The 288,358-nt window shown below is 39.4% G+C and overlaps 5 protein-coding genes across 21 annotated transcripts; 1 reads left to right on the forward strand and 4 right to left on the reverse strand.

Moving 5' to 3' along the window:
* Positions 1–7,231: 7,231 nt before the first annotated feature.
* On the reverse strand, positions 7,232–79,295 carry LOC135323440 (cytosolic carboxypeptidase 1). Of its 9 annotated transcripts, none has more exons than XM_064500675.1 (28): positions 70,231–70,379; positions 68,151–68,377; positions 60,893–61,023; positions 59,818–59,889; positions 53,422–53,552; positions 52,269–52,336; positions 51,766–51,829; positions 51,303–51,449; positions 50,888–51,019; positions 48,918–49,011; positions 47,406–47,443; positions 44,580–44,788; positions 43,969–44,146; positions 41,713–41,810; positions 40,583–40,699; positions 39,222–39,934; positions 35,371–35,454; positions 35,031–35,117; positions 34,794–34,942; positions 33,082–33,169; positions 32,247–32,391; positions 31,227–31,380; positions 30,275–30,455; positions 29,644–29,773; positions 29,145–29,276; positions 27,376–27,552; positions 22,204–22,364; positions 7,232–7,946 (listed from the first exon to the last, which is right to left on the reverse strand). In XM_064500675.1, exons 4-28 carry the CDS (start codon positions 59,847–59,849, stop codon positions 7,769–7,771), a joined length of 3,687 nt encoding a protein of 1,228 aa, XP_064356745.1. In that variant the 5' UTR covers positions 59,850–59,889; positions 60,893–61,023; positions 68,151–68,377; positions 70,231–70,379; the 3' UTR covers positions 7,232–7,768. The 9 variants fall into 9 exon arrangements, 8 of the variants coding, with proteins under 8 accessions (XP_064356745.1, XP_064356746.1, XP_064356744.1 ...); XM_064500676.1 differs by lacking the exon at positions 70,231–70,379 and adding an exon at positions 69,917–69,989; XM_064500674.1 differs by lacking the exons at positions 68,151–68,377; positions 70,231–70,379 and adding an exon at positions 78,878–79,294.
* A 99-nt stretch (positions 79,296–79,394) lies between these two features.
* On the forward strand, positions 79,395–104,603 carry LOC112978775 (N-alpha-acetyltransferase 35, NatC auxiliary subunit). 3 transcript variants are annotated; one of them, XM_026092485.2, is made up of 23 exons: positions 79,395–79,537; positions 81,074–81,207; positions 82,200–82,233; positions 83,697–83,811; positions 84,975–85,049; positions 85,986–86,153; positions 86,891–86,957; positions 87,708–87,751; positions 88,381–88,431; positions 89,333–89,416; positions 91,231–91,345; positions 91,868–92,046; positions 93,115–93,174; positions 94,340–94,446; positions 94,668–94,734; positions 95,404–95,502; positions 96,869–97,047; positions 98,802–98,938; positions 100,368–100,435; positions 100,691–100,831; positions 102,606–102,728; positions 103,489–103,569; positions 104,248–104,603. In XM_026092485.2, the coding sequence occupies exons 2-23, from the start codon at positions 81,084–81,086 to the stop codon at positions 104,305–104,307; spliced, it is 2,178 nt and encodes a 725-aa protein (XP_025948270.1). In that variant the 5' UTR covers positions 79,395–79,537; positions 81,074–81,083; the 3' UTR covers positions 104,308–104,603. The 3 variants fall into 3 exon arrangements, with proteins under 3 accessions (XP_025948270.1, XP_025948271.1, XP_064356754.1); XM_026092486.2 differs by having other exon boundaries at positions 79,405–79,574; XM_064500684.1 differs by lacking the exon at positions 79,395–79,537 and adding an exon at positions 79,837–79,855.
* Positions 104,604–106,157: 1,554 nt separating this feature from the next.
* LOC135323435 (Golgi membrane protein 1-like) lies at positions 106,158–161,663 on the reverse strand. 6 transcript variants are annotated; one of them, XM_064500686.1, is made up of 11 exons: positions 161,558–161,663; positions 160,783–160,872; positions 137,237–137,391; positions 134,567–134,746; positions 125,971–126,025; positions 124,862–124,964; positions 118,220–118,358; positions 113,683–113,812; positions 112,072–112,359; positions 109,358–109,480; positions 106,158–109,031 (listed from the first exon to the last, which is right to left on the reverse strand). In XM_064500686.1, exons 3-11 carry the CDS (start codon positions 137,363–137,365, stop codon positions 108,964–108,966), a joined length of 1,215 nt encoding a protein of 404 aa, XP_064356756.1. In that variant the 5' UTR covers positions 137,366–137,391; positions 160,783–160,872; positions 161,558–161,663; the 3' UTR covers positions 106,158–108,963. The 6 variants fall into 6 exon arrangements, with proteins under 6 accessions (XP_064356756.1, XP_064356758.1, XP_064356755.1 ...); XM_064500688.1 differs by lacking the exon at positions 161,558–161,663 and adding an exon at positions 161,322–161,339; XM_064500685.1 differs by lacking the exons at positions 160,783–160,872; positions 161,558–161,663 and adding an exon at positions 142,296–142,614.
* Positions 161,664–168,208: 6,545 nt separating this feature from the next.
* On the reverse strand, positions 168,209–174,466 carry LOC112978795 (iron-sulfur cluster assembly 1 homolog, mitochondrial). The gene is made up of 4 exons (XM_026092527.2): positions 174,292–174,466; positions 173,025–173,078; positions 171,031–171,136; positions 168,209–168,647 (listed from the first exon to the last, which is right to left on the reverse strand). Exons 1-4 carry the CDS (start codon positions 174,370–174,372, stop codon positions 168,499–168,501), a joined length of 390 nt encoding a protein of 129 aa, XP_025948312.1. The 5' UTR covers positions 174,373–174,466; the 3' UTR covers positions 168,209–168,498.
* Positions 174,467–176,604: 2,138 nt separating this feature from the next.
* Positions 176,605–211,085, reverse strand: LOC135324262 (terminal uridylyltransferase 7-like). 2 transcript variants are annotated; one of them, XM_064500144.1, is made up of 29 exons: positions 210,968–211,085; positions 208,705–209,231; positions 204,317–204,495; positions 203,590–203,706; positions 202,423–202,600; positions 201,892–201,980; positions 200,792–200,843; positions 198,906–198,975; positions 197,914–198,040; positions 197,001–197,120; positions 195,188–195,319; positions 193,772–193,952; positions 192,280–193,418; positions 192,002–192,152; positions 191,187–191,273; positions 189,912–190,012; positions 189,269–189,326; positions 188,444–188,547; positions 187,247–187,336; positions 187,044–187,157; positions 186,857–186,934; positions 185,955–186,132; positions 185,196–185,243; positions 184,990–185,081; positions 184,363–184,478; positions 181,351–181,676; positions 179,381–179,457; positions 179,146–179,209; positions 176,605–178,290 (listed from the first exon to the last, which is right to left on the reverse strand). In XM_064500144.1, exons 2-29 carry the CDS (start codon positions 209,210–209,212, stop codon positions 178,223–178,225), a joined length of 4,644 nt encoding a protein of 1,547 aa, XP_064356214.1. In that variant the 5' UTR covers positions 209,213–209,231; positions 210,968–211,085; the 3' UTR covers positions 176,605–178,222. The 2 variants fall into 2 exon arrangements, with proteins under 2 accessions (XP_064356214.1, XP_064356215.1); XM_064500145.1 differs by lacking the exon at positions 176,605–178,290 and adding an exon at positions 178,316–178,800.
* Positions 211,086–288,358: the final 77,273 nt, after the last annotated feature.

Here is a 288,358-nt window from a genome sequence, read left to right on the forward strand (position 1 = left end):
CAAGACACAGCTTTCCTCAGCATATTCTTGCAGCCTTGAAACTCGCTCTGCGCTGCTAAATGCCATATGGAATGCTTTTTCACGTCTTTCCAGGCTTTCTCAAGGGATTATTCTAATAACTGGCATCACGTGGGGATGCGAATCTTTTACATATGTAATACTATCTGGTGGTGCATTCTAAGTGTACTACCAATCACCATAAGCTTTTATTGCAGCAATCAATATTTTATATCCCTCCATGAATGTAGCATAGCTGCCCTTCCCAACTTCAACAAATGTTGGGCCGGAAAATGGTACTCTACATTCCTACCACAGCATTGACCTACGCCAGGAGTGAAATATTAAAGGTCATCATCAGAAAGAAGAAGAAAGAAAGGGCTCGGGTCGGGGCCATACATGCTACGATCAACAGCCTTGAAGCAGGTGGTGGCCAGGATGGTCACAGGGTCACAGGGTGGGTTTTTTTTTTTTTTTTTTTTTTTTTTTGGAGGCACATTTAAACTATTCGAAACCTCTTTGCCATCTCCTCAACCTGCAATATCATAACCTTTTCTCTTCCTGTTTTGGCATTGTTTAAATCCTTAGCACTTAAAGGCGTACAGATCCCTTCAGTTTGGGAATGAGCAAATGCCTTTCCACATTTCCTGAGACTTACTCAGCCTCCAGCAGACACAGCTGGCTTCAGTGTCTCTTCCTGCAAACCTCAGAGCTCAATCAACACATAAGGCTTCCTGCACGCAAGGCTCAGGCCTCAGATGTACTTTCCACCTCCAAATTTGACAAATACCTCTAAAGTTACATTCAAGTATTCCATTTATGTTACTCCACTCATATTATTCCATTCACATTAGCACCTGCAAGGCTGAACATAAACCCTCGTGATGTAAATCATTAAATTTAACAATGATAATCTTATGTGTGGATCCTGGTTTTAAGTCATACGGGACACTTACGCCCTTGCTTTTTCCCCTTAAGATTTCCACGCTGGTGTTTTCTTCCTTGAGCTATCAGCAACGCCGCGTGGGAGTCCTTGGCCAGCGTGCAGCATTACCATCCCCGCGCCGTCTCTCCCACCACGCTCACCCGGCGGCCAAGCCCCAGGTCCAAGGGTTGCAGGCAGGCGAGGAATTGCTCCGGCGATGGGAACGCCTCCGGTCTGTGGACTTTGAAGGAGGTTTTGTCTGGGGTCGTCTTCTTTCATCAGTCTGGAAGAGAGGAAGGGCAGGAGCATTGCCGATGGCCATCTAGCCCTAGAGGGTAATTCGCAGCTGAGGGCAGTTGCTCTTTAATACTGGCGTACATGGCCCGTAGGAGCGGTAAGGCCTAATTCGTCATTTGACGCAGAGAAAAACCTCTTTAATTTCTGCAAGGCAGACGCAGAGGGACGGTATTAACCTGAAGCCTTGTTCTGCTGCGAGTGACACCAGCTCACCTCCCACCAGGAGAGCGTGGGAGGGAGCGCCGAGGGACTCGCCGCCTCCCTGGCCTTGGCTTCCCGGGAGCTGTCTATGCTCGAGTAACATCGCGCCCGACCTACTTCCCTCTGTGAAATCTGGGTCCAGGTGCTCAGCATGGAGGGATTTATATACTTCATATCTTCCTGAATTCGCTCATTCCGGTGACATACATCTGAAAAATTCTTCTTACAGTATACAGTGTATTTCTGTCCTAGACACTGAGGCTTTGGAGAAAAAGTATGTGGCGTACTGAATAACGAGCTACAGCAGATAAATTGTTTTGCAGCACCTTCTTTAATTCCGGAGGATGCACAAGATGTGTTTTTGGGTAACAGGAGAATTTTCCATCAATCCCAACGTGAGTCACAACACAAAGCTTCTGTCAGTGGTGAGGGCAAACCAAAAGGAAGAGAGGAATGGCACTGGTTAACCACCTTAACCACTGGCTTGACCAGACAGGGATGCTTTAAAAGAACAACGTAACATACTGAATTATTTGGATTAAACTGCACTTGTGGCTCCGTCTTGTGATTATGCACAAGCTGTAACACAAGGATGACAAGAGAACCTGCAAATTCTGCAACAGTCTTTAAAAGGACAGGAATACGTCATTGCAGAATACTATCTGACCCAGTTTAGGACCTTCCACTTGGTAGCGCATCATACTACGTTATATTGAAGTAGGATGCAGGACCAAAGCCAAGTCTTAAGGGAGACTATTGGCTCAGGGTTTGTGCAAGACCCCTCGATCCAGTCTGTCTTGACAAAATGAGCCATTTTAATCTGGGGGTCAGATAGACTGCCTTTATCATTCATAAAATTCATGCAAATATGGTACAATTAAGCAAATGTGACACAAAACATTAAAGATCTCTGTCTTCCTTAATTTGTGTTTCATGTCTTGCTTATGCCAAAGCATTTTTGTATTCCCTTTTTCTTTTGGGAACCAAGCAAGCACCAAAGCAACTCTGCCATCTGAGAGACATTCATATTGACTTAATAATTAGGCAGGGAAGATAATAGATCTGATTTAATCCTGAAAGCCTAAGTGAGGCTTGCTACAGGGAGCAGTCTGCAACCAATCAAGGCAGATGAAAGACCACCCTTGTGCAAGCCAATTCAGCTCCGAGCATCAGTAGCCGGCCTGAGCTGTTTCAGGTCCTAGGGTTAAATGCAAGATGGCCGCAAGCTGTAAAAAAAAGCACATTGCCTGGGTGACCCGAAATTTGGTTTTAGCATAGATCTCCTTTCCTAGCTCCTTAGAAGGCAAATAGCCTTTGCTTCATTCTCAAGCTTGAGGGGAAGGAAGACTTGTTTTATGGACACCTAAACCCCTGCCCGGGCCATTCCTCAGACACAGACCTCTACGTTCCGGGGGAAACCTCATTATTGCTTTGACAGCCTTTAAGACTTCAAGCTCATACACAATTCACGTTTTACCAGGACTATGCTGAAGTTGCAAAGTATTTTCATAAAGTGCCTTCTTGAGGTTTACTTTTTTATTTTCCTCTGTTTCTACAACTAGAAACATCTCATCTCCTTCTGGGCACCCTGTGATTTTCTGATAAACTTAGGATTTACTTTAAATCGAGAGACCTTAGCCAGGTTAAACTTTATGAAGAATACAATACTATCAGACCATTTTTGGACTTTTGCTCTTTTCAGGGGGGAATAAAAAAAAGAATCGACTGAGTGGCAGAGTGAGTTATTCTCTAAGTACATGGCAACTGCCTCTAAACCTTTTTCTTTTAAAGCAAGTAGGACAAAAGATAGGATAGGGCAGTTTGGGGTTTAGAAAAGGGTCCTAGGATCAAATCCTACAGTGTCTTGTTTCCTTTGCTGCTAAACCCATGATCTTCAGAGGACAGAGAACTCCTTCTGAACTCCTCCAAAAGCTAGACTAACAACAGTAGACTACTGTAGACTGTGAAAAGTCTACTGTAGACTAGACTAACAATATTATGCTTTTTACAAAAATGTAGCTGCACTTATTTTAACTTTTTCTAATAACAAAAGGATTAATGGGGTGTTTCGTATTTATGAACTACTTTACAATGATTAAACATAAATTCTCTATATAATATTACTAAAAATAGCCAAGCCATCCATAATTTAAGATGATATATTCTTTATCAGGTGTCAAAGCTGTTCAGCGTTTCACATGTCAAGGCACTTCTTTCAAAGTGATCTACAAGTTTATTTAAGCAAACAAGATGTGAGGTCACATTGCAAATGCTTTATATCCTGAAAATTAAGAGAAGCATGAAGATCAAACAAAGATATTCTTAGACTAGTTTAAGAGTCACAGGGACTCTTCTATTCCCCAGGATGGTCTTGGGCAACAGAGCTTGTAAAGGAAGTTGTTCAATTTAAACTAACATTGAAGATGTGGTTATGAAAATGGTATCTGCATTTGCAAAAATGACATATAGCTCATTTTTAGTAACCACTTGCTTTCCTCAAACAGCTCCATACAGTTAAAAGACCTGCTTCTATCTTAAACTTTCCATGAAAAAATTGTCTCAAATGTTAAGACTGTGACTACAAGAACATAAATGGCAAAGATGAGCTAGCCATCAAATGCCAGTTGAATTGCAAAGACATGAACTTTTGAGGTATAAACTTGCGCTTTTCCCTAGATCAGACAATCCTGTGTAGGGAAGACTTGCACCAATATTTCTTTTTCTGTGGGCCCTGCAATGGTCTCCATTGTGGTTCATCCAAAAATCTTCAGAAGCTTTAGATACTTTGATAAATCTAAGCTTTTTGAAAGAGTTATAATTCAATCAATTCTGCAGCACACTACCTTCTAATTTGACAGAGAACAAAAATAATGTCCTCCTTTTTGAAATGCTAAGCACACCCCAGTTCTTACAGGTATACAGCTGAAAATGCTATGGTGAGAAATCCTTAAAAAAAAAAAAAAAACAAAAACCTTACCAATAAAATGTGTAGGGAAGCAAAGTGATTGTAATTAATCCTTTATTGCATATTTTAATTAACAAGTATTTTTATTTGGGGCATGCATACTAACATTGCCACAATTATATCTATCACAGCATTACAATGGAAGTTATCTGAAACCTGGAATTTTTGCATTTTGTGAACTTCCTTTACTGCTACTGCAATCTTATTTGAGATTAAAACCAGTTCTCCTTAATATGCCAGGCCAATGCAACAGTCCACCTCCAAAAAGCAAACAAGATTTTGGCGCAAACTGCAATCTCAGTTGAAAGTTACATTACACCAACGGATGTTATCAATGAAGACAAAGTACCAAATTTGTGCTACAATCTGAATTATAACTGGAACAGGAATAAAGGAATTCACCATCTAGCAACTATTTTGAGGCAAAACAGTAAATAACACAAACGTAATTATTAATGTTTCTACATTATTTGTTATTATTACTTGAAAAATATAAGAAAAGCTTCTTTTGCTATGGAGAATCAGTCATGCCTCATTTAAAACCAGAAACACATTGAAGGAACACCACTGTGTAAAATAATCACAGTAAATTGTCGGGGTCAGGCAATGCTAAACAACTGAGTTGTGACAGTTTAAGAGGTTGTCATTCTTCGCTATCCCTTCTGCCCATTTATCAGGAATAAATGCCCCAGGAACAGAACAGAGTATGTGTTTAAGCTTTTCCAGTTTCACCTAAACCACCAGACTTCCGACCAAGACCAGTAAGGGAGGACATGTGCATGTGTCTGCCAACACTGCTGCAAGGGTGCTACCATTTCGTAGAGAAGTAGGAAGTAGTCTGAAACAGCTATGACTACAGTGGATCTTCCTGTGAACCAGTGTGCCTATGAGCATAAAATGAGATTCGGCCTTTCAGAATATTGTACCTAGATAAGTACAATAAGATATATAAGATGTGGCCTTGGTATTTTCAACAGCATGCAAGGTGGGGACAAAGTTTCACCTTTGCCTCTGAACTACACTGTTAGAAGTTGCGGCCCATAACTCCCAGTTTGAAATACGAACCTAATTATAAATACAACATTATTATTTAAGGAATGTGGCTGTTATCCTAATTTGTTATATAAGCCATTCATAACACCTTTTTTGCACAGACTAAAAGCCATAGAAGATATGAGAATATATATATGCATATTCACTTGGGATGAACACTGAAGGTGATTTTGTACTACTAAAACACAATTCTTTCCAACTGCACGTAGTACATTTCTAGTCTTGCCTGTAGTACGAAAAACGTGTTCCAGGGTTAATATAGATTTGTATGAAAACTAAGGAGAAATGCACAGTGATGTTAATTCTAATACTTGGAATCCTATACCCCCTGAAACTTAAGTCGAAGTTAGTTACGGAAGGTACTGAGGTAAGAAACCTTAAGGGTGAAGATCTATTTATGCAGGGAATTGCTATAATATTGACACAGCAATAGGAGCATTCTCTACTGCTCTCGCTGGGCTGATTTACAGATTTTTCAAGTTCTGTGTCACAGTTAATCCCTGGTTTTGGCTGACTGCCAGAACTCACACCACCTACTTGTCATGATTGTGATTTCACAGCAAAGGACTCCTCTTCAACAGGGCATTAAATAGATTTTCTTACCTACAGTATGTAGTTCAAAGAACATAAACAGTGACCATTTTAGTTAGATTTAAACAGGTACAAAAATGTAAGTGGTTCCATTATACCCTCACATCTCGCAGTTCATGATTAACATAAATTTAAGCCTTTAAAGAAACATACAGCAGCATATCACTGAAGGGAGAAGCCAAAAATCCTACTCCAATTTCCAAATCAACATGGTAAGTCCATCAATCAGGCAGCATCCACCAATGCTGCCTTTGAACCAGCAGTTACGTGGTGAAAGACCATCTCCCCATTGAAAATCACTGACAAATGTAGTTCTCTTGAATTTTTTTTTTAGTCCTTCTACACAAGGCACCCTTCCCCTCCAAAAATAACATTTGATTTGCAGCAGTAAGCATACACAAAGTTCTCATCAGTTAAAAACCTGCTATAACTTAGAAGCATTATTCTTCATGCTTTTGAGGCCCTTGCACATGCAACAGAAAATGAATGCCAGAATTAGGTCACATCAAGTAAAAATAAATTTGGAAATACATTTTTCACAGCAAAACATGTCAGTTCTGTAAACAATGGGGTGCAACTTCACTTCTGCATTAGATCTTATTGTAAGCAGAGACAAGGGGGAATAAGAATTGGTAGATGACAAAAGACAACAAAAAAGGGTAAAACCCACACCATGACAGTTTGACTTTAAACATGGAGGACACAGAATAATTCAGGCTGCATGGGACCTTGGGAAGTTATCTAGTCCAACCTCCTGCTCAAAGCAGTGTCAATACTGAATTCAGATGAGGTAAAAGATGTTTAAACCAAAATGGACCTTCCCTCTTAAAGCATTTAAATTGGGTATACAGTTAATGAGGCCCAAGTAAATTGAACTCTTTTTAACTATGTGCACGTTGGACAAGAAAAACTGAACTGAGTAGCTAAACATACATACAATGTATGTATCTAACCTCTTCTTATAGCCACGTTCACTTAAAAAAGTTCATATTAAACAGTGGCTTAGGTGATGCATTCCTTCCTCACAAGAGATGGCTGTATTATGTGGAAGAGTTTTTATACAAATGTATAATTCTTCTAAGCATAGCCTGTTGCTGGTCTGTGTGCAGAACTCCTGAACTGTGAACAGACATTACATATTTTCACTTAATACTGTTGTAAAACCATATAATCCTCAGAGAAGCAAGAAACAAGTGCAACAATTCATACATCACTTTTTCATTTTTAATTTAGTAATTGTTAAATGGTTTCAGAGCAGGCACTACATTATTTCAAACACAATCAAATATCTTTAACATAATTTTGAAAAATAACCTCTTCATCTCAGTACACACACACGCATACACACACACATTAATTTAAAAAAATCTGTACATACGTATTTTCCAGGAAGCAACTCAACTGTACCACAAAGAATTAGCTTCTGCACTCTCACACACCACAAGTTATAATCCATTTGTTGATAACAGAATTAAAGGACACAAAATGCCATGCAATGCTATTCAGTAGAAAATGAACTGGTAAAGAATTTTGTTTATTCAGTGCTAAGGGAAAGTGCAGAATTCCTTAAATAAAACAAAGGCCAATTTATCATAGATCAGAAACATTTATTGTCCCTGAACTAGACAGGCCCCAGTTATGTGCATCTCCTAAGCCAATTCTCTTGATAGACAAGAGTGAGGAAGTATGACTCTGAAAACCCAAGGTACTTTATTATTATTACTGGCTGCAAAGATGGTTCAAGAAAGGAGTGTCCTTGTTGATTCTGAGTCTGAAAGTCCATCTTCTTGATTAGTGGCCTCATAATCACCTGCATTATCAGCTAATTCAATGTCTTGGTCATCATTGCTCTCTGCGCTGTAATCAACTTCTTCAAGGAAGCGAGGCTCATCTTCATCCAAAACATATGTGGTGGGGCTATAACGAACAAGAAGCTGCATGAATCATTTTAAAAGGTTTACTCTGAGCACTACATTCAGACTATGGAATTTCCCTGTCCTGACATACAATAATCCAAAAAATGATCTCAGGAAAGGAGCAGTTTACCTGAAATAAGTATTGATTTTTTTAATTGCATGTAAAACAACTGAGAGACGAAAGCGCATTTGTAAGACCTTGAACTAATTAGTCAATCATACACAACTCAATGTCCAATTATGACATAAATTAACTACACTTTATGGACCCACAGTAATGGCCTGTAAGTAGTTCATATAATCACGGTAGTGTCAGAAGTGTTGCAGAAGGATACAAATACATAAAGAAACAGCTATTGCTCCTAGGTTTAAGCAAGCTAAAAACCAGATCAACATCTAAAAATTCAGGTAGGACTTTTTATTTTACTAAAACACACATTTTACTAGAGAGCACTGTGAGTGATTCAACTGTGCACAACAGAGGTGATAAAATCACGTTTTTGTCTACAACTAATGTTAAGTTCCCATATGGTTCATATCAGGTCCTCATATACTTGCATGCAGTTAATGCTCAAAAATTACAGGTTAAACCCGGCAACCCAGAAGTAGTAGATTTAAGGAACTGAGCTATTGGTCACAGAATGGTCTATAGCGTCTGTGCCCTTAACCAACAGCATCCAAGACTAACAGATATTAACACCATTAGGTTAACTGCAAAAAGGTTAAAATACACTTTTTTGAACGTCTCACCTTCTTAAGAAGCAGAAAAATAAAGACCAATGTGTTTTCCATGCATCGTTTTACTACTCTCCCTTGCGACCTAAAAAGCTATCTGCTTAAAAGCACTAAGTACTTCTAAATATTTCATAAGTAGTTTTGAATTCAGATGAGGTTTTTGTAATGCACTCATTTTAATTGATAATCAAATCATACAGAACTCCTACAAAAACAGTCAGAGTGTTCTGTTTGTTGAGAAAGATCAGATACTTGAATAAATGTTTAGGTATTAATTTTGATGAATTTCATCTCAAGGTATGGAACAGCCTATCCTGGCTATGTCTTTATAGTTGAATAAGATTAATCACTACTTCTTTCTAAAGGTCTTTTTAAGAGCTTCAGTGGACCACCTGAATCTGCAAAGCAGTCTATTCAGTACTAATAAATTGCACACTATTCTGCCCCCATCTGTAACTTCAATGACATGCAAATGTTTTGTGCAGTTAGCAACTGATTCACATATTGGGACAGCAATAGATTGGAAAAAATTATTAGTCCTAAGTGTTTTTTTGGGTTTTTTTTGTTTTTGTTTTTTTTTTTTTTTAAAGAAAGAATGAAGATAGAAGGATGAGGAAAGTAACCAACATCTTTACTAATAAGCCTCTTTCATTTTATGGGTGGGGAAATCATGATACCACGTGGATACATGTTTTGCACAAAGAAGCTGTGGTAGAACCAGCCAAAGAAAATAAGCTCCCACGTTGTGATGCCTTCTGCCCTAGCAAGTCACTACCTGCCAACACTTCTCTAAATATAGGAAAACACAGAGTTGAAAATTTTCATTTATTTAAAAAACAAGTGAAAGGAAGTCTGCCAAACGCATCTCATGGCAACAAATACCCAGCTTTTTCTGCAACTTCTGCCTCTAATCGCTTAACACAAATATTGATTTGTTAGGTTTCGTAAACAAGGAATCCACACTGCAACTGCCGGATAGACTGTGTAATTCAATTTACAGGAAATAGAGCCATTAAATCTGAAAGTTGCCCCAGTATTAACTAATAATTCTGAAAACTGAAACAGAAAACGAGAATGAGCTGTGTCAATGACAAATATTTTATGAGCCATTGACAGTGGGATGTTAATGCGTAAGAGATGCATTACTGTAGGCACTTATAAAAAATAATGATAGTGAGGTATAACACACAATAGGAAAGCTCTTCAAAATATCTACATATATATTTTTTAATAAATACCATGATTTGGAAATTAAACTCACATGGTTAATCCAGTAAAAGAAGAAAAATAAAAAAAGCAACCAACAAAAGCTATGCAAGCAGAAAGCACAGAACTGGAGAGTTAAGCAAACCATCTAGTTCAGTATATATAAAATGGCTTCCCAGTTCACAGAATATGTTCTATTTTAGATTATAAAACACATACGTACACATATCTATCTAAGGCACTGTAACATACACAAAGTACTATCGCTGCAGTATTTTAAACTTCATTTTAGATTAGCTACAAATAAATTACCGTAAAAGCAAGCTGAGCTTCAACAGGATTTAAAAAACAAGGAAAATCGTGAAGCACCCAAGCTTTTAACTTAGAAATTCAGCCAACATGCACAGTCTTAAAGCTGCCGTGTCCAACGTAACACACGAGGTACAGCATTTTAGACATTTGCTACTGCACACGTACATTCAAAATTCACATCAAAAGCAGAGGGTTGTTTTTAGTTGACATTTCTCCATTTAATAAATTAAAATCTACTTTATAATTTATTCTGTCTATTCAAGAAAAGCACCGGTACCAGTAGAATAGATGCACAGATCTTAATTCTCAGAACTACGTAATACCTTTAACATAAGCACTAGCTCTGAAATCTGCCTGATAATGTTAGCTTTCTACCGTCATCTACAACACAAGGTGCCACCACTTCCCCATGATTTACTATTGAAATTAAGTATTAGGATTATCTTTCAATTTATTAAGATGAGTTTTTCATTTTCCCCCCTCTTGAGTTTTTATTCCTCACACAATAGTACCTGAATACTCCCTACATTCAGTGGAAAACCCTGTGCTGCACATCACTCTCACATATATGTGCTTTCTCATGGCTTGTTTTCTTTTGATGTAGCAAATTTTAACCTTGGATATTTAACTTTATAGCAACGTTACTCTGTAGGGTACCATGAATTTGCAAAGTATAGTTATTACTTCACTGTTTTACTGAGGCTGGGTCACCAGTAATGCAGAAATCCAAACACCTGAAAAAAAACCCTACTGTTTAATCAAACTCTTTATTTGCCTCCCTGCTGCTCTCCCCCGCCCCCCCCCCCCCCCAATCTTGTGACAATATATTTTTAGCTGCCATCATGCTGATTCTATGGGTTTTAATTTCCTAACTTTTCCCTCGGGCTGTTTCTAATTAGCTTACTCAATAATCCCTCTTCCTCCACCCCTACACCTCCTGCTCTCCTTTTTTAAAGGAAACCATTATTTTTCCTCAGGTTAGGAGACGCTGTTCATCACACGACTACAGTTTGTAATGTAATGGATGTCATAATTTGTGTATTTTCTTTACAGTCATGGCTATTAAAATATAATGCTCTCTGCAAAACTTCAGTTTTCATATATTTTATTTAGGTAACATTTTATGGGTAAAAGGATGAACTTCTAAATGTGAATTAGTATACCTGATACCATATTGTGGTCCTCGCATCTACAAAGCACTAATGCTTTCTAAGAATACTCCTTTCACCGAAATATACATATGTATGTGTATGTGTGTATATATGTATATGCATGTAAGAAATCCCCATCTCCTGTCATTTAAAGCATTCAATTTAGAAATGAATATTACTTATTAAAACAAGATCTCATTTTAATTAAAAAAGTCAGTATCTCACTGTTTTTTTTAAATTTAAATTAATGCTCTGAACATACTCAAAAATAAACCCAGTCACTAATACAATAGATGTTTTTCCAGCTGAAATTTTGTTTTTGTCCTTCAAAAGCTATACTTAGATTTTTAATTATCCATATGAGTCAATTATGGGGAAATTAGTCCATAAGCCAGACACAACCAATACCAGTTTCAAGCCTGCAGAGATAAGCAGTTTTCTGAGACTATGAGGAAAGACTATATTTACAAACTTCAGAAGAAAAACAAAATTAAGAAATACTTTCTGCCAAACTATGGAGAGTTGCAGCTGCTTGGGGAGTTGGGAAAGGAAGGAAAGAAAATCTGAAGTAGTAATGACTCCTTTTAAAATTGTGTTACCAGGGGAGGGAAAATGAGGTGAAAAATAATCAGGAAATTTCACGAAAGAATCATTTCTCCATACTTTTGCTTTTAATTTCCCCTTAGGGTCTATATTGTCTGTTAGGGATCAGCAAAGCCTCTGCAGTAGGCACTATCATCGCACATGCAGCTACATTTGCTGTCCCCTTAAGGAGCTCTTCACCTGTGTGTTTTTACCAAGTAGTAGGATATTTCCTAAAGGGAATTTCCAAGGCCAAAGAGGAAGAGTTACACGTCAGACTCCTTTCCAAGCAATAAGCTGAGTATCCAAATACCATTTATGCTTTGTTTTCTAAAATCCTGATTATTAATGTTATGTAATTTCATTCCATGGCCGAAGAAACTGTAATCTCAACACTCTGTGGCATTGCCCCAAAATACCTTTTGTGAAACTCAAAACTAGACTAAATTAGTCACATTGAACAATCATTGACTGCAGCACTTTAAACATCAGTAATTGCATCATTGTAACAAAAGCATGAAAGTGATATGAAGAATAATTAACTATTAATACACTACTATTTCTGTTTTTTTTTTTTAAGCTTACTACTTCCCCACTGCATCCTGGAGAAGACAAACAATTTTGAACTAAGCTACTTTTTTTGTATTAGAAAAACTGGAACAAAAGCAGAGAGAGAACCCTGCACTGTCTCAATAAATTGGCTTCCGTAACCCTGAAATTATCTGTACTCTGTTTCTATAGCCTACAGAGAGTTAAAAGCTAGATAACACCAATGCCAAAGGAGGGTCTTGGCACTCTCCTCCTACAACTGCCACTAGGCCCATCAGTGAAATCCCAGGTATCATCTTCAACAGCTTTGCCTTCCAACCTTCTGAAAAGGACACAGGAAAATAGGACAAAAGTTGCAGTGTAAGATGCCTTCTTTTTAATTAAATTGTGTTCCTAAGATACTGGAAGGCCAAGAAAAGGTTAACAGATGTCAGCCTGGCATGCTGCAGAAAGGTGGGAAGAAAAACTTCCAGTCCCCTTAATCTGTGAGCAGAAGTATGCAAACATCTGGGCAAAGTTTAAGAGTAAGTTTAAGAGTAAATAAGGTGGAGAGAGTAAATAAGAGAGTAGGTCAAATCCAGTTTCCTTCTGGCAGCCCAGGAAGAGACCCACTGCAAGAAGGTCCTAGTCCAGTTCTCCCTTGCATGGACCCCTCATTCTTTCCCCCTACCAGTCAGATGTATTTTCTCAAATGGTGAGACCATAAGTGCAGGAAATGAGTTTTGCAGCAGTTTTTTTCTTTCTCATATCTCCTTTTGGCAGTCTACCTTTTTTATCATTCCCTAGATATGCCAGGTTCCAAAAGCTCAGTATGCTTCTCTGTTATAATTAAATTAAGTTTATAAACAAAAATACACTATGTCCTAGAACGTACCAATGAACCTTTAAAAAAGAAAAAGCAAATAAAGGACTGGAATTTCCAAAAAGAGGTCAAGTTAGCAGGTAAAAGATAATTCCAGTAAGTCCTAGTAGTTATGACTAGTCATGTGTTTTTATTTCATTGCATACAGTCTCTATCAAACCTGTCAGCATAACAACTATAATTCTTACTACAAGATCAATATTACATTTAGTCTAATCTTTTCCATTTGGAAATGGAGGAAAACATTGGCAAATGGTTTCAAAATAATTAAAGAAAAATAAAGTGTTTAATTCATCACTTAAAATGTTAAAGTGTACTGCCAGAGGGAAATAAATCTACCTACTGCTTTATTTTTCTTAAGTCAAGTATGTTTCAGACATGGTTCAAAATGAACTCAAGGAATCTGAGACTACATCTAATGAAATATTGGAAGTATATTTCAAAATATTAACAGTTACTTGGTCAGTTTAAGTACAGCTAGTAAAACCAGAGAGTCTGAGAAACCCTCAAAAGCATTTGCAAAATTAAGAATGATGCCTCTGAAACTTTTTTTTTTTTTTTTTTTTTTTAACTCCAAAGCATTAAAAATTATGTTTTTAAAAAAGCAACATCAGTAACATCCAAAAATATAGAGGAAGTAACTATGATCTTATTCATTGCTCTAACTGGGACACATAACAGTCTTGTAAAAACTACTCATATTTCTATTTATGAATTTCTTACCCGAATTTTCTGTAGGTAGTTTCTCTTCTCATTCCTCACAGTAAGTAATGAGCAGTGAAAAACAGACATACAAGGAAAGCATAAGCAGTATTTTTATTATAGGAAAATAATTGGTATGGAAGTCTCCCCATATAAAGCAAGAAATTGTGTGATAATCCTCTGACCAATGACTACCTTTGAAGTGGAATAGAAATTAGCTTTATAAGTTTTACTCAGTAGAGGCTCACTGTATATTTCTAGCACCCAGGTGAATAGATGCCTAATAAATCGGCTGGTACAGATTTTTACCACCTTGAGAAACTCCAGTCTCAGCACTGTGGATGCAAGGTGTGGATCAAAGGGCAAACAACCTACCTCCTCCACATATTTGACATGAAGGCTTCAGGAGGTGTCAATAAAAATTACTAATTTTTAAAGTACTAAGGAGTAGAACAAAATTACGGGAAATCTACTTCCCATTAATTATGAAGAGAGGGACTTATTTTGAACAGAAAGGTAGCCAGATCCATAGAGGGGGAAAATAACCCTACCAAACAAACCCTTTTCCTCAAAGCAGTAGTATGGCTTGTTAAAGCCAGGGAGCCCAAATCCTCTGCGCTTCAGGGGTAACAGTTGCCAGAAATACCAGTCCGTATTTCACTACTGCGGACCTGGAAAGGGGGGAAAGGAGCCCTCAAGACTTTGCCAACCTTCATTAGAAATGTCACTAAGAATTGGAACCCATTGAACCTCTGGAAATTAGTCTGAGCCTTCTAGTCAACTATTCAGAGCATCTCTCACACCTCCAAAACTGGAGGGGGGGGAACCCACCACTCTATGAACAGCAACATATTGAGGCAGTGTCCAGAATTCTTTTTCACCTTGAAACAGAAATATAAGATAACCCTGAAAACTTATTCAGTGATCTCAAAACACTGCTTATGTAGAAAAATATGTGAAAGGCTAGTGGAGAATCCATGCTGAATCTCACTTTCCTTCTTCAGCTGTTAATATTTGAATATTCCTCATCCAGGAGAGGAGCTCCCACTTGATACAATCCAGATTTTTTTTGGAGGGGTAAATATCTCATCCTTAGCTAGCCATTAAGCCCTTCTCAAGTACCTCCTGAGACAGCAGAAAGACGCTTTTAGGAGGCTATATTAAAAAAGACACTTTTATTAAAATTTATTTAAAATAATATCTAGAATAGAGGCATCTGCTATTTCCCTTGTCCCTTAAAAAAGTTAACCTTTAACCCTACTCTGTTTTACAGTATGTTTCAGCTCTGAATACCAGCCAGCCCCTAAAAGGTGAGGAATATGAGACTTCCTTTGGGAGTACCATCATTGGTAAACCATGTGGATTTCTGAAGTTTCTGCTGAGACATGTGGCAAGTGCTATAAAAGCCAGGAAACTGGGACCCCCCAAGGATATTTAGTCTGGTTGTCATATAGGCGTTTTTCTCCAGAAGCAGAAAATTGCTTTGCTCTAGACAGACTTCTCCAAGTGAACAAGACAGAAAATCCGGTGGCCTGAGATGTATGGCACAACTCAAGCTTCTGAGACCTCAGAAACAAAAAGGTGTCAGTACAGTTATCTTGATAAATTCCTACTACTATGAAGACACACTGGCATCCTCCTGTTTTGGAAGGGTACCCAAATTATTGGCTTAAAAAATTCTAGTCATACTGCTCTAGATTTACTGAAAGAGCATTTTGACACACTAAGTATTATTTACTTTAATATTTTCCAATGTTTTTTACTGGAGATGATCACTTAGGTGACTTTGGTTAAACAGATCTGTTTTGATACATCAATAGGTTCAATCGAATCAGTGGACACATATAAGGCTGCTATGGTTACATATAAAGTCCAAGGAAAAAAAAAGTCACACTTGACAAAAAAGGGACTGTGAGATACTGGGTGTATTATGGTAGTGACAGAGACAACAGGAGTTTGAGCTTTTCCCTGAAAGATGCCCCCTGTCCAGTTAAGTGTCCGATTCTGCTCCCGGTTTTTAGTAAAAAGCATTGCCTTTGAATTCAGTGAAATGAGCCCCTGTACGAACAATCATGAGTACCAAATCACTTTTCAGATGGATTCAGAATGTATACAGAGTCAGATACAAATACACAACTTATTTCAGTCTTAATGCCACATTTTAAAGATCAGTTGTTGGAACTTACACATCTAATTTTTAGTGTTATTAAAATCGATCTACATTTATTATATTTAAGAAACAAAGCCACCAGACATTAGAAAAAAATCTAAAACACTGCCAACAGATTTCTCCAATAAAGTCTAATACTAGTTACATGAATGCTTCTCCATCACAAAAATTTTGACGTTGCATGTGCTCACCGCCCAGTCTGGCTCTTTCTAAACTGTCCTCGTTTCTTCAGTGCAGAAGCATTTGGCTATGATCTTTCATGATCTCTAGTTGTGTAACACTCAAAGGTCATGGGCAGGGAAAATTTTTTTCATATCATTTTTGTACAAGCATTCAGTTTCAAGCGTTACTGAAGTTATTCAGTGATCTCTCTCCAGCTTAAAACTTTGGCTTAAAATACAATCAGTTTTGAATTTTCATGACTTGGTCCTTTAGGATAGAGTATGAAACTTGCCAGCACAAATAGCTTCTGAGCTGATTATATTACGGAAAAAATCCTCACGTTAAGCCTACCAATGAAAAACTGGTCCTTAATGAACAACCACAAACCACAGCTCACCCTTATCTCTGTGTGACATTCCATAAAAGAGCTTGGTCATAATCAGTTTAAAGTAAAGTTCAGCTCCAGTGATCGAATTAGAAAAGTCTTTTAAAAGAATTTCAACAGACCTTTAAAGCATAAGCATTAATCAATGTTACCTTTAATGCTGTGAAATAGTATTTTATAAGCCACTATCTAAACCAATTATTTTGCCAGGCAAGAGTTCTTCTCATCACAAACACCTGTCCTATTCCTAGGCCAATTAAATTACATTATTAATCTTCCACATAGGTACCCAAATCCTAGTATCATCACAAGCCTCAGGATAGTAAGAGATGCTCACATACTCCCTATTCATCTTTGCTTTACAGCCTTGGACGTCTTGCTAACCGCTTTCTCTTTTATGAGGAAGCCCAGCTTGCTACCTCCCATAACAACTTAAAGTTACCATTACAGCATCAGCATAATGAGTTTTAGTAATGAAGACAACATTTTTCCATGGAATAACTAAAAAACCAATAGGTATGTAAAATCTCAGTAAAGACCATGTAATTCTAGCTTGGAGTAATATAGATGCAGTCAGGTACAAGAGGAAGATGTAGCATTGACATTTTCTAGATACCTTAGAATAACATCAGTGAAGAGTAAGATTTATGACCTGATTTTTCAAGAACCATTTTGAGTTCCAGCGTAAGGAAAAATTAATCTACATTTCAGTAGCAAAAGTGAATGGTCAACTAAGTTCCGTGCAATGCTTTTCCTACTGGAGACAAATGGGAGATAGTGGGACTTGCCAACCATCTGGTATGCGTTACTTAGGGTGTTATCGGATCTTTTGCATTTTTATGGTTATGTTACAACTTAAATAATTCTGTATTTTCAGTATAACTGATTTCTGGAATACATTACATAACACAGAACGGCCTTGACATTGAAAAGCTGAGACAAATACTTGTTATGTGGAAGGCTTTTAGCTAAACTTATTATTGCTGTCATATTTCCTCCACAAATTTAAAACACATGCTTCATATACAAACAGTGTGCAAAAGCAACAGGTGCTTACCAGTTTGGAAACTGGAATCTTAATGATGAAATTTCTCTTACATTCAAAGTAGCTGCAGTGTGATTATTTATTAATGTGTGAAAAATTGATACCAAATATTCTTTCAAAAAAGTATGAAACACATGAATTGCTGCATTTACTGCAGCAATAAAAATTAAGTGAACAAAAGGGAAAAACATTCCAAGCTGTTGTATTTGGGTAAGCGATACTAAATCCAAATGGCACACAATCTGAAATTTGTGGTATTCTCCTTAGAGAGGAAAAAATGCAGCTGTTAAGGAGAACATCAGTGTAACACATCATAATACAATTTAGGATCCAAAGTAAAAACAAATCATTGCACACAAGGTCATCCAAACTATACTTGTAACCTATGTAAAGCCTGTGAGGTTGCCTAAGTTCTCATTTAATAAGGATAGAGGAGCTAGAATACATTTAACTTGGCATATCTCCAATACTTCATTTCAGTAACTATTATGATAATCCACAGACTAAATGAATTATTAAAAACAGCTTGGTAAACTCCTTGCCAGTAATTGGGTGAGTACATGTCATATTTACATAATGATTTTTTTCCATGGTTACTGAGATTTCAGATGTCCTGCACTTAAACTGAAGCTTATCACTAACATAAGCGTACCCAGTAATAATTAACAATTAAAATGAAGTTATAAAGGCCCCTCCATCAAGAACAACATAAATGGAGTAGGAAATTCAGTCCACAACTTTTCTGAAGCACAACCACTAACTTCATCTGTGAACTGGGATGTTAGCCTTCTCTAAAAAGATAACATAAAATACATATTCTGCATCTGAGGCAGCAGTGAATATAAAGTTGCAGAGAAATCTGTGGCTATCTTCCAATGCTCTCCTGAGGATTAATCATTTACAACCATATCTTAATTCAAAATACAGTAATATTTCAAAGAGCGAGATTTTACACTGAAGCTTAGTCCTAACAAAATTGACAATAACATAACGCTTCTGCATAGGGTCTCGTTATATAGCACTTCTAGATAGCGAAAATAATATGCAGTCTCATTAACATATAATATTACCTGCAAATGAAATAAGTAAACCTATTTTTGAGAGTATGTGCTCAAGGGTAATAATGTGAGAAACCTCACAAGTCATAAAATAAGTATTACATATCAGTATTAAATGATGAAGTTCAGCACGCTGAACTAACGGACATAAGGAACTTGGGAGGCCATCCACAATAGCTGTGAAGTCAGATTGCCTTAATGCCAGTCCACATTTATGGAAGAACAGATACTCATAAAAATGTTAAAGCATATATGGCAGAAACACCAAAGAAAGGGTTTCAGGGATTAGGAACTTGGCTGTAAAAGTTCTGAAAAAATCAGACTGTGATTTTGGAACATTGCATTTTGATTATCTAAGTTAGCACTCTAATTTAGAGACATGCTAGCATACAGCATCTTTTGAGGCCAGACTTAGAGATACTCTTCCTTTTAAAGGGGAGATGCAAAGCCACTCTCAACTATTTGATATTTATGGATAATTATTTCTAGCCTGTTACTTACTGAAGAAGTTCCACACTGCCACTTTGTCTGCCTCTGTGTGTAAAGCCAACTCAACTATTCCCACTGCCATTCTGGGCTAAAGTTTGTCTACATTATTCTCAATCTCCTATGGAAACTCTGCAACTTCCCCAGATGATCTATTCCAGAACTTCATTTTTGCTTACCACACACAGTTTTTTCCTAATGTCAAGGTCGACTTATCCTTGCAATTTAAGGCCATTACTTATGGTCCTATCTACCCTGGAGAGGCAACAAGTTCCTTGCATCTGTCTCTAAATATTCAAAGGCGGCTATCATGTTCTTTCTTCCTCCATCTCCTAGTTTTTCCTCTTCCTTTTGATTAAGGCTTTGTGAGAAAAATAATCAAACTATTTCCTTTTATTTGCTGTAGCGTGACTTCGTGTGTAATAAAGATTGAATTGCACCTGGTGATTTCCCTCAAGAGCTTTGCAGCGTAAAGCATTCCCCCCACCTTGCTTGCAATCCTTACATATATACCTATTTGGGATGTGCTACAGAATTTGTTTCAAGGACCTAGACAACGCTTCCTCAGCAGTTAACGCTTTTACCTTGTCAAGTTTTGGGTTCTTTTGCCAAAACTTACATTTCATCCTAAAGAACAAATGAAATTTCTATCAGACAGATTCTCGTCTTTTTAACAACCACCCTGACTAGATTATGTTTAGATGATACACATCTGCACATCTGGCCACACATACAGAACAATACACAAGCAATGCAATCTTTTCCTTAATCTGCCCTCTGTCCATGAGACAAATCCTACTGAATCTGTTTTTCTCACCCAAAAGTTTAGGGCAAGAGAGCTGCTTTCCACAGTGACATGATGATCAACAGCCTGAACCCCTAGGGTAACAAGGGAGGGAACATTTCCTGAGCTGCCTGCACGGCTGCTCTGTAAGCTACAAAAAAGGACACACGAGACTTTCTAGGGGAATGTAAAGAGTTGTATTAGCTTACTCTAAAGACCAACAAGATTTTTAACCAACGCAAGAAATCACAGAAAGAGTTCAAGACCATTCAAAGTTTCTTCCCCACTTTTTTTAAATACACTATAGAGATTACTGAAACATGGTTTTATACCTGCAAAAACAGGGACACTAATCAATTTTTTTCCTTGTCAAACTACCTCCTACAAGGCTCACAGTAATTCATACACCATACAAGTGAGAACTTAGAGCAACACACTGAAGATTAATACTACAAACGTTGAACACCGCTCTCTGCTGCTGGTGGTGTTTCAGCACTGATGTTGTGGCGGTACAGTAAGCAACAGCAAGGCATTCTTATTAAATTAAATTCGATTAAAATGCTGTGTTTAGTCCACAGCAGAGATATCAGCCTGAAGCCATCCCAACAGTTTTAGAGCATTGTTGGCTTTTTTCAGCGTCTGCTGCTAGACTTCCTCCCAGTGAACCATTCCAACTCACTCTTCAGAGGAAGGCTTACCCACTGGTGGGAGAGGGGTACTCCAGAGTCTCTCACATCGTATCTCTTCCAGGAGTCTTTAACTCAGCCTGATCTAGGCTGAGTCAGAAAAGCTGATCTGATGGTGGCAGTTCAGCAGCTAGCTGCCACACTAATGCTGCACTGACGAGCAAATGGTACTGGGGGATCCAGGCATCCAGCACCTTCAATCCAAGGCATCTACACGCTGCAGCTACCTTTCATATACTTTTCACCACATCCTTCAGATGCTCTCACTGTTACTTCCTTTTACCGTGCACTTTTTATTATTAAAACTGTATATGCTAAGCATTTTCTCAGGCTCCAGTTATTCCCAGCACTCCACATTCTGGTGACACTTCATGTGCTTAAATACTGGAACTGAAGACCTTCTCCCTCCTTCCACAGGGTACCACAGATGTCCTCCCACACCTCTGCTAGTATTCATGGTCTACAGACTAGCTAACTGCTCAACAGTCTAGCACCTAATTGAAAGTTTTAGTCCCAAGCACCTGATTACTTGAGTTGTGCAGATACAACAATAAATTTTTTTTTTTTTTTTTTGGATTCTCAGTATTGCTACATTTTCAGTTGTAAGTACACCAGGCAATAACATATCCTAATGTGTAAACCTTCCTCTCTTCTACTCTTCTCTTTAATACTGAAATACGTAATTCTTAGTTTATCACTAACCAGCTTTTCAGAAAAAGAAACTTGTACATTTGAATTAATGTTTCCTGTGCATCTCCAGTTACCATGTGCATGCGGATATCGAATCATTACTTAGGGAATGGAAACATAATTCTACAAGCCTATCTGGAGCTTTAAGAATTTGGCAATTTAATAAGCTAGCTACTGAGCAGATACAACATATTTCTTTGTGACCGTGACATTATTTCATGTATTTAAATTCTTAAATGTTGTTATATATTTGTACCAGGAATAGGGGGATTGGGGAAAGGTTTGGAAGAAAAACTTAGTTCTCTCAGTAATTTTCAACTTATATAATTTAAATCTAAATAAATTTTTAACATTGTAGCTAGTAATTAAAAAAAAATGTTCCCAGAAAAAAAAAAAAAAACCTGAGCACTACTGAGTTTTACTGGACATAGCAACTCCCTGATAACATTAAAATTCAAAATCTTTATACCAGCAACAAACGTAACTTACAGTCTAGCTCAGTATTACTGTTTTCTCTAAATCTGAAGCAAACAGAATCATCAAGATCAGTTTCCAGTACTTAAATTCCTGTTACCCTAGTACATCATGATACATAAACATCATTTCTGATGAAGTGGAAGAACATTTGAGTGAATCTTTACCTCACTTTAGAGACTGTCCAAAAATAAAGTAAATACAAAAACTGTGTACTACCTTGTCACTTTACAGCTTGACTCAATCAGCTCATTTTCAATATCCAACAGACTAGAAGGCAGATTGTACTCCAAAGGTGAGGCCAGTCTTTTTAAACGCAGTAAGCCAACACAGAACTTGGCTCCCATCTCCTCCAGTTCTCTTGTCCCTATCTGCAATCCCTAATTTAAAAATAAGATTTAAAAAGATAAAATAGGTACATATAGATGGACCCACACGTACTACAGTATTATACACATTCCAATATTTTTTTTATTACACTTTTGCTCTAAAGACAGAACAAGTAAGAATTGTAGAATAAATGCTTAGCAAGAGTATTAAAAAAACCCAGAGAATAACAATTTGATTCCTCTAAGATAGAACAGACGTTGCTGGAAGCTTCAACATTTCTTCCAAGCTTCTTGGTCTATACTTCTAGCATATGAATATCAACAGGACTTACACAGTTGCGTTGGAAGACAGAAACCAGGGATTACCTCTAACTTTAAAAGTCTAACAATTAAAAAAAGAAAAAAAGAGACACAAAATTCACCAGTGGGATGTAACACACTATGAAATATAAAATTATTCAACAGAAAGACCTGTCAGAATAAAACTTCACATTGTAGGTGTGATCAAGTTCACTGACATTTTAAGACATAAATAAGACAATTTAAGGCAATAAAGTTACTCCCTGTCAAAAGTCATCTCTTCCCCTCCTGTAAGTTAAAGGTTATATATGTTAATTCTGAAAGCGTTTGCTCACACATTTAGTCACTAAAAAAGACAAAAATAAATAAGTTATCCCATCCTAAAGCTGTCTTCTATCTTGAATAAGATAGTAAGACATTTTCCTCTATATAACACATTTAGGAAGTGGAACATATCCATTATTCTCTAAGTTTAGAAATGTGACAAAGACTCCCATCAGATAATTATATACATTTAATTTAATCAACAGTACAGTATATAAGGAGAGAGCATCTGACCCCATCTCATTTATGAAGTTGGAATGATATTCCAGAATGGCTCTCAACAATTACCTAATTGGCTAGTACTGACTGTATAAACAATAATAAATTCAATGTCATACCCCCCCTCCCAAAAAAAAAAAAAAAAAAACCACACACACACTTCTGGATCTCAGGAGAATCTGAAAATTTGTTTCTTCTAAATCTTTTAAGGGAAAGGGTCGTTATAAAAAGGAGCTTTGACAAAACAAGCAGGGAAGCAGAAGAATCAGAAAACGGTGGCAAGCTAAGTCATCCAGTAAGAATACACACAAAGCAAAAAGAAAAGGGTAGGCACTTTTTTGCCTACAAGCTAAAAAAACCATACACACAAGCTCTGTATGTTGCCACACTGATGCTGTATGTTAAAATGCAAAGTTCAAAAGTGCCACGTTGCTCCAAAATGGTAGTCTGCAGCATTCTTCATGTGCTCCTGTTTTGAACATACGCAAACATAATAAATGGGAAGTTTCATTTTCTTTTTCTTGTGAGTTCTCTTTTTCTCAGTAATCTTCACAAATAAGGCCATTTCAGTAACAAGAAAGCTAAAGTTGTATTCACTATACTAGACAGTGCCATCCTCCAGCCAAATGCTACAGAAACCTCCTACTAGTGAACAAGAATTGGATAGTTGAGTATTATTCTTAATAGTAATACTACTTACCTCTTTTATAGTGCTTTTGTGCTGTAGATTTCAAAGCACTTTATCAATAAAGGAAGAATTATCCTCACTTTACTGATGGAGAAATGCAGGCACAGAGGGTTGAAGCGATTTGCACAGTGTCTCACAGCATGTCACTGACCCCGCTGGGAACAGAAATCAATTCTCCTCACTCTCAGTGCAGTACCTTATCCACAGAGGCCAATTTTTTGTTTTTATTTTGTATTTGTTTGCACATCAGTAACATTCGAAGACCCCAGCCATAGCTGGGTCTCCACTACGCTAATCACAGGAAGACACAGTCCCTGCCCCAAAGAGATTAAAATAACATTAAGGACAAGAGGCAACAAATACGTGGAAGAGGAAGGAGAAGGGTAACAGTAATCTCACTGTTACACAGATTACTAATGCGTGTAATGTTGATTCAGAAACTTTTCCAATCATTGCCTACATCTGCTGCTGAAGAAGTTATCATTAGTTGGCAGATTCCTTACAGACAGTGTAAGAGTGGCTCTTAAGTAGGAAAAGGACAGAGTACAATATGAAAGAAAGTGCAAGGACAATTGTTAGAAAGATAAATAGCGTGTGCATATTCTATGGCTGCTACTTTCAGCACAGCAGAAAGAAGATACAACTCAAGAGAGACATAACTGAATCGGATGGGAGATGGATAACTGCAAAATATCTTGAGGGCAAAGTCTGAACTTGCTACATTGAAGGGTCTATATGCCTGGGGTAGAAGACTATGCCAAAGTCTAGATTTGCTTCTGTCATTTCTTCGACTCACAATGCAGAATACAATACTACATGGCTGCCAAACACCAAACTTCTTAATCTGTTGTTATTCTTCCATCAAACAAATGTCCTACTTTGCATGAAGCAAGGGACACAAAGTTTGCTTCAGTTAATGAAATTGCATATTATTTCCTAAAGGGACTGAGGTGAAGTTCATTTTCTCTGAATTCTTCATTGTACTTCTCTTCTCGATCTTCTGAATAGCAGCAATTGCTACCGTGGCCTATTTCGCTTCTTTAAGTGTTATAAACTTTGCTTTTAAGCCCAGGCATAGCTGTTTAAAGCACGTATAGAATTTTTGCTAGCTGAAATTTTGTAGTTCATTCCTTTTTCTTCACATTCTATACAATTAACTTTCTTCCAAGCAGTAACATTTTAGAGCACCAGCTGAAGTCTTCCTCACTCAGTACAACATGAAAATGGCTTTATACGAATAGTTCTTGATGCTGAACTTTGCTGCCTAAAAGCAAAGATTCAATACATGCAGAAGGACTGTTACCTCAAGCTGAGAAGAATCTTCCTATAATATGTATTTAACACATTTTAAATGGCCATACTAAAATTTGCAGAAGTCACTGGGCAGTATCTGTGGCACTAATTCTCAATGCACAACAAAGACCTTGCAAAAGCAGCTGAAGTGAGATTGCTTCCAGAGAACTCTGTCACAAAGGATCCTAAATTCAGGGAAGAATTGTCAACTACAATTAAACAGCTTGCTTCCTTCCTGAACGTACTCTATCACCACCACTGTCCAAGTAAAATAAAATAAAAATGCTAAATTGATGTTTTGGTATTGTACCCAGCTTTGGCAGAGACTCATCATTTGTTTCACAATGAACAGACTTTTTGAGTAATCCTCTTCATGCTTTGATAGAATTTAGGATGATGCTAAGTCACAAGAAGAAAAGAAAAGCATTTCAGGCCTTTAGGCAACACATACTCTTGTGATCTGAACTATCATGTCATCTGAGGTGGGAAGTAGGAAGAGAGAGAATTTCTACAGTTTAATGCCCTGTGTTTTGAAAAAAACACCTATTTTGAAAGACATGAACAAGTTTATACCACAAGTTCATTCACAGAGTTGCTGGCCCCACTCCCTCCCTAGGAAAAAAGGCTGAATCTCTTTGACCTTCTCATTGGAGAAATTTTGCTTTTGTTCTATCAAGTGACCTTAGCTCTTCAGACGCATTTTCTTAATAAGACGATCATTACTACAGTGAAGAAATCATGAAGGTTTTTCCTCTATGTTCAGAGAATGGATAAGACCTTGCATACTGTTTGATTCCAAAGAAAATAAATGACAAAACAGCAATTGCACCTTGTCGACTAGTTTATGATGTGGGAGAACTCTTCCCTTTTAAGCAATTGATTTTTTTGACAGAATTCAGCTGTTTCTTCACCTCTTACTGAATGCTTGATCATAAGACTTTACAAGTTAAGCATCTTAAGTTTGTCCACAAACCATCTCAGTTCACCTTTCTGAAGAACTTTCTGTAGCAACACTGGTAAAGACATGAAAGTTGAAGTTTGCAAGAATATTCTGGATGTTTCAGATTAAGTGAATTGTATGAGTTACCATTTTTAAAAGTTCCATAATACCTACATCCAAGGAACAACTGAAATTAAAATGTAATATTCTGGAAGTGACAGTAAGAGGGATGCTTCTGTTGTTAACTGTCGGAATTAATTCATCCACCCAGTAGTTACAGACCTACTGAAATTCCTGCTGAAACATGTCTTCTACTGTCCAGAAAAGTAAGTGTGGGTGCTACAGCACATGGTAGTTACATATCTTGTTACACTTTTTTCTTTCTTCTTTTTTCTTCCTTTCCCCAGCCTTCTGGTCCTCATTTGGTTAAACGCCTTATTTGAGGCTTGTAGTCATTTTCTTGTTCAGCATGCCTAAACTTATTTTCAAGCAGAAGAAACTGCCACTTCCTCCATGAATGTTCACTTTACAAACTTGCTTCAATTTGTAGCTAAATTTAACACAATAACAGAAGTTGAAGATCCGATGTTTGGGTTCTTTTATTCCATTTTTTTCCTAGGAAGATTTTCCTTGTGAAGTAGGTTTCTTATTTAGCAGGAAAAAATACACAAGGCCACCTTTTGTTTTCAAATATCCAGCCTTGCTAACATGTTTTTGAAGAAGGTAATTTGAAAATAAATTCTGAGTCAAGAAGTGAAACAACTATAATGACTACTTAGAAATGTACAATTTGTAATGTTGGTAACCTGATATTAAAAGTGTTTTGATTTAAGCCTGTTTCTGCAACTAATTCTGAAAAGGATGTTACTAAATACCTGTTGAACCACCATGAATTGACATAGTGAAGTCTCAAGCTGCCACATATGAAGGAAACTTATTCTATTGCTTGCATGTATTACTGTCCAATTTTAATAATGTACTAGAAAGAACAGTTCTCTGACTTATTTTTAATACGTGCATTTGCATGTGTCATAAGCAAACATTAATAGTAGTCTTGTTAATACAGCCAAAAAGCATAACACATTACGCAGTGGTATTATTTTAAGTGACAGATGAAGACTGCAATGCAACCTATAATATTGCGCATAACATTAATTTCTAAAACTCCTAAGGTCTCTGTGTATTCCAGTGTTGTAGTGAAATAAACAAATACAAGCAAGCTGGATTATAGAACATGATACCAATGCAGATGGTAGAAATCACAGAACAAGAACCGTTCAAATGATACGGTTCCTTACCTTATATTTGCCCTGGTCACATCCACATAACGTGCTCTCCATTGTGTAGCTCCTTTGTACTCCTATCTCTCTCCAGACAACAACTCGTGCTGTTGATTCCTTGGACTTTTCCACCACAAAGCTGCAGCTGCCCATACAGAAGGCTGGGGCAGTCTGACTGAGGATCTTAGGGAGTGCCTGCAGGAGTGGTAATTTGAAAAAGACAGCAATTCTTTCATTTCATTTATGAAAAAAAAAAAAAAAAAGCCACAAACTCCTATCAGAAAGTTTTGCTCAAGTTTGAATTTGAAGAATACTGAGAACACTTCTTCAGCTGGAGTTTTCAAAAGCCAGTGGGCTCAAGTGACAATAGGTTTGTCATTTCCTACCTGTTTAAATCCTCTTTTGTAGACCCAGTTGCTAAAAATGAAGCATTAGTCATGTGCATAAGAATCATGATACAAAAGAATTCTTCAAACAATTCCCACCCCCTAATTCATCCAGCTAATTTTGTTCAAATTAAGTATAATACGTATCCCATGTAATTAAGAGAACTGTAATTCAGACTTCATACTGGTTCAATAATCCAATTTGCAGACCTAATATACACAATATTTTATTAATACATAAAATTAATCCCTATTCAGCAGAGCATTAAGCACATACTTTATTTCAAGTAAATTATTCAATTAAAGTTCAATATAATTGTTCACATTACAGCTTTAGAAAATGACAAGAAACAGTTATGCAAATACACATATTATATGACTAATCTTAAATACCTTCATTACCTTCATTTTTGTTCAGCTTTTATTTGCACACGACCACTTTGAATTTACTATTTCAGTAGTACATGTACCATTATTAGCGTAGGCTTTCCCAGATATTTCAGTCCCCCTTTTCTGAAGCAAAAACATTTTCTCCCCCACAACACTTACTGTTTTTCGTATGTTATGGTAACGCAGGTGTAAGTGACAAGACCCCAGACAAGTAAGAAGCGCAGCAAGTGTGAATGACATCAGACTCAGTATCCAGGAAATTACACACAAAACACTCAAATAGTACAAGAATTATTTTAAAAAGTGGGGAAGATTTGAGAAAATTCTGAAAGCATCTATAACTCATTTACAGTCTTCAGATGCACAACAAGCCTTTTAACATGCATTTACATGGTTAATGAGTCTAACTGCATTCAAAAAATGGGTCTGAGACACTAAGCTGCACAGACTTGCAACTGCCACAAGGCGGCGGTGAGGTTACATGGAAGCAACTTACACACAACCGGTATTTTATGAATTTTTAAAAGCTTATGCAATGCACTGGATGTTGTTTGTCCAAGTCTATCACACATGCATTAGGGGCACATGCATTAACTACACATCTTTTTAAGAGGATCCTTGCCTCTTCCCATACACAAAAACAAATGTTTCCCAGAGCAATTCAGTACTTTTTTTTTTTGGTTCTGGAATATCCTTTGCTGTGCTTAAATGATTCTTCTTTCTTTCATTGATTATAAATGCACAGAATTGTATTTCCCATGTATTCACTATAAGGGAATATTGACCACAAAGAGCATGCAATGGTACCAAAAAAGATGAATCACTACTAAGAGTAAGTTCTTAAGCTATGTTAGAGCAGTCTTTAAAGCTCTCAAAATATTTTGAAATACATTCATGAACTTGAGAGATCTTTCTAAATAAGCCTAGTTATGCTGTAAAGCCCCGTATGTGCATAGCACAAGTATATTCCAAATTCATGCCAGGTATCAAAGCTGCGACTGTCAAACTTACCCTGTAACCAGGGTCTTCAACCAGGTCACAAGAGGAGGCACTAACATTAGTGTGCCACATCGTCTCTTTGATGCTGCAGCCGTACATAAATACATTCTTTTTACGAGAATGACCATGATAATCACAGTAGACCTATAATAAATCATTCAGCAAAATGAAGCCAAGGCGTATCAACTTAATAGTAACATTAAAAAAAATCCTTATTTCTCATGCTATTACATTTATATTTGCACTGTTAAAAGTTCCAAAGAATTAGGAAATAAGACTTATATGACTAACTCATGCAATAAGAGAATAAAATCAGATTCTTTTTTTAGTAAGGTTTAACCTTCTACCCTAACAACAGAAAAAAAGTTTAGTTTAAAGGTTTGCAGAAGACCAGCTCTCCAAGTCACATTTGTAAGTGTGATATAGTTTACAAGAACCTATTAAGAAGTTTACTTTACAGACTAGCTACATAGACAAAAAGATTCCGAATTGCTTACACGTACATACTCACCAGCGGTAAACGTTTTATGGAAGCCAGATATTGCAGTAAGCCCTTGGCATGGTAAATTGTGGGATGCAGATCTGGATTTGGATTTTGCCACTGTCTGTTTAAGTCCTCTCCACTTAAAGAGCAACGGTGGCTATTAGGGGAAAGGAAAAAAGTGCATGAAAAAGTGTTTGTACCATCATGATAGCTCTGAAAAATTTTCCCTCCCTAATTCAAGTTTTGTTTGTCACCACTGCTTCTTTGGAAGAGTCCAATGAACTTGTTTGGCTTTTCTTTTTCTTTTTTATTTTAAAACAACTGTGCTCTCATATAACAATCTACACCTGCCCAAGACTGCAGTTCAGAAAGTCAATTAAAGTGCAATCTCAAATCACAGGAGAATGATTATCACCCTTAAGCAACTGAAAAGCTGTTTTTACAATGAACTCATGGAACAAAATTTCTGCCTTTAAAAAGCCAAAAAGCCCTGAGAAAGTAAGTCCCAGCAGTTCTGTAAGGATTTTTTTTAAAATATATATTGAGCATTGCAGTTATATGTTTTTAGGATTAGTTTTTTTGTTTGTTTGTTTTTAAACAACAGATGTGAAGACTTAGTATTAACAGCTTACACATTCGTAAGTAAACTTAAGCTTACTTTCCATTGATGACACCATCTGGATTGAGCATTGGAATAATTTTGAAAATATAAGATTCTCGTAAACTTTGGGCACTTGGATTATTGCTCATAAGATACTCCAGTGTTCCCTTCATAACCCAGCTTGCATTCGTCTCTCCAGGATGTACACGAGCAGATAAGAAAATATAAGGACGATTCCCTAAAAGGAGCATAAGAGTTAAAAAAATATGATTCAAGCTAGTTGAACAGTGTTTACAGAAGAGAGAAGCAATAGGCCGCTCCATTCAGTACAATGCAAAGTACAGGTTTTTTTTTCTCCAGTGCATTCACATAAATGGAGCATTCTTGATAGAACTCGTCAGAACATTTTTGTAAGGACTGCTAATTACACAAGCGTCTCAATGGAATTTTAAATTCAGTCTGAGACAGCTACATGGCAACAGCCAGCTCAAGATGGCAATTATAATGGGATATACTTTTATGGTTCTTTTTCAATAGACTAGAAAAATACTGGGGGAGCCAGGGGTGGAGGGGGCACCAAGAATGCTCTTACAGCAAAAGCACACTTCAAATCCCAGTAGCTGAGACATTCTCTCTATGGAAGATTTTTTTGACAAGCTGATTTCCTCAGCTTTTGGGCAGAAAAGTTACTCAAAAGTCAGGTTTTTTTCCCCTCCAAGAAGCATTATCAGCAAAATGTAACATACAGAAATATCTGGTAACTGATTTGATACGAAAAAGAAAAAAAAATTCAGACATAAATACCCAATGGTCTTACCCGACCATTACAAATACCTTTTTTTAAATACAAAGGAAATCCCAAATACTAGCATCTTCTAGTCTCATGAAATTCATTAACCTTATTTTACATTGCTGTGCTTACAGTGCACAGCAGTTGACAGAATAAAAATTTTTCATTAAGAGCTGGTTTTGCATTATTTCCTGTTGATGACAAAGAAGTCATACTTACTGAACTGACAGATATGTTCATAGTAATTTGACTCCGGCATGGCTGTAATAGTGACTAACGGACAACTGTTGCCAGCTAGGGTGTCACAGAGAGCATCGTGCCGAAAATATATCTGTTGAGGATTGTGCATGGATTCCAATCTCTGTAGATGCATCTTCACCCCCAAAATAATAAAAAGATACTTCAAATCTTTTGTAATCATGTACAACAGTGTATTCTACAGATATTTTTTGTTGTTGTTGTTCTGAATAATGCTAAAGCGTCCATCATAATTTTGACCATGAAATATTATTCTCTGCATTTCTAGCCAACTGAATTTTTTTTTGTATGTTTTTACAACTGCTCTGAGGAAGATGAAAAGTGCAAAGGATAAGAGTTTCTTCATTTTCTACTAGATGATACTTCTTCCAGAAGTTTAGTAAATTAGTAAATTGCTTAATAAATAGCTTAATTCAACACTGGTATACACTAACCATTGAATCCTCAAGTATGGTTTTGCTACTACAACAAAAACAACCGCCAAATATTCTATCCAAATGTTTTCTTCAGTATTAAATGCTTCACAACACTCCTTTCGCCTAATTCATTATCCTAAAACTGTCTGTCTCTCTCTATAATCTTAAATATAATAGCTTAGGAAGGTCAGTTATGAACCGCTGTATGTAGATCAGTAGGATAAGAGTCATCTGACTCATGTAAAGATACTTCATTCAATTACTACACAATTTTCCAGCCAATTATGAATATAGTTGCAAGTCCTAAAAAAACCCAGATATACCATTTATCTTGAGAAAAAGTATCATTTTGTTTCCCAGGAACTGTTCTTTAGTACAAGCCACACCCCCTGTCATTCTACTTCAAGACTATATGAAAAATTCTCCATTTAAAGGAGCATTTTGGAAAAAAAAAAAAAAAAAAAAAAAAAGCGAGCAAAATTCACTTATGAGTACTTATTTTATGCATCACAAGTTCTCCAAAAGTAGAAATTGTTACCTATGTAATGGATCGTAATCTTCTCACCTTTAAGGTTGAGTATGTATATGGATAATGGTAAGCAAAATAGCAGACATCGTCCTTATGTTGGAAAGTCACCGTGAATGTAATTGTATAGTAAGATTTTCCCTTCTGACCCCCAGCAGCAATCGAACTTCTTGAAAAGTGATTCCTAATAGTAAAATGAAGGTAATAAACACATTCAAATAATTTATTTTTTCTATCACAGATTATTCCCAAACAGACATTTTAAGAGTTAGGAAGACTTTTAGTGATTGCATTTCTCTTCTGTGTGCATGCAAGTTAAATACTAAGTTCACTGGTTCCCACCATCTGTAAAGAAACTTTATGATAGCAGTGATATACATCCATTATGGGAGGAGGTGAGTAAGAGAAAAAAAATGAAGCAAACAACTGTTGACCAAGAATGGTAACAAATGGAAGAATAACTTCTCATCCTATGTTCTAGGATTGCTTTAAAATGATTGTACCACAGGATACAAAAGACTAGTCACAGGTATCACTCGATCAGTATTACTGCATGTCACCAATAACATTTTAAGTAAGTGCGCACATATACGTTCCATTAAACATTTCTGTAGAATAGAACGCAATTTCTGGCCAACATGAGTATACACGTAAACTACTTTAATGCTAGCAGAGTGATAACAAAATAGAAGTCTATGTATTTTGATCACTTCTGTTACTTCTCGATAGTAACTAAGGAAGAGTAATTAAGGAGAAAAACTGTGTTCACAACAGAACTAAAACACAAAAGCAAACATTTTTTGTCAGCAAAAATTCTATCTCACAGTCATCTTCAGTATAAGATCTTTTCACTATATTTGGTTGGTGTACTTACTTGTAGTAACAAATATCTGTCCCAACACGAGTCCAACATGGCCTAGAATTTAATGCTTCCTGAACAGAATACATGAGGGGTTGCATACCTTTAAGAAAAGAGGTGTTTCATTTCAATGCAAAGATAGCACTCTAACACTGAGGTATCATCAGTAATGGACCAGACATTTTTATGCAATTTTCCAAGCTGGGCTATACTTTTTTTTTTTTTATTTACTATCATAGAATATATTTTCATGAAAATCTGGATATGCTCTTCCATTCAGCTCAAAAGATCATCTTTCCCTCCCCCATCACATCCTAACTAAAAAAAAAAAAAAAAAAAAAAATCTGATCTGCAGAAGACAAACTATTTTAAATAAAAGCTGTGGTTCGCATGAATAGTAAACTACAAGAATCCTGGGCTCCACTCCATCTAGCTCATCATTACAAAAAGGCTTCAAAGTGAACATAAAAGATTGAGACCATCATCTGTTCACGTGGATAGCTGGTAAAAGACTGATGTTTCAAGACAATATCACTATCTTTTTAACAGAAGCTTCCAGGTAAATTAGCTAAGAGATTATCATCTGGTTAGATCATGTGAACTTGCCATAAAAGTGCAAATATTTTAAGTAAATTTTTATATGCCCTATTTCTCAGCAACTTTTTAAATGTTTGTATCTTAATCAAGAGAATAGTAAAGTTGAACACTTAATATCAGTTTAGAATGAATGTGGATCACTTTTTACTCTATATTATTTACTACTTACATAATCAGTCAAATGCAAATATCAAGTCAGTTGATATATTTAATAAGAAGCCAAAGTACCAAACGAATGCATGCAACATATTAATAAAGATCTAAAGTGACTGATGAAAGTTAACAAGTAATTTAAAAGGAACTTACTACTGGTCAAACTATCTGGGTATACTTCTTAGATTCTATCAGTGTCAATTGTACAGTTATGACAAAGAAGAATATGATGTTATTCTGTCCCAAGAGTTTGAGAATGGAGGGGAGGGAAGTCTCTCCTCCTTCTCCTTAAAGGACTAAAAGGAAGAACTGCACAAAATCTAGTGGGGGAAAAAACTCAAAAGAAGTTTTTTTAAGCTGAATGACCTCCCTTGGGCAAATGGAAGGAAAGCTTATTACATGAGGCACAAGCCTTGCTTGAGGCTTGAGCAGCAAATGCTATGAGTTAGAAACTGCAGGGGGTCACATGTGAAGCCCAACACTTCAAAGGGGAATGAACGACCTTACCTTTCCCTCTCACAAATGCAGTCCCTCCCTTCCTATCAGTAAGAAAAAACTCTTCGAGGCTATCTACACTTTTTCGCACTTCTGAAAACATATCTCAGTATTCAAGAAGGTACTTATTGACACCAGTTCTCATTCCTCTTGCACCTGTGTTGATTGACAAGGTTTGCTTTCCTCCATCCCAAATGGTCTTAAGACAGTTTTAGCTGCAGCTGCCAGCACTATTCTTCTGTTTTGGCTTCGATCGCAACAATATTTAATTTTAAAAACTGGCAGCCAGTGTTTTGAAATACTTTTTCTTTTTAACTGAAATCTGTCATAACATTTTTCAGTGCGACTACTAAAAAAAAAGATCTGATCCATAAGACAACATGAATATATTGTTGATCTTTGGAGGGGATGACACAGCTGAGCTTTCTAGTACAGATATTCTACTACACACTTCTTCTCAAAGAATGGAAAATGTATCTTACCGTAGTTAAACTGACTGTTTGACTTTTCACAGTTGATGATGTTAAACCGATAACCAACACCAGTTTTCATTCCACTGACTTCAAAGTAAAACCACTGATGATAATGATTGCTATTTATATCCGAGTTCAGAATTAGATCATACTCATTTCTAGAGATTAACAAAAACAAATAAATCTTTTTTTAAAAGTCAGAAATGAAAGGTCTCACAGGTAAAAAGAAAAGTTGAAATATCTTACTTTCGGATCTGAATAACTTTGCGCAGGTTTCCAGATTCAAATTTGGAATTAAACTTCAAGACATCTGCTTCCTCAGGTACTGAATAACTAAGGGGAGAAAAGGGGATCAGAATGACTAAAAAACTCATGAAATTTTTCAATTACCAAGTGAGATCTGAAGCAAATTATTCTGAACCTGCCATAAATACAGCCTGAATAGCAGAAACGTTATCTCACAAGAAAGTTCTAGTGAGATCTGTAATTATAGTACCATCTTAAAAATTACAAATCATATCATAGAAAGAGCAGAATATACTTAGGCTATTCACCGAGTACTGTTTTCAGAAGGCTAAAAGCTTACCTGGAATTATCAAGGTCATACACAACTCTATCTATAATGTCATTTTGATGAATCAGTCTTTCAATATCTTGAGAGATTTTTGTCCTATAATAAAAAGAAGAGTCCCCACTTAAACAGTTGTACACTGTTTCCAATTATAAAAGAGAAATAACAATGAAAACTAACAAAATTAACATGAAGACAGTGGGACAGATGTTCAGAGAGACTTCAGCCTCGTCCCCACTTATGTGCACAAACTGTAAGTGTACTTATTAAACACCTGCATTCACAGCTGACCGATTCCAATATTTGTATGTGTGGAAACTGAGTTTTCATGCACAAAACCCACTGGGTTTTATCTTACAAGATGAATGCATCATGTCATAATTCGCAGTAGCAGCAGGAATTACTCAAACATTACTTATGTTAATGCTTTAATCTAGGACAGTACTTGATAATATTAGTAATTTACATGAGTCCTACCATAACTATAATTAAAGTTTTAGAGAGTAGGTCGTGCAGTGAGTGTGTTAGTGCACTAGCTTTTCACCTCTGGACATCTAGGTTCATATATCGACTAGGTAACAAATAAGAATGAATTTGGTGATGTCAGCCAAATGTCAGGTGTATATTTATCCAGATCATTAAACCATTGCACAACTGGCAGTATCTAGGTCCTGGTTTGGAAAAGTAAGAATGTGCTGCAGTTCAAGAATGAAATATAGTGGCAGAGCTGTGGGGAAAAGCTTGCACAGCACCTGCAATAAGAACAAAAGGAGGCAGATTAACAATGAAGAACACAGGAACAGAGCTGTAAAGTATGTTCAGGCTGGAAATTCTGTTTAATTAAAATAAATATCGCTGACAAACAAGGAGAGAGAGAAAGAAGGGACGTGTACAACTCTAGCACCTCTTACTAAATTAGGACTCACTTGGAAAGGAAAATCAAATCACATGTCCAACAATGTATTAATAAAATTGCAAGAAGGTCCACTCGCCATAATCTATCTGATCAGGGTTCAGTTCAGGACAGAACTACAGATTTCCCGCTTGATCTTAAACTATTAAATCTCATTATGCCTCAGCTCTAAGTGGTCATAAAACTTCCCATCACCACCAGAATTTTGTGAGGATAAAATCCATTAATGAACGTAAAATATTCAAATATCACAGTTATAACCACAGTACATAGACAGAAAGACAACATGGTTTCAAAGAAGATACACAAAAAGCAAAAAAAGTAATGGACATTTTAAGATAATGAAAAATTAGGAGATAAGAGAAGCTATCTGAAGATCATTGAAGGAAAAATTGGAAAAAACAGAAAGAAAAAACTATTGACCTGGAGCTATGTATTTATGGGCAGGTCCCCTGCGGATCCTGAGTTACCTCATGATCACTTCTGTCAGGTGATTAGAAAATCCTAAAATGTGCAGCAAAAACAATCCTAAAGTTTTAAGGAAAGGAGAAAGAAAGTAGATATTTAATCCCTAATTTACAGGGGACTGAATTAAGTAGTAATTTCCTTCTCTAAAAGGTGGAATAATAAAACGCTTCAACTATTTTCAGAGGACGTTCTGACAACAGTTCGGCGAAACATTTGGTAAAAACTCCATATTGCTAAAGGTAAACAAAAATCCCAAAGTGCTTCAAGACACAAACTAGGAAACACTGCATATCCTGGCATATCGCAAGACCAAACAAAGCACACTCAGCTATAAACCCTGCAAGGCTTGCTTAAATTACAGTGAGGACAGATTAATGCAATGCTTCGTTTTCTAGCTGAAAGGAGGTGCACTAATCGCTTGCAATAAGGTGAACATAAATCCCATTGAATGCCAGCAGGATTTAGATGCAGCTTTCTAGAAGACTTTCAACACTTCTCCATATCTTTGACAAAATTCATTTTCACCACCTTTCTACAAAGTATAAATGCCTAAAAAGATCAGGCCCCTTTTAAAAGGGTGCTCTTCTCAGAAATTCATTACATCGCAGTAACAAGACGGAGTCATTAGCAGAAAACTGAATTCTTACAATCGTGTATCTTAAAAAGGCGAAAAAGGATTTTTGAACCAAATTTAGCAGTGTTACAGGAAATTCCATTCTTGCTCCACGGAGGAAGTAAACGGTTACTTTCAATGTTAAAAATATACTTCACCAAAAATAAAATACTTTAAAGTGGAAAAAAAAAAGCCACTATAATTAACCTCATGGTTTAGAAATCAGCTCTATGCATGAGCATACAGGTAGGTTTGTTGGTCAGAAGGCACAGTTAACACAGTGCTTTGATCCATTTCTTAGAAGAATGAGCACTAGAATGACAATTCCGATTTTTCCTGATTTTAAAGATCTCACCCAGTGTAAGATTACTCAGGAATATGCAGAATGATTAAGTATTACTAAAACTCGTGAAAACATGTAAAATTTTCTTAAAATACTGTTCTGTCTCGAGTCAGAAAATGCCAAGCTCATTTCTAGATCAGTTGAATCCATCTTAAAAATAAGTATATAGATTCTTTACTCTCAACAGTGAGCAGGGCTCTTTAGTAAGAACACATGTAGTAACAGTAATATAATGTCATTTGTGTTTCAATACCTGGTCATTTTCTAGGAAAGATCACTTTTTTTAATGACAGATATGAAACTGCCAAAGTATTGTAATTATACCACCTTGTTTCAGAAAGAAACATCATCTTAATCAAGAACAAAACATAGATATGAAGAATCTCATGAAACTGGTTAAAGTTGCAAGTATAAAGCTGAAAGCATTCAATCTAATAACTAAGCAAATAGCAAGGTCTTGTAACTACTATTACATGTTCTTCTAAAACATTCATTTGTCCTTATAGTAACTCACTTCTATGCATATGAGCTAGCTCTTCGTACAGTCTTTGCAAATTATTTTTACAGTTATTTCCCTTTATCTTCTTTTAATACCCATTTATTTGTTCACCAAGAGATGTGTTGGCGATGTTTTTTTCATTCTTTGCTTATGCAGCATATAACATGACAGCATCCTCAGTGGTTGCTATTTCTAGATACTCTTCTATTACAAGTATTAAAAACAAATACTTAAACACATTAATCACTGAATTTGTTCACATTACATTTTGCTAAAAGACAGCTTTGTTGGCACAGGAGAAAGAAGAACTGAAGTATCTAAAAAACCCCACTGACCTGTCTTTCATAAGGCCTGAAGGAGGTGTTAGTTACCTTCGAAAAACACCAACACCGAACACATCAACAGCTTAGCATACGCTCACTTCAGTGCTGCTACAGCTCTTCCAAGAAGAGGACAAGTAGAAGAAATTTTTCACATACAACCAGACTGTGTCCTTAATTCACAGACAACACAGAGGAAAGCTCCCAACACAAAGTATCAGGTGATAAACTGTCAATACACCATTATGTCCACAAGCTTTCAGAGTTCTCATTCTTTTTGCTTGATAAAATATGCCAAAATTCTTTGGCAAGTATGATATTCTGTAGTTAAACAGCGAGTTAGAAAGCATCGCATCTCTAGCTTCCTTCTTCTGATCTTGGAAACGGTAAGAAATTTTTACAAATTCCAAGATTTGGATGGGGGAAAAGGCAAGGGGGGCAAAAAAATGGAGAGTAGAAAGTAAACTTAGTGTTCAGAAATTGGAATTACAGAATTAGACCTAGCAATTCTAGAATCAGATTTTGTTCTTATTTGTGGCTTTGCGTTGATTAATACTGACTCACCTACCTTCAAACTGATTTTCACTGAAAATAGTTTTATATGCCAAAGTAAAAATTGTATACATGGAAGGTGAGCTTCCCGTTAATCTCAGCCTAAAGATTATTTCTCAAGGGAACCACAATAACAACAACAAAGAATTTTAACTCACCTCTGCACCCCGTAAGGCCTTTCCAGAATAGGTTCCTTAAATGGGGGTGGAATATGGCCAAAATAATCTGGGTAGGCCACTTCTGAATATTCAGGGATAGACTTTGTGGATTTTACCATTTCAATATAAAGATCAGAGTCATGAACTGGTGATACATCAGAAACTTCAAGCATCACTTGTTCCCCTGATGAACTTGAGCCAGAGTCATCATCTTCCTCAGAATCCACCCCAGTGCAGCATAGTTTTCCCAGCTGGACAGATGATGCCTCAAAGAGGCTACTTCCACAGGGTGAAACATGTTCGCAAGGTTTACTACAAGCAAGTGCAGTAAGGCTACTTTTGTTTTCCTTCTTTATTACACACCCCGCACCATAATATTGTTCATTTTTTGCACTGTTCTGCAAAGTGATTCTGTCCAAGCCTTTCACAATTTCTTGGCTTAGACACTGGCACGATGGCAGCAGCTTCCTTTGATCGTTTTGCTGATGTAAACTACTGTCTTTGTTACTATCTTTCTTTGGCAGTTCCAGAAAGGCTGGCCTTATATTGTAGTCCTCTGTCAATAAAGAATTGCTCTCCTTCAGAGACATTTCTTTTACTGATGAGCGTGCTTCTGCACAGTGCTCCTCTCCTGCTGTAGGAACAACAATAGGCCCACCCAGATTTGCATCAGATCGAAAAGGCTTTGGCTCCTTGGAGACTAAGTCACATTCCTAAAAGGAAACAAAAACAAACCTCGATTCTTGGATTTTTCCCCCCCAAGTAAACACTTCTAAGAAGCTCATTTATAACAGAAGCTTTCTTCCTACGTTATTTCAGAGGTATGCTTTGCAGTAACCCAAAATAAGTTTCATTTAAAGAAGATAGTTATTGTGTTGTAAACCTACATAAACAAGGCAATGAAGTTTCATCTTTTCCAAGAAGACAGTGTCAAAACAGTAAAAAAAGTAGTTTGCCAACAATAAACTTTCAAGTCAATGCCGTTCTCCAGATTTTGTAAATCACTGCTTTCAGTAGGTACACAGCATTTAAGGACATAGCTGATATAACAAATCTTTGTCAGAAATACCTTATGTCCTTTCTTATATTTTACTTTCCCATGTGCTATAACAAGACATTAAAAAAAGTTTTCCTTTATGTTTGATTTGCCCCCAGTCTCCTTCTGAGTTCTAATATCAGCTTGAAGTAACATAACCAGAAACTAAATAACTCACTGTATAGCACCCTCATATGTAGCTCTAGAACCGCTCTGCCTTTTTTTTTTTGCACTAGAATAACTCTATCCACAAAAAAGAACGTCAAAATATATTCCAGAGTCTACTTCTCATTATGAGGGATGCACTGGGAATCCTATACTTTACCTGAAAGTTTTCCGAAAGTTCTAGGAAAAATTGCTCATATATTTTCAGTTCTTCTATGGGTCGCCCCAATTCCTGTCTAGGTTTCAGTTTATTAATATCAGTCTCAATATCATCATTCTGAAAAGAGCAACAAAATAAATCAAGCTTGCATTTGGGATGAATTAACTTCTAAAATTATGATATGCAGCCTCTGCTTTTGACATGAACGTGATTATGACATGACTCAGTATTATTTTAAAATTAGCTGAACAGCACATTTCATCATGAGGATTTAAGCAGCTCAATCTTATTGGTCTGCCAAAACCTCCATTTCAACGGAAACATTACAAATCTAGCAGTTTTCTTGCTTTCATCCAAATGTATTATGCACAGATATTAGACTACCCGTTACAAGAGATTATGCATAATGCAACCATTGCAACGTGAAAGGTGGAGATTTCATCTGACTGCAGTGACAAAGGAATAATGGCTTCTTTAAAGACAATCCCTTCATCAGGACTCATGAGAAGAGAGCCTGAAATCAAAGTTGTGATTCCAGTTAGTGGGAAGATGATTCAATCAACTTCTGCATCTACATAACATACAAATACAAAATAGGGCAGTTCTGACTGAATGTCCTTTCCCGTCCCGACTGGCAGCTGAAGAACAGAACGAGACCTTCCCAAAGTGACACAACAGTCAGAGGTCTCGTCTCTATCTATAGAGCTGGCTGAACTTCAAAGTCAACTTGACCTACTCAATACCAGGTCAGAATAATGGAAAAAGCTGGAGTAACTCCTACAAACCGAGTACAGTAGGCAGTAGAGAAGAGAGGGCTGAGGGAAATGCAAGTTGGGAACAGAACACTGAAAAAGCAGTGTGCAGTTCTGCTCCATCCCACTCCAGCCAAATCAAGTGTGAAGCAAACAGATTTTGATAAAAATCCTGATGCAATCTGAACAACAAAGGTTCATGTTTTCAAACAGCACCCAACTTCCTTAAATTTCAGATGATTTTTTTTATTTTAGAAATTTTTTTTTTAGAAAAACCTCCCCACATTCTACTAATGTTTAAACCATATGGCTGTATACACAACTCAAGCAACAGCAGTTGTGCCTCAGTTTTGTCTTTAAATTTCATCTCCTACCGACCTTAAAATGTTGGTCCTTGTCATCTTCATTTTCAGTTTCAATTTCTGATTCTGCTTCAGCATCATCATTGTCATCACTTTCATCCACTACGTCATCCACTGTGATATATAAAAAAGTTCTCTAAGGCAGATTATAAATTTAATATAATATATAAGCTCAAAATAGAAAAAAGAACCATATGTTTAATCAATCATCTGGATTTATATATTTTTTACTTACCAATTGAAAAAAAGGCAAAACCAACTAGTTAAAAGTCCTGTGAAACCCTGGAAGCTTTAGTAACGGTTACCAGATTTACAAAACTAAGATTGTTTGGCAATACTGCATACTCCATTCTACATATCCATCCCCCCCATCCACCCCAAAATAGCACATGTCTATTAGAAATGCTTAACAACCTAGATGTGCCAAGTCTGCTGTTCGGTGCCAGAACATCTCAGTACAGCCTCAGCTCAGCACAAAATGAGATGGCCCTGACACCTTTTCCCAAAGCAAGTAGTAATGTGCAAGTCCAAAAAAGAAAAAAGGAAAATTTTCTGTCATATCAGCTGATAGTGACCCGGTATCACAGAATGGTGGGACAAAGCACCCCTTTCACAATGTTTTTAGTCTAGCCTAAGGAGTCTAAAATTAAAAATAAGTCAGAAACCATCAATGGAGATTTCTCCCAGTAAGCAAGATACTGGAGCTGAGTGGTCACTGCAACAACTTAACATAGCCATTTTGGAACTAAACTTTACTCCAAATATATACAGGAAGAAGTTACTTCCTACATGTGCGGAAATATTTAGATCACCAGTCTGTATTTGATCTAGAGATGTAATACTTTGAAACTTGAACAAAAAAAGGTGAAGCAAATTAATTGTTTACATGACAACTAACGAGTACTGGGCTAAAAATCACTCCGTGATATGCAGAAATGGGCACTAGTCAGTTACTCTGATGGATGTCCTAATCACTAGTGACAAATCTGATCTTCTAGAAATATCACACAGTTTGCTTTTTTTTTTTTAAAGAGGGTTTTCAGTGCAAGAGATTTGTTGATTGTTAGTAGAAGGCTCACTTAGGACATTAACAAAATATACTGATTTGCTAAGGTATTCAGAATGATTACACTTACTGCTTTTACAATGCTGACTCTACAAAATTATACTTTAAATAAATTCAGATAGTACCCTTACAGACCATTCTGCACCTCTTCTAATAGAAAAGTTTAAAGAGATGTAGCCTATTTCCTTAGGTTTCTGCTTCTGTGTTTATAGATTAAAAACCGCTGGAAAGAGAAATGATCGGTAGTCTACTTCAACAGAATACGAAGTTTCTGAAAAAACGTATTACGGCTATCAAAATACTGTATTAAGTAGAAATTTCTGTGGATTTTGGAAGATGCTTCAAAATTTATTTCCTATTTTGAAGACAAAATATAAACAGACTTTAAAATCCTGCAGTTTGATGCCATCCTATATGAATCTCAAACAGATACTTGTCTTCTTTCAGACTATGATCATATTTTCCTTCAGAAAATACTATGAATAGAAAGATATTAAAAGTGCAGCTTCACCTCCTTATTTTGGATTAACGTCCCCACAGCAACTTCATCAGTTGCTCACCCAAGTACTATTTCCAGATATCTGAAAAATCATTAGTTATCCAAAAATAATGAGAGGAAATCACAATCAGACGAATCCGTTTCCTACAAAGCACCAAGCTAATACTTTGCAGACTAGTGTTACCTAAGAGACTGCCATAGTTCTGTAAGCAGCTCTACTTCTCACCATACAGATGAAGGAATAACCACAATGGTTTAATATTAATGCCTCAAACGGCACAGGTTAATCTAAATTCCGTACATCCAGTTTATCAGATTAACAGAAAGAAATTAAGGAATCACACACATTCTTCTGTGTGCTAAGTGAGTTAAAAAAAAAAAAATTCTTCAGTTTGCAGATGAATAGATACAGCCTGTGCTTTACAGCTCAGAGTTAGATGAAAACCACTTTTCAGCTCCTGGTTTGTTTTTATATTGTATCTCCAGAAACATAACCACATACAGGCAGGCAAATTTGTCATCAGCTGAAATTTAGCATTAGAAATTCATGCTCCCCTCTAATGGTCACAGATCCTTTGCTAGGTGAGAAGAACCTCACCAGAGTCAAAATTTTAGTGGAGAAGTTCACGAACAATTGTAATTGATTCCACCCTACACAGAGGAAGGTTAGATAAATTCAAAGACAAAATACTGTAAAATGACTATACCTTCAGGAGGCAAACTGTACAGCTGAGCCACAGGACCGTTAGCAGGAATAACTGGCAGTTGGAAGTGGAAAGCACTTTTAATAGTAGGTAAAGGAAGACGATTTTTAGGAAAACATTTTCTCATTATTAGGCTGGATGTGTTGACGAGTGGATCAAGAGTTCTTACTGCAAGGCACTCCTATTAACAGGAATTAACGGAGAAAGGGATCTCAAACCAATAGTCAAATTGCATTTGCTTTATAGACTTTTTGAATTCACTAAGTATTTTATGCTGCTACTTAAAACAACTTTTGCTTATGCCTCCTTTGAAGGCTAGAGGAACTTTCACCAACTCAAATTCACCTTTTCCAAACCCCTATCTTCACAATAGAAAGATATTTTTTCAGAAGATCAACAGCCCCTCCCAGAGATAGCCACACATGAGTAACACTAAAACATGAATGTCATCCTGTACCCTTTTCTTCCACTTTAGTCAAGTACAGAATTTTCTCCATAACCCCACAATCAAGAATGAGCACAAATAGCTAATAAATTAATAATGATAAATTTGAGGTCACAAAATATTTTTAAAGCTTAAAATGCAACAACAATAAAAAAGGAGATAAACTTACTTGTGAAGTGTTGTAAAGAATTTTCATCCCATTGGCATCAATGAATGCTTTCCTTCCTAATTTGATGTTTGTAGCACTTTTAATGCATTGTAAAATGCCTTTACGTATCAGCATATATCTGTGTCGACTATCATGACGGTGCCAATCTACATAAATCGTTAACAGCACATGTACATATCCTCTGTCTACTGCTCTCCTGGCGTTTGTCTCTTAACAAAAAAGAAGTTAGGAAGTAAATTAAAAATTCTGTAAGGACTTTATTATCATCATATTTTCAGTATTATTTTCAGATCAAAGTTTAATTCTTTTTACTCAACTTACTGAATTATGTTATCATTTAAAGTAGTATTTCAGCCACATTTAGCAGTTATATATTGACATAGATGTGAAAACTCCAAAAGTACGCTTTCATATTTTCTAGACATTTCTTACAATCCTGCAATTTTTCTGCCCTGTCAGTATCACCAAAGATTTAATTAAGTCATTCTAAGAAACCTATTTAGGTTAGCTGTCCAAGGCAGGTGTTGTTTCCCCCCCTCCACGCACAAATTTTGAACAACTCCTTATTGCTATTGGGAACGATACTTAAAAAGGGATTGACTTCTATATGTCAATGCCTGTAGACAAATGTCTATAAGCAAAATATGCAATATGCAAAATATTTTGAATCAATATAACAGTGATTAGTAGAATTTCCATAGGTATTTTTAGAAATATATAGGTTTGTTATAACAGGGTAATCATTCTTGCTCCAAGATGGTAAATGCCTTAAAATTGATGATTTCCAACTTTTTTTTAAAATTAAAAGCCCATTTTATACATAAATTTGTTTTGAAAAATGAACACTAAATATTTTTAGTACTCTTTTGTTAAAGACACATGAATAACACATATATCAATAGATAGCAAATTTGGATGTGCTACATTTAAATCATAGTAGTAATTTATTAAGTAGCAACATCACTTCCTCGTGTTATTTGTTTTGCATTGCATTACTGTCTTCTACTGCTTTACAAAATTGTGTGCATAAGTATCATTTTCAAGAGAACAGATACAGGAACTATTACTCTCATGAGAAATGGCTGAATGACTGAACCCAGTACTGTATCCTTCATTCCTCAGGATACTGTTGCATTTAATTTTCATGATATACCAAAAGAGCAGTGTTTATTACACGTACTGGTAAGCGTAAGATACTGTCAGCTAGCAAATTTAAGAAAAAAGTGTTTCTAGAATATCCATCACTGTCCATACACCTTGTGTAAACACAAGACTTGAAACAAACTGTTTTACTGTTTATACTCCGTGTAGTATTCCAGGAACTGTCACTCAAATACGATAAACTCAAAATATTTCTACCCCAAGTAGTACAGAACTTGTGCAACCCCATGAAGAATCCAGTTCTGACAAACTCAAACTTACAAAGTTCTGCTGTTCTGTTTTTCTTAAAGCCATTAAAATCATTATAATCTGATTATGAATCTACAAAATGGCAGATTATAATTTATATAGATTTTCTAACTCTCTTTTCTTCTCCTCCTCAAAAAAAACTACCAATGGAATGAGATATTTGAAATTAGATAAGCTTTTTTTCTTTTTTTTTTTTTTTTTTTTCTTCTTCTCCCCAGAAAGCTTCCAGCAATTGCAGGAAAAGCAAGGAGTGTTATAACACAATTTCACAAAAATAGACAAGAGTTCTACATTCACTCACTATGTGTTTGTTTTAGTTGGGGCTTAGTTTAAAAACTCAATTTATGTGGAATATTCAGTATGACAACTGGACTCCATGCACCAGAGATGAACACTGTTATGGAATGTGACATAAAAAGTGTAGGTGCATAAAATGCCAAAATCTCTCAGGACTAAATAACGCTTATCAAAATAAATGCAAGCGTGTCAGTCAAGAGCTCCTGCTTTCCTTACACGCTTTGCAACATTTTATTTCCTCAATATTTAAATTTGTCCAAAAATTTACAGAACAGGACGCCAATGGTAATCCTGAAATGTTTCCTTTCCTCGATTTCTCAAGAAGAAATCCCCAAATTAGTAAATCACTCTGATCAAACTTGAGAAAACACAGCACTCTACATGAAGTGGAGTTGCCTACTGTGCGTCTGAAACTGTTTTCTGCAAACACGATCATTGCTGAGTTCTTCTCTGACTACACTAGAATTACTGGGACTGCTGTAGCTTTTACACAATTGTTGAGAGAGAATGAGTTTATAATTCCTTGTGCATTATAATCTTGACGTGAGATCGGCAGCGATGACGTTTGTTGGGATCCTCTGCTGTCGGCTCAGACGGCCAATGCCCAGGAACGATCATTTCCTCACCCTTGATGCTGACCACAGGCAGCCCAACAGACTCGGCTTTAGGACCCAGGACCTGATTAGTCAGAAGGGCACCAGAAGAAACCCTGTATTATCTCCTGTCATCCCGCTGGTATTTCTGGTGACATAAGGTGTGTGCGTGAGGAAGATGAGTAGGAGTTAAGGCATGGGTGACCACTGCTGAAGGGTGGAGGTGAGTGACTGTAAGAGGTATTTCTCCACCTTGGATCCAGACCAGTTCTGCAGAAACTTGGTAGCCTTTCTGCTACATAATTGAAGAGACAGTAACTAATTATTAAATACAGACGTGCGCACACACACAAACACTAAAGCATCAGGGAATGCAGATGAAACCATTGCCTTAATTCTAAGCTTTCTGGACTTGATTTTGTTTTGGCCACAGACTCAGTGTTAGTTTTACTTTTTTCATTATATATATTTGCATACACATATATATCTCAACTAGAAGAACAGTTTCTTGTAGTGAAACACTTACTTGATTTTAGCAATGCAGCAAGTGTGTCTAAAGCAACCCTGTCAACATAACAAGAAAAGACAAACAACAAACAACTAGTAAACTTCATCTACAACATTGTAAAGCTATACAAAAAGTTTTACAGCTCACATTTCTTTAGTGTCTGTTTTCCTGGTTGCACTGTATGAGACTTTACCCTAAAAATTTGGTTTTATTGAAATATCATGGTCTCTGAGATATGAAACCTGACAGTGAAAGTTAAAAATATTGATACAATGGCTATATGAATTTCCAGTCTTTGCAAAAAACCCCACACTATCAGTGATAATGTAATGTTTATGAATCACATTCAACAGGAGATCTCTGAAACCCATGTTTTTATGCTAGCAGCGTAATAAGCTACTTCTGTATAATGAAGGACACCATTTTAGAAAACTATAGGTTAAAATTGGTAGTATATGAATGTATTTAGGAGTAATGCTCAAAGGTACTACAATAACAAAAATCATTGGTATAAAATTTTTTTGTATACAAAGGTCTTGCCTCAACTATCTCAGGACATACAACTAGAAAACCTATACACTTATTTTTACCTTCTTTGTAAAGATAGACTTCACGCATCTGATCTCACACCATAAATAAGGATATCATGATTACTCACATCATGGAATAGTAAGTTCATATGTTAAATTTTAGCTGGGGTTAAAGGGGCAGGAGTTATTTTTTTTCTCCTTTTTTTTTTTTTTTTTTGAAGTATTTCAATAACCATGTGTACAAGATTTAGAAGACAGAACACTAATTTGTACTGAAGTTAGAATCTAGCAACATGATATTATTATTTCAGTAGACAGATGAAAGTTCAGTTTTCCACAGGTATGCACTTCAAGAGGTTGGTAGTGTATAAATAAAGAGCCATCTCCAATAAGATCAAGCGGAAGACTGGTATACAAAAAACAGTCATTTAGGAACATTCGTGAAAAGTATCTGATGAACAGGATAGACGAGTTACTCATTTTTAACCTAAAATCACTACCCGCACAGCAGAAGCCGCCAAAGGCACCACTTTAAGGTACCCATTCAAAATTTTATTCACACAGTAGTGCACTAGACATATATTCCTGGTGTTTACTGTTCTGTGGTGGATGTTTTTATCCTGAGAAACCATGTAATTGCTTGGAAGTGTAATGCAAAGGAAATTCTATTATAAAATAAAACACACAGTGTCACTGTGAAAACACAAAGGAGAGCTGGGAGCAAATTCAACAGTTTTAAGAATGTTAGGATTGTCTTGATCTGTTTGTCCTGATTTGAGGATACCTGTGGGTACGATTTCTATGCAGGAATATTAGAGACAAAAAATATAACACCTCTATCCTTTAACTTGTACTGTAACTAGATATTCAAATATTTTGCGTTACTGCACTGGATAAACTTAGAAAGTCAGATTTGTAGTTCTCCTTCCCACCTCTCTTTAACTGTCAAATATGAGTTTTAAAGCTTTTCCACGCGCTATATTAAAAAGACTTTACTTACTTCATAAGGCTAGTGTTCTTTTTACTGAAAGGGCCAATGATCTTAAACATCAGTTCTACTACTCCGTTTTTTCCCAAGGATACTGCATTCACAGCTGGAAAAGTTTAAAAAAAATCTGTTTTAAGATAATGTAGCCTGAAAAGCAAAAGAAATCGATACTCTCAAACTAAAATCCAGAGTGAATTTTCAAACATAGAAAATGTTAGGAGCCTCTGTGCTTTAAATACAATGATGAGCAGATACCATTCTGCATATAACTTAGTGTGATATCAGTCCTGATAAAACCATGAGAACAAAAATTAGGTTTTACTTTCTAAACAAACTAAAGGAAATCATTACTTCCTTGTGCACGCTCTGTTTCCTTTCTTATTAAGATACACCACAAAAAGGATTTCCTTCCCAAAAGCTCAGTCTATCAAGACAACAGGGTTTCTAAAATTTAAGTCTATCAGGTTCTGTGACTTGCTATTATCCTTCAGTAACAGGACAGACAGGTATGTCCAAAAGTAACTGAAAGCCAAATGTTCACTGTATACTTTAGAAATAACAATCAGTATCATCCCTACCCTTCCTGAGTTACAGGATATATAAACACGTTCTCAAAGAAAAAATATAATAAAAAAATAAAAAAACCCACCTAGTTGAGAGGGGGAAAGTTGAGAGAGATGGTGCTGAGATTCGTGTTCAAGAAAAACAAACTGGATGTGTTTATAGCTAAAACCCAGTGTCCACTGAAAATGCAAACTGCTTATTCATGCACAGAAACATTATTCCTGTCTGAGTTTAGAAATATGCATTCCTAACCAGGTGGGAAAAGAGCAACTAAGCAAAGAGCTGCCCTCAACATAAGAAATGCTGCATGCATACAATTCATTACTTGAACCCGGGCTGCAGTTTTATCATCATTAGCAGAAGTATTACAACACTAGAATCAAATCAAAATTAGGACTCTATTCTTCTAGCAACAGTATACAAATTTTAAGTAAAACTACCCATCAAAATGTAATAAACTACTACTTCTGTTCAGAAGAAACGTGAAAATACAAGATGAAAATAACTTAAGCAGAATCCAGGTTAAAGACCCAGTTCAATCTCCCATTTCCAGGACAAAACAAGTTTTCAACTGAACTGTCTAACTACCTGTATTAACTTCTCCCATTTAAAAGTTTTTTACCTCATTACCAGTTGGCACAATAGAAATAGAACTTCCACATTTTGCAAATACTGCAGTTTTATGAATTCTAGTTGCTTATGTGAATGTTCAGAAAACACAAAGTTACAGGCCAGCAAATCCATTCTCTTGGAAAAATATAGTTATGTTTTCAATTTCAAGCATATAATTTAAAAAAGTTAAATGGCCATTTTGGATTCAATGGAAAAAAGTAAAAAAAAAACTCAAAGAGCAACTAACTAGTAGTAAAGATACAATAAGAATCACATTGTTTTCATCAACTCCCCACTGCCTGCAAGAACAGTGAATTAAGCTTTTATGGAAGAACATTAGTCCAATAGTGCAACACTTCAATACAAGTAATAAAGAAATGGTTAAAGAAAGAAATAAAAGTATTCCTGTGTAAACTAAATTCTGAATTAGCAACAATGAATTTAAAAATATAATAAAAATATAAAAAGTCATGAGCCTGTGTAATAAGGAGAACAATTATTTCATTTGAAGTGCTTTTGCAGCACAATGTTAGCATTCCTGTTTTACATAGTGCATCAGCATTTACACAAATGTGATGGCCAAGAATTCCACAAACCCAACAGCATTGATTAAAAAACAACCACATATACACACAAAACAGAAATCAGTCATACATAAGTACACACACACTTCACAGCAAATTCTCAGGTAAAACAGTCATTTTAACCATATAACACCAAGCAAGTATCTAGATTATATATTTTAGCTGTCTCTAACATTTTTGTTATTATAATAAAAAGAGAAAAGAATGCTCTGCAATACTTACAGTTGGATGAGTAAACTCTTAATACTTGAAGACATGGCAATATTAGCCTGTGGTTCTGCAAGTTCTGCTTCACCAAATTCAATGATATGTTTAGGGCACCATTAATTCTAGCTTTCATGCCAATCTTTTTATCTGACATCAAAGAAAAAAGACTGATCAAACTAATTTTGAAACCATCATTAAAAAAAACAAAAGGTAAGTGAGCTGTGAATTCCTACTAGTGATATGTCAACTCTGCACATCTTTATTTTTCACCACTTTCCTTCCCTCCATTTCACTGTTCCTTCTGTTCTCCTCTTACCAGTCCTGACTACATAAATGCTTACACAATAATAGAAGGAAAAAAAAAAGTTTCCTTAAGTGACAGTTATAAAACTGGTAAATACTAAGCCATATTACTCAAATATATCATCACCTTTTGGACCAATTTTTGCAAGAAGGGTGTGAAGAAGCACCATTAACTCCTCATTTGGTGGAGAGTCTTTGCTGACATTCAAAAGCAACTGCAACAATATCTGTGTCCCTCCTTTAGCAACTAAGACACTTGCTCTTCGACCACCACCTAGGAGTTCAAAAAACAAAAAACAAACAAAAACCAAAAAACAAGTGATATTTCTAAAGTCAAAGAACAGTCAAATACCTAAGCTATGATTATCATAAAGTCTTAAGAACAGCAATGCTCTCGTTATATGTGACCACACTACACTAAAGTACACTGTTGGACTGTACATGTTTAGCAACATAAACACTGAAACCACCTTTCAAAGAAACATGCACAGTATAAATTTTGTTTTAGTGAGTTCAGAAAAAGAAAAGAAAAAAGGTCTGCAGAAGAATACAAGATTATTATCACAAATTGTTCCTTAAAGAAAACTTACCAACTGAGACTAACTCAATGAGAATATTCAATATATTTAAAGTAGTTTGAGGATCTCTTGTATTCTGAAATGAAATTAAAAAAAAAAGATATTTCCTTGCTTAATTTATACATCTAATATAGGAGCTTTTAGATACCTAAAGCTCAGAGAAACTGCCACTGCTGAATCAAATGAAACTCAGACATTACCACCCAACTAACCACCCCACCATGCAGCCTGAAGTACCTGCAGAACCAATTAAAATCTAGTTCTTAGTATGGCATGTTATTTAAAACCAATAGTTCACAAATAATCTCTTAGAATATTTAAAATACGGGACTGAAATTCTTAAGTAATTTAGTTTATGATACCTTAAAGACCCTATCTAACCACTACAAGTGACCTTTGACAAACAACTTTTGGAGATAAGAGCTAGGGTGAAAACATATTTAATAGTACGAAGCCCAAATGATAGTATGAAAACTTGCAACGTACACACAACCACACAAATTAAAATGTTTTACCTCTAGGGTTGAAAGGATAACTTCTATTCCGGTGGAACCCTTAGAAGTCATCTCTTTCCTAGTTTTTTCTGCCAGTCAGAAAGATACCAGTTTTCTTTTAATACATTAGCTTTGCAGAAAAAAAATGTAGTCCTATACATATAGATCAGAAAACCTAAGCTACAAACAACAAAATCTACTAAAAAAACTGTACACAGGCATACAAAACATTAACAAATCGATAAGCAACAGACTTAAGTGATTTTAAAACTAATTTTTAGTTTCATCTGTTCAACAGTTTTGTGTTTAAGCTTACAAGCCCGAATTTTAAGGGGGGGAGTTGGGCAGGGAAACTATAAGAAAACAAGTGATAAGAAAGCTATCTTCCAGATACTTCTGAATCCTAGGAAGAATTACTGGAGATTACATTCTTGAGATTTCCAGCAGCAAATTTATTGCAAGTTATTTATATGGATAGAGATAAATGTTTGCTTCATTATAGACAAGTTTCTACGGTACTCTATCACTAGATATTTTTTTCAGGCTATCAAAGCTATTTTCAAGCTAAAAAGAATGATAACTATCTAGACTAAATAACGAACTAGAATAACTAACTAATATTTGGGGAAATGGGAAGAAGGGGAGCAAAAGCAGCTGTAACTTTTAATATTAACCAGTTTAATTCATGAAATTGCATATAGATTGATCCACTGTAGATTTCTATCTTGGCAAGAGGCCACTGCTGAATAGCACTAAACTAAACAAGAATCACTTTAAAAACAGTTTATTCTTCATAAGAGTATACTTTTAAAAGCAGACTGGCAAATGAAGAAAAACTTCATTCTGTATTAATACTTTAACTACAGCAGACTTTACTATATGTTGCAATGTACCAAATGTGATAGTATCACATTAGCTGTTCTTGTGCTGTGAATTATTACTGAAATCATTGCTGTTGACAATACAAAACGCATCCAGGGTAACCAAATACTATACTATGTAATATTTAACATGGCTTTGAACATGTGCTTTTAACAATCTATGATAAAAACAGATGGATATCAACTTTATTGTGCTGGAAAAGAAATTTAAAAAAAGTCTAGAAAGGAAGAAATACAAGGAAGGCAGGCTCCAAAGGAAAATTATTAAAACAAAAAAAAGTTAAGATACTTACCTTGGCTCTGAACCAGATGAAGGATCTTTGAGGTAACATATCTGGCATTGTCTCCTTGTCCTGCTAAGGAATCTGAATTGATCTTCTCCAGCTGTGACAGCAGGGACATAGTCCGAGAACTGGTAGAAACACTACAAGAAAGATTTCCCACATTCATGTTTCCATCCACACTAAATGTGAAACCAAACACTAGATCAGAAAAAAAACTACCAGGAACAGAAGTCCCATGGCCAGAGTAAGGGGAGTGGCCAAATCACCTCTGCGTTTTATCTTGACACGAAAACAGTCCTAATTCTCCTCAGTTCTGGCACCTTTACAAATTTTGCGAAGCCTGCATTGCAGCAGACTAATTATATATAACAGCATCTCCAAGAGCAACCAGGAAAAACGCTTGCAGCAAACAAAATCCAGACATGGGTACAAATATTATTTATCTATGTCAGGCTGAGTAACTTCTGTTGAATACCGTCCATGTTAAGTGTGAGGATACTGCATCAAACCTGCCATACAAGAAAAACTTGCTGCTCCTGCTCCAAAACTAGCTGGCCAGTCCTAAGGACTGTTTGTCTTACAGGCTGGTCTTTCTAAATTAAAGGAAAATGGTATCATTCAAGAATTTAACAAATAAGCACCCTCAGCTGAAGAAAAAGATCACTGTTTTGAACAAATAATTTAGGGAAGTGCCCAAAGGTATCATCAGATTTTTGATTCATTTTGAACACAAGGATATTGTGGCCTGACATCACAAACTCGCCTAGAAATGCATTTTAATATAAGGAATAATCTCAAAAAGGGGCATTTATATAGACAGATAACATAATAACAGCAAATATAAATTTTTACAGCATTCAAAATGAAGCCAGTATAAAACACTGTTTTATTTGTTCTCCAATTTCAATTGCCAAAATTATTCAGAATCCTTTTTGGATTCACCTTGTCATATGAAAGTCATTTTCAGACAAACATTTACATGACTATAATTCAAATGATAATTACTAGAGGAAACAATTTTCAAGAAATAACCGCCCCAAGTTTTTACACTTGTAACATTATAGTCCTGCAATAATCAACAGTAACTCATTTTACCATATACTAAAGGTTCTGGCTATCTGCAATAAAACTGAAGTACATGACTTTAGCTTTGTAAATACTGTCAGTGTTGTTTATAGCAAAGAGGAATTACTACTCCTTGATCTGTATTTTATATCTGGGAAAAGGTTTCACACTTACAGTTAACTCTGCTAAAAGAATTAGTTCACATGTGGACAAAAATGTTAATATCAAGCAAAAAGGTAGCTGACAGCAAAGGTCACACTGCTGGGAAAACGAATTGATACAACAGCTGCAGAGGAAACTCCTTCCAGCACTATTACTTTTCCACACTGACATCTAAATGAAAAGCATAACCAAAAGACAACTTCAGATTAAAGAGAATATTACAAGCTGTCAATACCAGTAGTAAGAAGAGGTTATATTAATTATAAATCTGATATTGAAATACTTTTATACTGAGAAATAAATACATCATCTTCTCAACCATTTGCTAGACTTTGATTTAAAAGTATTTTTTAAACTAAAATAAATTTGTCTTGGCTGCTCAAATTTTACTTTCCTTCATAAGGCATAAACCCTTCAGCCCTCTCTCATCATCCAAAACAAGGCTGGATAGTATAAACTCACAACTGTTTGTATGAGCTTTATTTTATTTATTTCCACTCTTCCATTTATCCACTGAACTTTAAATCCTCCAAAATAAACCCAAGATTTTAATGAAAGCCACAAACAGTTGCCGAACTGACAAACTTCCAAAGGATGCTATCTTCTCCAGCTCCAAAATCAAAACAGAGTCCAACAAACTATAAAGAAACCACTGTGCAGGAGAACTGCTGCTCCAATTTATATATATATGTTGTAATTTTCATTTTGGTGTATCATTGGTCTGGCAGCAAAATAAATGTAGCTTGAAAGATGGAAACAACCCAACATAAAAACAAAGATGACCATTAGGAACAAACAAAAAAAGGGTACTTAACTTCTGTTAAAGACGAAACACTCAGTAAAGGTATTAAAATTTCAGAGTAAACCTGATTTTTGATTCATGCAGCCAGCAAAATCTGAAAACACCACTGCCACATGGAAGTAATACTAACACAGTCTCTCTGCACTTACTGAAAGCTTTAAAAGCTTTAGGAATGGTAAGTCATTCCCACTGTAGGGCAGTATCTTCTGAAAGTCAACAATTTAAATTCCTAAGTTTAGAGCTAGAATTTCTAATACGAGCAACTAGCGCTCACCATAGCGGTTAAACAGAAATATCAGCATTTGGATTCAGTTAGCTTTAGAACAGTTTTAGGCTAGTCATTTCGCAAGAAGTCTTCCAATGGAGTACAGCCAAATATCGCTGCACGTCTGCAAAGCACTCGGTAAAGGATTCTTGAAAGCGACACCAGCCCAGAATCCATACCAAATATAAATCAAGGTCCTGATTTGTTCTCCCTAGCTGAGACTGAACTGAATTCTGTTCTTAGAGCAGGACTTATACCCTTATTTATCAATATTCTATACCAATATACATACTACTATGTAATAACTAAGACAGCTTTCAATGTCTGCACTGGAAATCAAAAAGGCTGTAGGACAAGAAGGACAGCAGCCAGCCTGACTAACGCTGCTCCTGAAAGTCATACTGCTGCCACCACCCATTTGACCCAAGAACAAAACGCCTAATTTCTGATATCTGTATTACAAATCAGAAATTCTGATATTTATATTACAAGTATCTGAAAGATGTACTATAAAAGCAGACTTTTTTCTCAAACAAACCATCCAGGGTTCAAATCTAGATGTCTCTTTAAAAAAGACAGGTAACCATGGAAGTCAGTATTTTTAATCCAACAGCTAGTTAAGCCCAGGAAATAATTGGAATGGCACAGTAAAAACTGTGCCCCCCTCAGCGCTAAATCTTCTCTTCAACTACTGACGTTCCTGAACCTCACATAAATACTCTGCACATCATGGCCAGCCTTTTATATACACGGCTCATGCTACCCCAGTGTGAAGAACCCTTCTTAGTAATAAGAGAAAAGACACATTTTTCACCTCACCCATTCAAAAGCGTCCTAAGAGGAGTCTGTAGTTACTGAGCATTACAAAGAGTCTCTACTATTTTTAGTTATAAAAACCATAGATAAGGAGGACCAGAAGGAACCTCACAAGGTCATCTAAACTATTACCATCCCCAAAGTCAGATCAACACGACATCTGCTCTTCCTAATGGACATATGCCCAACTCGTCCTTTAACGCCTGCAAAAAATGGTGATTCAATAACCAAAGACGCATTTATTTTAAGATCTTATACACCTCCACTGGAAAGGTTTTGTCACTGCAGTTTAAGCTTACTATTCCTGGCCCTCCCCACAACAAATGTGATTACCTGCCATCCTCTATCCGTTCAAATGATATTCCGCCCCAAGCATGGCACCTCGCACGTATTCCTGTCAAATATTTAGGACCATTTCCTGCATTTCACAGGAGCATTCTGAATTCTTATTTCATCTTTGTAGACCTCCTCAGCTTCAAGTTACCTGCAACTTTAACAAGCATTCTTTCTTCTGTCTTTCAGATCACTAACTAAACCTCACAATCTTTTCAGTCAGTGACTGTAACCAGAAACAGGAAAAACAAACAAAAAAGTCACCATTCAGAAATTACACTGTGCATTCTTTCTTTTTGACAGAGGAAAAACCAGCAACTGTTCTTTTGGTATCCAATCAGTTTTGCATCTATTCCATAGTAATTTTATATGGAGCAGTAGCCTTAGCTACCTGATGGCAACTTCATATGCAATGGCGCTAAAGCTTTGCTAAAATATGGTGTTTTAATACCTCTTCCCTGCTCATGGAACCTGCTATCTTCTCTCTCTCAGGAAAAATCAGACATTTTCAGGAATAACTCAACCCCCCATTGGTGTTCGTAGCCTCACCTGTTTGGCTTTGCTGGGCAAAGCAGCAAAGCTGACCAACCTACAATTACTCAGTGTCTTCTCCCTGACTCCCACCAGACACAAAGACTAGCTTTGCCATTTCTCAATCTTTCAGTACTTAACCCAACTCTCATAAGTTCATTTAGACAGTTTTTCTTTAAGCATCCTGAGGGCGAAGTTTACCAGGCTGACTTCATCCATACACAACAAATCTCGGTAGGCAGGAAATCCTCCTCCTTTCCAAAGCCTGACCATGCTGTAGCTCACAGTACTTCTCACACCACCAACTTACACAAAGCAAGCAAAACCAAACTAGCTGTCACTTCAACTGTTGCCCAATTTGCAGTGTGATTTTAAATAGCCAGACGGCTCTGTGCATTTCCTCCCATCATCGATTGGGAAAGCTCTGAGTAGACGCACAGGAAGCCAGCGCTCACACAGTGAGGAACAGAGGACTCAAGGTTTACATCTGAAGAGATAACTCCCTCAACAGGAAAACATCTTTTAGAAGAGTATTTTCTCACAGTTGGGACATTTATCTAGTTCCACCAACCCCCAGGAGGTTTAAGCGTTCTTACTCTGATTCTGAAGAACTGCTAGATTCACCATTCCCCATTACTTGCTGTGTAGCACTTTTACTATACTACACGCTCAAATGCATCCTACCCCTTCCTCAAATATCTGCTCAGGGAGCCAGTTCTAGAGTCTGATGAGAAAGGGAACATCTAATGGTTGCCATGGCAGCTTACCAAAATTCCTTTATCTTTAGAACAGTTTTAGGCTGTTCATCTTGCAAAAAGTTTTTCAGAGTAGAACCAAACAAAGGAAGTCATCAGAAACTTTCCGTTTCCCAACTGTATTTATTTCCTCTGAAATTGCTTAACTGTTTACAGTACATTTACATACCGAGTAACTTCTTCCCCCACAGCAAAAGGGTCTCTCATATATTCCAGCACACTGTTTGCAATAGCTTCATGGGACCTGTACAGATCTATTTTAACTAGGTAGACTTCTCATGAGGAGTTTCATTAAGGGTTTTTGTTTGTGTTTTTTTTTCTTAAGTCTAGTGCAAACCACTTCCAAACTTTTTTTCTTTCAATTATCTCCTAAGTTATCAATAGTCTTCAGACAGCAGCGAACCAATCAGAAATATCAATTATCTCTGTACGCACTAAGTTTTCCATAATTTATTCACAATTTAAGGAAAAACTGTTCTGCGTTGCAGGGGTGGGAACTTTCATTTTAACTCAATAACTAAATAAGAATACATGACATTTAAGCAGACACTCTGCAGAAAGCTAATACTCTTTGTGCTAGTATACTTCATGTATTATAATCATCCATTGCTGATGAAGAGCTTGCTTTACTTATAATAATGCTTTAGAAACTAGTGTACCCTAAATAGAAAACATAGTAGTTTCTTGATCATCTCTTTTGATCCACCTTTCACACAATCAAGCGCAACCAGTCTCTAATATCAAACCATTCCTTTGTTACAGTCAACAAAAGTAAAGGCCACTCTAAATGCAAGCATTTAAATTCAGCATAATATAACCTTCTTACAAAATTGAAACCCCTCCCCAATGAACAATAAATCCACAGTGGAGCAAGTCCAGCATGCAAATCCATCCACTCATTTAGAAAAAGACTGGTATTTCAGACACTTAAGACTACAACCAAAATAACCTACTTTGCTGCCTCAAGATAATTTTTAAAACATCAAGCTAGATGGTTGGATGAAACAAGATGGTTCAACCTGTCCTACCACAGGAAAAGAGTAAAACTGAAAGCCTTTTCAGTAATTTCCTGAAGTTGAAGACATGTTACCTTCCACAGATAATCTCCTAGATTTTTCAAAAGATTTTTATAATGCTAAATTAAGTTCTCACGAAAATACCACACAAAAATTTTAAAGTCTTGAAATCTTATGCAATCTCATGCTTGTTTTGCCTAACTGTATGCTGGATTGCAAGACTGTTGGAGAATGATATATATCTTATGCATGACAAAGTTGTGGCTTCATTGTAAGTTGCACAAACTTGTTCTTTAATTCCTTCAGTAGCATTTTATGTTTTGCCAATATCTGGAATGAAATTAATTGATAACTGTGAAACTATCAGTGAAAAAATCAGTGAAATTTAATGTTCACTTGATATTCACTAGTCAAAAGTACATTGCCATACAGACATCTCTGATGGAATAAACACTAACTGGCAAATCTTTAAGTTTGCTGAGTTATTTATTACAAGTGAAGTTACCTAGATAATCAATATTGAGTTCTCTCTGTGTTTCAGGACATCAACTGCCACTGTCTCACTGTGGACCCATAAAGTAATATTTATTTGTTAAGATGCAGAATGCTTCTCTACAAATCTCAAGATGTAGTGAGAAGTCACTATGGTTTTAAATTTACCTTTTCTCAGATGATGTTTTTGCTTTGTTCATATCGGAAAACTTGATTCTTCAAATCACCATCTCAGATAACCTGGAAGATATTAAACAATTACAAATTATCAACAACATTTGTTTATTCATCTCATCACCATATTAATTACTCCTGCACTAGAAACATTAAGTAAGCTACTTTGCACTCATCACTGTTCTTCACACTGTCACAAGCTCTTCTCTCTTCAACCTATTTGACCCAGTTTTTTCAATGAAGTATTACAACGTAAGTATGGAGTTCTGCATTATAATTCAGTCCTACCAAACTCCAAGAGTCTGATTATAAGAGATCACAAATTTACCTTATCAGTGGCTTAACAGCTAGTATTTTCATGTTCAGGACAGACTGTTATCAAGCAAAGCTTTTGCTGGAGACCACATTTTTTAAATTTACTTTACAATACTGTGAAACAGCATAGCATACTTATTTCTGACTGTCATTTCATGTATGTATAGGATAACTAGGAAGACAGGCACAGTGATAAACATGGAGTGTTTGGTGTTTTTATTTAAGCAGGACCTGAATATACTTCTTGGATGGAAACCATATCGTGCTAAGGACTCAATTTTCCTATCCTTTTAAGGACATAGTGTCCTCAGGGTACACTGCTTCCTCAAACGGTGCCTCCAAGCAATTACGGCTGCAGTCTACAGGACCATGAGCCGACGCTTAGTGATTCCGTATGAGATCAAATATGAATGACACACACTCCCACTGAAGGGAAAAAAGGAAAAAAAAAAAGTGTCTTCAAAGGGCACAGTGTTTAGTTTAAAGGTAGAATATAAAGTAAAGGGGGGGGGGGGAGATGTTTGAAAATATCCTCTTCCTTCTCACCATCCATAAGGCACTTGTTCTCCTGGGAGCTGCAGGTGAGAACTTCTGTGAAACACACGCACTTCCCAAAGGGAAATCTGCAAGACCCTTCAAAAGCTTTGCTCAACATACACAATAACCAAAGTTTTGTTTACTGCTTAATTCTATTCTGCAACTGTTACAACTCAAAAGCAGAAGGGGTATGAAGCAAGCTTATTTCCAGACTTACCGAAAGCAGGATCTTTTCCCAACAACCAGGACATGAATGCTCGGCTTTTCACAGCAGTTCCAGCTTGACCCAGGTTGACGGGTGTCTTAGATTTGTCCAAGCACCCTTCAAGTGTAAACAGTCTTGACTTCCTTTAAAGAAAAGGACTAGTTATAGCAGAACAGCTGTGTCCACCACAAAGCAGATGCTCTGCTAAATTATAAAGTCAGGATTATTCCAAACAGGTTGCGGGTCTAACTGGGGAGAAAATACTAGATTCTTGAATTGTTATTCAAGTAGCCAAGTGCTGTTTTGCTTGCAGCGTTGACCAGCTGTCAGACAGATGATAAACAGTCTGCCAGTGCCAACAGTATCTACATATTAAAGTGTACTGAACTGCTTTACAAGTGCAGTCAGCTACAGAGCTGAACTATCTGGAATTGCAAGGTCTTAATTTATTTTGCTCTAAATACAACACGAAGTATTTCAGTAAGCACTAACATGCAAATGCTGCAGGTCAAGGGGAAAAGACAAGAAGAAAAAAGCAGAGCAAAAGCCAGAAAACAATGAAAAGGAACAGGGAGAAAGAGAAAAGAAAAGAAAAGAAGTATGTATCTATAATCCAGAGAGCTGTAGTAGAACACTTATACATGGTTAAGTACTAAATCTCTCTTTAACAATCCACGAGATGTGCAAAAAAAAGTTGTTTATAAAGTATTTTTTAAATACTTGCTTATTTTGAATAAAGAATTGCTAGAAAGGTAAAGAGGTGGGGTTGCAGGGTTTTTTTGCAGGGGGGGAAGGTCATTTTGGTAAGGTTCAACCTTAAAACAAACTCCCAATAATTTTTTTTTATTATTATTTTTTATTTTTTTTAAACACACGGTTAATGCTGCTTGCCTGCCAATGGTGGCAGAACAAGGGATAAATTACCAGCAGTTCTTCCGCATTTAAAAGTCTAACACAGAAGCCACAAGTTGGGAGGGTTAAGGCAAATCTCAAGTCGACATATGCTGGATTCTGTGGACTCTCTCAGGCATTTCACACTGTCTGTGGAACATTATTTCCTCCCATCTCCCACCTGCACAGCAGTAACAGGAGCTTCCCCATAGGAAATTTCTCCAGGCAGGTAACGTGCCAGAGGAGCAAGCTGCGTTCACTGTAATGCTACCACCATTAAGATAATGGAAATGGACTGTAAGATGTCGCATGAAACTTTCATGTTTCCTTACTCCTGCCAGGTTTGAGGTTTCCTGCCTTACTGTGACCCCCAAAGATCACACATCAAGACTGCAAACGTTTCTTGTCTAAACTCCTCATTAGGGACACCGAACAAAGCCCTCTTCTTCCTCAGTCTTGCCTACCTCATCTCTACACCACTGCAGCTGCCTTAGCTAAGCCACCTGCAGCACTGATGCACAGCCTAGGCTGACTCCTATTTCAGCCCAAAGGAGTGTTAAAACCACATCTCATTCCCATTTTAGATATCCATTTACTTTTCTGATCCTAAATCTACTGCTTTGGGGGAAGAGGCACCTAAAACGATGCATATTTCAAAAAAATAAGTAAATAAGTAAGAAATTCTCCCACTGAAACCAAGTCAGTGCCCAGCCCGCTCCCCTTATTCACCTTCTCTCTCAGCAAGATACCTTTTCATTTTCACACCAGCATCAGGAACTCGATATCACACCTAAAAGTCACTCAGTCATCAATTTCATTCTCCATCATGTACTTAACAATGGAAAGAGGGAATTAAAAAAAAAGTAAATACTGTTCACCAGATACTGTATATGTACCATCACATAGCTTTTCTTGCATATTCTACAAGATTCTAGTACTTAAGCTGAGGTGTTCATTTCAGGGGAAAAAAATCATTATACTCCCTATTTATTGCAAGTCATCCAGGTGGAATTCCTAAACGGTCTGAACAGTCATCTTTAAATAACACTGAAGAAACCAAATTATACGCAGTGCAGTAACGTACATGCCTCAACTACGCCAGCACTTGTTTCTCATGGTAAGTGCATTCACTGCATATTGCTTTCCCTCTTATCTCCCATTAATCGCTAATTGATTTTAAAAAAGGAAAACACAAAACCGAGCTCCAATTCTTACTCTATCTTAAAGTCATATTAAGAAGTATACAGTCACAACTGGGCGGCTATTACATCATGTCCGTGCTGAGCACTTTTATTGTCAACTGCGTGACATCACATCTGGAGGTAATTCCAGTTGCTACATTAGACACAGTAATATCACATGAGAAGCTCTGTATGTTTGTTTTAAACATGAGGTTGGATTTTTTCCCCTCCAAAAGTTTTTGATATAGACCTTGTTAAAAATATATTTGGAAATTTTATCAGGCTGTCTTGCCACGGGGCCCGTTTCCCCACAGCGCCTTCAGCCACGGAAGGCGAGCCTGCTTGCCCCCAGCAAGCTCCCAGGGAGCAAAGGGAGCAGCGCTGCTCAGACAGGGCAAAGCGACTCTGCCACAGAAAGAAGTGCTGGGAAGCAGCGCGGCCAGCACATGCCAGATGAAGTGCATCCCCGGAGCTTACGGCAGCTGAAAAGCCCCTAAAGCTTTCGTGCCGGGAAGAGGAGGATAATCTGTTTGCTGCTGAAGCTGGAAGACATTGAGTTTACACAAGCTGAATTCACATGCTGCAACAGACCAAAATACTTTACCATGGAACACCTGGAAGGATAAATGTAATTCAAAGATTAAAAACATCTTTGTATTTTCTTTTTTTAATCAGAAAATAAGATTCCTTAAAAAAAGCTGAATACCCCTGAAACTTGATTTACAGTTAATATCAGAAGGCTTTACTGCAGTCTGCTTTGTGACTCCATTATGAAGACAGTTCAGCAGATCTTTTCATCAAAAGGACTGGAAAAACCAAAAATAAGAATAGATATACACAGTTTATTGATAAATCTTCTTAAAACATCTCTATTTGCAATATATTTTATTCTCTGCATTGTTTTCCAGAAAATCCTTTTAGCTAGTTTAACTTGTATTTTAAAAAAGGCCAACTGTTCACTGAATCTGTCCAGCAACTCAAAAATCCCTTTTATTATCATAAACAAATCAATCAGTTTAGTAACAAAAGCACATCAAATCATATTCATGAGGAGACAAAACAAAGCTTCAGCTTTATTGAACATGTCTAGCATATTAAGTCCGCAAAACCTGTAATATTGCTCATCTATGAAAACTAAGCAAAACACAGAACCATAATAAAGTTATGAGCATCCCACAGTATTTTCAAAACCAGAGTTTGATCTTCATTTCTGCTCACCATGGAGTTACTGATTTGAAAAGATTAAAAAAAGAAAAGGAACTGTAAACAAGTGCATAGCAAACAAGTTATTTTTTTTGTTGTGTACTTTTGGAAGCAGGTAACCGAGCAAAAGCTTTGTAAACACTACAAGATAAAAAAACCTAATACTTGAAAGAGACAGGACAGAATACAGAATTAAGAGGACAATTTCATAGGTCATTGTTATTTGACATAATTAAATAGGGAAACATTACTATGAAGTAAGAAACCATGTAATGATTTAAAACTTCGTATATACTGGGGAAAAAAAGACTTGTGAAGTTACAACTCAGTTAAAACTCTCCACAAGATGAGATCATGGCCTTCTTAGTTTAGGCTTCCAAAAGTCAGTTCTGCCTCTCATAGAAGCACAGGTGGGTCTCCCCAGCCCCAATGGGAATTAAACCAGAAGCAGACAGGCCTTTGACAAGCCATCACTTCACACAGCACAAAGTCTCAGAAACTGTTTATAGTCTGAATTTTTTTTTCCCAAGACACTGAAAAGGGTTTCTTTAAGTACAAGAGTATAAAAAGACCACTGCATTCTTTGTATTCCTCTACGCAACCTTAATTCCGTAACAGTACTTGAGTTTTAGTTTGTTTTTTTGTTTTTTTTTTTTAACATAAAACTAAGTTGTTTTCAGGGACAGACTTTTTACTTCAGTAAACTTACACTTTTAGAAATAGGCTCTATGCTCAAAATTTAGGATGAGCCTCCTCACAGCAGTGAAAAATTCACAGATTTTGGTATGGAAGAGAGTCTGATTTTCAAACTCAAAAAGGCTAAGAACTTTCACTCTTGGAAGAAAAATTACTTTTAAATCAGCTATTACCTCTTCCTTGTACCCTTTGCTATAAATATTTATAGTGGGAAACAAGAGGCATGAGCTGATTCGTTTGCATGCTGCTGCATTATAGCAAAGTGCTGGGTTTCTCACATGACTAGATGAAGTGCAGTATATACTCGGACATTTGAAAGGACATACTTAAAGCTTCACAGAAGCTGAAGCACCCAAGTCCTGTCGAGCAGGCTGCCAATTATGCCACACAACTGTTTACCACCAATCCACTTAACTGCAAAAACAAAGTCTGATACATGTAGCCAGTAAGAGCTGTAAATACCTATTTGTTTTTGCCTTTAAAAAACAAAGCCAGCAAGAAAAAAAAAGGCAAAAAACCCAAGAAAACTGCACTTTATTTCTTGCCTAGAAAGAAGCTCCTAGGAAGTTACAGGCACTTGGTAATCTTACCCTCCAAAACATGACAAGCTTGCTATCATCAGGCTCACAGGGTATCGTTTCCAGAGCTCGCATGATTAAAGGTGTCAGAACTATCGCAGAAGTCAGCTGCTCCTTGCCCAGCTAACATAACCCTCTCGGCAGGCAGGAGGCGAACGGTGCGGGGGGGGGAAAGGAGAATGGAAAGAGAAACAGCCAGGAGGGAAGAGGCAATCGCAGCAGAAACGAGGCACTTCCTTACACCAAATACTGACCAAGAACAGCACGTGCTCTAAGTGCAGTATTACTCCAGCCTACTTTTGCCAGCTCCTCAGCTTGGCAATGTCACATCAGTATGGTGCTAAACCTTGAAAACACTAGCCAGCACCTAGCCCATGGACTGCTCCTGTGGCCGATGCCATCAGGATGGCTAAGGCTGGTCTGCAAAGACATCGGCCTAAACACCTACCCTGGTTAGTTCACCAGCTGAGTGAAAGTGAACTGTCAAGCCTGGTTTTGACCCAGAACGAAAGGGGGGGGGGGGGGGGAAACAAACACACGCTATGGCTCCATGTTGCCCAATTTCTACTCAAATGCATCTCCAGCTCTTCAACTTTTAAGCTGATTCTGCTTGTTATTATGCAGAAATGCAGTCATCTCGCAGCCCATGAAATCTCTTAGCGACAATTCCTATTTCCAAAACCTCAATTTGTACCACTTAGCTTATGACTTATACATGAAGCAACTAAAACAGTATTACCTCTCTCCGCTATGCAAAACTCTGGACATCCTGCTTCTCAAAAAATCATAAGGCATTTAAATGTGAAGTAAAACTTTTATATACACCTTTTAATGTATTGAGCTTTTAGGTGGACGGCTTCAGGATTTTCATCTGTGCAGCTGCTGCAGAAAAAAGGAAGGATGTTCAGGTTCCCCTCCTCTATGTTTAACTGTTGCAAAACCTTTTTTCCAAGCATAAACCATGCTGATTTGTCTTTGTATCGAGGACACACACTGAACACAGTTCATAATCTTCTTGATGCAGAGGATACCTGAAAGTTAAGCTGGGGGTAGTAACAGGGCGTGAAGACACGTCCATGGATATATCCCCACCACAGATCCCACCGACGCCCTGATACAAGCAGCTACCCAGTGCAGCATGATCATACTCTTCCCAAGAGACTCAGTTCCTTTATACGTTGTTCACGGAGTTCAAATACTCAAGTTACTCCAGTTACACACCACGGCCAGGGCACCTCGAGTGGCATTCAGTTCTTTCAGATATTGGAAATCCATATCATGGAAGTGATCTCCAAAGAGCAAGAGCTCACAGGAGCTTTCAACCTATTTGTCAAGAACCCAAACAGGCAACTCCCAAGTGTGTTTGGTGGGGTATCACCATGACTTTTGAAGGCTGCAAAGGCTCTAATCATGAGATACATTGCTGAAAAGTTGTGAAGCAAGTGTGGGCCAAATTCCTTCTCTAGGCTAAAGCCTAAACCTGAGGTAAAAGTTCCTTCTATAAGCCAAGAGGACTTCAGAGAGTCTTCTCAGAAGCCTTCCCACTCCAACTGTAGCTTCTCATGAATAGTTTTGGAGGATTTGCTCCCAAGAGGGCAAACTTGTGGAGGATTATCTGGGGGAAAATGGACATGTGAGCAATCCAGCCCTAATGCTAATAGCAAGAGTGTGAAAGTAGGTTTTGCCACCTACCGGTAAGGTTACTAGAGGGCATGCAATGTGCTGAGAAGCTGTCCTTGGAAGGAGAAAAACAACTCCCAGATGTTCAGTGAGAAACTTACGGGCTTAGGGGAGTTTCCTTGCCTCCTCGTGGACAGTACATGCTATCCAATCACATACTGTTCAGACGTGTGTGCTAAATGAACATGTACCAATCACTGTATAGTTTGAGTCACATGATCACGGTTAAAGCATATAAAAGATGCTATTCAGGCTTAATAAAGTGTCAGCATTTAATCATATTGATTGGCGTGCTGTCTGTTTTTGCTCCCACATAAACTAATTTTAGCAAAACTCAACTGATTGTTTGTTACCATCTACTAACAAGATAAGGGAGTATTTTTCAAGTTCAAAAGCTTTTACAGTTGGAAGAGAATTTGAAAATTTTTTTAATATGAAAACTTTACCGTGAGCTGCTGTCACCCCAAAGCCTGTACTGAAAGTCAGGTCTGTGATCAGGTATCACTTCACACAAACACCCATATATCAAGACTGTACTTTGGTTCATCATCCTCCCCTTCCTTCTTCAAGGGAATAGAAGTAGACACTTTTTTTTTTTGAAAGCTTCATAAAAATACTGTTCTTAATTTATGGTAGCAATCATAAAAAAATTCACAGTAGTGTTCCAAGACATCAGAAACAAACAGTAAAAAAAAACTGTTCTGCTGAAATAGGGGTATGCAATAAAGTTATCTGGATATAAACAGGAAGATCCAGAAAAGGAAATTATCTGATTGAACCTGAGACAAACTCACCACATGCATAAAAATCTAATGTGAACATTTCTTGTTTCAATAAGGATAGGAGGATAAAAGGATCTTTCTCTGAAAGAGTAAGTGATATCCAAATATTGAAGCACAGTGCTTATACAGAAGGATTTTTTTCTGAACTAGTAAGAATAGGAATCCAGTTCAAGAAGACCCCACATATTCTCTAATTATATGTTTGTTGTTATCAAGAGAAATCAGAAAAAGGCTTCAGTTTTTTCAGTGAGAATACTACCTTTGATATTCAGGAGAGTTATAACAATATTACAGTGACTTCCAGCCTCACGTTTCCACTCCAACATGCAGGCTAGAAAGATGTTTCAGTGGAAGCACGGCGCCGCATTAGCGGCGCTAATTCCAGTCATTTTCACTAATCAGAGGCGATTCTGTGCCTGCTGGTGATGAATTCAAGTGGTGAATGCTGGAACAGTTCAGAATCCCATTTTCAGACTTTCCCCTTCCCTAGAAATGGGAGAGAAAGGGGTTGGCAGGGAGACACACAGACTCACAACAGTTTTAGTACCCATTCAACAAGGACTGAAGAATCATTTAGCAACAGAAATCGTAACTTTTTTCCACAGTGTTGCATGGCATTTCAGCAGTCTGCCTCTGTTGCCAGCTACAACAGGACAAACGCTCCAGGAGCATGGTGCAGGTACCCGGGAGTAGGTGAAGAGACACCCAGGTCATAACAACATTTCTCTGATCCTGGGGCCGATTACAGCTCTGACATAAGTTAGAGCAGCAGCAGCTGTTTTCCGGACTACTTTGAATCTCATGACTTTTTTTTTTCCTCCAAATATGCTCATTAATAAGCCATCTGTCTGTTAAAACATAGGTGTGGTGCATGGTGCACAAGTTCATTGTTATTTTGGTGTTCTCAAATTCACAAGTTGAGGAAAGTACACTGCCTTCTGAATTCATGAATAGAACATAGCCTTTAAAAGAAAAGTAGATAGGTACATCTGATAAAAAACATTCTTATCTTTATAAGTTTCTGACTGAAGAAATGGATTATCTCAAAACAAAGAGAGGAGAAAAGGCACAGAAAATAATACTAGCAATTCTTACAAAGGCCGTGAGAGTCAGTGAAGGCTAATGAGAGCCCTGTCGAAAAGGAGATCTTACTGCATGTGACCACAATTTCAAGATAAGAGAGAAAGTTATTACATAAAAAACTTAAATATGCCCAGTTTCTCTTGCCACTCCCTAACCCAAAAATAAAGCTACTCCAACACACACTTGCACTGACCTCATAGCACAAAATGTGAAGTATTATAAGTATTTTCAGAAAAACTCGTAGGTCACAAGTATGTTTTCACTGAAGGATTAGCCAGAAAGTGAGGCTATCCTATCAACACCATCCTATTACCATCATCATCACCCTGTCATTACGTGCAACAGTAAAATATAAACAAAAAGCTACTTGCAAAACAGGGAAGCCTTTTCACGAAACAGAGCCGATAAAGGTTCACACAGATACCTATTCCTCTAAAGAACATCATTAGTGAGAATATGCTTATTGTTGCGGATCTAATTTCCTCAAGAGGGAGAAACAAATACACAAAGTCTGCATTCATGTTGCAACTCCACCGAAAAGCTTCACAGCATTTTACATAGTGCAAGTTCATAAGTAAGATCTCTGCCCACAACATACAACAGAAAGCTTACAGCTAGAAGAAAGGAAAAACGATAGTTAATCTGAGCGAGATTCCCTAAACAATTTCAAAGCTCAGCGTTTGAAAAGACAGTAACTGAAAAAAGCACCATCACCTGCTATATGCAGGTTATTGCTCAAAGTCCCTCTCAAGCATTTGAAATTATACCTGCAGAAATACGGTAGATTTCCACAAATGACAGCGGGAAACCGGGGGAGAAAAAACACAGCACATTAACAAACTCGGACACAGAGACTCGCAAACGGGTACCCGGCGGACTGCGCCGCGCGGCACATTAACTAACTGTTGTTTCAGCAGCGGCTTCTCCGTGCAACACCCATACCGGTTTCCGAGGCGGGCACCGCAGCAGGACCGCGGAACAAGAGGGGGCCGCGGGGACAGACCGCAGCCGCCGCAGCGCGGCCGGGCTCCGCCGGGGCAGGGGAGGCAGCGCCGCCCCCCCGCAGCGCGGGGCCCGCGGCACAAGGAGGCGCCCCGCCGGCCAGGGCAGCCCGCAGGACGGAGCCCCGCGGGGCGGCGCCGCCCCCCGCAGCCCCGGCCGCTCCCCGCAGGCGGCGGCAGCGCCGCGCCCTGCCCCGCCCGGCCCGGCCCGGCCCTGCCGCAGACCCCCCCCGCCCGCGCCGCCGGGGGCTTCACCTTGGCGGCGGCCGCGGCGCCGGTGGCTGGGCCGCCCCGTCGCGCGGCCTCGGGGCGCCGCGCCGGTGCGGGGGCGGCAGGCGGCGGCTGCGGGCTGCGCCCCGCCGTCCTCATGCGAGCGGCGGCAGCAGGAACCTGCCCGCACAGCGGGGACGTCGCGGCCCCCGCCCGCCGCGCCGCCGCCGTGCGCAGGCGCCGCGCCGCCGCCCCGCGGGGGGGGGCGGGGTGCACGGGCGGGCCCCCGCGCCGCGCCCTTCCGCCGCTCGCCCCCCGGCCCGGGGGCGAGAGAGGCTCTGCGGGGGGGCGGGCGAGGAGGGGCGGCGGCGCTGCCGTGCGGCGGCCCCTCAGGACGGGCAGCGGGGGCGGCTGCGGCTGCTCCGGCAGATGCTGCGGGAGTCGCGCGGTGGCAGGAGCTGCATGACAGTCGCGTGAATTAACCGCGCCTGTGCCGGCCCCTAGCGCCAGCCTTCTCGGCAGCGCTCTTCGGGTTGCCCTTATGTTCCTGGTGCTCTCCCCCGCCGACTCGGTGAAGCTCCTGCACCTGTGCTTTAGTAGAGCTGAGCACTCACAGCTGCAGATGAGGCTTACAGATCCCTAATACCCCGGGCACTGAAGCACGAAAGAAGACTCAGGAGATTAGTGATCAGTGATTGCCAAAGGCCTCATTTTCTTTTCTTTCCCTCCCGTATCTTTGTCTGCAAAAGGGAAATAATACTTCATATTAGTAGTATGAAGACAAAGTGCGTGAAGCGCTCTGCCATTAAGCATTATGGTAAATTAACCTCTATGTGCCTGGTTTTGAGCCACTCAAAAATACTCCAGCTGGTGACTTCTGGAAGCAGGCAGCTCAACCTCCCTGTCACTTTTCCCCCTGTAGAAACAAATAATATCTCCTTTTTCATGAAGTTCTTAAGATGGAGTTTCACACAAAGCAAACCGTTAAGAATTCCAAAGTCAAATTCTTATCCTGGCAGTTCACAAAAATCTTCTGAAGAAGCAGCAGCCCTTTAGCAAGGGCTGTTAAACAGAAATCCAGTCCAAATCTAATTTCTACCAATTACTATAGTCAATATTCCTGTTGAAAGCATAATTCTTATATCCAAGGTCAGTTTCCCAAATTCCATAGGGAACTTCACAGTTAGGCAAGCTAATTCTCACACAGTAAAAAATCCATCAGATCCATCAAAAAGCTTTATTCATCTTGCCTTTCAAAACCCATATGCCTTATCCGTTTGGCTACATCACGTGCCCCACATGCCGTAATTCATTCCACTCCCAAAGGCTAGAACAAAGAAGAGGATTCCTTATTTCTAAAACTTACGCTAGATGCTCTGTAGCAAGCAACAGTGCGCTTCATGTGACAGCTGCTAACTCTTCCTTGGAGTTGAATCATGTAGAGAATGGTTTACAGTTACTGCTTGTTAATCCTTTAGCTCAGGTAAAGATTATGGTCTTAGTGAGAAAGTCTGCTTATCATCCATGCCACAGTCTACACATGATCTGTAGAGAATACACCCACACCCACTCTCCTACACCTTCTGAACACAAAACAAGCTGCTCTAGTGGCAAGTCAGCAGATACCTCAGAGCTTAGGACTTGCGCACTAACTCCGTATAGGTAAGAGAGGAGACACCAATCCTCCTATCTGGACTTTGTTAACTCTAGTCTTTGCCTAGGGTAAGCCAATTTCTACACATTAGATCAGGGAAGTGAACTGCAGTTTCAACTGAGTGAATTCAAGTTTAACGTGGTTTAACAGATTCTTTAGCCCATTACTGTGTCACTTATGCATAAATGCCAATTACCTTCTCTTAATAGCCCCCCCATATTAACATGAATGGATAGGAGTAGTTAAGGGATATAACCAGTACTCCTTATTTTACTATTGTTCACTTGGTCTTTCTCCAGCATTTCAACATTAATTATGCTCCCTGGAATTTGTAAACCTGCTGGGTTTGGGTTACAATTCAAACATACACATACATTTGCAAGGAGATCCCTCCCTCTCCTGCCTTGGAGTTCTTCAGTCTTGAATGAAAGGAACGCAGAGCATCAGCATGCAAGGATTTAGCAGTGTATTGGCACTGGAGTAGGAATAGTCTCACTCATTTAACAGCAGTCACACTGGACTCTTACGAAGACAGAATACTCTAAACCAGTAAAGATTTACAGTGAAGATTAAAGATTTACTTGAAGTTCTACTCATAGAATGGTTCTGAGTGCATAACTCAGTCTAAAGCATTGTCAGGGCATTAGCAGAAGAGATGGAATAAACTGAAATATGACTCAGTTGAAGACAAAAATAGTCTAAGGCAGGCACTGACAAGTAAATAGCAATTAAAGGGAATACAGATAAAAATATATGACATTTTTCAAAGCTGAAGTCAAAGTCAGTTTACTTAAGAAGTTAGTTCAGAAAAGAATGTTTTTAAACAGCTCTGTATGTGCTGGCACACAAGAAAAAAATAAGTCAATTCAAAAGATGAGACTTCTCTACTGCAGAAAAAGGACACAGCATCAGATCCAATTAATTTAAGACTGGCAAAAAGTTTCATTTCACTTAAACTAAAAAATGAGCAATATCAGTATGGCTAATACAAATACTTAGATCAGTTACTGAAATCCATTACCTTTTCACACTGGGAATGTAATCAAAGTATGCAGATAAATGGAGCCCCAACACAAAATAAGAATAAACCTTTATCTTAGTTATTTCACCCAAGAGATTGTTCTGCACAGAACTATTTTTTCTAGCTAAACATCTATTTATTCTTGCAGGTAAACATCTATATATATTGCAGGTAAAGTGATTCCCCATTTAGCATTTATTTCTACAGAGCAGACGTTTAGAAACTTTTCTTTAGGAAACCTGATTCTGGAGTACAAATGCACTTGCAAGCCAATATTCTTATTTACATTCATAAGCTATTCTTACTTACCTAAGAAGTGTCACTGATTCTGATAGAATTTACTTGTATGAGACTGTCTGCAAGAACTTGTCCTAGTTTTGTTTCTATTTTGAAACAGATTACTGTGTGTGAAAGCGAAGAGTTTATCCATGGAATCCTTTGTAAAGATATACTTAAAATCACTCTCAGAATACAATTGTAAATCGTTTATTTGATGCTATAACATTAATGTAATGGTTAATTTTTTTGATTTCACAAAATTGTACAATATTTCAAGTAAATTCTGACAGGTACATAAAACTATTGGAAACAATTGACTTTTTAGTTAGAGAAAGCCATAAATCTGCATTGTTAAAAAAAAAAGGCAATGGTAAATTATATTATTGCCATTAAATGCAAGTTTGACAGGGAGCCAGTCCCTCTTTCCTGTAATTAACAGACACAATAATACGGCCCTCTGGAGCAGAGCTGGTTCCACACAAGATTTAAGTCTTAAATTTCAATATTTGTAGGGAATTCTGTCACTGGTACATGCTTAGCAGAACAATCCAAGCACTTGCAAAAAAGGAACAGACATATGTCAACCTACAAGCACTGCAAAAGGGCAAGGCAAGAAAAGGCAAAGGATGTGTTCAGCAACATAAGCAAAAAAAGGCATATTATATGTTTATAGAAGTCAATCACATTCAATTAATTTAGTATTTTTTCTCAGGGTGTAAGCAAAATGAATTGAGTGAGAAGCATGGACAGAGGGGCATAAGTTTGTAAACAGACAGCACCTTCCCCGCTTCCAGTTGCATGTTTATGACCTGATTCTTCAACATTTACCAGTATGTAAGTAGTGCAGTAAGACTTCCAGGATAGGAGCATATAATTAAAATAATCATAAATAATTTTAAGATTTGATGGTTATTCCCTGTGGGAGCAGGAAGAAGGAGAACAAGAAAAAGCTCTTCAAAATATCTGAATGGTAATTAAATGTAAGCAGGAAGAGACCCACTATCCTTTTACACAATTTCAGTGAGACTATACAAGTTTAGTACAACTGAGAAACTGATCAATACCTTTCCTGTTTTTACTTTTTTAAAACTAAAATAACAACTACTGCCAGCTACTAATCAATTGTGGAAAGATTTCTAAGAAAAGGAATAACACACTTCTGTTAGCATCAGATATATATAATTACAATCTTTGGTACAGAGAAATATTAAATAGGCCACATTTTCCCTAATACACTTATTAACTAGGAGACAGTGAAATATCCATTGACTGAAATCAGATCTAGTCAGTCAGTTTATGTAGATGTTGAAACAGAAATCAGGATGAGCCCTGTGAGAACTCCTGCAGTTCACTCAGAATGAACCTCCCTTTTTTTTCCCCTCTCTCTTGGAAGCCTTCTTACACCTCCAAGAGGAGACTGTAGGAAACTTGTTAACAAGTTCTATCATTGTTTTATTTTCACAGGATGGAGACAAAGTTGATTCCTGTACAAATAGACAAAAAGGATCTCAGCACAGGACTGCTTGAATCCCTACTGTATTCAAACAAATTCTCATGGAGCAAACAGAAGCTGTAATCGCACCAAAGAAAACCATGTTGACTGAAAGCACGATGCTGGAATGTGCTCAGAGCTATGATTCTCTGGTGATTTCAGATGAAGTAAACAACACTTTGGAAGAGACAGATCAGGACTCTGTAATGGACTAAAAGTTCTCCTCTGTTTCCTTTGTAATTACCACATGGTTGCTCATTGTTTCCCATTAAACCTTAACCTGTAGTAGTTAAATCTGCCTCACCTGTTCCATAATCTCATGTACTGAACAAATCCAGTCAGTTTGAGAGAATAAACATGACTGCTAGCTCTCCTTGACTCTAAATCATCATTCCCTCATTTGAGAGCCAACACTTGTCTCTACATACACACTGAAGAATTTGTTTTCGGCTCTGTATCTCTAGGTATGTCAATCCTCTCTAACTGTTAGAGCACTTGGTACTTTTCCAACAGAGCCTCTGTTCTTTTTCACCTTTGAGATCTTCTGTGCTCTGCTACACGTTGTATTTCAATGTATGCAAAAGCATTTCAGCTCAATGTCACATCCATGTTTCATTCAGCTATTCTTGTTTTTATAATATTAGAAAAGAAATTACAACTCAACTGATCTGTCTGAAAGCATAAGGTGGAAATTTGCAAATACATTTTATTTTTTGCATATTCCAACTCAGAATAGATTTGTATAGATATATAAATTTGTACTGGTGGTATTTTCTTCTAATATTCTGGGGGGTTTTTTGGTTGCATTGTCGGTTTGGGGAGGTGGGGAGGAATTCCCCAAATGATGCACTATGCTTCAAAGGCTCATACCAAGTTGGTCACTTTTTTTGAATGCCTACTGACAACCCTCAAGTTTGATTTATATATGCAGGATATTAATACAACAAAAAGCAGAGTGAATCTTGTATGTTTTGGTCAAACAACCTCCATTCTCCCAGTTTTATTAAAAAAGGAAAATTTTATGCACATGCTGCTATCTCCTCATATCCTGAATACTATCACAACTGTTTTTAGTCATTTCAGTGCACCAGATTTTAACGGCTTATATTAGTACAAAGCTGGTAGCTAAGTATTGTGAACCTAAAACTGGGGCAGTTTTCCAGTTGATTTTTATAGGCCCTTAATCTGTGGTAAACTCCACCAAATACAGGCACATTAAAGAACAGCAAGAATTAAAATAGACTTAGGCCCAGCTGAAGGTCACCTTCTTTCTATTTATGAAAGTATTTCACATATCTCCATTTTCCTTCTCTCCCTGCACCAATTACTTCCATTGACAAGGGCATCTAAAGCAATGCTAATTCTTGAACAATCTCCACAGTACTTTGATAAGGCAAAGGGAAAAAGTGACCTTCAAAAGTGGTATCTGTTTCTTGGGGGAAAGTTACTTAAAAATAACTTGCAGCAGGTGATCTCCCTTCCCATGATGGATTTAAGACACTACGTCAGGGAGAGGAGGGTCGACTGTGTTATTCAGAAATATGATAAACAACTGATTTTGTTGTAATTTTCCATAAACAGGTCAGTATTTAACTCCACATGCTTAAGATTCTTGATGCATGCCATTACAGCAGACAGAGGATAGTTATCTTTAAATCTAATTGTTTCCGTTTATTGAGCATGTTTTAAGAACAGCTTCCAGAACATGAGGAAAATATAACATGTTATAAATAGGCAAGACTTACTGGTAACTTATGTTTTTCCATTTAATTTGACTGACCTTTGCAGATAGAGTACTTCAAAGACAGCAGGTGCCTCTTCCCTTATGCAGATCAAAATGAACAGTTTTACAGGATTTTTTTTTTAAGCTGAACAGTGAGGACAAGTCTGCTCACATCTCTTTGTAAGTGTCCTTAAAAATTCATAATGCTTTAGTATGAGGTTCTGTAGTGTAAAAATAGACACTGTCTATTACAAACTCATACAAAATGCATCTGTATCTTCAAAATTAATTTACCATTATTTTGGAAGGACAAAAATAGCAGACAGTTGATTGAGTAGGCCATAAATTAGTTAGTACCTGTTAGTTGATGTATAGCTCTGTTTCCTTAAACAAAGCAGCCTATTTAAATCAAGTATACGATGAAGCGTTTCTTAGCTGTATTAACAGAACAAAGTTAGTCAGTACTTAAGATTGGGGCAATCCCCTCATAACGCTGACATTTAATCCACACCCACTTCACCAGGAAGGAAACAAACAACATTGTGCATACATCCACCAAGAATTAACCACAGGGTGTTTTTCTCTTCTAATTAACATTGAGAATTATCTCATGGATCCTAAACAGCTGCTGTGCTTGACTAAAAAAAGAGGGATACTTTTGTATTAAAAATTGAGGCATTTTAAATACCAGTATCTTTTGTAATCAGTCCCAGACAGGCTTGAAGTCTTAGGGAAGGGGAACAAAAATGAGTGTGTGGGGGGAACCTAAGAAAAAAAAACAAGAGATGTTTCTTTGTATGTCTGTATGTGAATATCACTCGTATCAGAAGTCAGATCATTACTTCTGAATTCAGATCAATACTGAAGTGCTCTGTCAGTGCACTTCATTGTATTATATCAGGTAAAACAAGCACTTTGATGTTTTGAAACAAAACAGCCTAGAGGTTCCTACAGTGAACATGTGGAAGCTTTTTAAACTGCTATGGTCATTTCACACGCAGGTCACACAGGTGACCAACCTGGTGTTCATTTTTTGACTCAGGTATTTTTGCCAAGAGAAGTTATAACTGATTCCAGTCAGTTATGATATATTCATTGGTCTATTGTAAACTGGACTGAGATCACCATGATCACATCACAAAAGCCAGCTTATAGCTGTTACCATTCAGCCTGGGCAGAAACATAAACAGGTGTTTGTTAAAAGGAGTATCTGTGGCAAATTTCAAACATATTATCTTCTCAGAATTTTTAATTAAATACTGAATTATTTTATTAATTTGGTACCTAGATGATCATTACAGATTATTGTATGGGCTAGAGTCCTTCTCTCGAAGAAATTAAAGACTGAATTCCCCAGAAATTCAGCATTCTTTCTAGAGAGCAGAGTGATGGTCCAGGCACCATTGTGTTCTATATCAGAGAAAACAGATAAAACTAGTTTAATTTTACAGATGTTTAACCACCACCAGGTTTCCTCAACCCATTAGCTAGGTTCAGACAATGACATACTCTGTGGCCATAACCTTGAAATCATTAGAAGATTTATATTACATAGAGTTGTGTATCCTGTCAGGAAGTCAGTATAAGTGCAGCACAGCTGTGAACCACCAGCATATCAACAGTCCTTGAACTAAAGACATAGTTCTTTCACGTAAGTTAGGTGATGCCACTGATTTAACAGGAGCTCACACAAAGTTTTCTCCTGTTACTTGTGACAAGTACTCTGTACCTGGAACATGTTCTTTTAGATAGAAGGGTGACAGATGAAGTTAGTGTTTCCATTTGAAATTTAACTACTTTGTCTTAATTCTGCAAACAAAAGCTCCTCAGGCTAGTTTACTTGGTTAGCAAAGCATACTAACAGCTGTCTTTTATACTGGTGATGTTTCTCAGAAACACTGAAAGCATTCAGTTTATGCGTTCTGAAAGAACATTAAAGATTAAATCCACTGTAAATGGCTCTAAGAGTATGGTTCCCTAAGACACCTTAAGTGTCAGCTAGTTTCCTCACTGGCAAAAATAGTGGATCACCAAAATGTCTGAGTGAACTCCACAGAGAAACATGTTTATATAAGCTCTGCTAGATATGTTTTAAAAAAGGGGGGAGAGTGAAAGGTATGAGAGGAAACACTAGACACAGAAAAAACTGCCTAGAGCCTGTTTTCAATTTGGCAAATCAAATTTGGTGACAGCACCAGGACTACCAACACTTCTGCACCATACTGCCTACTGGCCAACTCAGCACACCACCATCAAAACCAAGGGTCTCCACTGCAGCCTCACAAGACTAACTCACACCAGGGTGCAAACAACCACAGAAAGAGATGCACGATACTGGATCACAGAAACACAGAGCTGAGAAGGCCCGAGATCCCCACAGAGGCAAACCAGAGAAAACAAGCAGATCAGCAGCAACAGTTCACCTATGCTGTCAAAATAATTCCTCAAAGGAGATGCTCTGGCCTTATTAAGCAGCATTTTCCAGGTGCTCTACTGGCCACAAAAATTCTCCTAATCGCTAACCTATAGTCCTGCAGCCGCGAGTTGAACCACTTTCTTTGTAACCTCGCCGGGGAGACAGTGAGGGCAGCGGATCCCTACCGCCCTCTTCACAACAGCCTTCACATGCCGGAGCACCTCCGATCCCTTCTCAGCCGTCTTTTTCCCGGTCGGAGCCAGCATGTCCTCGGGCACCGCCGTCTGGGGAGCGGGGGGGGCTCTCTCTCCCCGGCCCTTCCTACGGCGGGTGCCCAGAGCCGCTGCGATCTTCGCTCAGGACATCCTCGCCAGCACAGGCTGCAGCGGAGCCCCCCCACGTTCAGACTCGCACCTAGACGCCGTGGTGGCACCGGCGGCCGGGATAACCCTCGCGCCGAACGGCCTCGCGGCACCGTTACCACCCGCCTTTCTCGCGATGATTCCAACTCTCGCGGTACGCCCCCCCCGCCACGGACCGGCACTGGAGGCGCGCGCATGCGCACCTTGGGGGGGGGGGGAGGCTCCAACAGAGCGGGACGGCCGCAGGAGGGCCCTGTGGCGCGTGTGCGCGTGCGCCTGACCCTGAGGCCGGGGCCGCGCTCCTAGGCTGGCGGCGGCTCTGCGCGTGCGCGGCGGCGGCAGCGGCCCGGGCTCGCTCCGAGGGCAGGAGGAAGCGGGTCCGGCGCGCGGCACCGAGGCGACGCGGTGGGTGAGGCGGCGGCTGCACGAAGCGGGGAGGGAGGTAACGGCCGCCCCGCGCGCCCCCGCCCGCGGCAGCCGCCTGCCGGGTCTCGCCGCGCTTCCCCGGGGCTCCGGGCAGAGCCAGCCCCGCGGAGGGAGGGAGGGAGCGAGCCCGGGGCCGGCGGCCGCGGCGGGGCAGGCGGGCGCCGCGCCGGCCCTCCCCTGCGATGGGGCGGGGGCTCCGCCCGGCCTGTCAGCGGCGGCCCCGCGCCCTCCGCGGGTGCCGTGCCCGGGCCGGCCGGGGGGGTTGCCAGCCCGCTGCCGTCCGTTAAATAGGGCGCGGTGAGCTGCGGGGGCCGCCGGTTGGGGGGGAGGGGTGCGGGCCCGGCCGTGCCGGCGGTCGGGGCAGCGCTGGGAGGCGGGGGCGGGCGGGCTGCGAGGAGGGGAGGTGCGGGGGGGCCTGCTGGTGCCGGCTCTCGTTTTAATAAAATAAAGCGTGATCGCTGCTGTTTTCTAACCGGCTTCCCACGTATTTCCTCCTCCCGGCCCGTTGAGGCTGTCAGCTTCTGTGGTCATTTGAGAACTAGTGAAGTGTTGGCGTGAGCGGAAGGGCAACTTGGTATTACTTACGGAGAGGGACTTCCAGATGAGTTGTCCAAAATCTGTTTGCTTTGGTCCCCCTCTTTTTTGTTAATTTTTCTATGCTTGGAAGGTCTAATGTAGGCCTTTATTTAAAGCTTCAACGTTTTCTTTGATTAAGCTGTTTAAAGCTCTCAGGGCTTATTGATAGAGTCTCTTCCTGGATCTCCAACAAAATATGATGCGGGTTGGAGTTGCTTATATCTCAAATTCAGATTAAGTGACAAAATGCAAAATTCTCTCAGGGTTGCCCCACCTGTCCTGAGGTTGTGAAAGCACAAAATCAGTTAGAAATGACTAGTCAGTACAGTTAGTTTAAAAATTATGTTCCAGGCTGAAATTACTTAATATTGCTATGGTAATCTAGATGTTACTTTCAGCTGAAGAAGTCAGAGGAAATACATTCATTTTCACAAACTTGTTTTGATACACTTTGTGCACATAACAAACCTGTGTGTGGTCAGTTCTACAGTTCCCACTTTTTAGTGCCTTTCACACAGCAGTGGGAGGAGATGCATATTTCTGTTAGTGTAAGACATCAAAAAATTAAATTGTGATACTTCTCTTGTAAAGAGAATTTTCTGAAGTTATTTTCTGTTTTATTTCTATTTTGGCTGTGCACGTTTTCTCATGGCTCTCTACTCCTAAAGTTTAGCTGTCCTTAGCTTTAGAGCACGTAAAACCTATAAGCTATTTGAGGGAAAACTCTGAAAAAGAAAACAATTTTTTGTAAGAACTGTTAGGCATAAGTTTTTTGGGGATGTTTGTACTTAACAGCAGCTGTTTAAATGAAATCAGATTAGTTCGTCTCCATTTCTCCCTTATGGTTTAAAAAAAAAAAAAAACAAACCACATTTATTCCTGTGAAGCATTTTCTTTAACTTGTGCATAATGTGCAGTGTCTCTGATACAAATTTAAAGGTGCAGTATCATGGTTATGAAAGCTTCGGTAGAAGATGATGATTCAGGATGGGAACTCGGTATACCTGACAAGATGGAAAAGAGTAATACAAGCTGGATAGATATAACCCAGGATTTTGAAGAGGCTTGTAGAGGTGAGTTGTACTACTTGCATTTTGAGAAAACTGGAATCCTTTGGAGGACTGAGCAGAGATGCTGCATCCTCTTTCAGATTATATAAATATCCTATCTTTGGTTAAGTCGTGGGTTTTTTTCTTGTGCTTTTTCCATTGTTTTTCTTTTCTTTGCAAAGAGGGTTTCTCCCCTTCTCCTAAATGGAAGCCTGATTCATCCATGCAGAATCAGCATTCTACTTTTACTGTAACTCTTTTGGATCTGTAGGACCCAATGCTTTGTTCATTTAATTGGTCAGTGCATCATTTTTCATCTTTGAAGCAAACCTGAGCTTCAGAGGAGATGATATGCATCCAAGTCACTGGGGACCAGTTACTTTCCTTTAAACAGTGCCTTTACTCACTAGTGTTGTTATTAGATATTACTTTGTGTTAGTTTATTCTGGCAGTCACGTCACTTTTTAAAATGATTTTTATCATGACATTTGGGAAAAATAGATATAAAACTGCAAGTTACCACACACAATAAGTTATACAGTAAACACGATTTCCTATACCACTGAAGGATTCGCTTATAGTAGTGACTTATGGTTTGTACACCTGTGAAGTATGTCTAAAGGCTCTATGAAAAACAGTGAGGAAAAGCAAGCTTTTCAATAAACATCTACCCTGGAAAAAAGTAGATGAGCCTGAAAACTGCTCTCCTGTGTTCTAGGCTATTCAGATGCTGCTATTTGGTAATTTTAAATTTCAGCTGCTGGAATAATTGAGAGGGCAGAGGAAAGACTGTGGAGAACTGTTTGTTTTTTTTTTTGTTTGTTTTTTTAGTCTTTTGGTTTTGAAAGTGCTTTAAGAAAAAGCAAATAAAAATGTAGTAGAAATGCCTGGCATGCTTCCCATGTCTTGTGCTCTTCCTCTAGCATAAGACAGTCTGGTGAGCAAAATGACTTATCTTGGAAAAGTTGTTTTAGAAGGCTGATGGTAATTATTTATCTTGTTCTGTTCCTTTGTAGAACTGAAGTTAGGAGAACTCCTTCATGACAAGCTGTAAGTATACTATTGGGATAGTTCTGTTTTTTAGATAGGATTAGTGCATATGTACTAATGCTTACTAATGAAAAAGTCATGGAGTACTAACTAAGCTTTTTTTAAACATCTACTTTAAATGAAACAGCTAAAATGACATAATTCAGAATAACATTCATGTTCAACAGTAGTTATATGATACAGCTGTATAAATGCTGAACATTTTTTGTAGTGCCAGTATAACATTGCATTTTCAGTTAGTAGTTTCAATACAAACATTAAAATTGTATAGTATATCTGATCATCAGTTGTGTTGAAACTGATGAACCTGCCGAACTATTTTGCACATACTTTTACACAAAAAGGTGAGAAACACTCCAAACTTTTCAGTTACCTTAAATGTCTCTAGCAAGTTTAGGTTAAACTATGTACACTGCCTATTCTAACTCTAAAATGTCATGCCAAAATAGAAGCTGAATGCTCTACGGATTAAGAAAAAGTCTATTTAAAAAAGGATGTGTTTTGTCTTGCAGAATTTATTATAATATGAAGTGAGATTAAAATATTTTAAAGAAAAAGGAACTTGTTTAGCTATGTGGATGTGTTGACCTGCAAAAGAAAAAAGGTGCTGAATAGCTCAGAAAACAGAACCATATTATTAAATGCAAGCTTGCTTAAAAACATTTGTGTGAGGATGTGACCAGGTAGTTTACTCAGTAGAATCAAAGCATGTTTTCAAGATATAATTTCATACATAAGTGCCTTTCCCAATAAAGATACTTTAAAGCATTAGAATGTGCATTTTGCAATAACCTTTTTATGTGGTAAAGGCTTGTGCAGCAGATCTGTTGAGTATCACATGTCATAAGAGAGGCACTGTTTCCCTTCTTTTGCAGGCCTGCCTTCATTGGACAGCTCTTCTGCAAAATTTTATATGCTTCATGGCTACAATAGAATATATTTTTGCATGCCTTTTTTTTTTCCTGTGTCGGTTTTCTTAAACTGCCCATTTTGAACAAAGCTGATGTGTTCGATATGTATTATTATTAGTTGTGTAATGTTTATGTTGTCATTAGTTTGTGGGGAACACATCTGTCTTGTATCTTTTGGTACAGTATAATAAAGAACAGCTTGTTCAGTTAATATCAGCTTATGTTACTTAATCCTGGGTTTCTAAAAAGATGCTATGTTTTATGAGGTATATAAACACAAACACATGCAGATTTAGGAATGAGATATTTGGCTGAGGAAGGTTCTTCAGCTATGAAAAGGCTAAGAATTTTCTCTTACCTTTAGGCATCTAGTTTTTCAGATGCTTTTTGAGAACTCCTCAAAGTCTTGAGAACTATGCCTTCTCAAGATCAATAGTAATGTTCAAAATCAGTGGACTCAGTTTGCCGTCATATGTTCTTCTACATTGGTATATGAAGATTATTTGTTTAAAAAAAAATTAATTTGGAACTTTTTTGTATTGGTGTCTTTAGTTTTGGTCTTTTTGAAGCAATGTCTGCAATTGAAATGATGGATCCCAAGATGGATGCTGGTATGATTGGAAACCAAGTTAATAGAAAGGTTCTTAACTTTGAGCAAGCTATCAAGGTTTGTGTGATTTTTTTTTTTTCCCCCCCCCTCTGTTTTTGCCTTTTCACTGCCTGTAGAAAATATATAATTTAATCAAATTGTAGTTAAACACGGTTCAGCATAATGAATGTTTTCAATCTTTCCATAAAATTATTTTTTCCCTTTTTATTTTCGATAGCTAAGAAATGCTTGAGGTATTTTCCTTCTTTGTAACCTACTTTATCACTAACTCTCCCAATGAAAAGTATTGTAAATTTGTTAAGTATTAATACCATAAATAAATCCATTTCAGAAGCGGTGCTATAAGTCATCCCAGGCTTCCCTAAAATGTGTCTTTTATATGAAGATGTATTGGTTAACCGGTCTTTCAGCTGAAGGGAAACTAGCTTCTGTACAGAAGCTGTAAATTAACTCTTTTTAATGTGACTATCAGTTCATTAGCATTGAACAGAAGCCATCTAATTTAACAAAAGTTGTAGGATAACCATGGACAGTAATGATTAACTTCTGATGCATGGTCCAAATGAATTGGTGAATGGAACTTGAAAGACTCTCCATCCATTACTTTGGAAAAAATAATACACTCTGAGAGAAAAATCTTTTTTACAGTGGTACTTTGAATGGACTAGAAGAGAAATCTTTCTAAAATAGTAGCCTTTTAATTCTTGATGCAGATTTGCATACATTGAACAAATAAAATAAGAGAAGTAGGGTAGCTGCCTTCTTGATTCTGATCTTGAAGGCTGTAAAACTCTGTGCAAGCAGTTGCAATAGAAAAAGTTGCCTTTGAAGAATGGGTGCTACGTATTATTCCTTGTTTGATTCTTTTTTTTTCTTTTTTATGATTGTACATGTTTTCTTGTGAATAAGTATTATCAATTTCACTGGTTTTAAACTTTTTATAGGCTACTCATAAATCAGAAATTTCATTCTAGCTTTCTGTTTGAATAGCTCTATGTTTCTGTCAATGTCTTTACATGTTCAACATCATGATACAAAAAGCAAACTTTTTCAGAATTGTTAAGACAAATCATGAAGCTGATCAGTAAAATTAGTCGAATGCAAATAATCTGAATTCTTAATCAAATTGTAACTTCCTTTTTTACTATACAAGATAATTTGCTCACATAATTTGCTGTTGTCTCACATATTCTTTTGGGGTTTTTTCTTCCTTTTCTAAGGATGGGACCATTAAAATAAAGGATCTGACCTCACCTGAGTTGATAGGGATAATGGATACATGTTTTTGTTGTTTGGTAAGAATTTCATTTCTCTTAATGTTTAATGTTTATGCTTTCAAAATGTAATCCCTTAACCCTGTAAAAAATACATTTTAAAAAAAGTAGATCTCAAGAAAAATGATCCATTGAGCTGGAAGAATGTACTTCATATTTTGACTTGCATTTAGTGGATATTATTATCTAAATTGTCAGTTACTTGATTTTTTTTTTTTTGCTATGTATGTGTCTTAATTTCCTCTGTAAATGATACAGAATGTTTTCAGATGCTTTTAAAAATGACTTCAATAAAATTACCTCAATTTGTAAAACAATATTTCAAATTAGTTTAGTTTATTCACAAAAAGCCATATAAAGGTCACTTTGTATTTGATATGGTGTAACACAATTCCTCTGTTGACTTTTTCTTTTTAAAGGAACTTTGATCCTGTTAGAAATCTGATCCTACTGTGTTTCATGATATTTCAAGATAGAAATCGTGTTTTAAATTGCTTTGTAGTTTATAGCAGCATGAAAGTAATAGAGGGGATTATGACAAAGAAATTATGAAATGTACAAAAGAACATGCAGATTACCACTGAATTGTTTCATGCTCACATTTTTGATTCCTTATTTGTGTAGAGGAAGCTTACAAATCTAATGATCTGATAGCTTAATGTCATGTCCAAGCCACAAAGACCAGAGCTAGTGACTGAACTTTGTGGAGAAGGTTTACTCAACATCAGGATTTGATAGTGTTTAGGGTTTAGTAACTTACTGCCTTCCACAGCCAGCAAATGGAGAAAGGTTAAAGGGCAAGAGATGCTCTCTGGTCCTTTTTGCCAGATGGAAGGTTGCCATGATATGGACTTCCTCAAAGATTCACTGAAGCAGGGTAAGATAGAAAAAGAATGAGGCTATTAAAAATGAACATTTGTCTCTCAAAAGTAAAGCATTTAATTTTCTTTTCCCTAGATAACATGGTTAGAGGGGCATTCCTTGGCACAGACAGTATTCACTTGCCTTTATATTCATAATCCAGACTTCATAGAAGATCCTGCTATGAAGGCTTTTGCTCTGGGGATCCTAAAAATCTGTGATATTGCTAGAGAAAAAGTTAACAAAGCAGCTGTTTTCGAGGAGGTATGTTTCAGTATATCCTGTGGTTAAATATGCAACACTATATGCAGGCTCCTTAATACAAATAAAAAAGGAGTATTAGAGAAACTCAATACTGTTTGATTGGAGGGTAATATAGAAGAAACAGTTCATCCTTCTAAATGAGCTATTAAAGTTAATATCTCCTTAAAATGCAGTTTTATTCAATAAAGATGTTACATGCACTTTTCTGTATTTTACATGAATATTTGAGCCAATATGCTATTGGCTCTATAAATATTCTAGTTGAGAAACCTTGTTGCTAATAACTTGGAATTGGGTTTATATTTTTTGTTTCATTTTGAATTTTCTGCTTCAGATAAGCATGATTGTCTTTTGTCTAAAATGTTCTTCTAGCAATGGGATGATATTCCTGTGACCTTGGAAAAGTCACTTCTCACTGACTATATCTAAACTTGGTTAAATAGTACTTTCCATCTGTAGTTCTTGAAAAATTTTGATAGGACAATGCTAGATATGAATTATGACACAACTGTTGAAAGACATACTGGTGTTAAGGATGTATGCGGAAAATAGTTACCCCAAGCTGGATTTATGTAAGACAGTCGCCCAAACCATGGGTGTGTTCAGTGATGCAGAATATAAAACTGAACTTCTGCTTTATGCTTGGTGTGGTTTTTTTAAAAAAGCAACCCTTAAGACTGTAATTATTACTTTCTGTATTTCATTAAAACTCGCTTTTTTAATTTTTATTTTTTTAGGAAGACTTTCAGTCGATGACTTACGGATTTAAAATGGCTAACAGTGTGACAGATCTTAGAGTTACAGGTACAACTTGTGCTTTATATGTACCTGTTAGTGTGTTTCTCTTTTGAGCATGTTGGTTACTTTCAGCCAAATCCCATAACTCAGTAGGAATCTCAGATGTTTTGTTTTCTATTAATCTTATGAAAATTGATAGCTTGTTTTTTGAAAAAAAAATTTTCCTTGAAGAAAAAGGTCATTTTTTTATTTTCTTTTGTTCTTGTTTCTCTCTTGTGTGCTCTCTTTTTTTTTTTCCTCTAATGCCTGAGAAACAGAGTAGAGACTTTAAGATGTGCTAGCCAGAAAGTCTGTGTTTTTCCTTACTAGACATGGCATAATCCAGGACAGAGATACAAGGCATTGGAAAGTGGACTTCTTGAATTCTGCTAGTCATAGAACTACTTGTGATCTAAACAAACTTTCTTGAGGAAGAAGTGATCCAGTGGTTCTAAAGCTATGGATGAAGAAGCTGGATGTGAAGATGATAGCCTTCATATGCACTGTTTTTGATAGTATTGAGGCTTTCCATTGACTTATTTTTAGAGAATTATTAGAACACTTTAGCTTTGGGTCAGCCAGTCCATACTCCGATATACTTATTGTTGCAAAAAATCCCAACCATCTCTGATGACAATTTTTGTATTATCTAGTCTTTAGCTAATGGGTGTTTAAAGCACTTCAAAACTTAATTTGACCCGCAGCTTCTTTCCACTAAGTGGTGTAAGTGTATCTAGGAATAACTCTCACCTTTTAATTATATTACAACTTTTTCAGGTATGCTGAAAGATGTAGAAGATGACATGCAAAGAAGAGTGAAGGTATTTCTGTCACTTTTTCCTAGACCCTTATATCTGAAGTTTGCTTAGAATAGAGTTGTTGGGTTTGGGGGAGTCTTTTCATTGGTTAAGCAAATTATTCACTATGAAAAATGCAGGATTTTTGTGTCAGTAAATAATGTTTTTTGAGGAATTTTTGTAATGGTTTGTGTAAGATGCTGGTAGTCTGCCTTCTAGCTAATGATGCTGATCTCTTCAGACTCTTCTAAATGGGTTAATGGTTGCTTCATTAGTGGTAGGATGGAATGATGGTATAGTAGACAACACTGGGCTCAGACACGGAAAGCATAAGATTAATTTCTGGCTCTTATGCAAGCATATCCTGTGATGCTAAAGAAGTTATTTATCCTTCCTTTGCCACAGTTTACAGTATAAAATGTTCATATCATTTCCTTGCCTATTTGTGGAGTAAACTGGGATAGATTTTATTACTATATGAAAGTTTTGAATCATTCAGGTACCTAGATCATGTATTAAGAAGCTTTGAACTTGAGGATTGGTTTTTAGGGATATTTGATAGATGGATGTTTTGGAGGGAGGAAAAAGTTTTTACCAGTAGCTTCCGTTTTGCAATTATTAGTGAATTGTTTCTAATTCCTTTACTTTTTTAGAGCACACGAAGTCGACAAGGAGAAGAGAGAGATCCAGAAGTTGAACTTGAAGTAATGAACCTTTTGCAATATTTTTTCTGGATTGCATGAATTAGTACCTCATTACTTTACTTGAATTAGTATGTCATTCCATCTCTGTGCTTTTAGAAATGAGTGCGTCACCAATGAAGGGCTGTCACCATTGCAGCCATATCTGAGCTGCTCTAAACTTCATAGCTCTGAGCATAGCTCAGGCTAGTAGATTGGCCTCTGTGTGCTGAAGGGTCAGGAGTTCTGGATCTGTCCCAATGGCAGGACAGTGATGCTGTTGCAGTGCTGCTGTTTATCTACCAACCTCTCAAGAAAAAAAAACATTAGCAAAGCAGAAAGTCTCAACTCTCCTGTGCTTTCCTCCCTCAGTTCCTTAGCAGCAGCTTTTACTGCTGCTGGTAGCCTCTCTGTCCAGGGATAAAGTAGGAGGAGGAGGTGGAAGCAGTGTAGCTTCTTCCAGAAAGAGTGGGAATCGTTGACTTAGAAGAGCATGGGTTTCTTTTCCTAATAATGTATTTTCTTCAGAAATAAGTTTTAATATCGATCTTTACAAAAAAAACGGGGGGGTTGAAATCAGTTTGTTATAGTAGTTTTCTGGCTGTTTGTTTAAGCTGACATTTGAATGGCATTGGCATATCTAGCTAGTGGTCGTACCTTTATCTAGTGTATCTGTCTTATTCCTTTGTGTTAGTGATTTTCTGACAGCAATTCAGTCTATCAGAAATAAGAATAACTTCTATAACTTACGTGGTCCAGTTTTCTTCACAGTCAGAGTGGATACTGTATTTTTAGAGACCAGAGAGCATAATTTGATGAGTCTATGAAAGATTGTCTTTTAATGAGTATCTTTCTTTTAATAGGTGTCAGGATTTAATGAGTATTTCTTACTGATTTGCAGTACTTTTTTATATTATTATTACAGCATCAGCAGTGTTTGGCAGTGTTCAGCAGAGTCAAGTTTACCCGGGTACTACTGACTGTTCTTATAGCATTTACGAAAAAAGAGGTATGTTCATTCAATGTTTATGTCCTCACACTATGATTCTGTAATATATGTATTTTTCATTTTCTAAGGTAAAATAATTATTCTGTAGATTTGAGTTGATGTTGCTGCAGGTAAAGGGCTGGGTAAAGCCTTATAATAGCTGCTGTTCAGTTTTCTTTCAGCTTTGAAGAAAGCACAAGGAAGGACAGTGGATGACATTAGTATAGCCTTGTGGAGAAGCACAGTATAGATTACGCAACACTTACATTTTTACCGAGTTTTGGGTTACTGTTTTCATATACAGAAGCAAAACTTTTCTTTCTCAAGTTCTCTGTCTCTTTTTGCTGAATTACCTGACATTGAGCAATACTTTCTCTATCTCTAGGGAATCTTTAGCTCTTCTTTTCATGTGGGTATCAAATTTGTATCCAGATGTCATTAGTCTGAGAAGAGGAATATAACAGCTATACATGTAATTTACCAGCTCTTTTGAATATGAGATTTCTGGAAATGTTGAAGGGGCAGGGAACTGCTCGTTTCAGGGCAAAAAGGTAGAATCCCATGGGTTGGGTGAGACCAAACTTTCCATTTAATTGTTTTTTTCCCTTATACAAGGGCAAATAATTGCCTCTTGCTTATTGTTCTATTTTCATTTTTATAAAGAAACAAGTTTCTTGCTTGCTGGCTTGAAGTTCCTCACTCCCTGCTGTTGGAACAGCTGCGTGTTGAATAGTTTAAAAGACCTTGATTAGAATGCAAGTCTGGTCCAAACATCATTTGGAGAAATCAGTGTCGAAGAAAAAAAGATTGAGTACTTAAGAACAATTGCGTTCTGAGTGTAACTATTTGTAGCATAAATAATTTAGTCTTCATCAAACTGATATGGAAGTGAGCTACATTGATCAATGACAAAATTCTGTCTGTATTAATTGCTATGAGTTAATGATCTGTACAAAATGAGATTAACTTAACTTAGCTAGTCTGATTACTTACACTGTAAGTTATTTACTTCATGGATGACTCTGATTTGATTTAGATCTGCTTAGCTGCCTATTCTTGTAGTAGATCTATGTGAGATGATATAATAGGTGGATATATATTATGCAGAGTTCATTATTAAGTGCAGCAGATCGGTCTGGTTCAGCTTTTATTGGATCTTCATGGGTTTTTAAACCTCTTTTTCTCTTAAACTCATCATGTTTCAATTCTACCTTTGATATTAAATATTTAGAGTTCTGTCAGTGACTGCTAATCCTGTATTTTTGAAACAGGATTTTTACTTTTGCGGAAAGCAAGTTTAAACAGTACCCAGTTATGGTGACAGATTTGAGTTCAAATGATGTCAGAAAATTCAATATGTCAGCAGATAATGATCTCTAATAAAGATTTCTAATTGACGTCTGGGATTTTCTAATCGTGTGTAGTGACTTGGTACCACTTGATAGCATGTGTTTCGTCTATGTTGTCAAGAATTCTGCATTTTCTAATGATGGGAGGGTTTTTTCCTGTTTAGGGTGCTTCATTTGGCAGAAGTGTATTTTTTTCCTTTTTTAACTAAGTCAAAAGTAGGGAACCTGTACATAGTGTATACTAGATTTTCAGTTATAATTACTGTTAAGGGTTATCTAATTTCAAAAAATATTATGTTGTAAATTTATCTATATAGGAAATATAAAGAACACTTTTACATAAAAACAAAAATCTAGTTGTTCAAAACTGGTTGAATACAAACAATAGAATTCTGATATGATGCTTTTTTTCTAAATTAAAATGATTTTTGTAGTCAAGATATGTTTGTTCATAAAATACATGAATAGCTGTTCTCTGCCTTTCAGACGAGTGCAGTTGCAGAAGCTCAGAAACTAATGACTCAAGCAGCTGACCTGCTTTCTGCCATTCACAATTCATTACATCATGGTATCCAGGCACAAAATGATACCACTAAAGGAGGTAAGTATCAAATTTTCTTTTTTCCCCCCTTTCTTACATATAAATATGCTTTTTTTTTGATAAACTTTAATATTAAAGTGCATTTTAAAAATCACTATATATTTTGAACTAGTAATACTTTTTATGCAAACTGTTAACAAATGTGCATTGTTTGATCTTAATTTCATTTCTCTGAAAGCTGGTTCTCCTGAGAGCAATATTGCTGCTTCAAAGTCAGAGATAATGTTGAACTATTAAGTACATTGCACTCCAAATCACCATTTGAAAGAAGTACCACCTCACTGTCTGTATAGTCTTTGCTGAGATTTTTCCATAGTCGTCATTATCTCAGTTGAGTAATTAGTGTGACCAGAAGTTAACTGTCGGTTAAAAAGAAGCTTTTTCTTTCAGTTCTGGAAATGCTTATCTCCATCGCTTATTTTGGCCAAATGAGTTACTTTATTGTATTTGTAAGTTTTAAGTGAGTTCCACAGCTTACATGCAGGTTCTCTTTCTCTTTTTTCTCTTTTTTGTCTTCTTCAGATCATCCTATTATGATGGGCTTTGAGCCCCTTGTTAATCAAAGATTGCTGCCTCCAACTTTCCCTCGATATGCAAAAATAATTAAAAGAGAAGAAATGGTCAATTATTTTTCCAAGCTAATAGATCGGATAAAAACTGTATGTGAAGTAGTCAACTTAACTAATTTGCACTGTATACTGGTAAGCATGAATCTCTCTCATTTATAGTCAAATATCAGATCTTAAAAACTGACTTTTGAAAAGAATCATTTCAAATATACATGCCATTGCTCACTGGAGAGAAACTGAGCTATCTGTGTAAATCTTTTCGTGTTTCCCATTATTGTGTGCAGTTTCAGAATTTGATGTCTTTCCTTATACTTCATATTTTTCTCTTTCTGACACCTCTCCAATATCCCATTTTTTCCGTAATCCGTTAAATAATAATAATAATGTATGTCAGTGGCGGAGCACAAGTGAGTTATTTTCCTTGAGATTCTTTTTCCCCTGGCTGAAGAGCTGCATCTGTAGTAGCAGGGTGTAAGTCCTTGCTATATTCCTGATTTTTCAGATTCAGTAAGCAGTATTCTACATACATGTTTATAATACATGTGTTAAGTGCTCTCTTGTATGTTTGAGCATGTTATTCCCTGAAGAGGGATAAAGCTAAGAACTTGCATATGTTCTTCCCTGAATAAAGGATGCTACCCTCAGTTAGGGCCTACATTTATTAGAAGAGATTTAAATGTTTGAAATGTGTTTTATAATGTACATTTTCACTGACTGAGAAAAGAGCTATGGCTACATCAGATGAAGTTGCAAGAGCAAGCAAAAATTTTTTATTTTTAACATATTTTATGTTAAGTTAATAAAGTCAGTGTTTGCATGAAACATTTTGTGCTGATTGATGCAGTTTTGTTATGTGCCTGATTCAGTCTTGCTGTGACCTTAGTGGTTTCACGGTATCTCTTTTCTGTATTAGCATCCTTCTAATAGCTGCATCTGAAAAAGAAAATTCAGAAACCTGATGTACTGTTCAGTAAAGGATAATTGCAGAAAAAATAGATTTCAGCTTCATAATGTGTTTTGTTCAAATTACTCATGCTTATTTTCTTAAAATTTGTACAAGCTGTGCTATGGGTATGTCGGTATGTGTTTTGTGTGTATATAACATGCATATGAAAAGATGTAGATATACATGTGTGTGTATATATATGAAAATTAATATATTAACCTGACTTCCCTTTTTTTTTCCTAAATGTGAATTAGGACTTTTTCTGTGAATTTAGTGAGCAATCACCATGTGTTCTTTCAAGATCTCTGTTACAAGTAAGTCATAATTTGTGTCTTTGGGTAAAATACTTACGCTTTCATTATAAATATACATTCATTCTCTAGTTTCAAATCTTAAGTTATTTGCATATTGTTTAATAGTATGCAGGTTGTAACATTTTTCTATAGGTATATGGAGCCTTATGAGCTAAATTTTTAAAAAATATTTGAAATACTGTTCTCCAAATTGTGTTCATGTATGGTAATTAAATGACAGTGTTTTAACTTGTTTCTCTGCCATAAACCTGGGCCTATACAGATGTTTTTATATTGTTTTCCATAAACTGCCTCGTTTGGGGCTGGAGTAGTTAATATTTCATCTTCCCTACCTTGACTGAGCTTCACATATAGACTTTCTCTCTTGCTTCACCAGTAATGATGGTTAGGGCAGAACTGAATACTTCTTTACTGTTCACTGTCCTACTTACCTTGAAACTATATAATATATTCCTTAATTCAGAGTGAAACACTCTCTTATAGGAGGTTTTGATTTCAATAGGGTTTCCCTGGAGGTCAGAACTTTTTTCCTTTTGATCCTGATTAGACCATGTATAGAGCTGATGGAAAATATCTATTGGCAAGCAAGATGTTTCCAGAGTGAGCATGCATTCTGACTTTCCACTACATGTGTTTTGTGCAATCCCTATGGGTGTCTGGCAGCAGAGCTTTTTTTCTTTTTTTCCCTGAACTGCTCAAGAATTGTGCAAGAAAGGGGTGCCACGCTTGTGGAGGAAAGTGGAATGAGCATCAAACATGGCCAGTGAAAGCAGCAGTATCTGTAGGGATTAAAAAAAAGGCCTGTGTTAGTCTCATTCTTGTCCCTGAAGACAGATAAAGGTAGATCTGAAATTTCGTAGCCTATTTTCTGTTGATCTTCAGAAGCGTCTGTCTGATTAATCATCTTTGAAGTCCACAAAACAAAATCATCTTGCATGCAGTGACTTATGCAAGTAATAGTGTGTTATGGGAATACCACACAAATGACTGATTTCAATGTGCCCCTGTTTTCCAAGTCCACAGCCTTGTACCTAGTTGAACAATTTTAATTTTAAAGTGATCTTGTAAGTTTCTGAAATATATAGGTACTGTAAGAGCTTTCTGTTAGTAATTTATAAAGCGTTACTTCTAACATCTATTTCTAAAAACATAATTTCACTTTCAGACAACTTTCCTGGTAGATAACAAAAAGGTGTTTGGTACTCACCTCATGCAAGATATGGTAAAAGATGCTTTAAGATCTTTTGTCAGTCCTCCAGTACTTTCTCCAAAGTAAGTACAGCCTGAGTTGGTTTGCATGTGTTACATACCTGATGAAAATATTGCTGTTTACAAAAGCAAGGGCAGACCTTTAAAGAACTTATACATTTTCTACTTATTAATGCTTATGTATGAAGGAGTCATTTGCTGTTGCTGCACTCATGTTTCTTTTTGAATTTTGTGTTATAGCCTGGTGACATTTATATACATGTGTGCGAATATTTTCCTTTTAGGTGTTGCCTATATAATAATCACCAGGCTAAGGACTACATTGACTCCTTTGTGACACATTGTGTTCGGGTAAGCATTTGTCTCAGTTACAGGACCTTTATGCTTATACAAGCACTTTCAAGATTTGCTTACCTTTTTGAAAACGGGAGCAGTTTTATTAAAACACGTAACATGAAGGCAAAATTGCAAAACTTGACTATCTTAAAATTATTACCGTTTTGAAGAAGCCAGTATAACTATTCTCATTTGTATCCTGTATGAAGCTTCCAGATTTTTCACGAATAAATATCAGTTTACTGGAAATATGCACCCACTCTGTTACAGGGTAGTTTTATTTTGCAAAACAAATATATAGCACTAATAAAAACAAAATTATTTTTATCTTCTTTACATTTCAAAAATTACAAATAACTGTTTGAAAGTGTTCAGTTACTAAATGCAGCACACTGAAAAATCTAAGAAAATGGATTTAATCATAAGAATTCTCTCTCTTCCCCCAAGCATTATATTCTGATTGGATTCTTCACAGGATGTTCATGCAATCTCATGTTGACTTGTGTGCAGAGAGTTGGACTCTTGAATCACTCCAGAGAGTCTGCATGTTAGTATGTACTGCCTCAGAACCAGTCTCCTAATACAGATGTATAGATCAGGTGCCTAAACAGACCTCATCATAGTACTCTTCCTGTAGTGTCGAAGTTGTCTTGAAAATGTATAACTACGCTTTGTTTCTTTCAGCCATTTTGTAGTCTGATTCAAATCCATGGACACAATAGAGCTCGTCAGAGAGATAAACTGGGTCACATTCTTGAGGAATTTGCCACTCTCCAGGATGAGGTAATGTCCTAGGCAGGAGGCCAGCAAGCCATTCTTTTCACATATATTCTTACCAGAATGGAGCATGTAGTATTAGTTTCTAGATGGATGAAGCTACTCCTCTGTTTGTCTTTGCTAAAATGTTTAGGGCAAGGATTCCTAAAATGCAGCCCAGGAAGTCTATAGGATGCATCTGAGAACTTTTTGTTACATCTGTTGTACATAAAGGTGTTGCATTTTTGGATTAATTTTGTCCAGTAAATAGATTTTGGGAATCCTGTTGTGGTGTCTGTAATTTCATGGTACTTCCACTGTTTGCGCTATCTCTCTTTTTTGTAACTGTGACTCTGGAAGATATAAGCAGAGACTGACTGAATGTTGTTTACAAGACACTTCTGAAAATTCAGACTTATAGCTACGTAAAATATAAATTGCAAAATTTTGTAAGTTTAAAAAAAAATATGTAAAAGGAGTATAACTTAAAAATATACACTGTGATTTTTGGAACTTTCTCCAGAATGGGCAATGAAAGGCCACAGTGAAAGATACATTTCCACTTCTTGGAAATTTTTTTTTTTAAACAGTGAGAAATAAGAAATAAGAAAATATTTTTCCAAGATGTGCATGCTAAAGAGAACATTTGAGGAACTTGGAACTAGCGGAGGAAGGATTTGTGTGTGCTTCAGCTTCTCTTGAGATTTTTTGGCTGAGAGTTTGTTGCAGTGCTGCAGCTGAGAGACTTTTTTCATCTTGCAGCAGGTTTTATAGGATGTTTTGTTCAGGACCGCTGATAATATTCCAAATGTGAGAGGTTTTGTATCTTCCATATGATTAATTTTTGAGACAGAATATGACTTCCCAGTATTATAGTTTCTGTGGTGAGCCACAGTGAGATTTTTGCTTACACAGCCTGTAAGTTTTTTCATTGCACCAAGGTTTAAAAAAAAAAAAAAATCATTGCCAATACAGTAAGATGTATAACAGCTTGTTATGGTTCCTGAGTTCCAGTACTTATGTGACTGCTAATGGTAAATAAATGCTCTTTAATTTTAAAGACTTAATAAAACTGATGCTACTGCTGGTCAATAAATTTATCTCCGTGTATTACCACATAGAATATTTTTTACTCTGTTCAGCTGCATTTGCCTCTAGTCATATGAATAAATTTTAATAATTCAGATTTGTGACAGTTCTAGACTGTGAGGTCGCAGTATCTGGGGAAAAAAACATTTCTGTCTTTTAATCTGGAGCATGGGTGTACTGACCAAATTTGTATTCAGATTCTGTTGACATTTATATCTGGCAGAACTTGAATGCAGTTTCAACCATATGATCTTCCTTTCCTGTCTGTTACTGAATAGCTTGCTTTGCTCTCTTTTTTTGGTAGGCAGAGAAGGTAGATGCAGCACTTCATAGTATGTTGCTGAAGCAGGAACCACAAAGGCAACATTTGGCTTGCTTGGGCACCTGGGTCCTTTATCATAACCTTCGTATTATGATACAGTATCTTCTGAGTGGCTTTGAATTGGAACTTTACAGTATGCATGAATATTACTACATATATTGGTAAGAGGATGCTTGATTGAAAGCTGTTGGGGGTGGGATGCTCTCACCAAGCTTTACTTGCAAATACTTTAAAATAGGACTTCAACTACTATTTTCAATCTCAGACTTGCTCAACATGCTATTTAATTAGCTATTTATAGAATTAGAGGCAGGAAGAAAGTGTATTAGTCTCTTTTCTAGACTTACTGATTAGTGTACTTACTAATCACTTTTTCTGGAACAGTAATAGGCTCTTTGTTTAGCTTTTTGTAAAAGTGTCTTCTAATGAAAATGGATAAAAAACCTGATGATTTTGGCAGATAAGGAATGCAGAAGGAAAAACAACTTCCTTTATTCTTGTCTGTTTTTGTCCTGCCAGGACCAATAATCTTGTTGAGGTCTTTAGCATTTTTAAAGAGAACTCCAAAATTGAAGTTGTGACTGTAGTCCGAAAGGTGACTAGGTAAAAATAACATCTTATTCCATGAACATATTTGAAGAGGTACCTGCCTTTAGTGAAAATGATTACACTATATGGAATCAAAAGATTTTTTTTCATATCCTTTCTTCACATTAAATTATTTTTCATAGTAGATCAGTTGGTCCAAAAGAGATGATTCTAGATGGTTCATCCGTAATTCAGCAGTAAAAATTCAGTGTTGAACCTTTCTACATTGCAGTGCTTTTGTACTTGTTTTCTTTTTGTGAAGCTTCTTATAAGCTCTTACTCGGGAAGCTGTCAGCCTTCTTCCTGAGAGGTTAGACCGGCTTAAAAGGCTTGAATTTCAGTGCATATCATTCTTTTACGTATTGAAAGCTTAATTTCACTGGGCTTCAAGTAATGTTTCTACATTGTTTCATCAGTGGATTAAACATTGAGTGGGAAAATTAATACTCCAGATAGTTGCCAGAAGATGGCAATATTCTGTAAGTAATACACCATTTTTACCTGCTCATATTTCCCCTCACCGTTTCAGTAAGATCACTCTGAGTCAGAGCTGTTGACTCAGCTGTTTTATCTCCTCACTGTAAGTGAAGAACAAAAAAACCTTTGTTTAAAAGGAAATTCAAAAATGAAACTTGCAGCATTATTTCTCAGACTTTTTTTTCCTGAATTATAGCTTCTTATATAGCGTTGTTTCTTCATGTGCTGTAATTTTCTACTCTCTTTTTCCCATTCCTTTGGGTTTGAAGTCAGGCTAGAGATTTCCTACCAAGTAGGACACACATCTCTCTTAAAGCATTCTTGAAGATGTCTCTTAAATCTTAAAGAATTGCATGTATATGTAGTGTTCCTGTGGGCATTTTTATGTGATAAGTCATGGTTTATTAACGCTTGAAATGCAGCAATATTAACCTTGTTTCCCAAAACAATAATTTACAACAAAACTAGAAGCATAGCATTAATTTAGTTACCATTTTAAAAATGCTTGATTTGCTGTGTGGGAAGGAGAAATCCTAGAAAAAAATTGATCCTTATATGGGTTTTGAAATAGTAAGAAACTTTGACTCAAGTTAGTAGAAGCACAGGAAACTTGCGTACCTTGAACCATCTAGGGTTGAATGTGTATGGAGTCTTGTTTAAAAAAGTAGAACAGGGAATAATCAGTTGATTACAGCCATCATCCAATTCCATCAAAAAAGAGAGATGCCCTAAAAGGTGTCCCTTATCATTAGTTCTTTGAATAAACAACTCAACATTCGGTGAGGATGTGTGCATTATGAATAAGTTTTGCTTTGTAGTATGTAACAGCCACGTACTGTTTCTACCATAGGTATCTATCAGAGTTTCTCTATGCCTGGTTGATGTCAACACTGAGCCGTGCTGACAGCTCTCAAATGGCAGAAGAGAGAATAATGGAGGAACAGCAGAAAGGCCGTAGTAGTAAGAAAACAAAGAAAAAGAAAAAAGGTATCTGAGGTGTGGAGTGTAGCTCAGACTTTTTTCCCTCATGTAGCTGTTCAGAGTTAAGAAATAATTCTTCAAAGTCAATAGGATCAGCATTGATGTGGATAGGACAAATATCCTGAAGTTTATGTAGGCTGAAAGTAAAACATCTTAACTAAAAAAGTCTTAGTCTCTACAGAATTTTTTTGGTTGGCTAGGGTTTTTTTTTGCATTTTTTTTAAATAGGTCTTTCAAAAAACCCTGAACGCATTTATGTTTGCACCTCCACCAGTTCTACTGTGTGTCAGATGCTGTGAGGTGTAATTAACAAGCCAAGAACAAATTTCTTTGAAAATACTGCCTCTTACAGTCTATAATTCCTGTAGAAGGATGGTTTGTCTGACTGTAGCTAGATTTCTGAACTTTCATCTTTATTTCTTTAACTTCTCTTTGGCTCCAGAAGGTATTTAAGCGTGTTTCTTACTTTTACCATGATGAGTTGCCCTGTTTCAATTCAGTGGTAGTACCGTTGTGCAAAAGACTCCTTTAGATATCTCGTTTTCTCTGGTGTATATGCATGGGTGAAAATGAAAATGTCCTTTCTTACATCATAGCAAATTGCCTCAGTGAGATCAGAGCTGTAAGCCTGTGACCAAAAAGGCAGTCAAAGCCAATGTTTAAATTGCACTTGCTATGCAAAATTTGCTATTTGCCATGCCTAAGAGGCTGCGATGACTGTGATATGTTGGTGTTATCATTAACACTGCAAATAATGAACACCATGCAGAAGCTGTACTTCTTTCTTTGCTATTCATTCTTCCATTTTGTGTGTTTATCTGTGTTTTCCTTTCAAGGGGACCCAAACAATTAGATAAGAACAGCTCCAGATCATTTCAGCTGTATTCACTTCTCTCTGCAAATTCAGAAAATTACTACTATATTTTATACTATCCAAAATGTTGCCAAATTTGGGGGCATTTAGCACTAGGTTAACACTGGAAGCTGAAGAGGAGCTTAAAGGAATGTTATCAGGATAAAAATCTTCATTGTTATAATGCTTTAACCTTCTAATCCTAAATGTTTAAAAAAAATAAATCCCTGAATTAAGCAAAACAAAGGTCTCTCAACCACCACCTGTAAATTTTAAATTACTGTTTATTGTTGTATGGTGACAAGGCATATTAATACTATTAACTGCCTGGACCGATTTATTTCATTGTATTCAATGTCATGTTCATGTAATTGTTGTTAAGTATATTTTAAGATATTTTGCTTAATCTGGAGCCAGGTGAGCTGACATGCATGCCCATGCTTTTTATGCTTCAGTTTTCCATTATTTCTAGTGATATTTGAGAACTACATCATTTTCTGAAAATGTGAAAGACATGTTTTGCTCTGAAACTATTATGTGTATTTATGTTGAATAAAAAACCTTTTTATGTGAAATTTGCAGTTCGCCCTCTCAGTAGAGAGATCACCATGAGCCAAGCATACCAAAATATGTGTGCTGGGATGTACAAGGTAATTTATTTGTGCTTGCTGAACAATGGCTTCAAATTTGTTAATAGAAATTAAGCATACATTGCTTGCCTTCTTTGTTCTTATTGGGACTGGAAATGAAATTCAAGTTTATAATATGACATGGTAAATTTTCTACTATTTTTCTCTCCTGTCAACTATAGTTAAATCATAACTTTCATCTTGGTAACAGCAAAATAGAACATAAAGTTAACACTTTTTATTATATGCTGTCTTTTCCTTTCTCCTCTTATATAGACGATGATTGCATTTGACATGGATGGCAAAGTAAGAAAACCTAAGTTTGAACTGGATAGTGAACAAGTTCGATACGAGCACAGATTTGCACCATTCAACAGTGTTATCACACCACCCCCAGTACACTACTTGCAGTTCAAAGTGAGTAACCTTAAATGTGGTACCACTCATTTAGAAAAAAGAAAAAAAACACATGAAAATCATGTGTCCTACCTGTTTTAGACATTGTGGACAGTAAAAAGAGCCCTTAATGCCTCAAAGTTCATGTTGCAGTATAAATCAAAATGGCAGGGACTTCTGGCTTTAGTTGTATCTTGGTATATTGTGGGAAAATATATTGCTTTCAATTCTTACTAAAATTAGGCTCTTTAGATGGTTAAAAGTTGGGCTGCTGTGGCAGTTTGAGATGGTTATGTTGGCTTGCATGAAAATAAAAGTCTACTGAAAGTCAAATCACAACCAAAAAGTTTGTCTATAATGTACCACAATGTTTTTACTACTGCAGCAAGCAAACGGGAAAGTGAAACCAACATAAAAATAATTGAGTGTTAAATCCCAGAAGTGGAAAGGATCTGTGGAGGTTTGTCTCATCCAGTTTCCTCTTTGAAATAGCATTGTAGATGAGGTCAGCTGTGGCTTTGTCAAGCCATGTCTGAAAGCCTCCAATCTCTTTGGATAACCTGATGCAGTTAACTTTTTTCTTAATCCAGTTGCTCTTTGAACAACCTGATTCAGTGCTGCACCATTTTCCTTTCCTTCTGATATGCAGTCTGAATCTCCCAAACCACAGTTGGTGCCTGTTCCCTGCTGCTTATATTGTCTGCCATTACCACGAAGTGTTTGTCTTTTGACAGCTTTGTAACTGCTTTTTAAGTAGTTGTAGGCTGCTATTAGATTATACCCATTGGCAACCTTCTTGTCAGACTGAACATGTCCAGGTCCATTAACCTCTCCTTGTGTGTCATATGAACTATGCTTCTAGCCATCTCTGTAGCTCTCTAGTTTCTCAGCATGCTTCTTGAAATGGTGGCCCAGCACTGGATGCAATGTATCAGGTGTTACAGCACAAGTATTGATCAAGAACAGGGATAACTTCCTCGATCTGCTGACCATACTCCTGCTAACATAGTCCCATGTGAGGTCTGCCTTATTTGTAATAAGAGCACTCTGTTGGCCTGTACTGAACTTGTTGTTCACCATAACCCTACTATTCAGCCAATCAGTTACAAGCCTCTACTGATACATGGGATTCTTCTGGGTCAGGTGCAGAAATGTGGACATTTCCTTGTTTAACTTAGATTTCTGGTGGCCAGTCTTTGGGATTCTGAGGGTCCCTGTGGACTGAAGCTGTCCTATTTTATTTTGTATGTTGGCCATCCCTCGTAACTTACTGTCATGAACAGTTGTAGTAGAAGCTGGACTACCCTTGCTTTCTCCCTGTCAATGAAATTATTTTATCTTTAATTTAAAAACAATGTTGTAGCATCAAAATTACATAAAATGAAGTTTTGAAAAATGTCAGTATACTGCTTGCTATAAATGTGCCTTGAGTTGATTACCTATCATTTTTTTTTCCCTCCTCTGTTCTTCCCTATAGTTTCACTCCTTACTGTATGGCAATATTAAAGCAAATGAATGGCAAGTTGTTCAAAACAGTGATCATTTTAACCAGAGTATCAGATGTTCACTGCATTTTTGTGGAGTTATAAAATAATCATTAAACAGTGTATTGTAGTTGGATATTTGCCATTTTCAATAAATGTTTCTAACTTCACTAATTCTTAAAATATTACAGTATTTAGTTGACATAACCTTTTTCTTGAATACAGTAATTTGTTTTAGATGAAGGTGATAAAAATATAGTTTGTTGGCAATTGATTTTAATACATATCTATTCTTTTCTGTAACATGCTAGGAAATGTCTGATTTAAATAAGTACAGTCCCCCTCCTCAGTCATCAGATCTCTACATGGCAGCTAGCAAACACTTCCAGCAAGCTAAAATGATTCTTGAGAATATTCCTAATCCAGACCATGAGGTAAGACTGAAATACCGGAAAAAGAAGTAGATGCTAATAATGGAATAAGTGTATTTGTTTTCAACTGGATCTAGTTAAAGAATGACTTACCAGATGTCCAAATTATTCTCTAAATAATTTAAGCTTTTATACAACTGGCATGTTAGTATACAAAGTTACAGTACAAATAGACATTGAAGCCTGATTTTATTCTGTTTAGTTTGAAGTATACAGTCCAAACTCTTGACTTGTGCTATATCTAAAAATGAGCTTACAGATTAGATATCCCTGCCTGTTCTCTGGCTCTCAGTGGTACTTAAGCAAGAGCTAGCTAGCTGAGGCTAACAGGGTAGTTGGAGGTAGGTCAAGTGTGTCCAGAGCACTTTCAAGCAAAAAGCCATCTGTTCGGTACCTAAGTTGCCCCTTCTCGTAGGGTTTGGATTACAGTCTTGAACGTAGATGCCTAGAGTCCATCTAAACCTTTATTTGGACGAGTGCCTCAGAACCTGCCATAGTTTAACATTCTTTGAGCATAAACATGGAAAATGGTGGTTTCTGTGGTCTGTTGAATAAAAAGTGACTATTGAAATAAATATCCCATTTATTCATTATTCCAACTGATGCACTTTAAACTAATTCAGAATGCCTTGGCGTCTCTTAAAATAAATTGATACTGCAGAAGACTGCATTCTTAGCATAGGTAAACATCTGAGCATTATCCTCAAAATAATTTTGAGTTCATATGTTTTCCCTTGAAACTTTATTGCTGTTTTCTGTTTAGGTCAATCGAATTCTAAAAGTTGCTAAACCCAATATTGTGGTCATGAAGCTGTTGGCAGGCGGTCATAAAAAAGACTCTAAGGTAAGAAAATGCTAGTCGAATTGGATGTAAAATATAATAGCATATACAACATTACCACAAAACTCCTATAGCTGAATTAGCAGATTCAGGTCATAGTTATTCCAGCTCTTACAAGAATTGAGGAAGTGACCTAATCTATTTTTTCCTATACATGATTTTTTAAAATGTAGATTTTAGGAATTGAAAATCTGTTTCAGTTCCTAAATACAGAAAACTCTTCCTCCTCCTTAAGTGTCTTGGAAAGAAAACTGGAAAGTGTTTTTAGGATGGCATGTACAAATGTGGGTAGGTTTCAAGAGCTGGGAGGGCAGTACTTTGCAGTAGTGTATCAGCAGCTTGTTGTGAACCTAACAGGGAGAACAGTGGCCTTGAGGATCAGCAGCTGCCACGTGGGTCAGAGGGAGGAGAGGGGCTGCAGACTTCCAGCCTGAGCCAGGCAGGGAGGAAGGAAGGAGCACCCTGGATTAAGACAGCACACTGGCACTCTTAAACTTTGTACCCATCACTAGTGGGCAAATCCAGACCTGGGTTGGAATATTTTTGGACATGATTTAAAGAACTGGGATTATTTTTTTTAATCTCTTAACCTTTGAATGTTTTTTTCTGTAGTATATGTCCCACTTGGAGTATTAAATTCGGTAGTACCTCAGTGTAACGTTTTAAACCTCTTCCTTCTAGGTTCCTCCAGAATTTGACTTCTCCCCTCACAAATATTTTCCAGTTGTGAAGCTTGTTTGAAAGACGAGATTATTGTTAGGATATGTGAACCATAATCTGTACATCAGATACCAGCTGTGGGATGGAATATATAGTACTGTACTCAGACTAAAAGGGATCTCTGGGATAAAAGTACTGTTATATGGAATATCTCTAGTCTGCCTTCTTTACATGATCTGAATGACAACTGCTGTTTTAAAGTGGTTTGTATAATGTTCTACGGGTGAAGCTGATTTTAATCAACTGCATTGTTGAAGAATGTTGTACCTTATTCGATTTTATTACAGATTTAATCATAAATCATTTTTATGAATGAAGTCTGACTGCAAATGGTGTTTTAAGGATTTAATAACACTTTTGGCTGAATAGAAATAACACAGTAGAGCCTTATGTCTTAGGCACAGCTGAGTTAGTGAAGTTCTGCTTTGAACAAAGCCACTTGGAAAAAGTCACAGTTTCCACTTTTTTTTTTCCTTCCCTTTAAATTGCATCAAACTTGCTGATTTTGCCAGCAGAAAGGCTTTATTTTTCCTTGCTAAGTCTGCCAAGCTAATACAATCTTCATAAAAAATTAAGGCCAGATGAAAACTAGACTGTTTCATTTAGCTCCTACTGCACTTAATTCAGTAATTTTGTTTTAGAGAAATCAGTTGTCTTGAATGGAGATTATCCTTGAGGACAGCAAGAAATGGAAGATCAGTTATTTCTGGTTCTAGCTTGTGCCTTTGTCTTAATTTTGCATGGTACTAGACAGTCTGTACAACTAACACTAGAACAGGCTTCAGCAACACAGGAATGCAAAACTCTAGGAGTGCATTTTAACTGCGTTGCAACTTTATTTTAATCCTGGTGTACCTTTCTCATTAGCACTTCCTCCTTTGCAGTTTGTTGCATTTCTCGGTAAGCTGTTGCATGACCATCCTTCTCTTGATCTGGCTGCAGTACTGCAGCTGGGATCCCACCACCTGCTTTTCTGCAACTGTAGAAGTACCACCTAGGGGGAGCCTAATCCTGCCCTTTCCTTCAGTGAAGGTAGTTCTTCCTCCTGTCCTTCCAGATCTTAAATAACATAGGGTAGGCTCTTGTGTTGAGCAGTTTCCTATCACAAGAGGTCAAAATAACATTAACCTGACCTGCTCCTTGATGAACCATACTGCCTAGTATGCCTGGGACCTTAAACCAAGGCCTCCAGGTCTCCCTCTGTTGAAAGGGACAATTGTTTATTTCAGTGCAGAATGTCTTCCTTCATAGTGATAAGCTTGTAACTCCCTCTTGATCATGCAGGACACTTGTTCATATTTCTCTTAACATATATTTGCAGCATGGAGTAATACCACTTTAACTCCATCACCTCAGCAGCAGCACTGCTAGAGCAGGAAAGCAATGCAGAAACCCTGAAGTGGAACACCTCACTTGACTGCCAGCAACTTGCAGCTTCTCAGAATAAGCAGTAGCACTGCCTGCAAGATGTGCTTTTTCTCCTTTTTCTGCTATGAGGTTGCATAGCATTTTACGTTTGCTTATCTTGATTCATACGCTTGAGTGCACTTACTTATCCTTGCCACAGGAATAAAAATGCTGGAAAATATAATTGAAAAGATGGTGAACCAGCAGTAGTGCAGGTCACTCAGAATTCATCTACCATACTATATTCTCATCAGCTATCATAAAAATTTTTCATCTCTTCAAAATCTTGAACTACATGCCCGTGGCTCAAGGACAGCCATCTGTACTTCTCCAAATGAAACAGCAAGTGATAGAAAAACTGAATTTCACATCATACTGCATTTAGAGAACTAATAAAACCAAAGAGCAGATCTTTCCCATTTTGATTAATATCGAAAGTCGATCAACTGTACAAAACAAGGTAATACACAGTAGAGAAGATTTTTATTTTAAAATACTTATCTAAAATGGATTAGGATTTGTTTTTAAAAAAGTGTTAATTTAATTCCGAGATTATTACAGTCAAGAAGCTTTCCCTCCTTCATGCAAGTAAAAACTTTAGTGATAGACAACATTATGTAAACCACAGCTCCAAGTGAATCTCCTGTTTTGTTCAACTAAGTCCTTGAATTTTATAATTCTATATAGTAGAGAAAGAGGCCCCTTGTCTACCAAAATTCTACCACTGTAATTACATTCCTGTAGCACCTGAAGCCAATAAAAACAAGATTGTATTACTATAGGCTTTTGAAGATTGCTTTTACACTGGCTTTCAGACACCTAGTGTCAAGAGGTAAAACAACAGTGCTTTGTACAAGGGGGTCCTGATTATGGAGAGGACGCCGTCTAACTGGCTAGAAAGGATCCCAGTAAGGTTTGGATACTGTACAGAAGTATAGCCAACAAATATTTTTAGAAGAATTCTATGGTAATGTATTAATTACCTGAAGGATTTTTTTTCCCCAAGATTTTACCAGTTTAAAGTTAAGGCCCACTCATTTAACTTGAATACAGTGTTTTACTGTATGCTTTGTTCTGTTAGAATGTATATTCTTTAACAGTTACTATTAAATTTCAGATTTATTTTACCTCAGCTAATAGTATAGATTAAGTCCTAACTTAATGCCTATTTTACTCTGAATGTGTAAACATTTTGATGTTAAGATGTACTTTGCAGAAAAATAATTCAAAACAAAAAAATTCATCAAAACAGAAACACCTCAACTTTCTCATCACTTGTCTTTTTTAGAAGAGATGCTCACATTCCTTCCTTAAAAACATGTTTTTCTTGCTCTGTTGTCTGTAGTAGCCTAACACAGTTAAATCCAGCTTAAAAAGTCAAAAACACAGTAACCAAGATGAACTCAGTAATGGAGGTCAGTGCTTTTCTCAGACCAATTAACACTAAACTTGGCAATCTGTTAGCAATGAACTGTCTGTGAATTTAGGCATAATAGGTAACTCTTAACTTGAGCCCTGTTTTTTACTCTATTACAACTACTACTATTTTCATATACAAGAGAACCAATCCTCTACTTGCACACTTAGCCACCTTAAGGTACAGGAGTTGTAAACTAGTACACTAGAAGAATGACACACAGTGATGCATAAATCATCATAAAGCACATTAAAAGAAAGCCATGACAAATTGATGTTTTCTTAAATGAAATTTTTGGTTGGGAAGATAGTCGTGTCTTTCTTCTCTCATGCTGTCTTGGGGAGGTTGGTTCATACTCACAAAGATGGTTCTAAACACAAATGTCTGTCTTAAGAACAGACACAAATACAATATTTAAAACAGTTGGCTACACAAAATGCAGTTAAGACATGATTTCTTTTTGCACTGTAACCTGCGAGACTAGGGTATGTGTCCTGCTGTCAGCAGCACCAAGTACCAGGAGCCAACTCCCCATAGCCTCTGTACTGAGGGTGCACAGGTGAACTCTGACACAAACTAAAAGCAGCTGAGAAACAGTGGGGATAAACTAGATCCCACAGAAACTGTCTCTTAGAAGGATTTGACCTATGAATAGACCACAGTGCTTTGAAAAATCCCTATTTATAGCAGATGTCTGACTGAAGGCAAGCAGTTGAGGTTCCTAAGAGTGTCTCAGTGATAGTTGAGGGTATTTCTAGTTTATCCCAAGTAAACTAGTTTCTAGTTTACATTCAACAAGTTGCAAAAAAAAGACAAAGACTACAAAACATTAGCAACATGATACATTGTGCATAACACAGCACTTCACAACAGCTACAGCTTCCCCTGTCAGAGACATTGAAATGTCTGTTAAATGCATAGTCTGGTTTACCTTCTTCAAAAGTCCAACAGTTTATTTGATTTGATTTGAACAGTTTGCCAAGCATTTGCCTTTCTACTTTTTAGCAGAGGATACCGTCTGAGTGGAATAAAAGGTAGCTGTAGCACACCATTTCAGAAGGCATCTATCATCAAAAGTTCAGGAGTCAATTTGACAGAATTTTTACTCTGAAGCTGTGCAAGTTAGTGATAACCAAGGAGTCCAACGCTGCTTTCAAAAGAACCTTCCTGCAGAGCTAGGCTAACCTCTTAGTGAAGAAGATACTGTTATCAGGATTTTTTTTTCTTAATACCTAAAAGCTATGAAATCAAGCAGGACAATGATTCAGTCCTGGTACAGATCTCATAAGCTAACAGATTTAGCCTATGAGACTTAAGAAACAATCTATCTACATTGCCCTATAAAAGGTTCCAGAACTGACAAGAGAGTAGACTGCGGCATGGGTCAGTTTAATTTATTTTCTTCTTCACATGTTTTGTCAAGGTAAGTTAGCCTAAGCTCCTCTTAAAGCTAGGTTGGGGATCTCTCTACTGCATTGGTCAGGAGAGAGATGCATCCTTAGCAGAGGACTTTCCCACCTACCACCAATACACACAAGTTGTTATCGTAGTATGATTGTACAAGGTAGTTGACTTCAAAGTTACTACAGTTATTGCTAACTAGTTTCAGTTTTATAATCAGGAGGAAGGAAGGAGTCATCACAGAGGTCTGGCTGCTTTGAAACAAGCCTCCAGAGATTTAAGATAATGTTTTCACCACTGAAACAGTACTAAGACTTCACCACAAAAAACTACTTCATTTGGGTCCTTGTTAAAGCCTTGAGAAGATAATTGAAACATTTTCAAATCCCTTGGCTGTCGTCACTGCTGCATTTATATGAAGAGGTGACTAAGTCATCATGAACCTCCCTTGTTCATGACTTCTGTTGTTCTTCTGCTTGATCAAATAAGTGGTTCTTCACGTTATCTTCATGGTTTTGAACTTTTAGGGAAAAAGAAAAAAGAACATAAATCTCTTTAAGAGCTAAAAGTGACAGTTCTTCATCCAGAAAATAATCTAGAACACAGTGAGAGCAATTCTGAGAGGGCTGCTAGTACTGAACAGTACAGTAAAGCTACAGCTACCACCACCACATGTTAAAAGTATTTTCACTGATGCTATAGAGAAAATGAGTCACACCACTAAAACTTAGGAAAGCTCACACAGAAATTAGCCAGCTACATCTGTGACAGGAGACAATTTAAAATATCTTAATTTTTAGCATGCTGTACTTGAGGTAAAACTTAGGGGTTTTTTTTTCCTTTTACCATGCAAGTTATTTTCAATTCCTGCAAGCGCTGCTTGCTTGTCTGTTTCAGATTCAGCTTCGTTCTCATCTAAATTGTAGTCAACGTCTTTGTCCTGGTTCAGTGCCTCATGTCCCCGTTTGTCTGGAAAAACATTTAAATTAATTAGTTTTATGCTACACCATAACACCATCTGCACAAGAAACAGTTCCTATAACAATCTACCACAGAATTTATTTTGCAGTTGAATGAACTGCTGCTGAAAGATTGGATTTTCATATTATTTTTCCTTTGAGCTATTAAATTTCAGAACAGCTTTTGCTGTAAATCTTGTATAAAGAGCTAGATAACAGAGACAATCATCTTCTGTGATTTGAAAAGTGTAATAAAAGTCAGTCAGCTCTCAGAAGGACAGAAAGGAAAGACATTAAACAACTACAGAATACATTACGCGACAGCCCAAGAGTAAAAACTGACGCAGATACTGAATACTTGACCACGGTATTCCTTTTAGATGTCAGTAAGAGAGATCTCAGATTCCCCACTTCTTATTTTAGTTTGTCCATCAAGTAGAAAGCTGTGACAATAGCTTAAGAGTATTTTAGGATGTGTCAGCTTGAAACAATGTTTTTCTGTAAAGGAGATTTCCTTACCCAGTCATTACTCATCCCACTCATAGAGATTCATCTCAAGCAACTTTTATTGACTACTTTCTTTAGATTCCTTTATGGAGAGCTCAAAAGTAAATGGAAATTTTCCTTCTGCTCCCCAGCCTCCCATCCTTATTTTATAATTAACCAACCAGAAAAAACTGTAACAGCACCAAGGGTGAGCATACCCTAGTTAAGAGAGACATGAGTCTCTGGTTCTCAAGGAGAAGGAAAAGTTGAACCTTCTAATTAGCAAGTGCCTTAAAAACGGGCTTGAAAACATTTAGTCTTCTATATTGTCCATGTTCCGATCACCATTTCAAATAGATTTTTACAGCAGTAGACCTACAGGTCTCAAGCTTCAAAAGAAGCTTTAATTGAAAGAGAGAGGATCCTCAGACAATATAAAAGAAACCTTTCTCTACCTTGCTGCCATCTGAAACCAGCAATCTGTTTCAGGAATTATAAATTCTAGGAATTTTATGTGTAGCTGACAAAAATGTTGTGTTGCCATATTCAAGTACAGAACAGTCTACTTACTCTCCCAATATATACAAAAGTCTCAATTTAGACTTGAAAATTAGCTGATGTCCTGCTATTTCTAAAACTCTGTCTCATGGGCTTATCAAACACATACTTCCTGCTTCAAGATCCATCCTATATATTATATTCCAAAAATGCTATGCTATCCATCAAGTTTATCAAGAAGATTATCAAGAAGATTGACTGTAATAAGCCCTATGCAGTAAGTTATGGTATCTTTATGAACAATGAACCTGGAGAACATCCTACTGATCTTTTAGCTCACAGAAACTTGGATAGTAGAATTTTTTCCTGTACTGTTGCATGATTTTTGTACCAAATTCTTCTGTTATTTCAGCTAAAACAGAAGCAGTTTAGATAGCTATGTTGTCAAATATCTTTGGAGAACAGTTTGCTCTGGCCAGAGTCTCTCTGGGGCAGCTGCAAGAATACTCCTTTAGCAATGCAGCTGAAATTACTTATCCCTGCTAAATTATCAACTGTATTAACATCATTACTCACAATTATATGAAAGCATTCACTGGATTAAAAAGCACAAACAGTGTTCTCTTTGGGCATCAATCCCTTCTCTGACTGCCACAAGGCTTCCCTTTGTCCTCTCTGGTCCACTGACTCAACTTGGCATTATGCTAGGAAGGCTGAAAGGTGTCTCCATTCAAAAGAGCTGGTAGCAAGGTACTTGGGATACTCTGTTGGAAGACACAAGATGCAGGCTTGAACGACCTAAGGAGAAAGCAAGGATCTGAACCTGCAAGAGTGCTGTAAACTTCTCCAACTGTGTAAGAAAGCATCACTCTTCTGTGAAGGAGTAGTTGATACTCCGATTTTAAGAGCATGCAGAATGATGCTAGACAGGTGTCTAGATTCTGCTCTGGTTTAGACATGACATCAGTACTCTGCTGCTCGGTGTTGTGAAGACAGGCAGTTTGGGGGCACACTTGCTGGAGGCCAAAAACTGGCACCTTTGCTTGGAACCTCTGATCTGCGGCAGTCTTCCAGGCTCACGATAATAGACTTCGGATACCTGAAGTCTTCTCTAGAGTTGGCCCTTTTTTCCCCTTGGTAGTATATTTTGAAACAGGGGTAGTTAACATTGACACATCATCACTACAAAAAGACTATCTGCAAAACATTAGTATGCAGTATTTCTCTACCCATTAATGCTCCTGATGGATAATGTCTCATTACTTTCATTTTCAAATGCATAAACCATATTCTTATAAAGCCTTGATACCAAAAAGTTTCAGAGGCTGTTTTCCCCAAGTGCCCTGCACAGTCAATAGAGACACAGAGGAAGGCAGCTATGGTGATGCAAAACAAGATCCCAACCTTGGAGCTCCGTGGTGCACAAACAGAAGCCTCCATCTTCACCCACTGACTGTCGAAGAGTGCTAGGGGCTGACTAACCTTTTACATTTCATGCTATCCTTTCTGAAAGCTCATACTACATCTGACTAGCTGGCATTATTGTCTCAGAAATCCTGCCCTATTCTACACTTCAATCTCTCTGCAATCCTTAAGAACACGTAATGTGCTACCAACCATCCTTTCCAGGGCGCGGGTCATCCTGCCGAGCGTCGTAATTTAAGAGCTGCTCCCGCTCCACCTCCTCATTGGCAGCCTGCTCTGCTGCTGGCTCTATGGCCTCTCGCCCAGCTACATGTTTTGCAGCTTCATACGGATTCGGTCCTTTCTCTGGCTCAGGTGGCATCTCCTTAGGGCCTGCAGAAACTTTGAGCGAATCCTGGGAGTTTTTCAGTTCACTAAAAAGCCTCTCTTCCTCTGCTTTAGGCTCCTGTTTTCTGATGGCAACAAGGCCATTTATTCTTTCTGTAAACAATAAGAATCACTCTGAGTACAAAACAATGCTTTTTAGTGGCACCAAAAGTTAGAAACCTTAAATAAATACTGCTTTGTCCTTCTCATTCAATACCTATTTTTCCTCTGAAGGAGGAAAAAATCTTTTAACCACATCAATTCCAAAGAGAAAGAGACAAAAGTAGTCCCCTGTTTTCACACTACAGACAGCTGCAGAATGAGATTTGTAAAGTCTACTGTGATTTTGTTCAATATTAACAGGTTCACACTTCTACCTACCTAAAATTTTGATACATACAGTTAATAAATTGGGCAAGTGAAGCAGAACCATTTAAATACAAAACTGTGATGTTCTATATAAGTATCTGCTATCGCAGCATTAGAGGTATGCAAAAAGAGGTTTCTGTGTGTGTTGCATTTCATTATTAACAATAAAACTGATTTGCCGTTCAGAAATAGTTTAGAACAAAGCAGTCACATGGACAGTTTTGCAAGTAAAACAAAGCTGTTTTTATTTTTAAATATGGAGATGCAGTGCAGGAAGGCTGTTGCTTTCATCTTTTTTCCTGTGTATCTCTATTTTTGACTAAATAACATCAGGATACAATTTGCCTGAAGAAACTATATAGAGATGTTGTCTTGAATAGTTAGCTCTCATTTTCTAAAATGAGAGCTGCAGTACTCCCAAGATTGTAATTTAAGATAACACAGAATAATTGAAGAGGAAACTGAATTTCTAACACACACAGTACTATGCAAGACTGAGGCAGTAGTAGCCATCCGTTCAAATTCACAGCTTCTCAGACTTTAATGCCAAAAGCAACCATTAGGTGATCTAATCTGATTTCCTGCATATCATTTCCCTTACTTACATTTTACCCTGTGACAACATATGAAAGGCAGGAACGTGTGTTTGCTTAAAGCCTAACAACTTTCAGCTATCCCTTAAGGATGGGTGGGGCGCTAGGTGTGTCAGACTTATTAAACCAGCAAATTTTAAAGGTTCTTAAAAGTCTTTGCTACCAAAAGCAGGACATTTTCTCCATAGTAAATCAGGCATATGACTACAGGCTTTTATATTTTTCCTTTCCCTTACATGCAATATAGGTCAGTTACAACACATGACTGAAACAGTAGCAATGCTGGTAATAAAAATGCTTGAACAGATAATTAATTATATTTCTCCATACCTCAGGGAAAACTGATTATAATTCAGTCTACTAGTGTAACTTTTTCCATTTTAATCTTGTATATATTATTTTTAAAGACTGTTCAATTAAATTTCAAGCCTTATTACCCAAGTTGCTATTAGGATGTCAGTGATTTCCAGCTCACCTTTAGCCTGAGCAGAGTCCGTCCTTTTTGCCGTAGGTACTGCTCCAGGTACATCTTCATCAGCTTTCTGCTGTTCCAGGGCAGCCTGCTGGAACTCCACTTGCTTAAAGGCCGGCAGTTGAACATTAACCTATAAAGTGAATGCACACAGACAGGCACTGGTCTAAACATACAGGGTTTGGTAGTGAAAGTTATGCCAAAATTCAATAGCAAAAAAGTGTACACACTTTCAGAAATATTTTAACTGAAATCTTTATTTGTGATGGAATTAGCATACAATCTTGAGCATGCAATGATGTTACTAGTGTATTACATACATCACGAGAATTTAACGTGCTTTCTCTAATATCTTTCCATCTAACCGCAGCTAAGTGTGAGGTTATTGTCCTTGGTCAATGTTTCACAGGAACACAACGAACAAGCAAAATTGTAGTAGTGCGCACTTCTCCAGTGCTGCCCTGTTAACATGTCAGGTCTAGCAGTGCAATGAAAACTGATGGCATTAACTAGCACAGCAACATTACACAGACTCACAGACTCTGCTGTGGGCACACAGGTTTTTTGTTGTTGTTGTTGTTGTTGTTGTTATTTTAATATGAATATTACAAATATCTTTATTTACTTGAGCTTTGGAAAAAACAAGGAATAACATGACAGCAATATTTTTTGAAGGATTGGGGTGGGGAGAAGAGAGAGAAAGAGAGAAATTCATCTAATAGGACAGAGTAGAGGCATGGGACAGCCTTTTGTCAAAAGTTTTATCTAGATCTTATCCAAGACATTAAACATAGGTGATACACAGGGCTAAATGTTTACTAATACAGATAAAACTAATAAGTTTTATCTGTAACATAGTTTGAGATAAAGAGAAGCTGGCTACCTTCCTATGCAAGACAGTTCCTGGTCTGTTAACTCAGCATAGCAAAATATTTCTTAACAGCACATAGTTGCCTTTCTGACTCATATCAATCAATCTGCAGAGACAGATAAACTGAGTTTGGGCATAATCAGACTTCATCAGACTTCATCAATCAGACCTAATCAAGGATGCACAGAACTGGACTAAAACTATGTTGAATGCAGGCTTAAGGGAAGAAAAAATTTAAATCAAGCAACTGGACAACAGTATCCATTTAACATGATGGAGCTCACTTAAGAATTTATTAAACACTAGTACTAGACTGCTCTCAGAGCCTGAACCATCTGACCTGCTTAAAGATTAATGGCTAAGATGTACACTAACTTGAAGCTCTTCCAGTTCAGCAATTAAAATTTTATGTGCAACTCTTACTCGTATTAGCATTTAATTGGCTGAGAGCTGTGCCAATTCAGTTCACACAAACACAGAGCATGAAAGTGTGCCTGGAGCCTGTGTTGCTCTCTACCAGCTTCAGCTCAAAAACCAGACTGTAATGAAACTGCTTGTATTATGTATTTTTTACAATAGATGTGGGGAGAGGACAAATATACGGATGTTTCGAAACAAACATTTTTATACCTGATACTGTATCAATGACTAGGAAACCTTATGGTACCAAAAGCTTTTTGTTGACTCTATGGCGTTTAATAGGATTGTTGATAAACTGTAGCTACCTATTGTTCTGAGCAGGTCAACAGAACACAGGGCTGAGAGCTGTTCACCTGCCATTTGCAAACATGTCTGTGGAAAGAAATGATTAAATGATCAAGGAACTAAAGCTGCAGAGGATTTGTAGGACATGTTTACTTGGTTATTTTGAAAATGTTTAAGCTCAGCCAAAGCCAGGCAGAACTAAAGACCTTGTCGGGTCAACATCATCCAGTTCAACATCAACAGATAATCTAACATTAACTCTTACAAAAGCTAGGGAAGCATGCTTATATGTTACCACAAAATATTTGGTTAATTTTTCACAATCTCCCTTCAGTCATTAATACATAAAAATGCTACATTTAAAGAAGTGTCTTTGTTATAAATAGTTCAACCTCTTGAAGTCACTCTCTACAGTAGAAATCAGAGAAAGAACATAGACTATTTCTCACTTTAAGCTGGTGCATGAATTCCTCTGTAAAAATACTGATCCTGCACTTAATAGCAAGAAAACACCTCTTAAACAAACATGCAAAAACACTCAACTTACATTACCTTAAATGTCTAACTTGGCAATTTTTTATGACAGTGTCAAACGAGCAGTGCGTATGCTGAAATTTTTTTTTTACATTGAAGTGGTGTCTTCTGGATAAAAAAGGGTAATTATTGGAACCTGCAGGAGATGAATGAACACACTGTATACACCTCAACTGAGGGGTATACATTGCTCCACAAAAGAGAGGGCTGTGAGAATAAGTTGTGCATTTATTAACCAATCACCTCTCCATTTTCCTTCTCTAATTTATTTTAATTCTGGTATTTCCATTACATAAGTATTTACATCTTGCAAACTCAGCATGAAAACCCCAAAATCGCAGGAGCCCAGCTACTGTGATCTGTGAAAACAGGAATTATTCCAGCTAAAAACACTGGTTTACAGATTTCTAGACGGTTGCCTTGCACTAATGACAAATAACTCAGCCTTTGTACAAGCCAAAGTTGCAAGCCTTGTGTGAAACAGAGAAGTGAGAAAGTTACCACCTGACATAAGAAACACTGTCCTGAATACTGGGGAATGCAACCAGACAGCATTTATTCAGCCTGCAGCTATATTGGTGGTTATCTCATCTGGGACCATCCTATAGCTTGGACAGGGCAGATTATCAGCCCTCCTTTTAAATTGCTGCCTACTTTGAGCCAGGATTGTCTCCAACTCTGGAAGTTGCTGAAAGAGGCTAAAAACATGCTGTAGAAGAGCTTAAGCCGAACTCCCTAGTTTCCTTCTGGGATGATTTCCTCCTCCAACTGGAATTGGTCACAAGGGAGATGAACCCCATGTTGGTACAAGTAACTTAAACAAATACCTGCCTGAAAGCAACACTGGAAGTTAAGTTCAGCTCCTCTTTAGGATGCCCTCCCCCAGGTCAACTTCCCAAATAGTGAGCATTTTCCTTCTTGACATCAATCAAGATACTTTTGTTGAACATGGTTTCCCTAGTCACCTCCAAAAGATGGACTTTTTATTTGCTAATTTATCTGACAGTGTCATTAAAAAAATTAGAGTTGGACAACAAGAGCTTTCGCTTCTTTTTAAAGGGATAAATGGCTCGTGGTTCCTGTCCATCATGCTTCATTCATTTTGTAGCTGTCTCAAACAACGAAGATCTCACAGCTGCATGCTCTAATAATGACATACGGTATTTCAGACTAGCCTTGGTTCTCCCACTTCAGCAGTCCCTCTTCCACCATTTTACATAAGGGATGTGTAGGAGGAGAACAGAACAGACACAGACTGGAACAAAGAAGGGAACCATTATCTGAACTGGGAGGGATCTTGTGCAGGTGATACTTCAGCCACTTTTATCCCCACCTTTTTCCAGCTATTTGCAAAACCAGCTTCAGTGCTAGTTTCTTTACCATTTCCATTTGTGAAGTCATCAAATTGTTTCTTCTATTAGCATTTTCCTAACTAAAGCGTAAAGGGCATATACCATCAGAAAACATATGTGCCTTTGCAATGAGAGGACGCCACCCACCATGGAGAAAAGGCCCAGTGGTGAACATATATATAAAAATATAATTTCTCTCACAGCTGCACACAGTCCTGAAGACACAACAGTTTGGTACATTTACATAAATTAATTGACTTCTGCCAGAGAGGCTTCACTGCACGTTTCCAGTACCATCAGTAGCAAGCATAACCTATCCCTGCTCTAATCCCACTTCACTGAAGAAGCATCAATAATTAACACGCCAAGACAACAGGATGATCTGAAGTTTCTTTTCTTGAGGATTTCCTCTCCCTCCACACACCACAGGAAGAAAGAGTGGGCTGGCACATAGCCACCACATTTGGCAAGCCTGCACTATTTTAGTGAGCCTTCTCATGTTATGTACAGCAATGCCTTTCGCAGTTCAATTCGGCATGTCCAAAAACAACAAGGTAAGACGTTCGATCTTCCCCTCATTCCCACCATACAAGTATGAAATTGGTATTTCTGTGAAAACTCTTAACTGATGAACCTTTAAGTGCCTAGTGAAGACCTATGACTATAATGTCATACTTGAGCCTTGCTGCTACTCTGAAGTGATTCATACCAAATTTATCCTCATCTTTAACATGCACCTGTAAATACAAAGCAACTAACTCCCTTAACAAAGTCAAAATGAGCTGTGCAGCAAAGTTCAGAGGTGTAACTACACCTGACCAGACTCTTCACCGCTCCCAGCACCACCTCTCAAATTCTGCCCATCTCTCCGAGTCAGAGTAATTTGGAGAGTAGTCTTTCTGCCTGCTTCTTACCTTCAAATCATTCAACTTCACATAAATCAGAACCATTCAGCAAATGCAAATGAAAGCTCTTCAAAACTTAGCGAGATGGGCTGATGTTAGCTGGGGATGGAAGGAAGGAGAGCCCCTTGAGAATTACACAGAAAAAGATTTTTAGGCAGTTTTCCACACCTTACCTGGAGATTCTTGTTGGAATCTTCTGAGAAGTCTTTGTTTTCTTTGATCTTTGGTATATCACTGTCTTTTTTTGTAAGCTCATTTATTCTTTCTTCACATTGTTCTTTTAATTCTTTCATCTGGTTGATGCACTGTGACCTGGAGAAAACATGAAAAAGTTAGCAGTTGCTAATTTTATCTGCATCTGTAAAATAAAGAGAAACACTCTTCTAAAAAGTTTTCATAAACTGGTTTATTCCTTTCCTGCACTTAAGTTTGAAAAGATAGTAGAGAAATGGGGGTGTTAACCTAAATCCTAAGGACAAACTTAATATGCAGGTGGTCCAAGTCCCACTGGAAAAAATTAATTTAAAGTGCTTTTGTCAGACCAGTTCAACAAGCTATGTGAGTTTTCTTGCCTTGTATTAACCAGGTCATTTAAGTAAAGTCAAAAATCAATTTTGATTCTTGAAACCTTTCTGGTATGAGAACAGAAATACAGATTTTCATTTTAGATAGGAAGAAGAAACAGGAAGGTACTAGTTCAAAGCCATTTTATGGTAAACAGAGGCAAGTTACTGTTAGCCAACTAAACACCCTTGCTCAATATTTTACCAAAGTGCAGTGTTGCAAGATGTAAGAAAACGGTACGTAACAGAGTTCTTCAGTGGTTGTTATAAGCTCCAGTAGGGATATTTTCTAAACATTCAAGTGTTTAGTATTTTGTATACTTTACTACTGTTGCACAGTGCCATAAGTGCCTTAATAATACTAAGGGTCTTCCATCCGCAGTTCTGTAGCCTGCCTTTCACTTGCAGCTCTGTAGCCTTTCCCCTCGGCTGTCTGAGGAGTGCCTTTCCTCAAGCTGCCTTGGCAGTATGTCCCCGTTTTGCTCTCCTGCTGCTGTTCTTGTGCTGTTATTCTCATGGCCTTGCACCTGCAAACCCCAATAGCATTGTCACGTTGGGTTTTTCATGGGATGTGACTGCCATCAGTGCGAGATTACCCTTTCTTCCCCACCCTCTCCCTACTCCGTTTTGTAGCTTTTGGTTTATATTGGAAGAAAAGCAAGACTTAGCAAATAAACTAGATAAGCACTAATAATAATACCTATGCATAATGCTTAGCAACCAGACAGCTTACAACCCTACGTACACTTTGATCCCGTCATGAACAGGAACAGCAAGCAGTGGGTTTGAGCAGGTCTCAAAGAGAAGTTCATCATGCTAGGGGAAAGCAAGGCGAAAAATTGTCACCATCAGCAGCAGCAGCAGCACCCACCATGCTGCAGAACGTGCCTGGGGAAGAGGCTTGGCTGGAGACCACACTGCTTCTCTTCCTCGCTGGCCACTGTGGCAAAGGGTTTTCTCCCCCTTTTCTTTCTTCCTCTCCCTTTCCTTTTTTTTTTTTTTTTTTTTTTTCCCCTCAAAGGTAACTTTGAACAACTTGAATGCCAGAAGATGCGGACTCCAGAAACACATCTTTGCACATGGAAAACCTCTCTCCACATTAGCTGTACAACAAGACAGTTAACATGCTGCAAGTTTTATCCCCCCTCACTGAGGAAGGGGGATGAATTTCCCAGCCTGGCTCCGTCATAGCATTAATTCCCCCTGCTGTGTAACAACAGCTGGTTTAGACAAGCACGGTCCAGTTTCTCAAACTGCAAATAAGGTACCACATAATCCAGAGGAATTCCCGGGGCATGTGTCCTCTAAGGCAGCAAGTCACTTGCTCGTACTGCATTATCATTCTTCCCCACCCTTCCTTTCTAAAAGCAAAAAATTTGATCTGTAGTTCACATCTGGAAAGGAAAAGGAGTGTTTGACAGATGTGCTATCAGCTGACAAATTAATTACCTTTATTACTGTTTCTTCCATTTCGTACCCTTACTACACACTATTTTAATATGTGATTTTGCTAACACTAGAGCATAGAAGAGTCACCAAAATAAGCAGTGCATTGTAAGTTGGCAAACAGAGACTATAAAACGAAGGCTTGAGTTATGTACACATTCATTAATTCCTTGGAAATCGAGGAAATTAGAATTGCCTGCATCTCAGTTTGGGAACTGGAGAGAGAAAGGCAATAAATTGCAAAGCTGAAGTTGGAGAGAGAGCAAACATTTATAAATGCTCTTTCATCCCATCTTGCACATGAAAACAAAGTTCACGTAACATCTGTGACAAATTCATTTTGATTTTACTAGCTATGAAGGAATTTCCTTCTTGCAGAACAGGAATTCTGGAGATAAAGATACTCTATTCATGCATACAAAAACCTGAAGCATAAGAACAGCACTAGTTTCTCCACATCATCCCATCAACGTGACATACTCCAAACATGCAAAACTAGTACTCTTAAAATTCAGTCTCTGAGGTTTGTTTTCTCTTTCGCAAGATTAAATAACGAGAAATAGAGCAGCTTTGTCCATCAGGAGCAGGTATCGTCAGCAACTTTCATATATGCCGAAAAGGCGATTCTTTCACTCACACTCTTACACTTATCAGGACTGCAAATATTAAGCTACCTATTGAACTTGCTACAGGTAACAACATTTCCAAAGAAGCTGGCAGAGAGAAAGAAAACACATGTTCCTAGGAATCAAAATGCACCTGAATATTCAAATTGTTTTAAAAGTCTGAAGTCCTTTGTTTCTTTTTGACCGCCACAGGGGAGATGGGATGGTGTTGGAAGGAAGGGGAGCTCCCGACTTGTCCATGCTGTCCGGCTGAGCGAGCTCTGCGCGAGCAGACAGGGCTGTGCGTAGTAGGTACCGCAGGGCTCCTGGCCAGGCAGTTGCTGAGGGACATACCCACCTCTTGCATGCAACAGCAGTAAGCTCACCTAACTCACTGCTGACTTCTGTGCTGAAAATGCTAAGCCCACTCAAAAAATCTGCTAAAATGAAAGTCTTTTTCCCTGGCTTAGAGATCTCCGAGTTTACTTCATATGGGAGAGAGGATTTTCAAGAGCACAACAGCAAACTTACATGCTTAACTTGCTTCTCCTACCTTTAAAAATAAAAAAAACCCTGCTCTCTGGTGTGAAAAATAAGTTCCGATTTTGCAGCAGTCTATTTGAAACACCAATTCACATTTACTGTATCTGGGGGGACGGTGGGGCAGGAAGCAAGCTCTTCAGAATTATATCCCCCCTCCTTTTTTAAACGATCAATTGCTAATTTAATAGTTTTTCCAATAGCCTACAAAGCCTGGAACCACCAGCCTGCCCAATTTTGCACAGCAATGCTTATTCAGGTCTCCCTAGTTCTAACCTAATCTAACACTATCAGCCATTGCTCATCCTTGCGTAAGGTTTCCAAATGACGGTCCCAGACAGTCCCCAAAGCGTGCTGTATATACGTACTTCGTATTTTTCCACCAGGGCGCTGGGCCTATTCAGCACGTTATTTGTGAAAAGCAACCCTTAGCCATGACACAGCTTCAAGAGTAAGATGTGCTGAAACCTTCTCTAACTGCTGCCAACCTCCAGTGCCACAGGAGAGCAAAATACGACTTTGCAGGTTGCGACGACAATTTACATATCTTTTCTGTGCCATCTCATTGACTCATTTTAACTTTTCAGTGTGAAAGACGTTCCTAGTATCATTTTAAAAGTAGGCCAGATTCCTTTAAAAAGGACAGATCTGTTACGTATTTTCCATCTCCCCTCCCAGAAAACACATAACAAACTGACTGTCACCTAGTTACTCAGTAGGAATATCATTTCACGCTATGAGAGGGTGCATCTAATGCGCACGGCACATGTATTTTTACCATCAGGAATTTACTCTTTTGAAACGTTGCTTCTTTTTTGAAAGGTGAGTTCAAACTGGTTGTGACTAGGTCAAAGAGGAGGAAATAAGGATGACAGCAGTGAACGAAGAGCTCTGGACTGGTCACTAGCACGCAGCAACACGGAGGGGACGCAGCCTGCGAGGTGGTGGGCGTGATGGACAGTTTCTATAAAACATAAGCAGCTCGTTTGAGTGCTTATTTAGCAATAGGGCCCCGTCTCCCTCCCTCCCTGAATGATCAGGCTGTCTCAGGGAAGGTCCACACACAGACACCTAAGGGCAGCAAATTTGGGTGTTCTGGCTTTCTCACAAGACTTAGGTTTGAGAAAAACTCATGGCTTTTGCAGCTTCTAAATCAACAGATTTTGTTCTTATCTATCTCACATGCACTGTTAATTTTTATCACTGTCTTCTATAGTACAGCACCTTTTTTAAAAAAAAAGGCAATTTACAATTTGTGCAGTTGAAAAATATAGGCATTTGGCTTCTGTCACATTTTCATAACATTTACAATTATACAATAATACTCTCTCTCTTCATTTTCCCACTAAGCAAAGTAATTTGTCACTTAAGATGCCAAACCTGAATCCATACAACTCCTAATCAAAGGAAGAAACATTGGCATGATACATAACAGGTCTAACTTCCCCTCCTGACAAGGCTTACTTAAGCTGTACAGAGAAGCACCACATTTGTTTACTACTAATATTGGAAAAAATTAAAAGCAATGTGAATGCCTTTGTAATAATACTTGTTTTTCTAGCCCTGTAACCAAGGTGGAAAAAGATGATTCTTAAGCCTTTAAAAGCAGTATTAAGTTACATTTAATAACAAAACAACAAAATAAACAGGGAACGTTTTCCATCGAGTACATTCTAGCACGTGATTCTACAATTACCAGAATGCAACGTTAAGTTACGTTACTGAAATATTAAAGTTCACACATCCCCCCCAAGGTACGGCAAGCAGCATAGAAAAAAATGCAAATATATGTTTCTGGTGGAATTTTAAGAGTGCTACAGGGTGCCCACGCTACGAAACGTGCCATAGAAATCCGAGCGCAAAGTATGTTTTTCTTACTTGCATAGCCACAAAATCCAGAAATAGAAAACAACCACTTCAGTTTTATCCAGCTGAACTGAATCCTCGACTGAGAACACTTCGTTTTGTGTATTTCCACGGAGGGACTGCAGGAGATATTACAGGGTTTGGCATTTATTGCATCTGCCTCAGGACAGTGCGAAGGCAGAAAAAAAGGCAGAAAAGCTAGCTGCTTAGTCGTCGTTCAGCCAATACCATACTAAATTATCGCTCCTGTCTCTACATCCACCCTGACCCAAGCAAACACTGAGTAAGCAGCGTGGCTTCATCACTATCGCTTGCCTAGTTCTTTACTTTCAGCCAACCTTGATGCTGGAGCTGCACCCTCCAGATGCGATCTTCTCCTCTTCAGCAAAGAAGGATTCTGTACATTATATTCTCATGAGCAGGGATGCTCTGTCTGGGATTTCCTCAAGAGAGCCGTACTTGAAAGTAGTGCACAAAACCTGGGCATTAAGCCTGAGCTTTCAGAAATCAGACTTACTCTATTTGCTTTGTATTACTTGTCTGCATTTGTACATAAATCCAGTTTCAAGGATTCACCTCTCATGCAGGGCATGACTGTACAGCACTATGAACACATTTAATCTTGCTGACCTCAGCCTTCCAAGAAAGATGGTGTAACTGAGCGAAAAATGGTACTTTAACAGACCCACGAGTGCAACACAGCTTAATAGAAGTTCAGTACAAACTTAGGTCTTCAACTTCCTTTTCTGTTAAAAGTCCTAAACTTTTAGAACTCTGCTAATACACTCTGTCTGGGTCATCACTATTAAATGAGTAATAATGTCTTTGAAAAAAAAAAAAGTACACAACCAACCAGTGATCACTATGTACCCTAAATGCAATAATACTAATCTTTAATTCCTAAGTGGAGAAAAAAAAACATATTTCAAGTTTGGTCTGCAGAATTCCAGTTCTTTGTGATTTCCATGTTGAGTTTCTAAGTCAGAATTCCTATAAAATTTGAATAAAAAGTGACTGCTATAAAAATAAATTCCAATGGAACAACTACATTATTGACAGAGATTCATTATAAGAGCACACAAAAACAAAAGCCTCATAGGCCAACAAGGTATATCCATGTGTCAGACAGAAGATATAATAGGAGGTGGGGGGATAAGAACATTTTTGAACAGCTTGACTAGGCAGAAAGAACCCAGGAGAAATTCCTAGGAATATCAGAAATGTGTATTTAATGCAGGGATACTAATAAGCACTTATGTTCAGTTATCCATGACTTACAATTCAGTGGGAAATTTCTTCAAAAAATGTGACTAGGTATGGATGGTAGACACGGTCTGACCCTAACTCTACCAGAAGCTTGCTGTATGACCTCTGGCAACTCAATGGAGTACAGCTTCTCAAAGGGTATTCCAGTATCTTGGTCCTTAAGCTTCTCCAGCCTTTAGCCACTTTGCGTCCTAGTTTCCCCCCACCTCTGAAGTGAGAATATTGCTACCTTTCTCCTCCTCCAATGGAAGGAACATCAAGAATTGTGAGAGAAGTCTATGGATGCTGAGATGTTGGGGGCTGCAAGGACTAAAAGTGTACATGGAATTGCAGTTATATCCTCTTTGACCCAAGATCAACTGAGAGCAATTTTAGAGAAAGTGTCAGGTGTTACTTTCATCTTCAACTGTATGCCTATAGTAGGCATTTCAGCTATCAAAAGAATACTTCAGGTTATAACCAAGTCACCTACAACTCTAGAAGCTATTGTTTAAAACAAACAAACAGACAGACAGACAGACAGACTTACAGGTCATACGAGAACTTCCTCTGAAGGTTGGTCTGGTTCTTCTGAAACTGGTAAACATCCAGCTGCAGCTTTCCATATTTTGTCTGTAACTCTTTCAAGTGTCCTGACCAAAACAGAATTAAATACATATATATTTTTTTAACAATAGAAACATCAAATAACAGATCTGATAGCAAGCACACTTCAACTCCATCCATCGTATTCATTGTATTTTGTAGACAAATACATAGACAATTGCAGAATTTATTCATCATCAGGATATTATAAGACTCAATAAGCTTTTCAGCCTAGCATATACTAACAAAAACTGCATAACCTAGATTTTGACCCCCTTCTCTTCCTAAGAAATACTCTAGCTTGTTTGCAACCTCTGGCTCTGCTGGGTTTCAGCGCAGGAAGTCTTAATGTCTATGAAAGACTGATCGCAACATAGTATGAAATATCATTCATGTTTATTAAAGACAAGCTTACAATTCTTCCTTCAATAATATGCAATTTACAGCTATGTTTCTCAAAAATGGGGCAGTCTGTGATTTAGAGCTTTTTTGTTTTCAAACATCATCCATCATGCTATAACACTAGGACTTCCCTGTTCCTGACAGAAAGCTTTGTGTGAGGGCATCAGGAGAACTAACAGCATATTTGCCAGTTTACAGAACTTACTGATCAGTTCCCCCAGATTTTGGAGGCATAAATTGCTAGCAATGATTTTGAAGCACCAAAATGAATAGAAATTAATTAGGCCAAGTTTTCTTGTTCAACATATAAGTTTGCAAATTCCCTCAGTGCCAAAACGCATAACCCAACCACCTCAGGGAAGAATGCAAGAATATGCTGCAAAAGGTAGAATGAAGAATAAATATATTAACAATACATAAATTAATTTTTATTTCATATTATTTTCTATCATTAGCGTTCAAGGGTCAGGAGTCCTGCATGGGCAGTTGAACTCTGCGCACACTCAGGGTCCAAGTCATGGCAATTCCTGAACTTTCCCCGTGACTTGGGGAAGAAAGGAAGTATTCTGAGAAGGCTCTGATTAACACAAATCTTAAAAAGAGGTTTAAAAATCCAATACAAGAGTGAAGCATAACTGTATTAAGACATACCTCGTAGACTCTGGATCAATTGCTCATTTGTTGTGATGTTATTCATCAGTGTCGCCTGAAAGGAGCAAAACAGAACATGTTTTATTTGCAAAGGGTGCGCATTTCCATTAATGTTATAAACAACACTGACCAAAGAACTTGCAACAAGATTTTTCCTCGCAAAGTGCTGAATTAAAGCCAGACACAAAAATTGCATTAGCTGCTGTAAAGATTTATTATTACAAATAACAAACACTCATTCTAACCCAGATTTACCAGTGAACCATAAAAAAAAAAATCATTAAATATCACTGCACTTAAATGAGAAGGGGAAGAATTCAAAGAGCCCACAGCTAAAATGGCTTGCTGCTCTGTTCCTGTTTAATCTCATGCTCACAATCACAGTCAGATTTACTGTATTTATCAAGCAGGCCTTGAAGGAAGAATACAGCGTGGGACAGCTCATTTCATCAACCACTCTCTGACTGTGGAATCCACATATTTGCATTCGGGGATGCACGGATGAGGTATCAAATCATGAGTCACAGAACAAGCATAAAGGAACTCTATGAAATCAACGCTGAGCATTGCATCATTTTCTCCTAATTATCCTCTCCCTTCCTTCAACAAGCAAGCGCTGGAGTACCGTTCTCCCATTCCCTCGCTTCTCTCTCACTCTCTGGAGTTCAGAAAAGCAGTCAACATACGAATGTGTTTTGTCCCGCTTTCCCCCTGCTTCCCTTTTACCAACCTGCATATACACACACCCCAAGACACATGAATACTCACAGGACCAAAGCAAGTCCAAATGAAAATAATTCCTCTGAGCCAAATACCATGATAATTCAGATTTACATTTAGTATTTGGAAAGTCTGGTGCAGAAGATTCTTCTTAACACTACAGAAAAGATAACTGACCCTTCAGAGATGATCCAGTTTTAAGAACATGCATTTCTTATTCTTCATTATGATTTCCTAGCCATCCTTTTCCCAAGAAACCCCAATATTCTGCAGGGGTCTGAGATCAGACATCAGGTCCTCAGTTTCCCTAAGCTGCAGCTCAAGTACTGATATGTACATATGTCCACATTGCTTTCGCACAGCAAAATGCCTACAATCATGCTGTTTGCTCAGGTCACTCTGAGACACTGACAACGTTGTCAATTAGTGCCCATTTTCATGAAGTAATTCGTACCAATTGATTAGGAGGAGGAGAGCATTCAATTAATACAAGCAGGTCAACACAGAGCAGAAAAGTAGATTTGTCCTTTAGTTATCCTTGAAAAAGCCCCAATTCAAAGCACTGGTCATTCAGGTCTTGATGAAGAAGCAGCCATTTTCAGTCCAATGAGATGAAATATTCCTATGCACAACTGGCCAGCGAACACTACTGTGAAACATGCAGAGCAAAAGCTTTTTGCTAGTGCCTGGGCAATGCACTCAGGTTGTTCCACCACCACCTCCCTCAGGGTTTCCTGCAGTGCGATTAGATAATCCTGGCCATTACCAGAAACCATCACTGAACTAAAAGAAACATTACAGATGACACGGCAATTTTACCTTCTCACATAATTTTTGAAATCCCTGAATACTGAGACCATTTATTTCATTTTGGCAGTGAAATGGACAACTGTTAAATGTTTTGCTCTTTGGGATAGTAATGACTGTGACTATCTGAAGCAGAGAAAATAAAATTATTTGCCATCTGAAAAGGAAAAAAATTGCACAACTTGCTCTTTATGGACCGCATACAAAAATCCCTTTTGGCAATGCCACACCTCCCCCCCGAATTTGAGACTAAAAGACCACAAAGGAATCATGAAAAGCTACTCAGCTTTTTCACTTGAGCAGAAAATGCTGTTTAATAATTTACAGGGCAGTGTTCCAGCTGCTGTTTTCCTATCTGACTATATTAATAAGTTAAGGCTTTCCGTTCTTCCACTTGGTACACAAACATTAACTTATCTTCACCCCGCGGCCGTGACCTAGGCAGTTACTATTTTTCCCTGATTTCTTGCAGGTAGAGAGAGCAGGCTGCAGGAAAGCAGAGAGCAAGATCCAAGAGGCAATTTAGACGGAAAATCTCGCTCAGCCCACAAAACAATACCTACGATCCCCGGGAGCGAGAAGTCGGCGCTTGAGAAGTCAGGCTACTACCAGATCAAATTCCCACCTCTTCCAGCATGGAAGTAACTCTGTAACACCGAACCAGCTTATTACACTTGCCAACACACCTTGGCTACCAGAGAGGAGAAGCCGCTCTCCGCACGGGAGTCGATGCTGCAGACAGCAGCAGGAGTCAGATCAAAAGCCGTACTGCCATCAGCAGCGACAGAAGAAACTTGCTCCAGCTGGGCAGCAGATGTTTTAATGACAACTGCCAGGGATATATTTATTTCTTTAGCACAGAACGTGTCTGCATAAGTCATTTTCTGCTTGGGAAGCAAAAACGTTAAAGCTATTGTTAAAAGATACAGGAATATCTGCTAGGAAGCCTGTCTCCAGATAATTTATCTCAAAGCACGTGTTTCGACCACCTACTCCAAACGATAATCCCATACACAGCAGTCTCCATCACATATTCCTCAGAGGCAGTATTACACTGCGCTCCTTCAGCGCCGGCTGTATGGAGCATTTGCTGTCGTCGTAAGCCACGCGAGCCCCACCACACAGGGCTGACGTAGGTGCTCTCTAACACTGACTGCACACAGCGCACCTAAATGCGTAACGAGATACTGCAGCAGAAAAAGGAATAAAATGGCAAAGCAGTTGAGAAAAGTAAACACTTGTTTCAGAACTAAAACCGAAAAAAAAAAAAAGTGGCTTCCACGTGGCACTCACCAGAAACAGCTCTCAAGAGAAAAAGGAGAGGCACAGCATCAGTAATTCGCTGCTAGGAACTGAACCAAATGATGGTCCACCCAGCCTCTAGCACCCACAACAAACTGCCTAGGAACAAAACGAGCTGTGGGGGGAAGATTTATACACAGGGAAACCAGCAGAAACAAGCATTTATAATTCATAGGGAGAAGATGGGCACGTATTTCACAATTTACTCAAGCTGATCTAAGCCCTTGTTGCAAACAAAATGAGCAGTCCTGTCATGCACATTCCTGCTGCTGCCTCCTGCCCATGCCAGCAGCACAGCGCAAGCCATGCTTTTGTTATCTGTTGTTCATTTTTTAATTGTACCTGGAAATTCCTCTCCTTCCTCTGTTTGCACAAACACACCTCCCCCCACCGCTTTCTTGGCAACCTGCATCTTCACTTCGTTTGTGGCTTTGTACTTTTCTTCCCCACTGTTTTAAAATAATTTTCAAGGGGAAAGAAACCATTCATACCAGCCACAAAAGCTTTTTTCATTCTAGGACATGAGATTAATGGTTAACTAAATATTACTTGGTGGAAAAAAAAGCCTAAGAAAACATTTCTTTTTTAGGTTGGTCTCTGCGCTGCACACTCATTTAGGCTTCCGAATGAAAGCCCCGAGTGAAGCACGTCTAAAGCAAATTTCAAACTCAAAATAGAGCAGACGTTGTTTATTTAAATCCTTCTATTTTCCACTGAACCAATTTCCACTTATAAATTATGAACTGTTCTTCTCAATAAAGGAAAAAAAAAAGAAAAAGAATAGCTCTATTCCCAAATACTGACCATAGTAAAGATTTTGGGCTCAATCTTCTATTACATCTTCAGCGAAAAGCAACCTATGCTCTCTTTTTTTGTGATTAAGAGCATCTGTATGGTGACACGGTGCAGTTCAGTCCTCGCACCGTAGAAGCTACCAAAACTGTGAAGTTAACTCACGGTTTCTCACACTCCCAGCAGAAGAGCCAGGGAGCGGAGGGGAGAGCCAGGTACGACAAGGCAGTGACTCGGAGCTGCAGGGCACCCGGGAGCGGGTGACAGCGAGTACGCCCTTTGTGGCTGCAGGGTTTTCAAGACCATCACCATATTTACTTAAAACCCCAACATCTGGCAGCGTAAACAAAATAGCATTATATGATAGGAAAATCCTAACGATAAACCACGCACAGAGTGTACTTTCTGCTTTCTTTTTTGTAAATTCATTTAGCTATGAAGAGAGGTAGGAACGTTTCAACAGTTAACTCCTAAACTGCACATACTCTGAAACTCCGCTCTTAGGGTCCCTACAGTTTACCTAGGTCTAGATCAGCCATTTCTTCCTCCACCATATAAAAATACATTGGAAAACACAGGTAGTCTTCTAGACCTCTACTGTACCAGCTACGAGCAAACGGACTGATTTCTCTTGCTAATTTAGAAACATCATGTTACGGCAAGTAGAGCAGTTAGGGAGGGGCGGGAACGGACTTGCTTTTCTTCAAAGTCTTTTCGAGACTAACCAAAAGATGCAATGTTGGTTTACAAGCAAAACCAAAACACCCATAGGCACCTCTCTTCCTTTTTCACCGCAGGCTTTTTTCTCTCTTCCCCCTAGCCGCTGTCATTTTTTTCGAGCAGAGCTGACTCTGAGCATACTGATAGGTATTTTGTGTCAGAAGGCCGTGTTGGGAATTGAGGTTTTCCCGGAGGGGGGAATCTGAGAACAGCTGGGGCCAGTGTTAAAAGACAGCGAGCAACAGGGCAGTGACGTATTTCACACATAACGTACAGAGCCTGGTGCCCCTCCTCAGTAAAACAAGATCTGGGCTGGGGGAGAGTTACATAAAGCCCAAGAAAATGACAAATTGCAAAAGGATGTCCTAACAGGGGGGAAAAAAAAAAAAAAAAAAAAAAAAGATGGACAGATCACATGTACTGTTCTCCAGTTAGTCTTCAAAACAGCTATCATGGTGGCTGTGTATATCCCAGCAGCTATGGGTCCGGAACAACAACCAGAGAGGATATTGTTCTCCTCTAGAAAATCATTCGCAGATAAGAAACATCCCTTTTGCACTTGTGATTCCTTATCTGTTGTTATCGAGAGTTCATGTAAGCTCTCTTGATCTCCTCAGACTGCTTCTATACGGATTTCCAGAAGCCATTTGCTAAATCTACATTAATCCTCAAAAATTCAAACAGATTTTTAAAAACAGGCTGGTGATCAACATGTTTTATACATTTCCAGATCTAAGAGAATAATTATGACAGTAATTTCCCAGGATTACATCGCCTGAATGAATGGAGAGCCCATGGGGTATTTCAGGCTCCATCTATCTCCCACCCCCTGTGCCCTTGTTCTTACAAGTGGCACAGAGACAATTTTACCAGAAATGAAGACATTAATTCAGGCTGGTTGTCACGTTGCCACTGAGACTGACTTTAACCTGTAGAGTATAATATTAGTGCATTATTTTGGTATTAAATGAAATCAGTGGCATAATTATTCTGCATTTTGTGAGCAGATGAGTAATAAGATACAGTGAACAGTGAAGAACTGTAATTAAGATAGGTCTTGAATGTTACTTGAGAGTTACTTTTGGTAAGGAGTCTTCTAGATTGTGAAGGTTTGTTTCCTTACAGATTCCTCTATCACCAGTATTTCTCCCCGAGAAAGTTTCTCAGAGACAGACCATTCACTCCTACATATCAGTGGAATACATTTTTGTTTTCCTTTGTTAAGAACAATAAAAATTAAACAAAATCCTTTTTATCAAAGATCTGTGCAGCTACACTGAAGTAGTTTTATTACTTGGAAAGACAGTGAAAAGACTCAGGGTTCGGATTTTCATTCATCGCTGCTGGACGAGGTAAGTATTTCCCCCTCAGGGATTAACGGTTCAGTTTAAGGGCTCGGTTTCCTGCAACCAGAAAGTATGACTTTCAGTACTTGCCTCTCAGGAATTCGAGATGCCACTGGAATCTCTGGAGCAAATAAACAAGCATATCTATGTGTATCCATAGCTACATACACACGCACATGAAAAGGCTCACAGACGGTCTTTTCATATATTCTGCATCCGATTGTCAAATAACCACTGCCCATGCAGAGCTTCTTCATATAAAGGTCCTTAGTTAATAAAACTAAGCTTTTTTTTTTCCCTTCACCCTCCCCATGTCAGAGGCATTCCTGTTTTAGAGTGGATGAATCTAGGCCAACTTGGTCAATAGCATCTTTTGACAAGGTCTCTAAAATACACTGGTCCTCATAAAAACAACTCTCCCTGCTCTCAACTTGCAGAGTTGGAAAATAAACATCTATGTGGGGTATTTGCTGACCTGCAGCCAAAAGAGTGAATTTTAAATTTGCCACGAAGCAGTGCACAGACACACACATGTTCCTCCTACTACTTTAGTCTCCTAAGATGTGCTGTTTTCCAACCACAGAAAGCAGCCGACAGGAGATAAGGAAGCCCATTATATCACTGTTCATCTAATGTTTCCTACAGCATCAGGCCCCGGGATTACAACAGCAAACTTCATAGATTATACCATTCTCAAACACCTGCATTTTAGGAGGAGAGCAGACAAAGCACCGACGAGGCAGCAAGAGCTGCACCAAACCAGCCCCCAAATCCACCTTGCGTAGCACAGTCTCTAATGCTGGATGCCAAACGAACACCAAGGCAGCCATAAAGCAGTAATTCACCACCACATACTTCTAACACCAGCTACTTCTGGCTCAGGAACTTCTGGAGCCAGAAACCACATCTTCATATTTGTGGGGGTGAGGGCAGCAGGTGTTTGACTGCGTCTATCCAGTTGCTTTTTAACCTGCACAGACCTGCTGCAACCAGACATTATGGACATTACAAGCCTGCAGCTTTACTACGCACTGCATGGAGAGCATTTCTTTTCTTCGTTCTGAACTACTACTTGCTGATTTCTTCCATTTGATGTCTGCTAGCAAATGGAGAACTTGTCTCTTCCAACATCTGTCTCCCTTCCTCTCTCCTGGTCTTCCTTGTCTCCTCCTCTCTCCTGGTCTTCCTTGTCTCCTCCTCTCACCACGCCACTCAGGACCGTCAGCCTTTCTGCCACGGCTCTTCCTCAGCTGTCTCAGCTATGTCCCCACGTCCTCAAAAAAACAGAACAAAACAAACAAACCAACACACACCACCGGCACAAGCCACCTTTCATTTCGCTGATACCACGGTAGTCTGAAGCAAAAAGGCTACGCACCCCACTTGGCTGAGACACCTTTTCCTCCACGCAATCTCTTGGAACTCGTGGGCAAGTTCTTACGACCAGCTCCTGGTGCCTGTCCGTTTTGCTAATCTGCTCTATAACCTCCTATGCCAACACCTCAGCTAATATAATAACCATTCTAAAGAGAAGAAGGAAGTATAGCAGAGGAAAATCTACTACTGAGAAGGAACCATAAAATGCATTTCCCTTGTTAAAAAAAAAAAGATTATAAAGTAAATTAAGTAAATATTCAGTTCCACTTTGTCTTTCTCTTTTTTTAAATATTTTTTCATTCATTAATATGCTCTGTTACTTGCAGGACGGAAATGAAACGCAAAAGATGTGAAAACAAAACGAAGGGTTTCTCAAAGGACTGGGGAGCCACAAATTAAACTCCAAGAGGCAAACAGGGGTAGTTTCACAGAGGACGGTGAAGGTAAACAGCTTCCGCACAACTCATAACTAGGAGGCTGAGGGGACAATCCCGATTACGTGGTACAACCCTGTCTGAATATCCAGGGGTATCTTAATTAAGTACGTACAGTTAAAAATAACTAAATAAACAAATAAAACACACCTCATTTTTTTCAAAGCATACCCAAAGACTGAATTCAAAAGAGGAGAGAGAAACTATCAAAGAAATGTGTCTGTCCCAAAATAGAGAAAAAGAATAGGTTTACTACTTCTTTGAAGAGCTCAGATAGAAATGATTTGAAAAAAAATTAAAGATATATGCCAGTAATGTGCATATTAGTCAGACACTTCCACCTTGATTTTTATTGAGCTTTTCCTTCTCCAAGACTTCCAAATATTCATCTAGTGATGTTTCATTTACAAGAGTTTTAACACACACAATGCATTGTACACCACACATTTTGAGCAGCAAGCTATCACCTAATGGTAAACCTCTTAACACTTACTTGGATGTCTCCAAACACCACCAGGTTTTGGAAGCAGAAGGCCACACCATTTGCAATATATTTAGAAACAGACGATCATTTGTGCTTGCTTAAGAAGGGAATACAGATACACCTGTTGGTGCAGCTTCCTCTTTTCCTTAAGTTTTAAACCATTAGCATAGAGGAAAGAAAGCCAGAGGCCAACCCGAGGTGATTACACCATGTGATGTACCAGTGATTTACAGCAGGGGTAGAGGTATTTTTCACAAGTGCTGTCACTTGCAGCTTTTAACATTGCACATTTAAAAGCTGATGAAGTGGAATCATAAAAATCTAGATTTTGGCTCATTCTGTATGCTTTTATCTTTCCCTCGTCCCTCATTTTTCAGTTAAAATATTTCTCCATTACAGACCGCTAAACAAGTCTTTTACCACTCCGAGGGCTACAATACGCATTCAGTTTCCATTTACTAAATATTACGCAATAATACATGTATTATACATTTCACAACACAAAAATCCACCGCAAAACCATCAGCTGGAACATTTAAGCAACCTTATTCTACTGCAGGGAATGTCCTGATAAACTGCAATCTCAGGGTAAATGGCAGCTAGAAGAGGCCTACCTTCTCTTCCCGATGCAGTCTGTTGGCATTTTCCATCTGAAAACTGTGCAAGGATTGGATTTTATCTATCTGCTCGCGCTGCTTCTCTAGCTCTCCTTGGAATTCATTCTTCTTCAGCTCGACTGCGCCTCGCTCTGCTGCTGCTCTGCGGACTCTGCCTTCCAGCTCCATGATCCGATTCTGAGCAAAAACAAATCAGCAAAAAACAAGTAGAAATGCTTCTTCTAAGCGACGGTTCAAAAGGAGAATGTATTCAAACGTCTCAGAGAGAAATGAAATAGATAGTGGGTGAATCCATCTTTCTTCTTGCTGACATTTCTCCTTCGCATTTAGGGACCACCTCATTTCAGGGGAAATAACAGACTAACAATACTAATCTCATCAAAACGTTTTCCTCAACTAGTTATATCCACCAGTCACTTACACACGCACAAAACAGTCTTGGACAAACAATCAATAGTTCATATACTATACAGACCATCAAAACCTCAGTTAAAGATTTTAAGAGAAATGCAAAGCAGCCTTAATAGTTCAGCTTAAAAACAAACATGTAAAAAACCCTCTGTTTTCCCAAAAAGCAGTGCAAAGTCAAAACATGTCTAAATCCCATCCAAACAATTCTGATACCACTGCACTTCCAGTGTTGATCCTAAACTAGCTTAGAGAGAAAACTCATCTCTCAAATAATCAGCAGGTTTTCCTGTAAGACCTGGGAAGGAGCTCAGGATGGACAACTCTGTCCAACTTTTATGCAAGCAGCTAACTGCACATACCTGTCACACAAAGATGCGTAGACAAAGAACTCATTTTACGTCAGAAACTCTCCCTCCTGGATTGATCAAAGAGCGGTGACAATCAAAAGAAAATTCAACATTGTCTCACAGATGCATGCACAAATACAGACACATGTAACGTAAAGGCATCAAGTTAGATGTGGTCAAGGCTTTTCTTTTTTTTCTTTTGAAGTATCAATTTAATTTTTGCAGGAGGTTGTTCTCTTCCTTGTTGCCGAAGAACCGTCAATGTCTTTCTCTTAACCCAAAATTATTAGAAACAAAGATAGCTAGAGGGAAAAAAAAGCTCACCAGAATTTACCCAGGTAGAAAAACATGGGGGTTCCTGATAGATTGAAAACTGGATATAATAAAAACTTACAGCAGCTGCCAAGGCTCCAAGAAAATGGATCAACTCTTGTTACACCATAGTACGCTGCATATTACTGCCCGTCTACGCCATAGCATTGCCACAGAGAGCAAAACAAAATGGGGGAGGGGAAGGAAAAAAGTTTGCAGTTGAGCTGAAGGCGCACAGAAGAGCACTTACTCCATTTTAATCATTACAGTAGCAAAGTCCTGCCAACAAATGAATGCGTTAATAGTGCTTCAGAAGCTCCACTTGTATCCTGGGCTATGCTTTTATTCAGAGTGCGTGATGACACAGAAGTGAAAGGATTTTCAAGCTTACTTTGGAGGAACTGTACAACATAATACCATTAATCAATACCGGTGAACAGGACTTCATTCCTCTAGGTTACTGAGATCAAGAATAAGCTGGCATGCTAATGATTTTTTCCTCACTATCAGTTGCAACATGCTCGCACAGAAAAGCTTCAGTGGTCTGGACAGAGCTACTAACAGCTGGGAGCCACTGTGCTGAGGCCAGTGACTGAAGGAAAAGCAGGAGTTGAGCTAAGTCCCAGAATGATGGTATCGTACCCCTCCCACCAAGGAAAAGCTAAGACATACTGCTCGAATAGTGTCGACTCTGAGATTTCACACGAGTTTGGTTTCTGCAGCTGTCAAATCAGTTCTAAAATCCAGTTCAAGTATGAAGAAATAATACTGATTCCATAGAAAAAAACACAGGAGGACCTCTCATCAGCCCTTTCTAATCGCCAGGTTTTCAGTTTTATTTTAAAAAAGAACCACCCTGCACACATAATCACAAACCACAAACTTTACCCATGTGGTATTCAACTTGAGAATGCAGGGCCCTGTAAGGACCACAAACCCAAACTCCAGAGCACAGAGCATACAGTTACCATTGCAAAATAGCAGAGAGCATAATTATCCCACATGAGTTTTGTTTGCTTTCCTTAGGAAAGGTTCCTAAGAAATACAAATTCAGATTGTGAGATACTCTCTGAATCCGCTGATTTCCTTGTACTTGGTGGGAAGGAGTGAGCACATGGAGAAGCTGCCTTGAATCCTTCTTTGCCCAACATATATTGAAAGAAGTTGATCTTACTCTACTGAGCAAGAACGGGACATAAAAGAAAAAATGTAGGGATATGAACGAGTAGGCAGAGGCCCATTCAGATTAAAAATGAAGTGCTGGTTTGCAACATACTGTGGGGAAAAAGAAGAAAACCAACAAGAGGGCATCTGCCATGCCTGTAAACTGAAACAGCATAAAATGGCTGAGTGCCTCGTGCGAAGAGTAGTAACAAGCACCATCCACACAGGTCTTCGGGTCCCTTGCACCCCTTGCAAACAGGCATTGCTCCTTCTCTCCCTACTGATAAGCAACAACTGCAATAGTTGCAAACATCCCTGCGACACACCAAAGCTGCTATCTCACCGCGTGCAGGCGGAAGCAGTCTTCCTGTTGCGGACCACGTTTATTAACCACACGAGTACAGAACCAGGCGCGGAGCAACAGGAGCGTTACCTGCAAATCCACGCTGCGAGAGCTTGCGATCCAGTAGTTGAAGCCCAAAACAACGATACATGCCAGGAGCGCAGCTACAAGAAGAGGTGGAGACTTCATCCCTCGGCGGCTGTTTCCTAGCCCTATCATTTCAAAAAAAACAGCAGTGTGGAAACCTGCAAATTAAAATACATATGTTACATTACATCCTTTGCTACAATGACTTTACACATACAATCAAGCTTCTACTATAATTCTGCAACAGCTCTCAGTTCAAAGGACTACACCTAGCAATGAAAGCCTTCTGTCAAGATATTTCCATTGGGAGGATGAAAAAAGGCCATACCATCCTAATAGCTCCCACATAAAAGCTTCACATGGGCTGTCAGCGAGAAGGCTTGCATACTTCTAAAAATATGATAAAACCTGCAATAAACGGAACAAACAAGCCATTTTCCTACCATGTATTCCATACAGCAAGTTAACTGGACAATACTGGTCTACACATAGAAGATTAATTCCTTGTTATCTCGTTCTAGTCAGTAATCAAGTTTAGTCTCTCAGTTTTAGGAGTAATTTCCACTCTGCTTTCCAGGCTGGGGTGGTTTCATTTTTTTCCCCCTGAAAAATATTATTTTAACTTTTTGGATCCAAACTTGAAAAAAAAAAATCAGATTGAATGAACTAACTTCAAAGATAATCTTAAAGAGAAAAAAAATTAAACATATACTTCTGTTGTTTTCAATGGGAAATTTTACTACAGCTTTCTTCTGCTCCTAACAGAAATTAAATAACCTTGCTTTGACAAATCAGCAGGTACTGCTTGCTTTTGAGCCTTGGGTTGTTTCTATGGCACAGCACATTTTAACAAAAAAGTGGGGACAACGGGCAATTGTAATTCTGTCTGAAATAGGCCGCATCTGTTCTGCCAGAAGAGAAAATCTGGCCTTAATGAATGTATTAGCACCTAGCTCAACAAATCTTCAAACTCCACCGGGAGCCTTCAGCACGATTTGTAATACAAATTGCTTTCTCGCAAGTTGAGATCAACTTTTTTACTTCTTGCACTGCAGCAGACAAAAGCCAGAAACAATAGCACAGAAAACCAAATAGACAGCAAATACTGACACATTGCAAGACACTAACTCAATATGAAATAGGTGGATTTACTGTTAATACATCGCACAGTCTCACAAGGTGCACGCTCTTAAATAAATTAATTTCTTTTTCCCAATGGATGCAATTCACAGCTTGTAACGTACTTGATTAATAATGGTAGCAACTCTCAGAAGGTTTGCAGGAGGACATATCACAGGGGCAGAAGATAACGTTGACAGCTAGCAAGCAACAGAGATGTCGATTTTACCACAAGCCCAGTACCCAGCCCTTCAACAGCTCACCCACATTTAACAGGCACATGCAGCCAGAGCAAAGCCTCCTGTGAAACACCCCCTCCTTGGATCCAAACCAAGGTAGGGCTGTTCCTCCTCTTCCCTCAGCAGGGAGTGCACAGACTGACGGACCGGTAAATATTTCAAATCTGTTTGTTCATTTGAAATGGTTACGTGCACTTATTTACAGTTGGGGATGGGGCATATGCTGAGCCAAAAAGTAAAACGTGGCCTACTAAAAATGCTGCTTCCTTATTCAGGCTGCAGCTTCTGCAGCAGCTGCTGGGTTGCAAGCCCATGACTTCGTGTGCGTACACCATGAGTGCACACACACACAAACACAAACACACACACACGGGGGTGTACAGGTCCAGCACCCAAAGCCTCAGTTTCTCGCTTAAGCAAAATTCAGACACGCAGCACACAGTCCCTGCGGACAGCCATAGGGCCACAGAGGTAACCGCAATGCCACAAGCAAAAGGGCTGGGGCGACGCATTTCGGTTGTAAAGCACAAAACCAAGACTGACTAGATTAAAAAACAATACAATATAATACTGAAAGACACATTGCATCACTCCAAACTTCAAAAATTTCATTTTTGAATGAAACAATTGATATTTTTCTCCTGGCAGTTAGAAGCAGAGAAAGCAACCCATTTTATTAGCAGTAACAACTTGCATTGAAAATAGCTACTGGACAAATATATCGGACTACCTATTCAGTTTGCAAAGACTCAGAGGCAGAGCAACAACACTGTGCAAAGCAAGCATGATTAAATCACGGTGCACCTGAAAGCACAGGCAGGACACAATGTTTAAGGAATGCTGGAAAACCCTCCCCACGCACAAACTGAGCAGCCTGAGCGACTCTTCTGGTGTTTTCAGCTATAACTAAGCAAGCATTGATCTCGCTAATGCATGTTTGACTTCAATACCCTTTCGCCTCTGGAAAATCCAGCACTGTTTGCCCTTAAATAATCTATGTCAATTAGAAATACGTTTTTATACTTAACAGAAGGAAAGGTAAACGGAGGAGGAAAGAGATGGAACATGGAGTCGAAACACACACAAAGATCTCCCATCTAATCTAAGTAGTGCAGACCCAAAAGATCACCTCAATTGCAATAATGATATGTCCTTCCTCACCAGTAAAAAACCAACAAACGAAAGAAAATTGTCTGATTTTCTGTCACAAACCAATGCACATACACACACATGCTGTTACAAAGATAAGCACATTAGCTTAGTAAATACATTTATATGGAAATGTATTTGTACATCCAGTTTTCCAGGCAATCTCTGGTTTGGCGCAGTTATTTAAGTTGCAAAAAAACAGGTTTCTGATTTTGCGGATAAGCAAGTGATTTTACTGAACACAAAGGAATCCATCTTTCACGAATGTTGACTACAGATGTGAAAAACAGATGCTGTTTCACATATATATTTGGTAGTACATAAAATGCCTGATTTGGGAACAGCAGATTTCAGTCTTTGGCTTTGCTATCTTTATGAGCTACGTCCAAGATAAAGTACACTGAGCAATTCCTATTTTACCGTACTCCCCCCGGACACCAACAAGCCTACTTTGGGTATCTCCCACTAGTTAAGATGACCAAATGCCCTGACTCAAGACTAAGACTGGACAGGCAAAGACGAAGCAGGCCTTCTTGTGCGTTTCCAGCTCCGGCAGGGAAAGCCGAGTCTCCCCGCTCGCAGGGCCCAGCTCCGCGTGCCCGCAGCAGACTCGCCGAGCGGGAACAAGCAGGACAGACCCAGTGCTCGGAGACACTGCGGGCCTCCTGGGTAACGCTTCGGCCCTCCCCCACCACCGTAATCTAGGAAAAACATCGAAGACTCCCAGACTTGACATCCTAATTTCTTATTCAATGAGCCGGTTTATCTGCTTTGGGGAAAATCATATAACGGATTACTGGGTGAAACGAGATCAGAGGAAAAGAAGGTTTCTGGACCAGGTGTTCTGGTCCGTCAAGACCCGTGGCTGTCATTTCAGTGGCATACCCACACTCCTAACCTATACCTAGACATGACCGGGTAAGACTAAGAGTGTCAGAAGCCGTGTTTGATTAAAAAAAATAATAATATTTTTTAAGTCAATCAGATAGCAAGTGTTTGTGCAACCACTCTTCCAGAAAAAGGTGAGGGTTGGGAGGAAGAGAACAGAGGTGATAAAATGAGTCAGACATAAAATTTTATTTCTAGTTTCATATACAGTTAACACGAAAGCCACTGAAAAGCAAATGTAATTGCTCACTTTCCCTCATGGCTAGATGTTAATGACAAGTATGAGCATTCATAATTACGCTGTCTCAAAGCAGTTACAGCCAATAACAACCTTCATGATTTCAAGGGTATGCTGACTACCAACAGGGATCAGAAAACGTCTAATACACCATCATAAAATGTGGCACTCGAATTTGCTGTCTTTTTCTAGAGCAAGAGTGTTTGGGGGGTTTTTTTTAGTTGTTTAGTGACTTTTTTCCTGGAATTTACAAGTCAAAGAGGTTGAATAAATGTTTTCCAGTGGAGATTTCAAGGCTGCTGGAAACAGGCTCTCTCCTCCTAGTCATCTTTCACAGGAATCCACAAACTGCAGGCTGAAAGGTAAAACACTTCCCTGAAGCATCCAGCAACAGCCACTTTCCAAAGTTCAGTACTTTGGACAAGCGTCTTTTTCCTCTGCATCGTTGCCAGTTTGAAACATTTAAACACAGATGCTGCAGGATGTCATTGAGTCACTATTTGTTTAAAATATCAAATTGCTCTTTTCACAGGAACAGGAAGAAAAGGAGCGGCATTTACAGCCCAACAGGTTCAGCAACTGCATTTGCATCATTCTCAGAAAAAAAAAGCATCATTTGATACTTCTCAGTTCCAGTCTTAAGTCTTCCTGTTCTAATGGATCTTAAAACATAAATACCAGTTCGTAAAAGTATGAAAATACTGAAAAAGTGTATCTCTGTTGGGAGAGAGTAATTGTTACCTGACTCCACTAAGTATTTTCCGTATCAGGCAGTTTACCTTTCCTCTTTTAACTGCCTGCTTTACAAGGAGCTAATAAAACTCACAGATCACCCACAATATGCCACATCTTATTTAATGAATTCTAAAGAATGTAAACAATAATTTACATGTCATATTAAACTTAAACTCGCTTAAACCCCACAAGGTTTGTAGTTAAAAAAATCCTAGGGGTATTGAAGTCTATGCTGATGAAAGAAACGATATAATCAAAGGTAGCTTGACAAAAACTCTTCTAAATTACCCACACGTAAGAGCTCTGAAACATGCTCCCTAGCTGTACTTGCAGATAGCGCTGCTGCTACCTGAAAGAAGTTGTGTATGAAGACAAAATTAGACAAAAAACTATACCTGAGAAGGACCTCAGTGAGCAGTCCGAGTTAAAGTCATCTTTAAGAGAACAGTTTGTGTGAGGTATTTTCTCTGCGCTATATGAATCATCCTGTTCGCGTCACGATTAAGAGTACCCGCACATAATCTTAAAAAACAAGATTAGGAAAAGGAGCAGAGTAGGTTTAGACAGGCAGCGAGGGGGGAAAAAAACCCACAAAATCGCTGCAGCTTCTCCGCCCCAGTAACACCCTGTGTATTATCTTACTGGAAACACCCTCCCCTTAGGAAAAAAAAAAAAAAATCGGCGTTACAAATACCTCTTCCTGAGCGAAGCGCTGCCAAGGCGTAAGATGAGGGGCCATTCAGAAAGATTTGTTCCAAGGTGAAGGTTAATTAACGACCTGAACAAACATCCCCATCTTCGGGTTTTCCGGGAAATCTAACATATGCAGAGCAAGGGGCATCTCCCGAGCACGGGGCCGTGACCACGGGGTTATTCCGAGGACCCTGCGAGCGACACCCCGCAGGGCAAAGGGGCGCCCGGCCGCCGCCGCCCGCGGAGACCGCGCAGGGCCCCGCACCGCCGCCGCCGCTCACCTCGCCGTGCCCGGGCGGCGCCTCCCGGCAGCGGGGCGGGCAGGGGGCGGCGGCGGCCGGCGGAGCGCGCCGCCCCGGTGCCCGCGGGCTCCCACCTCCGCGGCGGGCGCTCCCGCCTGCGCGCGGCCGCCCCGGTGCCCGCGGGCTCCTACCTCCGCGGCGGGCGCTCCCGCCTGCGCGCGGCGGCGGCGCCTCCGCGCCTCATCGCCGGCGTCACCGCGCGCCTCGCAGGCTGCGGGAGCCCCGGGTGGAAAAGCAGAGCGCCCGACATCAGAGGCGAAACGGAACTGGGCAAGACTCCGCGGTACGTCTGTGGCGACGGCCGGGGGGAGCTCTCTGAGCTCAGGAATGTCGGAATAAAAAATACCAGGCAACTACGTTTCTCGCGTTATTACTGACCCAGCCGAATGCTGTGCACCTTCTAGTTGCGAATGCCGTTTCTGTGCGTTAGCCTTTGCAAGTGGGACGTAAACAGAGGGAAAGCAGAGTGTAAAAACTGCTGTAATGCCATGCAAATGAAACAGAAGGCTATGAAATGAAGGCTATGCAATATGCAACGCAATCTAAGCACCGCTGGCAGAAGCAATTATTTTGAGATGAGATATCCTTGATGGAGTCGATCTGCTAGATTTAATAAGTAAACTGAAATTTCTAACTGAACAAAGGGGGCAGACTTGACAGAAGTGACCTTTCATGTATGTCAGGTTTCAGGAAAGATTAGGCTGAATTTAAACCTTTCTGCCATTTCTTACTCAAAACCCATTTTAAATTTGGTCAGTATAAAACCTGCACCCTAGCATTCACCAGAGAAGAGATTTCCTTTTTTAATAATACATACAACAGCTTTGTCTAAATCAGAAACAGGACTTTGGTTACAAATTTAAACCATGTTGGGTTACATTCTTTCTCTCATCCAGTTAGGCAGATATGTAATTTCCTGAGTGGGCCCTTTCTTCTTTTTTTAAGGAAAAATGGCTCCTTTTTCAGCAGCCCAGCATATCTAGAGTTATATTATGACTAAAAACAGGGTTTCAAACAGTTAGGGAACTGGATTGCTTGTGAGATTCATAAAAACAGTGAGTCAGAAAACAGCTCATTCATCTTTGTCATTAAGGCAAGATGATGTTAAAAATAAAAGCTAGTAAAACTATTCCTTAGGAATTCATTGTGCTAGCAGAAAACAGGAGTTTTCATGGACTGTCTGCAGCTGTGATCACTGATTACCTAATTTTGCCCTGCTGGCTTACAGACAGTTAAAAATCCTGGAGACATAACCCCATTATTTTCGCAGTCTTAGGAGGCTGTGTTGAGGAGCAGGAACTCTGCCCAAAAGATCAGGGGAAAAAAGCAAAAAAAAAAAAAAAAAAAAAAAGGTCATTTAGATACAGAAATACCTTGTAAGACTGAAAACCCTACTGACTATAAAACCTATCTTTAGCAGGGACGGATTAAGTCCATCACTGTCTGCTATATGGATCCAAGAAGAAATTAACTTACCAGGGTTGAAAAACACAACACTACGCAGTTTGTGACAAATGATTCTAAGAACATTTAGACACACTAATAGTGATAAGACTAGTTCAAAATATTTATCTGCAGTCCTTACCAGTGTTTCTGAAAATATCAGTAACTGATATGTAGAGGAATTTGTGAAAAGCTCAGACACTGCAGAAAATTGTTCTTATGTAAAAAACTGCTCTATTTATGCTTCATAGCCATCATTACTTTCCTTAAAATTCTTTAAACTATAATGAAAACCCACCTTGTACAAAAATTAGTAGAACATGCAACATTAAAGTTTATTTTTATTTAAAAAATGAATAGTCAGGTATTTTAACAAAGACCACAAAAAAACGCAGAATTTTTGTGAGTTTGTCTTTAAATACAGTTTGGTTTTGTCTTTCAATGTGAATGTGGTAAAGCAAAGAATTCTTGAAAGAAAACCACATGTTTTTGTTCAGAAGAGCAAAATGGATGGAATACAGCAGCCAGACAACTCAACATGAGCTCCTGTTATATGTGCACAGCAATGCTGTGATCTTTAAGACCTATATCCTAACACTTCTTTGGAGCCAGTAAGAATGCACTTCTAATGCGTTAAACCACAATAAAGTAAAGTATCTCAGCAAGAGCTGTTAGGCCCAGTAATAGAAGTGATACATTTAATAATGGGTTGTTTGTATGAGCTTCACGAGACTGCGGGACCCTCAATCAGGGACAGAGCTGGGGTTGAGAATGAAGCCAAGTTTGTACTTGAGACAACTGTACGCTAGAGCTGTGTGTTAGGCACTTACTACTGCCAGAATACCGCATCTGAAGAGCGGGGTCTAGAAGTAATGTAATTTACAGAGAGTTGATGGAAGTGGATCACCTGCATAATTTGTACATTCAACAGATATTTGTGAAAACCAAAACTACTGATTATGGCTGAAGAAAGAAAATTAGACATGTATTGAGACAGAGGGATTAGAAGTACCCAAATCTGTAAAATACCAGTTACTGGTAGCTGGCATAGTCGGGAAACCAGGATGTGTTCACAGGGGAGAAAGTCAACAAAACAATTGTAAAAGAAAAAATATTTTTATTTTTGTTGGAAACATTAAAACTGACTGTAGTGCACATTCTTTAAACACTAAGAGTTACCATGTGAAAGATAACAGTATTCAACACAAGCTTTTATTAAATAAGTCTTTGTCACGTTGCTAGGACTCTGCATGGGAACTCTACCATAAGCAGTAGGTTCTGATGGATGTTAAAATGTCTCCCCAAAAATACCTGAGGTGCAAAGTACTTTGCAGCTGGTGTTGTGGAAAGAGTACATCTAGTCTTTCTGAAACCCCTGGACAAATAGATCAGAAGAGTTAATCCATGTGAAAAAATTGTTCTGAAGTGTAGAAGCACTATGTCTCCAGGGAGTAACTGACATATAACTGCTTGACATGTCCAGTCTACTGTTTTAAATATTACCAAGCCAGTGTTGTGCGTCTGTGCTTCATGCAGCATTCCTGACATTTCCATTACCAAACAAAATTAATGCAGAAAAAAGGACCTCTTTCTCTTTTCTATTTTAGAAAATATCCTTTCTAATTTTGCATTGTCCCTATCTTATTAACATAATTAAGCAGAAGGCTGCAAATTATTTATGTTTCTAACACATGGGAAAAAGAGCATTTTTAAGAACTACACGTATAAAGGGCATAGTTCTTGGATGGGTCCAGCCCTTCAGGAAATTTTAACAGGATATAGTACCTCAGTGGCCTGGACGTAGAGTACATCTCAAACATAGAAAGTGTTTTCTTTTCCATGGTATGTATGCAATCTTACATGTATTCTGAGTTTCCTGATGCCTATAAAATGAATTGTAACCATAATCATAAAATCCGTTGACCACAAATGCAGCTCATCTCTTCTTTGATCTGTGTTGTCTATGAATGTGCATGAGAGACATGGATGTAGCCTTTACTTCAAATTCCGTACCTCTGCCTACGTGTGAAGAAGTTTATATTGTTAAATTATCCTTCCTTGCAGACAGGAGAGAAAAACAGACTTCTTAGTGTCCCTTGTACAACTAGCAGTTTAATAACCTCAATCCTGAGGAGGTTATTCACTCATAACTCATAACTTTTTTTTCTCCCTAACCTTCATTACGATCATTTGAGCATATGCACAGGTAATATGTAACTTCTGTAAACAAATTTCCCCACGAATGCTAAAGCATTCATCTTTGAATACATACACTCCCACAGATTCAGTTCAATGTGAGCCACATCTCTCCTGTCACCTCTCCAATAACACAGAAAGACTGCTTCCTTCATCTTTTTTTTAAAAAGTGAGTTTTCTTTCAGCAGCTTTGATCAGGTAAGACAGCATTGGTCTAGCAGGGAGAGATCAGCTTCTAAGAACTTTCATACTAATCCTGTCCTTGCCATTGGTTTCCAGGCAGACTGAAGGCAAATAATTTAAAATCTTAGGTTTGAAAATGACTATCCACCTCATAGCCAGGGAAATGATGTACCATTGGTGTAGAGCGAGTTTTGGTATTTGCTTTTCACTTTTATATATATATATATTTTAATAATATCCTTTTATATATGTATATACACACACACATAAAGGATTTATATAAAGAATATATATAATATCCTTAAGATGATCCACAAGAGTTGATGAGAAAAGGCAGTGTTTGACAATTGCAGTGATTCCTCTGTGCTGAAAAACTCTAACTGTAACTCCAAATTCTGGCCTAGATGAAGCTAGATTTCGGACATTATTTTTAACTCACCTTTTTGGTCACACAAAATAACATTGTAATGATAGATTTGTTCTGGCTGTCCAGGCTGAATTCATTTTCATTTTAGGCACAGTCCTTCCCCTGCCCTCTCCTTCATCCCTTTTCCCCCCCTCCCCCGAAAAAAAATCTAAAAAAGGATTAAGGCATAGAGAAAACAAATTTATGAGAAATTCAGTTGAAGTAGATCTTGTGTTTGCATTCTACACCTCAGCTGGGATTTAACTGAAGCTACTGAAATATGTTTTTAGTTGGGCCCACCTTTCCATCAGTAAAATCCTGTCCCTCCTGAAGCCCAAAGAACTTCAGTCACTTACTTAACCAAGGCCACAAATTCATTTTGTGTCTGTTGCAGTCAGAACGTCTTTTCAGGATCAAAGGGAAAAAAGATCTTAAAGGACCGAGCTTAAACAAACAGTGCTTCACTGTGCTAAAGGTGCTGATTATGCTTTTTGATCCTGACAGACTCCTTGCTGTGCCCTTCACTTCTTCCTCTCCAAAGCAAATTGAGAATAAGGGAATCAGCAGATCAGTCTACATGCATGTGTATCTTACCTGAAAAGCCTACCATTCTCTATTAGTAACTGAAATAGGTCCTGCTAAGGAAATCTGAAGAAGTTAGACCTATATCCCAGTCTCTTTTCTGCTTCATCCTTAAGGATCTATTTTCAATAGATCTTTTGATGTTTGTATATTCTTTTACCTTTTGAATCATATGAGATAGGGAGCAATTCTCAAAATTTTGCAGAGAAATAGATTATCTTGAACCATTTTTTCTAATATGCTTTTTCCTCCAAATGACAAGCTAAAACAATCCAAGTCTCATTATCTTTTCACTAAAACCAATAATCAGAAAAATCTAGTATGTTGTTCTGCTTCCTTAAAGTTACTGAAAACACTATGGCAGAACAGGAAAACCGGTCATGAGATCATGCTCTGGAGACCTATAACCAAAGCACTGTCAGAAGGTCACTATCAACCAGCAAAGGCATAAAAATTCAAACTACTGAAGGAAGACATTAACCACACATTGGTGGGAGTAGGGTCAACTGCTTTACCATACTATTAGTCCTAAAGATATCAAGCAACAGGAGTGTAAGTCCCCAGGGCATCCAATGAAGTTCAAGATGTAACACATTCCATTTTTCCCATATTCCATTAACTTAAATTGCCAGACATGTCTCTTTACTCTTGACAACACCTACCATGCAACATCATGCACTGTAAAGTTTGAGGATCCCACCTCTGAGGGTGTGATTTTCCTGAGCATCTGATCTCTAAACTGAAAAAATGAAGTTTTGTACTCTAAGAGACAGAAGTTTTACAAAATCGCAAAAAACATGAAGGCACAACGTGGGTGGAATATGTATGGCATAAGTGTGGTCTCATTTTTTTTTTCATGTTAGTGAGTCATGGTCATACACCAGCACCAGAGAGGGCAGAGGTGCTGAAGGCAGCTGCTGGGAGATAGACAATCTCCCCTGCCTCCTGTCTCCCTCCTCCCTGCCTCAGAAGGGAGGGCATGTAAAATCCAAAGTACACACCTCAGAAGTGCTGAGCATCTTACAAGGTAGAAAAGACCACATTTGCACATTTCTAAATAGTAGGCAAAAAAGGAATATGAATTTATATCTTCTCTTCTCTTCTGCACAATATGTAAATGCACACTGACCTAAGTGTACATTTAGGGTCTGATTTTGTGCCAAAGAAACTTATGGCTGTCCAGCCACTTGATGTCATCCTATGGTCTGCATGTTACAGAAAACACATCTTAATGATCTCATTTGGCCTTAAAAACATATCCAACAAATCTTCAACTGAAATGGGTGCAGGTTGAAGCCCTCAATAAAACTTAACCCTTTCCCAAACAAATTAACCTACATAATGAAAGCTTTGAAAATCAGCTATGAAGTAAGAATTTTCTGGTATTAATACCATGAAAATGGAATTACTATTCACTATTTAGTTCAAGTAGCATACATATTCTGGTGTTTTTAATTCTCTCACTCATTAGACACTGGATTTACGTGCAGTGCTTTGTACTAAGCTGGAATTCAGTTCCTAATTGGAAATGAGAGTAATTATGTGCTACAAGAATTAGTACCAGGTAGTGTTTTCTACTTTCATTTTAAAAGAAAACCCTCTGAGTATTTCATCTGGTTTCCAGTCTCTGGGTTTGCACAGAGAGAAACCTTCTATTTAGGTAATAATTCTGTCATGTTAAAAACAAAACAAAGCATGCACAAATAAAGCAACAATTAGAAAGCAAAGAACAGTTAATTTGCCATTACAATGGTTTTCAGAAGAACTGCCAGCTGAAACTGAACTGTGGTCTTGCATTATCAAAGCCCAGACATATTATTACCGATTAATACCGACGGGTTTTCTTTGCCTTTTCCTGTCCCAGCCTTTGTACAGTCTCCCTGAGTAACCCTGTATGCTGGCCCCAGGCATAGCTTCTGCAAATGGCAGCGTCATACTTCTTCAGCTCTTGAGAGTCTGCCTCCAAGTATCAGTCCTCTTGTTTAATTGCATAGCCTCCTTTAGAGAAAAAGCCCAATATGCTCTGATACAGTAACATAACCCTCATGGTAAATGTGGACTAGCTGTAATACTTGCAGTTAGGCATGCTGATCTTTCCAGAACAAAATCAACTTCTATTAATCCTCTGGAAAAGCAGTAAAAAGAAGTTGGCAAAGAATGTGTTGGCTTTGAGAGCTGGATAGCTGTCCAGCTTCCTCGCCAGATTATCTGTCAGCTTCACTGCATGACAACTTCCTGTCCACCTTGCTTCTGTCTTCGGTATGTGGGCAGCTTCTGGAAATAGGTTTTTATTCATAGAATTTCTCTGAAGGTTGCTTCGGGGGGTTCATTTTTTAATGTTATTCTTCAATACTAGTTGCTGCCATTTTCCCTTAAAAAGCAATACCCACACTCAATTGCTGTATTCACTCTTGATAGTTCATGTGAGACACCTATGTAGCAAGAGTTAACTCATTCTTTTCTAAAACAACATATGAAAAGTGGAGGAAGAGGAGGCACACAACACTACTACAAAATTAAAACATTACAAAATTCGTCCCTGATTTTCAATATTTTTAACTTCCATATGTGCAAGCCAGTAAGAGGAATACAACACACACTTTCCTGTGTATATTATACTGCTGGAAGGATTCCTGTGATACCAGCTGCATATGCAGTAAAGCATGCCAAATGTACAAGCATTTGCCGCAACCTTGTACATATAGATGTACAGTCACGTACACAGGTCACAGGCTGAGCCTGTCCTTCCTCGCGTACAGACTGCTCTTTGCAACACTTCGGCTATTCGACTGAATTTCAGGAAGTGCAAGTTCTACCCTCACCTCTGCTGTGCACAGTGAAAATATAAGTCAATCTCTCTATGCCTCAATAGGTCAGAACAGTAACACTCTTTTCACCTAATAAGGGCACTGAGAGGCTTAATTTACTAGGCAGAACACAGGGCTAGTGTGGTATAAATACACAAAGCTGGGTAAAGGTTACAAAAGCTCTCCCCAGTCTTGAATGTCCACCTAGAAACAGTGATCTTGGTCCGTATTTTCTAGAACTGTCGGAGCAGCAATTCTGCAGGGAATGGCAGTGATAACTAACATAGTAGCTAAGCACAGTATTGGCTAAGATTCCTCATTTCAGCTTAGAGGAAGCTATAAAATGTAAAGATCAACTTATCATTGCTTTGTGCCAGGGTTTGCGTTATGTAACAGGATATGGTAATGTACAATAAAGTGCCTGTGTAACGACCCGTCAGCCACAGTACGTTGCTCTGACAATGCATCTTGGTACAGGGGACTGGTCTCTAGACAGTACAGGCCAATTTACACCTCTTTATATAAACTCTGCGCTACTTTATACACAATATGTGTACTGTGTATGCTGGTGTAGGGAGGAAAGAGAAGCAGCGATAGAGGGAATTGCTAGAACTGGAAAAGCTGGTGGGAAATTGAGGATTTTCCAGGAAGGCAGTCTATCTATGAACGCAGGAATAATAGCAAGGCAGAAGAAAAAATAGTTTCTCTTGGCTTTTCAGAAGTTCAAAACACAAGTATCATACCGCGGTATTCGGTTAAATGAAGGCAATTCTGCGTTTGCTGGGACTGGTGCCTGCGAGGCACAAGTGCCTGTTTGTGAACCTGATTTGCTATCTCAGGGGTCACAACAGGGAGCTAATAGAGAATGACAGCCTTACAAATGATTTAGCACCAAGACAAAGCACAACATTTCTACCATGGTTGCTAGCTAATTGTCCACACTTGTGCTGCAACTGCTGCCAAAATTAACTCACTGGCTACATCAGTCAAATCTCCTTTTGCCACCAGCAGTCCAAAGATGGTATTTACAGGATGCCACTGAAACTGAGAGAAGGGTGATTCTGCACCGCCAACACAGCAGCAGGAATACAATACCTTAGGAATGTGCAACGACAACAGTATTTCCAGCTTTTGCACCCTAACAATATCGGTACCACAGTAAATCTGAAGGTTCAGATTACATATAGCTTTTTTGGCATTCTGCCTCTTCTACAGACTTACAACAATTGATACCCCACAACAGGCATATTTCCATAAAACCCACTGATTTTGCATCACTCTTATTTGAAGAGACATAAGCAATTAGGAAATAAAAATGCAGTGTATGAAGATAGCCACCAGATGGTAGCAACCACAGAGCACAGGTGTCTGTTAAATTTCTCAATTATACGGGATTTCTTGAAAACATTAACGCTTACACATCTGTTTATACGTAAGAACTCAACAGGATGATCTGTAAACAACTACATAAATGAGAAAACTGCTAAAACTCTGCTGCACCAAAAATACCAGTGAGAAGCATCTTCCATGGTGACTCTGCTCCTGCTGGTAGAACATACACATGTCCATTCTGACAAACAGGTGATATTTATACATCAGAGAAACAAAATCAGGATGTTTGCAAAACTCGGAAATATGGTTCACTGTTGTATTCAATCAACTGGTTGTTGTACTGTCTGATTTAATCTAGGGTCAAAAAGCCTCTGGTATTTACTAAACTCTTTTGCCTACAAGTCTCTGCATAAAGGTTGGAAGAATGAACAGTGGAAGAACTTTTTTGAGGACGTTCATCCACCACTCTATGGCAATATCATCTGCTCACTGCAGCAACAGCGAGGCACTGGCCTCTAGACTGTTCTAGGCAGACATGTAAAAATATGCCCTGTCCCATAGACAAAAAACCAAATTCTAATAAAATACTGTAGTTTGTTATTTTCTAGACCCTGATTTAAAAGCTATAAGGGGTGGATCTTTCCCTAAAGTCACACTCTCCCTGAGCACCAGATCAAGGTAACTTTTAGGGAACACAGGCTTCCAAAACTGAGTGCATGTAAAAGGGAGAGAGCATCAGGCCTTTCTGGAGGTTCCTTGGGCCTGTGTTCCTAGGTGAAGCTCAAAAACTTAACATCTCTGTGCATTATCGCCAGTCTAGGTCAGGTGACAAAACCCCAAATGGTGGACAGGCTGCCTTGCCAGCACTCCGATGCTATGCCATCACTGCCAGGCAAATTACTGTTACTTTGTTTCTAGAGCTTCCTTGTTTAGGAACTGAGACACTGACAGGAAAGAAGATACTAGGTTTTGAAGAATTCAGGATGTCTCTGCCAGCTCTGCACAAGGATGGCCATGCTACTTTGCCTAAGTGACACATACTTCTGAAACACTGATGTTTTGCATCAGAGCCATGAGGTGTCATTTGGGATCACTATGGTTTGTATGCAAAGTATGCAAAACCAGCAGTTTTGGTTTCTGTATCTGGAGGTAAATTGCTGTAAGTTGGCTAACTCCAAGTTGTTCTTCATCCTGATGCTGGTCCTCTCTTGGGTCCAATCTCCACCTCTTCCCTTGAAATGGTAATAGCAGCTGGTAGTTCTGCAGTGGCAGTATATATCCCCCCAACAAGATCCCATCAGTGCCTCCAAGTTAATACGTTCTGTCTGGATTCCTTTGCTGGTTTCCGAATAGTGACGATAGTAGGGGAAGTAGCAAAGACACTGACTTTATTATAGATAATCCTTTGCTCCTGCTTCTGCCACCTGCTTTGTCATGACAGAAATAAAGGCACATCTGCACCTGTCTTCTCCTTTTCACCAGATCTCTCTGCCACAGGGACTATAGTTTTCAGTGATAAGAGCTATTAAGTTTAATAGTGTTCCATCTTTCCTTCAGAAAATTAGATGATTTCATTACGACAAGTGATGCAGCACAGGGGAACACATATGGCCCAGAACAGTCTTGGAGCTCATCAGATCTACGTGCCATTCATTCCACCATCTCAAGAAGCTCTTTGTGGCCAACCCCTGTAGAACTGCAGTCAGAGCTGGCCCTGATCCAACATCCATAGCCCTTTATAGACTTGAAGGCTCTAAAAATAATGCAATTGAAATAATACACTCAAAACGAGAATGCGACAGCCAGCTGGAGCAAAGCTCAGTACAGTGCCTGAGGAGCAATTAAGTGGGGACTAATTGCATCGATCATTTCTCTTCCCTGATTGTATGAACATTATTTTTAACAGTCTGGGATCAGCTGCAAGTACAAGTGACTACAGACCTTAGAACCATTTCCCAGGCTATCACTGACAACAGACTTGTGCCTGTTCCAGAATATGCCAGGATGTAAGGAGAGTGCAAATGTGTTACTTTTTTTTGGAACAGCTTCTCAGCAGAGACCGCAGACCCTGTGTTGGCCATGATCTTTGTGCCGCCCTCCCCATTAATATTATTCTCGCACCACCCAAAGAAGGAATTTTCCAAAATCTTCTGACAAAACAACCTAGCAGAAAAACAAAAACCATTAAAGAAAATAACCATTTCCTAGCTAGACCTCTAACTCTGCAACTCCTACATCTACTTTCCAAGTGGTTGCCATTTCAGGTGGGAAGGATGATCCAGGCCATCTACATTCAATTTCAATCACCCTGCTCTCTCTACACAAAGCAATCCTTGAAGCAACTGGAAAAACAGCCTGGCAGCTGTTCTTTTGTGAATCTGTGTCTCTGCTGTGATTTGTGCCACATCCCCTACTTCTGCCATGCTTCACGCTCTACCATTTTTTCAGAAACATGCGGGCTCTTACTTTAAACTATGCAATCTCTTATAAAAACCACAGAAACAGACTTGCACCTGCATTACAAAGAATTTATAACTGTCCACTGTGACAGTCACTTACATGTAGCCCCATGCATGCTACTCTGGCAACGCACAAGACCCTTACCAATCAAGGGAAGCATAATTTATATCTGCTTCAAGGCAATACGTGTTTTACAAGGCATAGTAAAAGAGACTAAAGGCAAGAGCTCTTGAATATTGCTTCCAGCTGTTATACTCTGTCCATCTGACCTTGGGAGATCAGACTCTATACTACATGTATTTGTTTTTTACAGTGTCTCTAATGCTTTTTAGCTGGTGAGGTCAATAACTGAGCAGTGTGTATATGTGCATGACACATACCACAACTGAAGTTTTAGAGAACAATATGAAACAAAACAAGTATCTTATCAAGATAACACTAACAAGACAGGTACATTTACTTGCTATGCATTGGGAAACAAACAAACAGAAATGTCCATTACCCTGTTAAAGTTCTTGCAACTTTCTCTTACACTGCCCTCTTTGTGCTCACAGCCTGAGTTGCCATGTGCCTGTTTCTGAGAGCTTGGGGATAGCCAGTAAAATCCCCACTGAGGGCTTTGAACAGGTGGATGAATGCAGAACACGATCACTGTCAAGCATTACTTAAAAAAAACTATTGATACAAAATACAAATAAGAGCTTCTTCTCATTTGCTTTCCCTCCACTAACTTCTCAAAAGACTCTTACAATAATTTAACATGTTTAAGCTCATCCATGAATTTTAAGCATCAGAAATAATGACAGCCTAAGCTGACCTCCTTGACATTGACCAATCCTTGTTTTGTCCTAGGAGATCTTCAAAGAGCTCAAGAAAGCTTCTTTCCTGCAAATTACAGACAGTGAACCATTATGATATTGCTGCCACTGAAATACATGTGCTACCAGTGCTGTTTCCTTTTGTTTTTACAGGCACTTGTTTTAAGGTCTACATATGCTTTAATCTGTGTTACAAATTCCACTCCAGCAATATAAATAGGTCTAAATAAAAATGAGATGCACACTGCGAGTGCATTAGTAGGTGCAGGAAGAAAGAGAGGTAAAGAATCTGCATTATTGTTCTGTAGATCACTTTATGGAGGACAACACGCCTCCATCAGGCTTGTGATGCAGAGTCTCCAGGAGCTGTTAGAATCTAAAGCACAGTCTTGCCTTTTGACCACATTAAAACATCTCCTTCTTTTTAAAGGAATCATTTCTATTATCCTTCTTCAGCTAATACTCTTTTGCATGCTATTTTTCAGAAGCAGTGCTTTCTCCCAGCAGTACATGTCTGGTGAATCAAGCTACATGTCCTTTCAAACCAAAATTCTATAGCAGGAACAGTTTTTATCAGAAAATAGCCAGGAAACTCAGTGAATATTATCTTTCTGAAGTCAGAAGAAATCCATTTCACGCTTTATAACTCTAATCCAAAGTTCACCGGAGCCTGTGGGTTTTCATTGCCTTTGATGGGTTTCAGATCACTAAAAAAGTAACATGAAGTAGTACACCACCACCTAGCTGAAAGCCTCTGGGTGGTGATACTATAAAGCCGTGCAAAGCACAGCCCAGCTGAGGTTTTCACACAGCTCCTTCCCACACCTCCTTGTGCTTCTGAGAAGAACCCTTTACAGCTTTTAGAGTAAATCTGAAATCTTTACATAGCTCTCACCAAGTGGGATTTCTGTGAGAATGACTAGAGGTGGGTAGCTAAGGGAGCGTTAGCCCCTCTTTCCTCACATATATTCATAAACACCATCTGGTGCAGCAGGGCTTCATCCAGGCTTGGTATCTCATCCATGCAGAAATGACTGTCCTCATCTGCTGTGTTTAACAGTCACATGTATCTCCAGGGAATCACCTACTTGCATGATGAAGACAGAGGAAGAGCACAATTAGGCAACTACCAGCAGCAGAGACCTTCGAGCAGCCTGGAGAGAACAGGCATGGGTGTGATGGGCACCCATAAAGAGGGGAGTCTTTGTGGACAGGCAAAACACCTGCAAGGCTAATCAAAACTGACAATCAGGCAAGCCAGAGATGTTGCTAACGCTCAGGGATGGGGCTGCGAGTTTGGCAGAGATCTTCTCTCTAATCCAGACCGAGGGAATCCTGTTGTAAAACAGGAGAGCCTATTGGGTCAAAGGAGAACGGAGAGCAAGAGGAGGGAGAAATACAGCAGGGAAATTCAGTCCTGAGGCAAGGAAGGCTGAAAGAGGGGCTGTCCCCTCGCCATTTACCCATTTGTGAGTGAAGGCTGAAAAGAACAGACAGTGAGAGAACAGGTGATTAAAAAACCCACAAGGTATTGTTTGGAAAGAAGGCAGAAGATAATCAAGAAAGAGAAGCAAGGAATAAGAAAACATAAGGAGTGAGAGAAATGAAAGGACAGAAGAGGAAGGACAGACTTGAGTTCCTCAGTCTAGGCAGGATTTCATAGCACAGGGCACAACCTGCCTAAGTAAGTGAGCAGCCTGACCGGGAACATACCTGCGCGCTCAGGATCACATCTGACCCAGGGACATCTCAGACAGCAGTTAACCGAGCCATGCTCCCTGAACTGGGAATTATGTATCAACAGAAAGACATAATACTTGTCATACAAACAGTAACTGTTATTTTCTTGGAGAGACAAAGAAATATGTGCCGTTTGTCTGATGGCTTAGATTTCCCTCAAGCTACTCCATTTCTGCGGAGCAGTGAAATCTTTGGGCGAGAAAGTCATTTTTTTCTGCTCTATTTGTACAGCATGAGGAAGTTATGCTCCAGGCTCAATTTCAAGCTACTACTACAGTCTAAATAATAATTAAAAATAATGATAACTTTTTAATTGCATAAGGCACTTACAGTTTTATTTGCTGTCTGCTGCAGTCATTCCCATTTAAATTCACAACGTAGAACAGGATATGCAGGATAAACAGAGACAATTATTGAATCCTTAAAAATCAAAGGGAGAATGTAGTCTGTCTCCTTAGATGTTCCCTCTAATATCTTCAAAGATCTGTAATTTGCTTCTCTCCACACAGCTTGGGAAGGCTTCTTTCTCTTCACCATGCTTTTATACAATTTCCATTGCAGTCCCCTCAGATTGTGGAAAAACACATATGGTGTTTCTGACGCTAGCAATAAGGTATGTATTATGTTAGCATATGTGTAATACTACTGTTTCTCAGAAAAAGTAGAAGTACACTGTAACAAGGCAGAACAGTGACTTCCCTGTGCTAGAACTTAAACTGAAGTTCAGACCCAAGTCTGAAGTGAGGTATCCACACTAGTAAATGCCAGCTTGGGATTTTTTTTTTTTTTTAAGCACCCTAGGTCTAGTCCTGCTCCCACTGAAATGGGTAGAGAAATTCTTACTGATTACAAAGTCAGGAGGAAAAATATTTCACACATTGTTATCACCACCACCACTGTTTGGCACCCATGTTGCCAGTTTCAGTCAGTAGGTCAAAAAGCAACTAGACATCAAAACTTACTGACTGCATCCCCTCACGGATGTGGAACGCTGGCAGATCCATGAAGACACATTTGTACTTATGCTGCCTATGTTACATCTGTTATTGGAAATTAAAAATAGATCTTATCTCAGCTCAGCCCTGTTTCATCCTGCTTCCATGTTAAATCCCCCTTGGTCATCTAGGTATGGATTTTGTTGCTGTTGGCCTCCAGGGAACATCTTGATGGAGAAAGCACAAGAACCAATTGAAACCTGCAGCCTAAATGTTCATCTGCCTCTTGTGAACCATAACAAAGTGGATGCTATGGCAGTCTTCAAGTGCAAAGTATCCTCCCTCAAAATTACTGTAACTCATGGTAGAAACCATATTGTGTCTCCTCTAAATTGTTCCTTGGAGATTTGAGGTTATATCTGAGAATTCAGAAGCTATAAAGATGGCTTTAACTTTTCCTGAGTTAAGCGGGAAGGCCACTTAGTGCCATTAAACTGGCATTTTTCTTAGACATACACACAAAGAGGAAGAGTAAGATATTAAACAGTTACAAAGCCCAAAAGTACATGGGTGTGGGGCAGGGAGTGATATGGTTAGTGTTGCTTTGGCACAGATTCTCCACTCTGCTGTTCAAGCGGGAGCAAAGATCATTTGCTGTGGGAGACTCTCCAAGCAGAATGATCACAGTGTATGGAAGCCATCAGCTGTAGCAAATCCATTAAAAAAAAAAAAAAGGTCTCTTAAAAAGTTAGAGTTAACAACAAGGTGACATTCAAGTACTATTGATTTGAGAATCCTGCTTTGTTTAAACCAGAGCAAAACTGTTTATATGGATCCAACTCCCACCGATATCCAAGCCAAGAATCTCACTGAATTCAATGTCAGGAGCAACTGACAAGTTTAGGAGAATTACTCGACTCCGTGCACAAGGACCAAACATAATACGCCATGGGTATGAGCAAATTCCCCAATGCCTATCATGATTTTGTTTACCTTTTAGATATTTGTTACAAGTTTTTTTTAAAGAAAAATAAATATTTGGTTTAGATAAATGTAGCAGATTGATTGTTTACTTTTGCTTTAACAAGCCTATTTTTCCATTTCCCAAATGGAAATTTGGGAAATTCCCAGAAATTCAGGTTTCTGTTATCTGGAAATGATCTCAGAGTATAATATCTTAGTTCTCATATTCAGGAACTGTCTCTTGAAGCTCAATCTCAGTTATTTTCCTTCTTATAATTTTTATTCTGTTGCTCCTGGCTAATCCCGTATGTGCTATTCAGAGACATCCATAAATAAACATCAGTACAGACTGCTCACCTTCAGAAGTGTGTACTTTAGAAATGGAAGAAGTCTCAAATGATGGCTGGGGTGTTTCCTCTTTCCTGAAATGTTGCTTCTTGCATAATATCTCCCCATTCAAACATTTGTGTTGGATCAAAGAAACTGGCATAGGAAGGCAATTTTTGACCAAAAACACATATGGGAGTATAAGTTTTTGCAGTGGGTTACAAACATAAGATTTTTTGTGCCCTCCAGCAACAGTTATTTTTGATTTTGATTTAGACAGCTGTTTGAAGTCCTCAGATAACCAACTGTCTGGGATTCTCGTTTCTGTTCTTGGTGATTCAGCATTTTCCTTTGCAACATCTATTCGTGAACAACTGTTACTAATAGACTCATCTGAGAACAAGCTTTGTTCTTCATATGCTGCAGTATCCCAGTGGTTAGATTTTACTGCTGACTGTATAGTATGGAAGAGAGAGATGTGTGTTTGCTCTAAAATTAACTGGTACTTCTGCTGCTCATTTTTAATATTTGTGAGAGATGACAACAATTCTGACACCTGAAAAAACACAGGACATTTTCCACATTAATGGCCTGAACTGTAAAAATGAAGTCTGTGGATGACTTTCAAGTTTTCTTTTTCAAATACTACTTCTTTTATTTGTTAAAAAACAGGAATTCTGATAAGAGTCACAGTTTGGTAGCCACTGATCTATACACAATACCAAGAATCACCCTTGCCACAAAGATCTTGCAATCTAAACATAGGCTAGAAAATAATGAAGGGCTAGAGATGAAGATAAGAGCAACATGATCATATGAGATATAATGAGCAGTGCCCCCAGTGCTCCACAGTAATGACAAAGGCAAACACTTTCAATTGCCTTTGTACCATCATGTAAAGATGTTTCTTTTCTGATGTTTGTAACAGACTGCAGATGTCAACTACTCCATGAAAAATCTCTAACATTTCTACTATATGCCTCGATTAATAAAATTGTCCAAAACTAGTTTAAAAACATAATTTGTCTGGAACAATGTGTAAGGCTACTTGTATAAAACAGATCACTAAGGGTGAGAAAGGGAACCTAAGGAAGCTGTACCATTTTGTATCCTACATAGCTCATGTCAGTATCCAGTGCCAGCCAAACCCTTACAGGAAGTTATAAAGAAGATGACCCAAATAACAAGTAGGATGAGCTATCTGCTTGCTGTCATACACTATTACTGGATCCAAATATTATTCATTACAAGTCATGTTATGTTACAGGAAACTCAGAGAAACTGAGCCTTTCTATATAGACATTAACAGCATTTTTAGATTAGAAACTAGTTAAAGCAGAATGCCTGTTTTCTGGATTGGAATTGAAAAAAAAAGTCATTTTAGTTTATTCAGATAGGACTCAAAGTTTATGAAACAAAAAAACAAGCAAGCTGTTTCCATGAAGATCAAAGCACATCGAAGTGCAAAAAATCTAAGGTAAAAAGCAGAATCAGATACCTGGCTCTTACTGAGCTTGTGACCAAATGTACGGATACATACAGCACCACTGAGAAAGAAACAAAGTGATCGTTCAATATTTACTATGCACATATCACAAATAATTATTTTTCTCACACCAGAGGCAAATGATAGGAGCTGAAATACTATGCTCATAAATCCTGAGCTTGTAAGAGTAAACTGCTGTAAGTTCTGACACAAATTCTTTTTGGATATAAAAATCAGCACAAATGTGCTTGTGACTTAAAAATTCACTTGTATTTTCTTGTTCAACATTGTTACATCAAAGTCTAGAATTTTCTCACTCTAACAATGCCAGTATACATACTGAAGACAGTTTTGAACAAATAATCATTCAGCACTGTAGCCAACCTAGCTAACCATTTGGCATCTAGCCATCATACAAAAAAAAAAAAAAACCCAAAAAACAAAAAAGATGAAAGGAAGTAGATGACAAAAAGCCTACAAACTAATGTTACACTGTTAAAGTACTCACTTTCCAACCAGGAAAGAACAATTGTTTCTTTTGCTCTGTATCTTCTGGTAGTACATCATTCCTAGCTTCATCCATTGGACCTTCGCTGTGCTGAAAAAAGAAAAGCAACTCTAATTAGCACATAAAAACATGAAAATTATAGAGAAACAGGATTAAGAGGAAAGGATGAACAGCAAAAATACAAGTGTCCTGAACTAGGTAGAAAGTGAGTGAGTCAATCCAGTGTTTCCCAGACAGGCTCACAGGCGTTAAATATGGTCCTGTTCTGTTACACATCACAGATCTTCACCAACCAGAATTTAAAACCTTCTCAGGAAAGGCAGGATTTCTCACTTTCCTTGAGAGATGATTCCCAGGCCAAGGGCTTTCAACACCAAGCTCACCATAAAGCACTAAATTTTTCTCCCTTAGCTTCATTCTTTATTTCTCCATTTTCCCTTTTCCTGCCATAAAGCAGCGCCCTGCTCCCTTACGGCCTCTGCACTCCTGTGGACAACCATTTTCCCCTCTCCTTTTTGTCACATTTTGCCAAGACACACCAGTGCCTTCTAAGGCGGCTGCACGGGTTTCCCCACCGGCCCTGCGTGGCTGGCGCGCTCGCCCCAATACCCCTTTCCGCACGGAAGCCTGGGGCGAGCGGGGCAAACCCCCGGGCTTTCCTGCCCACGGCGAGGGCCCGCAGGAGGCCCTCACCCCGCCCGCCATGACCACAGCCCCGGGCGCCGCCCCGCCCCGCCCGCGCGACACGGCGGTTACGAGGAGAGGCGGAAGCCACCTCTGTGAGCAGCGCCCGGACGCAGCCCCGCCGCAGCCGCCCCGGGCGCCGCCCTGCGCTGCGGTCCTCCCTCCCTTCCTCACAGAGCCCGCGCCGCGGGGGCGGGGCAGCAGGCCAAAGGAGCGCCCTGATTGGCGCCCCGTGGAGCGGGGCGGGGCCGCGGGGTCAGGGAGCCAATAGCTGCTCGGGGCGCTGCGGCAGGGAGCCGCGGAGCCGTTGGGGCAGCGGCGGCCCGGGTGCCATGGCTGCCGCGGGCGGCGCCGCAGGGGGTCCCACACCTCCTGGTCTCCGGTGGGCTCCCATCCTTCTTCTCCGCCCCTCCCGCAGGAGGGGAGGGTGAGGGTTGGTGCCTTCTACGCAGCCAGCAGCAAAGGGAACTCCTGCCTTAGGGGAACGTGGTTCCTAGCTCCTATTTAATGAATATAACCAACTGTTTATGGGAGAAACGCCTCAGGCTTCTGGGCTGTGAAAAGTGACCTTCAGTAAACGGCAGAGCAGATTGCCATGAGGACAGATACAATACTTAGTAGTGTTAGCTGGCCAAATATTTCACCTGGCCTCCACCCTCAGGCTAAAAATTCCTCATTTTCTATATATTTTCACTCTCCTCTCATCTCCAGCCCAAGAGACCAGTTTCTTGAATCAAGAGGGCCACGCTCTGCGCCAATCTGTCTTTAAACAGCAAGGGACAATGCAGAAACTCCTTGAGCTAACACAGCCAGAGGTATTAGCAAACCAGGAATGAAGCCACAGCCCATGCAGTGCACCAAACTCCCTCAAATCAGAACTCAGCTCAAGCAGGTTCCCACCAGAGCGCCATTTCCCAGGAAATGCGCTTCTAGTTCAGTGTCTTAAGAGTTGCATTTTCAGAAGTGCATGTGGGCAATTCCTCTTTGTTACAACACATGGGCCTAATTATACACAACACTGTTGTAATTAGCTTAACTAATGCCCTGGTAGAACAAATTGCAGTAACATGCAGGATGACACGTGTAGATCCACCATGAATAATTTTCTTTGAAAGGTTCAAAACCTGCAATATGCAACTATCACTGAGTCTTTTTATATTCCTTTACAGTTCTGCTGTGGGCCATGTCCATCAAATGAGAAAGGCAAAAGTCTTTGTTAAACGTCTTTGGATTTAAGGGCTATAAAATAATTTTAACATTGTAAATTATTTGTAGAAGCCAGAAGTTCTTTACGAAAAGAATACTTTAAAAGGCAGCTCACAATGTCCTTGCAGCAGGTATTTCAGACTCCCTAGGACATGGGCAGATGCTCTCTAGCTCATCTTGATATGGTGATTTAAGAAACCCACGCTCACTATATAGCTATTTATCACACTGCTGGAGTTACCTGACTTGCAGCAAAAGATGACAGGTGCCTCTCTTGGAGCAACTAAGTGCACAATACATCTTAACATAAACTCACCCTCACTACTTGAGATGCAGGCACTTGCTTTCCAAATCTGCTGGAGAAGCAGCAGTCACAGATGGTGGGGACAAGTAGACAGGAACTTCTCAAAATCATTTCTGCAGGATTTGCCAGAGTCTGTTTGGTGAAATCTCAGTTCATAGCTTGAGCAATAAGGGCAAAATTTTGGGAAACAAATCTCAAAGGAAAGCAATGTGATTTCTCTTTTTAACAATTTCCAAACAGCAGGGTTTTTTTTTATTACTATTTACACCTAAGTATTGTATTTTATAAATGTTTTTGATATTCAGTTAATTGAAAATTCACTAGAAAAGAAGCTTTGACAGTACACTTCAAACAGCTCTGATTTGCAGAACAGGACTGCAGTCTACACATCTCTTGCAAAAATGGAGGATGACAGCTTGCAGGAGGGACTGGTTCCCATTCCTACCACCTATGTGCTTCAGAGGATATGGCAACATTAAGTTCATTAGCACCTTGCCTTTTCTCCTCATTCAAATGCTTGTTTGCATTTAAGCCTCTTATGTGAAAGTAGTACAAGGCAGGAAAGAATATAATTCACAGCAAAGCAAGCCAATTTAAACAGTTTTGCCACACTTTATACAATCATTTAGTGTTGAATCAGAAAGAATACTGTAATTAGGTATGACAGGTTTATGTGAATGAGTCACCATGAACAAATGAAAGATTAACACAGATGTCTGAAAAAGGAAGTGGCTGGCTGGAAATCCTCTGTGTGAAATGAATTCTACTACTCAGGTTATTTCAATTTTTTTGAGCCTGGGTCACTGTTTCATTAGCTAATAGGTGGAATTATTTCTGCTATCTAGACTTAGTTTCAGTAAGCTATAGAAGGAATTCAGCATCAAATCATATGCAATCAGCAAAAAAAACCCGCAGTAAGTAAGGTATAGCAGATTAGGGTACTTCTGCTATGAATGCACACTACATAGTCTCATTAGATTCTTCACCTCAGTGGGTCATTCCAGCAAGGAACTGCTGTTATCCTACAGGTTAAAGCTAACAATCAGAGACAAATCTGCAATAATTTGGAGTCGTATACAACAGTAATGAACTACATCAGCACACTACTAGCACATAAAGGAATCCCTCCCCCCCACCCCAAACAATACTTTAATAGTAAAAAGCACTGTCCTTAATCATAGTTGGTCAGCAAAGCTATGCTCTACTTGTCTGGTACTCTTTGCATCAAGAGGTCTAAAGTGATTTGGCTTTCTGCACTTCTACAGCCATCTGTCTCTCTCCAAGAGCAGAGAAAAAGCACAGAAAAAAAAACACATAAAAGGACAAACAGCACAACTTCACAACAGTTATCATCACTATAAGCAGAAGTACTCTAATATACATGAAATACAACAGGAAACTTAGAGCACAGGTGTCAGGAGAGAAGTGATTCTTGCTTTGAGATGGATGGACTGGAAACTTGCTGCCACCCTGTGGCAATAGGTATTTTTCCCCATGAACTAGTATTTACAGTTGAACCTAGGAAGAGAAGTAGGGGTTAGGACTCCTGGGTTCCACAGTTTGGCCTGGCGAAAGCAATTATTGGTTAAAACACATACATGCTCTTAAATAGCCCACAGAAGGGGACAGTAAAAGATGAAGGTGAAGACCCTGCTTAAATTCAGCAGATATATTCCTTAAATATTTTTAAGTAGAAATGCAGTGCTAGAAGATATTTAAGATATTTACATATAAGAATTACTATTCTAGTGCTGCTCAAACCCAAATGCCTGTGGAACTGTGCTAACTACTTGCATTTTAGCTCACCACATTGAAGTAACATTATCTCACTTACCTTAAAAGTATAGTGTAAATTCTCAAATAAGCAGTTTGGCTGTCTTTATTCATAACTTCTACAACTGATCACTATATAGACAAAAAACTGTACAGGCCATGACTAAAATTAATTTTTCAAGTAGTCTTTTGAGTGCTCTTTTGGGACACACACAAGTATGCACTTTGCCACGCTAGACACCTATCAAATTCTTCTGCCGGAAGCAACTTCAAAATTCTAGTCATTTAAGTAAATGAGCAGAATAATGATCATAGTAAGAAACAAATAAATTGAAGCAATCTACAGGATTTAACTCAAAAAAATACACTTATTCAAAATTAAAATTTACAGTCCCACTACGTGCATATTATTTCTCATTTCTGAGCTCAAATTCACTCTGTCCCATCAACTGTTGTCAGAATGACTTGCATACTGAACTTTCCAATGTTTTTCTCAACAAGTCTTTCTTCTTGAGCCACTCAGAGTGCAATAAAGAGGTGGATCAGGTATAGACTTCCTGCAATTAACCCTTCACAAGTAGCAATTATTACAAGTTCTGTAAGAATTCCTACAGAGTGATAGATGTTGCATTTCCAGGCTCCCAACTACATGAAGTATTTTGCTCACTCTCCCATGAATATACAACTTCATTGATGAACCCTAGCATATTTACAAAGTGTTTTACTTTCTGCCCTTTATTCAGAATCTTCACATAACAGGAAAAGGGAATTTAGCTTTAAAGGAGAAAAGACCCAAAATGTAGCATAAACATGATACACTAAGGCATATTAGTAACATCATACAGCATTGTTGTGGAATGGTCAGGATATTTTGTTAATTCTCCCACTCAAATTGCCTAGCTGTAGGGAGAGGGGAAAAAAAGAAAAGAAAAAAGAAAAGAAAAACAACCCCCACTTACACTTTTATGCCAACAGTTACTTTGAACAGAATCATCTTCCCCTCGCTGAAATGTACCAAAATAGATTTTTGGCATATGGAAGTTTTTGAAATAAGCCTCTGCCTAATAGAATTTTACCCTAAGAATAGCGTATGGAAAAGTTTAGTAACTTTAGGCATTCATCACCAACCTTTCCAAGAAAGATGTGAAAATACTTTCTTGTACATAGTTAATTTAGTAAACAAATTTTCATACTACATTCCTAAACTAATCCAACACTACTTGGAAATATTTAATATTTTACAATAATATTACTTTAGGTAATAATAATGTTGTACCTCTGCGATTCCCCAATTAGAAGCCTGATCTCCTCCATACTTCCTCCCACCCCCCAGTAGCACTTGTTTATTATTGTAAACAGAATCATTTCAAGAGGAGTATTTCATGTTTACCAACAGGCAATATTTATTATTATAACCAAGAACTCTACATACAGTATTGCACAAAATTATAATGGACCAATCAACAAAACAATGCTACTATGTAACTGTTACCAGCACTTCTACAGAGGTTTACTTCAACACACTGTGCGTTAAGTGTTTTAGTAAACTGACAACTCTTAGGAAATTATTTCATGGAGTATGAAAGTGCAAACTATCATTCAAGGCATACACACAACACACAAAAAGGAATGCTAAATATGCCAAAGGCCTAAGAAAAACCCAAAAGCACATTAAATGAATAAAATAACAGCACTCTTGGCAACCACCAGCGCTACATTCATAGTCTTTATCTTCTAATAAGAAGCAGAGAAATGCAATTTGAAGAAATGCCCTGAACTTGGAGTTTTAGACACACAAGTTCAACTCTAACACATTCACTAGATTTTTTGGCAAGACTGAAGGACTTATGGCATTATAAATTCACCTAGCCCCTGTATTACCAGTTCTTCCTGAATTACTATATAAAATAAAGCAATTGTGTACAACAGTTGACTAATAAAAGAAAATCAGTGTTTTTACATCAAAAGGTGATACACAATTAAATTCAAGTATTTAATATTAAACTACACCTGTGGAAATTCTATCCTTCTATTCCTGTGCACTACATAAGATATATCAAGAGCGATTCTTTTTGTTTTTTTCATTTTTAGTCTTCCTCTACACCTTTACCCCAAGCCAGGTCTACCTAGCTGCATCCCTACACCTTCAGTACATTACTCTTCCAAAGCTGTCAAATACACATGTCTATGAGCAACTCTCCAGACCAATGTGACCTCTGGACTTCCAACCTCCTGCCTTAAATAGTCTGTTCACTCCCATGTCAATGTCCTCCTATCTTTAAATATAATATCCAAGTCCCTGTTGTCCACTACTTTTTATTTCTACCTTTTGAGTAACTGTTGAGATCAGTTGCCCAGACAGGTACATTGTCTTTTCTTCTGCACAAGTGAGTAGCCTAGCTGCACACCATCTTTGGACAATCAGGGAAACAGGAGGATAAGAGGATGGAAAGCTATTTCTATCATACCAGCTTGTGAGAAGCCCAGGAGAGCGGTTTACACTTCTGCCAGAGCACCAGTGGAATAAGTGCTGAAGACTGTTATCAGCTTGAAAAAACACTGCTTTGGAAAAGGAAAATTCTTGTTAGGAGAAAATAAGTAACTTTAATTTCCAAAGAAAAAATGGCCTCCTATAAATAAAAAAATTTTAATTACTGATAGGATTAATTTTAAACAAGTTTTACATAGAAGCCTTTTCAAGTTACAAATGGTTTTCCTGTTACCAAGTTAATCTCAAGACAGAAGTCAAACAGAAATTACCACAAGTTTTATAAGTGAAAAACCCTGGTTCCTACTCAGTTACTAAATAAAGTCCAAGTTGTAGCAAAATTAGGAACAAACATGACTACAAAAAGCTAATGAAAATTACTTTCTAAAAAAACAGCTTCTGGTGCAGACAGCATAGGAGAACACATACATTCTGTGAACAGTGGAAATCAGAGTTTGGAAGCAGATTTACCAGTTTGGCAATTTAAGTCAAGCAAGATGAAGAGAAACAACAGAGATGTGACAAACAAGGCCCGTGCGTATTCTGCTTTAATACTTCTATGCCTGAATATATTTTAACTGTATGTTGTTGAAAAGTGGTTTTCGAAAACATCAGAGACTGTGCCTTCAACAAGGCAAGGTCCAGGATTGGGTTAGCACATTTTGAACTGCTGCTGAAATAGCACATGAACTTCTTTTCTGGACTTCTTTAGACTTATGGGAAAATAAACCACCAGAAAACCTATGCATAGAAACATGAAAGCATCTGAAACCTAACAAACAGAATACGCATCTACATAATCATAGTGAATTCTGAAGCTCAGTGTGTGTCTGCGTATAAGTATCCATAAACACACAAACATATAAATGGTATTTCTTTTCAAATCAAAGCAGAATACATAGGCGATATATTCTTGCACATGGGTTTTGGATTGGGAAGTATGAGGGGAGCGGACAAAGAAAACGACAAAGGAAAAGAACAGTGAGATTTTATTTCTTTCATATATGAAAATACAGAAATGCTACAGCACTTACTGTTCTTACCTTCTGGATCCCAATTCACCACAAATTACAGCATAAATACATCAGTGCTGGAATTTAACACACGATTTACTTTTTCAAAATGAATTAACTTTATTTTCCTTAACGGCATCCACGCTTTACACAGCCTAAGAACCTGAAGAAAACACATTTACTTTTGAAAGCCACATACTCAGCAAGTGTTTTGTGGTGTTCAAAGTCAAAGTAACAGTCCTGAGATTTCATATGTTAAAGCTTTCTCCACAGCCACACGTTCCTTTGATGTTTGGATTATTGAAGACAAATTCACTGGACAGTTTGTCTTCTACATAGTCCATTTCTGTTCCTAGAAGTGTCAGCTGTGCTTTCTTCTCAATAAACACTCTAACCCCTTGAAAACAACAACAACAAAATTACATACAGCCAAACTGTTCATCATTTACTTTGAACCTGCACTTCAACCAGTGATTAAAATGAAAGCTAAATACAAAGTCCATCAATATAACTTGATTTCACCAGCCTAAGATGGGACTATTTTGCTCTTCCTATAAAGCTCCATGAACAGTATAGTACTGGTATTCATGTGTGTATATACACATGTATTTTTTTTTATGAATTTAAAATCATGATACCTAGGCCAAAAGGTGTAGAACTTGGGAATTAAATTCACCTTTGATACTTGCTTTCCCATGCATTAATCAGTAACCTATTTCCTAATGTTCTTAAAGTCTGTGCACCCAACAAAATGCCAAAAAACCTCCTAAAAAACAAACCGATGAACCCCTATCTCAGAGACAGTCCTTTGCTCTGCCAGAGTTATTAAGTGTATGTAAATTATTAGCAACACGCAGTCTTACACCAAGGCAAACGTGTGAACTTTTGAAGATACAGTTACCTTTAAGGATTGAGAATTAGTAATTCATTTCAGAAGCTAAAAAGAGCTCCCTTTTTTAAAGTATGCAAAGTATCTACCAACCTGGAAAGTTACTGAACTTTAAAACTGTGAGTCTGATATGAAGTGGTTAGCATGAACGAACTGGTTTAGCTGACCACTCACTGACTAGGAAATAATAAAAATAAAAAATACTATCAGTAGCAGCAACAAAAAAACCAATAAGTTTCATGAAATATTTTTGGAAAGCTATTTCATCATAGAAATTGAGACAGAACACGTTACTAACACAGCTCAAGTTTGTGAGCAACCAAGCTGAACCTGCACAATTTTTGGCCAACTTGGACAGTAATAGACAGGGAAGGATAAATCTAATGAAAGATTTCATGAACCTGGTCCTCGAAGCAGAATCATAATTCTGTATTAAACGTCAGCGCTTGCTATTTAAAAGTCAGGAAAGTTGGGCTGAGATCCAAAGCCACCAGCTCACTGAGCACAGAGCTATTCAAAAGCCAGTCTTCAGCCAAAAGCTGTCTTGAAACAACCAAAACAAAACAGAAAGCACACAGACATATCTGAAATACTGTCTGGCTCTGGAGTTTAAGCCTCTGTTATAACAGTGGCAAAATGCTTTCATCTACCTGAAGATCCAAGCCAGGAACTGCCTTCCAAAAAATTGTTTTCAATTCCCCTAAAGCCAGAGCAGCCCTGGAGTCCAGCAGAAGAGGAAACTCCAGGAGCCAGCTAAATTTGAAGTTAGGACTAGACTGAAATTAGGCACCTGCAAAATTAGATGGCATTTGTGATCTCATCTACCCCAGCTCAATTTAATTATTTGCTCAAGTTCCAACTAATTCTCTCTGTAAGAGAATAAAATTTATCAGTTGGTCACAGATACTTTCAAAGCAGCTAAGAGACAGGCTCTGCCAAGGAGCACAGCTTCTGTGCGAAGGAAATCGTGATACCCCACTCTTACTCTAATCTCCGACTTTGCCACCAGATTAAAAATAATCCCCCTGGATTTAAACATAGCAAAGTTCAACAAGGTCTAAAAAAACCAAAGAATTTTAGGAATTTTTAAGAAGAGAAACAGAGATCAAATGGAGACCAAGACAAACATTATTATGCCTCTGTAAAAATCCAAGCTTGACATAAAGTCCACCAATAGACGTTTCCATAAAAATTAGAAAGATCTATGGTATAATTATTCTGTACTTCAATAACAGACCTATGACGAGATGCTCAACGAAATCATCAGGTGGCAAGCTTAAATGCCAGCATAAAAAAAAGAAAAGTTTTCAACATATTGCTTAATTAAAGTTATGGAATTAATTGTCACAATGTCAAGATCAAAAGCATGAAGAGATTAAAACTAATTTTTAAGTTAACAAAGTATAATACTAGTTATTAGAGAACACTGACTGGAAAACTCCTTGCAGAAAATTTTTATCTTTCCAAGATTATTTTAGGTATGCTGATAAAGTATTTTTCTAGATATGCCTTGTTTTATACTCTAAGTATCTGCTTTTGGTCACCTCCAAAGATGGGAATAATTGGCTAGATCATCTATTCTCACCCAGTACACAGACTCTTTTGTTGTTATCCTAGAGAACTCCAAGTTAATCTAACATGGACAGGAAATGAGGTTTATCTTTGATCCAACTTTCATTTCCATTGCAAATCTATGGATTTTAACTAACCAGTTACTTCTACACCTTCACAACAAAAACCTAAGGCAAAAATTCTTTTAACAGAATGCTAGGACATCTGCCTCTGTAACTTGTTACTTCAAAGAATTTCTAACCTATCCCTTGGCAAAGTTACAATTAAGTTATTCTTCCCTCCCACCACACAGTTTCACTTTACACTATCAAAAACTCACCATCTTGAACTACTTCTTCATCAGAGTCTCCTTTTGATTTCGTATATTCTAATGTATAAGAAAGTCCATTGCATCCTCTTGTACGAACACCTACTTTCACGCCTACCTGAAATAAAACATTAATGATGTTTTAAACATCTTCTGGAACACAAAGATAAAAAGTATGAATAACAACAAAATGCTGATATTTATTCCTCCCTGCCTCAAACTCAGTGCTAAAACAGAAGCCTAATAGATTAGAAGGTAACATTTTCCTCTTTTACAAACTGACTACCAAGGTAAGAGGCCACAAATCATATTTATTACTCATTTTATAACTCTCATCTGGGTTGATATTGGCAAAAATCTGCCTCTTCATTCCATCCTATGCTTGTTCTATGTTACTGCACATTTTACATGAAAGTGACAGTACTGTAAGAATACATCAGTTGAGTCTAGTTATACTTGTCATTACCACTTCTGCTGTTATTAATAATCATTTTATTTATACTAGCAGTAAGTCACATATCAGATGTTTGCTATAGTGGCCAAAGCCCTAAAGCACGTTACAAAAAAGTTTTAAAGTAATAAACTATCAGCACTTCTGTAGGTACTCAATACCATAAAAGTCAGAGTTAAATTCTGAAGACAGATATTTTTGTGACTTCAAATCAAAGTTTATTCAAATGCTAGGTCAGACAATATTTTAAGATTACTGACAGTAACTTAATCGTGAACTTGTGACACCAAGCCAAGGGCAGTTACTAAATTTTCATGCAACTCCTATGATAGCTACAGAAAATTTTCATTCGATCCAAAGTTTTGAAAAAATTACCTAAAAGTCAATCTTCTCTCTCTCTCCTTTTTAGCAAGTATGTTTATTCATTTATTGCAGTAATCAACATTAAAGGCCAACCTAGTCAATATGTTTTAATTATTTGCAATTATCCAATATTATGTTGTACGTCAGACAAAAAGAACATCTATGTAAATAAAGACCTGAGAAATGGTTGTAGGGACACTTGAACCAGAAAACTAAATCTTCCAAAAGTATCTGCACCTCTGTTCAAACATGTATGCTTCAGTACATAATTAGAGAGGAAAAGTACAGTAACTCCTGTAAAAGTATTATGACAAAAATGCATCAATAGATGTCATCAAGTGGGATCTCAGACAAGCAGCATTTGTTCTTTTCAGATTAAATACTCATCTCTACAAGAACAGCTAGAAACAACAGGCTAGGGAAAAAAAAACCCACAAACACCATTTTATAACAAGGGGATGACTGATCAGCTAAACTGCAGGCTCAGGGCTTCCGTAGGATGGTTTAAAATGTTAAAAAGAAGAGTCTAATCAGTTGCCATGACGCAGGAAGGAAAAGAAACAACAGGTCTTGTACAACAGTTAAATAACAAATAATCTTCCTCTTGCTGTGAGGAAAAAAACTAATGCTTGTTTTTATGATGCTAGGAAGGAAAACTGTATGTGTTTTTCCCCAAGAAGAAAAGATGACAAGTTCAATCAGTTACTTGGTGAAAAGTGGATCATCATTTACAAAAATACATTATCTGACAGGGTTCATAAGAATTACACCTACCTTCAATGAGTATGAATCTAATATTAAAGTTATGTATTTCACAGCCAGAATTCCTTCAAGAACTTAATTACATCTTCAAATCAACAGTCGGCGATCTCTGGCCCTGCCAGAAGTCACCACCTATGCCATGCTAGAACAGTTAATTAAAATCTAGATTAGAAATATTTTGAAGGTTGAATAATTTTTTCAGCTTTATCTATTTCAAAAATAACTGTAAAGTGAAGAGTCATCACGATCAGTCATTTTCAGAATTTCATTTTTATATAGAACTAAAGCTTGACAGATAAACAAGTTGATACATTCCCCTCCAAAAAAAGACAAGAACATCTCTAAATTGTTCAGTATTTATTTCAAGCTACTAGATTAGCCAGAAATGCTACCTTAATACAATCTACAAGGTGGCCCTGTTTGCACTTACGTGCTCAGGTTTATCTTTAAGAAGCTGTTTTATCTTCTGAACTGCTGATGGGGTCTGAAAAACACAAGTGCATTCATCAGTTTGAAACTTTTTTTTTTTTAAATAGACCTAAGTATATTACACATGCTGTAACACATGCAAGTCACACACTGCAAATAATGCAAGAAGTTTTAATTCCAACTCTGTGCAATGAAATTTTATCTTAGTATACAGTGTAGCTTTGTCTCCTGTCTGCAAAGTCCACTTACAGAACCAGCCATCTGTCAGCGCAGGCTACCTTTGTTCTACTTGAAACTGATGCCTGATCTTACGTTAATGTACTCTTCTGTAAAAAAACAGCACCTGAATCTAATCCATGAAAAATACAGTAACTGTTTACTTCCCTCCTCATCCCTGCTAGCAGCAGATAGGGCAAGAACTTCAGTCCTTAATATGATTTTTTGGCAAAACTACTACTACAATTTAAGTAGTTCTGTTCTAGTCAGATTTCTGTCGCATAAATATTTCTGTGCCATACTGATTTTTGTCTGTAATGCATGTCTCCTTCTCCTCTCTTCCCACTGACTTAGAGGTGAAATGTGACTTTACAGCAGATAAATTCATAGCTCACGTAGATCTGGTTGCTGCAGCAATGCAAGACTACGTACACGAAGTATATATAAAGCCCTCCCTTACATACAAGTTTCCGAGCCACTAAGAACTTCAACTAGATTTACCTTTACTAGTTAGCAGTGTTAATTACCTTTTCTAGTTAACAGCCTTAATGCTCAATTGCTACCGAATCACTAGCGCACAGGAACGACCCCCCGACAAGCGACCGAGGCAGACGCACTCCGCCCGCCCCCTCAGCGCAGGGTGCTCTGCCCCCCCTGCAGTGAGCCCTCCCCACGGCACGGCATAGCCGCCACCAGCAAATGCCCTTCCTCAACCAACAGAGCGACACGCGACGCCCTTGGGAACCACCTCCGCGCCCGTTTCTGCGGACGCGGGGTCCCTACCCCGACAACACGCACACCTCTTGGGGCCACTGCGCAAAAAGCCCCCCCAAAACACGCCAAGCAGCGGCCCTGGAGCTCCCCCCGCCCGCACGGGCGCGGCCCGAACTGCCGGGAGCCCCCCGCCCCCAGCAGCCCCGCGCGGCTAACGGCACCCCCCCGCCGCGGCCTCCCCCGCTCCCCGGCCCGTGGCGCAGCTCCGGCGCCGCTGCTCGGGGGCGAAGGCAGAGGTGGGAGGGGCCCGCGCCCGCCGCCGCCGCCGCCGCACTGACCAGGGTGAGGGCGGCGCGGGTGGCCTGCAGCTTCCTCTTGCTCACGGCGCGCACCGTGGCCCGCACCACCGACGAGGCCATGGCCCCGCGCTCCCCTCAGCCCCGGCCTCCCCCCTGCGCCATGGGCACCGCCGACGTGACGCCGTGACGACACACCGCGCGCCACGCCCCCTCCGCCCGCCCCCATTGGGCAGCAGCGCGTGATTGGCAGCCGCCGCCGGGCCCGCCTCCCGCCCCAGGCCCCGCGGCGGGGGCCGAACCGCGGGCCCCGAGGCGGGAGCAGCTCGCCGAAGGGGCCGGCCGCACCGGGCCGTTAGCGCGCAGCAGAGCCACCCTCAGCGCACGGCCAAGGGAGCGGCTAGGCTCTGCGCGCAGCCAAGACAGCCGCGCCGGGCGGAGGCGGCCTGAGGCCGCGCGCCCTCACCGCGCCGGCCGTTACGGGCCGCTGCCAGGCGGCGGTGGGGGAGGGGCCGGTCTGCGCTTCAAAGGGCGCCCGGCCGTTGCACGGCGGAGGGCTGCGCGCAGAGATAGCGGGAGGCCGCGCGAGGCGCTCGCTCCTAACCCTGGTCCAGTCCCACCCTACAAGCTCCCCACAAAACCCCGGCATTGCTCCTGACGCTGTAGTCCCCTGTGGAAGAGAGTAAGCGTCAACAAAGACGACATTTATTAGAGAGAACAGCATAGAATAACGCTATTTGGGTTTAAGCGTTGGACCTCAGGCAAAACGCAGTCAGGGAACAGCTAAGCTTTGGACAAATGGTCCAGTAAAATGCCTAAAACCAGGAAACCAACGTGTGTGACAGGCTGAAGCTGACCAATCGCACCTGGATAACGAGTGCACATACTGTGTACCCACGTAGCATCATTTTTCCTCCATCTCCTCTTTCCCTTCAAAATTGCTCTTCTCTCGCTCCCCATCTGGATTTAGGCCCAGCAGCGGCACTGCGACTGCTGCCTGGTCGCGGAGCTCAGGCATGCTTTTCACCTCTGGCGCCTGCCCAAGGTGCACACCAGGGCAGGCTGGTCAGGCCTGAAGGAGGTCTGACCCACCTGAAAGATGAGCAAGCTTGAAGCCAGAAAGCTGGTTAACTGTGCTGCTATCTGAAACACAGAACTTCTCCTCCTCCCTTTTTTCAGCGCTGTTAGCTACTCATAGCACAAGACATGTATAGTGACTGTGGAAAGAGACATGAAAAGCATGGGGAAGTGCTATGAAGCAAGACAACAGCACCCTTAAAAATAATTAAAAAAAAGGCAGCACTAATGAATAGTACTATCACCTCACTTACTGTCCCACCGCATTATTTAAGGGACAGTATAGGTGTAGTATGGATCTTTCTGCAGCCTAGGCTCCTAAAAAGCTGCGCAATTGTTCCAGAAAGACCAGAAAAATTAATACATTGCAGTAAATTGAGTGAAGATGCAGAGGCTTCTATGACCAGGCCATCTGACTTCCCTAAACGTAACATTTTCCAGAAGATAACAAAAAGGGAAGTAGTAAGTTAGAAACTTCTAACTGACTAGAAGAGACATAGTGATGCTACAGAATTACAAGTATCTCAGAATTCTGACACGAATGCTAAGGGTTTTAAACACTCCTGGGGACAGAGCAGACATTATTACTGAAATTTGTTAGAGGGCAATGTTAAGTGCAATCTGACTGCATATGTTCTGTTCAACAGAAAGCGTTTGCTTTTTGATCTTCTAAACTATTAGTATTCATTACTATTAGCCATAGCTTAGTTGTAAACTATTAGTTTATTACTATTAGTTTTGATAGTGTTTTTCTAGAAAGTTTCTTTTTATACAGTAGTCTCCTTTCAGAATTTTTTAAAAATGTGGAGAGTTGTTACCTTGAAAATATACTCACATGAGGCAAGCAGGATTTTGGATATCAAGAATGTTAAGTAGAAGAAAAGCGAGTTAATTCTTCATAAGTTCAAAATCAATCCCTTTCCTAAGATTTTACAATAAACTAAGCCTTACTAATCAATCCAGCAGATGAGTGTGTCTCATCAACTGTGTTTATTCTGTCACGGATCATTCTATTATAAGTTATCACTACATTATTTAAATATTGCTTAGGCAAAGAAATGCATTTATTAGTTACTGGTTTAAGAGTTTAATATATAACTCAAGTGTGGAGGGTTTATTTTCTGAGATATTAACAATATAAAACTTGTAGTTTCATAAGGAAGCAGCAGCTTCAAAATGAGAGGACTGGGAATCTGCAGAATTTGTTTTCACCCAAATGTCGGTTCAGAGATTTCATAGTTGAAAGCTTCACAGTTAAACCACAAAATAACAGAAATGGAAGAGGGTATATATATAGATATATATATGATTTTTGTTGTTAAGACATGTCTTCCATCTTTACATGCTATGATGCTCTTGTCCCTTACAGGTTTATACATTTCATTCCCATCAGCAAAGACTGAAGATAGCTCTGAACAGAGGGCTAAATTCCATACACAATGTCAGCATATGCATCATTATCAATAAAAGTACAAGAAACAACTTACTTTTGAGGCAGAAAATCAACTTATTTTTGTATGAAAAAATAAACTATAGAAGAAAGCTGAACTTATTTGCTGTTTGTTGCTGGTTAAGATTTTGCTTGAAAATATGGTGAGGAAGATATACAAAATAATTTTTTGGGGAAACCTGCATATCTAGAAATTTATATGGTTACATATAAATGTATGGTTGGCTGGTTACAGAGGGATGGAACCCAAAGTAGGAGTTTGAATCCCAGTTCCCTAAGGCCTCTTTGGAAATTCCAACTTTTACCTTTATTAAAAACAGACAGTTAAGGAAAAAAAAAATCATTGAAAAAGACATGTTTCAAAGAACAGAGATAAAATTCTAATAAGTTATAATTAATTCTGTATTTAAATCAAGAATACTGCAAACTAAGTATAGTGTAAGAAAAAATTTAGAAACTTGTCTGAATTTTGATTTTTTTTTTATTTCAAAATCATAAATAACAGTGGTTTCCATTTTACCATGTAAATAATTCTTTCCTGAACAGGATAAGATGGTACATTACCAGCTATGGCAGGACTTCAAGTAAGGTTCAAGCTGATAACATTAATTAAATTATTGGCTGGTAGAAGGATCCTCTTCACATTTTATGAAAATGGAAATGTGTTTTCCCGAATTGCCAAATTTTTTTTTAATCCTTAAAGCAATTTTGTCTGTGTCTTCAAGGCCATGAAAAAAGAGTCTTAGCAGCAAACAGGACTGACCTGTGTCTTAAGTCTTTTTTTTTTCCTGTACACAAGCACAGCAGCAAATGAACTCTCATAAAATCACATAAGGGATAAAAAAAAAGAAAACTCGATGGCACTGCTTGTCCACAGAGATTTTTTTAAATAAGTTTACTTATGTCCATGTTTTCAGTTGTCTACAGAAAAAAAAGGTTTGCAAACACAGCTGTAGCAGTCTACAAACATTTCAAACACTTTTACACAAGGATTCAGTAAGCAAATCAACATTAATAAATACTATTTCCTCCTTCAAAAAAATCCATTTTTGAAGAAAATAGATCATTTATTTGGCTTGCACACCATTTTAGTGCATTTTGAAAGGATCAGGTTGAACAATAAAACCTTGAAAATGGTCCATTTTTAGTACCTGCCCTTATCTACATGTTTTACCTAGAAAACAAATACAAAACATCATGGCTTTCTATTAAAATGCTCAAACAATCTATTTAAGAGCAGGGCTCCATGGTAGGTGACGGTATTAAAATCCGTAGTTTTTTGGACTAGCAATCTAAAATAAAATAACCATGTCTCTTTTTTAAGCTGAAGACCATTTATGCTGCTGTCCTGTGAATCCAGATGCTTTAGCCAAAGCGGGGGAAAAAAGAAAAGTTTTTAAAATGAATGAATGGCCTGTATTGCAATTTAACAGTGCTTCATATCCCTCATGATTCTTGCTGGGTCCTCTTCTGTGAGGCTTTTCCCTGAGTCATGTATTTATTGGAAAGGCTGCCTAAGATTGGGGAGGGGGGGAAAAAAAAAGCATTACACTTAAAGTTTAAAAAAAAAAAAGACATAAAATAACTGAAACATTCAAACATCAGTCAGGAGAAAAACTGTCAAACTATGATGAAAGCAAGCACAAGTCAACTTTATATTATTGCTAATGTTGCTAATGGACAGCAGAGCTGCATTCAAGACTCAAGGTAATTAAAAAAGCAGCTGTTTTTAAAGTCATCATTGTACCATTAAAGGAGTTAAGTGTGTAAAATTGCTGTAAGCAAGCTGCAGTTGCAACCACGCATCTAACACAATACACACAACACATCTCTGATCCAGAGACAGTACGTAAAGGCCTTTATGTCATGATCTGACTTCTGCTTGTCAGTATGTGCAACTTTCATGCATGCTGGAAGCTCAGACAAGGGACGTGCTTTCATAGTCTGCTAAGTTAGCTCGTCATGTGGAATTCTAGACGATTACTCTGAGGAAGCCTCACAAGAAAGTGTTCCACATGTGGTCCCTGAAGAGAAACACAGAACCCCATGTACACCAAAATACGAAGGAGAACAGAGATGGATAAAAACCAATGCATCCATCTGCAAAATAAATCTATCAGAGTTCACTAAAGAACAGACTGCAGAGAGAATTGGCATGCCTTACAAGTTTCACTTCCTAAACAAAACCAAAAAAACCTACACATTTTTTCAGTAAAACAAAAATTGGCTTCACTTCAGAATTATCTTGCAACCTATCCAGACTGGTGCTGCATTCAACATATTGGGCAGAGTTCCCATAAGGATTGATAGGGAAAGCAGGTTAAAGAGATATGCTTTTATACTGCATTTCCAAATTAAGAGATACAAACCTGATTGGGGACTCAAAAACACTTTTCCTTTTTGTTTCTTTTTTTCTTCATGTATAAGCATTCCCTATAAACAACATATACAGAATGATGAATAAAAACTGAATTATGGCATTCCACAAACAAAAGTAAAAGGATCTCCTTGAAAGCTTATGTAAATCTATTGCTAGTTACTTTATATGGGCTTTAGTACATTTAAAGAAAAAGAGGTCTAGGAAAACAGATATTTGGTGTTTACCTGATTTAATCTACCAGCATGTTTGGCAGCATTGGGTAAAGAAGGGGATCCACATAACACTTCGGATTTTGAATTACCTGTAAAGGTTGTAATATAACACAGATTTACTAACTTGAAACTCATTTTCTCTCTCAGATACTGTAAGATGTAAAAATACCGGAATACTTAACATCTACCTTCATAACACATAGGAGGTAGGACATTATTTTCATTAATTTTATAATACAGAAAATGGGCACAATAAGGCAAGATCCATCTCACCTAAAACTAAGCATCTAAGTTTGTAATTGACAGTAAGTTAAGCTCTGTATCTTCCTCTAGAATTAACCAAAGCAAATAGGGACCTTCAGAGAAAGACTGAAGATGATACTGGGATAGTGTGAATTGTCCATAGTCCCACAAAATGTTTATGTTTATAGCACAGCAAGGAAAAAATAAAATAAAAAAATAAATCAGATCCCTTAGGTCCTCTACTCAACTAGAGAGGACACTGTGCACAACACAAGAAAGGGGAGGGGGGGAAAAAAGGAAAAAAAGACCCAACCCACAGTAATACTTCTCTTCCTCAAATTCAATCTTTTCCAAAATTCAAATAATAGACAAAAACTCCTACTCCAGAATTAGTGATTTTTGGACACATGTACAGTCTCAGCACCATTCCAGTATACTGAGTGGTATAAAACACAGCAGTGTCAGTGACTCCAGAACAGTCAGACATATTCCCTTTCATTTTCGTAAACTGATATCATATCAAATGGAACGGTAACAAGAAATGCTCACACAGACTGGGTCAAAAATACAGAAATTCAAATGTTAAATGTAGACTTGACTTAAACTTTCAAAAGGTCAGCAAATAAATGCAATGTAGCTTGATTTTTTAAAACATTTTTGTCCATCCAATACTTCTAGTGGTTTGATAAAATTGTGAATACTTTTCAGTATCTTGAACATTCCTAATATATTTGTACCATTTTCCTTCCACTTCCAGCATCTAGTTATAGCATACTCTTATGCCCTCTTACACTGCATACATCTGATAAACAGGCTCTCCTTATGTATCTAAGCAGGACAGAATATTTTTGCTGGTAGAGAAGAGCTGGTCTAAAGGTACATTTATGCAAAGGACTCCTATTATTGGTCTCAAAGTAACAGAGCAATCTGTACAGCAGATTTTTCTAGCATGAATTTAAGTGTCTCTAGGTATACCTAAAGAAAAACTGTAATACTATGTTCATTTGGAAGCTAACTAAAGGCACCATCTTATGGAGTCTCATTTTTCTCTTACAGTGATCTTCATTTACAAGGCAGATGATTGATCTTTCTGATCTGAAGGATGACAGCTACTGTTTAGTAGTTCACTGTTGCTTACAAATCTGTCAGTCAGGATCACTGTTTGGGGACATTTTTGTAATTTGGAGATTTATTTCTAAGCAAAATTTGCTAGTTGGGTTAGAGAAAAAATAAGACAGATTTGCTGTGAAGAGCATCCCTCCGATAGCTACATTGCGAGGAATGTTTTTTATTCTATTTCATTCACGATATTCTATTAGAGCAATTATACACTGTCATAATGACTTGAGTATGGGAGAAGTCCGTTTCAGGTGATGGGAAGAGCTACAGGCTAGCTTCTGTTGCTGTTATGATGTAATGAAATGAAATTTGTAGCCTCAAAAGTTAGCAAACTATGGTGAAGGCAACGGAAGCAGTTTCAACATACTAGAAACTAATATCCTTTCTATACAAGTATCTTACCTGCTACAAGAAACCATGTCATATCTCTCAGGCTACAACAATGTTCCGAAAAGTAGGTGAGGATGAAGGGAAAACTGACCAAGTGCGACTACATTTTAAAATAGAGTAATTTTGAATGACATGACATAAATGCAGAAACCTTATCCCTTAGTCAACTCTGTTAAGTAAACCAAAAAAGTGTAAATTGTTTAAACTACTCAACTATATTGGTTTCATACCTGTAGCTCCTTTATACTGCGGGCATTCTTTTTTAATGTGACCTTCTCTTCCACAGATAAAGCAACGTTTTTCTCTCAAGTCTCTGTCTTCCAGGCGCTTCCACTTTTCTGCTGATTGCCTGGGAGTCTTGTCTCTTCCAGTTTCTACTGTTCCCCTTGCTAGTTTGCTCTTCTGAGGTGTACATAGCTGCAACTTTCCCTCCTTAATTGAGCTCTCTCTTTCTGTTGTTTTATTCTGAATTTCTTTGTCCTCTTTGCTTCTTTTCTCTTTGTTTTCTGTGTACCTTTGGTTTTTGATATCTTCATAATCATGTCGTCGCCTCAGTCTGCAGGAGAAGAAAAAGGCTGCAGGGTTCATAGGTCTTACATCCATACACAGAGGAAAAAAAAGTTGCTTACAGATCACATAATCCTCATGTATTTCTTCAGTGGGTTAAATAATTTGAATTAATGCATCCATCCCTTTACTATAGCACTGTTTGGTAGGAGAGTGAATGTAATGTATCCTTATTAACATAACTTTACAATTAGATTACCAGGTAGCACTAAAATCCAATAGCCACACTCAAGAAATATAAACCAAGATCTAGATGCTGGAGTTGTAAGAGACAAGCAGAAGAGAAGAAACACCAAGCAAAATGCTAAGAAGCTATAAAAATGGGACTGTATTTTTTCCCCCTTTTTTGTATACTTCCATCAGAAATCTTGCTTCCCTCCACTAGTCTGAAACTATGTATATTTCATAGTATTTCTAAAAACCTTTCCTGTGGGAGAAGCTTCTAACATTCTATGTGACTTAAAGATCCAGCAATGGGAACTGAGGCATTTCTGCTGGACAGGTTTTATTCCACTTCTTCATCCATCATCTGGAGGAGATATCAGTGAAACCTCCAAGTCTAGGCTCTTTCAGCCAGTCACATATAGCACTAATGACTAGCAACTTGAAAATAACCTCAAAAAACTGAGTGAATGAGCAAAAAGGTAGCAGATGAACTTCAGTGTAGATAAATGTAAGGTAATACATCCAGGGAAAAATAACCTAAACCATGTCTATATGATGTTGAACTGGGAGCTGGCAGTTACAACTAAGGAAAGAGATCTTGAAATAAATTTAGAGAAATCCCCCAAATTAACAGATTGACAAACAGCAGCAGCTGAAAAGGCTAACAGGATATTGGTATCATCAGATAAAATACTCAGAACAAGACGGAAAGCATTTTGTTGCTATATAAAAACCATGGTGTGCCTACATGTGAATACTGCATGTTGGTCTGGTCTCCATAACTTGAAGAGGAAGTAGTAGAGTTAGAGAAGGTACAGAGAAAGGTAGATAAAATGATCAAGGGAACAACTGCCTTAGGAGGAGATGCTGAAAGATTCTTCACCTCACAGAAGATGGCAGAAGGGGGGACACAATCATAGCTTACAAACACACCAATGCAGAATTATTACCACCAACTAAATCCCACAACACTATGGAATGCTTGATGAAACTAAAGTGAGTTTGATTAAAACAGATAAAGTACTACTTTAAACAGCAGTTAGCATAATTCTGGAACTGGATGTCATAGAAGATTGGTAAGGAAGGTAGGAGAAGCAGGTTCAAAAAAAAATTAGACAAAAATCAGATACAACTCTGGTCCACAAATGACTACTACAAGACCAAGGTAGGTATTGGCTGTCATACAGCAACTGTGGATGCTGGGGGAGTACTAGAAAAGACATTACGGAAAACAACCAACTAGCACGCCCTCCACAAACAGCATCTCCTATTGCAAGTGCTGGACAGAGGACTCATCTAGATGGACCAGCGGTCTAACTCCAAAAGGCATTTATGTTCTTAGAAACAAAATCTCATTGCCTTCTGCTCTAACGCTGCATAGAGCATAGCTGCACATGTGAAATGAACTAGGGTTTCACTCCAGAATGCAGTCAAGTGTATCTAGAACAGCACACCTTCAGCATTCTTTATTTTCAAACCATCATCAGCTACTTTATTTAAATTCGCTGATGTTTAATACATTACTAAGGTAATGATCTCAGCAATATTAATTCTCTACAATGCATCAAAAAGGCAACTTTATCTAATCTTTCTACACCAGCTTTTTAGCTACTTACATTAAAGTGCAGATGATTTTTTTTAATTACAATTTAAGATAATACAGACTGTAAACAAAGGTTTCCATTCACCCTACAAATGAGCACAAAGGTTTTCACGATTTCCTCCTGTTGAGGTTTTATTTGCTGGTTTTCACTGTCTTATAAATAGGAAGTCTTTGAAGTGCTTTAGTGTCTTTACTAGAAAAAAAATCAGTGGATCAGTTTTAAGTTTAGACTGTTTGTCATGTAAAGAGCAGGAAAATCAATTTAGCATTCATTTGCTACCGGAAGGTATTTACTGAATTTCAAATATTTGGTGACTGAGGATCAGAACGCCTTGCTCTTGGATACAGACAGGACACTTTTGATCTATAGGTGCTTAAAAAAAACTCATGTTGTCGTGCCATTATTTTGCTTTTGGACATGAATGGCATAATTCTGTGAACATGGCAAAAACGCATCTCTTGCGGGGAGCACCAGGATTCTAGAAACAGAAGCTATTAAATGAAAATATGTAAAAAGCTCTCATGAGTTCTCTTCACAGCACACAGCTATTCAGCTTTGCATTTAGATTCTCTTCAATTACTGCTTTCCTACATAAAGCACAGAATCAGCATCTACCAACCTTAAGCTAAGTAGAGAGGGGAAAAGCATGTATTGTAGTCTTCTATGAAAAAGATTGTTAAACACTCAAGAAGATGCTGGCAAAAAGTCAAGTGGTCATTCAAGACTGACTAAACATTTAAAAACAGCCCAATCTGCCCCTACTGCCAAAGTTGATATTGATACATACCCATCTTAACAGTAAAGAAATCATTTGCAGTATGTACAACTTTTGCTTTAGCATCACTATCCTAATATTTCTTCTAAACAAAGCTAAGGAAATGTTCCACACAAATCCCAAATACTCACTTCCTTCTCATGGGACAATCTTTCATGAAATGGCCAATTTTACCACAAATTCTGCAGCATCTATCATTCGGTGCCAATTCTCCTTCTGTCAGTACCTCTGGATCAAAGAAATACTCCTGAAAAAGAAATCATGCATTCAAAAAAACAATCCCTCTTGGGAATTCAAGACAGGTAAACAAGAGTTAAACTACACTGGGTTATGGAAAAGAATAAACATGTGTGTAGCTGAACTCCTGAAAGACCAGATGACATAACTGGCCACTGCTGCCTCTTCTTCACAGGTAGCCTGCTGACCACGAGGTCTGCAAGCTGTTTTTAAAACTGCAGTTAAAAAACAATGGTAATCCTGTTTTGATAGGAACTAACATTTCTGATAAGCCTGTACCATGAAGTCCTGACTTGACTAGTATGCTGCATGTTACCACTTTCCACGTGCAAACAACACAAAAGCAATACTCAGTAATAACTCTCACAATAAAGATTTGTTAGAGTACCATTTAAATTTAAATGAGAAGAGTGTAAAGAGAGTGCAACCATACTCCCACATGTGATACTTTATACACTGTAAGAGCACACCCGTGTACACACTGCCCTTTTAGAACTGCCACATCCTGTAGAGCAACTTACCATTTTTGATGGATATTCTTTAGGAAATATTTTTATAGGGGTACCAAATACCCTCCTTCCATTGATAAAAGCCTTCATTATAAAGTTTGTCACTGAAGGGGAAAAAAAAAGGAAAAAAAAATCATCCAAATATGAAACAAACCATCAGAACAAGATCTAAGATAAGATCATCACTTTATTCCCAAATTTGTGAATAGAAAACTTACTTTTTCTTGATAATCCAGCTCCAAGATTGTGGTTCAGATCAAAGGGATCTGTATAAAAAGCATTACAGGCATTACTGAAGTCCAGGGCAAAATCAGGATTGTATACATACATGAACAACTCAAGGCAGAATTCCTAATGCAGAATCAATACGCAAATTAAATTCTTTGCAAGTTTATTGAACACAAATTCACTCCAAGGACAAAGGATCACAGCAGTTCAGCTCTGAACTGACTGAAACGTTATAAAAGAGTAAGCTTTGGGGTGGGGGGTGGCAGGAGAGTAGAAATCCTTCCTGTGAAAATCAGATGGGCAAGCAAATCACAGCTTAAGGCACTTTTCTAAAATGTGTCTGTGTATCTTCTTCATACCATGGTATTACTTAATAGTGTAACACATGCATATGGTATGATGAGTCATATAAATACGGAATCACCTAAATAAAAGTTAGGGTAAAACCTCAGTTGCATTACAGCTAAGTTCTTCTCCAAAGCCTTTGGTTAAATTCATTTTTAAGTCAGTTATTGTCATTATGCAAAGTATGAAGTTTACTTTACAGCTTCTTTTCAGAGGGGAAAAAAATTGAAGAATTTCTAGCAGTACTGAAATTCAGTGGGAATTTTGCTAAGATTTCAAAACATGCACAAATAACAGTTTATAATCTAGCAATAGAAAGACAAAAAAAGCCACGTAGAAAGACCAAATTTTTCATACGGGCATTAAAAGAACTCCACATATTCATGTGCTTTATGTGTTTTTACCTTCAATTACAATGTATTTGGAAGTCCACTGCTTTTTGAAAGTTGTGAGCAGATTTTTTCTCCTAATGCATATGACATGCTCTTTAAAATCAAATTCCTCTGTGTAGAAACGGAGAAGTCCAAGCCACAGCTGCCCAACAGATTCCGTGTTTTTGCCACATTCTGACCAGACGACAGACTAAAAATGATAGAAATATTTATTTTTCCGACACTTACATTGTTTGAATTTCAAATAATATAAATTTTATTTTATAATTTTCATTAAGGATAAAGAAACATGATCGAGTTACTCTGGAATACCTCCCTTCATAATTGGTATTAGTAAACCAATTTGGACTTTAAAATAGTATTTTTTAAGCATTGAGATTAGCAACAAAAAATAATATTACTACTTCTAACATTTAGTTTTGCTTATTATCAAGAAGTTTATTAATTCACTTGCAGTGCATTTGATCATGTAATACAAAATTATTGAAGTGGATTAGACAAACAGTGACTAGATACGCAACCAATATTTGTAGGAGATATCTCCACCCAGTAATGTGACATACATATCAATTAATCATCATTAACACCTTAAAATCATTTCTATTAAATCTCTTTATTCAGATTTTTTCATACATAAACACAATCAGTTATGTTCTGAAAAATTCACAGCATGGGATTGGGATGTTCAAGGTAATAGCCACTCCACTTCAGTTTCTTTGTTTTAGTATTTGTGTGTATTACTAATATAGTTTTCTTCTTTGTCACCCATACAAAACTTATGATCAAAATCATTTTTTTGAAACTGTTTTCTATATCACCACCATGTTTGAGAACTATGTTCCTTCAAATGAATTCTTTTTCGTTTGCTAAGCTACAGGTAACATCATTTCAAATTCACTTTCTGATATACTCACCAACTCTTCTATCTTATCAAAGAAATAAACGTTCCAGCCATCGACTAAAATTTCAGGCTTCTTTGGTTCTTTGTAGATCTAAAAATACAATATTAACTCATTAGAAGAGCTGTTCAGATTCAGCACTTTGACATTCTTCTGGTCAATACTGTGTACTGATACTCGTTTCTTCCTTGAAATACTGTACCTCTTGAAGAACAGGGATAACAGGTGGATTTCTCTGTTGAAGAAAATAAAGCACCATAAGAGTATATGCATAAGAAGAAAGGCTACCTCGAGATGCATCTCCAATGTCACACATCTAGAAAGAGAAATATTAATTATAATTTTCATAGTTATCATTTCTCACTGTAGGTGCTACTGCTTCTAGAATGTCTCAAGTATACTTACCTTCGTAAAGACTTTCATTGTGTAGCATAGATATTTTACTCTAGGATCAATGGCTGCATATGACGACAGGAGTCTTGTGTTATGCAAGGCCTATAAAAATAAGAAAGTCATACGCAAAAAACAGATGCCCTCCAGAAAAGAGGTAATAAGCTAAAGCCTCTGAAAACATGAAAACATTTTTAGTCAAGATAAGCAAAGTCAAGGAATGATTCAGAGTACTGTAGTTGGAGAGTTTACATGTATACATGCATACTTTTTCCATTCCAATTTATTTAAAAGTCAATGAATTTGTGGACAAAAACACTCGAGTTGTGTGCTCAACAAAAGCAAATGTGAAGCCCTGAGTAGTAGAATGTATATAGTTGAGAAAGGAAGCATTCAACTATGAGGTTATCACCTGCTAAAGAGCTGATAAACATCTTTAACCTGCTCACAAGTGGTACAAAGCAGCATTCACAGAACAGTACCTCAGGAAGGGAAGCATTAATCAATTACTGTGTTTTCAAAATAATTGGGAGAAGGTAAATTCTTGAAGTAAAAGAATTTCAGCCCAGAGATGTGACAGCTATCAACTGACCCATATGGATGCATAGCTTCAAGAACAGACTTTCAGACTTACTGGGTGGCTGAAGTATCCTCCTCAAGATTCCCCTTGGGCTGATACAGAAACTTCAGAAAGTTTAATGCTTGTCTCTAAAACTTACTTTCCTTTGATGTTTCAAGGAACTGGCTTTTGAAGTTCATAGACATTGAAAAAAAAAAACAAAACTTGTTTTTAAAATATTTGGCCGAGGACTTGTGCTCTTTTGTAGACTGTAACATGTGTCCCAGTTCAGGCAAGTTAGTCAAAATCACTATCCCAGGTCTCAAATTGTAAGGAACAGCCATGACTGAGGGTGAGGGGGAGAGACTGAATTTATGTTACATTTTCTTTCTGAGTTACAGAAAGACTCAAACACCTAAAAGATCAGTGCTTACTCTTACTGAAGAAATGTATAATCTTAGAGAAGTGACAGCTCTAAAGTCTCAACTGTGTAACTGACTCCACTTGTAGTCAAATGAAAAAAACTGGTACTCAGAAATGCAAAATTGAAATAGGTAACTGGTAAGTTATTACTGAACCTCAGCAAAACCAGCACTTCATCCTCACCCAGAAGCCCCACTTTTTCCTATTAATAGAAAAGGAGATAACCTTACCAGAGTGTTATATAAACTGATGTCTACTTCAAGACCACTTCTGACATGGAAGAATTTGACAATTGGGACTTTAGCAGTTGTTATAGGCAAGACATTTCTTAGACCTAGAATGAAAAGTTTAACTATTGAATGACGACATATAGTCATAACAGTATCAAATGCCCTACACACAACCCAAAACTGCAGCAGAAATGTTACAAAATAAAATCTTAGCTGATACCAAAAATTATTTCAGTTATTTTTTTAATATGTATTTTAGGCATTTGTCAAACACTGTGAATCTACAAACAATTACACATACATATACACACATACATTCACACGAATGAACTGAAGATTTGCTTAAATTTTACAGCAAAATAAGCTTGAGAGCATTGATAGTTCACTGCAAATATCCTAAATTTATATGAGATACATCAGAACCCTGTAAAAATCATATTTTCTTGTAAATAAAACAGGATGCCTAGGGCAAACTCCTGTAAGCCTGCCTTTTACTATTAACTTTTTGAGTACAGAACATATGAATGCAATGTAGCTACTAACCTGAAGCCCCAAATTTTATCTTAAGGCTTCTTCTCAAGCATATAGGTTATGAATCTGTCCAATTTAGATCTGGCCCTACAATGTTATAACCTCAAAGACCTCCATATGTAAACAAAAATAAATCCAAAATGTTCACAACATATACCCTCATTCTTACTAATACCAAGCTCTTTAATGCAGTTTTATTTTAACGATTATCATGTACAATGCCCCAGAAGTTTCTCACTGCATCAGTTAAAGTCACATAAATGAAGCCACTTATTTTCATTTTCATGAGAGTACCTGAATGTTTCTTGAGAACTTTTGCTAAGTCTTCAATTATTCTGATGCAATCAAGGCTCTAAGACATTAAGAAAAAACCAAAATCAATACTAAAGTTGCATCTGCTAGAACAGGTCTAGACAAAGCATTTCAGACAAATCTTTTATTACTTGTCATTAAGCTTACAGCTATATAACTCAGGGTTTCAAATTGTACAGAATGATGTGAATACGAGAAAACGTTTCAAAACGGCACTTCTTGCAAAACCAATACTAGACAGGGTCTTAACATAGGCTTTTTTAAAGTTAATTTATATTAGGCATAGTCCTTTCCCACTACCTTCCATTTCTAGTTCTTTATGTTACAGAACTATAACACTGAAACAAATCTACCCTATTTATTTGCAGAGTTAATATTAGAAAAACACTAGTGCAGAATACAGAAGAAAACCAAGTACTGAGAGTAAAAATTTTTAAAGGTCTATCTAGAACAACAGTAAAAAATTCCCAAGATACTGCCCACATTATCTGCTTTTCAGGCACCTATTTACATTTTCCTCTAATCTGAAGCACTGTTACAAAAAGTAAATGTGTTTCAATATATAAACGCAATTTATTTACCTAGCCCTAAAAGTTTTGCATTTGTTAAAAGAAAAGTCTTCTACCTCAGCAGTTTCCAGTCCATCAATTGTCATACAGATATCAAGGTCACTTTGTTTGAAGCCAAAACCGTTTTTGGAGGAGCCAAACAAATTCAGCTTGGTTCCTGTAAGAGATGTGACGGACAACATATTGATACAGAATCTCAAATTTTATACAGCTTCAAACCACAGCATGCCTTTTAACACAGGGGTGAACACATTACCATTTTTATATGGTACTTCAAACCTTACTTTCTCATCAACCTTTTTGATTAGGAAAGAATCACTACTTTATTAGTTCAAATGAGTCTGTCACAGATCCAGAAACAAATGAGGTGGTCAAATAATTAAATCATCAGCATGCAAGCTAAAATCTGGATAAAATACAGAAGACTGCTCTCTATAGAACTCTTCAGGATAAGGAATAGATCTGTCCACATACCAGGCTCCAGCCAAAAATTCTTTTGAAAATTTTAAAAGACTGAAGTCCAGGTGCTACAGAAAAGAATTCCAGAAATAAAAGAAACAGTGTCAAACAACTAGACTTCACAGACAGGTTAGATGTTGTGCCTATAGTTTAAAATATTCCAAAAACAATAAGCTGTGGTAGCAGCACAAACTCTCTTGGCCTTGTGCCTTTCTTTCTTTCTTTTTTTTTTTTTTTTTTTTTTTTTTTTTTAACTTCTAGACATTATCAATTTTTCTGTCACAGTAAACATAAGAACAAAAAGGAATGTTGAAATTAAGAGAAACATATGTATATGAACTAAAACACTGTTTCTTAATCTTGGAATCAGGACTACTAACGGGGTTCTTAAGGACTACAGAAAACTTGTTGTTTGTAAGAACAGATACAACAATAAGAAGCTGACAGTTGTACAGAATGACAGTTATAGAACTGTTCCACTACTACTTTGATTGTTGTTTTCTTAACTTGCCATTTTTCCTTCCTACTTATGTGTTATATTTCTGACTAAGACAAAGAAACTTAAAAAAAAAAATCAGAATTTTTTTTTTTTTTTTTTTTTAAACACAACTGACATGATTTTGGAGCCTTCGTATTTTAAACAAGAAGAATCCAAGTCAACAGGGAGGAGCCCAGGACATGATATATGTGGATGACACATTAAGGTGCATTAGTTATGTGGTTGTTGAAAGATAACAAAAGCTAACGTAATGTTATATACTAAGTTTGAGCAACAACGTCGTTTAAATGATCAAATACTAAAATGTTTATTCTGCTGACATGCTAACATACTTGGAAGACACTGAAGTATAAAGCCAGAACTACATGATTACCTGGGAAGTCCTGTCTAATGAAGTTTTCTAAATTTTGTCGTATATGCTCCCGAGCCTGATCCTCTACAATATTTGGAGCAAAATCCTCTTGGGGGGGGGGGGGGGGGGGGGGAAGGGAAAAAAAAAAGACATCAATTTAGGCAAAGTGATTTGTCAAAACAGTCAATAGCAAAGATTCAAATGAAAAAGTGGGAGGATGGAGGGCGGGAAGCAGGGAGAAAAGCAAGAGAAGATTCACATGTGAAGGAGAAGGCAAGGATGAAGTAGAAGAGAAATACCTGTTCAAAGAAAAACATTAATTAGACAAATAATGCATTTTGTCTGGTCAGAAATGGCGAGAAAGAAAGGAGGAAAGTTGGGTCACTCTGAAAAGAACAAAAGTGGAGAAGTGTTATAAAACAGTATTCTTACTCTGATTTTTCTAGAGCATTGACATCTTTGCTTACTAGAAACCACAATTAGAGGAATAGTGATGAAATTCATCCAAAGTATGTACAAATGTAAAAGCGTTAGTCAAAAAACTACCCAAAATTAAAATCTTAGATTTATAATATAAAGATGCGTGAGTCATCAGATAGCCAGAACCTTTCAGTATGCAGAAGATAAACCTAAACAGGTTTTATTTCTCTAGATAAAAACTGTTCAGTAGTCCTATAATAGCCCTTATAAATCTAAAATTTTATCTAATGCGGTTGGATGCTGCATGGCAGATAAACTGGTCCCCTTTATAACACCATTAGTCAGTGGTTATTTCATTATTTTTTGCAATACTTTTCTTCCCCACAACAATATCCAAAGGAAAAAAAAAAACTTACGGTAACACTGGATACAAACTTGATCTAAAATAAATGAAAATTTGGGTGTCAGCATTGGCAGTGGGTCTAGCTCAATCTTCTTGAAGTCTTCTGGACAATCTCTCTTTAAGTGACCTTCCCGTTTGCACAAGCTACATACTACTGTAGGAGTCTGCATGAACAGAAAGCAATATTGGTTTTAAAAAAAATACAGTCTTTTAATGAATTTGAGCAATGCTTCCATACAACTGATAATAAAACTTAAGCAATATGTTAATATTCCAATAAAGCTTGCTTACCTTGCCCTTTGTAAAAGCTGGTTTACTGAATTCATAAACAAGTTCGGAGTCTAAACACTGTTCTATAGCTGTGTTCTCTTCAGAAGAGCTTCTTCTCTCAGTAAGCTCCTCTTGACTCAAATTGATCCTCAAAGGTCCATCCACATTTTCTTCAAGATGTTTTTCTTCATATTTAATAGGGATGGACAACTCCTCCTCCTCCTCAGACAGTGCATCCTCATCTCCAGATCCAGTGTATGTGTTATCTAGTTCACCTTCAGCTCTTCTGGTATCGCCACACTTTGTCTGGTTTAGAAGACTTGCTTCTTCCTCCTCTTCATACTCATCATCCGAGTTAATCATTTCAGATATCTGATTCTGTGTTGAAGGTATGAATTTGTTTGGGGATTCATCCAGTTCATCAGTACCTTCAGTGCTCTCCTCGTCAACATCAACCTTATCATCCATTATACTGCTGCACTCTAAGCCATACTCATCGCTCTCCGTAAATGCAGTGTTTTGAAAACCTTCGAAGTCTGAAGTACTGCACATTTCTACATCATGCTCATTCACTGTAACAGGGAGATCTCCGCTTTCACTGTCTTCATCCATTCCCTGATCGGTAGTCATCAAGTTATTATTCCATCTTCTTTCTTGTTCATGTTCTTCCTCATATTCTTCCTCTTCATTCCCACTCTCCGTCTCTTCACAACTTGGTTTAAAATCTTCATTATCTCCAGAAATAATTTCTTCAATTACACAGTCCGAATCTTCATGAGCAATTCCCAAATGACTTATATCATCAGCGAGTTCTTCTTCAGTCAAGCTTTCTGAGCCGTCACATAGTTTTGAAGGATCAATTCTATGTGTTTTAGGGATACCTGTACTCCCAATTATGCAATCTTCTACTATTGCTCTGTTTGTTTTGCTATCCAAGTTTTGCAATTCAGAATTTTCATGCTTTATAGCATCTTTTTCAAAGTCCAGCATTTGGGATTTCTCCTCACTGGTATTTGGAGGGCTTTTTTTGCTGAACTTTGTGGGTTTTTTGTGAGGCAAGGCAAAATACTTGTACGTTGCTCTCAGGCAGTGAAGAATATACTCATACACTAGCTGGCTGTTCAGAGTTCTTGCCACATTCCTTTTGACTGAATAGGGGTCTAGTAGAAAGAAGAAGTGAGCCAGCAGTGTAGGAGCTAACTTTTTTTTAAAAAAGAGTACAATAACATCCTTACAAAATTTAAATTTAGTACCATCAATTACATTAAGACATTACATTAAGGACATAAAATCTAAGAATTGTGCTGAAGAAGTTTTTTTAAATCTACTTAATTATATTTGGTAATGTTAATAAGAATACCGAAAAGAAACATTACTTAAATTGATTTTTTCAAAACATTCTACTATATTATGAATCGCAGACCAAGATACAAAAATTCTAACTTATTACACACGACACCCTCGGAAATTAAAGGTTATAGATCTTTAAAGTTTGATGATAAATATCATATACCTTCCACAGCAATGCGCTTTTTAGGCCAGTCCTTTAATTCACGAGACACTGTTTCTTTGAGCCGTATGCTAATAACCAAATCAGCCAAATTAAACTCCAAGGCATAGAAACGAAGCAGCTCTACCCAGAGCTGCCCAACTGGTGCTGAACACTGGTGTCCTGAATCAAATACTAAGGGAACCTGTTAATTACAGAAGAAAAGCTTAAATAATATTTAATGCATACATAGGGATTTAGTTGTTAAAAAAAATTGCCAATCTAGAAATGTGCGCTTGTTAATAACGTCATGTAACTTGATTTCACTGTACTTGATCTGTAATATAATATAACAAAATTTATAGTTGCCTCCGTATTCCATGCTCATGTCTCAACATGAAAGATTAACACTGCAATAAAAGCAAAATTTAGAGACAGTATAAGCTAGGATTATAAAACTTCAATATCTAAGATTGTAGTAATGGTTGAAGAATAACATCACTGATTAATAATAATTCCGCAGGTGTTTTTGTCATCTTCCAAGAAAATATCGCATAAAATTTAAATTATTAGATGCAGCCTCTTTATTAGCAAAGCATAAATTTGAGATAGAGCGAATGCATAAAATATACTGAATCTTCCTTCAAGTCTACAGAAGAAAAAACACTCATTCAAGGAAGGCATGAAACAGAAATTTTATCCTAGACTTTCTAGATGCTTATTCTGCCAAGTCTGCAAATGTTTAACCTCCATGAAATAATTTTTTTCGTCTTTTTATCTGCTTAGTACACAGCAACAGGCAACAGATGCCACTAATACTATCTCAATATTAAAAGATACAGTGTATGTTTTTTTAAATAAATTTTTTGTTTGAAGTCTTATGCATTTCATCTTAATATTTGTAAATTTATTAAATTAAATGTGTCAATGCATTTGTATAGCACACGTCATTTAAAAATATTTTGACAGTTAATAATTCTAGAGGTTTTAACAAAAAGGTATCTAACAGAGTCTTATTCTTTAAAAAGGTAAAGTTAGCTATAAGGTGAAATTGCATTGTTAAATGTCATAACATGCAATTATATAGTGAAATTGAAAAGTTGTTATAAAATAAATAATGTTCAAAACTAATAGGAAATATTGTTCATACACTTGATCTAATTTTGAAATAAAATTGCTTCAAGTCTGTAAACTCTGTTTTCTCCTCTGGTTCACACATTAAAACTGCTGTCTCAAAGAGTTCAAAGCAGCACCCAGTTTTCTGCTACTTCTCAGCACCAAAAGCTAAGCATAGTAAGCCTCATATCAAACAGCTGTCCGATTTCTTATTTCATCTTATGGCTTTGCAATACAAACACAAAACAAAAATAGAAGATGGGTCTTTCTCCAAGAGCAGCAATGACTGCTAGACTACAACAGAAGTACGTTAAATGGTCAGACCTTGCCCTTTTTAGGAGAAGTTTCTTTTGGCGAATCAGAATCATCAACGGGGTTATGTTCCCAAACCACAGTATCATTCTCAACTTCTTTAAGATTAAAATTTGTTAATTTGTTTAATGAGAATCCTCCAATCTGAAGAAAGCAGAGAAAGCATCATAAAGTTTAATATCACGTGAACTTTAAATCATTTCCCCCCCAAAGTTAACAATGCACAGAAAAGCAGAACAGTGTTTAAAGATGGCTGTTCCTTGCCTAGAATATTCTCTACCCTGCTTCTGTCTTCCTTGTACTTTTCCTACAAAAAGCACTCAGGAGTTCAGTGCTTTTGGAAATGTATCTGTATGTCATAAAACCTTGTCTTAGCAGATTACAAATCCATTAATATGCAATTCTTAATTATATAGCCATATACTACAGGATTTTTGCCTCATTCAGTGAGGAGAGTAGACAGGCTTTGGGGATGAGTCAACTGTGCAGCCAAGTAGTTATCTGCAAGTCGTGTTTAATTGCTGTGGAGACTGGAACGTTCACACTAAATTTAACAGGAGACTGTAAGAAAAACAGGTGCTATGAATATAAGAGCTGAATGGTGTCCAGGAGAATTAGATTCTGGAGCTGTGTTCATAATGGAACTCCTGATACATAAAGATACAATTCGGGCTTCAAAATCCAAAAGGTGCATCTTCTAAATGCCTAGTCTGATTCCTCAGGCAGATGATGCACCACTATGTGTAACGTGGTCTACAGGTAGTCACAACTAACCTCACTGTTGCTAGGTTAAGTCAAGTGCCCACAACAGTCCTCTGGCTAAGCGTTCCCTCACTTAAGTTCCCACCTAGCTAAATCTGAGAGGTGTACTTTTTGTAAAGCTTAACAAATTAAAAAGGTCAAGCTCTACACAAAACACATGACAACTACTACCATCATTAATATTGACAGGTGAATGAGATGGCAGCTGTGCTTTACTAACACAAACAAACAAACAAACAAACAAACAAACAAACAACAACAACAACAACAACAACAAACATCCAGAAGCTACTTTTCCCAGAAGAGAAGATTCCTGAGTTCTGGTCTCTGTTCTAGGGACTACTTAGGCATTTTGCATTACAGAGTCTTCGAATAAAATACATAAGTAGTGCTGGGACCAGAAACTAGAACTTGGGACTCCTCTCAGCAAATCATACTTCCGCTTTCTTTGGTCTGAGGAGTGTCACATTCTTGCCTATACAGTGGCATAATTTCAACTAGAAGAGTTGATAGTATCCTTCATCACAGCCCATCCTAGAGCTGGGTGCTTAGGCTACCCATTTGAAAAGCACTACGTGTATGTCTGAAGTCCTTCAGGCTGAGGATGGCATAAAATAGACATCAGGCTCATAAGGCTTACACATTAAAAGTTGAACACCATCACTACTATTTCTAAAGAATAAGCCAATCTTCTTCATTAGAAACAAAGAATTAGATGTCAGGGTCCAAGATGTTGTTTTGGCTTGTATCTATGTGAATTGAGACTTTTCAAGAATTTGGAAGAAAGGCTGAACAAGTGAGGAAGTAGGTGGGATTACGAATCACATTCTTCATTGCCCAACTCTCCCTGCTCACTAAAGGGGAAACAGAAGCAGCTAGTTCAGTGATTTTGATTGTGAATTTCATCCAGAGAGCCAAGCATACGTGTAGCCTGGCTGAATTCACATTCTTTCCCAATCTGAGCAGAAACAACTGGCTTATAGCTTGCTCAGTAGATGAAGAAGCAGCAGCACAAGGGAAGGACTATCCTCATTCATAATGTTCAATGTATTAATACACATACCCATGATCCCAAATAAACAGGTAGAAATGGCTCTTTTCTCTGTTGCAGAAAGAAGATAACCATTAAAGCAAATACATAAGGTGACAAGCCTCCTTCTTCAGGACGATCGACACAGCACAGCTGTAAAGGTAAGTTGTGCAGTCATTAAAAATTTCTTTTCAAGTGACACTGAAAAATATTATTACAATTTCTCTTTGGAAGTCTGTCAAATTAAATAATGAGGGAGACTCAGACATCTTTGACCTTCTCTTGTGAGATGGACTTGGCTCTGAAGGCCCTCATATTTTCTGGAGTCATATTACTACTATCATCTTTTCAGTGAGAGTCCTACTCTTCAAATACACTGAAGAGTCACTGTATGCAGACTGGCAAAACAGAGCATACTGCACATATGCAAAGAAAGATAACTCATTTTACATAGAGAAAACAGAAGTTCAAACGCAATGCTTTTCTTAAGTCATATTTTAGTCGCATGTACACAAAGTTTTGGAACAAGTCATTTTGGTTTATAGGATTTTTTTTTTTTTTTTTTTTAAGTTTCCATACTGAGATATAAACATTTTTTCTTCCAACTTTTTCATGGTAAATTAAGTTTATGGAAATCAGTGATTCTATTTCATACAGATCCCTCTGACTTGTTTGGTAATGTAGAAGAACATGACACTTAAATCTGTATGCCACTGGCTGAAGCTGAGAATTCCCTTTTTTCAATTTTGCACACCACTATGTACAAATCATAATTATATAAATTATAAAATTTACTATTTATAAAAATTCAATATCCCTTTTCCAGCTCCTTCCTTAAAAAGAATTTCAACAATGGTTTCCTAAATTATACCAACTGTCTCACTAGTATAACATTAATATTCATTCAATATTCATTCACAGATGGGGGAATACAAAGAAATCCTACCTTTGCCCAGTACCTGAAGGCAATCACTAAAGGTACAACAGTAGGTTCCAGTTTCCCAAGAGAAGCCAAATGGTTTGTTGTCAGGCAAGCATTCTCATTCCCTGCACTTACTTTACAAGTAAGACCACTAAAAACCAAAAAGAAACAAAGTAAAAAATCTTGGAGGTGTTATGAGAAGAGTGATAGGTCAGATGTCATCTCACAAAACATCATAGCTTGAGGCTATAAAGAAACATTTAACAACCTCTCAAAGACAGCACATTTACATAAAAAGAAATAAAACCAGTTTGATTTATGATTAGATTGAGAACATATGCATTAAGATTTTCTGTAAGCGTTTTCAAATACAATTCAAGTATTTTTGTTTCTAATAACTAAACATTAATACACTAAATTTACAGTACTAATTTTCTTCATGAAACAAAAACATCTTCCCATTTCCACACCCATAATACAATGGTTTCTATAGTGTTTCTAGAGCACAAGAAAAGTTGCCAAACGGTGAAAAATCAAGGTAGCAGCAAATAATCAGTAATATTTCTCTATCAGTAGCTATTTATAGAATGTTTCATGAATCTTAAGTGACTGCTATTAAATGGGCAAAATAAAATGCCTCTCTCCTGTTCTCAGCATACTACTGAAGCTAAGCAAGCTGCTCTTGCTCTTAAAGAAATCCTTAATTTAACATGGTATCCACATTATCTAGAAGGAAAGAAAGGAAGTTTCTGCTTAAACAATTATCCCAAGTGGAGGAGTAAGGGTACATGCTGGAAACTGTAACTCTTTAGGGGACTGGGAAACAGGTGGTTGAGGACAGAACAACCCTTACCCTCTTATTCTAGGCTAGGAATGACTTGCCCATGAGTGTTAGTTTGTGTTTCAAGATCCATGGAACTGTAATAATTTAGTACAAAAACTTCATTTTTCAGATGTTGGTATATATAAATTACATTGCTATATGCTATTAGAACACACAAAGTGACAACTGAGACCTTTGTTTTTCTCTGCACACCACCACTGGTATTCTAGCATGGAAATCTGCATCAACGTCAATAAAAGATTCTAGAGGGGAAAAAAGAAAAAGCTGTATTAGGCATGGTAGTGATACAATGGTAGTGATTCCAGTGTTGAACTGTAAATTCACGCAATTAGAGAAGTACACACAGATTCTGGATCCATTTCCTAACTATCTCAAAATTAGTCATTTAATTAACTCAACCAAGAATGCAGCACATCTGATAGATCAATCCTGTTATTCTTTTAAAGCAAGCTTTAAAATGAGACAGGAAAAATGTGTTCTAAACTATATTAAGCAGTGCTGTTTAATAAAATACTTAAGAAAAAACAAACTTTCCAAAATTCAATACATACAGTAGGCATAATACAAGTAAGCAGATGTATCGGTTAAGTGTTGGCTTTACTGCAGATGAAACTCTAGAACTTCAGTACTTCAGGCAGACCAATGACATTTGTAAAACAAAATTAGAGTGAAAGATGAAAAAAGTAGAGTTATCCCAGTACTAAATGGAAAGAAAATATCTCAGTTTATTTTCCCTGGTAAATTAGAAATACTTAATATAAGTGTCAGAGCTCGCTTTTCGACACGATGTAATGTCTTCTTTCTATACTTTTTCCCCCCCTTCTTATGTTTTATATAGGTTTTCAAATTCAGTTCAGCTTTGTTTTTATCTTTACACTTAAAAAGTTCAAATATTACTCCGTTCCTTCTTCCAGTTGGAATGAATCGATCCAAAATAGAAGCTACTATTTGACACCTAGTTGTTTCATTGGGCAAGATCCAGAAGAAGCTATGATGAAATTTTAGATACTCGATTCAAAAATTTTGAAAGTGGTAAGTGTTTTCTTCGTGCCACCTAGCCATTGTGGCACCTGACCTTTTTGAAAACATCTTGGTTTTGGCACCAGGCTCCTCAAATGCCTAATGTTCTGCCCCTGCATCTCCTGACTCACAGGAAAAGCACAAGCTGTTAGAGCAACTGATGATTGCTTTTAAAATGCTTCTGGATCCTGAGTTCTTTTGGGATCTGGGCCTTCATTCCTTCACTTTGGTTTAGCAATAAACAACCCTGTTCTCAAGGACTGTACAGGTCATTTGACCAGAGAAGAAAATGCACAGATGTTAAGGGAGGGAGGGGTGAGAAAGGCAGAAAATCTAGTTCAATAAATATATTCATACTTAATATATCTGTTTGGAACTACACCTCTACTGCCCCTGCTATGGACATAAAGCAAAGCAAAAACCAGACAAAAAATTACTTTGAAATTCACTTTTAAAAGGAAAGGGCATCTTCTCCATCTTTTATTTTTTAGCTGTATATGCTCTACTTGGTTGGAGTGCAGTTTTTGTTTAATATCTTAAATTTTACTTGCCTTTATTAGTACATAGTGTTGTACTTGTTACATGAAAAAACATGTCTGCATGCATTCATTTGTACATGGCATTGGTGTGCTAACAGGCACATGCACTTAATTGTATATATAAGGAAGTAAGTCTCTAAGTTTCTGAATACAAGTTAGAAGAGCCTAAACTACTTTCTCTACTATAAGGGTAAGGGTAATAGAGCAATATGGGGAAGGAAAAGCAGCACAGTCTACTTTAATGGCATCTTTGCTTGTAATGTAAAAGAACACTCAACCAATAATTTCTCACACCAACAAAAATAATGAGACTTCATTAGCCTTTAAACTGAACACAAAAACAAAAGTACGTTCTGTCAACATTTTCTACAATATTTTTCACTCTTACATTATTCAGCAAAACAGCATATGGCTTATCTGCTCAGCAGAAATGGGATTAAAATTATTAAATAGTAAGAAGAACAATGTGAAAACGAAAAACAGGGAAGTTTTTTCTTACCACTGTTCTTCAGACTTTCTTGCACAAGTAAGAGAACATCCGGTTGAGCCATCTGTGAATAAAGCAATGAAGCCATTTTCATTGCTGTCAAAAAGATGGTTTTCCACAACTCAAAAAAAATTTTAGACATACCCCCCATGCCACTTCTGTTCCCCCCCCCACACACCCCCGAATGGACAGCAAAAAGGAAACAAAATAACAGCAACCAAGAAAATAAGAAAATATAACATTTCATCCTTGGCTAGTGCTAGATTATATAAAAAGGAACATGAACTCTGCTTATTTACTAGAAAAAAATCCTAGATAATTGTAAATAAAGCTATTTTTACCTCTACGCCAAAGATTTGGTTATGTAAAAACCTAAAGAAATACTGTTTCAGTGTTTAAATATGATAGCTTTATGACATAGGGGATTTACCTCATGTCAAAGTTTGGAATCACAGTATTATTTTTAATTATACATATTTAAGAACTTGAATAGTTTTTTTGCCCCAATTATATTTCTATCTTTGTGTCCCTGAGAAAACGCTAAACTTTAGCTATGAGGCTGTCACACCTACTACAGGAGGAATAAGTTCAAGCACAGAATCAAAAGCTTTTCACAATCCTTAACTTCTTTTCAGTGTTCAAGCAGAGAAATGTACAGAAATAATTCAAATAGCAAATGAAGACTTTATATTGCTTCACAAATAAATGACAAAGATGGTTTCATGGCTCAAACAAAACCTAGCAGTTGGAAACACTAATGTGTATATACCAGTGTAGAGGCAAAAGCACAGCTCTGCCATTTGATTCAGTTATAAGAGAAGATAAATAACTCTGTCTTATAGGACTACCAGGAGTCCAGATGTTTTAAGTGCTTTGAGTTTTTTTAGAAGGAAGGTTCAATAAAGCACAAAGCCATGCTATATTGTGGTGTATGAAGCAAAAAATGTTGTTTTAAGACTGCATTAATGCGGTAGCACTGCTTTACCTAATGCATTTTCATTAAAAAAATGCTATTACCACACTGTTGCAAGTTATAGTTAAGTTATACTATACATAAAGGTGCAAACATCCGAAACCACTTGGACATGTGTAATAAAAATGGTCTTACTTACATTGGCAGGAAACTGGATATCTATGTTTACATCTGAAGTTTTGAAACCAAATCTGCTACAGGAGGAGCCATACAATCTTAATGAGCTCTCTGCAACGGAAAGAATTGTACTGCATTTACTCTATATCTAGTTCTAAGTCTGTAGCTACTTTACTGCTTTGCCAGTAGATCTTAAACCTACATCTAGTTTTGATAGCCACAGGAAGTGAAAAAGGGTCTTCCAACAGCACGGAGCTGAGTTAGCAAGTCCTACCTTCCATGCTGTAGGTAGTAAAGGCTTATTGTGAAGGTGAAATATTGCCCATGTCCTGTTCATCTTTTCCTACAATACAGGTCTGTTTGGGTCATTAGTACCCATCGTAATTTAATTCTGATATGAGGCTACTTTGCCACATCATGTCATTCAGCAGAATGTAGTTACTACATATAGTGTTTTATTATTTAACTAATCAAGGTTTCTAAGTAAGTTTTCACCTCTGTGAAATCTTGCAAGTTAACATATCTAGCACTAAAGCAAAATGGCAAATAATACCTGGCAATTTTTGATGCAGTAAATTTTCCATTGTCGTTTTAATTTTGAGCCTTTCTTCTAAATCTTCATTATTTAAGCCAAATTCTTGCACTACATTTTCAATGGCGATACCAATAGCTCGTATTTGGGAAGGTGTTGGAGGAGGCAAGGTAGTCAACAGCTGTTCCTCTTGCTTTTCCTTTAAGGATAAGATGACTGATGTTTTAATGATTTTCTAGTACACTAGAATGAATGCATGCAATTTATCCCCATTAACACCACTATGGCTTTTTAAAATACTGGAGGTAACTGGAAACAAGTGTATCAAAACAGAAACCATAACAGACACAAAGAATTAGATATTCCAGGAGGCTTCAGTACTGCGCAGAGGTACATCACATATATTTGGAATAGAAGAAAACGTCACCAACCTCATCTCCTATGAGGTGGGAAAGGGTAGGAGTTAAAGAGAAAAAAATGGAAAACCTGCACAAAACACTGATTTTCATCTACTTCAAGCTGATAAAGTAAGAGGGATCAGGAGAAATTTAATTAAAAATAAAAAGTAAAATTGAGGTTATGCTGGAAGTTGTTTTGATGTTTGATTATGCTCAGAACTTATTATTTCTTTTTACATATAAACATGCCTATAATACTCAACCTCTGAATTTCACTTACAGTATTTCCGAACGGCAGGCTTCACCTAGACACGCAGGCGGTTATTTCTAATCCTGCCATACCAAGTATGTTTGCTTAGTGTTACTCCTCACTGCTCTGGACTTGATCAAAACACTTCATTGTTGAAATATGCACTAAGATGACTAAATATATTATTAGAAAGATTAAAGAACAGTAAGATAGAAGGCTCAGTTGCTACTGCTTTTTAATTATGTTATATTTAAATCACCAGTAACTAGGTATTATTGAATTATACTTTAAATGAGGACTTTCTTCAATAGTGGACATGAAAAGGTACAAATTAAATTCCCAAGCAAGGTCCAGGTCCCAAGTTTATTGTTTCACCAGCATCACTGAGAGTTTTTGAGAAGCATTTAGAGTTTTAAACATCTACATGGTAAAAATACATAAGGAATGGTTTTAGAAGTAACGCAGTTTCATTCTCACTAGCAGGGTAAGGAGAGTTTCATGAATCTGTGCTTTATACTTCTTTTACTGTCCTTAACTTACCTTTATGCTTTTCTTGTGTCTCTTCTCTTTCATGTGCTTATGAGCAAAAGCCACTGATTCAATCAAAACATCACACAATTTGCAGGTATATTTTGCTGATGGGTAGCTTCGAGGTCGCTAAAATAGAAATGATAAAAAAACCCTTAAGATACAGAGAAATACTACCTTCATTTTATTCAATGCTCCTTCCAAGTAGAGCAGTGGTAACTCTGAAATGCAGAAATATGCACACTAGCTTTCCTAACTCCCTTTTTACAGACAAAAGCTTTGAATATCATATATAAAGCCAGAAGAATGGTGGTATCAGACCAATCAAATCCAACATCTGTCTTTTGTGGGGGAAAATTTCCAATACCCATGGAAGATTATATTAATTGGGCAAACATATGACAAAACTTTTCCAGTACACTGGCCCAGCCTGTAGTTAATTCACAAATTAAAAGAACAGCCCACTTCTGCTTAACTTGCTTCCATAAATTTGTGTATTTGATTTTTTTATGCTTAAAACTCCTGTGGCAGTATGGATATAGACTAAGATTTAATATAGTAAGGATATATATACAAAGGATAATGTGCCTTCTCTTGACAATTCACTAACAGCAGAGTTACCTCAGTTACATAACCAGACTTTTTAGCTACAGTCGGAAAAATTGCTCAGTGTACCCTCTACATTGTATTTACTGATTAAACAAATAGGAGAGAACTACATAGGTAAAGACAATGGCACCTTCTTCAGTCTATAAATGCAGTCTCGCTTCAATCTTTCTTCAGCTTGCTGCAACCCGAGAAGTTCCTTTGCCGACAGCACAGATTCATCTATGACAGGACCATCCACCTCTTCATCTTGATCATACTCATCTTTTCTAGTTCTTCTTGATCTCCTCGGTTTCCTATGCTTCTTCATTTCTTATAAAGAGTTATGAGAGCAAACATGTCAAATAACTTCAGAGTACTACACAGCATTTAGGGTTTTTTCCTTTCCTCTTTAGTTTCCATTCTGGTTATGTGCTAACCAAAGAAGATACAAATCTACCCTGCATGGTTTCCTAGTCTGTTCTGTGCAAATCTGTTAATAACAAGAGTATTACATGTATGTAATAACCTATAGTATCATTGTTTTGACTCTTGCCACCTGAAAAAAACACAAATAGTTTGTCCCACTAAAGAGAGAATAAAAGTCAACCTTATTTAGTTTTGTTAAAATTGGCAAAAAATAAAACTAAATGCAGCAGATTTCACTGTCTACTTGAGATACACCTGTACATCATTTGAATGAAAAGATGACTATGTCCAAACATTTCAGGATGACCAGTAAGGCTTAGATACACAAATCATTTAAAAAAAATCAGCAGTCCCACAGATCACTTAGAATATTATAGAATTACTGAGTGTAGGCCAGTTTGAACAATCTTTACTTGCAAGAGCTAAGAGCACTAAGATATAGCATTGCAGTGAGTTAGCTGACATACAGCAATTTATTATCAGCAGTAACAACTGTAAACAACTGAGCACTTGCTTTTCAATTAAACCAGCATATGGATCAGGATTGTCTTCAGATTATTAAACTGACAACTGAAAAACAAGATAATAGCCCCTTTTGGCTACTCATGTCCATAAATAATTAACTTGACAGTATTTGCATACCTTGCTTAATGAAGGTACATATCTTGCAAAATGAACATGCTTGGAAAGCTTGTTATGTTTACATCAAAAGTTCTGGAAGACATTAATGGACATATCATTTCTAGTTTTAAGTAAGCTTTGCCTTTTTTGAAGCAGGAATTGATAGCGGCCCGAAGAAAACAGGTAAAAGTGATCTCAGGAATCTACACAGGCCAAATGCATGAGTTTAGACCACATCTTACCTTTCATTTAAGCATCTATACAAGATGTCCAGGTGCTTGGAATTTTTAAGTTCTGAGTGCTTCTGAGAAAGTTTTATGCAATCTTCTTAAACTCTGAAGCCCTCATCATAGCCTGAGGTTTTCATTTGTAATATTAAAAAAAAGATTAAAAACAACACACCCGTACCAATTTATTGTCTCTAATAATTGGTAAAGAGGGATGACCTGGCTGTAAGTTTTCAACCAGTTGTTTGATTCAGTTCACTGCACAGCACGTGTGTGCTAGTGTTGTCAGCAGGAATAGCGCAAGAATGGTAATACACTTCCTTTCAGCAGAAGTTTATGCTGGAATAAACAGAACAGAACTAAGGTGTAATAGTTTGCAGGAACAGTACGCCAATGGAAGTCCCAGGAAGCAGAAAGAGAAGTCTAACTTGTGTTTTTACTTTGCACATCCCTTTGATTTCCATACTGTCTCTCCTGCTAAAATTCCTAAGACATACAACAGCTGTTTGGTTACATTTGATTACTGATCAGTGTAGACAGAACTTGGAGAAAATGTCCAATATATGACTTTGCAAGAAAGTCTGACAGGTCCCTACTAGTCACTTATTTCTGTAAGCACAAAATAACTTTAAAAAATTTACAAAGTAAATATTTCTAATATTATTCAGCAGTTACAGTACTGGCAATCTAATTATAGGCTAATGACCATAAGTACTAAAGGCAAGGTAAAATTACAGGTCATGCAGAAGAATCAGTGCCTCAGAGATTTACTAAACTCCCTCACTATGAGTTACAATCAGGTAAGTAAAAAGCTAAGGCAAAGGGACAAGTACATAAAAGATCTCAAGTACAAGGAAACGCCAAGACATCAGAATTAGAGATCTCGAAGGGATCTCAAGGGGTGAGCTATTCCATGCCTATGCTTCGCAGCAAAGATTAAACAGGCTTGGTCAATCCTGCGCGATGCTTGCCTAATCTGTTCTTATAGGCCTTCAGGTACAGACCCCCTGTGCTCCTCAGACAGCTAGCCCAGTAGTTCACTAGCTTTACCATTAGAAACTTCTCCTTTATTCCTTACTGAATCTTTCTTGCTGAACTTCAGGCTAATTGCTCTGTGTCCCACCTATGAGAAGCACGCAAAACAGATTTTAATACTCCTTTAAATAGCTGAAGGCTATTATCATGCCCCCAGTCCCTCCTTTCCTTCTGTAGAAAGATTGGGGATTGTTTAAACTTTATGTAGTTTCTGCTTTCTTACATGTCCTAGCATTTTTTGGTCTTCTTTGGATTGTTTCTGTTTTGTCAGTTGAAACGGGGTGCTCAAAGCTGAACAGAGCACTGCAACTGAGAGTTTGCCAAACACAAAATAAAGATTATTTCAGCCTACAACTCTGTTTTCATGCCTCACAACAGCATGACATTGACTACTGGTGATCTTCTGATTCATTATAATTCTAGATTCTTCTCTGAAAAATTGCTACCTAGTAGCTTTTTCTCCTACATTTGTGCATTTGACATTCCTACTTGTATTTGCACATATTTCTATTGTATTTCATCCTATTTTTAGGCCATGTCTCCAATTTTGCAAAATTATTTTAATATCTCTTCCTGTTTTTCTGTATTCAGTTCCTACCAGCTCCATGGCACATGCAGACTAATAAGCACGCTCTCTTCATTCATCATCTGGATAGCATAATAAACATCAAACAGAATAAGATCTTTGTAGATGCTCGCTCAATGCTGCCTTTCATTTTCACAAAATCATTGATAAGTATTCTGTAAGTATAGTTATCAAATTGGCTTTGTAACTCTTATTAATTTCATCTAGAAAAATATCCCCTAGTTGACTTATAGGACTGCCACACAAAAGCATCTCAAATATTATTAGCAGTATCTATCCACTGCTTTTCCCATGGCCGCGAGAGCTGATCACCCTTTTGAAGAAATTAATTAGACAGACTTAACATAATTTATTCTTGACAAATCCATGCTGACTGCTACTCATCTCTGTGTTACCTTTCAAATACTTATAGTAAGCTATATTATTTGTTCCAGAATGGATTTCTAAGATTAAAGTTGTGTATCTTTTTTTAATTCTGTGCATTTTGTTGTTAAGAGATGTTTGCCTTTTCCTATTTGCTGGTATCTCATTCCTCCCAGATAAGTTCCCAAATGTAATTTCCAGTGATCCCCAAAACCTACCTCAGCAAGTTTAAGTTTCACAGGATGAAGTCCAGTAGACCCAACCAATCTGAGAACATTTAAGTATTCTACTCTGCTGTTTCCTCATCTGAGGTTGAGCTCAACTGTGCAACACAATTTATTTCCAACAGTGAGAGACATGAGGCACCTGGTCCCAGTTCATTTCTTCAGTAACAGCTGATACCAAGGGAAATGACAACTAACTCTTGGCCTTCTTGGCATCAGCCATCAATATCCTTCCTTCTCAGCAGAGTGGCAGACCAATATTGCCCTTGGTCACTTTCTTAACTAAACTAAGAGAGATTTCTTGTTAACTTCAGAGATCCCTGTTAGCAGCAGCTCATCAGTACCTCAGTCTTTCTCATTTTATCCAATACATACTCCATTCTTCAAAGCTTTGTACTACTTTCATCTACTTACACTTCTTTCTGAGCTCAAGTTCAATGAAGAACTGATAATACCAAGCACCTTAACCCCTCCTGCCTCTGTTCTCTGCCTGGCTCTGCAATTCAACATTCGGGGAATTATACTCTCATTATTAGTATCAATTGTCCCATTTCATCCAGAGAAGTTCAATATGCACAGAAAGTTATTTTTATTATTGTAGTATTATTGCCTCTTGCATGTAGAAACTCCTCACAATATCTATAATGCATTATTTTTATCTTCATTAAGGTATATGGTTAGTGACTTCATTGAAAGCTCCAAAAATCTTATTCTGTAGCAGTTTAACTGAAACACCCCTTATCAGTCTTGACAAATTCAGTCAAATTGTACCTTGAAAACTGCAGAGACGCTATACAGATGCTGCAATCTACTTATACTTACCACTTAAAAACCAATTTACCAAGCCAACACAATTTACAAGACAAGTTCTGTATCATGTGCTATAACAATCTGTTTAAAGTGCTGCAATACAGTACAGTCAACAGTCTGCAAGGTGTTACAGAACAAAACCGATTTTTTGCTTTAACAATGAATCTTGAAATTGTACTTTTCAATAGTATATGAGGAAAGCTACTTTATGGAATAGCTATACAAAATAAACAAACATGTTGATTACCAGAGCTTCCTTTCGGCATGTCTGAAATGTCTTCACTTGTTAAGTCTTTCTGAAGTTGTCTTCTTACATTTCTGTTTCCTGCACCTTCAACCTCCTGAAAAGAGTCCTTTCTTGTCCGATTAAGCATGGGAATCCAGACTGCAGATCTGTACTCTCTCCAGCTGTCAGAACCACCACGATGGTCATCAGATATCCACTTCTTCACTTGGTCTTTTTGCATATCAAGTAACTTTGACCCTTGATTGTGACTCATGTTTTTAAGTGAATTTGGGCTACTCAAAACACTACGTGGCCCTCGTCTGGGACTATTTCCATAATGAGCTGGTGCTCCCTTTTTCTTCTGAAGGCTGATATCTATTTTATTGCTATGGCCATTTCCGTACTCATCCATGACTTGGTAGTCTTTTTGTAAAGGATTCCCTCTCAGTTCTCCTTCATGCAGAATTTCCTGTTCCTTATTATGTTTGGCAAAGCAAGGTTTTGCAGCATCTCCCATTGTTATTGCCATTCAATTTAATGATTCACACCTAGAAATCAGAAAGTTAAAGTAGCATTTTAAAATAATCAACTAATAAACACAGGTGCACTGGCTATAATTTGAGAAGGAAACTGCCAACAATCAAAGCCCTGGCCCTGTAATACCATTAAGGCATGCAAGTCTTGGCAGAAAACAAAATTTGCTCCTACGAAACAAAAGGTTGTCTGAAACTCAGCTGTCCTTCTCCTCTTAAAGTGCCTAAACCTACAAGTGGTTAACAAAATTCAGTGACAGCCCATGCGCTTTTGGATATGAAGGTCTAGATGGCTTTAGGACAGAAAACAAGGTGGCATAAATAGACTGTTTCAAGAGTCCATGTCAGTCTCAGCTCATGGCACAGGAATGCTTTGAAAGAAAGATTCTAGGAACTTAGGCGCAGGTAGAATTCAAGGGAGCAACAAAGAAGGATGCTCCAAAAGCCATTCTACTTCACCTGAATATTAATCACCTTCCCCCAACAGTTGGCACTGTTCACCTGTTGAAAATGAAAATTGTGGTCAAATAGGATAGAGATTCAGAAGTTGAGCACTAGCATAAACCTCAGTGGACTGTGAAAGGAGGAGCTATCTGGAAGAGACTGGCCCAACATAAACAAACAGCAGCAGTCACAACTACTCTGAATATTGTTTGATTTAAGTAAAGCCATATACAAACGAGAACAAAATGCCTTCTCTTTCAAAAGACAGGCATGTGCTTAAGGATGCAGAGAAGGCTGTAGAGCATTTACTAGAAGCAGTTAAGCAGAAGATATATTTCTGCTGTCTTTAATATGGGACCATGGTGTCTGACTTGCTTAGATGTCTTTTAATTCTGCAGGCCTTAAAGGCACTTTTAGGAACCTCAGTGTCTGCTTTCTACAGTCTTGAAGCTTTATTATTTATCCCTCTCTTAAGCAGAAAAAGTGTTTTGCTCTTATATGAGTGACAAAAATAGACTGGTACCTGTCCCAAAAAACTAAATTCAGTCAGTTATTCATTACTGTGGAGAACTAGCTACAGTAGCTAGTAACTGAAAGACTTTAAAAGGCACAAAGTAAACTTACTACCTATTTTAAGGAGGAAACAGTTGTGAAATCTGTATTTTAGAGTGACCTAGAAACAGCCTGCTTTAGACTCATCCCAAGAAGCAAAACCCACACCCAACCACCGGGGCGGATGATGAAACACACCCTGCGCTGGAAGACAGCACAAAGCAAAGTTCACTTCAGCATTTGGTTCAGGAGCAAGGCGCCGGGCTAGACAGCTGGGCAAGAGAAGAGGCTTGCTCTCGAGAGCAAACACAGCTGGGGACAGCAGTCCCTCTCCGCGGGCTCAGAAGCGGCAGGTAGCGGCAGCCCAGTTAGTTACCAACCGCACCCGGACACCGGGCTCATGACTCCCGACTGCCGCCGCCCCCGCGCAGCCTCCTGCTGCCGCTCCGGGGCCGGCCACCTCTCCTCCAACACCCCCCCGCCGGACGGGCGCCTCCAGCCCTCCCCGCCCCAACGACGGCGGACAGAAACGTGAAACAAGGCCCGGGGCAGAGGCCCGCCGGGCGGGCGGGCGGCGGAGAGGGGGCTGCAGGGCCTGCGCCGCCCCGGCCCGAGCCCCGAGGAAAACAGGGCCCCGGGCTGGGCAAGCGGCGGGGAGGGAGGGCGAAGGAGGGAGGCGAGTGGGGGGGGAGACCCCCGGAGGAGCCGGCGCCAGGGGCGCTTCCGCCCGGCCCCGCCACGGGGAGGACACTCACCCGGCCGCCGCCGCCGCCCCAGCCCTCACCGCTCCCCCGCCATTGTGCCGCGCCGGAAGCGGCCCGGTCCCTCGCGAACGCCGTCCGCCACGGCGCTTCCGGCGGCGCTCGCCCTGCCCTTCGCCCCGCCCCCGGCAGCCCGCCCCGCCCTTCGCCCCGCCGCCATGACGCAGCGGGAGGCAGCGCGGCCGGCCGTTGGCGCTGCCTCGGCACCGCGGGCGGCCTCTCTCGCTGCCGCCACTGGCAGCGGCCGTTATCGGCCATCGAGGGCCCAGCGGCCGCCTTCCCGCCTCAGGGCTCATGTCAGGCTGCACAAGAGGGAAACTGAGGCCTCCAGTTGTGGGGGAGTATGAGTTTTACCCCAAAATGCGGGATTTGTGAGTGCCCTCCCACGGTGGCACAACACAGGGCCAGTTTTAGGATATGTTTATGTCCTCAAAGACAAACCTGAGAAGCAGTCAGACAGACCAGGAAAAGTAGAAGAGTTTTTTTCTTTTAAATAGTGGGAAGATGCCAAATACAAGTGTTGACAACCTAAACTTGCTTGGCCTACCAGTGTCCCTGAACACTGTTTCAGTAGTCGGTCACTGGTGGTGGGAAAGTTAGCAAGCACATTCACAGTTGACTAGCATCACAAATTAGCTTTGCTTATGGTAGGGTTTTTAATCTAGTACACAGTATGGCTGGATTTTATAAATAAAATCACGCAGTCATGCAAAGGGGGGAGTATATAAAACTGTTTTGGTGGAGACTGTAGGTTTGACACACGTGGAATTAGCAGAAAAGAAATTTGCCTCATTCTGCCAATCTGTGGTGGGGAAAATATTTAAGCATTAGGCTTTGTTTTCATACAGATGTTATTCCACTTCAATTTAAGCTAAGTCAGACTTAGTCCTAATAGGGTGCAAGCATTTGTACTAGTTGAAGTGAATCCGTTTTCAATATCAGCTTTATTAAATGTATGAGAGTCACATTCGTAGATTAAGTTTACTATAACCAGGACAACCCTTCAAAATAGCTAGATGTGCAAATATTTCAGGACATCTCTACCTCTGTGATTTTGGCAACTGGCTACGTGCTGTAGAGCTGGGATCGCACCAGTCATTTCAAATATAGGTCACCAAACAGGCTCCAGATTGCAAGGGCGTTATGTCACAGCCAGCCCTGCCAACACATTAGTGGATGCATTACTGGATATAGTTGTTTCTTATAGCTGGGAGGATACTTCAATAGATTTTCTGTGGAAGCCAACTGATCTAAAAAGATGTTTTGTCTGTATTTTGGTCATTTTACTGGAAACAGAACAGTAAATAAATGTACTGACAAGAACAATTACAAAACCAGTACAATGTAAGAGACTGTTCTGAATGTAATGTCATTAGAGAACTGAAGACGTTCCCATGTCACTGGGAACCAAAACCAAGCCCATGTAATCCACATGTCTCATCAAAACTAACCGGTATAAGTAGGTAACATTCAGAGCAAATTACTCATTACAAATACAGACATAAATACAGGAAGTGGGAAAAACCTGGTATGGTGTTGCTTCCCTAGTGGTAATTGAATGGATTACCTTAAAAAGGAGAACAGAAATGCCGAATTGCTTACAGTTGAGGGAGCTGCGAAAGTGAACACGTATCTGGTTTCTTATAGGAGAACTTCTACTTCCTTCATCTAATTTCTTCTTGCTGAATTAAATGGCACGTGTGTTTTGTGAATATTGCTTGCACTTGCTCAGCTTCTTCCTCTTACCGCTTCCTTCTGTTTCTACCGGCCCTCTTCATTACCTAATAACTGCCTAGTTTAAGTTAGTTTCTTCCTACTGCTCTTTTGCATCCATATTCATGGAAAAGAAGTGCTCTTAACTGACCGTAGAAGTAGTCCTCATGAGAATACCTTCCCATTCCAATCCAGTCTTTCTTAGCAAATTATGTACAAGATTTTGAAGGTAAAAGGTAGAGACATATCAAAATTACTGACAATGCCTTTTGAAGATAGAACATCATAGCCTTGAAATCCAATGCTTTGCAATCCATTTTTAGTGCCAGAATTACGACTCAGAAATTACTTTTGCCTTCCCGTAGAGGACTCCCTTAAAATAAGAAAATTCCCCTGGTAGGACATTTGCTGGACTGGGGCTGGAATGCTGTGATAGCTTAACTTATCAAAACAATTGCTATGAGCAAATGTGGCAGGTGTGCCAAATATAGGAAAATTTCTAAGCCCTGTCTTGCCTCCTTCCATAAAATTGTTTGAATGGCTGCAGGCTCAACACATGTTTCATGTCATATTGACTGCTCTGGGTCAAACACTGCTTGGTCTTGTGGAAGCTCCTTGCCAGTGCATCCATGCAAGATGGTCTGAAACTCCTGTCGTTTTTATACTTCACAGAAACTCACAGGTTCTGTTTTAGATTTCTATCAGAGAGTTGTATATTCAAATGCTATCATCTTCTAAGATTGACAAATACAAGAGCAAGTATGCTAAAAGAGTGATACGTCTGAAATGCATGTGAAATGTGGAAGACTCGACTTTGATTAGCTGGGGTTTTGTTGTGAATAGGGAGCATGGAGGGAGAGTTTATCAGCTTTTGTGAGAAAGAGTAAACTTACTGAGCTAAGCATACTTATATTGAAATGTGAAAGAGAAGTAGTAGAATTTGGTAGGTCTATCTGGAATAAAAGAAAACAAGAGATAGAAATTTAAAAGTATTAAAAGATTACATAGCATTAAATGAAATAAGAAAGCCAGATTCATAGAAATAAGATTGAACTTAACAAGGCAGTGTATTGGGTATTACAGAATCTTACTTTATTTTTGAAGACATCTATCTTTTGAATTTCTTGGGCACTAATCTTGAAAGCCACCAACTTTTTGCTGCAGCTTAAGCAAGTCATTACATTTGCAATTTCTCCCTAACCAAATGGTAATAACATTTACTTAGCTCAGACAAGTATTAGGTATACTTTTTTAACAGTGTCTTTGTGTTGCGAAACAGATACTGTTTACTTTTAGGAAAGCTTGCTCAGAAAAAAAAAAAAAAAAGATTGAAGTTTTCTGTGATTTTGTGAGCTAAACTGGGCCAATGAGGGGTCAGAGACCTGCCATGCTGGTGTTAATGGGTGTGGGACTGCCCAGGAACATGAGTGGTAGTAGGCAGAGGTGGAGTGCTTGTTTTGGCGGTGACTCAGCCTCCTCTTGGTGCCTCACCCCTAATCTGCTGTCTTTGTCACCTCAGTATTTCACTGTTGCAACACACTCTAGCTTGAAAAGCTACTAAAAAGCTTCCAGTATTGAAAATGTTGCTGCTTGTCTCTATACCGAACATCAATGGAAAACTGCATCTCAGTTCTGACCTGTGCAGGTAGGTCAGACTACCTGTCTGCCAGATATCTTACAGCAGGATTTTCCTGAAGACAGCAAAGCTATCTGATTTGTACCAGCAGAGAACTTGCCCAGTTAAAACTCTTGTGTTTATAGCCTTTCAGAATTGAGTCATTTTTCTGATGTATTTATCTCACTGATATGTATTTATCTCACTTACCATGTGGCAATCTAACTTCTTCCAATACAGTAAACATTTCAGGGCCTTCGCAGCAACAATCCAGATCCATGGGGAATGATTTAATGAAAATCCCCAGATGTTAAAACCAAAGCGACTTAGTATTGTCCAGAGATGGTATAAGGCAATGGCAGCCTTATATTGATTTTACCTTTACATTTGGGACCCTGCTGGAAAAAAGTGTGCAAACCCTACCACACCATAAGATGCACCTTCAAGTGGAGAAAGAGTGGGAGAAAATTCTGAGTGTCTTATTAAGAAGCTCACAAAACACACTGCTTGCCCTGAAAATCATAAATTACAGCTTGATTCATGTTCACTAGATGGCAGCAGATTCAAAAGAATAGCTGAAAAGCCATAATTCAAATAAACAGTTTATGAAAACAGGGCTTAAAGACATGGCTATGCAGTAAAATAAAGGTGCAATTATAAAACGTGATTAAAAATTTAGCTAGTCTGGGTAAGAGGAACGGGGGAAAATGGCAGCACAGGCATCAGCGTGGTCTGGCAAGCAGGGCCTTTTGCCAGGATTTCCTTACAACTTGTGTTTTGTTTGCCACCCCAAGGTTGCAGTTCCTGCCAGCATATCTCCAGTTCCCCAGGCTCACTAGATCAAAGCCGGCATGGCTGTGCCTCCCCATGCCGCGTCCAAACATTCATTCTCTGTTTCAATAGTATCTAAGAGACTGTTTTAGACATGCAGCATGCTTGTCTGAATACAATACCTATTGTAAATGAGGTAAATTGGGAAGTAGAGGGCCTGAGATTTCAAAAAATTTCAGAAACAGGAAGGGTAGGCCCTTCCACTGGCAGAGATGGGTTGAGAAGAGGATGTCTGTCCAGGCACTCAGGTCTGTAAGCTGGAGGGTTGCCAATACCACCGTCTCAGCTGCACGGCTAAAGCTGACATAAAGCTATACCAGCAAATGCTCCTAGCAGAAATTCACATGGCAAACCTGTGGTACAAGGTAAATGGTAAAATGGTTTATCTGTGGGTACAGCCTGGAGTGATTCCCCACATGAACTAAATGATACAGGCAGGAGGATTTTTTAGTCTGCAGCACTGCAGCGACAATGGGGCTTTTGCTAGCATATGTTAGCCAAAGGTGTGATTTTTTCCATGGCACTGTGCAGAGTAAACCAGGCTTAATGCGTGAAGGGATAATGAAGCCTGGTTGTGACGCTATTTCATGGCAGACATCCCAGGATATGTGCTCACCCCATAAAACTGACCTCTCCTACTCTCAGAGCAACCAGGGGATTTTGATGAGATTGCTGATGTTACGGAAAATATTAAGTAATAATCCCTTCCATCAAACCAATTCCCAGTTCCTCAGTTAGCTAAAAATGCTCTAAAAGTTTTATTATAGTGGATAGTTTTACAACCCCACATGTTTTTTAGTTCCCAGGTTAACTAATTTTTTGAACATTATCATAAACTAGAAGTACAGAACATGACAGGTCGTTCAAATAATAGTATTGTGAGAAGTATATGAATAATATTGACTTTACTAATTTACTGTTTATAAGACCCTTTACATTGTAAAAAGATAGGAAGTACTTTCATTAAATACAGCCTACATGCATGCAGTTAGACGTACATATCTCTGTGTGTGAGCATGTGTAAATATGAGAGGTCAGATACTCAGTTCATAGAAACTAATGTATTTCTGTTGACTCCAGAAACAGTCCATAACCACAAAATACAAGTAAGGAAGCAGCATGGACCACGGATCTTCTTAAGCCAAGATTTTCTCGAGATGGTTGGCTATAGCAATGAGACCGTTAAACTCAAAAGTTGTGCACAGTGATGTAATCAGAAGTACTGATCTTCAGATTCAGTTCCCCACTTGCTGCAGACGTGGTGGATGCCTGATGCCGGATTGCCTCTTTGGGCCTGGTGGGCATCTGTAGGATTTTCAAGTGTCCAGAAATGCATTGGAAACATGCAATACTTTTTTAACAAGGCTGTTGCCTGATAATCTGAAGTAAATATCCAAAGTTCTCAAAATCTCCCCAGAACAGATTCCAGGTTGGAAAAAAGGACATAACTGAGGAAATTAAAGAGCAGCTCTGTTTGGAAGTAGCGAAAAGGAATAAAGAGATCTACTGAATAAAGTCACTTTTTGGACTGATTTTACCTTGCTAGTCTATGTATTCTTCAGAAAGCAGTCAACATGAGGAAATTTGAGTTTAGCTCCAGTCCTCTTTAAATACACAGTGCTGGCATTTAAGGAATTGTTAGAATTGTTCTGTCATGGTTTTCCAAATACTGGATACACGTTACTGCTTTATGGAAAAGGTCTGCCTTCCTACTAAAGGAAGAGGACTTGGCAGGAAAACATTTATGCTTAACAGGTAAACAGATTTGGTTGTGCTTTTGCATTGCTATCAAAACATACCTCATGGAAGATCCAGTGTTAGAAATATGTTAGTTTATCTGTTCACATGCATTAGGTTATTTATATTAAAGCAAGGTTAAAAAGCCCCTGAATATATGAGGAATGTAGGAAGATACAAATATTTCAGAAATGGGGAAACTAGGAAAGTGGACAGTCTTAAGACAAAACCTTTAAAATTGCCTGTCTGATGTTTGGTCATTAGATATGTGGATTATAGGAGTATTTGGAAAGAAACAATGAGGCTTTGCCTGGACATATTGATATATATTGTTGTTTATAGTTTCTAAGAAAGTACGTAGGCAGTTTAGTTGCTGAAATTGGAGATGTGCATTGTTACACACAGCACTGCCAGTTTGCTTGATATATGTACTAGTATATTTGCCCTTGCTCTGGAGCAAATCACTTCTGCCTTTAATAATTCCTTTGTGACAAACAACAGTGAGCTGACATTATACATAAACTCAGAGTGGTTTAAGGCTTCTCAGCAGCATAGGCAAAACTGAATTTTGCTACCCCATGGGTGGGGACAAAATACCTTTCTAGGGGCAGGAAAGGCTGGTTTTGTGGTGGTGGTAGAGCTGGTGCAGGGGAGGAGGAGGCAGGTTGGGTAAGAAGTCTGGGGTAAATCAAAGGCAGGAGAAAGGAGCTCGGAGGAGCCCTCAGGGTTTTGGGATGCTGCTGGAGGGGAGGGAGGGGTGAGTGGCCTTTCAGGAAAATTTCCGGAGGAGCAGGGCCAGAGCTGCTTGGTTACATCCAGGAGAGGCAAAAGACCGGAGAGTGGGCATGCTGGTAGGCAGGCAGGTAGTGGGTGGACGTGGAGTTGTCCCACTCTCCTTCCCATTAGTCACCGAAGGAGAGTGCAGATGCAGCCAGCTCTGGCAGCTGGGTGAGGGCGAAGGCAGAGCTGGAGCAAGCAGGCTTTTGTCCAGGGTGAGCCCTCCCCCATCAGTATGCACTCCCGCTATCCCGGCATGTTGCTGTTTTTTACAGCTTTGCGTGCTACATTCATCTTTTTGCTTCATATCTCTTCTACCTGTTCATGCCCAATGAGCATGTGCAGCAGCCAGGGCAGTAGGACGGAGGGACAACCTTGCTTGGGAGCACAGTGTCCCTTTGAAACACCGTCCCCACCAGGCCTCCTGGCACATGGCTCTCCTCTGTCACCTTTTTCTTGGATGGGGACAGGTACCAAGAGCAGCTTGGTGTGTTGCAAAAGGGCCACTTATTATTAGGAATATTTTGTCACTCCTTCATTTTGCACTGTTAAGCTACTGCCTGAAGCTGTTCCTGAAGTCTTTAGCTTGTAATGAGTTGGAGCTCAGAAAGCATGGATAAGGTTAGTTATCATACTTCGATGATTAACCAAGAGTTCCCATGGAAAAAAGAAATATATTGCCACAAACAAACAAACAAACAAACTTTGTTGTAATCCCACTAACTGTGCTTAAGAAGAAGAGCACCTTCAAAATCCTCAATGTCCAAAAGATGTCTGGAAGGTAACTGAAACACAGTTGTGTCCTCATACCCTAATAGATAGTAGTTTGTAGTAGTTTCACTGTGTTCATGGGACACCGTTTCAAATGCAGCATCATCATTTGGCTCTACATTGTATTTCCTTGGAATTTCAATAGTTGTGAAAATAATGAGAAATGGGCTTGGACCAGCTCACGCAAATTGCCGTCATGTTTGTCCTTCTGTGCGTGTCAGATTTCTGCATGTGTGCAAACGTGTGTCTCCCCTTGTGTTGATGTGTCTGGGATCACGCAAGGGTATATTAGTGATGACAGCTTGTAGTTGCCAGGCCACAAGAGGGACCCAAAGACACGCGTTGCTTTTTAGGAGCCCCTGTGTACTTCTAGGACCTTTACCTTCCAGCTTGGGTTTTTTAAAAAATAGTTTATTTTCTTTTAATTTTAGTTCTGAGGAAATTTTCTACTACTCACTTATAAGCCTTCTGAGGGAAAATCTGAAAAAAGGCTCTCACATGGATCATGGATGCCTAGTGCACTGAGAAAGGCTATATAGCTTCTAGACTGATAGTCATAAATCATGTAAAAACCTTAGGAGGAAAGCATCTGCACTGACGTATTATACTGTGAGTGCCTACAAGAAAAATATTAAATAAATACAGCATTTGGAATTTTCCCTTTATTAGTGTTTTTGAACATCTAGCCAAGCAGGCAACTGCAGATGTGATGAGCCAGTTCCATAAATTAGAGGAAAACATTATTAAAAGTAACATTGCTCCATAAATATAATAAATTGGAGACACTCTGTAATACACGGCTTTGCCGCTGCAGTAACTCACTGTTCCTCCCACAGCTGTGTCGCCTCTAAAACGTACAGTGCGTGTGTAACCAGGGCATTTCTGCCACGGTGACGAAAACCAGCTTTGATATCTGCCTTTTTGGAAGGAGCAGCGCTGCCTGCAGAAATGCTGGTTCAGGGGCTTCGTTAAGCTGTCTTGAGGAATGCCTTCCCCGGTGAAGACATGTCAGATGCCTTCACCCTTTGGGGCTGCTCCTCCTCCTCCTGCCTCACCCTGTGGTCAGTAGACGTGAGTCAGGGTTACGTCTACGGGACTCTGTCTTTCTCTTGCTGCCTCTTCACGCTGTTTTGGTCCAAGTAAGTGGTAGCAATGTTTTGCTGTTTACAAGAGCTATCTCCAGTGGGGAGGATTGGGGTTTGTTTTGCTGCAGTGACAGCTCCTGGCTTTTCAGCTGAAAAACTAATTCTGGTGAGGGGAGACATGATGATTTGGCATCATTAAAGTTACACCATGTTGCATCTGTGTGGCACTCTCAGTCTAGATGAACTACAATTATTAATGAAACCACTCGATTCTATTTTTGGAGGAGGCAATAAAATTCTGTCCGTAATTTGCTGAGAGGAAAGATGAGGCCCAAAAACTGATTTCTTTGGGGGCAGAGGGTGAGTCTGAAGCAGGAGGGAGAACAGCACCCAGCCCTTCATGGCCTGGGAGGAGGCCAGTCCCTTCCATAAACTTGCTTTTTTCCTTCCTCTGTTTCCCCTGAAAGTCACTCAACAAGTTGCCTCCACAAGTCCAAGATGCTGCAGAGGCACATACACTCTCAATTACACATCCACCTCTGCAGAGACTCCTCTGTATTCCCCGACTCAGAAGAGGCCACGCTGACTTCTGCCCAGTGCCAGCAGTGAATTCATATCTTCGCAGCCGTGTTGTACATAAGGAACGTACAGTATGAAGTGCGGTGACAGCCTGACACGAAGGACGGTTCCCTTCCCTTTCTGCTTTTCCTGGCAACGGCTGAACATGCACCAACAACACACCTTCCATTACTAATATTTTGAAACCTAGAGCAGGAGAGTGCCTCAAACCGCAGCCTTATAACGTAATGAAGAATACACACAGCTGCAGTAACAACCACATAATTATTTAATTAGTTTTTGACAGCTTCAAATTGCGCAGGCAAAGGAATGCATGAACCGCACATGGAAACCTGCCAGCAAAGGTTTTACATGTGCGCAGATGGCTTTAGCTATTGTAACGCAAAGCCAGGTTGCTGTACTTTTACTGCAAAGCCTAACAGCACATCACACACCACAGAAATTATATCAGGGGAATAAAAATGGTGTTTGTAATTATTTCTTCCCTTTTATATCATCATGTTGCTTTCATTGTATTTAACTTCTCATAAACTTAGCACACTGAGACCAAAGATGGGAATATTTTAGTACTAACTTAAGTAATCTGTAAAGTAACAGCTTCTTTGGGGCTTTGGAATAAGCAATTATAATGCCACTAATTAACATTATATATCACTTTCTATTTTAAAGTCCTGTTATGGATGTGAATTAATGAACAACTCTGTTGGGAGGCTAAGTATCATTATCTTTATTTTGAAAAAAAGAAGACTGAAGCTCGGAGAAGTGAAATAATTTGCTAGAGGCCACAGTTGGATTCAGGGAAAAAGTGACGTCAAATTAAGGATTTCCTCAGTTTTCATTTGACTCTATGGAGAGCTAGAACAAGAATTTTCAATATAGAAATGAAGGGAAAAGAGTTGCCTGCAACAAAACTGATGAGGAGAGGACTAGCATTAGTAGCAATCTGTCTTTGGAAATGGATTATTCCAAAGGGGAAGATAATAATTTAGAAATGAAGTGAAGCCTAATGTACTGTAAATATTTGCTCTTCAGCTGCTGCGAAGCCCACACCCATCTCTTAAGTCACTCCAAAGTGTTTATAATTTCCATGTGTTGCAAGCTCCATGATTTTATATTAGAGAGGAAGTGATTTCTCCTGAGTGAACCTAATTAAGGCTAACTGTTAAAATAAAACACAAATTAATTCAAAACTTCACTCTGAGCTCTAAATGAACACAAACTTACTTTGAGGTTCAAAAAGTTAAGTCCCCCCTTTTTTCCAAATAATTGTAGTTTTCATATTTTCCAGCCTTTGCTCTTTATGGTTCTGGCTGGGATGGGAAATGCTAGAAGCCCACAAGAAAAGGTTATTCCCATAGAGCTGTGCAAGATATTCACAACAAAAACCTAAACCATGTGGAACACATGTGGTTTCAAGTTTCACAAGAAAAGTCAAAACCCAGGCTATGTTTGTTGAAGTTTGTAAAATGGTCTGAATGAAACTGGGCCAATTTTCAAGCAAATCTGGTCAGATTCTTGGTTGCAAGTTGAAACCATCCAAAAATTCTCAGTTTGGCAAGGTCTGAGAAGGCAACTGTTGGATTCAAGTGGGTCCCATGCCCATGTGCTCGTCAAAAACAGGCCAGTAAATTTGGGGCTGTATCCCCCCAGATCATTTCTCTGAACAGTCTCCAAATCTTCTGCTTGGCTGAAGCGCTGGGAGGGGATCAAACGCAATGTAGGAAATGTTCAGGAATGGGAAAAGCTGCTCCGAAGGGGGGCTCCGGGGCAGTGCCTCATGACTTCCCCTGTGTACGCACTACTTACCGGCTAAGGAGGAACCTCCCTGCCCTGCACAAGGGCGAGCAGCTGCGTTTTTGGGCTATGAGAAGTAGCACAGCTTTCGTGGATCGCTTGGTATAGAGGACTTCAGTCAGAGAGTCATACAAAAGTCAAATCGGGGAACAAGACCTTCAAAGTGAGGCCCATGCCCAGTGCAGGAGATCCCGGGGAGCTCACAGCCCACCCCAAGGAGGGCACTCTGCTACACCTTTTTATACAGTCCTGGTACAAGACTGACAATAAGGGTAAGGAGACTCCAAATCCTTCAGCATTGTATCCATTTCTGCGCTGCATTTTGTAGGATTTATGTTGGTGTTGTTGCAGCCACTGGGAAAACACAGCTTTATTTTACTGAAGGAGATTCGTCTGACTAAGGAAATGAAAGGATGTGAAGAAATACTTAGCGAGCCGGAAAGCTTCTGTTTGAAAACATACACAGAAATCTTGGAAAAAGCTAGTTCCAAATGAGAAGATTGGCGTCACTGTCCTGCAACAACACACTGGAAAGTAGCATTAAAATGCACAGACTCTTTTAAGAGCAGTGTATAGGGAGTCGCTTGTTGTTGCTGGAATTTAACTTCCACAACCTCAATCTTAAGGGATGTTACCAAATTAAAAAATATGAACTTGGTTTTGGCAGTACAAGGATCGATATCGGAGCAGAATTTCTCCTCATGTATTTCTAAAAATATCCTTAACAGAGCTATTAATACTACTGAAGATTACTGAAGGGTTTTTAAATCAACCTTACTTTCAGCTGTCTTTGCTGCTAATCACTTTCAAAATTTCTGTTGCCACAAGCAGTGAAAACAGGGCAGAAAACTTATAATCAAGGCTTTAATAATATAGCTAGAATAAAATACGATCTTTATAGACAGGTTTATTTTTTGATCTCATACACCTACGTAGCAATATTTTCTCCCACATGTACGGCTATGTTTCAGAGCATTCAACTAAGAAAATAAAAGCTGTTTCCCTTTCAAGCCAAAATTTAAGCAAAGAACAGAGCAGATGGTTTGTGAGTACATGGAAAAACAGCATATGTCTGTGTATAAGGTAGTAGCTCCATATCAAACTATTGTAAAAAAACTACAGTTTTGCGAGTTCAGCAGTGAGGGCAACAGTTATGCTCATAAATGAAATGTAACTCATTACAGCTCCAGCTTTTCAGTCCTCACTCACTTTGATTAAGCATAGGCAACAGTCCTGCGCATGACAATTATTTACTATCCTGTCAGTACTTCAAGGGTTTTTTTTTTGCAAGTGGCTGTGTTTTGGCCATAGATGACATGATAATGTCCCCGCTGCTAACAAATCTTTCAATGCAGCATAATTTTGTTCTGAATCTTAACATGCCAGCAGCGTATAATTTTCATTATTCAGGCCTGCCGTTGTTCATCTTAAAAAAATACTAAAGGATGCAGTTACCATCATCCACCAACCTGCTTTTGCAAGATCCAGTCCTACTACACATTAGTGTCCAGACTAGCTGAAAATGTCCCAAACAGTCAGGTTTTTCATCATTTCCCTGAGTGACAAATAAGCATCTTGGTGGTTTCCCATATGACACCTCTCTCTTGCTCAAGAATGTGGGGGAAAACATCCCCAAAACAGTCTTGCTGTTTTCTTTCAGATCCATCCTTTTCCCTGGTGCCTCCAAGCAGCAGATGGCGGTTGAGCTGCTGATGTGTTGAGACCTCTTGTAAATTATTGCTTCCATGCCCTCACAGGCTGTCCACATCCCTCTTTAACCTCTTTTGGGGGAAGCTTGCACACAGTGTCCTGGCCCGTGATGGGCTCTGAAGGCACCTTTGCATCCTCATGGGTGTCTGCCCAGACATCTTGCTTGTCCTTGCACCACCTCCATTTCACAACCAACATTTATTTTATGCTCATCCTGCAGTATTTGTCAGCAGAATTATAAAGCACAGAGAGGAATACTTCAGCAACCGATTACAAAAACCCAGAAGGGGCATATTATTTTTAAAATCATATTTATTTGTAATAATTGTATTGTGGAGTGGCAATATTTTTGTTTTAAATGTTCCCTACTTGCATCTAAGGCTGAGGTCTGATGAACTGCTAGTGTTTAATGAGAAGATTAATAGTAGACCTTAAAAAAAAGAGAGAGAAAAAGAGAGTAAATAGAAGGTGCTATGAATATTGCCAAACCACTTCTCAGCTTTGTAAAATCGAGTACATGGGCAAGTTTCCCACCACAAAACCAGCTTAAATATCTTTCTGCATTGCTTAATCTTTTTTGGCAGTTTTCCCCCAATATTCTGATGGCAATTTGATAATCTGTCAAAAAATCTTAAAAGAAATTTTATTTCAAAAGGAAATTTGAAAGTGTTTTGTTGTTTGTTTGTTTAATATATCTTTTATATTGCTCAATGCTTTACCAAGGTTCATGACATAGTGCTGTTTTTCCACTGCTTCTAAGAAGTCTGATGCTGTCTCCTTTCCTCAGGTGGACTAGCATCTTGCTCTAAAAACAGCTCCATTCATTTCAGGAATTAAACATAGTATAATCTTACCTTGAACAATTAGCACTTACTAAGTTGTCTGCTTTTGCCCAATGAAAATGAAATATCACTATTTCGCAGGTTGCTTGAGCGGTAATTATAGTGTATGTGGAGTTCTACATGTAGTATCACTGCGTGCTTGAAAACTATTTGCTGCACCAACTTTGGATTACAAATGAATGGTTTTGATTGAAAGAATGGCTGTGACCCAATGGTTGACTACCAGACATGTCAATTTGAGATGATCGAAATAATTGCCATTGACAGTGTTACTCCTTAGAAGCCAATTTTCCTCACCTCAGGAACTATTTTCACAGAAAAACAGAATGGTTGAGGTTGGAAGGGACCTCTGGAGATCATCTAGTCCGACATCCCTGATCAAGGAGGGTCACCTAGAGCACCTTGCGCAGGATCGCATCCGGACAGGTTTTGATTATCTGTGGAGAAGGAGACTCCACAATCTCTCTGGGCAACCTGTTCCAGTGCTCAGTCACCCTCACAGTAAAGTTTTTCCTCATATTCAGATGGACCTTTCTGTGTTTCAGTTTGTGCCTGTGGCCTCTTGTCCTGTCGCTGGGCACCACTGAAAATAGTCTGGTCGCATCCTCTTGACACCCTCCCTTAAGATATTTGTATTCATTGATAAGATCCCCTCTCAGCCTTCTTTTCTCCAGGCTAAACAGGCCCAGCTCTCTCAGCCTTTCCTCATAAAAGATGTGCTCTAGTCCCCTAATGATCTTCGTAACCCTCGTCTGGACTCTCTCCAGTAGCTCCATGTCTCTCTTGTACTGGGGAGCCCAGAGCTGGACACAGTACTCCAGATGTGGCCTCACCAGGGCTGAGTAGAGGGGGAGGATCACCTCCCTCAACCAGCTGGCAACACTCTTCCTAATGCAGCCCAGGATACCACTGGTCTTCTTGGCCACAAGGGCACATTGCTGGCCTCATGGTTAACTTGCTGTCCACCAGGACTCCCAGGTCCTTCTTGGCAGAGCTACTTTCCATCAGGTCAGCCTCCAGCCTGTCCAGGTCTCTCTGAATGGCAGCCCAGGCCTCTGGTCTATCAGCCACTCCTCCCAGTTTTGCATCATCAGCAAAGTTGCAGAGGGTGCACTCTGTGCCTTCATCCAGGTCACTGAGGAATAAGTTGAACAAGACTGGACCCAGTACTGACCCCTGGGGTACACCGCTAGCTACAGGCCTCCAACTAGACTCTGTGCCACTGAGCACAACCCTCTGAGCTCTGCCATTCAGCCAGTTCTCAGTCCACCTCACTGTCCACTCACCTAACCCACACTTCCTGGGCTTACCTATGAGGATGCTATGGGAGACAGCGTTGAAAGCCTTGCTGCAGTCAAGGTAGACAACATCCACTGCTCTCCCCTCATCTACCCAGCCAGTCATCCCATTGTAGAAGGCTGTCAGGTTTGTTAAGCATGATTTCCCCTTGATGAATCCATGCTGACTACTCCTGTTCACCTTCTTATCCTCCACATGCTTAGAAATGGCATCCAGGATGAGCTGTTCCATCACTTTTCTAGGGATGGAGGTGAGGCTGACTGGCCTGTAGTTCCCTGGGTTCTCCTTACCTTTTTTGAAGACTGGAGTGACATTAGCCTTCTTCCAGTCCTCAGGCACCTCTCCTGTTCTCCATGACCTTTCAAAGATGACGGAGAGCAGCCTAGCAATAACATCCACCAACTCCCTCAGCACTTGTGGGTGCATCCCATTGGGGCCCATGGATTTGTGGATGTCAAGTTTGCCTAAATGATCTCTAACCTGATCCTTCTCAACTAAGGGAAAGTCTTCCTCTCTCCAGACTTTCTCTCTTGTCTGCAGGGTCTGGGATTCCTGAGGGCTGGCCTTAGCAGCAAAGACTGAAGCAAAGAAGGCATTCAGTAACTGCCTTCTCTGTATTCTCTGTCACCAGGGCACCCACCCCATTCAGCAGCGGGCCCACGTTTTCCCTAGTCTTCCTTTTGCTACCGATGTATTTGAAGAAGCCCTTCTTGTTGTCCTTGACATCCCTTGCCAGATTTAATTCCAAATGGACCTTAGCCTTCCTCATCGCATCCCTGCATTCTCTGACAGCGTTCCTATATTCCTCCCAAGTGGCCTGTCCCTTTTCCCACATTCTGTATACTTTCTTCTTCTGTTTGAGTTTTGCCAGGAGCTCCTTGCTTATCCATGCAGGTCTCCTGCCCCCTTTTCTTGACTTCTTACTCATAGGGATGCACCGATCTTGAGCTTGGAGGAAGTGATGCTTGAATATTAACCAGCTCTCTTGGACCTCCCTTCCTTCTAGGGCCCTAACCCATGGGATTCCTCCAAGCAGGTCCCTGAAGAGGCCAAAGTTTGCTGTCCTGAAGTTTGGGGTTGCAATCCTACTTATTGCCCTGCTTCTTCCTCGCAGGATCCTGAACTCCACCATCTCATGGTCACTGCAGCCAAGGCTGCCCCCAGCCTTCACATCTCCAACCAGTCCTTCTTTGTTTGTCAGTACAAGGTCCAGCAGCACACCTCTCCTCATTGGCTCCTCCACCACCTGCGTCAAAAAGTTATCATCAATGCTCTGCAGGAACCTCCTGGGCTGTTTGTGCCTAGCTGTGTTGTCTTCCCAGCAGATATCAGAGTGGTTGAAGTCCCCCATGAGAACCAAGGCCCGTGATCGTGAGGCTACTTCCAGCTGTCTGTAGAAGGCCTCATTGACTTCCTCTTCCTGATCAGGTGGTCTGTAGTAAACACTCATGACAGTGTCACCCATGTTAGCCTGCCCTTTAATCCTTACCCATAAGCTCTCAACTCACTTTTCATCCACCCCTAGGCAGAGCTCAATACATTCCAGTTGCTCCCTCATATAAAGAGCAACTCCACCACCTCGCCTTCCTGGCCTGGCTTTCCTAAGAAAGCGCGTAGCCATCCATGACAGTGTTCCAGTCATGTGAACTATCTCATTGTGTCTCTGTAATTGCAATGAGATCATGGCCCGGTATACGGGAAAGAGCAAACAAACACAAGGAAATGCTTTCAAAATTATCAGCTTCTAAAGAACACCAGTAATCACTTTGCATAATCCACATGTGGGCTCAGTCCAGTTTTCCTTAATTAGCTACAAAAGCAATGCCTGCTGCTATGCCTCAGATTTTCACTGCATGTACCTATTAAAATGGAAAATGAATTGGATTCTGAAGTTAAAGAATATTACTTAGATGATTAAGAAGATTTAGAAACTGTGGCATTCTTTGTACTATAAATAGCACAAAGGTCATTATTTTTCAGCTGCTAGAACCAACATGGTCTTATTTTGCGACAGTCCCAATGTCTGCATTTCCCAGCAAGCAAATGTTTAACAATTCAATACTCAGTAAATCACACACAGACACTCAGGCCTTGTGTTCATCCTGTAAATACAAATAATGCTTTAAAACCAGTGAGTAACTACACCTTCCGGGTGTCTGAGACACCTCCATACATCTGCCTTTCTGTTTTCCTAGTTTAGGCTGGATGTGGTATTCACACCCAGGCTGCATTCTTCTCAAAGCACACCGGGTGGCTGGCCCACACTGCTCCCAGGGCGACACCGTTATCCCAGAGGATGTGAAAATCCAGTGGGAAATTCCCCATGCTCTATCCTGTCATTCTGAGAGCAGAGAGGAAGGACCCACAAAGCCGTTTGCCTATGCTGGAAAAAGAAAACAGCTGCCCCTCAGACTTCTACTCAGCTGGCTATCAAAGGAAAAGTGCCCTGCAAAATGTGCCGGTAGCGTTATGGCAGGTAGATGAATAGCCTCTCCTATCCCTCAGCTGTTATTAATTTTTATTTTACTATATCATTCACATATACACATGTCATCGTCCTGTTGCAACACTCAGTTTTCACCAAAGGTTGTCCAAACGGGAAGGGCGAGAGAGTCCCTTGGCATCCTACTGGCTTGAGGAGGTCTTCAAAGTGGCACCATGTGAGTGAGACTCCCAGCGTCAGTGTTGCCATCCCTTCCCGGGGCTCTGTGCCTCACCCCTGTGTGCGTGCTAGTTTGCAAATGGAAAAAAAGATCTGGTCTGGAAGTTAAATTTAGATTTTTTTTTTTTTTAATTCAAAGCTGCAAGGAAAAACCTGAGAAAACTTGAAATGGTTTCCTGTCTCTGCCTCTGCTTTCTTTTTCCCCCAATTTTTCTTCACTGATGCATTGTTGAAGGCACGATCCAACCCTCAGCGCAGCCAAAGGAAGCCTTTCCAAGAGCTTGCGAATATGATAGATCAATATCTAAATGGAAACATAAAAATGACTTAAAAGCTGATTTTGCTAAAGGAAAACAATGAAAAAGCATTTGGCGCTTAGACCAAGAAACACGGTTGCTAGGTTTCACCTGGGAAGGAACTCAGCAGGCCGCTGGGACGCTCTGCACTTTCCTAAGCTCCTGGCTGGAGCAGGCGAACAGGAAGCCCAGTCACCAGGTTCAGGTCTATGTGGATGTGGCTGCGCATTGGCCCTCCTTTCCTTCCCCCTCCCAACCTGAACGTGCTACATGCCTATTTTTGAAGAAAAGATTCAATAACATTTGTAGGTAATTTGCCCTGGGGCAATCCCTCCATACTGAAATGGCTTAATTTAAATAAAATAAACAACTCCTTGAATCACTGCATCCCTACTACCCAAAAGCCTGTGTAAACCTGGTGTAGCTCTTTGAAAGTCCACAGAGTTATGTTGCTTTAACTACGGGATAGTGCTACAGGGAACAGCCAGCCCCTTTCTTATAATCCATCATGTGGTGACAGCAAAGCAGCCCCAAAAGGTTTCTAAGGAAGTAGCACGGAGACATACACTATTCCTGTCGGATGGGATGGAAACAAGAAGTGGAAGCCAACTAGAAGGACAGGCTCTTGAACCTGAGCATACTGAAGATGTTATTCTACAATAACTTTTTTCCTAAATGTTCCTCTCTGTCCTTCAGATCACAGAATGCAAGACAAACTCACACTTGAAATACACATTTTTGGTGTACCAGATCTTCAGCTGGGTGTCATGGCACAGTTCTGGTGATTCAACTGGAACCAGGCTGATTTATGAGCAGAGGCTTTGGGTGACAGTGTCTAGTCAGAGTTTGGCCCAAGGCTGCAAAAGTGTGCAGAAAAATCTGTCCCAAAATACACTGTTGCACTGTTTTGTATCTCATTTATTAGTGACAGCAGTTGGGACTGATATTTTCTGCTTTCTAAAATGTAGTTCTAAGGAACTGAAGGTTGAAATAATTTCTGCTTTTGTTCACATTTTTGGTTACTCATCTTAGGTAAGATGTTCCTTGGAAGTGTTGTTTAGTACTGCACACAACTATTTCCAAAGTAACTAAGTTTGTTTTCTAATGAAGGATTAAAAAAAAAAAAAAAAGAGAGAGACAAATTGGAACCTTATGGACTATTAAAACTCTCTGCTGGAAAGAGATGTCAGCATGATTGATATGTAGAAATTCTCTTTTTAAACCATTAAAAAGCTGTGTTCCAATCTTCAAGCTCTTGGGAGAAACGTCACTAAATTGCTTCCTGTTGTTTAGTTTCTTAAAATACCCTCACCAGAAGCAAAACAACAACAGGTTTCTGACAGCAACATAAAGATCAGGTGAGCCACATGCATCAAGATCCATTGGGAGAATAGCTTAGTTTGTTTGTTATTGGAACATTTTATTAGGTAAGAAGAAGGGGAAACAATAGCTGGAAGCTCTAGGTGCGTTAATGTAAATCATTCATTTCTATACCATTACTGCAGTAAGAATACTAAACCCTCTGCAACCTTGACAACTCAAAATATACCTGACTGAAATAGAAGTAGGAAAGAAAAATTATTTTAAAATTAGTTTGGAAAGAAAAAAGTCATCATGCTGGAGTCATTTGGTGACATTATTTCAATTATGATGAACAATTTTCATCCTGAAATAAGCACTAGCGCTTTGGTGATTCTTACTGACTTAATACTAAGTGGATACTCCTTCTTCCCGATAAGTGTGTATATCTAATCCAGCAAATAAACCAAGAGCTGCAAGGAAATTTTGCTGAAGGCCTCCAAACTGTTTGGCTCAATTTGTTCTTGAGCTGTAGACATGAATTACGTGTGCTTGTTGCTACCTGCGAGCTCTTCAGCATTGCTGACAGCCTGTTGGGCTGTGGTGCCAGCCTGGCGAAGTTACAGCGGCAGCAGGCGGCTGCATTGTTTTCTGGCTCGCAGTAGCATGTGGGTGAAGAAAAATAATGTTAGTGTTTGGCTGACATCATATGATGGCTTCCAAAATATCAGCTCAGCAGAGCTGTCTCATCCAACAAAAATGGGCTCTCCCTGGGTATGAGCACTAACACACACACACGCCCACACCCATAGTCAGTGGGTGTCAAATGCAAAAGGGAAGTTTGCCAGCGAGTTTCCAAAGCCAGAGCTGTGAATGGGAACTGCATGCTTGGACCAAAGGCATGAGAACACTCTTGCTCTTTGTATCTTCTTGTTCCTCTGACATTTGGGGATTTTATGTGGGCGTGATGACAAATTCTCCTAAAACATGCAGAATCAAATCATGGCTTCCCATACAGGCTACCAGAGAAGGATCGCTCCCCCAAAACATGTCCGTGCGTATACAGAGAACAAACCCCACAAGCTTACCATCCTGGGATGCACCAGAAGCATGAAATCATGTCTGGGTCCCCACAGTGGTGGCACTGCTGGGTGTCACTCCACATAAAGGCACTGTGGGAAGTGCTTCAGACTACCTGGCTGCAGGTCTCCCACAGGATGTTTAAGGCATTAACACAGCCCATGAGTGGAGGACTGCATGCACATTTGCATCACAGCACGTTGCTTCTGGCTCGCACGGAGCTATAGCATGGATGGGAAGCAGCTCTAGAGCACTCAGAAACATTGCACCAGTTGGTTTGGCTGTGACTGAGCTCTAACAGCAGCAAGATTAAGCTGTGCATGCAACTTCACGGGCAACTTGTGACATGGAGAGAGTGGGAAGATTGCAAGGCTAGATGGACATGTAAAAGTTGAGCTATTACAAACCACGCCAGAAATCAGGACGAGATTCATGGATCACAAGTCTAAGCCTCCGACATGGCATGTTGTTCTGGGGAAGGGTGTATAGCAGAGGCTGGAGAAGAGTGAGCGTGGCTTAATGATCTGTGAATGATATGTAAGCTGCAGTACTTAGTGAATCCAAGGTAGGACAGTGAGAGCAGGACATTTTATCAATTAGCAATTCATTATTAGATGAGACTCAGCAAGGAGGGGAAAAAAAAAAAAAAAAAAAAACCAACCCTGTCTCAGTTACGGAAACATTTCTTGCTTTAACTGTACTTTAGTGTAATACCATCGAAAAGTGAGCCTGCAGATTTGGGTGAAACTCAGTCAGCAAGTGAAGAATTTTACATCTCAGTTTGTCATCTGTCAATACTTGATAGACCATAGATCTGCAAAAGAAGAAAGAAAAAATGCTGTCATTGATTGCAGATGGAAGTTAGAGTAAAATTCAGTTACAGCAGATCAGCTTGCTATGTTTTAGGTCTGAAATCTATTTCCTTTCAACACTTCCTTAGTCCTGCGGAAACAGACATCCACATCTTTTTTGTTCACAGAGGGAAAAAAAAAAAAAAAAAGTCTTTGAATCCAAAACCTTAATTGAAACGTGAAAGAAACAAAAATTTAGAGAAATGTTGCTGTATATACAGAAAGAAAACTAAATCTGTTATGATGCAGCTTTATTCCTGAAAGTCTTATTAATACTAGAACTGTTCTGTAGCATATAATTCAAGGATGTGTGTTATTGCACCAATAGCCAGGGCTTTAAATATCTAATCCCTAGCACATCAAAATAAGCATAGATCTCCATAGACTTGAGGTCATATTTCATTTTGCACAGACTGGTAGGGGAGAAAGAAAGAAAGTCAGAAAGAAGAAAATGAGATGGAGAGAAAGAACTAAGTAAATAATAAATAAGACCACTAAGGCTTAGAGAAAAATTGTGAGTGGTGGGTGGGGAGAAAAAGCTTAATAAAAAGTTAACAGAATCCTAAGCTGTAGTAGCCAACAAATTTTTCTGTTTCTGGTAATTTTAAAGTAGAATGTCCTGGTTTTCTTACAGTAGAAAGTAGAAGAGACTCAAAGGTGAAACCTCCGTGAAAGTCCCAAACAGGGTGGTGGGCTCCAGGAGCCCTCAGCTTGAAAGGGTTCCTCCTCCTGCCCTGAGAGGGACTGCTTTCGTAATGTCATCACACCATGTTCAGAAATCAAAATTGTGGTTGCATTTAGAAGAAATCCAAACTCAGGCTTTTAAATGCACAGAGGAGGAACCTAACTACCCTAAGTCTACTAGTAATGATACAATGCAAATGCTTATGACTCAATTAAAATATTTTATTATTTATGGCCTAAATACAGATGTATTATCTACTCTCCAGCCTGTTGGACAGTGGCTGTTACCTTTCTTACCTGTTTGGCTACTGTATTCCTCATCTGCTTCATTAATCTTGGATGTATGTCATCTGGGACTGTTCAGATGATAAATTTACTTCCCCATGTCTTCTTCTGACACTTCCATCTTTGCAGATATTTCATTTTTATTACTAGCTAAGAGCTTGGCCAATATCTTTAGCCATAAAAACTAATACAAGGAGATTGCACAGCTTCTCATCAGTATCTTTATCTTAATAACTTTTTGGCCTGTCTAGTCATCAGACCCCTCCCATTTCCTTCACAGGTTTCCTGCTTCAGGTACACCTAGATGAGCTGATGGCATTTGTTTTTAATTCTTATGCTAATTGTTTTGCAAAATCCAGCTTAATCTTTTTCTTTTCTCTCTTAGATCCTACTCTAATTTATGTTCTTGTTTATTGACTTCATCCAGGTCAGATTTCTGAATTTTGAAGACTTCCTCTTTGCCTCAGAGAGCCCCCCTTACCATTTAGTTATATTGGTATGTCTCTTGTCATTCTGGTTCCCTTTTCTACCCAGCAGTGAATACATTTCCTGAGCCTCAGTAGTTAGATATCTAAATTACTTTTTAGTGCTTTGCTTCATTTAAGCTACTGATCCTTTACAACTAACCTCTTCCTTTTAATGATATCTCCCCTTTATAAGATGTTGCATCCCTTTTCCGAGTCCTGGTCCATTTCCTGAATGCCAAACCTGACTGTATCAGTTTCTGCTAGCTAATGGCATCTGTCCTGCTCTTTGGTGAATCAACTTCTGTATGCCACATAAGACAAAACCAAGAATAGCTTCACCTTGTGCTTGCTTCCTAACTCCTCCAGATAGCATATACTCAAAGCACTAGGGCATCAGTTCTCCTTTTGTGCCATATGCGGAGACTGCCATGGCAGATCGTGGAGCCCCATCATGAAGCTGAGAAGCTCCTCTGGTTTAAAAGGTCTACTCCTCTAAGCACTCAAGAGCCATCACCAGTTTTGCTAGTGAAGTAGCTGACAGCAGCATCAGGTTGTCTTCCCTCACACAGAGCCAGCTCTGGGGAAGACAAAAACCAGCTGACAGAAAAGGAACAGCAGGACAAAAAGATTCAGGGTTGTTTTCCAGGCCCTGAGGCAAATGTGCACACAGTGCTGCCTCCACAGCTGCAGGTCTCCCTGGGGCTTCACACTACCGCATTCCCCCACATGCTTTCCCCTGCAGGCTGGCCAGAGGAGGAGGAAGAGGAGGCTGAATCTTGCCCATCTGCCAGGCCAGCAGGGCCATCCACTGCTGTGGGAAGGAGGCTCCCTGAGGAGGGCTCTGCCCCTTGCCCTTCACCTGGTGCTGCTTTTCTGCTGTTTTCCTTACCTTGTGCTTACTGCCCCTCTGCTCCCCAGCAGGCTTCCCCCAGCCCTTTACCCAATCAGCCCCTGCCCCAGTCCTGTGTCCCACCATGGCTAATCTCCCACCCAACCCCAAACCTGGACACCAAGCCTCCACACACCTTAGCTCTAGCTGCCCATTCCCATTGCTTTCCCTATCCCCTTCTGCTTACTTCTGCCTGTGTCCCAGCACAACCCACACAGCCCAGCACCACCAGTGCCCTCCATCCCCCCTCACCCTTTGCTGTGCAGCACCCACCTACATAGCCACCTAACAATCCCAGCTGTCTCCCCCACACCCCAGCTTCTTACCTAATCATCTTAATTTAAACACCCATGTGCTCAACATGCCAGGGCTCAGCTGGCATTTTAATTACATTCAGCTATGAATTACAGCTGGTCATTATAATTGCAGATGAGTACATCCTTTCTGCAGAGGCTCTGCTTTCTGCCAGCAGCGATCGATTGATTTAAATCCTCCTTTTCACCACCTTCCCAGCTATGAGCGAGAGCCTGACACATCTTCCGCCATGGCGGATTTGCATGTGGATCTGGAAATGTTTCACAGCGAAATGTTGCCAAGGCCCTGGAGCTCCCAGCTCCTCTCTCCAGCTTCTTCTTATATCGCTGCTGCTGAACAAAAGCTGTGGGCTTGGGTCCCTCCCCAGAAAGCCACTGAGGTGCTTTGTGAACCTGGCCTTTTTTTTAAAAAAAAACTTTTTGTGAAAAGCCAGTTCACCCTGGCGGTACACAGGAAAAGAGCAGGTGCATTCGACCTGGTGTCTGGGTTTAGAAGTTACAGCTCATTTCCAATCATGGACCTTGCAAGGCTTGGGCTGCTGGGGAACATGGAGGAAAGTCTACGCAAACCTGGCAGGCTGCTCTTAAATTCTCCCCCATGGGCTGCATATTTCTTGTAAACTTAACTGTCTGGGATTAGGGTCTGATTCCTGGCACCGCTGAGGAGGTTAGAAATTATTGGGTGCCTAGAAAATTCCTGCACTCGGTACATGGGACACATAGTTTGGCTGTTTGACTTAAGAGCCTTTTCTGCACGGAGGCTAGTGCTGTTCTTGCTGCCAGTGGTGGTAGAAGAGCCCTCTGTTCACACAGAAGACTAATGTGCCTTTAAGGAGGAAGAAATAATATTGGTGAATTAAGAGCTGGAACAGGGCAAGCGATTCTGCAGTAAATGGCAAAGTTTTGGGATTCCACCAGGTGGCAGAAAATACTGTAATATTGCGTTGCCTTGGTGGCTGCTAGGGGCTGCTCCACTCTCTCCCAGCCTGCTCCTGCCTCTGCCTTAGCCACAGGTTTTTATGAACTCCTAAGAGTATAAGTGAGGGTTATTCTGAGACAGGGATTACATTTTAAGGCTTGATTGTCCACCAGGAATTTGACTGACAGGCTCCGACCACTGAGCGTGTTTGCTCGGTACCGCAGGCTTTCAGCTTCGTGCTAAGCTTGGCCACGAAGCCCTTCCCTTCCCTTCACCCTGGCTTTGCTTACCTACATAGCAAGAAGAGGTTTACATGTTTTCAGAGCAATAAAATTAGACTGTAGCAGGCAGGTATAATGAACACCACATAAAACAGTGGGAATCTGGGTGCCCAGACCATTGGCAGGTTGGAAAAAGTGTTGATACTTGCTTTAGTGGTGTTGACTTTAATGCACAAGTGGAAAGATAGGTTCCCCCCCCACCCCCCCGCCCCTTGGCTGTGGACTCTTCATTTCTTTTTATCCAAATGCATGTTATTGATGAGAATGTATATCTGAATGGGCCTGAGCATTAGTCTGGAGAGTGTAGAAATGCAGAGAGATGATTCTGTGCTTTCTTCTTCTGAGTGCCTCTGCTTTATCAGAAATGTAGAAAAGCTTCCTTGAGAGAGCAGCTGCTGGGTGCCGTCTTCTCTGGAGCACGACAAAGATGGCTCAGACAGGCCCTAGCTCTGGCTCTCGGCCTTTCGGGTGGACCAAGTGCCACAAGGTACTTCTGTTATGTCTGGAGACTCATTTTTGGCCTGTTTCTCAGGATGGTAGTTTACACCCACATGGGGAAATCTGGTCTTTTAGGACTTTGTTCTTTTCTGGGGAACAGGAAGCAATATTACGATTTTTAATTTTGTCACCACCTTATGCAATATCTATCTGAATGACATCCAGTATACCTCTAGCCACATCATTTTTGAAGGAATTTTTTTTTTAATTGGTGGCGCAGGTTGTTTAGGTGAGCTATGCAATACACAAAATCCTCCTGATGAGTAAATCAGCACCAGGAACTTCAGAACAATGAATACTGCTTGTTTGGTTTAGTTAAAATGGCTCTATTTTCATTGTCCATATCATTTAAATCCTATGATTATTCTTCAGAGTGGTATTATAGAGACCTGTAGTTGTGTTAAAATCGTTTCAGATGGGATCAATAGTACTATTATGCACCTGCAGAGTGATCGTCATCCAAAAAGCTCAAAGAGCTTTGCCAGCATTAATTTGGCCTCCCAGCACTACTGTCCCAAACAGCATCTAGATGAGCTAATCCTGGTTTTTAAATTGTTCTGAAGTCTGCAAAGAACTGAATACTAATGATCCTGCTCAGTTTACCTCCAATCTTTACCCATGAGGCAATCATCTATTCATTCCAAAAAAAGCTTGAAATAAAAGGTGCTGCCTTTGAATTGGAGGGGAAAGTAATGCTAGTGTTTTCCTGTGCGCATCTGTGTGTAACTAATGAATTCAAAACTAATTCAATACTAGGTCTGATATATAATTCAGTAGTGATCAGGTGTTCCTGCTGCCAGAAACCAAACCCCAACCCATCTGTGGCTCGCCCTCTCCTGTCACCTGTTTTCATTCCCCACCGTTGGCATTAGACAAGACGTGCGTCTCTGACAGATCATGAACTTTTAAATAACCCTAAAATGTTGCAAGTTGTGTTGTTTTTCACTGACATTGCTGGTACTGAGGGATATTTCCCTAAAACTTGAAGGAAAATTCAGCAGGCATTAATGACAGTATGAAAGCACAAATAGTACGGGCTGTAGTTTAGTCTTCATTAGCAGGCACGGTGTGCAGTACTGGTAGGGCAGCTGCAGTGGAAGGAAGCAAGTTCCATACTCTCCCTTCTATCACATTTCATAGGAGCATTTCGTTTACAGTAGATTAATGTCCTAACCTCTTAGCTTATTAGTGTGAAGCACAATCAACCTTATGTAATAAGATTAGACAGCAGGAGCTTAAGCCAGTGCTGGTTCTCAATCAGTTTTCCACCAGTTAGAACGTACGGTGAGAGCTGGTAGACCTGAAACTGAGTATCTGTTCATGCCCAGTATGAAAGTCATCGTTATTTTTCACAGAACTGAGCAGTCGCAAATATTTGGTGTGTTCTACATTTTTGTGCTGCTCCACACAGATCTGAGTTCTTAACTTTAAATGTATAATAAAGCTTGAACAATTGGACAGCATTACTGAGCAAGGCTTAGTGAGATTCTGGGATTGGAAAGAGCTGATCTGACTACGCAGCACACAGGATTAAGAAATGATGAGCAGGAAACTGCAGTTTCTGCTGAAGACGGTATTTTGTGTCATCGACTGTTCTGATCTACAGCCCTTTGTAAGGCATGAAAAGATGTCCTGTGACTTCAGCTGACTATTGCTGAAGCCCTGGGGTGGTGATGGTAAATTTTCGCCATCACTTAGTGCTTTGCATGATCTGATTTTCACGGCAATCTGATTTTCACTGCTCACCATAGTCATCTTAGATGTGCTGTTACAAAATCTGGATTTCGGCTCCTTGCGATATACTTGAGCTCTGTCTTCAGAGGGATGCAGTCTCCTATGAAACCACAGGATTACCCTACTATCAGGAGCGAGGAAACTGTTTTCTAGGAGGTGTGTGAGGGACATAAGGCTAAATGCTTTGCACATAATTGAAAATTCCCCTCGGTAGGTCTGACAGCAGAGTTTACTTACCATTAAGCTTTGTAGTTCCAGGAAGACAGGAAGTCAGCTTTGCATGGTGGGAAACCACTGTGGCTACATAATTGTCCCTTTAAAGACGATTGTATGTTCCCTTGAATTTTATATAAAAGTCATCTCAATAGCAAATTTATCAGATTTCCCTGTGGCCAGGTTTTATCAAAAGCCTTCAGTATAACAAGGTACTTTTCAACAATAGGAAAATCATTTTGTCAGTTGAACGTACTATATAATTAAAGGATTAACATTTTCCCTGAAATGGAATTAAGAAACAGAGACAGGCCTGGAGTTAACTCGTTCATGGTTAGATGATAGGCCAGGGATTTCAGGTGTAAAATCACATTGGAAAATGTACATTTTGGTTAAAGCTGTGCAAAATATTGCTATGAAGGTATTTTGGATAGAAATATTTGAAAAACTGCTGTCAGAATTTTGATGGAGAGAGTCTGTTAGAGGAAAAATAGTGTGAAAAGCTAGAAATAGGACAAAGAAATGTGTATTTTCCAGTCCAGCACTGATTCAGTCTCCTGCTCCAGACGGTGATCTCAATCCCATACACGTACTCACTGGCACACACATTTACCTAAGTTTGAAAGTATGCAAATACAAACTTTGAGCAAATACAATTTTTAAGTTTTTACATATTCAATATGGCAAGCCTCCAGCATTTCATAATAATTCTGTGTAGCTTATTAGTGAGGCAACATGCGTGTCAGAGCATCATCCTCTTGAATATGGATTTTGGGCCTGGCCAGAACACCTGGACATCTGTAAGTCGTACTGAGTCCATGTATCTGCTTTTTTATTCCTTTATTTATATGCTGTACATACTAAGACTAATTTTATCTTTCATTTCAGAGGAAGTTAAATCTCTTGAAATTATGTTACTGTTTTTCTAGAGAAAAGTATGGTATAGAAATACATGTATTTCTAAGGCTAGGGATTTCTCATGAAGACTTTGAGAGTTTTTTCACACCCAGCTAACTAGCATGTCCTCACAGTTTTCTGGACATTGTAATAAATTGTGGGATTAACTAAACTCACTATTAAGAGAAGACCATGTGCACGTTCCTGCCCAGGTTACTGCAAAAAAACTGATGTTTGCTCTGGTGTTGGATTATGAGGAGTGGCAGCGTGGAACAGTTTGCCTGTCCCTGGGCTAAGCATGCGAATGGGGCCTGTCACCCACATATAGATTGCACGCTATCACTTTTCCTCTCACCTCTTCCTCTGCCACCATTTCTTTGCCATGGAGGCTCATGACTTGAATATTATCTTGATGGCACCTTCTGCCTTTGAATCACCTGGCATTGCCTCTGCTATTGAATTTCTTCACTGGCCTCCCCCTCTCTCATTGTGGGTATTTTTATTTGGCACACATTTTGAAACTGAACATCATCTAAAAAAGAAAAATTGGAACACTTCATTTTAGAAATAACAATATCCTTTAACTATTTACTGTCTTAGCATTAAAAAAAGGCTTCAGACAAAACACTTCAGTTGACTGCATCTAGTAGAAGAGCATGCGTATTCATTTGTGCGTCGGCTTGTCACAGAGATGTGTCTGCACTATCCTCAGTCCTACTCACTGGGCATGAAATGCCTGCAGCAGTGGTTCAAAGGGCCCGGTCTTTCCTGTAAGTGTTTTCCTCAGACCAGCTTCTGCCACAATGTCCTAAAGTCACAAATGATATCTTAATGTTTCAGGAACATTTCGGTTAGAACATTTTACCTTGACGGAAGGCACATTGTATGCTCCTTCAGCCCTTGGTGTAGATCTTATCACAAACAAACATTTTGAAGCAAAGAAGGGGTCTCTGGAGAGTATCCATTGGTACCATGCTGTCACTTAAGTGTCAATATTAGAGTAATTTATTAATCTTTCAACTCCTTGCCACAAAGGCAGATGTAGCCTTAGCATTAATGGAAATCTCTGGTGCACAGCTACGCGTTGTGTTGCATGCTGCACGCACGGATGTATGGAGGGCAGGTACTGACACACAGGAACACATTCAGCTGCCACCAGCACTGCAAAGTCTCACCAGCTCTTTAGGGAGAAGAAGAAAGTGCACTAAATAGGAGGCAGGACTGCAGGAACTGCCTGTGCTCCTGCAGAAGGCGTTTCATTGCTTTGTAGAATTGCATCAGAAAAACTAATGCCTTTGGGGAAGAGATTAAAACCCATGTTTGTCTCCTCTTTGGTATACCCATGCCTGCTCACTGCAATAAATAAACAGAGAGGAGCCTGGCTCTAAATTCTTTCTGCTTTTACATGACTAAAAATAATAGGTCTTTATAGGAAAATTATAAGCTTCTGCTGCCTCCCTTCATTTTAGTAAGTATATCTAGTTGTTTTAAAAGCCTTAAAGGAGCTATTGCAGTGAAACAGACCTCAAGCTTTCCCATTTATTTGTTTGTAGGACCTAATTTAGCGTAAGAATTCTTTGTATACAAGGAACACAAAACCGACCAAGAAAATTGCGTGAACAGATAGCTAATGATGCTGCACTGGTCCATAATTTTGGTCCAGACCTGTATGGTGATAGGCTGCTTATGTCTAGATCCAAGAGAGCCTGAGGGTTTGAAGGATAGACAGCAGTCCTGCTTGGCTGTGTCCAGACAGACACAGACATGAAGGATTACTTGTGCAGTGCTGATGCCCTCTGGATAGGTGATTAATGCAGGGCAGGATAATTACTTCTGACATCTATCACTTCCACTTCAAGAAAACCAGACTCATGGTGTGATGCAGTTGTGTATAGATCATGATCAAGTGGCTCCCGACACTGCTGAAATGTGCCCTTTGCTCGTGTGAAAGCCAATGGGAAATTTTGTGCTCGCTGCAGAGGATCTTCTGCAGACAGATCTTAGAACGGAGATGTGAGATTCAAGGAACAAACCAATTTTAACACCCTTGATTTTAATGCTGACTGGTTGCTCTAGCACAAAATCTAACCCCGTGCTTTCTGCATGCAACGGATAGACCCGATTTTCCAGTATCTTGGTCTGCTGTTCTGAGTAGCCTCCAAGAAGGGAGAGTCCTCTTTCTTGCCATAGGAACGTCAGGGTCTGTTTGTGGCAAGCTGGCACTGTGTGCAGTCATTCTGGTTAAGTCTCTAGCCAGGAAAGAAACAGCATCAGGTTGGTCTTAGCAAATGGAAAACCAGTCGTAATGACTGAGCCAGTCTACTATAAGCTCCCCTGCAGGAATTCACAGGGTTGCTGACTATATTCAAGGCTCTCAGCCTGATGAGAGCTGTCACGAAGGAAGCTAGAAGTGGGGGCTGCCCCTCCGAGCCCAGGGAGCTGCTTTGACGCAGTGCCTTGCGGAGCAGCCAGCCCTTGCTGCTCCCTGACGCCCAGAGATCTGAAAACCCTCCTGGATATTTTGCAATAAAAGTCTTCACACAGCGTTTGGGCCACTTCTGGTGATTGCAAACTGTTTCGGTGACTGTCACGTTTTCCTGATGATGTGGAAAATGACACAATTTCATTTTTTTTAGCAATTTTTGACATTGCAGAGTTGGACCACATGTTTTTAATGATGGTTTTCCACTGATATATGTACAGTACAACTTTGGGCTTGTAACTCACCAGGAAACTCTCAGCCCATTTACATACCAGGCCAAAACCTATATTTCTGAAAATATTCAAATACAATGTTATCTGAAACTACTGCAGGATAAAATAGTTTTAAAGTGACTGAACTAGCTGGGACTAATGAAGCCAAACCACTAGTCCACATTGACTGGTAAACTATATTGACCCATTTTAGGCTAGAGTAATTCTTTAAAGAATTTTAAACTCTTTTGGTTAAAACAATTTTAACACAAACGTATGCTGAATCTTAGAAGGTCAATTCTAACTTAGAACTAGATTTTTCTGACCATTGAATCATTTTTTTTAAAAAAAGAAGCTGTGTTTTGGTGAAATTAATTAAAACATGTAAAGAGTTTGTAGACATTTTTCCCTGAAACTAAAAATTTGAGCCTGAGAGGGTGGGGGAGAGCTGGCTCAGCTCTTTCAATTTGCAAGCATCAAACATTATTAATCAAAAGGAAATTTCTCTACATCCTCAAAGGGAAACGTTACCTTTTTGCTCCGTGCAACATTAAAGATTTCTGTAGTGCTCTGACGCTTCATGGAAATCGTAGTCCAGCTGCCACATGCCCCCTCCCATCTGCCAGGACATTTTGGCAGGATGCACGACAGGTACAATCTCCCCACGATACACCATGATGGATCAGTGAGATTAGAGTGCATAATAGCTAATGGAGCCATGTAGTTGCCACGTGGGAGCAAACGGGTCAGACAACTGAAATACAACTTTCTGAAAGCCACAGAGTTTGGCCACAGTTTGTTGTCAAACTGCTCCCAAATGAAACATATCTGTCTGGTTCAACATACTGAAATCTTTTCTGAAGTTTTCTCTAGAGAAACTTTTGGTTTTCAACCCTCATCAGCATTTGCAAAATTGTGTAACCAGCTTGGTATTTGGGAAAAAGGGAAACTATTGCCTGAAAGTAGTTCTTCGAAAAAAGCAGTTCAGTCTAGTTAGCAAAATGACAGCCATTTTGCTTACTTCGCTCTTACAAGAAGTTCTTCTTTAATCTAGTAGATTAAACTCGTGATTTATAGCATATTATCCTTCCAGTAATGCATCATCCATCCAGACACAATATTATCTAAGGACCCAGGGCAGCATGCAGAGATAGAGTAAACTCTCACTCTGTATACTGAATTATCATAAAGTATTAGCTTGAGACTAGAAGGACGTGTTTACTAACCTCAGGAAATCAGATCCTTTGTAAAACATAAAACCTAACGGATAGTTATCAATGACTCTCATTTTGTCTGTATAGAAGTACAGCTAAACCACAGATAGATGATTTTGATAACTGTACAGTGAAGTTGAAATAGTGGAATGTCTCTGTGATACCTTATGTGTAAAATTTAGCATGTTTCCTATAGTTCCTGTAACTCCTATAGCTGAAAAGAATATTTTTAAACATTGCTCCTAATTATTAATACAATATACATAACCTAAACCCACAAAACTGTGTGTAACTTGCTACATATTTACATTAATTTATCTTTGTATTTTTATTTGAATTGATATGATATTCTCCTCTAGAATATCTAAACAAAGCAACTGATGTAGTAATTAATTAATGTATTTTAGAAGCGCAGTGTAGCAAAGATAACCTTGACTGTGCTAAACCCTCTACCATGTTTGATCTACCATGCATCTTTGAAGGGATTTGACAGTCTCTGTGGATGAAGGAATAGCACACTGACCCATAAAATTGTGCAGTTTTCTGAGATGGTTCGCTAGGACTGTGCATTAGGTGTGTTATGTGGCCCTTGTGGTTCGGTTTCAAGGTTACTAGAGACGTTGACTCTTAGAGATGGAGTTGAAGTTGTGGTCTAAATGCACGAGCGGTGCCTTATTGTCGAAGGATTAAATAAAAAGACTACGAATATGTAAAGAGGAAGAAATATACACAGCGGCATTGGTGTGTGTGTGCGTGTGTGTCTCCCCACCGTGTATTTTGTGGTTCTCCTGTTGGCGCCGGCAGCTTCTGCCTGGACAGAGAAATCCTGCTTTGGTGCTATTCCTCGCGTGACCAGAGGCAGTGTGGATCACGGCGCACCATTCGCTCCGCACGGCACAGGTGGGGAGGGCTTCGGTGCCACGCGGTTGGAGAAGCACCATCTCACTGCACGTTTATCCAGAGCAAAGGAAGCCCTGGAGCTCGGGCTGGGATGGGTGAGAGGAGCTCGCTGGTGCCAGCAGAGCCTGTGGGAAGGGAGGCGACCCAGCAGCGCCGTCTGCCCGCAGCACCGTGCCGGAGCCCTACTGTCTCTGACGCTGGCTCATCGTGACGCGCGGCGCGGCGCGGGATGGACGATCCCCGTGCTGGCCATGCCCTGACACATCAGGCGCTCGGGCAGAGGTGGTGCGAGGGTTCATGCGCTGGTAGCTGCAGCGAAGAAGTTGCTTTTTTGGTGAACCACGAGCCTGTTCACTTGGACCTTCTAGAATTAATAACTAAAATATATAAACCATTAGGTAATAAAAATAAATAAATTACCTGATCCAACCAAAAAACGTTATGGAAATCACCCATGATGCTCACTGGTAATTAGAACAAGGAAATGGAGGTACCTGATAAGAAAAGCTGAAAGTATTAGTAAAAAAAAAAATACGTGACAGTAGGGTTGGGACAAGGAAGGAATTGTAAAAAAAGTCCTCACAGTTGATGTAAAATGATCAGTTAGAGTGCAAAGAATGGAAGCAGTTAATAGATCTGTCTGTAGCTGGAAAGAATCGGGAAAATGCATTCACATCTGGTAAGGCAATATTTTGTATTCCATCAGTAACTATGCCTCCATAGTTACTGATGTTAAATAGCAATTCTTGTAAAATCAGCAGGATCAGAAATCTTGCTTCCAAGAACACTGAAAGAACATTTTTAGTCATTAATGTTGATTTTTTAACACAAACCCTGAGAGAATTTCAGAGGACTGAAAATTTTGATTTTATGCCAATATTTAAAAAACAAATATGATGATCCCCTGACCAGTAGGTATATAGCTGGGTAAGCAGGCATAGCTGTTGAATGAAGTTGCAGAAAAGTTGACGCAATAACTCATTTAAGATAGTTTTCAGCTAATAGGCCTTGTTATGTAACCTTGTTGTCATTTCTGAGCAAATCTGATGTTTGAGGAAGATAACAGTGCTGCTATATTATCTTCATCATCATGATTGCGTTTCACCATCATTGCCCAGAAGAGCCCTAGGGATTGCTCTGTGCAACTATGACATCTGTAAGTGAAATGCATGGGAACTGGCAATAACTCCTTAAACAGTTTGGTAGCAATTCAGCCAGTCGGAGCCTAATGTCTTTTAATGTAGAAACCAGTGGATTACAACAGAGTGACCCTAGTCCTAGGTAGCCAGACCTTGTATGTTTTTGCCACTTCTGTAGTTAATAAGCACAGTTCAAACTCTACAGATTCTACACGAGCTTTTAATTGTTAGTGTTGCACAGGCAGCAAAGATAAAACCAGAATGTATTTGACTTAATCCCATACGATGTGCAGCTAAAAGAAACACATTCTGGACTTAGCACTACATAAAAAATGAAGAGTATAATAAGCATACATTAAAAGCTACTTAACAGAGCTCAAAAATGACTTAAAATGGAGATGCAGTGTGCTACAAGGGCATTCCAAGTATGCTTTCTCAGAGGTCTGATTTTGATGCTCAGTGACCTTTTCAATGAACAGGAAGAAACATACGACATCATTGCTAGTGCAAGCAGGAAAGGATCCAAAAAGCAGAATTTGTAAATAGTGCAGTTACATCATCTATATGGACTGATAATGGTCACTTGATAAAGGAAGCAATATGCTGGACCATAATTCTAGAAAAACAGTAGGACTGAAACATTTTTATAAAATACGGAACTTTACCCTGTGGATCAATCTGAAAAATACATAAAAATCATATTGGGCTGCCAACAATGCAGGCAGTCCTATGACAACATAAGAGCTAAATTTGTGAATGCCATCCCTGATTGCAGAACCAAGAGGAAGTCAAAATAGAAAAGCAGTATTATCTCTGTATACAACACAGATAAGAACATTACCAGAGTATAGTTCTGGTGTCCTTCCTTCAGAAAGGACACTGGGAAGCTGAAGTGTGTTCAGAGAAGTTTATGAGCACAACTCAGGGTCTAGAAAACATACCTGACAGAGTAAGATTTTAGAAACGTAGTCATTTTGTTTATCCAAGAGAAGATTTAGAGGTGAATTAATTTCAGCTTACATGGAAAAATGCTTCTGAACATAGCAGATTCTGATTTGCCAGAAAAAGTCATGTTGAGATCAAGTGGCTGAAAGCTGGAGCAAGACAAGCAGATGAAAAATGAGGTGCAAATCTTTAAAAGGGGAACTACCTAAGCTGTGGAGCAATTTGGGTATAGGTGTGGTGCATTTTCCCACACTTGATGCTTTTAAGTCAAAAGTGGATATTGGTTCTAAGACATATGCATAAAGCTCAAGCAGAAATTATTATTTTGATGCAGAAAACTTGGGCAAGGTTTTCCTGGCTTGCAAAAGGTAAGACTGTGTGATCCTAATGGTCTTTTGAGGTTTCTGGCTCTCCATGCTGGCCAAATGAACATGGCAGAAATGTACCTAAAGAGGATCTACGGTTAATTGTGAAGCTTAAATGATCTTCTAGGTAAAGTTATTCTAGAATTCCATCTATGTTGCATATACAGCATTTTATGAAACGTTAAAAAACAGCTGCTCCATATTTGCAGAGCAGACCAGCTGAAACTCATCAGAAACAAGATATGACCCTGACATCAGTTATGATGACTACTCTAACCTCATGTGATCGTGTTTCCAACAACTCAGCATGTGTGACAAGCCCTTTGTCCTGCTGCTCCCCTCAGCCTAAACTGGGATTCACATGCTTCACGCATGAACTGTGAACCTTAACATCCTGAACTCACAGGAGTCCCCCAAACATCTCTAAGATCCTTGAATTTGAGACATCTCAATATAACCCATTGCTAATCCTGAAAGCCTAAATGCACATTTAACATGCTCAGAGCGCTTTCGGGGAACAGATGAGAAAGTATTCTGCAAGGCTATATATTTATGTGTGTATATATTAGGTACAAACACACTGATGGAATAAAAGTTACATGCTTGTGGATTCAGAACTATGACTTTATGACCAAAGTACAGTAAATCTGTAGATGTCTGCAAATCCCTGAATTTTCCTGCAGTTTTACTCTTCCTGTATTATATAGACTAGTGGCCTACAGCAATCATTTCTCTCTTAGAAAAAACCAAAGTGACCCCTGAATGATTCAGATCCAAGTAATTCTTCAGGTAGTTGGTGTAGCCAAAAGTTCCTATCAGCATTACCCTGTTCTCCTTGCACCAGACGCCATGGATCTCCCCTGCAGCCCCTTGCAGACCCACCTGCTGCCTGTTAGGACTGGATTGCCTTTATCTAAGTCCATCCTGCCTTGCTGCAGGGAGATAGGTAGGATGGTAACAGCAGATCGGGGGGGTGCAGAGAGTCCACTGAAAGCTACCAGGAGCAGTTGCTGGAGGAGGAATCCCTTGAGGTTAGGAGAGTTTGAAGGACAGGGCTGGTGGGGGCCAAGGCTGGTCAGCACGACTCTGTTGATCACCTTCCCACTGTGTTGTCTGGAAAGGCTGTTTTTTGCTACCTAAGGTGCAAGCTTGCCTTATTTTGTCATCTCTCTGGGATTCACAGCCACCCTAGGGCTCAAGGCAGTGTCAGCTCTAGCTTCAGTGCGATATGTCCCCATGTCCAGCCAGCACACACCAGCCTGTGCTGCAGTGCAAACCCCCTCCAAGAAAAGCTTTCACAAGGAAGGCAGAAATCTTCAAACGTTACCCATCACAACACAGACAGAGGATTTCTAAACAGACTCTTTTCACCCTTCCTTTAATCACACAGACCTGCTCATTTGAAAGAAAAAGAGTCTAGGGTGTTTTCCCCTATTTTTTGTTCCAAGTAATTCTGTCAGGATTTGTGAGCAATGGCTTGTTCACTCCTGCTGTCCTGTGCTGGGTTAGGTCATTTGCAGAAGAACATTTCTTCCAGAAGAACAGTAACTATTCCTGTGGGATATAAATCTTTGAGGAGGGCTGTTTTTCTGCTGATCTAGTAACTGGAGCTTGCTGTGTGTATGTTGTGACATACATTAACTGTTTTTTCATCTTGATTCTCCACGGTGGACACTTACCATTGTTCTCACAGCAGTCTCAAGAAGCAATTTTGACTTCCCCCGCTCCCTAATTACTTACCATTACACAGAGACTCTTGGCTACAGGGAGGAAGAAGCCCTCTTAAAATCCAGCCCAAACTTCGACCCCTTATGCCTTTGGATATTTTCAGTGAGCCTTTTCCTCTCTTTTTATTTAATTTTGTGGTTTTAGAACACTGTAGGGGGATAATCTGACTTCCAAAAAATAACAGTGAAGTAGGGGGCTGACCTGGTCTAGGGTGGGTGATAATCCTCCTTTGAGCAGGAGGCTGGACTCGATCACCTCCAGATGTCCCTTCCAATCAGCTTTTCTAGAAATCTATGAACAGGAGCTAAAATATATCAGTGGAAAAACTCAAGCAGGTTTAGTAAAGGATGACTGTTCTGAGGCAACCAGAATTAAAAGGAATCTGTGTCCTTAGTCACCTTGCAGAGTGCAAAAGAGACAATGGAAATTCTATTTACTAGGGTGAAAAAGCAAAGTTGTATGATGGAGCTGTTTGTGAGCCATTCCCATTCTTATCTGGAACAGGTTTGCCAGCTTTATGTCAGAAACAGTTTACATGGATTTGCAGGTCTTCAAGTGTGGAAATGTACAGATTTGAACAAATCCAGTTTCTCCTCACTCAAATCCTGTTGTGAATCCAAGACGAAGTTCACAGTCAGTAGTCTTATGGATGTTTGCATAGGTTCACCTTACACAGGATATGGCCCATAATGAATAGTGTAGTTTGAAGAAGAAGGATTATGGAAGATTATGGTGGGAAAGAGTTTCAAGAACCACTGATTTCAGCCATGAATTCCAGTTAATTAGTCTCAGAAAGCTAAGTCACCCATACTATGGGTGGATGATTGGTGTGGTGAAAGCTGTTGGTAACTCACCAGTTGCACATCCTTAACCCCTTCCCAAGAGGCTTATGTTACACTGGTTGGCACTTTTACATTTATTGACAGCAGTCAGGCTACCAAAACCCAAGTATGTTCCTTTTTTATCCACTTACGTTACTGTGCTGGATTGAAGCCAACAACATATCAAGTTAGAGAACAACAAAATACAGGATTAAGCCTTGCTTTTGTTCTACTTTTTCTGAAAAATAATTTTGAAAGTGTTGGTGCTGAGAGTTAGAGGGAAAGCTATGCTCTTTATCTATCCAGTAGAAGAAATATAAAATGCTAGTGCTTAATGTATTTATTTGTTAGTATCTGTGCAGAGAAGCTAGCAAGGAAATAAATCACTCGTTGATTTATAAGAGGATACCTTGGTGATAGAATGAGAGTGAGGTGAGAATCGGGCCCATACAGCTTCCTCTTTGGATAATTCTGGATGAGATTCCAAATGCCAACATACTTAGGCACGATTATCCTTACTTTGCTGTTTTGTGCAATTTAATTTGGCCAGCTCCATATTTAGCAGAAATTGGATAAGTTCCACCGAAGTCCTATGGAGACAGCCAGATGATCAGAGCTCCATAACACAGAAGAAAGCTCAAAACTTGTTGGAATGTATCAAGAGAAATCTACCATCCCTCCCAAAACTCCCATCAAAATCTGGAAACAGTGCTAAGGACTTAATTTAGCAAGTTTTTTTCACAATAGTCCACTTCACATGAAAACAATGGTGTCTTTCTACTATCATTTCATTCAAAACCCACTTTTTTTGTTGCACGACAATAACTAGGCAAATTCATTTTCTAGCACTGGCCCAGAGTAAAATCCCAACTTTACTGAGGATTTTGCTACTGATGTCAAAGAACTGTGCATGCACTCTTGCATTTGGAGGGGAGAGCTTCATTCATAGCCCACACCTTCAACTCCTTCTTTGACTCTGCCAGGACACGTCTGATAGGGACCCAATTACCCTTTGTAGTGAAATGGCTTATCAGTTCGTACGTTCAAGATTCCCGTAAAAAAGCTTGCAAAACAAGACCTGTAAAGAAATATAAATGATATCCCCAGCTCCCTACGTACACATGCTGTATGGCATACCATTATATCATTTTCCCTGGGCCTGCCTTAAAAGGCAAGAACATGAGCGTAGAAGTCAAGGAGCTGATGAATGTGTGTAATTTACTGAAACCCTTGGGCTTATCCCCTTCCCCCCACCCTCTCGGCGGAGCTGGGCGAGCCAGAGGCCAGCTGGATGAGCTCTCCGAAAGGAGGAACAGATACCAGCGCTCTGATAAGAAACAGAGCAGTCACTTGTCCTAATTCCAGTCAGGGAACAATCAGCACCAGATTTGCTCTCTCACAAGGAGGATGGCTTGCTTGCACGAAAGATAGGACCAGCTTAGTATTTAGCAGGAGGGCCAGATCCTTTGAAAAATACGGAGAGACCTCTGCTGGAATGCACCGTCTTGTATTTCAGGAACAAGGCTTTGCATGTTGTGGCTCTAGTTTTAAAAAAGACGTCCTGCATTACCCAGGCAGTTCCTAGGATATCCAAGTACAGGAAGTACTCGAATTCTCTGAGCAGTTCAACAAAGGTCTTTAGTATCTGCTTTTCACGTAATTTTAGATCTCTCATCCGACTTGTCAATTTGACAAGTTTCTGGTTAACTTTAAATTAGTGGTAGTCAGATAACAGACTACTAATTCCGTTTCTAACATATTTTAACGTATTTTTTGGTCCTTGTCTCCTTCCACATTCCACAGAATATGTAGACTCGTCATCAAGCCTTGACAGCAACTCATGAGCATTTGGTTGTCTCCCTCTTCGCCTCACAGAGGTGAAACAAGGGTCCGTGCCCACCAGATTTAAAGTTTACTTGGTTCTTCTGCAGCTTTGAGCCTCCTGCCTGGGTGGGTGTGACAGCCCAGCTGGCCGTGATAGGAGCTTCACACTGCCCCGGTATGGAGCTGGAGACACGGTTGGAAGGCAAACTCATTTCAAAGCTGTTGTCAAGCTTCACTAGATTTTGCTGCCACTTCCTTCTTTGACAGTGAATTGCTCTAAAAATTTAGTAGCAGGCTTATATCTGAAGCCTTCAGCAATGGAAGTGATTAAAAATAAAAGACAAATGGGGTTAACTGCCAATAATAAAAACAGCCCTCGCCCAACCAGCAGCTGCAAATTCAATTATCTTTCTCCCATATCACCTAAGAAAAAGCCAGAAGTTATTGTGCAATGAGTCTTCTTCCCTATCCAGGCTGTTTCAACCCTCTTTGTCATTTCTCAGAGCTGAAGAGAACTGAAAAGTTCAAATTTGAGAACAATTTATTCCTCAAGCTATGACAAAGAGCTGAGGAGGGTCTGCTTGTAGCCATGTGAATCAGTCCCTGCAACTGTTCAGGTTAATCATGAAACTTCTGCTTAGAAAGGGAGAGGATACACTCCAGCAAAAAGCACATTCGTGTGCAGGAAAAAGTGTTCATACTGCAATACTACCTAGCAGCCTGGAGGTTGGTCTTAGTGTATTTTGGAAAAAATAACCACTGCGGCTATTGTGAAATTGGCAGAAGGGCTAAAATAATCTCCCTGAATAGAAGGAAACCAGTGCTTCATTGGACCAGTCACCCTGAGCTGCTTTGGATTTAAAGAAAAAAGCATTTCTTCACCTGGGGAAGGGTCTCAGTCATTTTCTACTCTATTTCTGGAGCCTCATGAGACACCTCCTCCAGCACAGCCAGGCATCCCCCATCCATCAAGGCAAAGGGCCCTGTAGATCCATCACCTATGACTGATGCCCTGAAGTTGTTCACAGCACCTGTTTTTTCCTGGCATAAAACCGGTGGCTTTTCGGAGTCCTCCCGGCAGCCCTACCCTCCCTTGCACAGCCCTGTTGCAGCGGAGCCTCATCATGCCGCACTGCACATGAGGGCTTCATCAACAGCCCCCATGTAACTTTCTCAGGTGAGCAGAAAACTGTCTTATACTAGCAGACAGTTCCTCTCACTGCTTAAACCAGGTCCCCACAAGAGCAACTTATGCTGATTAAAAGACTTTTTCTATTGTTCTTATATTTGGGTTGTTTCTTTCTGTCAGCATAACAGCATCTTTTCAGGCATCGTGATATCTGCCAGCAGGAGGGAAGCAGTTACACTCCTGAGAAACTAAAGCAACAGGGAAGCAGTCCCTGCTGCAGAGTTGATGGTTTAGGGTAGGCTATAGTGATATACTGGAAAATGCTTCAGTCGTTGATGTGGTCTCTCGAGCATGGCATGACGTGTGTCTGTGACAGTGGGGCTACATGAGAGAGCCGAGGGCATCATGGAAACTTCAGAAGGCTGCTGCCTCCCTGTGTGGGGAGGAGAGGGGAAAAAGTGTCCTGATATTATCGGTGAGGAGCTGAAATGGAGATGAAACCTTATAAGCACCGGACTCTCAAGCTTTCTGTTAACTAATGCATAGGACCGTGGCATGGGATGGTGGGGTTGAGAGCACCTCCGGCACACCATGCAACAGCACGGGAAGCAGCACAGGTTGCAGCCCAAAGGGCTGTTTGCTATTACGGCTTCTTGGAGGACTGAACTCCTGCTAGGTGGCATGTCTGAGGTCAAGGGCAGTGTTGAAATCTCTCTGAAAATGCCTGAAACAGGCTGCAAGGGAGATTGATAGAGGAGCTTCTTGTATCTTCCTTGTATTTAGTGTGGCAGGTATGAGCTCAAAGTCCAGGCTTAAGTCCTCATGAGCTGGGGTCATGAATTGCCCAACATAATGCTGTGACTCTAGGAAGTTGTGACTATATTCACTGGAAGTTGAATGCATATCTGGTTTCTTGGGTACAATATGACAGCATGTCTAGCGAGCAGCGCTCCTTGGAGAAAAATACATGCAAATATTTAGTCACGTGGATGAGAAGCTACTGTAGTGAACCAGAGAAAATGTTAGTCCCATAAGAAAAAATGTTTTAAATTAAGGGTTGTCTGTCTATTTCATGAGAGTGTGGTGTGATGCAAATAATAAACATATTGAAGACTTAAAGTACTTCCTAACAATGTCTTTGGAGCCCTGACTATATTTGGTATTGTCATCCTGCTGCTGCTTTGGAATCCACTCATAAAACAGTTTCATGGGAGCCTCTTTTCATTTTATATGCCTTTTGAGGTACAATGAGTTCTTAGAAGAAATTGTGCTCAGTATTCAGATATGAATTCACAAATCCAAGCTTATTTCTGTCCTTTTAACAGATTAAAGCGTCTGTCTGTGTGCCTGCTTTTAGTGGGACAGTACAAACCATTTTAAAGTCATTCAAAATGTATTTTTATGGACCTCATTTGCTGGAGACCTGCCAAAGCCTCTTGTCCCATCTGAGCATAGTGTTGTGGGAAACAAATATGAGCAAGAGAAGCTGGCGAAGATGAGCTATCGATAGAGCTGCTAGAAGAGTACGGGTAAAGTTGGACTGTTTTATAGAACATTTGAGACAGGTTTTTAGTGCTGGATATAACATGCATCTACTAATGGGAGGTTACACAGCACACAGTGAAAAATGTTTTCCTGACTAGAAGGTTTCATTTATATCTGTGCCAGAAATAAAATAGTCTCTGATTTACAGTTCTGCTGGCTGTACAAATTGTTTGGTGTGGAAACTTTGACAAACTTTTCTGGCCTTACTTTTCTCATTAGGCCTCTTTCTCTGTCCCCTGAAAACATACTTCGTATTCTGTGAATCCAGTCCTCTTTATTCCTCTCTTTTTCTTTCACTGCTGCTGACTTTGATCTCTTCAACCTGGTGAGTTGGACTTTCAGCCATGATACTTGCTTTTGTCACCTAAGTCTTCTTTCTGAGAGTAAGACTTCTCCTTCTAAGCTGTAAATCCTTTTCTTTATTTATGTTTTTATAATTTATCACATCTCTTGGAAATCCTGTTATTTCAGGCGTTGCCCTCTGTTTAAGGCCCTTCTAGGGTATTTCTCTGTTCAAGGTCACTTCCTACTTTTGGTGATTACTTTAGCACTTGTCATTTCTGCCTCTGGACTGTTGGTACCACTTAATTCTCCCCAGCTGAGATTTCAAGAGATCTCACAGTTTCACCCTGTTTCCACTGATCAGCCTCCTTCTGGGACCTGCTCTGGCACAGACACGCTTGGTTGGGACGGGTAAATTCATACAGCTGTGAACGCCAGCTGAATGGTCCCAGCCGTCACAAGCCCTAACACAGAGCCGTGGTAGAGGTTCATGATTGTCTTCCAAATCAACTTATAGCTTGTACTGTCTGGCAGGCCATTTTGCTGCATTAGCAAGGTCTGGCAGCCAGACTAAGTTAGTCTTACCTCGTGGTGGGGTTATTGAGTGCAGGCACAGCTAGGTGCTGGCACAGTTATGCTCTTCCTGGCAGTGGGACATAGATCCATACATGGTGCTTCAGGGACCTCCGTGCTGGCCGCCGCTGTGTGGTGCAGACACAATCCTGGACTTCCAGTGCCTCCTCCATGCACACATGTATATGCCCCGGAAGGCATTTTGCTCATTTTCTTTGGTCACCAGGAGGCTTGGCTTGTCATTTGAATTCTAATCGATGTTTCTCAGGATCCTGACTTGGCAAGATATTTAGGAACATGCTTAAAACTAGCAGAATTCCAGTTTCTAGCACTTGCAACATGCACGTAAGGCAACCATTTCTTCCACGGTGAAGAATGAACACCTGAGTAAATAAGATCATGATGAGTAACATAGCCCTCCAAGAAGCATAAGATGAAGTTAAAATGTAGCCTTATCTTCCCCAGTGTGGGTCATATTGCTGTACTTTTGAGTATATCCTTAAATCTCTGCCATATTGCAGACCTGGTAGTTATGAACAATGAATCCTACAATTTGTCACCCCAGCTTCTCTTGCCCAGCCACGTAAATAGACACACATACATGCAAGGACCATGCAGTTTGTGCTTTTTCACCTCCTCCAGCAAAGGTTCTTTGTGGATGTCCCAGAAGACAGCAGCAAAGCTGACTGGCTTTTCATGAGCCCCTACTTAGTTATTAAAGATGGCTGAAGTCACTGGTACCGGAGAGGTGCTACCCAGAACGTGTCCCCTTGGGGCACGACGGGGCCCTGCAGGCACCTCTGGCACTTCTGTGTGACTTTTGCAATAGTTGCAACAAGCCAGAGTGCCTACAATAAAATTCCTCTTCTTGAAGCTTGATCTAAGTCTTTACAAATACAGTAGTGGTTGAAGAATGGGAAAATCATGTGGTAAAAAGCCATTTGGCCACTGTGCAGTTGCTCCTGTGCATCAGGAATGAAGGTAACAGGCTACTGCCAAAGGGAGAGAAAATTTTACTGTTTTGATTTGTCGTTCATACAACTGTGTTATTAATGTGTTGTAGATACTGCCTGTTAAAAACACTCAGAGGGCTCAGTTTCCCTGGGTTTCTGGCTGGGAGCTCGAGGCATCAGCCTTAAGAAGGAACCCATCGCCATTAGACACAGCCTATGCTACTGCCAGCACCACTTAGTGAGAGGCTTACGTGTGTTTCATTGCAATGTGGAGGCAGAGTGCTTCGCATCCTGCAAGACTGAGCTCGCAGACATCCTCCTTTTTGTTTTGTTGCAGCAGCCACCCACGTCTGGCCAGCCCTGAGAGCCTGTTCACGGTGGCAGAATGACGAGCGCTGTCTTCAGTTCACCAGTCAGAATAAACACATCTGAAAATAAATAAAGCAAAATCAACTGCAAAACAAAGGGCCTGTCTGTCAGAATTCCTCCTAGCGGAAGAAATTGTTTGATGTTTAAGTTCAATAGCCAAAAAAGAGCCCTTTGCCATTGCTCAGCTTTGCCCATAGTCTCAGTAATGAGGGCAAGGCGATTGTGGGCTGCGCTCTGGGTTACTTTGGCGGTTGGCACTTGCATACCCCTCGGCCCCTCTCCCTCCCTATCAGCACACTAAATGCACCAAGAAGGGACCCTTTGGTGCTTCTGCCTGCTTCAAAACAGCAGAAAGTGCCTTTTCCAGCTTTTTGTTGCTCCCTGTGTCGGGTCACTGGGGAACTGTCCAGCAAAAGCGCTCCTTCGAAAATTAGGATGGCTTGGAGATTTCTTTTGTGCAGCTACTGAGGCCCATCAGGGAGAGGAGAGGAGAGAAATGCTTGCAATTTTCAGCCTAGGACAAAGCTCAGTAATTCAAGATTGAACAATAATGGAAAAAAAAGAGGGGAATCACAAAAGAGAAAGCTGGCTGCAGTCACTGTTACGGCTGCTGCAGCCCCTGCAGCTGTTCATACCATGTTCAGTGCCAGAGGTAAAGAAAATGTTCCAAAGAGCAGGGTATTAGCACAGGGTACACGCTCTTAAGGACATTTGCACTTGGCAGCAGCACTTCTCAGAATCTGAATATGATCCCCACAAAATACTTAAAATCATAACATGAGAATTAAGGAACTCATAATTCCTGCCTACTTCCTGCATTTGGCAACATAGGATTGCAAGGGGAATTCAGTGCCGGTGAAATGGGTGTGAGGACAACTGTGTCCATCTGTCCAGCACTGGACTTTGGCTCAAGCACCGTTTTCTCCCTTCCGGTGTCCTGCGCTGGTCTTTGCCACGCTGACTGCCTCAGCAAGGACGCTGCAGATCATACAAATATATTGTTCCTCCTCTCCCCTTTGGATAAAAAGGTTAAAAAGATTCAGGACAAGGCCAAGCAGGGCTTGTTTGATTCCTAGGCAAGTGGTATCCTCTTAAGAGGCCACAGTTTGGGAGGTTTTACTGTCTGCTAAAGTCCGGTTGGACTCGCTGGGGATCTTTACACTTATTTTAGCAGGCAATGGATCTGTCTTCGGCTCTTACTTAGATCATTTTGTGCAGAATGGGGCTGTTATGGACATTTGGCTTATGGACAGTTGTCTTCCAGTATCCCTGGGTGAATACTTCACTCTGTCTTCTTAACAAGTGCAATATTAAAAAAGTTACCCATAAAGCTGAACCATATGCAGGCCATAGATTCACAAGCTCACTACATTTTGTAAGCTCAAGAGAAGACAAAACTCTTGAAAGTTCATGTATAATTATGAAGAGAAACTGTAATTCTGTTGCAGAAAACATAATTTTCTATTATTTAAAAATTGGTGAAGATTAATTGTCCCTCAGAGTGCTCGAGGTATCAGTCTTAACTGGAGTAATTTCTCCCAGTTTGGAAGCAAATGTAAGCATCTTTCCCCAAAAGCGTGAGAGCACACCTATGCATATACCTCCTTTTCTGATCCATTTGTTCACGAGTAGTGTTTTGAGTGAGAAGCATTTCTCACTCCATTTTCACATCAGCTAGTCAAAAAGGACTGTGAGGGCTGGCATTTCGCCCACCCGTGACTCAGGGGTGCTGTTCTGCCCCCACTGTTTGCAAAGCATGTTTGTGCACCAGAGTGGCAAAACTGAGGTTGTTGGTTGGATCAGCTGCGGGCCAGGACCAGCGTTTGCGGCTGCACCAAGATACGCTTAAGCGCTGGTCCCTCTTGGAAACAAAGACACAGGCGCACTCTACAAGGGTGTATTATATCATCATCAGATGGTTCATATTATTCCCTGACAAAATAATTCATCAGTATTTATTATGAAAACTAACTGATTTGGTCCCATGTCAATTTTTATTTGCCATCAATACTGCTTTAGTTTTTGGTGGAACTCTGCCAACCTTTCCTGTTCTCCTTGCTCCGACCAAGCCCCTGAAAGCTGACTTTCACAGGCTGTCTGTGATTAGACAGTGGGGTCTCTGTAAGTGTGGTCTCATATGAGCAGCTGTATGTTTTTTCTGTAGAGGGAAGTTGTCATTAAAGAACTGAGAAGATGAGTGGGTGGTACCTTGGGCTGTTTTTCTTTTAATTTGGCCCTCGTTTACTTTAGACACTATGAAGGAGTCCACATTAGTTGATGGTGCCCACAATTCACTTGTACTGATGAAGGCAGCTTGACAGCTGCATAAATCACTGCTAGATACCACTAATAGATTGCTGCATACGAATTTGTAGAGGACCACCCAAGCACAGCTTGGGGGCGGCCTGCAGTCACACTAGGCATGCACATAAGTACAGTAATGCAAATTTGCTTAACTCTTTGTTGGCTCTTTGTATAATCTTCCTTTTAAGGAAAGTATCCTTGTTTCTCCACTTGATCTTGGACCTATTTGCCTAACAGGAGTCGCCAGCGTCCAGTGCTTCCCGCCGTCAGTAGTTGCAGGCTTGAATGTAAGTTTTATTTGTTCGTTCATGTAGGGATACCAGCTTGCTTCCCTGTCTTGAATTGTACAATCTGGTGGGAGGCAGAAGGAGGGTGAAAAGGGTGGGAAGAGAGAAATGAGCTTCTGGCTCAGTTTAAGTACCTCTTGTGTGCTGGAGTGAAAAGCTTGGGCAGGGCAGAGTGATCATTAAATGGCTACAGTATGCTGCCTGTCTAACATGGAGGAATTGTATCCTGCCGTCTGTAATTAAAGACACAATGGAGGTCAGGGCTTGGTAACATACCCATCGAAAGGAATAATATGAAGAGCACAGGAACAGGAACTTGTTTCTAGTGGCTGCATGTGCAAAGCCTGACGAGGACTTTAGCTGCTGCCTTAAGAGCTAGAAGGCTATTGATCCATTGCCACCTGACATGAGCCAAGCCCTGGAAAGCATTAATCAATAGCAAGGTTGTGTTATCCATCACAGGGCATAGGATTAGAAGCTGCAAAGCCTGATTTTTATCAGATGCTCCGTGTCATTTGCAGGGCTCTCCAGGGCCGCTGTGTCCCACAGCTACCGGCCCCGCGGCTTTCGGCAGTGGCAGCTGCTAATGGATTCTTGACCTTTTGGCTAATGACTTTGGTATCAGCAACTTTACGGTTACCATGTGCTTTATTAGGGAGCGCTCTTCTCACTTCGGAGAAATTATAGACTTGTGCTAACAGATTTCACTCCTCTGGCATTCCCAGCTCTATCTTCCCTGGTACTGTCATGATGAAAAATTCCCCATCTTTCTTCTCCATATAAAATTAGTCAGAATGAAAGTATAACACCGTCTGAAACTTTTCTTCCTTATCTGTTGTTACTAGAGACAGGAGTGTCTCAAAGAGTGATTTCCATATTCCTCTCTCACAGCCTGATCTCAAACCTGAGTGTCAGGAGAGAGGGCCAAGCTTTCAAAAATGTGCACGCCTTTAGTTTGCACCCGTGAAATGACCACCGGGATGTGCAAAATTACAATTCACAGATGGCTTTTTAAGCTCCAAATGGTGATTTGTATGGGCGATTGCTAAGACTGGGTGCGCAGTTGTGGCAACTAGTAACGATGTGTGTGTGCGTGTGCACGTGTGTGTGTTGAGACTGTATGACCTGTCCTGGGGGGTGGAAATCAAGACCACAAACAAATATTGTGCATCTCTTATGGGAGGGAAAGGGAGTTACAGTGAGTGCACTTTGGGGTGGGGGGAAGTGGGAATTGCCGTGCATCTTTTTTTCCCTCCCTGTGGCCTTTAGCTTCTTGCTGTACCTGTTTCTGTGCTAGCATCTGGAAATTCCCTCTTTGTGTCCTGTGGCCCCACTTGACCAGTCTTTGGCTGTCTAAAAGACAAATAAAATATCCTCTGGGAGGATGACCATCAGCAGCACTGTGCCCTGCCCCCAAAGTTTCAGTCTGAATGAGGTGAGTAGGGAGGAAAAAAGACAACCTGCAAGACCTGACATGCTTGTTAATACCTGTGAAGAAAAAGGAATTTGTGCAAACATTCACACTTACCTTGAGCCTTTTTCTGTTGAAAAGAAGTCTTTGTTTTCCAGAGAGAGATAAGCAGTAATACTCTCTGACGTAAAGTCATTCATACTCCTATACTGGATTTGATAGAGTAGTATGTATAATGGCATTGACCATTAAGAAAAATGAGATGTCAATCGGGAGTTTTAATTTTAGGTAAAAGCACTGCAGAAGTGTCTAGTAGCAGTGAACTGAGCAGAGAGATGGCCTTCAACGTAAAGAGTATTTAGTTTATGTTTCTTGGCAATAGTCTATTGAGTTACGTGCACCTTCAGCTATTTTTCATAATATGCCAAAGCACAACATCACACCTTGCACAATCATGAAAGCACAAGTGGGTTTGATAAGCCTGAACTTCATCAGTTTGAAGTATTTGCTATGTTCTCGTGCTCAGTTACAGGTTCTGAGAAACCAGCAAATGAGTGCAGCTACAAATGATAGTGGGGTTGCTAAATGGGGTGGTTTAGGAATGCCATGCCAGCTCTCAAATTACATTTGTTAAATGGGTACCTCTAAAGTAAATAAAGAGCTTTATTAAAAAAAAAGACTAAAAACATACACTTGTACACATCTGGTTTTGTTTTTTCTCTTTTTAATTAGATTTGTTTTCCTTCTCCACTCACAGGAAATATATTTAGGAACAATGTTCATCTTGGAATGGCATGCAGTGGTATGGCATGCTGACACTTTTTGAAATCTGTTTACTTTCTCCCAGTCAACAGTTGCTAAAATGTTCCTGGAATGAATAGTGATTTTTATCCCTCGAGTGTTCAGACCTTTGCATCCAGTTACAGTACTTTTACACTCACAGCCTCAGAACTGCCTTGGTGGTTGGGACACCCATTAGCAGGAGAAGAAAGTGGTCCCAACTCTCTGTGCTGGAATAAGCTTGCACAGTGAAATGCCTCCTTCTTCAAGACAGCCTCAATGTTTTCCTACTTGCGGGAGGTGGGATGTCCCCGCTGGTCTCCGAGCAGCTCTGGCTGCTTCCCGCGGGGCCACGCTGTCCCAGCTTGGCATTGGGTGCTGAGCGCTGGGGGCCACTCCCTTCCCTTTTGGGGCGGCCTGTGGATGTGAACGCTTTCACACCAGGTCGGGTTTGGTGGCCTCAGTTAGGAGCCAGGCCTTCCGGTCAGCCTTGGGTCAGAGCTGCCGTCCTCATCAGGACCTGGCAGGGCCACACGGCTGGTGAGGGACCCTGGCAGGTGGCAGGCTGGAGAGCCCGCCAGGCTCGTGGTGCACCTCAGGGTGGCCGCTAAGACCGGCCGAGCTGGTGGCCTTGGGAGTTGCACTGGTGTGGTGTCCCTTTGCAAGCGTTTCGCTCCTGGTAGGCACTCTGCCCGGCAAGTGAGGTGGCTTTGTTAACCAGGAGATCCTGAGAGGACCAACGTGCGGAGGCAGAAGTGTGGACTGACAAGAAATGGGTTAGGACGCTCAACCTTTTCATGCCGTGTTGCTCGGACTGCCTATCTATCCCTTAAATGCAAGCCGATCTGGGTCTTGCCAGGCAAAACAGAAGGGGAGTAGTTACATTAATAACGTAACTGGATTAATAATGTAACTGGTGGAGCTGCGGCACCACCTTGTAACCCTGTAAAGGCTCCAATAATGCTGGGTGTCAGGTCCGTGCCTTGGAAAGGCTTCCTCCGCCGGGAGATCGCGAAGGCTGCTCTTCAACCTGGAAAGGCTGCTTTATGGCTATGCTAGGCTATTTGCTGTCGATAAGAGTAAATAATATCCTCATGTCTGTACGGAGTTGGGTGTTGATCAGGAAGCAGTTTTCTGTCACGAAGAATGCTGTGAGCAGCAGGCAGCAAATGTCGTGCCAGACTAATTAACACTCCAACTGTTTATATGCGTTCTTAGTTACTACAATTATTTGTTATTTAATACTACTTGCCCAGTAAGTCCTGTGGATGATTCTTGGCCTGCTTATGATTTACAGACTGCTGCTAGTGCTTCTTCGACATTCGAAAGCTGAGCTGCGGTGGTGAGGTTTGCTTTCTTGGGCAGAGGGCGTATGGTCGCGTCTAGTCGTGTCGTGCAGTACGTCTCTGCTTCCTGGTTGGCTGATGCTGCTTAAACTGAGCGAGCCGGTTGCGTTTACCGCTTCAAATGTCAGAGCCCCTGAGCATCCCTTGATTTCCACTCCCAAGTCGACGGCATTACCAGCGTTCCCCCCGTGACCATTCAGTAGCGTATCTGAGACCATCGAGTGGAGAGGCACTCATTACAGACCTAAAGTGCCTTCTGCTTCTGAAGGTAACGTTTCTGGAAGTTTTCTGAGCTCACGTCCTGTGGCTATGGAGAGCTGGCACTGCCTGCTGGAGCGCGTGTTTGGATCAGGCTGGCTGCTCCCCATCCAACGGGTGTTTAGCGAGGCAGCTGGTGCCAGCCGCTGCGTTTTCAGATGCATTGAAAGGAAAATTACCGTGCTCAGGCAATTTAAGTTATGCGGTGGTCAGAAGCGCTACCTGTGAGTACAAAAACAACAGCCTGATTAACCGATCAATAATTTGGAAGTGGGGCTCAAGATGTCTTTTCAAACAGCCTTTGCTGACTACGGGGGGCTGCTTACAGTCCTGCCTTGTTGCCGCATGGTTTGTCCTTGAAAAGCTGGAGGGAGAGAACAGCAACAGCTCGTCTCTGACACCTAATTTGTGCTATCAAGGAACCAGGTGTTTTTTAATCACTTCTGAGAGGCAAATTGTAAGGTAGTGAATGTTGGAAAGCAACTAACTGTACAACAACTTGGATCCATTTAGCAGCCTCTTTAATTCATGCTTTTAAATAGTTTGTTTATAATAAAGATGAAGAAATGAGAAAATTAGCATAACCAACATGATCTGGGTAAAGGCTCTTGTTTTCTTTCAATTCCTTCTGGTTTGTGTTTCTTTGTTATTGAAGCTCAGCTAATCTCTCGTATCTTGGAGCCAATTCCTACTGACAGGGTGGAAGGAATAAAAAACTCCCACTGTCTTGGTGATAAGTTATCTAAAGAAAAATCACCAGTTACACAAGCTTTCTCTATTCAACCTTCTCGGATGTTTTGAGCTTTTGGGAAGGATTAAAAGGAAAAAAGATGAAGAAGAATACCCTCTAAAACTTTAAAGTGTCGTTCGGGAAGGTATGTAGCCAAATAAATTAGCCCTGTTCTCCTCTCACTTACACTAATGTAACCCCACAAGAACTACACTGAATTCAAGAGAACAGCATCAGCATAAAACCAGCATAAGGGAGAGAAAAATCAGTCCCGAGCTGCTTTTAAATACATTGGATTTGCACTTAAATGGCTCAGGCTTTTCACAGACTGTGTTAGGTGACTTTTTCTGCATACTGTGCAGCACAAACACATCGAAACATTGGAACTGAAAGATGGAGCCAAATTTGAGAGCTGAAACTTGTGGATGCTGCAGAAGTACAGATCTGAGGTTTGCTGCTGGCCCACAGTTGTACCATGGCACCAGCGAAATTTTGAGGTCCGAACCTATTTTTATATTTTAAGGAGGCTGCAACAACAGGACAGATCAAGCTTTGTGGCTTGGACTTGTTTCTGTTTAATACATAATTTTATCAGTAACCTTTTCAAAGCCTGTGTTGATCTTTCAGCTGGAGCAAATCTGTAAAATGCTACTGAAATCACTGGAAGTTCATGAGTTAACCTGGCCTCACATACACAAATTGTAGATGATGCCCAAATTGTGATTTTACTTGGGCAAATTGATAATTTTAAAATATTTTATGAGGAAATAACTAGAAACATCCAAAAGCTGAGAGAGGTTCACTTTGTCAAATCTTTTTGAATCTTGTTTACAGCTTTTGTGTCTTGTAAATTCATATCAATTTCACTGAAATTCCACTGAAAACATATTTCAGCTGGTTATGATCTTAACCATCCCAGCATCATCCAAAGTTCACTCACCACAGGGGTCCAAAAGCTTGTGTAAATCTTAGGAAGGCTTCCAAGAAACTTGCAGCAAGTCCTGAGCTTTCTAACAGAACATAGGACATCTTATTTGTGTTTTGTTAGCAATATTTCACTCTGCTAGAAAAAAAGTCTAGCATTCAAAATAGTCCTAAACTGAGAGTGCTGGTGAACACGCAGCAGCAGGGTGAAATTTAATGTAATTCACTGCCTGTAGATAGGCATTTCTGAGAAAAGTTGAGTGAGTTATTGGAGAGGTACTACAGAAAAGCATTTTGAAATTCATACACAAGTCCTGGAAACCACTCAGACCTCCCTCTGTGGAGTCCCTGTTACTGAGAATGATATGGAAAAGTTTTCTTGGACTCTATTTTCCTCTAGTACTCTGTAAAGAGCGGTGTCTAATGTCTTCCAAATTAAATAACAAGTTTGGTGTCCAAATGTTAAGTCCAAAACCCACGTCCGATGCACTCCAGAGGAAGCTGGATCATCTTCAGAAGTGGTAAAAGGGACAAAGCCAAAGCTGTCAACATCAAAGCCATGGTCGGATCCGCTTGCTTATCTGGGCGAGAGGACGATACGTATCCTGAGAACTCTCTTCTCCCTGAGGATACCTTCTCATGCCCTTCCGCAAAAAGTTGATATTTGTGCCTTAGCTGAGGAGCCCGGCCACTGCAAGAGGTCAGATGGCCACCAAGGACTTTTACAGAGCTGGACTCTTCTGCCTTGTGGTGAGAAAGGAACATATTGTTATCATTAGATTATTTTAACAAAGGGACTATCTGACTCACTCTCAAACTGATGTTACTTGTATTTATAGCTCCTTTGTCCTTACTGACCTCCGAATTTCAGGAAGCAGCACGAAAAATAAAAGGAGTCATTACAAAATAAGTACTATAGCTTAATTTCTCAAGCGCATTACATATGAAGAATGAACACGTCAAGAAGAACTTGGAAGGAGGGTAATGGTGGGAGTGAAAGAGCTGGGGTAAATCTTGAAAATTGAATGTCAAAAGGGATGCTGAGGAAGTTAAGCTAAAACCCATAATAATAATAACAACAACAACAACAACAACAACAACCCTGAGAGGTATCTGACACTGCTGGGAAAAGGCTTTCCTGCAATTTCTGGATGTGAATGATGAAACCAGACAAGAAAGAGGCTTTTATTACCGGAAGCTGTGCCACAGGCCCTTTGGCAACAGAGAGGCAGTCAGTCCCAGGCAGTACTTCAAGAAGACATTCCTGGTGCAAAACCTTCTGGAAATCTGGGCCACAAACTTCCCATGAGCCTGGAGCATCTGCACCTTCCTAGTGAGAAAATGAACCTCTTTTTGTGCTGTTGCTGGAAGCTCAGTGTTGCTTCTGTGCAACATGCAGTGTCAAGACCATGTGGTTATTCGCACTGCTCGCATGGAAACGCAGTAGTAAGGAGTTTCTTTTTTCTTTAGCAAATGAAGATACATCTGCCCACTTCTCAGTGAATATTAGAAACCAGAAAACTCTTCTTTGCTGACTGCAAAACTCATCCTTTCTTGTGCATAGAACAAGAAATAATAGAGAAGGTGCTGGGGCAACCAGATCAAGCCCATCCTCGTCCTTGAATTTCTTCGCGCAGGCAAGGCCTTACAACTCCCTATCGATGTGACTGATCATGGAAAGCAGAGGGACTGTGTCCAGCTGCTCTGTGAGACTTGGTGAGCGAGTAGTAAGTCTGGATCGTGTAAATTATCATTATCACCACTATCAGTCAGTCTCCTTGGCCAGCTGATTGCCCTTGGTTAGTCACCTCAGTTCAATGAAGTGCAGCAGAAATTCCACAGCACTGGTGGGTCTTGCATTAAAAACATGGTGGTCAGAAAAGCCATTAAGATTGCTGGTGTTTTCTATTTTCCTTTCATTCATAAAAATAATAGAAGGGCCATTTAGTATCTAACATACATAATTATTTATGCTTTTTATCAAATCTTTATCAAAGTTCATCAGGAGCACTTTGTGCATATATTTTAGTAACATTTTACCTGCACTGAATAACCTTGGTTTTAAACGCCTAAAAAAATGCTCCCTGTTCTAGCATACTGCTTTCTGGCAATAGTACCAGCCTGAGACGCTGGTGCAGCGCTCGTAGAGAGGGGCGTGCTGAGTTACCCCCGTCAATCTGGTTCTGTTTCTGACTCGTAAGATATCAGATAGCAGTTTTGTAAAAGAATAATATTTCATATGCTTAAATGATAAATTCTTTAATAATCCCCTTTTCTGTCTGTCCCGACTGCCAGAAGAAAAGGAGGAAACAAGATAGTCCATGGATCCTTTTCTCAGGAAGGGCAAGCCATCCTCAGATTAAAAAAAGATCTAAGAGCGCAGATGTACGCTGTCTCCTTTCTCCTGACATGGGATTTCATTGTTCTGCAGCGAATCTCTACCAGAGTTACGTACCTACTACACATGCCAAGCTGAAAATGTATCTCTGACACTTGTTTGCCTAAGGAAAGGAAAGATTTTGGGAGCTTCAGGTTTTGTATCATGCCTGGCTCGTGACAACAGAAGAGGGTAATCTTCCTCAGGCCAGAAAGCAGTTAAATCCCGACTGTGGGTAAAACAAAGTTGCATTTGGAATTTGCTGATTTAAGTGTGCATTATAAAAGCAAAGTAATGCCACTACAGAATCATCTCGTCCAGTGACAACAACGAAGAATACCAAACTCTGCAAAGCTGGAGCAAAGCCTAAGGCACCCTTGGTTTCAAATGACCCTGGGTTAGCTCTGATGGCATCCCTGTCATTTCGCACCCCTTTCACTTTGACGGAGGCTTGGCATTAATGAGTGATCTGCCTCCTCTGAGGGCCGGTTTCAAATCTGGCAGCAAGGTGCCTATATAGTTCAGTACTATCATTTTATACTGACCTTCTCTAGGGATGTAAAGTTTTGCCCCTGCTTTTTTTAGCCCAGCAAGAACATCATTTCATACTGTGTGAGGGGAAAAAAGAAGAGAAGAAACTCCTAGGTAAACAGGTAGTGGGCAAGGCTTTCTGAGACTGCTGTAATTAGAAAAGCCTAAATGATCCTAATCAGATTTGAGAAAATTACATGCAACAAGAAGCTTAGCTAAGTAAACCAACTCGCTTGTTTTCCAGGGACATGAATGATGAGTGGCAGCACCAGACTTCATTTCCTTTCCGCTTGTTCCTAATCCTTTGTTTAGGAAGCCTTCATTGTTGTGAGAAAGGTTTATTTAGCCCCATCAAAGCAAAACTGCTCTGCAGCATGATCCCACCTGTTTGATAGTGGGTGTGGAAATGAGAGCTGTCAAACAAGAGACTGTGGGGTGCTAGGGAGCCGGGCGTTTTCTGTAGGGCTTTTCTCCATCCTGGTGTCAGTGTGAGGTGTGTCCTCCACTGGAGTTTCGGCTCTAAGCAAATGAAAAAAAAAAAAAGTCTGCACTTCTTCAACACAGGAACCAGCGAATTCACTGGTCTATTTGATAGAAAGTTTTAAAAATGTAGCTAAACATTTTATGCTTATTGTTGGTAAGAAATTAGGGAAAAGAGAACTAGCCTGGCAAAACAAAGAATCCTTCCAGCTGTGAAACTGTGCTGGGAGGGTATTGCTCATTCTCTTTATGCATGCCGTAATGAAATACATACTAAGGCTGCATTTTTCTGTCACATTCCTCTTTTGCACACAAGGTGTAGTACTTCCTTGAGAGTTATTTATTTTGAAACCACTCCTTTGAAGAGCTAATCACTTTTAAGCCATGCCTGTAGTCTGCTAATGGCTATTTAACCCCACCTGTGCAATCATTCAAGGAATCTGCTTTTGTCACTCTTGACACTAGAAAGTGCAAAACAATAAGGTCATAAAAGTTCCTCAGGCAGAGGTCCCACGCTACTCCTGGTCTCACCCTTGTAACTCTGCAGTAAGATCATAGATACCATTGGGACTGTTATGAATTGACCTAAGTTTAACTGAGAGTAGGGTCTGTAAAGGATAATGAAGTCCCTTATATTTCACACCAGCACAGAAGTACAGTGAGGCCGATCCGCTTGCAAGAGCAGCATTGTTCTGAATTCCCTAGTGTGAGGACTATGCAGGTGCGGTTATGTTGGCTCCACTTTGTGTATTTAGGGCTAAATTAACTCACGTTCCTTTGAAAAGGTAGTACGGATACTTCCGTAGTTTTACGCCAGCTTCAGATCCTACTGAAGGCAGGGGAAACTTTCCATCTGAGTTTCGGGGGAGCACGACTGGATTTCTGTTGCTCCTGTGAGATGCTGAACACCTCTTTTGAATTGTGCAAATGTTACTGAATATCTGTCAGGAGGTGTTTGGCGCCTTGGGGAGACTGGGCTGACACTCACCTCCTACCCCTGTTAAGGGGCTCTGGGTTCAGGTAACCATACACTGCACTTCTGGGTGGACAAAGGTTCCAGTGTTTGGGGCACCCCAGGTAGGTGACCAACGCTTTAAAAATAGCAGCTGATTTCAAGGGTATAGTTCTCTCCCCCTAGTAAGTGACTAGAGATGTATATGAACCTGCAAAAGTTGCACAGTGTCTCACTTCTAGTAATATATTTTTGTCTTTGAAAGAAAAGCTCAGTAACCATAGGGAGTTTGTTACTCACAGGGCATATCCTTGACATCTTCCTGTAAAAAGGCCCGATGGCCTAATGTCTGCCGGTAAGTAACTAGTGCCTCACTACTCCTGCACCTGCCTTAGAAGGTCCATTTTGAAAAGGCCTGAAAGATGCACACAACTGATATATCCAAGCATACTTGAGCACTTGCTGTTTGGTCTTTCATGCCAGTGTGAATCACGGACATCACGGGGGTCAGTACAGATGGCTGAAATTGGTGTAAGTAAGGAAGGGAGAGTGTTAAGCTTGCTAACTCGTGTTCCAGTTTCAGGTTAGATTCGAGTGCACCATTTCAACTGGGAATGTTCTTCGAATTGCAGTCCAGATCCAAACATGCTGTTATTTAAACAGTGCAAATAAAGTGCTCAGTTTACTTTTTTGTATTAATACAATTACAAGTTTCATCATATTCAGATGCTCTGTCCTTGAGGATATTTCTAAGCTACAACAATTCGTTTCATGAAACATGTTGGTGTTTGGCTTTACTTGGTGCTGGTTCAAGAGGAACTCTTAGGCTGGAATAGTTTGGGCTTTTCCACAAGTTGGGAATTCGGTCTCCTGAGTGAAGTGAGCCCATATATTGAGGCAGAGCGGGGTACAGCAGTGCTGTGGCAACACAGTGTGCCTGTTATGCTGGATCCTGGTTGAGTGAGCAGGCGTCTTTGTGAGGATCAAGAGGTAGTAAAGGTGTCTTAAGCCATTCTGTCCTCTGCACTGAGGGCTTGCTCTGTGATTTTCTTCTTACTCTATCTGATCTCTAAAATAACAATATAATTCAGCTGAGTCTCGCTTCTGTCTTCCAAAGTGACTAACAAGATGGTACTTGTCTATCAGTACAAGCTTGGAGTCCTTCCATCTTCCCACCTCCTGTCATCGCTGGCTTTCCTGTTACACTTTGTACAATGCTCTGTGTCTTTTTGCCTCCTTTGCCTTGATCCAGCTGTCCCCATGTTGTGCTGGCTGCCTGTTTAACAAGCATCTTCTTACTTTCTGCTCCGTGGCCCTCACGCACCATGTAACCTTCCCAGACCCAATCCCCACTTACACGAAGTCCCCACCCATTCATTTTTGGATGGCTCTTAAAAGCCCATTGCTGCTTGGCATGAACCTTGTTGAGTTGTACAGAGCATCCCTTTGTCGCTCACGTATGACCTCTGTCTGTCACCAAACTGTGAGTTCCTCGGGCAGGTGAAATATTTGGTGAAGGGGCTAGTACTGCAGCTTGAATGAGTGTTTCAAAAAGAGGAGCAGTGTTTCAGCTTTAAATGCTTCTTTGGGATAGCAAAGATGGTCAAAGCTGATCCATTTCCTTGGACAAAATTCACTTTCAGGAAAGTGAGATTTCCCACTTTCCCATTTTAACCATGTTGTCAGATTTCTATTATCATTTCTTACCATCCCCACAAAAAATGGGTATTTTCTGCTAAAAATGACTTCCCCAAGTGTCCTTTAGGGCATCATGCCTTGCAGAAGTGAGGCAAAGAAGGTGGAGGGCATGCCAGCTGACAGACTCAATTTCAGAAACAAATTTGAAAGACTGAATGATACTGCAAGTTGATGAAACAGGCAATAGGTGAGAAAGACAGTAATGGAAATTTGAGAAAACATGAGTCCAGAAAATAATGTTGAGTATTTCAGTTTTGGTAGATGATACTGATAGCTTGCAAAAGCACCTACACTGTTGTTGGATTAATGAATTAGATTAATTTGTGAGGTAAATTGTCTTTGTTCAGTGGATTTCTACCTTGCTGTGCTGATCTATGCCAAAGGAGGGACTGGCACTTGTAAAACACTCCCCAGCAACAGAGAAGAAAGGAGGAACATCAAGCATATGTTCTTTAAATTAGATACCATTGCTAATTTTGAAAATATCTTTCTAAATTGAGATATAGCTTGTCTTCTGTGTAGAATTTAATTTTTTCTCCCAGGGAGTTCATAGTAATCTTTGCCTTGTAGCTTATATGGCGAGCCCCAAACTCTACCTTAACATCAAATGAACCTCACCTAGGATATAGGCTATTTGCAGGTGCAATGTATTCAATCACTCCATATTCTTTTATTTCCTGTATTTCATGTCTTTCTGTTGCAGAGTCCTCCTGAAGTGAATGGGACACATACAGCTTTGGTTCCACTGTGCCACTGAATAAATACGACTCAAAAAGCATGGGAGGATTAACACAGAGGTCTGTGCTTCTTATGTGATAACTGGATTGTTTTATGAGAAGCAGTAAAATCAAACAAACAGGCAAACCACCCACCCAATTAGTAAATTAAACTTAGACTGTGTTAAAATATTAAGTGTATAATCAACTCAAAAAGGGCAGGAAATACAGGGTTACGGTCCCATTCCATCTTCTGTTAGCCCTATTATGTATGGAGGCATTTCACATGGGAAGTGACTGTTGTGAAAGGGGCTTCAGGATAGAGTTTCACCTTTAACTCTTGCTTTCCTGGTTCATGTCATTTTAAAGCCAGTGTATGTGACATTTTGGAATCCCGCTTTTTCCTCCCAGTTTTCAAATGTGAGTCTAGAATTATTTATGCAGCTTTTCCTTACAAATCCTGACAGATGCAAACTGTGCCATACACTGAGCATCTAAATCAAGCTCAGTACACACTAGCTCAACAGTGTTTATGCTGCCAATTAAAGGCATCACTTTTTTGAATTATATAGGGAGTGAAATGATCTCTGACAGCTGCGAATTGCAGAAAAAAAGGTTCTATTGTTCAAAGACCTGCCTTTAATATAGAGAAACCCATGCTAAACTTTTGATTCCCAAGTATGGCAAACATTAATTGGCCATAAACTTAACAGGAGTTGGTTCGCTCATGCCACAAGTTTTGCTCCACTCCCCCACTTTCCTTCTCATTACTTCCCATTAGCCGCTCCTAGCAAGTGCGTAGCTCAGAAACACCCCACCCCCTACATTCCCATGTTTCCACCTTTATGCCTTCAGCGTTCTCATACTATTTTATTTAGCTCTTTCAGCAGCGCTTACTCCGCCAGCTGACTTCTACAAAAAGCAGGCTGGCTGAGTACAGGCAGCCTGGCAAACTCTCGTGGTTTTGTTGTAAGGCTAAATCCCAGAGATGTTTTAAGAGGCGAGAAGCTCAGATTTCACTCTTTTGAGTGTAGCTTTCTAGCCTTTACAGTTTCAGAGAAAAGATTAAAAATGTTACCTGAGCACTTCCCAGAAAAAACAAAATGTGAAAGCACACCAAAAAGTATTGCTTTCTTTAAACCTCATATTTTTTAAGCCGGTCTCATGACTCTTGGATTCATATTTCTTAAAGCAGTAGAATGTTGCACTAGGCTGAAACTATGCATGTAAGTCTTTTTTACCTGGCTTTACAGTGCTTGCCTGGTGTGGTACGGAAGAGAAGATCATCATAGGACATCACAGACAGATCCATTTCAGCATTCGCCTTATTCAAATAAGCTCTGAAATTTACAGGCAAACGAAAGAGATTCATAAGGTACAGGAGGTATTTTTTTATACATATATTGCTGCAAGAACCTAACAACAGCCCATTTTTAGATTTTTCAGTGAGGACTTTTTCATCTTTCTCTTAGGCTTATATTGGTCTAGGAAGGCTATAGAAAAATCTAGGATAAGAAAATGGAAAGAGAAGAGAACAAATATCAGAAAATCCCACGTATTGTTAGTTTGAGTAGGGATGTGAGCATTATGCTAATTCTATGAGTGACAAAACATACCCCAAATTCACTTTGGGCACATGTGTAGGAAAGAGCTGCAATATGCTATGGCCAGCTTCTCCATATGGATGCACAAGGTAGATGTATCTTAAGACCATCAGGTGAAATCAGGGCCATTTGTGATAGCTGCTGTGCAGACCCATGCTAGTTGTGGGCCCCTCCTGGATGTGCTATCCAACAGAGGAGAAGCAGCAGGGATTAAATTTCATGCCCGAGGCCACCGAGATGGGGACAGATCTCCATCTCTGGTTTCCCAGCCCCTCCTGTAACGGCTGAATGAAGCCATTTCCCTCTGTTTCTCTCCCATTCTTGTCATATTTTCTTTTCCGTGTCACCTTCCAACCTTTCTTGTAGACAGGTTGTACCGCCACATTTTTTAGCATTCAGTACCTCCTGTGGCTGGGACTGAACTTCCAGTGTACTGTGGTTTTCTGTTGGGGATCCTACCAGTAGTATCTGCCTAGTGAACAGAGGAAGTGTCGTTCTTGTCATCTTCCCATTGACGAGAAGAGCACGTATATCCTGCCTGATGCTTACTTTGCGTATTGCTTCAGGGCTGGAGGTGTCTAACAGCCTGTGATTTTGACAGGAGAAAGAGGTAAAATGGTCAGGGTAAATTGCAAATCACCTAGGGGCAGATGTGTGCAGAAGACAAATGATACTAACCAATATCGCATCTCTATTTTGTTGGATTAGAACTGAGATATTATTTTAACCATTGCTTGGTTTGTGTGGCTCATTACCAGCTTGTCTGTGAAGAGTTCATGAGATATTATGTCTGCCCAGAACAAACACAGAGCACTTCGACTGATCTCAAATTACTTATAATAAATAATTAGGTACCAGAGTCTCTTGCTCTGATCCATAGCTATTCAGCATATCAACTTGAACAATGCAAGTGTGCTAATTAAAATGATGCTGCAGGTTAGAATTTGACAGATCTTTTTATTTATGACCCCTGGGGTAAGAAAATAAACAGTTTATATTAGTAATTTGCTTGTACAAAGATTGACTTAAGCTTGGCATGAAAGCCATTACTAATATCTGTTATTTTCATACTGATACACATTTGGATCTGTATTGTATATATGAAAATATTATACTTTATCTTAATTTGTCAAATAAATTATTGTATAGTGTTGTAACCAAACACTAAATAATGGTATAATGGCTTATCTATCATGCTGAGTAAGATATGAACATGGTAGATATAAAGGTAGAAATTTGTATTTATTCCCTATTCCAAGTATAGGGAATCCAAATATACAGGAATGAATCTATGGCAGACATCATTTTGTGGTAGTTATTAATAAAAATTGCAACTTCATGAAATGAATGATGTAATCATGAAGGAATAGTTACAGAAAAAATATCATGTTCAGAAATACAGTGTTATTATACATGTTCCTCATATACAAACTATGTCAGGCTTATGGGCTAGTACTTTTTTTGTTTTCCACACAAAAACCTCTCTTTCTCAATGTTAAGTCAAAAAATGGTATTATTAAGAAAGATAGGAAACTTCTCCCTTGCCCTCCCCAGTACTATGACATATCATGTGGAACATGAAGCACTACCTCTTTGGGCTAGAAAATAATAAAAGAAATATAAGAAAAGACTAATGAAATACAGACAGTCTCCTACCAGGAGCCACATGAGTTGTCAGTCTGACTATGGCAGGTACTGGTGTGTCCACGCTGCCATTTGTTGCCTGGCTGTGCAACAGATCACACAGCAGTGAATAAGTCTTTGTATTATTAAATGTGGTACTTCTCACACCAACTTAATTCACATCTGTGGAGAGTGAATGCTTTTCCTTGTTAACAGGGGAAGTCCAGTTTGGACAGCAGCATAAATTCTTCCTCTAATGCCCATGAGGTACTTAAAAAAAAAAAAAAAAAAAAAAAAAGCCCTTCCCAGATCAGGGCAGATGTGGACCTCATCTGCCTGCACATCTGTGCAAAGTGCATCTCACAGGCAGCAGAGCTAACCGGGGTGGGGGAGCTGCTGCTCCCTCCTTCCCTTCGGGACACCTCCACCTCCAGAGTTACGCCACTCACTGGAATTAGATGTTGCCCAGCTGAAACCTTTCATCAGCTATTTGATTACTAAAATCAAAGAAACACTCTTCCAAAACATCCCGGCAGCCTTTGCTAAGAATTTCTTATTCCTTTAATACTCACGGTCTTGTTGGCATGGAAGAACAAGACAAGATGACTGACAGATTTTAAGCTATCAGCTTAGGGAAAGATTTCAAGAAGTGATCCTCAGACTTTTTTTTAACTTCATAATCTCATTTAAATTTAATCTACAGCTATGTATTGCCTGATATCCCATAGTACACCTGGGATGCCTCACTGCAATGGTAAGCAGAGATTCATTTACATGATCTCATCATTAACACCTTTATTAGGATTGTAGTGATCTTAAAAATATCTAAGCCTATTCCTTGGAGTAAGACCAACATGACCTCCCCCGTGCCTTTTCTAACCATCCTGAGCACTCTGTTTAAATACATGTCATGCTAACAAATTAATATCTCCTAGGATTTTGTTGCCTTATTGCCTAAATAACAAAACCCCAAATGCTTCCCTTTATGTCAAGTCGATGTTATACAGTGCGTCCTGTCCTCCCTTTCTATTCCGCCAGTCAGACAAAATCCCTCTAATTAGGTTTGCTTCTCAGAGCCCCCCCTCTTTTCCATTTCGTACATAGTGTGACAAGTACAGGTAAACCTAGAGTGTTCAACAAAATTCAGGCCTAGGCTAGCATGATAATGATTTTCAATTGCTACTGAACTGCCTTATTTCAAAAAAGGACAGAGAGACTGCAGGATCCCTGCTCCGCCCCTTGCAACATCTAGACTTCCAAATGATTTGTGCAGGCTGGTTTCATGAATGGGCAGCTTCGGCATCAACTTGTTCTGCTCAACTGCTTGCCTACTCTTCTCTCTCTTTAAGGGTATGTCTCTCTCTTCATCGACTGTAAGAGGAATCAAACGAGACTAGTTGGTAAGCCAGCCAATTAAGTCATGCAATTACTATCTTTTCAACAGCATGCAGACAAGTACATGCCTTGGACAGATAGTTCCCATGATTTTCTAGGCTTGAAAATTCCAAAGTGTCATAGGAAAATACTAGTTCTGGGATATTTCCAGACGAGATAGAGCCAACCATTTTCAAGAATCCCCAAAGTGTATTAAATAGCAATGTTGGGAAATTTGCAGCGTTGGGAAAATTTATTTTAACACTTCTCCTAGTAAAACCTGCAAGAAATCTGAGCATTGCTCATACGTGGTTTCAGCTAGGACAGTCTGAAATGGCCAAGAGGAAAAAGACTTTGTAATTCATCATTAGTTCCCTAAGAAATCCAGTTCCTGGTGCACACCCTCCTGAGAACGATATCTTCTGTTACTGACACTGATTCCTGTATACATTTAGTGATAAAAGTAGCTCTCCCAGTCACTGCTTCCCCCTTTCCCTTTCCAGCTCTGGATGTGAGGACTAAGCAGTAAGTCTCACTTTCTCTTCCTGACTCCTCTTTCCAGACTCTTTGGATGTTTTCCACAATGACCTGGGTGCCTGTCTTGGCCAGAGTGAGCAGAGATTGGTCTTTCCATCCATGACACCTGCAAAGCAACATCTGTAAGAGCTTTTTGCACTTGCCTGGCTTGTTTAGGCAACAGGGGAGAGAGGGAAGGATGAGTGTTTTAGGCCTGGTCTTTCTATCGCCTTTGTGAAAACACAGTACATTAAGAAAGGGACACACTCACAAGACACCTACACCAAAGACAATGGGTAAAGCAGCAAGAACCAGGGACTCTGTGTCAGAAGGACTTGCAACAAAGCTAAGGCCAGTGCAAAGAGGAAGAGGAGAAGGCTTTGGGGGGACCTAATAGCAGCCTTCCAATGCCCACATGGTCATCACAAAGTCACTGTTCACAGTGGTGCATTGTGGGGGGCAGAAAGACGGGGGGCAGAAAGACAGTGGGCATAAAGCAAAACAAGAGAGGTTCAGAATGAACATGAGGAGAAAGCTTTTCTCTATGAGGGCAGTCAAAGAGTGGAAGAGAGTGCCCAGAGAGGTGCAGAATCCATCCTTGAAGATTTTCAAGACCCGCTTGGATAAAGTCTGGAGCAACCTCATGGGTGACCCTGCTTTGAGCAGGGGGCTGGACACTGGAGGTCCCTTCTGCCCGGAATTATCCCATGATTCTATAAAGTGCTATACATATATGAAAGGCATAGGGTGGCCAGAAAGTCCAGGAGACCATGGTCCTGCATCCCAGAGGTCACTCTGCTTTGTCATCCAGTTGTTCCTGTCTAGTTGTGGAAAGATAGCTAAGAAAGGCACATATAGCTCAGGTCTTCACTTGCATGAACGTGAGTCCTTGTTGTCATAGATATGCTTAATGTCTGATAATGCTTCTCTGTCTTTTTTGCCCTGGAGTAAAGGAGCATGCCCTGAGAAGCCACAGATTTACCTCCGAGTGAAAGACAACGCCTAGTAATTAACTTTATTGCATCCTTGTGTAGATTTCACTCAGAGCTGTAAAGGAGAATAATAACTTGGCACTTCCTGCCGCACATCCTCGCAGAGACTTGCAGGATAAAACCTGCGTCTGATATGGATGCTGACCTGGATTAGTGGAAGAACGTGAGCTACCAGCCTTTCCCGGATCCTTTCATATAGCGTCCTGGAACTGCATATTTGGGCAGTGAAACCTGACTTCTGTCCAAAGAACATGCAAGGTAGAAAGGAGAGAACTAAAACAACATAGACATGCTAGCTTAGTGCCACATAGAAACACCTTCATCTTCGGCATAGCTGAGGTCATTAATGAAAATAAAATGCCTGGACAGAGCTAGGTAACTGTAACATTACAAGTCTTTTTACTTTTCTATTCTTAGTTATAAAATTCTGGTAATTTCCCAATAGCTGAATGTATTGAATTCAATGTAATACTTCTGAAAGGTACTGCCTGAGAGGCTGACTTTGTAAACTAAGAAAACCCAAAGAAAGTAGCAGTGAAGGCATCTCTCCTAATTGATTCAAGAGTTTCCGGACCAACAATTCCTTTGACCAAATTTCCCATACGATTTCTGTGCACTAACAGTGAGGGGTTATCTCCACACATTTCACAGAGGGAGCTGATCACAAGGGTAAATGCTTAGTATTTGCTGCAGATTAGTGTAAGAAAGGCAAAGAAAAAAATGCTGCTTCTTCTTGTTAGTGGTAGTTGTGTGTCTGATCCATCTTTAATGAATTTTTAGCTAACTGCTTACTAAGAGATAATACATGTCAGACCTGCAGCTACAATTTATGCCTGCAGTTCCACTGCCTTTACTGGAGCTTCCCCTGCTCTCCCCAGCTGAGTATTTGACCCCTTGAAGTTCTGAGAGGAAGTATATTATATTTTTCAGCTGGAAAAGTGGACCCAAATCTTTCAGTCCTGGGCTCTGAGCCAAACAGCATAGCTTTAGCCTTTCCCACATTCAGCGACTACTTGCATTTCAATAGCAAAGCCTGGAAACTGTCAAAAACTGCTCTGGAGGTGGATCTGGTCCTTGTCTACAGCTACATTACTGACACGTATATCAGTACTTTCAATATACTTACAGTCAAATGGCTTTAAAGACTGTGGAAACTTGTATATACATCTTTTAACAAGAGGAAAACAGATGTCCTTACAGTTGGTAATATGGGAATCAATGTACTCTATCTGTGTCACCCTTAGCTGCAGGTCATTTGAAAATTGGTCTGGAAAAAAGGGCTGTTTTTTCATGACACATGTAAATGGTTTGTAAACAAAGACCATCAGCAAAGTTAAAACGCACTGTGTCTTCATGAGCTGGAAATACACTGCCTTTGCATGGGCCTCATGCTGCTCAGGCCCATTGGTGAACCTACAGGGAGTTAAATTTTCCTGGTGTTGATCATGTGGATGGTACAGAGTAACTGTGATTTCTGCAGTGAGAAAGAACAGAATTTTTTTATTACTTCTGCTTCGACTTCAGGACCTTGATTTCTAGCTGAGCATTCTAAAATTAGGAACATAATTCCATAGGAGTATAAATCCGCAGCTAAACTCCAACAGAAAAAAAGGTCTGGCGCAGCTTATCACTTGCCTTGCTGTCAGCTGCAGGGCGTACATCACAGGAGAGGTGTATGTCAGGTAGGAGTGCAGAAAAAGGCCCCCAAAGCAGCTTTTTGAATGTTCACGGAGAACTGGATGTCACTGGAGAAAGTGCGATTGCATCTGAGAGAGAAACGGACACTTTCAATTATAAGTTTGATCGAGGCTTTTAGAGTGAAATCCCCAACTTTTCTAAGTCAGCAGGAATTTTGCCATTGACATCCCCAGAGCCTCCGTCGTCACTGGCGTTCCTAATCCATTTTCATGCCCGCTAAAATTACGGTAAGTGAGGCAGGATTGCCATCCACGTTACAGGCCTTGGGGAGATCCCAACTGTATGAGGAGGAATCAGCTCATTTGTGAAGGTCAAAATTGCTGTCTAAATAATTAGTGTTCACTGTTACGGCTGTTCTGTGTAAAAGCACGTCCTGGGCTTGAAGCATTGTGGCCTTGGCACCTAATGCTCTTGCCACCATATATCTCATATTTATATATCCTATTTTATCTCTCTCTCTCTCTCTCGATATATGTATATTATATATACATGCAGATATATTTATGTTTTTTATATGTTTATATTTTTATATATATCTCATATTTATATATCTCATATTTTTATATCTCATATTTTTATCTCTCCTATGCCTCTGTCTCCTGTTTGCACAGACTGCCGCCGTGGATGCTGATTCTTCTCAAATTTGGTGAAGTCCATCTCGGCAGGTTGCCGGCAGCAGGTCTGAGTACTGCTCGCATTTCTGCGGGCCGTGATTTGGGTCCGAAAGAGGCTGGGGCCTTGTGCCGGGCCTCCGCTCAGCTCGCCCCCGGTGACCCGGCTGAAAGGCTGCCCCGGCTGCAGCGGTGGCTCTTCCCTTCGGTGGGGATGGGGCTGCATGTCGCGCCTTGTGTTTCCTAGGGATGGGGCTTCATCACCGCGTCCGTGCTCTTGCTGCTGGGTTGCCATCCAGGCAGGAGCCTCCCAGTGACTCCTGCCTTTTAGTGTTTGATAAAACGTGAAAACGAATCGTTCATGCCATGGCGAAACAGGGTTTTATCCTCTCCAAAGTGAAAGATGCCCCCCTCCTATTAAACCGTAACCACCTTTCGCATTTTGTAACTCCGACTCTGAGACCTTCCACAGTCCTTCCACTGTTTTCACTCATCGCTACTTGACCAGACTCCCAGAGAAATCAAAACCCTTATTAGCAAATGTGTTGATCAGATAAGCTTGGATGCTAAAAAAATGACAGCATATATCTGGCCAAAGTGGTATTTACTGCCATTTTTGTTCAGTGGGATCTGCCTGAGGAAATGCCTTTATTCACGCTCTGCGGATGGGGAATTGGGGCACAGGCTGCAAGTGCTGTCCACAATCACGCAGCGTGCTTGCGACTGAACGGGGGGTGAATTTTTCCTGAAGAAATTATCAGGCAGAAATAAAATGCGCAAACAAAAGGCAATACTTTGTTCACACGATGCACAATTAAACAGGGGGAATTCATAGAAGGCCAAAAGTGTGCATGGATTCAGTGAGGGATCAGACAACGCCTCGGGGGGGAGGGAAGCATCGGGAGCTGTAAAATACAAAAATGAACATACAACCTCCAGTTTAGTAACTTCCTGAACCACAGGAAGCTGGGAGCTCAGTTTTAGCAGAGAAGTTACTACACTTCACTATTTTTTTGCCCAGTTCTCAACTTCTAGTAGCCACTGTCAGAGCTCAGAATCTGGGCTATATGGACTTTTGCCCTTCTCTCTCTCTCTATATATATATGTGTGTGTGTGTGTGTGCATATATGTGTGCATAAATGTACACACCTATTTATGTATCTATATATATCCATATATATATTTATATATGCATATGAACATACATGCACCTATGGATACACATACCTTACGGAGATATATATATATATATTCTTCTCTCTCTCTCTTTCTCTTATAAAATATCATTATCAGTCCAGGGCTCTTGAGCCCCTGCCCAATAGATTTCTCACAGGTGAGTCAAGTATTTGATGCAGCAGCCAGTGCTTTCCACAGGAGGAGCCACCGGCGGACTGAAGCAGAGAAAAGCGCCTCCGCACTGAGCAGCTCGTCTTTGGGGTGTGTTTGCTAGAGCAGGAGATGAGCGTGGCTCTGGGTGCTCAGCCTGGCACTGCGGTCGGCCGTCTGAGCACTGCGGGCTTGGATGGAGCCGGCCGGTCTCCAGCCAGCCTGCAGGGCAGGTGGGGATGACACAAGCAGTGCCGATCAGGCAAACCTCACGTTGCAATGCAGCAGTGCTGGGTGCAGTTTTGGTACTGACATTTTAAAACTCTGTGTTTAGAGGTCTCATGGTAAATACCTGCGGAGTTCAGTGGAGCCATCCTGGGTTGAGGCAGGAGCTCTGCAGCTGTGGCTCACCATGCCACGGACACACAGTATGCTCTGGTACAAGAACTTCTGTCCTTCCCAGCCTCTCTGGTCTCGTACTGTTGCTTTCCCTGCATCGTACAGGAACGCAAGCATCCAGCTTGCAGTTGCCTCCCACTTGGGAACACTATGAAGAAAGCTGTTCCTACTGAGCAGCCCTGAGGCCCATGGACATATGTATATTACATGAGCTCTGGTTTGGCCCAGAATAGTTAGAAGAGAGGCCCTGTCCTTTCCGCTCTTGGCCTGGGAAGTTAATTTTAAATTGAAGCTATGCTGTAGAGTGCAAATAGACAGTGCTTGTGTAGGTGGTTGAATTCAAGACGGCAGATATTTTTCTAGTTGGGATTATTTTTGCTTGTGCTGTGCTCCATTTTAGAGGGCTATCCGCGTTTGCCTAGCCCCTCTCCGACACTCTGCTGTTCTCGCTGTCCTCCAGTGGCTAAGCCCTCTCGATTTAATAGCTGCGCTGCTCCTGCTTTCAGGATCCGAAGCCTTTACTCAATAGGAAACTGCAGTGCTCACGCCATGGTTTATTGGAGAGTACTCTGTGAAATGCCACACTAATGGAGCATAACTCTTTCTATGAACAGAGCCCAAAGAATTCTCTGTATAAACTCAGCTTGTTTTAAACTGTTTTTCTACCGTTGTCAAAACTCTCCTCCATGTTTTTCTTTCGATTGTAGTTTTTTCAGCTGTCCTTTTTTTGCAGTGTGAAGCTAATGGATGATTACACGAGGAAAGAAACAGGCATCCTATGAGAGGTGGCAGAAAGGAACTCAGGTTTTTTTCATTTGTTCTGGTTTACCTCAAGCTACTCTTTGGGGTGTGATGTTTGGCTGGTTGCTCTCCCTCGCTGCCTCCCTTTCCCCTACTCCATCTTTTTGATGTGCATGGCATGTCCTACAACATAAAAGGAGCTGGTAGACCGGATAGATAGGAGAAGGATGCTGTGGACTTGATCTGGCAGAGTTTTCATGCACTGGGATTTCAGAGGAAAGGGAAATCTCTTCCCAAATTAATGTTTGGGGAAAAACTTAAAATAGGATAAGAACAACAGAATTCTTTCTTCTCCCCTCCCAACTGCAATGAAAACAGATGTTAAAAAAAAAAAAAGATTGGGGTCCAGATTTTCCTGTGTTGTGTGCATTATTCCTGATCACATCATTGCAGAACTCAAAAGCAAAATTGGCTAATAAAATAGCTAGGTTCCAGCTGAAAGGCAAACTCTGAACAAACAAAATAAAGTAAGTTAAAAGGAAATTAGATTCTAAAAAATTGGCTCTAAATAATTGGCTCATTTAAATAATTTAAAACATTTGTGTTATTTTGAGGAGATGTATTTGTCATGCTGTTTTTAGAAGTATGTGAAATTATAATTGAATGGAAATATAATTGAAATTACGTATCCCTTTAAGTGTCTGCAAAACATGAGACTGGATTTCATAGGTACAAAATGCCTATTTTCTCTTGCTACCTTAACTGAAGTTGCTAAAACTGAGTGCCTCTGAAAATCATACCAAGTATTGAAGTACTCTTGGGCATCGTGAGGCATATCACCTCTTGCCACTTTTGTATTTGAGGAGTAAACAATGATGGTTAAAATTTGAAAGTTTAAATCAGAATAAGGCCACTATTATCAACCAAAGTTGGATATAAATTTGGAAGAGGTGAATTTTCTCATTTGTTCTTTTTTAAATCAGTGGGTTCTCATTCTTAAAAGATTTATCTTTCAAGGTCTTCTCACTCTTGAGGGAATACCACATTCAGAAAGATTTCACTTAGTCAGGATGGTAGAGTCTTTACAAAAACAAGTGTTTTCAAGATATTTCCACTAATGTGGCCAAAATCTTTTGCTATAACTAGATGTGATTTGATATTTCCAAAAGCAAAGATGAAGCCTTGTCTTCATGCACTTTTGATGCAGCCTGACCTAGAAAATAACCAACCTTTCCACACCCTGTAACCTATCTTTTCTCTCACTGGGTACATTTAATCTTTGATATTATAGGCAGAAATGAGCAATCTGATTAGCATGTACATCTTTTCAGACTTCAGATTTTCCTTAATATATCCCTGATCTACCCTGATTTGACATGCTAGTTAATGAATTAAATTGCAGTTACTCACATTTTAAAAATACAGTTTAAATCAAATGCGGGTGAAATTCTAGATGTGATCAGACCAGCCTCATTCATTTGAGGGACATGCTGATATGCTCCAAGGCCTATAAAGATGAGCTGCAGTGCCATCAGAACCCCACAAAGACTTTACATTTAATCCACTTTTGTGCTTTCATATTTCCTTCTTTGGCAAAGGTGAACGAAGATTTCCCCTCAGACTCTTTTCTGGTATTACATTGCCTGTACCATCCAAAGGGAGTTCAATAAGACAGATATGTTTCGCTGCACTATTTTTTCATTCAAGGATAGTATTGCTTAAAAATAATTTGCTTTTTTAAAATAAGTTATTTTCATTTCCCTTGTTAATGGACAATATAACCTTATCTGGATAAACAGTTTGTTTAACCAAAGCTCTGAGCACCGGGTTGGTGGTGGGGACACGGTCCAGCGATTCCCATGAGGGACTGGTGTGGCTAGAGCTGGGAACCGGAGGTGATAAGCAAGTAGGGGTGGCTTAGAGGAAAAAAGGTAGCAGTGGGCAGTCAGACTGGATGAAAAGACAATGAAGCTTGACAAAACCAGGATGAAAATAGCTACATGTGGAGGTAAATCACTCCCCTTCTGACAGCTTCCTGACCAGAAATTCACAGTTAATCACATCCAATGTGATGTGAAGGGAGGGAATAGAGCACGGTAACACTGCATGTACATACCTTTGCCTTCCTCTGTCAGTTGACAGTCTGAAGCCAGTTTCATGACAAAAGGGACTGTCAAATTGTAAAACTGAATGTTGGCAGAAGATACTCTTTTATGTGGTGCTTTAGGGAACTTGGGGGGTGGGGGGTGGGAGAAGGGAAAAAAACCTTGAATAGAAATAAATGGAAAATATTCACTGATATTCTATTTAACTGAGCTGTATCTATTCACTTTTATTTCTGTGCTTGTGTTTTTCAAAACAAGCTTGTGCTTGTGTATGTGGAAAGATCATTTGGCTCAGAAAACCTGACCCTGGAAGTTAGGAGGAGACCACTGGAGAAGAAACCGCTGTCACCAGTGAACCCACCCCCGCGGAGCTCTGGGCTGAGCTCTGATACCCTGTGGTCTCCGCATGGGCAGGAACAAGAGGACAACTTTGCTGTTAGGTACGTGTAAAAATCAGAAACTAGGACACCTGTCTCAAAGCAGTGAGAGATGAACTGGCTTGTCCAAAGTACATACTGAATCCTTCTGCGAGCCAGGACTGCAGCCCACTGAACACTGGCTTTTGGGAGACAAGGCGTCAGACACTTCAGAGCAGGATGCACGTTAGTGCCGTGAGTGTCATACTGTCAGATGAAAAGGAAGACAACACAAACGGGGTGTTTTCTGTTGTTCCATTAGTGTTTCTTCCTTTCTATCCTCCGAGCCTCTCTCTGTCTCATTCTCCAGCTTCCTTCTTTCTGTCCCCATCTCACTCTCGCTTTCTCAGGTGGAAAATAGGATGAGGCCCCCTCAGTGTGTCTGTCAAACATTTTGGCTCCTCAGCTAATCTTTGACCGGACCTGACTGTGTCCCATTCAGTGAACAAGACGATTGGTTTCCAGTTAAACCTTTGGGATCCTAGGGCTTGGGAAGAATAACTCCAAGCATTGAATTTGGGAAAGCTTTATTAACAAGTTGAAAGTGAAAGAAAGGTAATAATTGCATTTAAACAATCAACCAAAGCAAAGCTCACCTCTGGGTTTATAAATTTGTAGGGAAGCCATAATTACAAGGGGCCCGTGTTGCTACATTGCATTTGCTTTGAAAACCAGACTGCCACCCTGCTCCCACTGGATGCATAATTGGGTCCTCATAGGCCTCTTGAATCAAAGTAGTGTTGCAGTAAGAGTTTATTTATCCAGTGCTCGTTAAAAGAGAAGCTGAATGGAATGAGAAAACTCCCACTTTGGGGACAGGATTAGATAGCCCTAGAGTATTCCTCCTCCCATGCCCTTTCAAGGTTTTTTGTTTCTAAATCTGCTCAGCAAGAAAAAGTAAATTGCCAGAAGTGAGATTAGTGAAGAATATTGTCCTTAGGACAATAAGGCTTTATTGCAAGGCTGGTATGAGATCCCTGCTTCAAAAAAACTACAAGACCCGGAGGTGTGTGAGCTCTTAATTGCCTACCTCTGATAAACTGGCAGTGGAAAAAAAAAAAAAAGAAAAATCCCATTCAGCCGTGAATTAGCCTGGATCAAGTCCACTTGCTAATCAGAGTTTAATGAGGATGCTGCTGGCCTTAACATATTCAAAATGTTCAAAACTGCCCTGCCTTCATGTCTGTGCAGCTACTATTTCCTCTCTGCTGTCACTTCTGCACACAGGCCCTCATGAATCTTTAGAGAAGATAATTATGTCTGGGACAGCCGTGGTAGGGAGAGCGGGAGAATATGCACCTCAGAAGGAGAGAAAATGTAAGGCTGAGAGTTACTCGACTAATTCATTCCCATATCATCCAAATTGTCTACGCCTCAGCTGCTGGAATAAATACCCTGATTTGCTCATTGTTAGTCAGACCCAGAGAGCTTGGATATATAGCAGGGTTTCTAATACAGTATCACAGTCAGCCTTTATCTGCCCTCCCTCTCAGGGCAGTCCGCAGGGGAGCTGTATGCACCAGCCCCGGGTTCAAGAATCACGGGTCAAACCGCTGGCAACTGCGGCAGCCATTTGCTGCTTAAACAACCCTAGAAAAGGACCAGGATCCATGCAAAGAGAGTCGCTGTGCCAAAGGGCTCAACGGGCAAAGCCAACTGTTGTCGCCTGCCGTGAAGTCGGGGGAGGTACCCCACCGTAGCCGCGCCGGGGCTTTGTGCCTCCAGGACGCTGGAGGGCGCTGGCAGAGGCTGGCACCGGCAGGTACCGTTTGATCCCCGTTCCCCATTGCCCTTCCCGCTGCTCTAAGCTAGACACTATGACAGCACTGAATAAAAAAGTATCTGAGCAAAGAACCAGAGCACAGGGTTTGAATACTTTATGGACTCGATTTGGGATGTGAGACTACACAAGGCTATCAAAGCTTTTATGCATACCTTTACGGCCATCCAAAGCATTATATGACAACCACATTGTGAGAGGCAGAGAGAAGACTGTAAAAAAACCAGAAAATATCTTTCACTGTTGGCCAACCCCATTAGAGCAGTCAGACACTGCTGATCAGTAAAGATGCTACTGAGTGCGGTTAAAGGGGGTCAGCTACATGCTACGTTATATTCAAAGCTTAGTTTATCCACAGTCTGTCCCGCAAAGTCTAATGTCTCTAACACATGGGTTATGAAGTTGTGAACCCTGTACACTGCAAAGCATGGGTTACCTGCAGCCCAGTTCACCTTGCTCTGGTTTTCTACCACTGCTGAGTCTGGTAGAGCAGATCTTGATTTGCAGCAATGCAAACGAGAGGAAAATCAATTGCAGGAGACCAGAAGCAGCCTTTTAATACACAGCTTTTCCTGGCTATTGCAAAAAAATTGCGTTTACCAAGCTTCCTGTCTGTCTTTGTAGCACAGCTCATCAAGATCACTGGGAAAATATGAATTTGCTATAATCTGCCATGAATAATTCTTGTTGGGATTTTTGTTTAGACAGAATATTTTCATGGCTTTTGCTAATGTGTGGCCTCACATATCCAACACTGGTTTTAGCGCAAGTAATATGTTGAGGCAGGATATTATTCATTTAATGTTGGAACTATGTGGAAAACCCAAACTAAAGACAGCTGATTCCAGGCTTACTCACACGTACCATTTGTGTCATCCATTATGTAGTTAGAAAATTTTGAGTGCAACAGCATCACATACAGAGATCAATCTAATCAAATCTCTCTATGTTTTTTCCTTAAAACTAGAGGAATAATATCAGTCTGGAAGCAAATTAGGAATTTATTGACTTAAAGCACTAATATCTGATGCTAAAGAAGGCACTGTTCATATTGAACATACAAAGAATATTTGAACAACTAACTTGCTCAGTAATTAACAATTGCCTTGGTTAAACAATTTTTCTAGACATGAATGTTTTCTGTGAAAAGGCACTTTTAATCAAAAGGCCATTCTGCAAAAAAGGTCTTCAAATCAGTATCTTAATAGGTTGTTCCATGTAGGTGGAGTTAGCACCTCTCATGGGTAGTTCTTGTTAGACATTGTTGTCCTTGAGAAAAAGGCTTTGTCTTCAAAGAATGCTGAAGTGAGTATGGGCCAATACGACAGAAACATAATACAAATGGAATATAATGCAATCTCACCCTATCGCAAATAATGTTTTAGAGCAGGGAGGGAACTGAGGAAGGGAAAGGCAGGGAGAATTTATACTGTATTTGTTTACATATGCATAGATTTTACGCTGTGACAAATAATAACCTCAGAAATGCTGTGTAAAACCTGTGTAAAACCTGGATGGGTCACTGTTAGGCTGCTTCTTTCCTTGCTTGAAACTTTCATCAGCTTTAATCACTGACATGCTGGGATCACAGCACATCTTAAGTTATGCACATTAGTAAAGAAAAAGCAGCTACAGCTACATTTTTGAAGCTTTCACACATTTTGAAGCTTTTATGGTTCAGTTTTGCTTCTCTTGCTTACCAGCAGACACTCCTTGTCTGAGAATCTATGTATAGAAACATTTAGTGACTGGATCCTGGAAGAAATTATTTTAATATAATCTGGATCTAACTAGAATCTTTTTAAAATAGTACATGGCCCATACACCATTAAGAAGCAACAGCTTTCTTTCTAGCAAATAAAATGATCACATTTGATAATGCAGCTTTGATATAAAGAGGTCTAGGTAAAACCAGCCAGATAAAAAATATTTAGGTTTAAGAGTGCTGAAATGTTCCATCTGGACAGAAAATTCTTAAATGAAGCATTTAGACAATTCCAAAACATTTTTTGACATTTGCAAAATGAAATGTTTTGATATTTCTGAATATATCTTTTCTCTGCTTTTCATTCTGTACATTGTTTTGCCATTTTGACATTTTGCCTCAGTTCAGGACAAAACCAAATGCTAAAATATCCCTGCAGGAATAAATTCCAGTTTTGGACCGGGTCTGCTTCTGATAATGAACCATATGCAAAGTTGTTCAAGATGTTATGCATCTCAAAGAAACTTTGGTTCAGGTTTGAACTATAGCTGAAGGTTCAAAACTGTTCTTATTTTATCCAAATTACAAGGGAAAACTTGCCAATGACTTTAAAGATATAGAATCCTTTTGTTCCAGAATGATCTGCCAGAATTGGAAATTTATAATAAACCGCTAGAAGCTTTAAGGAACAGCCATAAAGTAAGATTTGTAAGACAAAGTATTCAGGCAGTGCAAGGTCATAATGAAACCCAGTGCTTGTGTTATAGCCGAAAAAGATGAATAATATTGGTAGAAGTTCAAGAGTGTAGTTCAAGGTCTAAATTACTCTCACGTAAATCCAGTTACAGGATGCTCAGGCACAAACTTTTCTCTGAGTGCTGAAAGACATTGCCCAGTCCAGGCTGGATTTGTGTTTATCTTTTTCTGCAAATACTCCGTTTGCCCGGAGACAGGTACATGGGGACAACGTGGAGGATGCCAAGGATGCCAAGCCGTCACTGGAGGCGTCGGACCTTACTGCTGTCTTATTTACCCCAGGAGCAACTGCCCCTGGAGCCAGGGACCCAGCTTTTTGCTCCTGGCGCGCTTTTTCGTGTC

Source organism: Dromaius novaehollandiae, chromosome W (genome assembly GCF_036370855.1).
Source record: "Dromaius novaehollandiae isolate bDroNov1 chromosome W, bDroNov1.hap1, whole genome shotgun sequence".
Lineage (NCBI taxonomy): Eukaryota > Metazoa > Chordata > Aves > Casuariiformes > Dromaiidae > Dromaius > Dromaius novaehollandiae.

Excerpts from the sequence above, each read along its gene's own strand:
- LOC135323440 (XM_064500674.1), bottom strand. The coding sequence starts at position 59,849 with ATGAACAAAGCAAAAACATCATCTGAGAAAAG. Across the intron at positions 51,020-51,302 it reads TGCAAAAATTGGTCCAAAAG|ATAAAAAGATTGGCATGAAA; the intron begins GTGATGATATAT and ends CTTTGATGTCAG. Across the intron at positions 31,381-32,246 it reads ATACATACTCAACCTTAAAG|ATGCATCTACAGAGATTGGA; the intron begins GTGAGAAGATTA and ends TTGGGGGTGAAG.
- LOC112978775 (XM_026092485.2), top strand. The coding sequence starts at position 81,084 with ATGGTTATGAAAGCTTCGGTAGAAGATGATGATTCAGGATGGGAACTC. Across the intron at positions 86,154-86,890 it reads AAGCAGCTGTTTTCGAGGAG|GAAGACTTTCAGTCGATGAC; the intron begins GTATGTTTCAGT and ends TTATTTTTTTAG. Across the intron at positions 88,432-89,332 it reads ATCCAGAAGTTGAACTTGAA|CATCAGCAGTGTTTGGCAGT; the intron begins GTAATGAACCTT and ends TTATTATTACAG.
- LOC112978795 (XM_026092527.2), bottom strand. The coding sequence starts at position 174,372 with ATGGCCTCGTCGGTGGTGCGGGCCACGGTGCGCGCCGTGAGCAAGAGG. Across the intron at positions 173,079-174,291 it reads CCCGCGCCGCCCTCACCCTG|ACCCCATCAGCAGTTCAGAA; the intron begins GTCAGTGCGGCG and ends TGTGTTTTTCAG. Across the intron at positions 168,648-171,030 it reads TGAAGAAGTAGTTCAAGATG|GGGTTAGAGTGTTTATTGAG; the intron begins GTGAGTTTTTGA and ends GTTGTTTTCAAG.
- LOC135323435 (XM_064500686.1), bottom strand. The coding sequence starts at position 137,365 with ATGATAGGGCTAGGAAACAGCCGCCGAGGGATGAAGTCTCCACCTCTT. Across the intron at positions 124,965-125,970 it reads ATTGATCCAGAGTCTACGAG|GACACTTGAAAGAGTTACAG; the intron begins GTATGTCTTAAT and ends TGTTTTGGTCAG. Across the intron at positions 118,359-124,861 it reads AGGAAGTTCTCGTATGACCT|GTCACAGTGCATCAACCAGA; the intron begins GTAAGTCTGTCT and ends TGTTTTCTCCAG.
- LOC135324262 (XM_064500144.1), bottom strand. The coding sequence starts at position 209,212 with ATGGCAATAACAATGGGAGATGCTGCAAAACCTTGCTTTGCCAAACAT. Across the intron at positions 189,327-189,911 it reads ATGGACTGGAAACTGCTGAG|AGCCTTGATTGCATCAGAAT; the intron begins GTAGAAGACTTT and ends TTAATGTCTTAG. Across the intron at positions 187,337-188,443 it reads TCAGTTTATATAACACTCTG|GCCTTGCATAACACAAGACT; the intron begins GTAAGGTTATCT and ends TTATTTTTATAG.